This window comes from Phalacrocorax carbo, chromosome 6 (genome assembly GCF_963921805.1).
Source record: "Phalacrocorax carbo chromosome 6, bPhaCar2.1, whole genome shotgun sequence".
Lineage (NCBI taxonomy): Eukaryota > Metazoa > Chordata > Aves > Suliformes > Phalacrocoracidae > Phalacrocorax > Phalacrocorax carbo.
The window spans coordinates 37,184,028-37,427,820 of NC_087518.1; the positions used below are offsets into that span (position 1 = coordinate 37,184,028).

The 243,793-nt window shown below is 36.8% G+C and overlaps 1 protein-coding gene across 11 annotated transcripts; it reads right to left on the bottom strand.

Annotated features, from left to right (window-relative positions):
- Window positions 1–97,275: 97,275 nt before the first annotated feature.
- On the bottom strand, window positions 97,276–241,504 carry KCNT2 (potassium sodium-activated channel subfamily T member 2). 11 transcript variants are annotated; one of them, XM_064454741.1, is made up of 30 exons: window positions 241,143–241,497; window positions 208,425–208,504; window positions 200,763–200,862; window positions 196,583–196,639; window positions 195,679–195,727; window positions 193,691–193,750; window positions 189,344–189,418; window positions 188,759–188,842; window positions 188,073–188,167; window positions 164,307–164,487; window positions 161,923–162,087; window positions 160,278–160,414; window positions 155,734–155,797; window positions 150,064–150,172; window positions 142,538–142,646; window positions 139,698–139,754; window positions 138,406–138,555; window positions 137,038–137,267; window positions 135,982–136,198; window positions 134,542–134,647; window positions 134,089–134,261; window positions 128,819–128,953; window positions 123,923–124,034; window positions 117,638–117,739; window positions 114,738–114,821; window positions 113,275–113,403; window positions 110,314–110,334; window positions 105,937–106,237; window positions 102,544–102,628; window positions 97,276–98,855 (listed from the first exon to the last, which is right to left on the bottom strand). In XM_064454741.1, exons 1-30 carry the CDS (start codon window positions 241,235–241,237, stop codon window positions 98,744–98,746), a joined length of 3,474 nt encoding a protein of 1,157 aa, XP_064310811.1. In that variant the 5' UTR covers window positions 241,238–241,497; the 3' UTR covers window positions 97,276–98,743. The 11 variants fall into 11 exon arrangements, 10 of the variants coding, with proteins under 10 accessions (XP_064310811.1, XP_064310815.1, XP_064310816.1 ...); XM_064454745.1 differs by lacking the exon at window positions 241,143–241,497 and adding an exon at window positions 240,692–240,962; XM_064454746.1 differs by lacking the exon at window positions 241,143–241,497 and adding an exon at window positions 240,006–240,045.
- Window positions 241,505–243,793: the final 2,289 nt, after the last annotated feature.

Here is a 243,793-nt window from a genome sequence, read left to right on the forward strand (position 1 = left end):
GGTGTTCAGCCACCCACTGAGGTTAAACCACAGTAGTCAATTTGATTTGTTGTCAAATTATTTCTTATACCTCTGCAACATCATTTACTCACTACTTATGTGTCTTAAATTTATCATATCTAATAATATCATTGTTGCTCCTGCCACTTTGGAGTGGATCTGCACTGAAAATAAGAATGAAGCTCCTTTAAAACTCTTTAACGCAAAGCCTGGAAAACCTTTTATACTCCTCTGGGCACAGTGCATGTTCAGTTGCCTGAACAGAAGCATCTAGTTCCATTTTAGAAGTACCAGGCTGTATTACCTATCCTGCAGCTACTACTGCAAACGGGCATGGTCTTCTACAGGTCATGTCACATCCATCAGCTGTGTGGGGATGTCTTTGATACCTGAAGTCAACACTCAGTGCTTATATTTGGGCAGCTGAATTGACCCCTGCAGTACCAGATTTCATCTGACTGAAACAGTGTGCCTGCTTCTGACTCATGCCTAAGTGAATGAGGTTATTTCTGTGTTGCCCAGTTGAGTACCTGATTAGCCCAGAAACCTCATGACAGTGCAGAATGCATTGGGATGACATTAGCTTGGGCATGAAATTAATATATATACAGCTATATATATACTGTATACATACTGTATCCAAGCCAATATCCAATGACTCTCACCCATGCAATATGGTTTTAATTTCTTTGGGTAGCTCATTTACTATATAGTATAGTAACCTACTTTCAAAATTGCTGCATGAATTAACAGAATTGCCTATGTGCTCTTTTAAATTAGAGGGACTTTGGGCCCTACACCCTTGCTGATATTTCAAATTTTCATCCCTTGAACGAAATTTGTATTAGGGAGTCTTAAAATCTCAGTGTGCTTCGTTTTGCTCTGATACGGTCTGGCAGCAACTAGGTGTATACGTGTCAGCTTCAGCGGAATTTTCTTGAATTCATTAATGCCTTGTTTTCTGCAAGATAAAAGCAAAGTTGTTGATGGTTTTCCATTACTGTTTTTTGAGGGGGGAGCTTCTTTTTGAGATTAAAGTACTTTCTCATTTGATTCAGTTGCCTTTTTTTGTTTGTTTGTTTGTTTGTTTGTTTGTTTGTTTGTTTCACATTAGTATGAGGGCACTATTTTGGAAATATTTTAAGGATGTTATATCAAGTTTGTGTTCATTAATTTCAATGTTTAAGAGATGGGTTTTGGTAGAATAAAGTAATATTTTACTGTCTCTTTTGTGATAGGTTTTCGTTCATTTAGCCTAAATACATTTTCTTTAAACAGAAAAAATCAATTTTGTACACTACATCTAATGCCCGATCTAAGGTTATCTTGTCCTTGGTAAAGATAGTATAGATCTTAGAGTGCCTCATTTCTGTAGGGCATTCCAATGTCATGTAATTTAAGGTTCTTTTGATTAACCTATTGATTTGGGAAGATAAAGGGTAAACTATTTTTCTTTTTATTGTCTTTTTCCATGAGCTTGTTTTCTCCTCATGAGTAAAAGAAGAAATGGAATTTTCCAGTGTGATCTTTTCAGTACCTATTAACAGTTGAATAGTTTTTTGCTCATTAGCAACAGTAGTTCATTTAAAAAATCTTTAGGTAATAATGAATAATGTTTTTTAAAAAAAGCTAATCAATTAATTAGAAATGTTTTTCATAAATACTGAGGATATGGAAATATTTTGCGGTATCATATATATTTAAAGATCTGTTGTGAAAAAATATCGATTTTCCCTCCTCAGAAAGAAGTGTTACAGGCTCAGGATTATTTGAACATAATGGAAAGCATCTGACGAAAAGCAGCATTGTCTTATTTTTATTTAAGGAGATAGATATATATATTTTAGCTTTTACAAACAGAAATTTTTGTTACACCATTTCAGGATCCAAAATGGAAATGTAATCACTTTTCATTTTAATTTCTTACAAGTAAAAAGCACATTTTTTCAGAATTAAAATTTCAAAATGCTGGCTAAAATATTTTTCATTTGTTGTCTTTATCTTGCTTTCATTAAAAAAATAGCTTTATTTTTCATCAGGATTATTTTCATGTGAAATATTCCAGTCAGCACTGTGCCACACTTCTTTCTCTAAAAATGTCTGTAAAAAATATGTTGTTATGAGTCATGTTCTGCAACACTGCAAGGTGTGGATTTAGCTGGTTTGCAATTTTCCATAAGTTGCCCTATTTTGAAAAATGAGTTTACCAGCTGTTCTTAGCATCTGCAGTACTTCTAGGTCATGCTGTTTGTCCATAAACAGGAAGTAGTTTGTTATTTGTAAAGTAAAGAAGCTCCTAAATTCTTTTGCTTAAAGAATCATAAAAGGTTATATGTGTTGATCAGTTTTCCTCTTGGTTTACTGTATGGCTGCATTGACTAGGAAGGGACTAGTAAATAAATTCATGTTTAGAACCAAGGAGAAAGAGACAGCCATGCTTACTGTTGGAATGCTTGTACAGGAACTTCATTTAAGTAAAACACAAGATTGTCATAGAAGTAGTTGGAGTCACAGTGTGTTTGTTTATGGGCAACAAACTGGACGGTAACTACAGTGAAAATGGCTTTTTTTCAGTTTGGATGCTGGTTAGAGCTGATGCCTCACTGCAAATCCTTGGATCTGCTGAAGCAGAAGTCAGGGAAACTTACACAGGTAGACTTGACAGGTTTCTAGCTCAAGCCTCCATGATTTCCATGGAAGATACCTCAGTAGGCAGCATTACTGAAAACTGAGCAAGTACTTCAAAGGCTGGAGGAAACTCTTAATTCAAAATCTTGGCTCAGATCGCTACAAGGTCTGCTGTATTAAAATTCTGTTTGGAGGATCCAGACTCAATCTGTCGCTCTGTGATGAGAGCTCTATGTTTTGAGCACCATCTTCACAGTCTCTGGAAATTGTGACTCTGCTGTAGAGTAGATAATAGCATTAACTTAACAATTACGTGACTCTTTGAGCTAGGAAACATTTTATTGTTAGTTACTTCATCTAAAAATAATTTCCAGGTTATTTTCCCCATACAGAAATTCTAATTCAGAATACGTCCAGAATACAGCCAATCCAGAATATAATTACAATAAAGTATATATCCAGAATGATTAGGAAAAAACCAGAATTAATATTTCTTTAATTTTACATTTATAAAATTTTGCCTGATTATCAACATATATCAAAGTAATTCAACTAGCTGTAACCACTTACAACCATGGCATAAATGAATACGAAAACAACATAATTAAAGAGAAATAAAATTAAAAGGGTTGGTTGGTTTGGGGGGTTTTGGTTTTTGTTGTTGTTTTTTTTTTTAAAGTAGAACAGAAGCATAAAATAGTTTGTCTGAGGGATAGGGTAGCAGGTGTAGGAATGGGCAGCAGTCATTTGTCAACATAAGAAAACCACAATGGTAGCATCAAGAAGAAAATTATGCTAATAAAAAAGTCATGCCTCATGGTACCATTATTACTTGCCTGTGTTACAGGAATGATAATGAGAATTACAGCACTTCTTGAATTTCTAAATTGCTTTACAACCTGATTGTTTATACATTACATTCTGCTTCACAGTTGGCAGATTTTCAGCACTTTCCAAAGAGTTTAGATTGTAACATTGTAAATTCTTTGCCTTAATTATACATGCAGATGTTGTTTCATGTTTCCATAAAACTCATGAACCTTTTCTCTTAGGCTTGTCCCCATTTGTTCAGCTACAGAGGCTAGGAATTTCTGGTACCGAAAGGCCAGACCACCCTTCTACTTACACAGAAAACTGCCTTTCCCAATCATACTGTTTCAGTGCTTTGGTTCTCATCATATGTCAGCCTAGCAGTGGACCTAGGATCAGTTTTCTTATTTCTAAGTATTTTTCTTTCTAGATTTTGGATTATTTTTTTTCTCAAAAAGCATGCTCTGCTGCAGTTTAACTTTGAAACTGCCCATCTAACACTACTTTAATTTCCTTTACCAAATGTCCATTTTCTTTTATTTGGATCACAGCAGAGTAATGATAAGAGATATGTTTCAGAAACATCAATTTCACAGTCTTGTAGTTCCAAAGAAGCACACAAATTATTTTATTTAATTTAGACCCTAATATGTAAATCCCACACAGCAGTTTCTCTGAATTCTATCACACAAGATCCAAAATGCTTTTGAAGATGAGTTAAACAACAATAACATTTTGAAAACTGACAAATCCTAAAATGATAATCCATTTACTTTAATATTGGCAGTCATAAACCCTCAAATTTGTTCTGTGACCAAATAATTCCAATTAGCCTACTTTACTAAAAGTCTGTTAAATTTTCTTTAAAACTCTTTTCCTCATTTTAATCATTCAGTTCCTTAACACTTACAATATATACATGACTAGCATAATTTCAGTGGTGATTCACTGTAAATTTAGAGTAGCTTGTGTTAATTTCTGTCTTATCATATGACATTCTTGGTAATTCCAGAATGACAGTTTTGAGGTGGTTTGCTTTGTCTTCTCAGAAACTGATATTAGTAATTTATTTTTTCCCCCCTCTAAGCTCTTCTTCTGACATGGGAACTGTAGTGCTTGTTCTTCTTCTCTCATCCAATCTGATTCTGGGATGGTAACTGTCACTTTGAATTGTTCCATTTTCGTAGTTCCACATGACTATGAAATACCATTTTCCTTTGTGCTGATTGAAAAATAACATAATTTCTGATTGAATCAATGTCAGTTTTCTGGATTGCTGGGGTTCTGTCTTGGAGATCCTTGATTTTTCTCTTCTGTTGCTTCAGAATTTGTCCACCTGTCCCTTTCCTTTTTGGTCTTCTGGAATTATCTATCTGAAAGTCTTTCTTCATCTGTCAATCTGGTGACATGAAAAAAAAAAAAACCCTAGTCTCCTAATGAATGCGCATGTCAACCAGGAGTAGCCATTGTGCAGCTGGAACAAGAAGTCTTGGGGTCTTCAAAACTACACAGCTAAACCAGCATGTTATAAGTCAAATATATTTAGTCTGATTTACTGAGTCTCAATTTCAGTGTATGCTAGTGAAGCAAAACCACTTCAGCTGCTTAAAATTATAAATTATAATGGAGGATCTGTCAAGAACATTTACAGGTTCTCCTTCAACTTCGGGAGAAGCTCTCTTGGAAAGCGCAGAAGGTCCAGACTATTTGCCAAGAAAGAAAGGGGTGTTGTAAAGAAGAGAAGTCTTCCAATCTGCTAGGAAAAAAAAATTACTTGGATAAGTTATATTTCTTCTTCTAAAATTTATAAGATAAAAACAGCAAAAAAATTATTAATGAACTATCATCTCTTAGTAATTTTTTTCACCATACAAGGAAGATTAAAGATTAAAGTTAGGTTCTAGCACTTCCTTTCCCTTTGTGTAATTTTTAAATTAAATAATCTGTAATTTAAGAGGCACGGAAAGGTCTGTCTTGGCAAGCTCAATCTGTCCTACTCAGATCCTGACAAAACTTATATTTTAATAAAAAACCTTTCACACTGCATCTAATCAATTGGATAGTTCCAATTGAATAGTTCATCCTAAATGAGTTTAGTATACACAAAACCCATCTCAAAACACATAAAATGTTTACTAAACCAAAAGTAATGAAAAGGTCTTTATATAGCTGAGAAATTATATAAAAGAAGAAGTGACACAGTAGATTCTTACCCCTTGTGAATTGGCACAGGTCCATTTATAGTCAAACAGTTTGATTGTAGGTGCCTCATTATCTGAGCTTGTGGAAAGACACGAATTTGAAACACAGCGATTTGGTGATATAGGCGAGAAAATGCCTACCTACAATGGATGGATATACTCAGTTGCAATGAAAAAAGCATCTTAATTTTGAATCTATTTTTGCTTAAGTTTTGCAAAGCATGATATATTCTTGCTAGAACATGCTGCAGGTTGCATGGTAACATCTTTGTAAGGTGCCTGTCCTGATGCACAAACTCAGAGAGACATGTTTTGAGTAAACTTTGGAACTCTAGATAAAGTGAAGGCTTGTCTTTGCAGAAACTGTACAGAGCCAACTGTGAATTTAGTATTCACTGCATGCTCCTCTCTACTCCCTAGCAAGTATTTTTAGTTTTTACCAGGAGTGCATTCTTGTGCTGCAGCTGTCTACATGAGTGAAATTAGTCAGTGTATTACTAATTCATAGCCTTGCTTGTCATGTGCTATCTTGTATCTTGCTATGGACATGTCCTTACTTTTTTTCTTTCTTCTTTTTTTTTTTAAACACTTCAGTTTCTGGAGTTGAAGAAGAGAAGTCAAACTGCTGAATTTTATTGCTAAACATTTTGCAATGAACAGTGTTCTTTGCCAACCTGATTTATTAATTTTTATTGTTCACCTATGTACAGTTAAGCTGCTTCCATAAAATGCGAACATAAAAGATTTAGCCCTCAAGTTAACTTTAGCTCGAAACTGCGTTCAGAAAAATTTCCAAGTTTTGGCATACTCTTGAAACAACTTGCCTGTCATTACAGCTCATGTGAAGAAGAATTTTGGAAAAATACAACTGTTCCATTTCATTTAAATTATGAATAGCAAATTTATGTCATTACAGCTTTATAAATCCACAATATCCTGTTAATTATGCTATATGGGTCTCTTATGTATTTCATAATCCTTACTGTAGCACAATATATTTTTCTTTATTACAATATGTTGCTTAGTAATGCACAAATCTCACTTAAAATGCAGCTGCTGGCATTTTTTTAACGATTGTCTGTCTTTACTTAAAGGATGGCATCAGTAACGTGCCTTTCTCTCTGTGCCAGGAATGAGGATGGTAGTTTCATATCACGCTTGTCAAAGTTGCCATCATTAAAAGGGTGATAAATCTCTTTATATGTCTTTTCAGACTAGAATTCATTAATCAAAAAAGCCCATATATGTGTGGGGAAATGGAAGTAGTTTGCATAATATACGAAGATACCAAAAAAAAAAAAAGAAAAAAAAAAAAAAACCCTAACCCCAAATCCCTCCCCCAAATAGGAGGAGGGGAGATGTAGAAGCAGACAGCAATATACATTAGTTTTTAATGACCTGCACCTGGATTCAATTACCCCTTTGGGCGAAGCACAGGGCATTCTAGAATGAAGTTTCACAGCTAGAACAAAATGCTGTCTCTCAGCAAGCCAAAGCCATTAGGGGTATGAGGAAGGACTATTTGGTTTTAGGGTTGAAATGCTCAGTTCATACTAGGATTTCTATTCAGAAAACACTAATTTCATCAACAAGTTCTATTAAAAAATATAACTGTAAATGAAACCATGATGCGATTTTTTTTTTTTTAATGGGCCTCCATGACCAAGTGAAATCAGCAGCAGAATCATCCACCTACAAGCTACTTTTAGGATTGACAGGTGGGTTTGTTTTTCCCATACAAATTAATCCTTTTCCCTCCCCTTTGTGCAGACCGAGCTCTTCTCTGAATGTCCTATCTTACTGTAATTAGCACCTGAACTGATACCTTGCAAGGGAAATACAGTGCTCTTTTGAAGCATGTTCACAATTTCTCTCTTGTCTTGCTCTCAGAGATGGATAACTGACTGGTAAAATATGAGTACCAGTAACTCAACTTTTGAAGATGGGTTTGCAGAATAACTTATGTTTTAAGAATAATGTCCATCTTTCTTCACCTGCTGTTAAATCACATTTGATACATCAAGAACAGGTGTTGAAAACTGACTCTGCCCAGCTGTTTCTACAAATAATATGTTTAGATTCTGACTGAGATTACCATTTTCAGACTAATGCTAGAAACCTGTGTCGTAGTTGGTTGCATAAAATAAACCTCGATTCTGCTAATCGATTTCTGACACAAACATGCTTGTCTGACTGCTGTCACCTAAGGCATGGTTTACTTTACTGTGAAAACTGAACTGTTGCCACTATGGGTGTTTCAACAGTAGCGTTGGTGTTCATTTTGCCTCTGGTGTAAAGCTCATGGATTTTTCAGCAAAGTTTGTAGGAAAAGGGGAAAGAATTTAATAAATGATGGTAAGATGTGGGAGAAGAGTTGCTGAGCAGGATTTAGGATTAGAACAGGGAACATAAAAGGAAAGGTCTTTAGCTGCTTTGCTGTTTCCTGGAATAGGGGTGACAACTGAGCTAGGGAGCGTCTGTCATGTTGTTATAAGTAGGGTCTCCACTCCCATCATCCTGATCCATTCCTGTGGTGTACAAACTGTTCAGGTCTGAGTAGTTTATGAGGAAAAACATTTACAAACATAGTTGTAGATTTTAAGAGAGTTTGAGAGAGAATAGTTATAGGTGATGCCATGAGTGATTAGTAACACAAAATCATAAGCTGGCTGGCTAACGAGAAGCTGCTTTTGACCTTGACAGAAGAGGAAGTGTTTTCTCTGTGTATTTGATCAGCTGGCTCAGGTAAAGAGGGTCTTTTTGTTTCTCAATCACTAGTTATAGTAAAAGGAGGAACTTTAAATAAAAGAGATCAAATCTTCTGTGCAGGAATACTCATAGTTTGAAAAGAATCTGTAACTGTGACTCTGTTCAGACCTCGGGTATGTGATAAGATCAGTGAAGATTTGGAGAGTTAGCTTTACATTTGCATAATGCTTTGTTTAGTTACAGGCATATTTCAGTCACACTTTAGCCTGTTTCTTATTGACACCAAATTGTTGTGCACAGATTTGTTATTTTCATCTTGTTACATAAGCACAACTAATTTTTTTCCTTTTCTAGTCTGTACTGAGTTTCTTCCTTCCACCTGAAGGCTGTTTCCAGACTATTTGACACCACCATTAACAGCCTCAGATAAATGTTTTCTGACTCTTGCATAGCATCACAGAGCATCAGCAAATACCCCTTTGCAGTCTGTTTGCAGAAACACTTTTAGAACTCAGGCCCATGCTGCACAGGGAATGCAGAAAACCTTTCCACAGGTGGGGTGGTTTTTTCCTGCTTTCTACTCTTTGCAAACAGTAAAACCATATCAATTTTCTAGTCACAAATGAGAGAGGAAAATGGCTACAGAGGAAATATTCCATAATAACAATGACTGTAATTTTGAAATGCCCCCCAAATTTGCAGGGGGGGGAAATTTTGTCCTATATATGGTAAACAGTGGGATTAATATTTAAATATTCCTTCAATTAAAAGCTTTTTCCTTCACAATTTTTGTATTCAGTTGGTAAAAATTTAAGTAATTAAATTAAAATAATTAGATTAAAATTTGGGGTTGTTTTTCTTGCAAAATTGAGGGAAATGAGTTCATTTATCGCAAAGAAGATAATAGCAAGAGGAAATCTCCAATTTCACATATATTTCTGCAACAGTTATCTGTGTTTGACAGTAATCTGTGCTCTTTTGTTCATGGCAGGTAAGACAGGAAATAATAGATTAATTGGATAAGGCAAAAAAGATATAGGTTAAAATTGTCAAAAACTTTCTATTTATAATGACATTGAAACAGTGGAAAAGACAGCGCAGAAGATTAGCAGACATTTCATTTCTGCAGCTTTTAAAGACACAGCAGACTACTAGTTAGAATGAAATGTCTGAATTGTGTAGGTGGGAGAAATTTTCTCCCACTTTTCTGAAAGTGCAGCCGTTTTAAAATAAATTAAAATGACAAAATGCGATCTGTTTAAGGCTTTTAGACATGTAACAGCATATCTGAACCAAAAAATAATTTTAAAATTGTCTTCCTGATAAAATAGTATTGAGGCAGCTTTATCTTGAAATCAGGAAGTTCAGAAAAAGAAAAACCTGGAGGATTTGTGTTAAAGGGCAGTCAGTGAGTGTTTGTGAGTGTGTTTGTAACGTGTGATCTGCCATAAAATGACATTTTAAAATGTTTGTTAGAGGTGAGAGAGATTCATGTAAACATAGCTATTCTCAGAAAAAAAAAAAATGAAACAATGATTTGGAACTTACAAGATGTTGTTATCCGTACTATAGTTTTTATCAAAATGTGTGTGCTCTCATGTTGTATGACAAATTACTTTAAATTCGTCTTTGAGTTAAATTGTTATTTAAAACCAATTATATGCACTGATTGGAATGTGTGTCAGGTGCCATATTTAATTTCTACTGCATTAAAATTATATGTGATTGTGAATAATTAAAATAACCAGCAGAAAAGCATTGGCTTTGAAGGTTAAAAAAACATGTTGTCCACAAAAATCCAACTTTTTTCTCCCTTTAAAATTCAGAAAAGAAATTATGCAAAGTACATTTAGATCATATTTAGAAAAATTCACTTAGTAGTCCAGTGCAACCTACAGGCCAAATTGTAGAATTATATGAAGTTAATTGCTCTTAAATGAAAACTTGTACCTGTTCTCAAAGCCTTTACATTTACCCAATTTCAATTTGTGCAAATCACGTTAAATTTAAAAAGACATTATTGTACATTATTGTGAACAATATTTTAATTTTTAACTATTTTTTTCCTTAGGAAACAATTATATGCCTGGAGTTAAGTAACTCTCCAAAATCTTGCAATGAAAATTTTCTTAAGTGATTTTCCTCCTTGTCCATTGTCATAGTATATGGAAACTACTGTTAATAGTTTGAGGAACAAATTTTGTTCTTTTCTGCCCTATATGTATGTTTTCTTTATCTGTTTGGCATTTGTAAAACAGAAGTCATTATGGACCTATTTATGCAGGTGTTAATGGATGTGAATCAATCTTGATGCAATTAATGGATCTAGAGAAAACATGAGAAATATATCCACTAAATTTGCATTGTTTCTTCCTCAACTGAGGTGTTTTTTACTATCTACAAATATTTGCTAAAAATGTGTATGTGGGTTGTTTTGGTGTTTTGGTTTGGTTTTGGTTTTGGTTTGTTTTTTAATGCCTAGAAGTTCTTAGATGAGGAAAAAAATTAATTATTTAATAAAGCAGAAAAAGCCTAAGGCTTTGGAATGACAATTACTGTCTTGCTCTTCATCGCAGACTCTCCTGTATTACCTTCTGCACAGAGTGCTGAGCTAATAGCACAGTTCAGGAAGCAAACCTGATCAAAAAATACTGTGATACACTGATTTCACTGTTGGAAAGGCACCTTGAATAGATTCTTACTTAAATTCTTCTTGTAGTCTTCAGTACTTTCTTCATGTTGCTCTTTGTTTGTAAGGTAATGACCAAAAAGAATCTGTCAAGAAGTCATGCTGTAGGCAGGGAAGGCAGCTCAAATGAAGATTTTTTTTTTTTTCCATGTAATAAGGAAAAGTATCACATTTTTATACAGTGATAGAAGGGTTTGTATTTTGTAAATTTCTATTTTAAATTAGATTTTTATAAAGGCTTTGCCATATAAAATTGAAGCTTATCTTCCTGCATGTTTGATTAATAGACTATAACTGCAGATTTCAGGAAGGAGAATATGACAGTGATATGGCTCATTGAGCCAAGGAAATATAAAGTATTTTATGGTAAAAGGCCATAGCTAGTGACTTCTTTTTAAAAACAAAACAAACAAAAAAAAAACCCACAACATAAAAAAGCCTCCACCCCCCCACCAAAAATATATAGAAAGGAAAGGGATCCTTCTTTCTCTCTCTGCTCTAAGCAAATCACATTATATTTATTTTGACCATGTTCAAGCAGGGCCTTCTAACAGTTTGACTTTTAAATTTGAAAGAAATAATATCTCTGTGTACAAGTTGGCCAAGGTTCCTTGACTGTTCCTCTTACTGTGCCCATTATGCTTTTTGTCTCTTTTTTCTTTTTTTTTTTTCCCCACTTTTTTTTTTTACTCTATTCATACTAAAATGCAACTTTTTAAAGATTTCTTTCAAAGTTCTGGAAATGTCAGCCTGTTAAAGACATGTAAAGAAAGTATTCACAGTATTGCAAATGGTGTGTTCACCTTATGGTGAATTACAGTAAATTATCAATAGAGATTAACTGTGGGAACAAAGAATTCTTCTGATGCCTGAAAAAACCTAGCTCATTCTTTTTTGATTAATGGTTGGAAGGAGGAGTGTCTTACAAGAAAGGTGCTTCTTGTCGTCTATTTGGTTATTTCCTTAGCTTTTTGGGGATTTAAATACTTTCTTTTCTTCCAGGTTACCCTGCACAGTAACCAAACATACTTATTTGAGAGAGGATTATATGCCATTCAGATGGTTATACAATATACCTTATATTATGGTCAAATACTTGTTGCATATTTGGTACTAGTATATCATAGTTAATGTTGAGTAACCTGAAGGATAGAACGCTGACATTAATGGATAGCAATATTCTTAAACAAATCTTGATCTGTAATAAAATGAAAATCTTTTCTTCTAAATAGTACATACCTTGTCTGGGTTTTGGCTTTCTTGAGCCAAACTTATTTAGATTACAGAAACAGCTGATGTAAATCAAGAGCTTGACAATTAGTAGAACTAAATTAATTTATAGCAGCTGAGACTACGTACTACACCATATACAACTTTTTTTGTTTAATGTGTTCACAAGAGCTTAAAAATTCATTCCTATAAATACTGCAGTACTCACCAGCACTTAGGTGTTTTTAATTGTCAATTATGGAAGGAAGATTCCTGATTTTAAATTTCATTACCTTTATTTTCATCTGTCAAAGAAACTTAGGATACCTGTTGCTGAAACTACCTCAACAAAGTGAAATTTTATCTTAGTAGCTTTCTACCTGTGTAGTGTCTTTTATACTTGACTCTGATAGCTTCTTCAAAATAGTATAAGGTGTTCCTTTCTTCCTATCCTAAACAGTCACGTAACAGTGCTATCATAGTAATGAGTCTGCTGGTGCGCTAAAGTTCCTTTTATGTTTGTGAAGTCCATGAGAACTTTGCTGTTGGGTGAAGTGTTACCTAAAGAGTAGCTCATTCTGGTAGATGGGGTGAGGGGACATTCAGCTTCTGGAAGGAAAAAAGTCATTCCTGAACTACTGGAAGAGCTATGAAATAGGCTGCTACAGGTGAAGACCCTGTAGCCCTGCTGGTTGACTTTGATGTGGTTTTTTTTTTATTTCAAATGCAGGAGGTTCAAACACTGATATATTTTGCAGGTCTTCATAGCTCAGAAAGCCTGTGGGCTGAACAGTGTATGTTCTGCTTCAGCATCATGCAGGGGGATGATCCAGTCTGAAGTGCACAGTTCAAAATCCTCAGCATGCCTCCAGTCCTTCCCTTGCAGTACAGGGTGTCCTTACTCATACTTACCGAGTACCTACGGAAAGGAAAGGAAACATGGATTTCCCATGAAAACGATCAGTTTAGCTTTGGGATACATTAACAATCTTCCTTAGGACTTAACTTTTCTTACAGGAAGTCAGAACAACAGGAGATTGAACTGTTGAAAATTGCTTCTGATGAATTCTGGAGAAGGACAAAAAGTAAAAGGAAGAGCACATTCACTTTGTTGGTTCCCCTTCCATTATGTTCTCTCTTATCCAATATTTATCTATTTTCCCAAAAGCGTTCAAAGGAAAACTGAAATCTTTTATATTGCCCTTCAGGGAAAAGCTGTTTGTTTTTAACAAGATTCAATATTTCTTATAATTTATTATTAATTTCATTCAGTGATCATAACTTTTCAAGGTAGCCATAGAGAAATAATTTCAAAACAAGTTGAAGCTACTTAGATCCCATCAGAAGAGATGAGCAAATGACTGTTAGCTTTTCGTCTTATCCAGAGAGTAACCATGACTGTCATTCATTAGGTGAACCAAAATAAAATTGTTTCTTATAAAAAAGATTTTAATTTATTTTCTTTCCAGTGTTGTGATCTAGATTCATTTTTATAATAAAAAGATTATTTTAAATGCTGCTTAGTTCTATTTTTCTAGACCTCCAAATTATAAAACATTGTAATATATTTTATGTTACTATAGCTCTCAATATATAAAATGCTTTAAATACAGGGGAGAAGTATAAGCACATCATTCAGATCTAAATGGATTTCAAAAGGTTTCCCATCTTTCTTTAAAAATTTCTGAAGTGTTTGAGTAGAATGATTCAGGGTTTGCTCCAAAGTTGACTGAAAGCTGGAAGGCAGTTTCTCATTGCTAACATGCTTGAGAGGAAGGGAGGAAAAATACTTTATTCTGCTGCTTTTTTCTTTTGTTTGGTTGGTTTTTTTGAATCCAAGATGGGAACCAATTATATAGTTTCAGCAATGATAGATTTCATACCTATTGCCATCAAAGCTCACAGTGACTGATTTCAGGCTTTTGAAATTGTTTCCAATAGCAGCATCAGAATATTTCCACTGTTGGAAAAATTAAATTTTTACTATGTTTTCATTGTAAATTAGCTTGCCTTGGTAACTGAGATGATATCAGAAGCTCCTGATAAAAGAATTCATAGCGACCATCCAAAAAAGAGGAACTTCCCTTCCTCTTCTTTTTTATATTTGATTTCCAGCCTTGAAAATAAAAGCTGTTGCAATTTTTCAGTAGGAAAAGGACAAGGGTCTCGCTGGTTCTACAGCATAATGTGGCAATGAGGAAGCATTTTTATCCTCACTGCACTTACTTAGTATTTGGAGTTCTTCACAGGGTCTTCTAGCAAATCCTGTCTCAAATGGGCCTATTCTGTTTCCCGTGCCTCAGATTCAATTATTTAATTATTATTATAAAGCACAAAAAACCATAAAGTATTATGAAATTTTACTGCAGCTACAGTTTTTTTCCTAGTGTTTGGCAGAACAGTGCAGCATGAATCATACCTGATGCACAGGAGCAGGATCATGATCCATTTATATGGCTTTTCTTTGTGTCTCAATGAATTTCAAACCTTTTCACTTCCTTGCTCAGCCTTACTTCTACTACTCCACAATATTTACAACAGATGCTCTTTTATTTATCAATAGAAAGCAGAAAAATACAGAAAAATATAGGTTTTCTTTCCATCCTTCCATGACAATACACTCTTGCTTTCCCTAAAGTGACTGAACTTATGTTTAATATTTGATGGTATATTTTGTCTTGGATCTTCTCTCACTTATATTTTATGACAGAAGGTGAACAACTAACACACTTTGCATAATGTTTTGGCACGAAAGTATCCAGTAATAATAATACTAATACTTACTTTTCAGCTTCAAAAGAGATTTTGAAAATATTCCTAAAATATAAATATATTAACACAATTATAAACCACCATAAATACTTTGGACGCACGAGAAAAATATGACTCCTGATACTTCTTCATTGATTTTGAAGTGGAGTTTGCATTTACAAAAAAGTTCTACTACCTAAAATACTGATTTTTTTAAAAATGTGTTTTTAATGCTAATTTCTTAGTTTACCTTTTTTGTGTGTTAGAATTGTGCACTGTAAGAATTCTCCTTTTCCTAAATAACAGAAAGCTTCAGCTTGCTATCGCTATTCTAATTATGGCCTCTAGTTTGCAATAAATAACTTCAGAGGTTGTAAGAAGGGTTCCTTTTCTGTTGTGTTAAAATACTGCTAGTACTTTTTTTAGCAGGTGGAAGGATGGTCTTAACTCCAAGCTACTTGCCAGACCATATCTCACTACATTAGTTGAGGCAGAGGGATATTGATAAGATACACTAAAAAGCCTCAGTAATAAGGTTCTCATGTATTTTCTGACACAGTTTTGAAGTGACTTAGTAGTAATCATAAGAATTCAGTAGAGAATTTTAACAGTTCATACCAGCTGAAGATGTAGATCTGAGGTAACATGTTTGATTTGGGTAATAATTAGTATATGCAACATTTTTTGAAGTGCAAGAAGAATGTTCCTCTTGAAGACATTAAGAGCACTCTTTATTTTGAGACATGAGATATTGCGTTAACAATGAGATGACTGACATGAGACTTGAGTTGACATGACATATGAGTTAAGGCCTGATATTACAGGATTAAAGGTAAAGTTAAATCCAGTAAAACTATTCTTGTGTTTTAACATTAAAGAAAGACTTCTAAAAAAATCAAAGCACCATTAGTAGTTAGGAAATCTGGAATCTGCCTTCTTTGAGTCTTTAAGAAATTGCAAGGTTAAGGGAGCAGTGGGTGGAGGGGGAGACCTGTATGGGGATTTGCTCCCTCTACCCTTTTAAAGGAAATAAGGTATGAACATATGAGAAACTAAACGTCTTTCTATCCGAAATAGAAGAGGCTCGCCTTTGCTAAGGCTAAAATTCAGCCTTGTGCATCAAGCCCACATATGATGTCTGTATCTCAGTTAACTTCCACTTAAACAGTACTTTAATAATGTGGCTGAGGCATTATAATTGCAATGAGTTTGCATGTCACTGAAAGCCATCCTCCAAGGTGGAGCTCCAAGGTAATTATTCCTATAATTACATATAGGAACTCTCATAGAATTACCATAGCAGTTAGGTTGCTTCATAAGAGCATGAGTTAGATATTTCTTGACCTTATGGGCTATTCTTACAAATTCTATCACCTTTGCACATTTCCATTTGTTTCAATGAGATTTGGATCAAGTTTTGGGGAAAACCTGAGCAGCCTTATTACTTTTCCCCCCCCTCTATTCATGCTTGATTAAGTCAGAAATAGTAACATAGCTACCAACCAGAAGCTTTATTGTTCCACATGCAGTCTGTGTCCTTAAAAGACAATAGGAATCTGATCATTCCTAGGAAAAGATATTTCGTCTTATGAATTTCTTCTGAAATATGAATTTTTACAGTAACCGATTTCTACCATGAAAAGGCAGTCTAGTACAATAGAGTACAGTATATAGCATAAAAAGAGTCTTTTGTCCACATGTATTTCATACTATTATGATAAGTCAGTCCTGCAAGTTTCATAAAGTTTGAGTTGGAACTCTTTTTTTAATAAGAATTTAATTGCTCATCTGGTGATGAACCAGATCCAAGCATGCATACTAATCTGTGATTATTTGGTAGAAAACAATTGATTTCTTGTTTTATGATAAGACTAGAATGTCCATCTTCAATTCCTCGTCTTTATGACTGGAAAGAGGTACAGAAGAATTCCTGGAATCGTTGTTACAAAATGCAATAATGATATCAAAAATAATTTGAGGTCGCCAGGCCAATTACCTGGTTATGAATGAAACCTATGAAAATCAAAAGATTACAAATCTGTAAAGTAAAAGAAAATGAAGACGTGATTTTAGTATTTGGATAACACTGCACAAGTATAACTATTGGAATGCAAAAGGTAATCCTTCCATGTATCCTTATCTAACCTTCTACTAAGGACCTTTGTTATTGGCTGAACCTATTGTGTCTGGTTAAGGAAATAGTTATATATTGAATCCCAGTGCCTGAGTGAGCTTGAGGGGAAAAAAAAGCTTTGGCTTTTATCCAGGAGGAAAGGAAAAGGAGTATTTTTCTCTCTCTCTCTCATCTTAGAGCAAGAGTATGTCTGAGTTGTGTTTTGCTCACATTATGTGAAAAGTCTCTAGGCATTTACTTCCAAGATTTGCTGCAATTCTGGGCACAAGCTGTTACGGAAATACATGATGAGGTACAGTCAGTATATTTTTTTTTCTTTCTTTGATCTTGGCTAAAGAAGCTACTCTACATAAGAGTTGATATTAAAACTAGGAGGCAAACATCACAATCTGTATAGGTCTAATGCTGTGATGGAAGAATGATATTTGAGGTTGAAGCAGATGGTTCATTAACTAGAGATTGCAATTTTTCTCATTAGCTATATGGCTATATTTAGAGAAATATGTTTTCACCTCATATGAAGAAAGTATGTGTGTGTTCACATACAGGCATATCAAACCCTCACCCCACTGTAATATCTCAGTCTCTCCAAAACTAATTTTTGTTAGGCATTAAAAAGAAAAAGGAGGGGAGGGAAGCACACAACTACCTAAAGCTTGCTTTGCTGACATTTAATGAAAAGCTGAATTACCACACATTATGTCTTGAAGGTCTGTGAGATTACTATAGAGTCAGGTTTTAGTCCTCTTGTGGTTTTGGAAGAGTTAGAAAAAAAAAAAAAAACAAACCACAAAACAACCCTAAAACCCAACAAACTTCTGAAGGTTTATTCCAGTAAGGATTCCAAGAGTTCGTCTCTTAGATAGCTTTGTATGATATTTTGTTTAGGACCTCAAAAGCCTTTTTACTGATTTTTTGGGGAAAAAAAACAATGGTAACAGAACAACTAGTGAAAGTGATCCATTCAGAAAACACAGACCATTTAAAATTCTACTGTCTTTCCTGCAGCTCACAACCCAGGCAGCTGCGTATATTTTTATCAGACATTGACTGCTGCTGTTACCGCGTCTTTTAGGGGAAGAAGCTGCTTTACACTGGTTGAAAAAGCATGATGGTAAAATCAGCCAGGATGCTTTATAATGCCCCTTAAGACCATATAATTGGTTTTCATATCTTCCCATTCAATTTGATCCTTTGTTATTCTACTCTATTCTTTAAGGGTCTTAATTCGGCATGTGTTTTTTTTAGTCCAAGTAAAAGATCTATAAATCCAGGTAAAACAAGAATATTAAAAAAAAAAAAAGGTTTTAAATTTATTTTTATTTTACAGAATTACTTTTATATCACCTGACAAATTTTATGTAACCCACTATTTTTCTTTTCCTTATAAGAGAAATAAAAAAAAATAATCATTAAACCACTGTTTATTTCCTTTAATATGTTCTGGGTTTGCTACCATTGGATTTCTAATACAGAATTGTGTCAGATATTAGTTGTGGAACGTAGACATATTTTTTTAACTTTTTTTTCTTACTTAACAGAATATGGTGGACCAAGCTTTGTATGTTAGTGGTTGTATTTCTAAAGTGATGAGTATTTACTGTATGTAGCCATTGTGCGAGATCATTGGAATGTGCAGTGATGACTTGATTATTAGAAGTCTGCATGTTTTGAGGTATCCTTGATTTCCACTTGCCGAGCAGCAGGTCTCCTCATTTAGATATATTACACTACGACTGAATGCTAGACTATCTGAAGTTTGCAAAGCATATTATCAAATGAAAGATCAAATTATGTAAAATTCAGTAACTTCTAAAGAAAAAACACTCCTTAATTTCTGTGGTTAAAATGGGATAACATTTTTTTATCATTTCCTGTAGACTGATTATAGGGGGTTTTTTGTTGTTTTGGGGTTTTTTTGTTGGTTGGTGGTTTTTTTTGAGTTTTAAAATATTTATCTTACAGATGAGATTGCCAAGTTCAAATCTCTGTATTTCACTTCTGTTAATCTAGATACCTAAACATCTACCCTCCAAGGAAATGCATCTGAAATATACTCAGCAATGTAGCTCACTTCAAAAGTCTTTGAAATTTAAAATAAAGAGTCGTTATAGTGTAACCTGCTATTTGCTGGGAAATGCATAAGAAAGTAGCTTTTTGTAATTGTTCATGAAGCTTTTAGACAGATATCCCCTCAGGTACCTGGGAATTTCAGTGCAGTGTGTGATGATATTGTTTATTCAGGTTACATATTAGCATTCTTTACACTTCACTACTTTAGACATCTGGGGCTTTGTATAATTGGTTCTGTAAACTTATTTCACTTCTCTGTAAATTTCTTTCACTAGCATACAGTGTGGAAATGATTATCTGTATTATATTGTCATATCTCACTATGGAACAAAGTAGAATTTGTAAATGACAGTTTCCTGCAGTTTACAGAAGTTTTCCTCTTGCCATTGCAGGGTATGAAAAGTCATTGAAATTCCAAGTCCAATGCCAGAAGTTTTGTAAGTTGACATGCCAGTCGTGATGTCCAAAATTTTTTTGCTGATCATCATTCCTCTGTTTCACTGATTGAAAAGTCCAGTGAATTCCTCAGTGGTTTTGCCTTGCACTAAGGTTTGAATATACCTTTGTCCTTTTACATGTAATAAAAGATTATATCGGTCAAGAGGAATTCCTTATTTTCTGTGAAGGTTGATCTACCAAGTTCCTTCTCACATTTCCACTTGTCCTCTGATCCACTTGGAGTTACTAGTTCTGAAATGCTTTTTATTTTCAAGTGATAAGTTTGGGATTTTTCTTAAGAGTATTTTGAGCTACTCAAAAATTTTTGACTGCTGGAAAGGGACCCACAGCTGACAGGCTGTTTATTAAGGGCTCCACATCCCACATAGTAACCAACCAGGAAAAAAAAAGAAGAGAGTCTGCAAGTTTCCCTACAATCAGAAAGTATCTATTTTACGTTTGAGCATTGTATTTTGAATAAAACAAAATATGGCACCAACTGGCGTGATTATCATGAGGTAATTGGACCCAAGGGATTAGAAGCATTTGGCTACAGGTTGTACCTGTAACAACCCAGAATGTAAATTATAATAATTACCTCAAAATAAAACTCTGTATAGCTGCATGTTATTTCCCAAGTAGCCTGAGGTTAGCAAAATGGTTTTGGATACCTTCAGCAATTTCATCTCCATCGTACATTAAGGTTACTTCTATTAACATCAGTTTGATTAAGGAGTGAAATGAAAATGAAACAAAAAAACCTGAGTTCTGTTCTACAAATTCAGTGCTGTTTTGTAAAGAAAATGTTTATGCCTGTAATTGTGTCATTATTTCTAATTTTTTTTTCAAAATAAATTCTGCAGCTCTGTCTCAAAAAAGTGTTCAGTGGTTATTATCTGTAAAGTCATACTACACCAAGATTTTTAAGCAAGTGAAAGAATTTTGACACATTAGAGTCAGAATCCAAAGAGGGCAGGAGGAATCTATGAGGTAGCTTTAAAGACTTAAGCCTTTTACGCTGAGCATTACACATCTTGGATATTTTACTGTGGTTAATACTACTATGCTTGTCATACTTATGTAGCGTCCCCTGCTGACAATGCCACTTTCTGCACTAGAAACTCCTTACGTCACTTAGACTGGCATATGTATGTTAGCCTGGCAAGAGGAAGGGAGAAACCTCTAGGGTCATAAAAAATGAAAAGGGTGATTTATAGGTTGATGTGTTCTAGCTCTGCTTGTCTGGTAGAAGAAAAGGACATGTTAAAGTTTTGCGTATGTTTTGTTTCACTTACGTATATCAGAAAAACTTCTATAGTAGTGAGTTAAGGAGCAAATGTACTTAACCTGTTCCTGTTTGGGCACCTCTACTATACTCAAAATTGTTAAGACCTGTGTATGTCCTCTGCATCTTCAGGGAGTAGAATAGCCTCAAGACATCATTAAAAGAAATAATGGATTTGTCTTTTGCCTTTCTGGTACTTTTCTTACAGAACTGAAGTTATCCATTGGATAACACTAGTACTATAGCCCAGTCAAATCTCTGTATTTCTACAAATCTCACAATAAAATTACCCAAGGCTCTATTAACTCCAGTAGTAAGAAACACTGATATTATAGCTTCAGAGAATTTCAGTCCCATAATACTTTATCACCAGTGATTCCAAACCATGCAACACAAGTGGGAGAAGCACATATATTTTTAATATCTCTACTTGCCACACTGAACTATTCTGGAGTGTTTGTGTGCATACTAATATGTATGTTAGACAATGAATGTTTCACAGTATCACAGTAGTTCTATGAATGGACTTGTTTTCTTGCACATATGTAATGCTAGAGGGTTCATAAGTTCTTTAAAATTAGGTATCTGATTAATTCATCCCTTACTCCACCTGCATTTGCCTCCCTCTCTTTCTTTCATTTATTTTCCATTAACAAACAAACATTTAACTGAATGACTACCCTGAGTCAATTTTAACAGGCTGTCTTTTCATGGACTGTATTACTTGATAAACTACACCTTAGAACTGACTTGTCCTTTAGTCAGTGTATCCCAAGCTTAGTTTATCTGCAAGTGTATTTTGTGTGTGTGTGTGTGTGTGTGTGATTCTCCATTAAAATATTTCACTTGTAAAGTAATTTGAAAACTTAGATATCTGGATTAGTGGTAGGTGACTGCTTCTGGAGTATGTATAACTCCATTCTGAGCATAACAAAACTTTCATTAGGGAACATTTCTGTATAGTTTCCTTATGCAGAGGACATTGGAAAGAAAAGGATTCAGTGAGGATTCCTACTTTCATTACATTTAAGGCTTTAGTGAAACTAATTATACTACAACTGGGGGAGGGGGAAGAAACAAAAAACTCCCTTTCTTTTCTTTGATTGTTGTTTTCTCTTTCTTCTGGTACTTAAGAACTTCTTCATCCTGCTAATCTACTTCACAGGATGCTGTTCAACTCTGTAGGTGATGGAACTGTTCTGCAGTAGTAGCTGTGAGTGAATGCACTTCTCTACCTTAACCTTTTGTGAGAAATGAAATACTTGTCTGACTGCTCTTTTTTGTGAGTAAAGGAACAACTGAACCTAAAGTTTTTAAGCAGAACGGAAAAGTCAAACTTTTCTGCTCTGCATACGTGCAGGAATTTGAGATACATTTTCCTTTTCCTTTCTGAAAATGTAAGTTGAACTTGATTTATCTGTTAAAACTTATATATGTGTAAGTGCACAACTGAACAGTATTTGCTAGCACAGTAATGACCTAAGTTGCGCAGTCATTAATTATTTCCATCACAGAAATATATAATGCCATTAGAACTAAAGCAGACTGTCTTTATAACTCCAGGAAATCAAATATCAGCCACCCAAAACTAATAGCCTGTCATTACATTTCTGTTTACCAGAGAACAAAATTTTGTTCTTGCTGATTTAAAAAGGTTCCCTGGAGTAAATGCTTCTATAACGTACATAAATCATATCCTTCATCAAGTAACCTAATGATGCTTTGGGGGTGGCATCATTAGGCTTCCACATATTTTGCCTGACAAGGGATGAAAACTGTCTTCTAATTATCAAGGAACTGAATAACAGGGACAAATAAATAATATTAAATGAGACTCTATTATCTTTTCCTGGAAAACAAACAAAGAAAACAACACAAACCTTTCTGGGGTGTGATTTTACTAAAATCATAGTCCCAAAGAGTATGCTCTTGCTTTCAGCAGGAATAGAACTGGATTTTTTAATTATTTCATTTTTTGCTTGCTATTCTTATTGTCTTTTCTCATAAATAGGGTGAATAAAATTCTTGCGGTTTGCCACTGGGAGTAGATCACAGATTTTTCTTCATGCTTCTTGAAAATCTCTTCAAGACAATGACCAATATGTATTTGATTTTGTGTGTACTGTATATGCAATATTGTTTCCTTGAAAACACTTTTTCTTCTCTTCTGTCTAATGGGTATGCACTGTCTTTCCTTTCAAGAAATGTAGCAAGAGGCATTAATTGTTTCCATATTTTACTTTTATAAATCAAAGCACCAAATGTTAAATGCTTTTAAGACAACCATAACTGCTAATCATTTTATAAAATATATCAATTACTTTTATTACTTACAGAGCAACAAACTGTTATCTAAGTGCTACTATGCAAGAACATAAACTATAGTTTGGCTGTCAAAAGAAAATTATTTTTCAAGTTGTGTCACAGAAATATGGTTGCCAGTCTGGCCACTTGTGCTCTAGCAAGGGAGAATAATAAAATGTCCGTTGATCACTTCAGGCTACCTGATCATACTGGGGAGGGAATATTTCCTTGTAGGAAGGTTGACTGTAACTTCTGTTGCCTCCTTTAAGACTGATTTCCTTAGCATCTACCTGCAATTTGAATCCAGTGTACTCTGAAAATAGTGACTGAAGTGCCCATCTTAAGAAAGCAAAACTACAAACAAAGGCCAGACCACTGTTTCTATGACATCTCTTTGGATAGGCTGACTGACTCCTGTACTTGGAGAAGGTGGGGACCAGGAAAAACGGAAAGCTTGAGCTAATGATAGGGATCTCATATCAGAATATCTGTAATGGTAATGAATTAGTTCTTCATTTATAGTCTTCCAAGATCACCTAACATTTCCAGTGCTGAAGCATATTTCTGCTTAACCATAGTACCCTTGTTAATTTTTTCCTTGTCCCTTTAATGTATTGAAATCCACACTATACTCTCCTTTCATGGTTTGTACAAATTGAGCATTCTTATTTACTAAAGTAGATTTTGGATTAAAGCCCTGCTAAAAGCACATTATGCAACTTACATTATCATGACAAATCTTCCTGTCCTATCTATAAACCATGTAGTCCAGGAAGCAGAGTCAACAATCACAACACATGAATAATTTTCTACAGGGTACCTGACTGAGATGATTTGATGATGTTACTAACTTGTACATACCCACTTCTATGTTTCTGCGTGTACCTCGGCCCCAACAAGTTTTATGAAATCAGAATCATCCTAATACTCTATTAGCCTATAATGACAGCCTTTCATGGTTTGTTTTACCCTCTATCCTGCCAGTTCTAAATCTTCAGTTACAAAATTAATGAAGTTGCTGACATTTAAATGTCTTTCCATCCATAGTCCAGATGATTACCTGTGTATAATTTAGTGATTTCCTTACATAGTTCATGCAATTAAAGACATAAGCAATTTGTCTTTCTTTTAATACCTTTTGAGGAAACATACATTTTAGGACTATTTATGTCAAAATGCTATTTTGGCTGCATCATTGTCCTCTATAATTCAGAAAGTTTCCTAATAACATTTCCTTGGAATATCTGAGACTAATTGTGCTGGTTTTGGCTGAGAAGGGGTTAATTCTCTTCACTGCTGTGCCTGTGGTGGTCGGGGACCTTTCCAGCTTCCGGCGCTCTGCCGCATAAATGGGAGGCTGGGAGGGGTGAGGCCACAGCCAGGGCAGCTGACCCCACCTGGCTAATGGCATGTTCATTCCATACCACGTGACACCATGACCAGTATATTAAGGGGGGCAGCTGCAGCTCGGGGAGGCACGGCATCGGGTCGGCAGGCGGTGAGCGGCTGCGTCGTGTGAGGTTTGTGTCGCTGGTTCATCCTTCCCACCCTGGGTTTCGCACCTCTCGTTGTTTTTCCTTTCCATTGCATTTTTGTTGGTGTTTTTAAAATATATTTTCATTATTAAACTGTTCTTATCTCAACCCAGCTTTACCCTTCTGATTCTCTCCCCCATCCCACCAGTGGGGGAGTGAGTGAGCAAGCGACTGTGTGAGGCTGAGTTGCCAGCTAAACCACGACACTAATTTAGCTATTTTAAGGAAGAAATTGGTTAAATTTGCTTAAGTTTTCCTTTGAATGGTGATTTTCATTGAAAATGCTCATCTGTAGCAAAGCATCTCTGCAAGTCTAGAAGGAAAAGTTTAGATGCCTGCTGAGAGAAAGTAACTTGATAGATTTTAGATACTTCCATCTAGACTCTAGTATTAAACAGAAGCCATGTAGATATTTTGAGGACTGTAACTTCGGATGTGAGTGACTTTGTTCTGCCGGAAAGCATATATTTTTTGTGTCTGGTTCTATGAGCCTTCTTGACGGGCAAACGACCTTGTTATCATTTTATAATTTTCTTCACCAAGTATCATGGGGTTTTTTCATCGCATAGCTTATCTTATTGCTTTTTGTGTTGGTTGTTACTTGCCCACATCTTCTGTCATGAATGAGTGGCCATGCTGCAGAAATTTTTGGCATAGATAGCCACATGATTAAAATATGCACAAAGTTAGAATGAAGTTTAACTCCCTCTGATATTGTTTGTTCTTGATGCCAAAGAGAACAGGTGCTGTTCTAAACTGTAGGTCAATACTTGGTGATAGTGTTTCTATGTCACTATTAGTTTTTTATTTCTTTTAGAGAGATGGCAGGTATACTGTGCAAGAGTCATTAATTCAGGAATTCATTTATTTCACAGCATTTCTACTTATAACAGACCAGTGTGACTAGGCAGGAAGCCAGGTAGATCACATTCTTTTGGTTCCATTACAAGAGCATTCTTTTTCTACAGCTTAAGGCTAATGGTTGATAATCACAACTGTTACAGTTTCAAGATCATTCTTTTCTGGTGAACGTTGTGTGCTAAATTTTGTTCGACTACGAATCAAAGCTAGGATTTCTTATTTTACAATTTCCATTACACTTTCTTTCATATCACATCAATCAAATTATTGCATATGCTTGGGGTTTTTTTTTCTTTTAATTTCAAGTTCAGAGCTCATTAAACCTGTGTAAATTCTATTAAAACTTGTAACAGGACCAATAGTAACTAGGCTGTGATATTTAGTAGTGAGAACTGTTTTCCATCATAAATCAACGGCTGACACCCATTCATTTCACATGGTCCATCAAAGAGCTCTTGCACGAAGGTAATGTTTTGCCCTATGAATTTTAAACAGTAAGCTGAAGACTTTACATTAAAAATAATTCTGCCAGTCCCTTGAGCCATTAAGCTTCCTTATAGAAAACAAATTTTAGTGTCACCATATGTCTTGTTGCCAATGTTCAATAACTGTAATGAGACAAGCCTTCCTTAGACTGTTAGCTGACAAGTTTCTAAAGCTGATCATTCTCCTTTGATCCTTCAGATAGAAACAGGAAATGTTGAAGGGGCTTACTTACTTAGATATTGGCACATAATCACAGCAAAATACCTTCCCCACCCCCAATTCACGTTCATTTGGCTCATATAATGAATTATGCTAGCATCTCTGAAGTACTTTGAAGTTATAAAATGTTCTACAGGTGTGTTCAAACAGGTATCAAACAATAGCCATTTTATATCAAGGGGCTGTTTCATATCTTGTTATATTGAAGACAAGGTTTCTGTGATTTTTAGATCCCTTTGAAACACTTGCTTCTCACTTTGCAGTTTTCTCAGCTTCACCTGTGCCCAGAGGCTGTGAATTTGGGGGTTCTGAATTTTCAGAAGTTTCAAAAATTTTCAGTAAAGTGATACCATAAAAAGCTGAAATCAGGACTCAATAGTCTGAATGACTATTAAGCAGGTATTCTGTATTGCAGCACTGGGTGCACAGGGGATCACTCCTCCTAATGTGCGTGCCCGCACAGGGTTAGTTGCATAACTTAGACAAGCTTTACATACATATTCATTAGTTTTCTGATAATATATACATAGTCATTAATTTTTCCAAGAATTCATTATCATATGCAAATGTCCTTTGTGCATGCCTGTTGGTGTCTCCGGGTGGTCCTCAAGGGTCTCTGGATGAAGGATATATTCTTCCTCACTGTGTCCGCTAGTTAACTTCTGCTTTTGCGCAAACTCAGTTCTGAGGTTGCATATATACTGTCCTTGAGGGATAGTCTGTTCTAGTGTAGTGTTTGCTCTGCAGTTCCTTATCTTTATGGTTGTGCACATCTGCTTCTCCTAAGGTCAAATGTTGTCGTCATAAATTTTTGTTCAGGTGCTTCTTGTCTTGAAGCTTTTCTGTCCCCCAAAGCAACAAGTTTTAGTCACAACAGTTCTAACTCTGTCGAAAGGGTCATTTTGAGATTCATGAAAATGGCTAAGAAAATAATTTTTCTTTTGTCATATTTTAGACTGGTGGCTGAAATCCATGGTATTATAGGAAGATTACTTGTATTACCTCAGCAGTTCAAAGCTGTCTAAATTCCTCCTACAGGAGATGCAGTCCCACTTGCAACCCAGACCTCTCCTGGAAAGCCTGCCTTTACTGCTAGGGTCATAAATTGGATTTAGTACCTACTCCTCTTTGAAAATTTGTGTATGAAATGATGTGTATGAAACTGGCTGGATATCTGTGTCCAAAGAGTTGCGGTGAATGGAATTAAATCCAGCTGGTGCCAGTCACAAGTGATGTTCTCCAGGGCTCAGTATTCGGGCCAGTCTTGTTTAATATCTTTATCAGTGATCTGAATGAAGAGATCGAGTGCACCCTCAGTAAGTTTGCAGACAACAACAAGTTGGGTGGGGGTGTTGATCTGCTTGAGGGTAGGAAGGCTCTACAAAGGGATCTGGACAGGCTGGATCGATGGGCCAAGGCTTCAACAAGACTAAATTCCAGGTCCTGCACATGGGACACAACAACTCCATGAAATGATACAGGCTTGGGGAAGCGTGGCTGGAAAGCTGCCTGGCAGAGACCTGGGGGTGTTGGCTGACAGCCAGCTGAACATAAGCCAGCAGTGTGCCCAGGTGGCCAACAGCATCCTGGCTTGTGTCAGGAATAGTGTGGCCAGCAGGAGCAGGGGAGTGATTGTCCCCCTGTACTTGGCACTGGTGAGGTCACACCTCAAATACTGTGTTCAGTTTTGGGCCCCTCACTACAAGAAAGACATTGAAGCGCTGGAGTTTGTCCAAAGAGGGGCAACAAAGCTGGTGAAGGGCCTGGGGAACAAGACTTATGAGAAGCAGCTGAGGGAGCTGGGGTTTTTTAGTCTGGAGAAGAGAAGGCTGAGGGGAGACCTTATCGCTCTCTGCAACTGCCTGGAAAGAGGTTGTAGCGAGGCGGGGGGTCAGTCTCTTTTCCCAAGTAACAAGCAATAGGATGAGAGGAAATGGCCTCAAGTTGTGCCAGGGAGGTTTATGTTGGATATTAGGAAATATTTCTTCACCAAAAGGGTTGTCAAGCACTGGAAGAGGCTGGTCTGCCCAAGGAAGTGGTTGGGTCACCATCCCTGGAAGTATTTAGAGGTTCAGATGTGGCACTTATGGACGTAGACTTGGTAGTGTTAGGTTTATGGCTGGACTTGATTCTAAAGACCTCTTCCAACCTAAACTATCCTATGATTCTATGATAGCCTAAGTAAATATCACACTATAGCCAACAATGTGTCTTTCACACATTGAACAAGAAAGTGAACGTTGCAGGATTCCCCATACAAAATCTTTCCATTAATTTGGGAATATGCAGACCCATATCATGTCTCACAGCTGGAGCTATAGCATTTCCTACCCTAGAGATGTAATGGACCATTAGCATACTACACTGTCTGGACATCTTATTTATACTTCAAAAGGAAAATAGAGATGAAAAAGCACAGAGACGAAGCACAAATATTCCCCATTCCTTAGTTGTTGAAAATACAAAAGATCACAATCAAAAGCTAAACTGCATGGTTGATATCTGAGAAAGAAAGGCTGTTTCTTTTCTTTTGTCCTAAAGAAGTTTAGATATTTAGGCAGACAATCTGGTACCATCTGTGGCACAAAGTGGTTGAGTGGCAAGCTGTTAAGAAAAGATATGGAGTTCTGAGAGCCGAGAGCCATGCCACAAGTATTTTAATGTAAATATAATGGATTTTTTTGACATTAAGTCCTCACAAAGCAAATTTCCTAGACATTTGTATAATAAAGGTTATTTCCAAGTTTCAGTCCAAACCTTTAGAAAAAGAATAATTTAGCTTCCTGTTACCTTATAAGTTTTGGAATTGTTTCCATTCTTAAATGAGCTCTTTGTGTTGGAAATTTATGTAGACATATCACACTCAGCAAATATTTTATTCTGTAAAAAATAGATGTAAATTAGGTATGACCAAGAGATTATATCAAAATTCAAAGACAGAAATCCTCAATTCTCCAGGTTGAATAAAACTGGAATTTTAAGCTTTGTTCTGGTCTTGTTCTTAGCTTTGTAGTTTGTGGAGAATCCATGACAAGAAAATTTAAGTACATGTTCTAAAAACATATGGTTATTTTTTGAAACTTTAAATATTTGTTTGTCCTTATGTCGCTCAATAGTTGTATTTGGCTCTGACTTAGGTATTACATGTGTAAATAGATTAGGATTTCTGAAACAATACATAACAAGAAGCCTCCCTTGAAAGCTGAGGATACCTGCATGGAACTGGAATTTATGAATGGCCTCATTATCCTAAGGAATTTTTCCTAGGTAGACCGACAGAAATATGCACCATAGCTAATGTAATGGATCACATGTAAATCATGACACTTATTTTTTGTAACTGTATGACTACAAAATAAATGCTAACCCTTTTTATTGCCATAGAACCGAAAATCAGACTTACCTCTGCGGAAGCTGTCCCTTTTAATCTGTAACAGTCTGCAAAACAGGAGAGAGAGCAGCAATCTTGAACTGTAATCACTTGTGATAGGCTAGAAAATTAGTATCAAAAGCTTCATGACTGAAGGCAGTTTTGAGGTAAGGCTTGGATTGTTGTTCAAGGAATTGCATGAGGAAAATTTAATCTTTGAAGAAGATGAATTATTTTGGTTACCTTTTATGTTTTGACACAGATGGTAAAAGGTGCCATCGTTTACAGGAAACCAGTCCATTTCAGAGTTGTTTTGGAAGTGAGAAGCCCAAAACTTCATAACAGCATATATAAAGGGGAGCTATTCTAAAACGTCTAACTGAGCCTTTGGCTGCTGCTTATCTGAGGTTCTGATATCCACAGTGGGAGGGGTCCGTAGGCGTAACTGTACAATACTGTCTTTATGTCAGTCCATGGTTGCAATTAGAGGTAAAGAGATGTAATGCTTCATTTCAGGCTACCATAGTTCCTCATTTTACTCTAGAGAAATTGTTGTTCACTCCCCTTTACAGCAGCCAGTAATGCTTTAGGAAAGTCTGCTGTAGCATGTATATGCACAGTGATGATCAGAAATGTCTTTATGCTTTAGCATTTCATTCTGTGATGAGCACATGGAGCTTTTTAATACACATTCAAGCCTGACCCATCATCTCTGGCCTGTTACAAAATTTTTACAAAAGAAGCTAAAATATCAGTAGGGTGACATTTGGGAGCTGTGTAGTTAACTAAATCTTGCTTAGACTAGTAGAGCAACTTATGGGTTTGCATAATAATTCTTTCCTCCTTTCAGCATGTTGCTCTCAGAATTACTTCTAGTGTTGAGCTGTGTTATAAAATTGTCTCATTCAATAAACAGCTGGATGAGATGAGCTTAGGTGAAGCCTGCTGCAGAGATCCTAAAATCTTCAGCAGGCTTACAAGTGTAGAGGTTTGCAGGATCAAGCCTTTACCATACATAAACCACATAAGATTCAACAGGAAACCTGCTCCAGGTGACCATGCTTGAACAGGGGGTTGGGTAAGATGACCTTCAGAAATCTCTTCCAACCTCAACAATTCTCTGATTCTGTGTCCTGTTATTACATTGAGCTTTATTTCATTTTCTTGTAATTCTGTGTAGCTAGTGAGAATAGGATATACAAGACCTCATTAGCCTCTACATTTTTTTTTATTCAATTTTTTCTGACTTCTGTAAGCTTTGTACATTAAGTCATGGAATGTGTCTGGCTTCTGAGGACAATTTTTCAAAATAGTGTACAACCACAGAGTTAGCTAAAGTCAGTAGAGTTGATAAATGCCAAAAGAAAAATCACTGCTCTCATTCTAGTTCCTTTGTGCTACGGAGAAAAGCCTGTCCAAGTCCTACAGGGGAATTTCTCTTGTTGTACTGTTGAGGATGTCTGTTTGGAGAAGCCTCATAGGACCCCTTGGAAAATGATGGAATAATAATGTTCTACAAAGGTGTTGGAGAGCTCTGAAATGGCAAATCCTGTCATTTTAGGAACTCTGTCCTTAAACAAATCTAGGCCGTGGACTAGAGGGCAGAAAGCTTTCTTAAAACTGTCTAGACTCATTGTCACCTGAGGAAACCATGATCTCCCTCTTAGCAGTAGAGTAGAAAATCAGAGTATCCCAAATAAAGTGTTTACAGGCAAATTAATAGTCTGCAGAATTAGTGTAAGTACATGATGCTATAAATACTAATGGCAGTGCGTATCACTTAACTATTAGGCATAATTAACTTGATGTAGACTATTTGGTAATAATAATTTAATGTTATATTCCTTGGAATTAGAACATGAAAACATTGCACTCCTGTTGATAAAATGACAGAATTATGTTCAATTAGCTGTTGGGAGATACACTCATTATTAAATCCTGCTATCTATGAAATGCAAACTCAAATTTGTCCTTAGAAATAAATTACTTCATCAATAAAAGCTTCACTTCCTTACTATAACAAGGCTGCTGTGTGTACTGATGAGTTGGACCTTTGCCTTACTTTTTCTAATGTAACAGATGTGCTGCTTCATCTTATTATACATTGAGCAAATCCAGAATGCACTTGATATTTCTACTGATGTCTAATTTCCATGCCTCCACAATTTTAAGAGTAAACTGCTGAAAAATCTTCCCAAATCTCTTTTTCAAAGCTAGAAGAGATAAAGTTCATATCAGGTATTTTAAAAGAAACATTCTTATACAATATAATGTTCAGAACATGGATTCAAGTGTGTTAAATGCAATCACACAGGCAGGACTCTGTGTTGACGGCATTATTTATAAATGCCTCAACTGACAGCTGGTGATAACTGGAATTAAATGCCTGTGCATGACTACTTAACCCAGCAATTAGAAGAATTTGCATATAGTAGCTACCTCTCTGTCTTTTCTTCCTTAGGAGCCTGTGTTTTCCTTCCCAGCACAGCCTCACAGGTTAGGAAGGATGTTGTCTTTTATTTATGAAGTGAAATGTCTGACTAAAGTTAAGTTTTAAATTTGGCTTCTTGCTGCATATATCAGACATGTGGACGCCTTTAAGGCAGAGTAGAAATATAGGACATACACCAGCAACAGTGAACCACATGAAGAATTCATTTTGATTACTGATTCTTTCAAGAACTAATAGGAGCTTTAAAGTATTTTCCTGTTGAATCTTACATGCTTCTACAGATAGTCAAGGCTTGATCCTGCAAACCTCCACACTTGTACACATGCTGAAGATTACAGGATCTCTGTGGCAGACTTCACCTGAACTCATCTCATCCAACTGTTTCCTGAATGAGGTATCTTATAACTCAAGTCAACACTACAAATGAAAAATCACACCATTAATTATTGAAGGAGACAGAGCTATGTGAAACTTGCAGAGAAAACTGTTTCATATTTGTCTGTCAAGCATCTTGATATTCTGAGGCCATACCACCACAAGCTGATTACAAAGAAGTGCTAGTTATTTTTTAGAACTGTTTTGGGAACCTGCAGTGATGGTAGCTTATCAACAGAGTAAATATGTTGCCTGCTAGTAATAAATTTGCAAAAGAAGTTTTGAAAAATGCAAGTTTGTAGAGGCAAATATTTTAGTGTCTTACAATTTGTGAGTCTGCATATAGTTTACCTTCTCAGTGATAAAAGGCTTATTGTAAACAGTGGAAACTATTATGGAAATCACCTCTCACAACATTATTGCCAACTTGCAACTGAGGTCGAAAGATTAAAATCCATTCAGCTTTCCTGTTAGTCAACTGCCCCAATAAAATTTACAGTCATAAATTAAAATTACATATTAATGAAAGCACAATTGTCTATTGCTGTATAAAGATAGGGCTGTGTTCAATTTCTGTACCATCTCTAAGTAGGCTTGTTTTATATTATAATTGTAACTAAAATGCTCTTACCAGCATATTACTAAAGAAATCTATTCTATTTATGAAATATTTCTTACAGAAAAACAAAACAAGCAAGCAATAAAAGTAACGGCATAAGGTGGATTTTAGAAAGTTACACTTTAAAATCTAATCATATTACCCCCTTCTATTTTTTTCTGATAGTTAAGAGATGTCAGAAGGGCATCAGAACATCTGTTTGAATGCATAATCAAAGTAGAGTTCAAATTCTACATTAAAAAATAATGATAACAAGTGGTTTTAATAGCATTCTTTCTCTTTGAATTCTTCCTCTGTCAGATTTTTATTGGCTGGTTGGACCTAACCTTTCAAGCTTTCAACATAGGGCTAATATTTTTGGGGGGAGGATTCCATAATACTAGCACATATGGGATGTTTTCCCATATAAAGATAGGCTCCGTTCAGCTGATGCAAATTATACCCATCTATGCATGTAGAGTTCCAATGATGTTAATGGAACTGTTCAAGTCAAAGCTGCTCATGGGGCACCTGGGAGCACTAGTCTGTATTTTGTGGGGAGATTAAAAATATCACTTTGTCAGTATTGCTTAATATGTAAAATATGTTATGCAAATCCCAGTGCTCAGGGGAAGAGCATACCTTTTACTTTTATATTCCCATTATGCCAGAAGCTTTGCCAACTCATAAGCAAAAATACTACTTTCTGTGTTATTGGAATATAAAACAGGCAGTAGACTTGAAAAAAAAAATATCTCTGGAGTTGTGTGACCTATTGTTTTGAGTGTTTAATTTGTGAAAGAATTCCTGAAAGGAAAAAAAAATCCTTTGCTTCTGTTAAGACTTGGGGTCTTTATTAAGCTCTAGCATGTCTGAGATTCTCTTGCATTCTGAACTGATGATTCAGTTAGTTTTCCCTACCTACTCCAGATTTCTGAGACCATATTCAGAAATAAAATTTCACTGGAGAAAAATAAGGTGATATTTTCGTAGTCAAAAATGGATCACTGTGAATTGATTAGCAAGAGAGAGAGAAAAAGAATGGGAAAAAAATCTAGAAAGTAGCATTTTCTACCTCTTTCATCTTCTGAATAAATTAAAATATAAAGATACATATATATAGAAATACATACAGAGAAGTTTATCAACAGCTGTACTCAAGACCAATTTACAGTTCGTTGAAATAACTGAGAAATTTTTTTTACTATCTGTGGATCATTGCTAGGAGAATTATTATTCTGACTCCAGATTTATTTAGCTTTATTATTATCATAATTTTAAACCATTCTTTAGATAAAGATAGGAATATCAAGGTTATCATTTTCTAATCAGAATAAATTCCTTTTTATGTAGATCTCATTTTCTTTCAACCCTAAAATTGGGACTAAACCCATGGGACTAAACCTCCAATGTTCAGTGATGTACAAGCTAAAATTTATTTACTAATCAGGATGAAAATAGTGATTCCTACTTTGCGGCACTTGCAGACTAGACACATACAGCAATGTAGTTCTCAGATCCTCTAGTCCAGTGTGGACCAGCAACATGGACCTAGGGGGTTGGGGCATCACTCTCCCTTGTCAGTGCCCTTCTGTCTCATGGCCTGGCCCCTACATGTAGTGGTTCCACCTCCAACTTAGCTTTCTATATGATGTTCAATACCCATGTAAGTATTCCACCACCCCCTTTAATTTTGTGTCTGTATTCTCACTAAGTTAAAGTGCAATAGAAGCTCTTAAAAAACAAGCAGGCAAAATTAATAAAGATGCAGATACCTTTTTCTAACAGAACAAGAATCTTAATTTGCAGGTCCTAAGCTGCTTTAGAACACACATTACCTTATCACAGAATCTTTAGTATTAGAATCAATCTTCCTTTTCTTATCTGACCAGTTTCTTTCTTTTCTTTTCAGAGCTGTTTGTTGTTTAAAAAAAAATAAAAATCAAAAGACACACTTTTAACTGTGTGAAACTAATTGTTTTATGTCAGAATTGTGAGATGTGCTTAATCAGTATTTGGATACTGAGGGATGTGGCTGTTGTGAAATTTTCACACCATATTTTAATGTTAAGCTGACTAAATATGATGATTTGAAGGCACTTAGTGTTCATCCTATTGCAAAAAGTGATTGTCAATTCTAGGGCTGATACATCACTAACAGAGCAGGTTTTGGTGTAATCAAAACATAAAACTGTGTTTAGTCTTCACTTTGTAAATTCCTTCCCACACTTGGTCAGTTTGTTGATGTCTCTTTAGGTACTAGTGAAGGTTAAGAACTACTGTATGAAGCCATGTACAGAGTCCGCTGGCATTACAGTAGAATATCCAATGGTAATGTGTTTAAAAAAAATGGGCCTCATAGTTCTTTTTGTAGTCAAAGATTTTTTGCTTTAATTCTTGGGGACAGACAGGCTGTCACTCCTTTCTTGTAAGTATGCTATGTCTTAATAAAATGAACCACATCACAATCCCCAACAGTAAGTTAAAAATTATGTGGAATACCACTGTTCCCCTGTACAAAACAGAAACTAATGGCCATTCTGGAACTTAGTCTGAGGCAAGGACAGTTGTTGCATGGTAAGGCTGAGAACGCTGGCAGAAAATTGCAGCAATATCTTTGTAGCTCCCAATTCCAGCCAAGGAAACTCAGTCATGAAAACTGTTGACTGGTAAGGGGAAATTTGCTGGTAATCACCTGTCTGGTAATAAAACCAAGGACCTGGCTAAAAGCCTGCTTTATTTTTTTCTGATATTTGATGGCATATTTTACAAGTTGAATTGAATGCCTGGAGTGCTGCAGTAAGGTAAATTTACTTTCAAGAAGCTGATTCTCCTGTCACCTTAATAATTTTGCCTGAAATACTAGATCAAAGAACAACATGGTTGTGCATTTCCCCAAATATCTGTATAATTTTAATATACTAAAAGAGAATAAGTGCTGCTTTTTTAATTGTATAGTAATTACAGGGCTAGTTTAATAAAGGGTAAATGAAACCTTACCAAAGGAAGGGAGGTTTAAAAGAGACGATACAGTGCTTGTTAAGCATAATATTTGTGTCAACATGAGTCTAGTTTCTAGAGAGATACAATATTCTGTCATTCACTTCCTATGACCTTTCATTTGTTAGTACCTTGGTATTGAAGCTATCTTGCCTCTATCTCAGCAATCTCTGGAGGATCCTGAGAAAGGGTGGTGAGAGGCGAGGACTGTACAGGAGTCTGTTAAAATGTAAATGCAGGTACACTGGTGTTTTGTTTTCTTTTTTAATTGAGGTGGGTTTTTTTCATACAACAGATGTAGGTACGGAAGGAGAAACTTATTCCACAAGAGAACAGAATATATAAAAAATATTCTTGTTACTAGGTGATTTAAAAAAGGGAAGAAACATCAAAAGTTGCATGGCAAACATCTGAAACATGATAGAGTAAGCAGTTATGGAATTCAGTGATACAACATGTTATAGTTTTCTAAATAGTTGGAATATAAAAATTCAACTGTGTATAGATTTTGTCCTTTGTAAATCATAAGGAAGCATGAAATCTGAAAGCTTGATATTTGTGTATTATAGAGGGCTCTCTTGACTAAAGGTTATTTTGAAGTTTTCAACTCCTGGACTTCATTTGGAATTGAATTTGAGACTCTTGGCCAGGTCGCTAGCATTCTTTTTCCAGATGAGTAATGTAGTGTTTTTCACTTTAGGGTATAATGATTTCAGGATCAGATTGTAAACAAAAAGCATACACTTTAAAAATGTCACTTTTATTAATTCATTTTTTCTTATCCCAATGATTATTTCCATTGAAAACAAAATTCTTCAGATGGTTAATGTAAGATGGCTTTATACAGTAATTTAACGAGATGTATTATGTCACTTTGGATCTTTGGAACATTCTGAATCCAAATCTCTAGAGATTGTGAAGATAAAATGTAAGCATCAAATCTCACAGGTGTATCTGAGTCCAAATTTATGTTCATTCTCACGTGGCAATAATTTGTAGATTAAAATTGTCCTGTTTCTTATATTTTCTAAATTTAGTGCTATTCAAGCATAACAATAGTAAAAATACCAAGATATAAACAAACTTCTTCTTTGAACAGAATGACTACCTATCAATAAAAATCTGTCAGTTTTTTAAAACATCTGCTGATTAAACATTTTCATTAAATGTATCTATTGTAATGTATTTATTTAGAAAGAGATGCTTTTCAGTGTGCTATACTTAAGTTTCTCAACACAAAAAGTAATTATCTTATTATTTCATTTGAAAGATATCTCATCATCTACATTTTTCAAGTTGAGGTAAAACTGGAAAAGCCCTCTGTAGAATTCTTTACTGCAAATGTTTGTGATTATATAAAACCATATTTCCAAAAATAGAGTGCCATTATGCCATAAGTTTTACAACTAGTTGAATCAAACTAATACTGAGATCAGCAATGGGAAAACACATTCAGGTTGTTCCAGGTTCCCTCTTCCATCCCAATCTGTTTATGAAACAAAAATCATGGAACCCTTTTAGCCAGCTACAAAGCACCAGTTAAGCAGAAGCTTTTTTTTTTTTTTAGTTTTGTTTTGTTTTTCTTTGTAGAGCAGGGTGGAACCCAGCTTTGCAATTTTCAGCTGTGGTAATTTCCTAAGGACTCATTTCCATCCACAATCAGTAGAGGCTAGAAAGGAGTAGTTATCAAAAAGCTGTATTTCACCTGAGCTAAGATATTAGACATTGATCTAAGATTACCAAAGATTTACTGAATCTAGAGTCTGGAGGAATTAAGAGTTTGGTGTGTAAATTGAGAGGGATGATCCACCCTGTAGTCTTTTTTTTGGTGTGTGATATATTTGAAGACATAATGACTTTTGCAGACAATCCCTCTAAAAGAAATAATTAAATAGAAGCTGTTACATCAGCAGAGTAGTTGCCGCTGTGAGCAAGCTTCCAACAGGAATAACATGCTCTATAAATATGAGCTTCCTTTCCCTATAACTTGCACATATGTTTAGATAAGGAGAAACCAGAGATGACCACATCACAAAAGTTATATTCTTCATGATAGTTCAGACAGCCTGTAGCAGATTATGAATTTCACCTGAAGTGAGTAACTTTGCCAGGCCTGTTTTTCATAGGTAGTGTCTATGGTAAAGCAGTTGTATACAACATCATGTTTGTTATTGGTCATGATACAACTTTCCAAATGTTACCTTGACTTAAAGTTATTTCCATTTAGAGAGTAACTGTAGAGGTTTAAAAGCTCTGGAAATAGCTGGATATTAATTGTATTGTCTAAAAGTACTAAATATGGTGGACTAACGATAGTAGGCTTTAAGTTCCTAGGACTCTCTTGTTAAAACCAACCTTTGCAATCATGGAAGGTACGCTTAAATTAAGCCTTTGGTCTTTTTTCTTATAATTGTATCTTCTAGAAAAGTGCATTTGCAATTTGTATTTGTATTGTAAGACAACGGTTTATCCAATTATTGCTGTCATTTTGAGATTTCTGCAACTCAATATTTAAAGCATCTTTGTCATGGTTATGTCTTGAAAATTAAGGGATGATTTCCATTAATATGTAAGCTGGCTAATTGCCTTTCATACCAGTTCCATTAACCACTTCAGCAGAGGGACTGCTAAGAGATAATATGTAAAGGCTCACTGAGCCTTTAATTATGGAATCAAATCCACTTCGGTACATCAAAATATCATCTAAATACCTTTTGCCATCGTCCTCTTCATTTCTTTACCTGCAACCAGAGTAGCCTTGTGTGGCTGTCACATCCCTGTTGTCACTGTGGTTACAGATATTTATCTGGAAGTAGGCTACAGGAGTGATCCTGCGCACTGCAGCACATTTTATTTCCCTACGATCTAGCTAGTTATGTGCAGTCACAGGTTTTCCTGCGAACTGTAGAGTCTAAGCCTCTGACTGTATGATTTTCAAAGTATGACCACTTTACTACCAGAATGTCATATTCATATGAAGTAAATAAATAAATAAAGTGGGCTTTTCAACACAGTGATATAATTATCATTTCATTTAAGTTCAAGACACATTGGCTGACCTCCACTAGAGAAAACCAGAGCCAAAGCTGTTTAATTCAGGGATCCAGTCTGTCAGTCTGCATTTCTGAGTGAGTAAATGAGTTGTTTCTATTACAGAAGTTTCTCACGGGTTGAATTATGTGAAGGATGTCCTCGTTTTCCTTCAGGAAGTATGCATGTCATCAGTTAACAAGAGCTGTTCAAAACAATGATCTCCTTCACTGAGTTTATGTTTTCAATTATACTTGCAGCACGTGTTTTTAACTGATATTGTATTTGAGCTGACAGCTGTCCATTCAAGTGATTGAAAATCCCAGGATTTGCACTTCTTCAGTAATGTCCCCTTATGTCTTCATATGTGTTGTGATCCTGTGCCACCAGTAATGTAAGGTTCTATTTGTAAGCTTTAACCAAGAAATTATAGCAGTTTACTGCAAGTCTATACCCAAAAAAAAAAAAAATCCATACCAGTCACATTGAACTTTGTCTTTGATTCTTAAAAACCATTCGAAAAAATGTTATGCAACTTTATTTTCCAGTTTTAACCAGTTCACTGTTCTAAACTCTCTCCCATCCAGAATGCGGGTTGGTTTTTTTCTTTTTTTTCACACAGTCACTCACTGGAAGAGGTATCTCTTGCTGGGTTGAGTGGGGATGGACTGCTCTGCTGTAGTTTTGCTGCTTACATGCTTATTAGAGGATAAAGCGCTTATTATGACAGTACTGGTTTGTAAAGGAGATCTTGCTAAGTAAAGGTGGTGTCAATCCCCACCAGGGTCTGCTGATGACATGCTGTGTGACCCTTACCTTTCTGGGCTTTCAGTCTATCTCCTCATTTTATCTTGTCTGGAGTTGCTATGGTTTTTTATAATGGTGGTGTATCCTGTGCAAACCATCAGCTCTAAGTATTCTAGGGCAGTACTGAAACTATTGCTGGTTTGTACTTGAGAGCATTTATAATGTAAAGAACAGGATAACAAGTCCCTGACTGGAGAGAAGGGTGTTCTTCATCCTTGCAAGCTCAGATCATGAACTGTTGATAGAAGGATTCTTTTCATCTACTTTAGGCCCATTGTATCTGGTAACAGCATACGTATTAGTTGTAAATATACTTTCCAGTGCTTCTGGTAGTGAATGATGTCACATGGCAACTCACTCCCAATTCATATGAAAAAAAGTTTTTGGCACAACTTTGATACTACTGGTTACTGAATTACTTTACCTGAAATAATGAAGTTGTCATATTGGTGTCATTTATCCTCTTCCTGCTTACCTAAACTAGTAGGCACTTCTCTGGATTACATACTTCTGTGTTCATTTTGAGAAGCTATTGCTGTTCTAATCTACAAAAGTATTTCAGTGTCTCTTACTTGTTGCAATCTGAACAGAATGACAGGTTACTCTCTCTCCTTTTTAAATGCTGAAGTCTTAGTAATGCCTTTGTCTTGCAGATGTAGCACTTCACTAGACCAGACTAGTAAAGTTGCTATTTTGTGGTGACTTTTTTCAAGTCAACTGCTTTTTTTCTATGCGTGACATGTCTGGGTTTTTTCAGACTACCGTTTCCATTCAACCAACTTTTAAAATAATATCACACAGCTAAATTATCAGGGAATCCAATCAACCATGTGAGTGACATATTTTCCCTCTACTGCCTGGTGCAAGTTTCCAATTCTGCATAATATAATATGGTAAATTACAGAAGTTGTAACTAAATATCAGATGATCCTGTGAGTTAAAAAATAAAATCCTTCTAGACTATAGCACTTCTCAAGAAAGGAGTCACAAATATTATTTGCACCTCAGAAGGCTTAAGCTGGCTCAGCCAGGACAGACTTGATATACTTCAGCCAGGGAGAATAGTACTGCTTCACTTCTATAGTTTCTAAATCTATATGATATTTTAATTACATTGAAGTATAACTATTGATGTAACATTATTTTGTAGATTTTACATTAACTTAATCCAATGTACATTAGAAAAAAATTGCAACAAAATGGCTTTATTGAACACAGTTTTACATAATGCAATAGTCATTGTGAATTTTCTGTGGAAGTAGTAATCTGGAAAGTAAACAGCAAAATCATCTGCACTGCTGTAAGCAATTAACACTGCCTTTATGATGTGCTAAATCAAGATTTTTGCTGTTGAAAACCTTTTTGTATAAACAAATTGGTTTGAAGAAAGTTTTGGGTTTTTTTCAAAGTGAAAAGGAATAGACTTCACACAAAAAGGTTTGATTTCTAAAATGCTGCTTTTGCAACTATCTGGTATAATAGGAAGGGGGGGTGGGTGTTAGCTTTTAATGATGTGGGAAATTAGGCACTGGTTAGCATTCAAAAAGTATTCCTAACCTAAAAAGTAGCTGTTGCAACATTTCCATTTCTTTTCCGAGCCTAAAATTTTTCATTTCCTTGTTTGATAATAAAATTGAGGAACAGCTTTTCTGCTCTCTTGGTGCAGCAAAGAAAGTTCAGTTGGGAAAAAAAAGCAGTGAACTGGAGTCTCTTGTGGCCTGCGCCTCAAGGGCTTTCCAGTATGAGATCCAGTTCTGAAATTATGATCAAGGTAATAATTTTCAGTGTCTTGGTTTATCCTTAATATTCTTCAGTTTTGTGGGGACTTGTAAAATAATAAACAGATATGATTACACTGACGACTCAGGAGCACAACCTGCTTGAGACCAGATTGATCTGTGGAGCATGGATGAGGTCTTTGCTAAATGAGGAGTACTGCAAGTAAAAGGGGGACCTTTATTATTCAGCTTTGAATTTAAAACTTGTGAAATCCAGACTTTTTATGATGGCAGGTAGTTCTAGTTAATTTTTAAGAGTCACAAATTGGGTAAAAAAGTCATTTGACTCTTCAAGAAAGTGGTAGAAAATGCAGGGTTTTTTCTGTATGACTATGCATTTGTGGGGGACAAGCAGTGTAAAAGATAGAGGAAGTGTTTTTCTGCTGGAATCTGCCTCTACTAGTCAGCAATTAAAAAAATGGTGCATCATTCAGATATAACCTTTCCACATCCTGTCTGGACATGCCCTCTAATCTTAGAACATGTTAGTCATTATATGTAGTAGGTCAAAGGATAATGTTAAACTCTAAATCAGTTTCTTCTCTAATCTTTCTAAACCTTTAATGCTTTCTTTCAGATAGAAATGCAATTGCTAAAAGGATTTTGTCAGCCATTCAGTGTCAGAATTTGCAGCAACAGGATGGAGAGTATCTTTTCACGCTTATAATCATAAAAGAAGAAATGGCTGTTACCATTATTTTTCCAATCCAAATGGATTATTATACCCAATGAGAAAGTGAAAGAGGTATGTTGTGACCTCATTAGAACTACTTGCTATTGCTACCATGAATTGCACATTTCTTAGCACTGTCTTCTTAATGATAGTGTTTCATTAGCAGCTTTCATCTGTGGATCTTTAAGAGGTTTAATTATTTATTAATAGTAGTACATTAAATTAATTAGTTAAACCCTGTTATATACCTTTGTGAAAGAACCAAGACATTTTTAATCTTAGGGAGAAAAATTGTCACAGAGACTTCAAAAATTATCTCATAAAGCATGTGTGATAAACTCAGGTATGGGCATTTCAGATGACTGACCTGATTTTCATGGATGTTGCATATGTGAAATCTAAATTGGCTGTCTGATTTAGTGAGATTTAGGGAAGGCTGTTCTAAATTATTTGCCCACAGCTGCTCGATGACCCAGATCATTTAACTCTTAGTCCCTTGCTTTAATGATATAACATGCTTCACTCTCCTGTGAAAAATGTGGTTTTCATTACCATTAAAACCCTTCTGCCACATTGTATCTCATACTACCAGAAAAGTTCAGTAGTAATTCATATTCATAGAAGAGAATCCAGTAATGTTTGGATGGTAAATCCAGTTTACTGTGCTTCACTGGTGAAACTGAATGAAAACGGGATAAATATATTGAAAAATAAAAAAAAGAGGCAGTATGTTTTTTCAACACCAGAAAAGACATTGCTGAAAAAGGGTGGGCCAGATGGGAGGAAAAGACCAGATTTTTGCCAGTCTTTCTCAGCTGAAATATAGGCAAGTTTGGCTGAAGTTCTTCCAGTAAAATCTGCTTCAGAATAAAACTGCTGCCACTGAAGCTAGGGCAAGAAAAAATTTCATTCTTTCACCAAAGGAAAAAAAACCTCACTTAATTCCACATGCCCTCTATTTTATCTGTTGTTTTTGCACAGTGTAAGAAGTCTATGAAAATAAAGACATATAACACTATGGTCATCAAGAGGTCTGATAATGCCCATCAGAGGAAAACAGAATCTCTCTAATGGCAAAAAAGTACAGTGAAATGTTCTTTCAGTTATTTGGTGTATTTTTACTAACTGGACTTCCAAACTCTGTGAGCAGATGGAGTAACTTAAAAATAGGAGTCATGTCTTTTGCAATTAGCACTGAATTCTTGAAGAAGTCTGGGCTGGGCTATTTCAGGGAAGGAATGGTGTGAGGCCTTTAAAGTTGCTTTTTTTTTCCCCCTTCTTCTGTAAAAGAAAGGGATAACAAATGGTTGTACCAATAAGATCTTGAATATATAGTAGATGACACAAAGAATATGGCTTATATTGATGGTAGTATAAACCCAGGGAACCTCTACTCTGTTAATTATTCTGCCTGGCTTACAGGAGAAATTCTTTTACTGTATCTTGTGAGTGGCTTTTCAATAATACATAATGAATTGACTAGAAGAAGGTTAACAAAACAGTATGTATCTGCACATAAACCTTTTCCATTAAGTGCTAACTGCATGAATTGCTCCCCTTTTTTTTTTTTTTTAGAGATAAGCATAGATTCATTAAGGAATTCTAAATATTTTATCACTTTTAATGTACTCATATAGGGAAGACTTTCTAATACAGTCTCAGACATAATTCCTTAAACGAACTCTTTCCTTCATAAAATCTCTCATTAATCTGTCTAAAAAAAGATGTATGATTGTCTGCTCAATACAAGCATTGTCAAACCCGTGATATGTGGGTTTACGTGTAATAGAAGTAGCTAAAACTATGTAGATAAAAACATTAATGAAATAAAATTGCAATTCCTGAGGCTAACTGAAAACCTGACTTGTTTTCCATGGAGAAATAAGATTCTTGTTTTTCAAGGCGATGAGTACCTCTTGTTATTAAAATGAGTGGACATAAAGTGCACTCACCACCCTTCCGAAATAGAGGGAATTCTCTTCCCATGTAAAGACATGCTGGACCTCATCAAAACCATTCTGAATTTAATTCTAACTCCAATGATGTATCTGATGAGCTGATCTCTTTGGAGTGACTAATTACTATTTAGATTACAGGTGCTACCTTGAAAACTGAAAATTATCTTCTCTTTCATAGGCTTTGTCACATTGTGGTATCTTGTGGGAAAAATCACTCCTAACCTACAGAAAAAAAAAGAGCATTCCTATGCTCTTTGTGACTTGTAACTGAGATGGCTGGAAGGGCTAAAAATCTTCCTAAAGTAGCTAGCATTCAATTCAGCTAGGAAGACTAGCAGTGGAGATTGCCTCACATGAGTAGTACTTTATACCCCTTCCCAAATGTCTTTTGGGGTTTCATGAGATATGAATCTCACTTGGCTCTGAATGCTATTAATCTATTTTGTCAGGATTGTTCTGGGGGTAAAGTAGGGGTCAAAGCAGTTGTTAGGCCTAAATTTCAAAACAAAGTAGTTAAATTAAGTTCCACTATTCTTCATTTATAATTCCTCCTTAATAAGCAGGACTGCTTTCTTCCTAACCACTAGCACACTTGCTCATCTTCTGTTCTGCCTGCTCATGTTCACCTGATACTCACCTAACGAAATGCTGAATTTTCACACCTACAATACCTGCATCCTTCAGGGCACTGCAATGTTAAAGTTCACTCCGTGCTTCCCCTAGGCGAAGCTACCAGATCAGTAGGAATCTGATAAATAACTGAATAAGGTCACAGACTGACTTATTAGTCCACTATGAAACTGGACAAGGGAAAATGATGGAAAGCAAGGTAGACACCATAAGTTATACAAGTGAACTGAAGAATTAAGTATTCATTTTCCAAAAAGTGTGAAATCCAGCTTCACTCTGAGTCCCAGGTAGCTGAAATGGAAATGCAACTGCAGCCTTTCTTTCCTCATTTACAGAAAAATGCAGTCAGTGCTTGGCTGTGTTAAGTTATAAACTAGATAGCTGCACAGTCTAATGGCCCTCTTGTACTTGCTAGACATTAAAATATAAGAATATTACATATGCATTTGAATCGTGTGTTCTGTAAGCTGATGACACAAAATTGGGAGGAGCTGTTGACACTCTCAAGGGCAGAGAGGCCCTGCAGAGGAATCTGGATGGACTGGAGAGCTGGGCAATCACCAACTGTATGAAGTTTAACATGGGCAAGTGCTGGATTTTGCACCTGGGGCACGGCAAACCTGGATGTACATACAGACTGGGGAACAGCCCCGTGGAGAGGGACCTGGGGGTTCTGGTCCATGACAAGTCGAACATGAGCCAACAGTGTGCCCTGGCAACCAAAAGGGCCAACCACGTCCTGGGGTGCATCAAGCCCTGCATTGCAGCCAGTCGAGGGAGGTGATTGTCCCTCTCTACTCTGCACTGGTGCGGCCTCACCTCGAGTGCTGTGTGTAGTTTTGGGCATCACAGTATATCAAGGATATGAAGCTACTAGAGAGTGTCCAGAGGAGGGCCACAAAGTTGATGGAGGGTTTAAAGGAGAAACTGTACAAGGAGTGGCTAAAGTCACTTGGTTTGTTCAGCCTTGGACAAGAGGAGACTGAGGGGAGACCTCATCACGGTCTACGGCTTCCTCACAAAAAGAAGGAGGAGGGGCAAGCACTGATCTCCTCTCTGGTAGGACCCAAGGGAATGGCAGGAAGATGTGCCAGGGGAGGTTTAGGTTGGATATTAGGATATGGTTCTTCACCCAGAGGGTGGTGGAACACTGGGACAGGCTCCGCAAGGAGGTAGTCATGGTGCCAAGCCTGACAATATTGAAGAAGCATTTGGACAACACCCTCAGAGACATGGTGTGAATTTTGGTGTTGTCCTGTGCAAGGACAGGAGTTGGACTTGATGATCCTGTGGTTCCCTTCCAACTCACAACATTCTATGATTCTGTAAACTAAAAGTAAAACCAAGGTCAACAGCTGCTGAGAAGCTATATGAGCAATCCAGTATTAACTACCTGTTAGTAGTAAAGAACAAAGCAACCTCTATCTAAACCACTCTTTTTGGAAGCTTGTAGGACCATATCTATCTCATATGTATGTGTGCTCTTTCAGTCAGCTCTACTAATACAGTTGGTAACATCTTATACCCAGCAAATGGTGGTTAATTTGTGACAGATACGTGAGGATGCCATGGAGAGAGAAATTTTCAAAGCTCTTTCTTCAAAGGGTCCTGGTTATTCGCTTTGGGACAGTTATATGCTTTCAAGACTTTTGTTCATAGTATAATAGAAATTTTGCAAAAATCAAAGGCAGCTCAGGCAGAATGGAGAACGTTCCCAAAGTGCAAGACAGTAGCCAACTGAAGGAGAAACTCCTATTTCTGGAGAAGTGCTAGGCAGGCCTATGAAGAAAATGAGATGGACAGATGGAGGTGTACTATGGGAAATAGTGATTTGAATGAAGAAAAATACTTTGCCTTGGAAGAACTGTGAAAGTAGAGAATGTGACCCTAATGCTACAGTGTTCATCTTTCTGTCAGGCACCTGTACATGGACATGTAGCATTCTCTATCTCTAGGTTGCTGTGGATAAAGAGGTAAACATTAAAAAGCTACTGTGGGGAGCTTCAACTTTATAGACTGTCTATTCAGAATCTCTGTAGTGGCACTATATAAATCTTTACAGGAAGGATAGAGGAGGAAGGAAGAGTTTTCCTGATTTATGACAGAGTGTCCAAGTATTTAATGTTTCAGTGATGGATCTTAGCCTCTCTTGATGTACAGATTTTGCTCTGAGATGTAGCACACATACTTAAAAGTTTCTTTAAAAAAATATAAAGCTATGTTTCATGTGGAAACCCATGAATGTATTTCCATGCAACTAGGGATAGACCTGAAGGAGGACACTTGGATTACTGTTTCCTGATCTTGTAATATCTATGATTTGGTGTATGGCACTGAAAGAACAGTGACCTTTGGAGTATTCCTATAAATAGGTTGCAAAGTGTTAGTGAGGAATTCCTGTAAGAAGGATGCTTAATCATAATTTGGAAAAAAGTTCTGTTACTGTTTTACAGCAAATTTGTAACTTTTCATAACTTCTTTTTTTTCATATATAATCTTAGAGAAAACATATGTGTCTGTTAATTCAAAGAGCCTGCATTTAGTTTTCCTGTTTTGTTGGATAAGGGCTTGAGCTGGTGTATTTATTTGTACAGAATGAAGGTCTATTGCAAAGAATCCTTTATACTGGAATTACTGAGTTTTCAGAAGGTTTACAAGTAAGTAAAAAGACTGTGGTATACCCCAATGCAGTGGAGTGCAGTAAATATAAGTGTATGTCCATCACTCCCAGAATAATAGCCAAAGAATCCATGATGTGTTTTGAAGGGTTAACTGTAGATATTCTTATAATAGGTAGTTTATATGTAGATACCAGTAAATTCCACAAAAGAATTTTTAAAAACTCTTTAAATACATTGTTATCTTATTGAAAGGGTACTCTCACTATTAATATCCTTGTGCCAGTTATACTTTTGTATTAAGTCAGATGGGGAATGTTGTGCAGGGGGAAAAGCATGTCACTCGGGAGAGCATGTAGTGTGATATTTGAAATATGAATGAGTTAAAAGTGTTTTCAGGAACATCATAGGAAGTTAGGAAAAGTAAATGTAATAACAGAATTGCAACGTGTGAAACAGAAGAAAGTGTTTCTTGTAGCACTCTGCTTTAGAGTTTACATAATGATACTTCCAAAATATCTAAGAATAATGTGGAAAAAAAAACTAACAGTAACAGTTCACATTAAGCCTGTTAGGCTGGTTCTATAACTTGTTCAAAGTGAAAGCTTCTCCAGAGATCCCGTACCTGTGAATTCTTGCAGGACGTCTGAGTTCAGCCAGAGTTTATCCAAGAGATCATAGGACCTTTTTTCAGGGTACACCCAGGTTTCCCATAGGAAATCTGGAAATCATCCCAATCTGGCAAGTAACAACTGCACAGCTGGTGTGGCCGTGTCTGTATAGATTAGCCAATTCTTTTTACTGTGCAAAACCCCTTACAGCTAGGGTTTTTTATGGAGACAGGTAGGAAAAAAACCAGAGCTATTTCTGTGAGAATGCATTGCTCAAATTAAATAAAAATCTTTGATTAAAAATGGGGCTTTAATCTTAGAACTTTGTTTCAAGAAAAAACAAACACAAACAGAAAATATGAGAAAGTCCAGACAACTTCAGGTTATTCTATTTTAAAACTTGTTAAAACCAGTATATCTTTTTCAAGAACAAGTTTTATTACTGAATATTTTAATTTTGTTTTGTTATAATACCAAGTAAAAAGAAAGTTAAAAAATGAACTGGTTTTGGCAAAACAAATTGTCTTCAGATAACTGCATTTCCCTTATGGAGTTTATGATGTTTTGGTTTAGAATCAGAGCAAAACCATTTTTTGAAATTTCAAAATCTTAGTGAAGTGGAATTCTTGTTCTCCAAACAGCCTTACATTTTAAAGTTAGGCCTGACAAAAAAATCTGGAAATACAAAATATGAACAGACTTTGGAGAGAAAGTGGGGATACAACTCTTAAAACAATTGTGAGAGAGGTACTTCTCCAGAAAAAAAAAAAAAAGATAACATTTTCTGCTATCAGCAGAAAACCAAATGCTGAGGTTTTTTAAATCTTTATATTGATTTGGGACTTTTATATTTTTTGGTTTATCTCCAAATGTCATTCAAAGAAGTAATTGTTGCAAATGTTTGACAGAAATGACTGTTCCAGTCATGCATTTGAGACTGTGAGTAGCCTCACTGTCCCAAATAAAGTGACGTGTGCTGAAGTGAGTTGTTGCATTTGTGAGACAATCAAAGCTCTTTTCCTCATAAATTATGAGTAAACTGGGCATGAAGTTATGTACCAGGGGCATGTCTGCTCCTTAAATACCTTTTTTCATAGAATTGTATCGATAAGTTTATAAAACTGACCTGGCTAATATATTTGTACTGGTTGAAGGCAAACGGAAAGAAATGGAAAAAAACTTCATCCATGTTTTCAAACATTAAATCAAAAATTTTAAAAAATATTAAAAATAAAACTTTGAGTTTCAGAGTGTTAATTATGATATTTTTGTAATGGAAGACATGGTTTGAAAAACTTACTAATTTTTTTTTTCCCAAAAATTAAACTTCAGTTTGTGCAGATAGTTTTAGTCTTTGTTTTTTAGTTTTCTTCAATTTTTCATCTGAACTCATACCTGTTACCAAATGGAAGCCAACCTGAACTGTTTTAATTTGTTTATTTGTTTATCATAACAAAAACAAAAAATATAATTCATTCAATTAAAAACACTCCTTTGCACCTGGAAGTAGCACAGGCAAGCAGCACACATTTCCCTTCTAAGAACTACTCTTTCTTTCTAACTTTACATATTTTGTATAGAAATTAGTAACTCCCAAGAGAAATAACTTAACTACATGCACACCGTGACATTGGAAGAACTGATTTAAGTCTCTAATTGGTTCAAGGAGAGAGTAGATTTGGATGGGAAAAGGCAGCATCAGATCTGAGGTGCTGTAATGCGTAAGACTTGTGATTAGTAGCTATCAAGAACATGAAACAGTTTATGTAGTGATAGCTTTTCCACAGAGTCAGCAAGTGTGAACTAGGTGCTTATCCAGCAGTGGGTATCAGTAGACTGAAGTCTGTTTTATAGTCTTGTACCAGGCCATAGAAGACATTCCTATTTTAAAGGATTTATTGAAGGAGGAGTTCAAACTGCATCCTTTTTTCCTAGTTGTGTTTCCTACAGCCACAGCTAGAAGTTACTGCAGAAGAAGATACAGCTAGAAGTTATTACAGGTAGAAGTTATTACAGCCAGAAGTATTACTGAAGGTAATTCTAGGGAATATTCCCACCAATGGTTCTCATAGCAGCTGGCTTCTGCCTTGTTTGTAATAAAAAAGCTCTGATGCACTGGGGAATCAAACCCATTAACTCTGATCAACAACAGTAAGTTATTGAAGTTACCCTCAAAGATGATCACTGAAGCTGGGAAGGATTTAATGGATCAGTGAGGAGAGAGGCAGAGATCCCCACTTATGCCCACAGCTTCCTGAAACAGAATAAGAAGCCCTAATAAGAACTGTTTTATCAGACCTCCATCTCCCCACGTAGAGAACTCTCAATGGCCTCCTCACAAAACTCAAACCTCCCTGATCCTGCTTCAGAGTGTTGCTCTGCTGTTGCAGCAAAACTTTGCAAAGCAAGATTTCCTCAAGAATTTTCCAACAAGGTATTTTTCGCCCCTCATTCTTGATGAAGTAATAATGAAACACCTTGAACAGGCTCTCTTAATGGTGAATCTTGAAAAGAACATTGCACTTTCCTGATGCCAGCACCTTACAGTGGTAATTTCATTTAGGAATGAATGGTTTTGTATAGAGAATCATCATTTTCTCTCTTTAGAAATAAATCCACACACAGAGGCAAATTAAATCTCTAAGCATTTTTCAAGAACAAGATTCACATTGCACAAAATCTTCATCAGAGTATCTTATTAGATGGCTCAATCCAATGCAGAACAGTCTTTAACCACCTTCTGCACAGACTAAATGATCAGCTAGTTGCAGGATTTCAAACACTTTGCTTAATCATATCTCATAATGAGTAGTGCTTAATGATGGAAGAGGGAAGGAGAGAGACATTCATATTCTTTCCATTTCCTCTTTGAAATAGTTTTGACTGACCTTTCCTAAACGATCCTCAGATTAGGTTCCTAATAAATTCTAATTAATATTTTCCACGTGATGCTCTACATATGAAATCTGATGTATTACTTATTTCTAATACCCAGCAGTTACTGTATTCAGTCACAACTGGCTTGTGAACTTGACTTCAACAGTATATGTGAGGTCTTCTAAAATTTATTTTTGTAGGAGATGCAATATAAGGGCAAAATACAATTGTAGAAAAAATGAAGTTATAAATTGGTGTTAGATGTGCAACGTGTATTCAAAATACTCTCTACAATGACAGTAAGATTAATTTTTAACAGACTTGCTGAAGAGTATTAAAGGTTATTATGAACGAGTCACACTGCAAAATCTGCAGAGGTAAATCTCATGCTATCTTTCATTGTCGTTGCATGTTAAGTTTGAAAAAAATTCATGTTTATGTTGGCAAAGCATTTATAATTTATCAGTAGCAATGCTGTTTATTGCACAATCATAATTATAACTTTGTGTGGATTTCACATCTAAAAGTAGGTAACAGCAAATTTCTTTTTCAAGATTTAAGGGAGAGGCGAAGTTATATCTATATTAAATAGGCCTTTTCCTCTCAGGCTATTCTGGGTGAGTGCAAGAGTTCCTGTTATTAGAAGGAAAAGCTATTAATTCATCTACTCTGAGTTTTAGCTGTTTCCAATGAATCTTTTATTCTAAAATACATTATATATGTAGGTAGTTGAGGAATGAGATATAATGGTATGTCATTTTCTTGGGATACACTCAGCAGTGACATACAAAAGCCCTCTAAGCTCAAACCTGGGCTTTTTAAAAAAAAAAAAAAACCAAAAAGATTTAATAATTTTGAAAGTGGAAAAAAGTGTCATTCATAAAATTTGAATGGAGAAGGAGTTAGAAGAAAAACTTTTAGCACAGTTAGATTTTTTAAAGAAATGTCTTTCTACAGTTATGCATTAGGAGATTATTGTAAGTGACTCAAGAAGCTGGCAAGTTTGATGGTTTTGTGATATTTTGTAACAAATGATGTTACAAAATGGTACTACTGTAATTCACAGACAGTTATAGTGAAGCAACTGTTGTGGGGTTTTTTGGGTTGGAGTTGTGTTTGGTTTTTTTTTCTTCCAACATTTAGGAAATGCATTAATTCACCAACACAATAAAAATTCTATATGGAGCTACCAAGTAACCTACTACTGAGAAATTTCTCTCTGTGTTAGAAATTTTTTTTTTTAAACCTGACTTCCTAGTTCTTACCTAAATGCAGTGCTACTTTGAGAGTTTAGAGATCCACAGTGCTCACACCAAAAATAATATTTAAATCTTATTGGAGTAGGAGTGCCAAACTACTCAAATGCTTCTTTTCCTATTATAAAATTATTACTATTTTAACAGTACTCTTAAGTGTATGTGTCAGGAATATCACTAGTCGTACTGTTCTAGCAGGTGCTCGTATTTTTACATGATACATGCACAATAGTAATTTAATAGATGGCAGATTTTGCAACAAAATTCTTACTTCAGATTTTGATCAAATAATTTCTTTTCAACTTTTGTCAATAGTGGGGATTTTTGGAATTTCAGCGATTTTGACCAAGATGCTTCAGGAACTGAGTCCAGTCATTTAAACCTTAGACTAAGACAAAAGTAAATTACTTCTTTGTACTATATGCTGTATTGTCACTTTTTTTCCAAAAGCGTGGAACAAATCTACTAGAAGTCTTGATTGGAGTGTAAGGGTGGTGTGTAGGGCAAGAAAACATTTATTTATACATATATACATTCAGAATTTCAATAACATTTAAAGATATACAACTATCTTATGAGCTCACACTGAAGTGATTATCCAGGATAGCTTCTGATAATATTTCAAATTTCCTGTTTTGTAATATTATTCTGTCCCAAAGATAAAACTTAAGTTTTCTCTTCCCAGAAGTATTAAACCACAAGTTCTGGTTTTAGGACTATTTCAACAAGCAATTAAAACTCTTCTGTAACAGTAATCTGTCATCCACATTTTCCAATGTCACAACCATTTGTGAAATTTTATGTGTATCTCATGTACATTGGATATCTTCTGTTTTTTCCAGGATTGGTAATACTTAATTTTGGAAGAAGCAGTCCCATAGCAAAGTTTCTGTTCTTACAAAATCACAGGGGATGTCTAGTCCTTCCTGCTTTTAGGTCAAATGCCGGACACAGAAAAACAGTGACTATTTCTGCCTTTATAATATTATCACTGCACTTTTTATGAGTCTGCACTTAATTGACTTACTCGATAAATACACTTTACCAAGTACCTACATACTTCTACATACTAATTTTTACTTCTGGTTCCTTTTCTACGCATACTGATTTTTGCCTTGAGTATTAATTTAGGTGGGTTTTAGTTGTGCTCCTTCTGATTATTATAGCTTCACATTTCATGCAGCTTCAGATGCAATTCTTTGAGCAACAAGATATGGTTTAGTGTCTGTCTTAGAAAATCTAACTGGCCTGCCATTCTGTGTTCAGTTCAATTTTTTTGAGGCAGTATAGACTGCATTGGTACACTGTGCTCAATTCTTGAAGTCTGGGCACTAAATGTGTAATTCTTCTGGGATATGGGTCCATAGGCCCGTAGTAGGTGTGGTAGACACGAGCACTGTCAAGAAGACAGAATCTCCAAATGATAACAGTTGCCAAAATTAAATAAACCTCTGACCACGGAGGAACCTTCTGGTTTTTTCTCTCCCTGTTTTGGAGAGAGGGAGTGGATGGCCCCCTTCGGAGACCCATAACTTAACTGTTGGATGATTTCTCATGGAAAGAGCACAACAGATATTCCTTGTAGTGGGGAACTCTTCCTCAAATTTCAAGGCGCCTCTCCAAGCTGTGATAGCACTTAAATGTCTTCAAAATAGTTCTGATAATCTGTTTTAAATATGGACAAAACACATTTTTTCCTCTAACTATATTTTGGGAATGGCTCATTAAATGGAAGCATATACCTGTTGAGGATACCTGTCAGAAATACCATTGTGGAAATGTGTCCACAGCATCTACTTCCTAAGCAATAACATTAATAGTGGGAATGCCTTTAGGTTTGACTAGGCTGGTCACTGTAAGCAAATTCAGTTCCAAATAATAATGAAAATTCTAAATTTTCAATTAAAGGTGTTTATAATGTATAGATAAAGCAGGTTGTTTGCAAAAGCAAATCCCAAGCAACAGGTTTAAAAAACCCAAAGTATTACTAGTTCAGAATTTCTGCTAAATCTGTCACCTTTGAAGTCCTCAATTACTTACTGGAACCTGAATTTTCACCTCTGAATTTCTCTGCTGAGTTTACCAAACAACTTATAGCAATCCCTCAGCTAAAGGTCACAGTATTGTGTGGTGTTATCTGGGGTTTTATTATTTCCTCATAAACTATGACATTTATAAAATGTCAGCATCTGAGGAAATCAGGCCTATGTGAACATGGATGAAGAACAAAACCTGTTTACTTTGGCAATTCTGTCAGTGGTGGTTCAGAGTTATAAATGTAATCACAACAAATAATATGGTGTTCTCTATTGTTTACAGGTATTAGTAACTGTCATCCTGGGTAGACATATGTGTTAGTACACCTAGGAATACAAATTAAAGCATATCATGCTTTGTTTAGGTTAATTGTGCCATGCTCAATGACCACAGAAAGTTCTTTCTTGTCAAAACTAACAATAAATTAGGTTCCTTAATTTTCCTCTTCCTAATCCTAACCTGGGGTGATCCACGCTTTGGTACCAGAGTTCAGAGAAAAGTAGATACTTTTCTCAGATAACCTGCGGATTATCTGGGGGAAAAAGAAGGATAGTCGTCATGATAGTAAGATAGCAGAGGGTAGTATGTCAGATAACCAAAAAGGGACAGCAGAGGAGCAAGAGTAAGCAACATCCCTGGCTGAGGCAAGCTGCTTCCTCTTAATTCCTGCTGTCATCTCTTTCTCTTGCTACTGTCTCACCCTGCTCCCCTTTCAGGCTTGATTGCCTGTTGGCCCTCCATCTGAAATGACAATTTATGCTTCTGTGAAGTGAAACAAAATGCAAGTATTTTCTAATCTCTGTTCACAGGCAACAAGTGATAACACACTGTGATACCAATAAGGCATTGGCACTTGAGACCAAACCCACCTGTATAAAGCACTGGAAATCCACTGTCTTCAATTTTATTTATTTATTTGTTTGTTTGTTTTAATATATAGCAAGGATGGGATCAGCTCAGATGGTTAACCTATACCTGTTTTTCCAACTTTGGCTCAGTTAATTTACACTAATCCTTGATTCTGACTCCTCTGACCTCTGATAAATACCTACTGAAATCAGAGGGATGCACCAGAGGCAAAGAACCTCTCTACTGTTTTATTTAATTTTTAAAGTCAGAGTTTAGCCACTGCAGTGATTCACTTTGGGAAAGGAACAGCAATTGTAATATCCATACTCCTTATTTCTAGATTCTAGATACATGCACTGACTGCATACCTGAGGCAAGGCAAGAGGGTAAAAGGTTGTGGTTAGGAACCAGGCAGAGACCTGTGGTCACTGTTATGACAGTGGTCTAGTTCTCACAAAATGAGGGACAGTTAATCAAGGGGTTAATGTCGTAGTTATCTCTGAAAAAGCCTAGGCATTGTGATACATTTTCCAAAAAGACTTTTGTTTAATCCTCAATATTGTTTTTGTCACTTAGAGTCAAATTCAAGTAAACTCACAATAATAACTAGAAACAATTCAGACCCTAGGCTTATCCTCCTGTAAGGTTTTTGCTGACTGGTTTGTTACTCAAATTCCAAATAATTTTTATGATCATATACTTTTATTATTATATGTAAAATATATGTACAGGTTCCTACTCCCCCACCCTCCAATTCATTGTATTGGGATAATTTTCTGGCTGGAAAAAAAAACAAACCTACCTCACAACATACCTGTTTGCAGTCAAAATCAAACCCTTGCTTTATATACAGCAATATAACTTATACTTCAGTTATATTAATGCAGAATAACACCAACACCTCTGTGGATATTCTTGTCTGTTTAGTTGTGGATATCTCTATTTTATATGTAATTAAAGTTTTATTTGACATTAAATAAAAGGTGAAAAATATATTTTAGAATTTTAGTGCATTTATGAATTTATACCTAACTGCTGATCATTGAGACTTTCTGTTAAAGTACAATTAATAAGCATAAATAATAAGTGTTATTTACGTGATCGCAATGGAAAAGAATACTAACTATAACAAGAGAAAGAAAGGAGCATGAGTAAGTAATCTCTGAAGGCAGGGCTGGGAAGGGATGGGATCCATTTAAAAAATCAACAGAAATATGAGATATGTTTGTATATGTTTGGACTTGTTCTCTTGACTACCTTTATTGTCAGTGGGGAGAAACAGGGACAGTGGTTTACCCTTTCTCTAAAATTGATAGCTAAACTAGGATGATATTTTTCTTCTTAAAAATTTGTTCCTTTTTCTATTAACTAGCTGCAATTGTTAACTTGTATTGAGAAGTGGATCCAGGTCTGTGGGTACTATAAAGACACATAAAGGATAATAAAATAGACTTGGTATCTGTTGCCAGTAAAAGGCAGCTAAATATCCTCCAGGAAACATAGGTTTCATTCTCTTCACACCTTGCTAATTCAATAGATTTGTGGCTGCAGTTTGGTGCCACTTAAATTGCATTTTATGGTTTTCATCGCTTTGGATTTTCATTTTAGGAAATGACATTCTGATCTCATTGTCACCAGTGTAAAATCCATTGCAGTTCATGAGTTGCACAAGTAAGGAAATGGTATATGAGTGGTCAGTATTGGCTATTAAGAGTTGGGTTGAATATCTACTTACAATGTCTCTGCTACAGTGTCGTTTTAATGAGATATTGAGAAAAGTATGGATTTTGCTTTGATGTTGATAAGGATGGTGCATGTATGCACTTTTCCCTAAATATAGGTATTTTTGGTGTTTGAACATAGTGGACATACTGGTTACATTTGAACAGTTTTCCACAGTTACTGCTAAATGTAATATTCTTCTACTTGTTACAGCATTACCACACTGTATCCATGAACTGATAAGGCAACTTCACCTTCAGAGAAAACAGGTCCTGTAAACAGTAACTGGACTTTTGAACAATAATTTTCAGCCTTTTCCTTACATTAGTACATGTATATAGCAGAGGAAATAACTCATTCGTCATAATACAATAGCAAGGTTTAGAAACATTTTCTTTTTTTACAGAAAAAGTGATCATTAAGTGTGTTGGAAATATTTCAATATTTGTTCCTAGTATCTTTGGTCACTCTCAGACTTTTTTGATTAGTAATCAGGTCACATTATTCTTAAACTTTTAGTTTACAGATTCTCTTTACATAGGTTATACGTGACTTTGGACCCTATAGGATAAAACATTGATTTTGTGTTGTGTAATTGATAGCATTTGTCATTCAGTGCTGTTTCTGCTCTCTGCTTCAGAACTCTTAAAACTGGAAAATAATATAATATTCAGCAAGTCATGATACTTTGAAGAAAAAAATGAGAGGCATGGTTTCTGTCCTGGATATGTCAGGAGTTTGGACTTTTTCCTGAATACAAAGATATAATTTATATCACCAGGTTTAAAGATTCCCTGTTTGATTCCATAAATAAGATTGGCTCCACTGAAAAGACTGGCTCACTGAGTCAGCCCTTGTCAAATGTCCTTTCAAATGGCTCTGCTGATTTCACTGGCATAATGGCATTAGCAGGAGTTTTAAACAACCCACCGAAAATCAAAGAAAGCCTGCCTAGAAAGGCAGGTGCTTGGGATCTGTAGGGACCTGTATTCTCCCTAGACTGTGGAACACCTGGCTCAGGTTTTCAATTATTTGGCTAGCACTGTGGAAGGAATCTGGGCAAGTCCTATAATTGCATATTTTTCCTCCTTCCAAGGTACCACATTGTGCGGCTCTTCTCATGCTGTTATTCTCATGGTGTTGCACCTGAAAATTCCAAGAGTGTTATGGTAGTTCTCATGGAAAATGATTGCTGCTGGCATGAGGCTCACCCCTTCTCTCCCTTTTTCCTTACCTTTTGGTTGTAGCTTTTTGTTTGCACAAAGATAAACAACCAGTGTGCAGCAGCTGCCCTTTATAAAAGCTTCCTCCAATCAATTCTAGTAGTATTATAAGCAGGAACTACCCATATGTCATGGTTTTAGCTGGGATAGAGTTAATTTTCTTCGCTGCAGCTGGCATAGTGCTGTGCTTTGGACTTGGTATGAAAACAATGTTGATAACACACCCATGTTTTGGTTATTGCTGGGTAGCGCTTGTACTAGTCAAGGACTTTTCCAGCTTCCCAAGCTCTGCCGGGTGCACAAGAAGCCGGGAGGGGAGGGGGCACAGCTAAGAGAGCGGATTCAAACTGGCCAAAGGGATATTCCATATCATGTAGCATTATGCCCAGTATGTTAACTGGGAGGAGCTGGCCGAGGGAGGGAGGCAGCAATCGTGGCTGGGGGACGGGCAGCATCAGTTGGCAGGTGGTGAGCGGTTGTACCATTTGCAGTTTTGGGTTTTTTTCCCTTTTCCTTATTATATTATAATTATTGTATTATATTATCATTATTGTTATTATTATTTTCATTATTATTTTATTCTAATTATTAAACTGTTCTTATCTCAACCCACAAGGGGTTTTTTTTTGTGCTTTTGCTCTTCTGATTCTCTCTCCCATCCCAGAGGGGTGGGGGGAGTGAGCGAGCATCTGCATGGTGTTTAGTTGCCAACTGGGGGTGAACCACAACACCATAGGGAGTTTGAGTGGGTCCTGATGAAAACTATATAGTTGCTGTAGGAGAAATATTATGGGGGAACCACCTGCTGCAAGGGGAGGATGCCCAGAGAGGACACTCACCTGAGGATCCCATTGCTTTCAACTTCCTTTGCACAACCCAGCTGAACATAGATATCCCTAAATTGCTATTAATCTTGACCCTCCAAATTCCTGTATCTCATGAGGATCCAGGGGAAAGAATCAGAATCAAGTAATGTTGTCTCAGACTTTTCCATCATTATTCTATTTAAGTGAAGCTTGTATTTTGACTGCATCGATTTGAGTAGCTGCAAAAACTATGCAGACAGGTATTATCAATTCAAAACGTTTGATAAACATTTTCATCAAATAATGGATAAGTTTATTTACAAACAACTGATGAACTAAAAGAAGGAAAATAATTTTGTTTGCTATAAACTGTAACAAATCAGAAGAAATTTACATTGTAAGAGCATATGTAAATCTTTATATAAGGCTCCTCAGAATTGAGACTTTGAATTGTTGAAATGCTGAACCGGAATTTGAAAGTGTCATTAAATAGTTGAGAAGCTCTTGAGTTGCTTTTCATACAAACATACTTGTTAGCATGGTGTGTATATGATTTAAATTCATAGCATGCTAGTGGCAGTGCTCTTTCTACCTTCAGTAATCAAGGTTATATAAATAAATTGCATGTAATTATGAAGTCCACTAGAAATAAAGGGTTAGAAAAATAAAACCTTCATGGCCTCACAAAGAAAGAAATTAAATAATATCTGTTCAGTGCCTCCAGCTGCACAGCCCCTTCTTTATGTGTAAAAGAAGTTGGTATACCTGCCATCTGTCAGCACTTTTTTATTATTCTTGCTCATGCTGCTTCACCAGTGAGCCAAATACTCATAAACACAGTCTTCTAGTGTTACAGGACTATATCCTGCTGCAACAACAGAAGCTTTTTGAAATCTCTATCTAGCGTCTTAAAAAATGCAAATAATTTTTAGCACCTCCCATACTTTGTCAGGTTTCACTGAAATAATTCACTCTTTCTTTGATTCACCTCAAAGTTGCTGAAATCTGATAAAATAGAGAAAATCATCCCAGATAAACACAGTGTCATAGAAAGACCAGGAAATTACAACAAAATTAGATTGAAGTAGTAAGAATGAACCATTCTGGAGTATAGCTATTTTATGGGCAGAGCCATTTCTCAAGACAAGAAACATGCTCTATAAAGTATGAAGAATATGAAAGTCAATATAAAGAAAACTGAAGACTTAATGCAGAGTCCTTCGTGTGACTTAGATCAATTATTATCAGAATATGAGGCACAAAGTTATATACTTGTATAAAGATCTCAGAAATTAATTGGCACCCTGAATCTTTTTGCTGAACAGAATAAATAAACCTGAGGAAGAGAAAAAACCATCCTTTTAAAACAAGGTCTACTGTTTTGTGTACTTGTTGTAAGCTTTTTGAGGTTCTTTTACAAGATCCTAGATAACCTAAGCATTTGTAAATGGGTATTGTGCTGGTTTTGGTTGGGATAGAGTTAATTTTATTCACAGTACATAGTATGGGGCTATGTTTTGGATTTGTGCTGAAAACAGCATTGATAACATAGGGATATTTTCATTACTGCTGAGCACTTCTTACAGAGTTGAGGCCTTTTCTGCCTCTCACCCCACCCCACCAGTGAGCAGGCTGGGGGTGCACAAGAAGCTGGGAGGGGGCACAGCTGACCCCAACTGACCTAAGGGGTATTCCACACCGTATGATATCATGGTCAACATATACAGCTGCAGGAAAAAGAAGGAACGGGGGGAGGGGCATTTGGAGTGATGGCATTCATCTTCCCAAAAAAACCATATGTGGCTGAGCCTTGCTTTCCTAGAGGTGGCTGAACACCTGCCTGCTAACGGGCAGTAATGAGTGAATTCCTTGTTTTGCTTTGCTTGCATGCATGGCTCTTGCTTTCCCTATTGAACTGTCTTTAACTCATCCCATGAATTTCCACACTTTTACTTTTCTGATTCTCTCCCCCATCCCACTGTGCGGGGAGTAAGCGAGCAGCTGGGTGGGGCTTAGTTGTCAGCTGGGGTTAAACCACGACAGTTCTAGAATTGAGCTGGTGACGAATGCAGCAGCGGCAACGGTAAGTTCTGCGGCTGGGTGCTAGATTGGGGTGGACAAGGCAGCTCCCGGAGCCAGGGAAGCCCGAGGAAGCGCAGAGCGGCCCCGCAGCTCTCCTGAGGGAGGCTGATGCGGCCTGGGCATTGCCATGAGAAACCGCAGGAGATTTAAACAGCCCCTAGGGAGCGCGAGTGACCAGGCGTGGGGTGAACAGGATGGGCAAACAGGGCGTGGTGCATCCGCCAGGGCAAGCAGGGAGGGTGCTGCATCCCGCTTGTAGGCCCACAGCCCGGGAAGCTCTCTAGATCTAGGTCTCTGCCAGGATGGTGAGCACTCGCCGCACAGCTAATACCAGTGTTATCATGCTGAAAACCCCAGAGAGGTCTGACGCATTCACTCAGATGGAGCTGGAGGCTTCAGTACAGACGGTAGGTTGCAACGTGTGCCCCAACCCCTCGCCTGGTAAGAAGGTAAATACCTGCACAAGGTGTGCAGAGGTTGATGATCTGCTGCGCCAGGTGGCTGAGTTGCAGTTAGAAGGCTGAGTAATATTAATAGAACTGAGGCATAGATAGATAGGCAGCCCCAGAACCACGCTCCTGTAGCAGACACCACTGAGAAGGAGGAGGCACCTTGGACCCTGGTGACCCACAGAAGCAGGGTTCTGCCTCAGCCCCCACCTCCCAGTATCACCACCAATAACAGACTTGTAGCTTTAGTGACTGCAGATACCCACGAGCAAGGTCCACAAGGTGCAACTGTACCAGCAGCACAGAGTAGATACCACAGAAAGAAGAGACAAGTGCTCGTAGTGGGTGACTCTCTGTTAAAAGGCACTGGGGCACCCATCTGCCGACCTGGCAGGGAATCACGAGAAGTTTGCTGTCTTCCGGGAGCTAAGATCCGAGACATCACTGAGAGGGTGCCACAACTTGTCAAAAGTACTGATTACTATCCTCTGCTACTCTTCCATGTGGGCACCCATGATGCTGCAAGCCAGAGTCTGGGCAGAACTAAGCAAGACTATAAAGGTCTGGGAAAGCAAGTGAAAAAGATTGGTGCCCAAGTTATCTTCTCATTCATATTCCCTGTCAGAGAAAAATGGGAGACTAGAAATAGGCAAATAATACAAATCAACTCCTGGTTACGTGGCTGGTGCCAACGTGAGGGTTTTGGTTTTTATCACAATGGGACATTCTTCAACAACCATAGGCTGCTATGACGGGATGGACTCCACCTGTCTGGAAGGAGCAAAGGAATCTTTGGCAGCAGGGTGGCAAACTTGGTGAGGAGGGCTTTAAACTGAGGAACTCAGGGGGAGGGGGACAAATTGGCAATGCTAATGCCACCACAAACAATGGGGGAATAAGACAGGACAATGTGAGCAGTGATAGAGGTGCAGTGGTGGCCTCATGCGATAGGAACCAGCAGACCAACCACCTCAGGGGTTTGCATGGCTGTAGTGGGTCCTCATACAACCCTCCGGGGAAACCAGTGTGTTCAAGCACCTTTCTGAAATGCCTGTACACCAACGCACACACTGTGGGGAATAAACAGGAGCAACTAGAGGTCTGTGTGTGGTCGCAGGGCCTTGATCTCACTGCAGTCACAGGGACATGGTGGGATAGCTCGCATGACTGGCATGGCATCATGGATGGCTACAGGCTTTTCAGGAAAGACAGACCAGCAAGGCGAGGTGGAGGAGTTGCTCTTTATGTGAGGGAGCAACTGGAATATATCAATTCTGTGTAGGAGTGGAGGAAGAACAAGTTGAGAGCTTGTGGGTAAAACTTAAGGTGCAGCCAAATATGGGCGATACTGTTGTGGGCTTTTGCTACAGGCCACTTGATCAAGAAGAGGAAGTTGATGAAGCCTTCTACAGAGAGCTGGAAGTAGCCTCACAATCACAGGCCCTAGTTTTTGTGGGGGACTTGAACCGCCCTAATATTTGCTGGAAAAGCAACACAGCGAACCATGCATGATCTAGAATGTTTCTACAGAGCATTGAGGACAACTTTTTGATGCAAGTGGTGGAGGAGCCAATGAGGCGAGATGTGCTGCTGGACCCTATCCTAACAAACAAGGAAGGGCTGGTTGAGGATGTGAGAGTTGGAGGTAGCCTTGGCTGCAGTGACCATGAGATGGTCGAGTTTAGGATACTGCGAGGTAGAAGCACAGCTGTAAGTCAGGTTACAACCTTGGGCTTCAGGAGAGCTAACTTTGGCCTCTTCAAAGACCTGCTTGGAGGAATCCCATGGGCTAGGCTCTAGAAGGCAGGCGGGTCCAAGAGAGCTGGTCCATAATCAAGGACCACGTCATCTGAGCTCAAGATCAGTGCATCCCAAGGAGGAAGACGTCAGGCAGGGGAACTGGGAGACCCACATGGATGAGCAAAAAGCTTCTAGAGAAACACAAATGGAAGAAGGGGAGGTTCACAGTATGTGGAAAAGGGACTGTCCACTTGGGAGTAATACAGGAATGTTGTCAGGGTGTGCAGAGATGCAACGAGGAAGGCCAAGGTCCATTGGAACTCAATCTGGCAAGAGATGTCAAGGATAACAAGAAAGTCTTCTTTAAATAATCAGCAGTAAAAGGAAGTCTAGGGATACAGCGGGCCCACTGCTGAACAAGGAAGGGGCCCTGGTGACACAGGATGCAGAGAAGGCGGAGTTACTGAATGCCTTCTTTCCTTTGGTCTTTACTGCTAAGACGTGCCCTCAGGCATCTCAGCCCCCAGAGAGGAGAGGACAAATCTGGAGAAAGGACAACTTACCATCGGTTGAGAAGGATTGGGTCAGAGATCCCCTAGGCAAACTGGATCCTCACAGATCCATGGGCCCCAATGGGATGCACCCACGAGTGCTGAGGGATATGGCAGATGTTCTTGCTGAGCCACTCTCCATCATCTTTGAAAGGCCATGAGGACAGGAGAGGTGCCCGAGGACTGGAGGAAAGCAAATGTCACTCCAGTCATCAAAAAGGGCAAGAAGGAGGCCCTGGGAAACGATAGGCCAGTCAGCCTCACCTCCATCCACGGAAAGGTGATGGAGCAGTTCATCCTGGAGGTCGCCTCCAGGCATGTAGAGGACAAGAAGGTTATCAGAAGTAGTCAACGTGGATTCACCAAGGGGAGATCATGCTTGACCAACCTGATAGCTTTCTATGATGGCATGACTGGCTGGGTCAACGAAGGGAGAGCAGTGGATGTTGTCTATCTTGACTTCAGGAAGACATTCGACCCTGTCTCCCATAGCATCCTCACAGGCAAGCTGAGGAAGTGTGGGCTGGATGAGTGGACAGTGAGGTGCACAGAGAACTGGCTCAACAACAGAACTCAGAGTGTTGTGATCAATGGGGCAGAGTCTGGAGGGAGGCCTGTCACTACTGGTGTTCCCCAGGGGTCTGTGCTGGGTCCAGTCCTGTTCAACATATTCATCAGTGACCTGGACGAAGGGACAGAGTGCACCCTCAGCAAGTTTTCTGGTGACACCAAGCTGGGAGGAGTGGCTGATATGCCGGAAGGCTGTGCTGCCATCCAACGAGACCTGGAGAGGCTGGAGAGCTGGGCTGAGGGGAACCTGATGAAATTCAACAAAAGCAAGTGTAAGGTCCTGCACCTGGGGAGGAACAACCCCATGCACCAGTACAGGCTGGGGGCTGACCTACTGGAAAACAGCTCTGCTGAGAAGGACCTTGGAGTGCTGGTGGGGAGCAAGGTGACCTTGTGGACAAGATGGCCAACTGTATCCTGGGATGCATTAAAATGAATGTGGCCAGCTGGTCAAGGGAGGTTATCCTCCCCCTCTAGTCTGCCCTAGTGAGACCACATTTGGAGCACTGTGTCTAGTTTTGGGCCCCCCAGTTTAAGAAGGATGTGGAACTGCTTGAGCAAATCCAGCGGAGAGCTACGAAGATGATCAGGGGACTGGAGCCTCTCCCATATGAGGAAAGGCTGAGAGACTTGGGTTTGTTTAGCCCGGAGAAGACTGAGGGGGAATTTCATAAATACCTATAGATATCTAAAGGGTGGGTGTCAGGACAAGGGGACTAGGCTATTTTCATTAGTGTCCAATGACAGGCCAAGGGGCGATGGGCATAAGTTGTAACACAGGAAGTTCCACCTGTATATGAGGAAAAACTTCTTTCCTGTGAGGGTGACAGAGCAGTGGCACAGGCTGCCCAGGGAGGCTGTGGAGTCTCCTTCCCTGGAGACATTCAAAACCCACCTGGACACGTTCCTGTGCCCCCTGCTCTGGGTGTACCTGCTCGAGCAGGGGGATTGGACGAGGTGATCTCCAGAGGTCCCTTCCTACCCCTACCATTCTGTGATTCTATGAAATCACAGGAAAATAGGGCAGAAAGAGACCTTTTGAGAGCATATGGGGAATTCTCATGCTCTAAAATAGGCTAACACTCCTGGCTGAATATGTCTAATTTGTTCTTAAAACTCTTAGTGATGGAAGCTTCAAAAGCTTCCTGTGTAAATCTAGTTTAATGCTTCGTGTGTTCATCTCTCCCTTTATTGTACTCTCTGATAGAAATGCATGAGAAAAACCTAAGATACATTCTCATTCTTGCGGTTTTTGTTTTCTTATTAGTTTTTTGGCTGGTTCCCATAGTTCTAGTTAAGTGCCCACAGATTTTCTCATGACAAAAAAATCAAATACCACGTGACTGAATCCAAAAGAGGATGCAATTAAGAAGACGAAGCAGAGTTTGTGTAAGTTAAATGTCCATATAGTTAAAAGTTCTAGCTAAGATGCTGCTTTATAATAAAAATGGGACTTTGAAAAAGGAAGTAATAGTTGTCAGCCACCTGAACACTTTGTCAGACTCACTTTCTCCCATAATATCATAAGCATGATATTATTTAGGAGAATGAAAACTGAAGTTTGGCTTTAGGCATTGTGGAAAAAGGAAAACATGTATGGAATATTTTCTGATCTGATTCTCACTGTTCTGTTCTGAGCCTTTTGCACAGTCCTAGACTTCTCCCCTGCCCTCCTCAAGAGTACTTTAGGAATATCTTTAGTTGATTTTGATTAACAAGTACACAGCCATTCATATACCTGTTTGCCTCTTGTTTTCCAGGATGGGACTTGAATCATCCTGTCTGCCTTACCACTACCAAGTACTGTTACCACAAGCTCAGAAGAGATGCAGGGGCAGCCAGTCCAGGTCAGGGTAGTCATGGACTTGAATACTCTTTCTCTCTGCTCTCCTGCTTCATCGTCCTTTGTAGCTGACCCCAAACCTGTGCTTCTGTTCCTTGGGCATAGCCTCTATGACCACAGCCTTGGATTTATAAAACTGTTTTCAACCTCTTTCTTGCCTGTTATATAAATTATTTGTTATTATATTACTCATATTCTAATTGATATATTGTATCAATTATTGGTATTATTATTTAATTGCTTCAAATATGCATTATTTTGTTTGTGTTTTTTTTTTTTTCTTTTCTGAACTTCTCTAATAGAGACAAATAGAATGCTGCTTTGGGACAGAGAAAACCCTCTTGAAATCATTTCCTAGCTGTAACCCCATGCTGACCCCCTGCATACTTAAGCCTGTAAAGAACAAGTAACACCATAACACTGACCACTGTCTCCACAACAATGGAAAAACAAACAGCTGGGTCAAAACTTCAAACCCAGCGACCTATTGTGAATTCTGTTGAAATTGTTTTAGAACTTGCGATCCTTCTGTCCTTAGATGTTCAGAGAGGGAGGCCTTTGATATATAGTGCTGATAAGAGGCTTATTCCATTAAGCTGCAGTGATTCTAGCTTTCATGCATCATTTGACAGAGAAAATGAGAATTTGCAGAAGTAATAGCTAACGTAAAGTATATTAGGTCACAATGCAGTTAGACAGGTAGGAAATAAAGTTTATGTATTATGTTATAGAGGGGCTTGCTCATTTTATCATATGTGCACAAAAGAGATCTCTTTGGGTTGTTTTTTCCATATCAAACTTTACAAATGCTAGGACCACTGTTTCTGGAGCAGGCTGTATCCTCTTAACAGAGATTAGGATTTCAATTTCAAGTAAATATTTTTACACAAGTCATAAAGGTTAAATTGAAATTGGAAGAAGAACAGGAAAGCTGTAAGCAGAAGCATGAGGAAAGTAAAATGGTAGTTGACTCAAATAATAGTTTTACTAGTTCTATATCCTACCTAATATCTTTAGACATACACACACAGACACAACCTTAATGCTTAAATAATGCTTGTGTGACATTTTTTTAGGGCTATTTCAAGAGCTTGTTAAACTAGTTCTCACCCTGCTTGCTGAAGTTCACCCCGAAAAGGGATTTCTTCAGGGATTTCTGCTTATGAAAGGGTGGAAGGAAAGCATTGCAAACATCAAGAAAGCACATGCAATTGCACTTTAATTAATGCCTTTGGTATCCAAGAAAAGATTGGCAATAGTTAAATAATTTGTTGCACAGTGAGTTGTGAAAGTGACTTGCAGTGACAAAATATATTACAGCCTATTAAAATACCTGAGTTTTTTGGACACATCATGAGCACTGATGTGATAGATATTTCATTCCTGCTGCACTTTAATGCATCCATAAGTTGATGGCACTTGTAAGCAATAATCTGAATTGCCTATCAGAAGAACTGTTTACTATTATTTACAAAAAAGGGAATAAATAACTTAGGATGTCACTATTTCTCTAAGGAAATAAAATGTCTGTTGCAACTTCTACAATGAAGGAAAGCATAAGCACTAGTTTAAACTGTGGTCTTTGCATAGCTGTGCATAAGAAGTTGGTTTTCATGTTAGAAATATGATTACGCTCCACACTTCAGAAATGAGATGGAAATAAAAAGAGGGTAAAACCTGCATTCTTTCATACCATTCCTTTAGAGGAAATTTCATTTAACAGGATTTCATTAATGGGTCTTAATTATTTTTACTAGTGCTGACAGTTTTCTGAAAACCTTATCCACTTTCAAAATGTGTTTCAACTACACCAATAATCAAAACCTTCTACATTTATTTGAAAATTATTTTTTTCCCTTCTGCAGCCCTATAATAGAAGAAAACAAGGAGGAAAAACCATAAAAGTGTGTATGTGTGTATCATTTCTGTAACTGAGTTGCTCCCCGGGGATGTGTGAAACCCAGGTTCCTTTCACTGATCAATTTGTTTTCAAGGGAAGAATTCTTCTCTAAGACCATGGAGATAACACCAAACCAGACAAATTAATGGACTCTCCTACATGCACAGGCAAAGTGAATAGCCAGCATGTAAAAATTATATAATTTCCTAGTAGCCATGATAATCTTACCTTTAAAACATTACAATGTAATACAGTACTGTGATGAAGAATTTTGGGTATTTGACAAGGAAATACTGGTTTAACTTCCTGTTTGAAAGCCCAATACTTTTAGTTGCTGAAGTCATCTGATAGTTTGCTTTTCTATTTATTTTCTTCAAAACAAAAGATTTTGTTTGAGGAGACTAACTCGCTATTTTTTCTAGATTTCACAGGTCTTTCTATTTTCTATGGCACTAATGTACATCTGTTTTTCAGGATTGTTTCTCAGGTGGACAGGAGAGGTGCCCGAGGACTGGAGGAAAGCAAATGTCACTCCAGTCATCAAAAAGGGCAAGAAGGAGGCCCTGGGAAACGATAGGCCAGTCAGCCTCACCTCCATCCACGGAAAGGTGATGGAGCAGTTCATCCTGGAGGTCGCCTCCAGGCATGTAGAGGACAAGAAGGTTATCAGAAGTAGTCAACGTGGATTCACCAAGGGGAGATCATGCTTGACCAACCTGATAGCTTTCTATGATGGCATGACTGGCTGGGTCAACGAAGGGAGAGCAGTGGATGTTGTCTATCTTGACTTCAGGAAGACATTCGACCCTGTCTCCCATAGCATCCTCACAGGCAAGCTGAGGAAGTGTGGGCTGGATGAGTGGACAGTGAGGTGCACAGAGAACTGGCTCAACAACAGAACTCAGAGTGTTGTGATCAATGGGGCAGAGTCTGGAGGGAGGCCTGTCACTACTGGTGTTCCCCAGGGGTCTGTGCTGGGTCCAGTCCTGTTCAACATATTCATCAGTGACCTGGACGAAGGGACAGAGTGCACCCTCAGCAAGTTTTCTGGTGACACCAAGCTGGGAGGAGTGGCTGATATGCCGGAAGGCTGTGCTGCCATCCAACGAGACCTGGAGAGGCTGGAGAGCTGGGCTGAGGGGAACCTGATGAAATTCAACAAAAGCAAGTGTAAGGTCCTGCACCTGGGGAGGAACAACCCCATGCACCAGTACAGGCTGGGGGCTGACCTACTGGAAAACAGCTCTGCTGAGAAGGACCTTGGAGTGCTGGTGGGGAGCAAGGTGACCTTGTGGACAAGATGGCCAACTGTATCCTGGGATGCATTAAAATGAATGTGGCCAGCTGGTCAAGGGAGGTTATCCTCCCCCTCTAGTCTGCCCTAGTGAGACCACATTTGGAGCACTGTGTCTAGTTTTGGGCCCCCCAGTTTAAGAAGGATGTGGAACTGCTTGAGCAAATCCAGCGGAGAGCTACGAAGATGATCAGGGGACTGGAGCCTCTCCCATATGAGGAAAGGCTGAGAGACTTGGGTTTGTTTAGCCCGGAGAAGACTGAGGGGGAATTTCATAAATACCTATAGATATCTAAAGGGTGGGTGTCAGGACAAGGGGACTAGGCTATTTTCATTAGTGTCCAATGACAGGCCAAGGGGCGATGGGCATAAGTTGTAACACAGGAAGTTCCACCTGTATATGAGGAAAAACTTCTTTCCTGTGAGGGTGACAGAGCAGTGGCACAGGCTGCCCAGGGAGGCTGTGGAGTCTCCTTCCCTGGAGACATTCAAAACCCACCTGGACACGTTCCTGTGCCCCCTGCTCTGGGTGTACCTGCTCGAGCAGGGGGATTGGACGAGGTGATCTCCAGAGGTCCCTTCCTACCCCTACCATTCTGTGATTCTGTGATTGTGACTACTTGATATTTGGTTACCTTCAGAAGCATAGAACCCAGGACATTTACAGAGTATAGGAACAACATAAATAATTCAAAAGGCATTGAATCTGACTTCTAGATAGAACTAGACAGATTTTTGCAGTAATATGTCTTGCGTTTGAGAAAACTGGGGATTAAACCCTTTTTATTTGTTCACCAACTGTATGAACTAAATATATTTTATAAATAAGTTCGCACAATTCCTGTGATATGAATTCCAGCCTAGTCAGGAGCACCCCATGACGTAGACCAAGTGCTAGGAACAGATTTCCACTGCAAATATTGTGGCCTAAAAAAACCCATATCTTATCCTTCATTTCAAAATCCAGTCTCAGGTGATCAAAGAGAACAAAAATATCTATTTATTTTCGGTATACTGTACGGTGCACAATGTCTTGATAAAGATTCAGTTTATCCACTGAGGTGTCCTTAATGACTAGAAAACTACTCTTTAAGTTCTGTAGAAGTGATTTTGAAAATTTAGTTTCTCAACTCAACAACACTGTCTGTAGGGAGTAAAACATAGTATGAATCAAAAATAATCAGTACATCATTTCAATGTGATCAGCTCAGTCATCATAACCCATTGTTTAATATAAAAGACAAAAATACTTCTTGGCACAATTTATGCATGAATTTATTATGAACTTATTAACTTTATTGGTAAATACTCTAAACATGAAGAGCAGAACAAGAACGCAATTTTAAAGTAGTATAAAAATATGTACTGAAAAGACTACATGATGCATTCTAAATCCTCTCACAATTAATTTCCCACGGGTTTTTTTTTTTTAAAGATTGCTGACATAAAAGTGATGTTTGTTTAGGTGCCAGACTAAAATGACGATTTTAATTTTTTTCCTCTAAAGGAACACAAATATTTCTCATTTTTATTACAGTGGAGTGTTTTAACCCTGATCTATGCTAGGATATAATGATTTGGCTGTCACAGCCAATAAGAATGTAAATTCAGATGGTGGAAACCAGACAGTTTTCCAATAAAACCTAAACTGGAACTACCAGCTCATTTTATGGAGAGTGATAACACATGGATTTTATGCCTATTTTGCAACATGAGCTGGGTATTGGCCAGTGATAAAAGTGAAAATACTCATGTTCCATTATGCCTTCCTGCTGTTGTTAGTAGTATTATACTACCATCTAGAGGCCCAGCTAAGATAAAGCTACTATAAATGAATACCTATTAGACCTGTAGAAATGTTATTAGTTCTACTTTGAACTAGTTACATACAACTACCAGTACAACTTCTAGAGCATTTCAGCAAAGCTTTTCCATACAAGTGAAAAATATTTGATGTTCTGTGCAGCCTGAACATTGTCACAAATGCCAGAAAAGGGATTCCTGGTTATACTTACCATTCAGTCCATTATGATTACCTGGGTCTCAGTGCATGCTTGGACCTTGAAGATTTTAGCCTAATGGAGAATTTAAGAAATCTTAATGCACATTCTTGTTTCCCCTTGAAACATGAAGTTAAACGAAAATAAAATCTTCCTTCCCAGTATCTCTTAAACAAATCACCTCAGAGGGTATTTGGGTTTTAAGAATCATTGTAAGAAGTTGCTGTTTCGAAGTACCTTTCAAGTACTAAAATTTTGCCTTTTTAAGTCCATTTTGCCGAAAGTTGTCAAGGCCTGACAACACAACTGCCTGAGTACCCTATGACAACTTGCTGAATATCATCTAAAGGAATCCTTCTTGACTCTCCGGGCTGAGAGTGAATTTCTGGGGATCTAGCAGAAAGGTGAAGGGTTTGACAGGAAGGGCATAGTTAGATATTCTCACTCAGGAAAGTAAAGGTGCTTTTTTTTGCTTTATTTAACCCTGCATTTCATTATGTTCATCTTTTTGTATCGTCTCATTATTTTAGAACTGAAACGTGATGTAGTGTTTCTGAAGCAATTATGCCAGAGAACAAACACTGTCACATCAGGATTTGGAGATGTCATTGGCCAAGTTAGGTAATGAGCAGTAAGTAGATCTCACTTATGCTGGTATTTCTTTGGCATTATCTAAAAATGAGGATTTAATCTGGGTGGAATGTGTGGCATAATTTCCTAGGTAGGATATAATTCTTTATACAGGCCAATTTTTCTTAACAAGCCCTAAATGAAGGGGATCTTTGTCCTACATTTAAGGGGGCTTATCTGTAAAGGTTTAAAAATAGAACCACAAATCTAAAAATTTAGGTTGTAAAACCAGTGCCTGGATAGATAGTTCCTGCCTAGCAATCCTGAGAGCCCCAGTGGACCAATGATCATCATCACTTGGGTCTGCTTGAAATACAATGTGGCTTTAGAAAGTGAAAGTATTTTACCAAATGCGACAGAACCATGGACAGCGTAAAGGAAGATTAAGGTGAAATTAGACGTATACAGTTAAAAAGCAAGTCTCAACTAAGCTTCAATCTATTTTCACAGCACCTGAAAAATCCATTTGTTTTCCCCGGGGAGATTTCTCAAGAGCTCTGCGTAGTGTCTCTGGATATGCCCACAGCAGTCACTGTCAGGAAAGGCTGACAGCTTCTAGCCATCTCACCTCTAAACTCACCTGTAAGTCAGAATATTCAAATGAGGTAACATTTTGTTTTCATCTTTAGAAGGTCTGATGAGCATGCATTGCTCATGCCTGATGCATAAAGGTGACATTACAAAAAATGTGGTAGCAACCATGGGAGATGGAGGTAGCACTGTATCCAGAAGAGGAGAGAGTTGATTCAGTGTCTTTCCCAGCTGGAAGGGGTTCCAGGTTACCCTTCTTGTGTTTTGACTCCCTGTGGTGAATCCATGTAGGAAAGAGCATGAGACCCACACAGTTAGACTGGTTAAGAAACACTCCTGATACCTGCAGTGAACAAGTCCTTTGAATTACAGCCAGTGACTGCTGAAGAGGAACACTCAAGACTTACCATATGCATGTCCCCCTGCGGCTACAGAACAAGGAGCTCATGTTCTAGCAAATAACGAAGGTTTATAAAGGTCATTTTTAGCTGAATTAAATTATACAAATTCATGATTAACCAAGAGAAGTGTGAAGAAAGACTTGAATGTTCTGCAGCTTTTACAGAACTCCACATAAGGCAGTAGGAGGCACTAGTCCTGAAGACCAGTTGTTTATGACCTACCCACACATAAACACCCATAATTAAATTTATGTTAATATTTGTTGTAATTTATCTAAGTAACTATTGTTAGAACTTTTAATTATAAAATATAAATTAACCAAACATCTCAACATATTGACAGAGCTTTAAACTAGATTGGAAGGGAGAAAGGGACCATACCAGGCTAAGCAGTGATGAGCAACAGGATGGCACACCAAAGTTCAAGGAGCTGCGTGCTAGTGAGGTTCTTCAGGCTGCTCCACATGGCAATGTGCACAATGAACTGTACTTGAAGTGTTTTTACACAAATACGTGCAGCATGAGGAAAAAGCAAGAGGAGCTGGAAGCCTTGGCCCAGTCCCAGAGACATGACATCATTGGCATAAATGAAACCTGTTGGGACTGGTGTGCCATGATAGATAGTTACAGGCTCTTCAGAAAGGATAGGCAGGGCAGGCGAGGCGGGGGTGGCATTGTATGTAGAGGAGAGGCTGGAATGAATGGAGCTTGCAGTTGGCGATGGCATAGTTGAAAGACTCGGGCTAAGGATTAAGGGACAGACAAATAAAGCGGATGTTGTTGTGGGAGTCTACGATAGGCCACCCAGCCAGGAGGATGACATCGATGGGTTATTCTTTAAGGCACTAAGGGATGCCTCTAAGTCATCTGCCTTTGTCCTTACAGGGGACTTGTCAGATGTCAACTGGGAGTACCACACGGCTAGGACAAACAGGTCCAGAAGGTTCCTAAACAATCTGGATGGCAACTTCTTGCTACAGGTACTAAGGGAACCAACCAGGAAGTGTGCCTTTCTTGATTTGTTGCTTATTAACAGAGGGGGTCTCTTGGGTGACATGGCAATTATCAGCTGCTTTGGCTGCAGTGACCATGAAGCAGTCAAGTTTAAAATCTCTGGTGACAGCGGGAAAGCTGCCAGCAAGACCTCAACTCTGGACATGAGGAGAGCAGACTTCAGGATGCTCAGAGAACTACTTAGTAAGGTTCCCTGGCAAAAAACTTTTGAAGGTGCTGGGGTCCATCAGTGCTGGTTGCTTTTTAAGTACCAACTCCTAAAAGCACAGGAGCAGACAATTCCAAAATGTAGGAAGACAAGCAGGTGAGGCAGAAGGCCAGCTTGGCTGAGCAGGGATATTCTAGAAATAAGGTAAAAAAAAGTATATGGCCAGTGGAAGCAAGGTCAGGCAACATGGGTGGATGACAGGGGTGCTGTTCGCCACTATAGAGAGAAAATTCATGCACCCAAAGCTCAATTACAGTTGAAGCTGCTCAGTACTGTAAGGGACAATAAAAAGGGCTTTTTAAAATATGTTAAAGGCAAAAGGCAGGCTAGAAATAACATTGCCTGTTACTTGATGAGCATGGTCACTTCACAAACAGGGACACAGACAAAGCAGAGAAGTTTAACTCTTTCCTTGCCTCAGTCTTGAACACCAATGGTGGGCTCAGGGACCCCCAGAGCCCTGGGCTCGAGAACCATGACCATAGGAATGACAATTTCCCAATCAAGCCCGAACTTGTGCAGGACACGCTGTTCCAGCTGGACCCCTATAAGTCGATGGGCATGATGGGATTCATCCAAGGGTACGTAAAGAGCTGGCTGATGTCACAGCGAGACCTCCCTCAATGATTTTCCAATGCTTTGGGGACTCTGGAGATGTCCTAGTTGACTGGAAGCTGGCAAACGTTGTCCCAGTCTTCAAGAAGGGCAGCAGGGATGACCCCAGTAGCTACAGGCCCATCAGTCTCATGTCTGTGCCTGGCAAAATTATGGAGAAGATAATTCTGGGAGTTATTGAAAAACACCTGACAGACAATGCAGTCATTGGTCCCAGCCAGCATGGGTTCAGAGGGGAAAGTCCTGCTTAACAAACCAAATTTCTTTCTATGAGAAAGTCACCCACCTAGCTGACCAAGGGAAGCCAGTTGATGTGATCTTTTAGGGTTTCAGTAAAGCTTTTGACACTGTCTCTCACAGTATCCTTCTGGACAAAATGTGCAGCATGCAGCTGGACAAAAAATACATAATGCAATTGGCTGGTGGGTCGGGCTCAAAGAGTTATAGTACATGGGGTTACATCCGGCTGGTGGCCAGTCACTAGCGGGGCTCCGCAGGGATCCATCGTGGGGCCGGTGCTCTTTAATGTCTTCATAAATGACTTGGATGCAGGGCTGGAAGGAATGCTAATTAAATTTGCTAATTACACAAAACTGGGAGGAGCTGTTGACACTCTCAAGGGCAGAGAGGCCCTGCAGAGAGATCTTGAGAAGCCAGAGAGCTGGGCAATCACCAACTGTATGAAGTTTAACATGGGCAAGTGCTGGATTTTGCACCTGGGACACGGCAAACCTGGATGTACATACAGACTGGGGAACAGCCCCGTGGAGAGGGACCTGGGGGTTCTGGTCCATGACAAGTCGAACATGAGCCAACAGTGTGCCCTGGCAACCAAAAGGGCCAACCACGTCCTGGGGTGCATCAAGCCCTGCATTGCAGCCAGTCGAGGGAGGTGATTGTCCCTCTCTACTCTGCACTGGTGCGGCCTCACCTCGAGTGCTGTGTGTAGTTTTGGGCATCACAGTATATCAAGGATATGAAGCTACTAGAGAGTGTCCAGAGGAGGGCCACAAAGTTGATGGAGGGTTTAAAGGAGAAACTGTACAAGGAGTGGCTAAAGTCACTTGGTTTGTTCAGCCTTGGACAAGAGGAGACTGAGGGGAGACCTCATCACGGTCTACGGCTTCCTCACAAAAAGAAGGAGGAGGGGCAAGCACTGATCTCCTCTCTGGTAGGACCCAAGGGAATGGCAGGAAGATGTGCCAGGGGAGGTTTAGGTTGGATATTAGGATATGGTTCTTCACCCAGAGGGTGGTGGAACACTGGGACAGGCTCCGCAAGGAGGTAGTCATGGTGCCAAGCCTGACAATATTGAAGAAGCATTTGGACAACACCCTCAGAGACATGGTGTGAATTTTGGTGTTGTCCTGTGCAAGGACAGGAGTTGGACTTGATGATCCTGTGGTTCCCTTCCAACTCACAACATTCAGATATTAAATTGCTATTCTAATTTATCCTAATTCCTATAAAAAACCAGCCACGTACTATAGTTAATAAACTGTTGTAGTTTTGTTTTTTGTGCCCATGATGAATTTAGTGTAAGAATCTAGACACAACTGCAAAAAACAAGTGAAAGATAAATTTCATAAAATGAAATTTTAACCTAATGTGTTGTTTCTAACCGAAGCTACTTTTTTCTGCATATTTTTTTGATACAGTTAAGAAAACAGTTGTACAGCCGTGTGAGTATGTAGAGTATAAAATAGCTGTCTAGTTCATAATGGGGCCACCTCTGGGTGGAGGATCAGTGGAGCAAGAGTGTTCTGCAAATGGTTCCCATTAGGCTATTGCTAGCATCAACTGTTTTAAAATATAATTTTGATATATTATAATATAATTCTGAATTTTAAATTTAATTCTTCATACTCCCCTATCTTCATGTCTTGTTATATACACTAGTAAATTCAGATAATACTTGAGGTGGTTGCGTGTAGTGAGGTAATATCCTTGCAGAGACCTAGTTTCCCTGATGTTAAAATGGTATCTTTGAATTCATAAATAAATCTGGACAGAAGGCTCTATATGAGGTGTATTGTTTAAAGAAAATTCTGGTGACAGTTCCATATATGCAAATATGGAGATTTTTTTTTTTTTAATACTCAGAAACTATTGGGAGTTGTGTTTGGCACATTCTGTTTGGAATATCTGTTGAAGGCTGAGCCACCGGATGAAAACCTAACCATGGGGAAACAGTTTAAGGTCAAGCAAAGAAATGGGACAAAGACTAGTACCTGCTGCCTGTTTGATCTTTATGTTGTCTGTTCACTAGCTGCTTAAGCCTTAAATATATGGAAAAAATGAAATGTTGCTGTAGTTCTAGACAGGGTATTGTTTTCACCATGGTCACAAGATGGCGTAATTACAAAACACTTCACATCAAGCAAACTAGAAAAACAATTTTTTTGTAAATTATTACATGAATTTATGTACTTATATACAACTTTAAAGTGTCAAATATCTTCTGTGGTGTAGTGTATAAATAAGAAATAATCAGTTTGGCATAATAGGGTGGTTAGTGTTCTGTCTGTAGTCACAACAGCTGACACAATGATTATACAGGTTTCTTAAGCCAAACTCAGAAAAGGGCCTAAGTGACTATAATGGAAACTACACCATTTCTGTAATGTAAAAGCATTGCAAGCTTACTGAAGATATTTATTGTTTTGTCAGAAATAAGGGGAAACTATGCTCACATTTTTGGATAAGCAGCCAAGGATTTAATGACAGGGTGCTTGTCACTGTTGCTAGTGAGTGAGGCAGAACCACTGGATAAGAAGCTATGGTACAGACGAAACTACCACAAGGGGATTATATAAATGTCTAGAAAACCAGTCTCAGAGACTACCTTACAATAATTTCTTATATAAATGGAATTCTATATTGACCATGGCTTCACAAGGGGCTTGGAATAATGTACTAAAATAATGAGGTTGTGATTGGTAAAGTGGAAATTATCTGAGATAATGAGAAACGAAGATAACGTTGGTTAAGCTGACTGGCCACGTGGAAGAGGGTACCAGCATGGAGCATGTCACAAGCTATACCTGTTCTTGCAACAGCAGATCATGTGCATCAACATTCTAATCGTTCCAAAAAAGACAAATGTTTTTCCACAGTGTACTAACAGGCAGAAAGCCTGGAGGGCACATAAAGTAATCCTTTTATTCTACCCCCCCAGTGATAGGCTTCACCTGAAGTAATGAGTCCACTTTGTCCTTTCAGGGAGATGTCAATCCATTGGAAAGAACTGAAGAGGAGGAATAAGAATGGTTAGAAGTTCAAAAAACATGTCAGAACTTGGGTTATAAGTGAAGTTTGAGAAGGGACAGGGTAAAAGTTATCAAATGCGCATCACAGAGAAAAAGAATATTTGTTTTCAGTGCTTCAAAAGAAGCAATGAATTTGAAGTGTAGCATGGGAACATCAGTTTGCATTAGGGAAATAGGCAGAGTTATGACACATTAAATAGATTCTTTGGAAGGTTGTGTTGTCTAAATTATTGAAGTACAGATTAGAAAGGTACAAGCAGACATTTGTCAGAAATGACTTGGTTAAAACTGATGCTGTTTTGGGGCAACTTGCGCTCTAGAAGTCCTGTTAAGGTCTCTCTTTGTTCAATTTTCTATCGATATCTGTACACAAAGAGCCCAACACACTTTCGTATTCAAAATGGGCCTTAAAAATAATCTGAAGAAAATCTACGTCCTTCAGTTCCAGATCTAGGCCTTTGACTAGGTGGAGCAAGAGCTCGAAGTCACATTGTGCTGCGAGGTGGTAAACAGCCTTGAATTGGGCGGGGGGTTGTGGCCCCATCATAAAGTGTCCCTGTGACAGTCTGTCACAAAGTCAATGGAAACAAACTACTCCAGTAAACAACTACCTTGCCCAGCCTCATAATTACACTAGTAAATGATTTCTCATTGAAAGGCTTTTTTGCTTACCTGGTTTCCTTTGTTCTACCTAGATGAATAAATATATTCTGTTTGCACCTGCTAAGGAACCTAAAACTACAGAGGCTGTCTTCCTTCAGAACTACTGCTCCTCAGTGTTCAATGTCTTTGATGATAAGAAGCAGTGTCGTTTTCCTTTACACCAGAATGCCATTTTCTAAGGGAGACTAGGAAATGCGAGCTTTCATAAATTCCCGAGTGATCCCTGTAGGTACGAATCCATTTTCTCCTGTCTGCATATTGTTAATGATTTCTGAGAATACAACATATTTTAATTTAAAAAACCAACAGACATAATAAGGAGCAGAAGGATATACATCATATGCAAATTAACCATATATCTCTCAAGCCTAATTGCTGGATGTGACACAGGAAGAAAACAAAGTTTAATAGCTTTGGAATGTTTCATTATTATCCACAGAGGGTTTGTAGGCTGACCTTTGATGTTATTGCTTTTTCCCCTTTCCCTCAGTGATAATATGTAGCTGAACCGGCAGAGTGTTTGGCATGCTTATGTTACACCTTCAGCTGTCTCTTATCTCTTCACTATGAAAGTTCTTTCTGGTAGAGACTTTAAAAGTCAGGAACTGATTTTTATGTTTGTGTGTTTGTGATTCTGTTTGTTTTGTTTTTAACAAGGCACTGTTCTATTTCAGGCACAAATGCAATATCAAAACAAATAAAAACATTTTAAATATTTGACAGAACTACTGTTTCTCCTGCTCTCATAATCAGGGAAAAGAGCTAAGTAACTGGCTTATTTCATTAGCACGGTGCTTATGTTTATGTGAGCAAAAGTACTAAAAGGTGATTACAGTACATGCTCATGCGAATATCCCTTTGTAGAAAGAAAGGCAAGTAAAATAAAACATACTTTATTAGGTTGTGTTTTAGGTTTACACATCTGTATTAAAAATGATACTTTCTAGCAAGAACCAATTAAATTTTCTCTTAAAATGAAGCATTATACCTCAAAGCACACAATGTAGTTGGCATAGCTTTGACATACTATTCTGGCAGGAATTTTCAGAAGCCAGAGTCTCTTCTCCATATGTATTCCTGTCTTATGTAGGAGCAGAAACATCTATTCTTAGGTTAGCACTGCTTAGCGATATACCAGGAAGACTTTTTTATTTTTCCAGTGAATGCTAATATCTTGACAAAGCCATTTATCAGACTACTGGGGAAATAATATTTTATGATAGATATGAAATAGAAATATGAAAATCTAGCAGTATTTTTGTTTCCAACTGCCTTCAACTGAAATAATGGTGTCGGGCGCTTCTAAATCAATGACATATTTGCTGTCTTTATTTTTTAACAATTTCCATCACAATTCTGTTGAATTTTACTGCTGTGAACAAAACCACACCAGACAGCAAAATTACTGCAGCATTACCAAGATCATGTTCCCTACTATGCTCCCAAGCACACCATTGCTTGTGTTTCACATAAAGATATACACCGTTTCCTTTTTCAGGACAGTTAACACACGGTCCATTATGTTTGTACAAACTCTGCAAGCCTCAGAACAGGACAGATTTGTTTGACCTGGTCTTGTCTGCCTGGAGCTTTGTTCTAGCTTTTTTAAGCTGTAACAGCAAATTGTGTAGTGATTTGGTTACTATTACTGAATTAGTTTTAGCTTTAGTTTAGCTTTTCACAACTATGTGGCATAACACCTATTTCTACAGTAATTTTTGCTTTATTTCTGCAGCAAATAGCTATTCTGTGTTGAGTGTCTGTTTATGACCCTAAACTAAAAGTATAGTGTAATATGGAGGAGTGTAGGTCTGGGATGATAACTGAGGAAAACTGCCACCAGTAGTTAATTACTTAATACTTTGTAATTGTAATTGTAAATAAGAATGTACCGCTGGGAGCTGGGTAAAACTGGATTTAGCCATAACAAAGAAGAAATATCCAATGTAAACACAACATACATAATAAAATCAGTTTTCACATGGAACTTAGAACCAATGAAGAAAGAGGAAAGTATTGTATTAGAAAGCATATGAAGATTACCACTAGTGGATTCTTGGGTAGGGAAGACACTTCCATCAACATCAGGTGTTCTTTCCAGAAGAGAACTTGGGGCATTGACAATTTGCCATAAACCCCTCTCCTCCTCCACCTCCTTCTTGAGAAAATCTGGCACCACTGACTGACAGGGCCCCACCAGAAGGGCAATAAAAGAGGTGAGAATGACATAAGAGAAAAGAGGAATATACCGGGGACTGTGTGTAGAACACACCTCCTCCACCCTCTCCCCCTCTTTGTGTAATAAATATATTAAACTAGTAACCATTTTTGATTGGAGAGTTCCGTTAGACTAACAAAAAACTCTTGGCTTCACACATGCAGTATATTCCCTTTTCGTCCCGTGACAGATTTTCACATGTAACAATTGCACTTTGCTTGCATAAAAACATGGAATTGTACTGTTTATATATGATTAAGAGTTTAGCATCCACATTTCCATGTGTACCTTAAGAAGAAAATCCATATAGTAGCTAACTAGAGACAAGCCAACCCTAGGATAGCTGTTGCTGTTAAATTCTCCTTTAAGATTATTTTTAAATCTTTAGTGCACTTAAGTAAAGAAAAGGAGAACCTAAAATTCTTCTTCTGTTTTTCACATATACCCAGTTTAAAAAAGAAAAAGTTTTACTAATGTTCCAGTGGAAAAAAGTAAATATTGTTTCTATGCAAAAGTAGCATTTCAACGAGATTAACTCAGTCTGGGCATAATGTAAATCAGAAAAGTACATATGCAAAGATTTTACAGAACACTGCAAAATAAGTACTTTATACATCCGTTAAATTGATTCTATGTGCTCATTAAATACTTTAAAGTGTTATTAACACACTACTTCAGTGTTTCAGTGTTTTCTTTCAAGTGCTTAATTCCCTTCACAGTTTGTCAAGCTGTTTGTTCAAATTGCTGTAATCATTGTAAGAGAAGGTGGTTCTACAGATATACATACCAAGTCGTTATGCAAAATAAAACCTTACTTCGAATTTTGAAATAACTGAATGCAGATCTTTCCAACAATATGTACTAAGACAAAAATTTTTTCTCCTCAATTCCTTCTCTCCACCACCGATTCAACTTAAGCCTCAGTGGTATGCATTTGGATGACTTTATATGTGTAAACAATAGTAGAATTGTCTGGGTTCTCTGGGAGGCCAAATGGTGCTCGTAAGAGGGAGTAAACTGGATTTCCGATCCCTGTGTGCCTTTAAGAAAGCCTTTTTTTCACCTGTAACCCAAGAATAAATTAGTAGAGATTACTTCAAAGACAGAAACTGCAATATCCCCGCTTCCCTTTATAACCACTGGGAGTGAGTTTCACTGAGATGCCCACATTAATCCTCCAAATATTGTGGTACGTAGGTTGGAAATGAAATACAGGTTTCAAGAAAGAGGGGCAAAATGGCAATGGATTAATCTCACTAACTCCATGGTCATCCTTGGGACTTCTTACAGATCAAGGAGGAGGTGGGGACTGGGACTTTTTGAAAACCCGTCTTCACAAAAGATTGCTTTCTCTGCTGAGCCAGAACTGCAAGGCGATGGCAAAGCACTGAGCAGAGCCGCTCTCCAGGAGAGGCCACCTTTATTTTAGGTGGGTGCATCTCCTGCTCTTCTCTTTCTTCCCAGCTCATCCTTTCATGTATGCATAGTCAATTTGACTAAAAGTCAGCTTAACTAAATTGAAACAAAGTAGTCAAAAGATACTTTGATCTGTTTACTAACTGGCATTTTTAAATAATTCGTTATATCGTGCTTTCTGGCAGCCTTTAGTCTGCATCTTCGAACATATGCATCCTTTTCTCAAACGGTTACTTTAAAACTTGCTATTTGTGTGACCACCTTTAAAGGACTGGACTTTAAAACTCATTATTCAAGAAGCTGGGAAAATATCAAAATTGCTAGAATGTGAGGGTTCGTTTGTCTTATTTTGAAATTCTTCCAAAATGCTGGGATGAAATAGGGTAGAATTAGGACCTGATGAGGTAGATTTTCACTCATGAGCTGCCAGGTCTGTCTTTTTTAAATAAATAAGAAACAGATGACATCAACAGGAGTGGCAACAAAAAGTACCACATTCACCTCCTTTTTTTCTAATTCCTTTTCTGTTTTTCTCTACTTTCTATTCTTCTTTTTTATTATTATTTTAATAAGGCCTAATTCTGGCTTCTTTCAGCGTGTCTGATGTAATGTTAAATTATGAATGTAGTTCAATGCACATGTATGTGAATAATCAGTGTGTCACTGAGGCAACTTTAATGTACTTGGCAGCTATCATTCCAACTTCAACGGTTCATTTTAGAAAAAGAGTCTTCATGAATTCTAATTGTTTTGGTTTAATAATATGTGTAATTATTGTAGGTAAGAATTTATTTTCAAATTGTGTTTTTTTTTCTGGGAAGAATTTTAATAGAAAAGGTACATTGTGTTTTGAGAGCTTCTTGGCATTTTTAGAAGTTGTAAGCAAGATAAAGTATAATTAATTTTTCAGACATATGTTCTGTTTGTTTTTCTGCAACAGGAATTCTCTGCTGATCTTGTAATGACTCTATCAAACTTGAAACAATAAACATTCTAGCTGCCTGTTAGAAAAGTCTTCTTAGAATTTCCTGTTCTTTCCAAAAAGGAACCGGGATTTCATCTAATAGAATTGCACTGTTAAAAACAGTGACAGAAGACAAAAAAGAATTTGACAAAATTTTTTTAGCTTAATCAAGAAAATTGCCATGCAGAAGTACACTTATAACATTGAAATTTACCTTTTGCTCTCATATTTTCATGTGCTGAAGCTCTCACATTTCAAATAGCAGCAGAGCAATTAGTGGATACAGAAATGCCTCTCATCATCTGAAGTGGCACTGCCTACCTTCTTTCTTACACTGCTTTATATTTACTTTGGGTTTTGGATCCTGGATATTTAAAATGTAAATATGTCAAAATACAGAGTTTCCAAAGAACTAAAAACATGAGAAGGAAGATTGCTAGAGCTAAGCCTTTATTTACTGCGTTCTTAATATTTTATAGGTGTATGATACACGTGAGCTGCATTAGTTGAGCTACTGACCAGTTTATAATAGAATATGCTGCTTATGCCCTTTTTCTCTCAAACCTAGAGCAGTTGAATATTTCGTGAAGCATATGTGGCCCTTGGAGAGCTCACGCTGGAGCAGATTTTTCTGAACAGAAGGAGGAACAGGGAGGGACCTTAACCCCCCACTTCTTTCTGCTGCTGGGGGAGCAGATAAAGGAGTTGAGCCCAGGAAAAGATGGGGGGGGGGGGGGGGGGGGGGGCTGGTATAGTTGCAATTTTTGTCTTTGTTTCTCAGTATCCAAATATACTTTAATTAGCAATAAATTAAATTAATTTTCCCCAAGTCTGTTTTGCCCTTGACGTCATCTGGTAAGTGATCTCCCTGTCTTTATCTCCACCCACATGCATTTTCATCCTATTTTCTCCCCATGTCCTGATGAGAATGGGGGGAAGTGGGTGAGCAGCTGGGTGGGTTTTTGGATGCTGGCCAAGGGTAATCCACCACACATGTGCATTTAGATTAATAACTTCAATCTGGATAACCAGATTAAATTATAATTGAGAATAAATTAATTTCATAGTACACATTTCTATTGCATATTCTATAATGGTTAAATCAAATCTCATTTTATAGACTATTTTTTCATTGCTACAAGTGACAGAATGTTTCTTCCCTTTCAAATAGAATGGTGACTGTCCTGGTGCATTTTCCTTTGTGTTAATTCATAATTCCTCTGGAAAAGACACAGAATAGAACCACAGGGGTCTGTAAGCTTGCTCTCAGGTTCTCCATGGACACAGAGATAGGATCCCTGATTCGTTTTCAGTCCCTCTAAATCTTTCATTTCTTTGTGAAGCAGCAAGTAATTACCGAAGAAACTGTTCCAAAAGTACCATGGTCGTATGACTGGGATGAATCTGCCCTTTCAAAGATGATTTTAAGAAGTATTGAATTTTGCTGTTTGATTGTGAACTACATGTTGCATGTCTAGCGTTTTGGCACAAAAAAAAAATAGAAAAAACCTGACTACTATACTTTTGCAGTTTACTTTGGAACACATGTAGAGAACCCTTCAGAGATCAGTTTGTAAAATGCAGTTTAACACAGTTAACTTGCACTTTCTTCCAGATAGCATTCTTTGGTGTTACTAGTTTGTGGTGTGTTGGATACATGTGATTGTCTCCCTCTTCCTGCAAACTGTGGTGCATCTCCAAGGCTTAGATAAATTTCTGTACCATGTACTTGAAGGAAGCCAGGATTTGAAACTATTATGGAAATTACAAAAAAAAATACCCAAAGCTACAGTATTTTCATTGTTCTGGTATTTATATTTTACCTGTCCTTGCAGTCTGGTAGGGTGGAATTAATCTCATTCACCTGAAGCCATTTAAAATGTATGCATCTAGCCTAAGCCAGTTGTCTTAAGTATTCTTTACAGAGGTAGATGCTGGCAGGAGGCACTTCATCTTGTGTAAGACAAAAAGACATCTTCTGTTGGCTAAGTTCGCCTCTGGAAATGCTACCTCTCTGTCTGCATTAACATTTTATATGGCCTAGACAATCACTTTCAACCACGTATCTAACTTTAAACAGCCAAAGGTAACTGCCATGTGATTTATCACAAAGGTCTCCAAGACTGTGAATCCATAATCAGTCATAATCTTTCATTAGCTTTAGATTATTCAACTACACAATAATATTTTGTAAAGCTTACATGAAGTTAAGCTATCTTTTTTCTAGAAGGGAGTGTATTAGCAATTGGAATAGCAGTTACAGTCTTTATTTTAAAAGTGTATCTTTTTAGTCTGTTTTAATAAATGTATGTAATTGAAATAGAATATATATTCTACATTCTACCATACTTCTTATGTGTTCAATACCCTGATATTAGTATTGAAGACAACCATATTGAAAGATTGACAGGTATTTTGCATATATATAAAAAGATACTAAAAGATTTATTGTAGTATTGTATTACATTAACATTTATATTTAACATATATTCCAATAACTAATTATGTATCTGAATAAGGTCTGTTCTGAGAAAAATATTATTTATAATACTGTATTTATTTACTTTCTTACTGTATTTATCATACTGTATTTCTCTTAGGAAGAAAAGCCTGAAAATGAAATAATGAAATTTTTAAACTATTTTTTTTCTTCCACAAAAATTATGAAATTTTTTTCTAAGATAAAATAATGGGATACTTTTCATTAATAATAATAATTAAAAAAGGAATCCTAAAGAATTAGAAGCTTGCAGATTGCTTTTATCTTCTGTGTCACAGAGGAAAACAATTATAAATTAACTGTTCTTCTGACAAAATATCTGTCCAATTAAAAAATAGCTTTTTGTGTGTCCTCTCAAAGCTGCCAACATGACCTACTGTAGTGGATTCTTCCCCTCTCCTTGGGATTGCACCAAGAGAAATGTTTTCCTGCTTGCCTCTGTCTCTTTTACAGCAATATGTTTGATTTCCTATTTTCTGAATTCAGATCACCTTGCTGTTCTAACTGAAGTAATGTTCAAAACAATGGCGACAACGAAGACAACATACTTTTACCCAAAAGGTAGGATAATCTTCAGATGGGAAGTGAAAATATTTTACATAAAAACATTATTTCAAAATTCAAACAATTCTTATGGAAAGAAAATGGAGAACTACCAGCTGAAAATCAGAAGTTTGGGAATAAAACCAAATCCACTTCAAGAGGGTCATTTAAATTCATTATTAATGAAAAAGAGAAGTGTAAAGATAAAACAACTTTCTTGATATTGTTAATAGCAACTACAGCTGCTGACATTCAGCACAGAAGTTCCATCAGAAAAACTTGGGAAAATGAATCTGTGGTTCCAGGTGTTGAGGTTGTTCGGTTGTTTATGCTGGGCGTTGACAGCAAGGGTCCAAATGAGGTCCTACTGAGAGAAAGTGAGCAGTAGCACGATATTATTCAACAGGACTTCCTCGACACTTACCATAACTTAACCCTTAAAACTTTGATGGGTATGAAGTGGGTTGCCTCTTATTGCGGTGGTGCAAGCTTTGTTATGAAGGCAGACAGTGGTGTTAATTATTTCACAGGCTGCCTTATGAAAGGACATACCTATTTGGAATAAAGTAAATAGGACATATCAGAAGAAGAATACCCTGGTGACAAATACCCTTCTTTTTGTTCAGGAACTGGCTGCATCTTTTCTGGAGACCTGGCTTCAAAACTCATCAATGTTTCTGTAGTGATAAATATCTTCCAAATGTATAAATTTTATGTATGGCTCTGTCTTAATGTGAAAGGAATACAGATAGTACCTCCACCTAGTCACTCACTGTTTAACATCTCCTTGTCTGTACATACTCTGTTGGCAAACACTGCAAAAGAAGAACCACCTGTCAGGTGGAACAGAAAGACCCATAGCATTGAGTCCTTTCTTTCTTTGACAGTGGACAAAACCGCAGATGTTTTGTTAGAAATAGAGCACCCACATAGTGATAACTTTCAAGGTTCAGGGACATCCTTAATCAAGGGTATAGTTTTTGTGTTAGCTTGCATTCAAATAATTTTTCTTCCATAAAGCAGGCTTTCTCTGTTGACTGAATACTGCTTGGTACCTTACTTTGTTTTGGATGAGGCACTAATTAATTCTTATGCTGTTTTAAAATATGGCAAGAGATCATATCAACTATACTGAAGAAAAAGCAATGAAGATATAATGAAACTTAATTTTTCATTAACAAGTAATCAAAAATTAATGTGTTAATTTTATATTGCTTGGTTGTAGTTAGCCCACATACCAATACATTTTCCCAGATGGCATTTCAATGTGACTGAAGAAGAAAGCATACATGATATCCTATGCTGATGAATTAGTGATCGAAATATGGATGGAAAGTGCTTTTTTTTTTTTTTTTTTTTTTTAGAAAATCTAATATTAGGATTTGCCAGATCTCTATTAGTTCATGCAGCTGCTATTACTCTCTGTAGTTGTATATAAAAAGAACATCTCGCACACAAGATACCACTTAGTTGTTATTATGGAAATATAATAGACAAGAGGAAAATTAAATGCTGAGAGAGTGTTTTGACAGGAATGTATTAAATTCCATTTTAGGGTATTCAGCCATCTACAAAATATCCTCATAGCTAAGGAAAAAATAAGAAGGTGCTTAATAGCCTTGCAAGCTAAACGTTTCAGTCAAAATGTCTATGTAAATAAATTACTTTCCAGATTTCCCTCCAACCAAGAACATAAATTATCTGCTGCTCCCAATAAGAATTAAGAGACCTTTGCAGTAATTACTGAGTGGGCAAACTGGCTAGATTAATTGAATAGCTAGAAAAAAGTGCCAGTAGCGTTGCAGGAAGCTTATCAGATGCACGTGGGAATCCAAATGTCAGTCACATAAATACCAAATATTTCAGCCAGAGCTGAAGTGAGAAAGTGAGAATACAATACATGCTGTCATTTTATAAGCATACATTATGATGTTTAATAAACATAATTGAATCGTGTGTCTTCTGTGGAGAAGATAACCCTTTTCTGCAGTTGCTCAGAAAAAAATCCAGAATACTCTTCCTTTAGAAACTTTACCTATAGAAATCAAGGTTATGGACTGAGTTTCCGTTCTTCCCTCTTGGTAAGCAGGTTATTTCTATGCGTTGTCCAGTGAGTCCAAAGACTTGAACCATTTAGAGAGAGTCCAAAGGAGAAAAACATGAATTACCAGAGTCTTAATTAAAATAACCAACAATGAAAACTTGAAGAAGCTAGAACTCTTTTCTTTATACCATCTTCTAATTCAAGGTTATGTTACACTACTGTGCCAGCAACAGCTTAGCTGATCTGCCCTGGGATATAGGTAAGGACTATATTGTACTTTTCACCTCTACAACTAGAGGAAGCCCAGAGCATCCTGGTCTGAACTCATGGCTACCCCTGTTTTGAGTACAGGCATGGGGACTGGGAGACCTCATGAGATTCCTCTCAAATAGTAGTATCCTCTAATCCTATGATTGTATGACATGATATGATTACAGGAACTTATCTAAATCATGCTGAGATTCTGACACACTCCAGTAATAATAACTCTTACTGAGAAAGTTGTTGCTTCAGGGTGCTGCCTACTGGAGCTGACTATACTTGCTCATGCACATTTTCCAATTAAGGTGAAGAAAGACTGCTGACTTAGATAAGTTTACTGTGCCAAATTGATATGTTTATTATGACTATGCAGTTAGAATAATGTGGGTTCTAACAAACAGGGATGTGTATCTGGCACTAGAAAGAGAGAAAAAGTCGTTAAATACTGCTTTGTTTCTGCAATATGTCCTAAGCTCTTTCAAAACATTTTTATCTGTTCCCAGAACAATAAAGACTCTTAAAAAAGTGAGATTTGATTCTACATTAGTCATAGTACAAAAGCACTTGAAATTCATGTTTATATTGCTGTGTTTTGGGGAAATCTTTAAATTTTATTTTGCAAATGAAATCAATATGCCCTGTGTAAGACATGATGCTGGTTCTTTAAGGCTGGCTGCAGACACAGGTGAGTCTTCTGATTGGGGTCATTTACAAACAGTCACAGCAGGGGTTGTGGTTTCTGGGGGAGAGGGTTGAGCTGTGTAGTCCTCTGTCCTTCAGAACTATTCTTTTTTTAAAGAAAGTCTTAGTTATGTCAGAAGTGCTCTTACTGGTGGGGGTGGAAAGGTATTAGAAAAATAACTTATCTGCATCAGGTAAGAATAATTTCAGGAAATATAAACCCAAGAATATTACTGTCTTCCAGTTCTGCTGTTGGCTGGTAAAAGTGTAGCATGTTTTCTGTCCAGAAAAATGTAAAGCTGTTTCTGAAGAAGGTAACAAATGATTGGATTTTGTTATTGCCTTTATGGTTGCTGGAATGTTGTTTACTATTTTGCTTGTCAGTACACAGAGCTAAGAGAAGTTATATTTTAGATTTGGTGTTTTGATCTTTATATTGGGGATGTCTGTACTTTAGAAGCCATTGTAGAAGAGTATAAAATTTTAGGCTAAGTTTTATCTGATTTAAAACAACCATTTGTGTAGCTCAGTGTATAGAGATATTCCCTTTGGCCATCCTCTATTCAGTGCAGCTTTGTTTTTTTAATAGATGTATTCATTCCAAGTATAGAAGAAAAAAAAATACAAGTACAATCCAATTAAAAAGTAATCTCTTGCCTCAGATATTATATTGATTTGCACTCATAATTGGAGTTGTTTTCCAAATACTTGCATAATATTTTCAGATGACCAGGGAGCTGTTCTTATGTTGCACTATATTCCTTTCCCTTCTAGACATGTGAATAAATTATTTGAAGATGTCAGCCTGAAAACCAACGCTGCTTCAAGATACACAATATTTAATGCAGAGTAGTATTTTATATGCCAGAAACACTGCAAGAGCACAGAAAAAGTGTAGCAGTTGTCCAGTATGCTGAATGCCTTAAAGGCCCATGGATTATTTGAATTGATGGGTCACTGGTTCCATTTAATAACAAAAGCTTATAATTAGCTTATCATAGTTGATTGGTCTTCAGCTGTATTGAACTCATTTTATGCAAATTGACAAATTCCTTAAATGCCTTTAGAAAATGTTTATTGCCTCTACCATAATGTGATGGTTGCTGTGCAAAGAGCAGCCCTTCAGATGGCAACAGTGAAATGATACACTAGGGGTAGAAGTTGTGGATTATATATAAAATTGTTGCTGATAAACATTTTAAAGAAGCCAAATCTGTAACAAGAGGGAAGGTAAATAAAACATCTGTGTATTTTTCTAGTCATCATTTGTACCTTTAGTCTTTTTTTATTTTTTTAAAGCTGGTAATGAGGAAGTTCCATATAGTGATCTAAGGACTTCCCTGCAGAAATAACCCTGTTACAATCAAAGTAATTAACATCATCCCTGCTCTGCCAAGTTAAATTAAAAAAAAAAAAAAGGTGTAGTTTCCTCTGGCTATCTTCTGTTTGTCTACTGGCGTGTGAAGCTTCTCTGCATTTGCTGCAGCTGGGCTGTACTAGCCAGGTCATCTGCGCAGAAAAAATTAAGTAGCCTATTAATGGGAATACTTAGCACCTGATCTGAATTTGAGGGACAGGTCCAGAGGTTGATAAAGGACCAGGCTGTAAGCAGTCAAATATTCTGGATATTTTATGTCTTTTGTTTTTGAATAGTGCCCCTGTCCTTGGGAGTAGGGCATTGTGACTGGAGCAAGGCCTAAGTAATTTGTAAGCATTGCTCAAAGTGCTTCCGTGACAATGCTCTTGAGATAGAACTGGCATCTTACTCAGGTGTACAGCATAAGATTTTTCTTCAAAAGGACTGATGTCCTGCAATGCTTTCCTGATTCAGCTGCCACCTGTTTGTCGGTACGTACCGACAATCTGGTGGCTTGTAGTTTCTGAGGCCTCAAAACATTCTTCTATGGATAAGCTTTTGCACTTGCTTACATCTTCCAAAAAGGTTCTCCATTCCATTATTTTGCTGTAACTATGTTGAGCTTTTTTGCTTGCTTTTTTTGCCTTTTTGTAATTTATATATGTGTATACACATATCTATATATGTGTATATATTTAACAGATGTTTGTAGCTTACAGACAGATGCTGATGCCTTGTTTTTATTCTAACACTACCACTATCTCTAGACCTTCGAATACAAAGCCTTATCCTGCATGTGTGGATGGAGAACAGGCCATAAGACAAATAGCTGGGCAGGGATGGGGAATACTTCATATAAGACTCATGTCTAAATGCAGGTGGATTGTAGTTTTCCAGCAGCTTTGCATTGTTCAAATTGCAGTGATCGTGTGTGTGTAGCCAGTGTGAGAAACCTCAAGTTCCTTAGCAGTGCTGCTTTGACCTCTGCTTAACCGACTGTTGACACAAACAGAACTTATGTGCTTTAAAACAATCCTACTTAGTAAGTTTGGTTTTGCTGAAATTGGGCTTGCTTTGTGAGATAGTAGTTTGCTCCAATATGAATTTAGAAAGGTAACTTTACATTTCTGACTAGCATAGTGGGATGTGGGTGTACTTTAAATATAAGACAACTTCTAATGTTTATCCTATCCAGTCATTGTCAATGGTCTAAGTGTAAAAAGCACCTATGAATAACATATTTGGATGCTTCATACAGGCAGTCTAATATAGATACTGAGGCAAAAACAATATGTGTTCTCCATTAAAGCATCTATCTAGAGACCAACAGTGTGCCCCAAAACTGAGCAATTAAAACTGGCATTGGGGAAAGCTGTTGCAGTAGACCATTCCATAGTTCAATCATATTCCAGGAAAAATCCCTTCATTGGCATTGAATATTCCATCTGGGTGGAAAAAACCTGGAGCACTAAAAACACATTTCCTGTCTCACTATCCCCAAACAGGACAGGAAGCTTGTAAATGTGGCAGCAACTAGTCTTGAGAGGTGTATCAGACCAGCTGAATTGCAACCATGGAACACTCTCATAGATAAGAACAATTGCAAAAATGAATTTAAATACTTTGACCTGATTGGTCTGGATGAGTTATACCTGCCTGTAGATTCTTGTACTAGCTGTGTACAGAAATTATAGTTGTACTGATTTTTGATAGTGGAATAACTAGGACTAAAATCAATGGCATGTTCTACCTAATTTCCTCCATTAAGTTTCTTGCTTTGGAATTAATTCCGACTTTCTGTAATATTTATATGAAAACCTGCAAAAATCAAAGTTATTTCTTTGCACTTCAGCCATCATTCTGGCTTATGATTATGATTGTTTCTTAGATTGCCTAATCTTTAGTAAAGCTTTCTGAGGACTGGCCAACCTCCCTGTCCCCCACATTTTACTGATTGCTGAGAGTTTTGCTGCAACTTCAGTTCTGTGTTCATTCCTAGCTGATGTTCAAAATAGACTGAGTTCATACAGCTATTGAATATGCTATAGATAAGAAAATCTGAAACTTGAAGAAGCTGATGTAGATATCACATGCTTGACATTTCTTATGTAGTGTTGTTGAGAAAATGTGTTAAACCACGCCATGTTTTAAAACCAATAGCATTCATGTGGTGTGAAAGGTCTTGGGCTATGCTGCTCTGCCTTGTGTAGAATCCACCCAAGTGGTCATAAAAGTTCCTGATAGACAAGAACCTTCTTGAAGCACTTCCTTATTCCTTTCATCATATTTTCTTTGAGTTAGGCAAGGAAGAGTCACTCAGGAGAAAGTTCTTTTTTTGATAAATACAGAGAGGGTGACAATTTTCAAGTTTTCATTGGAGAAATTTAAAGCAAGCTTTGAGTCAGTTTGGGTGGGGAGGTGAGGAGGAAGCAAGTGAGAAGAAGTATCTTGGCCATTACCTCTTTATCTGAGGAGACACAAGTTGAGAGAAACTTTTTGTAACAATACCTTTTTAGCACTATAAAAAAACACCCTTCCCTAACCATTATATTAGTCTTTCTAGTATGAAATTGTATAAACTTTCTTGTATATTAGTTCACATTATATTCTGCAATGTAATGAGGTAGTGGAATTTTACTGGAGGCTTTGGTATTGTTCATACTTAAGTAAAACTAAAGGACAGCCTTGCCCTGGAAATAAAGACTTTGTGAAAGTTTTACAGGACGGTATGTTTAAAAAATGGATCTGTTCTTGACACAATATGTTGATGATTTGTCAGTAGCCATGGAATCTTGTATAGCTGACACCTGAACTTTATGTCAAGCAATGTAATAAGCTGAACCTTGCAGCTGTACTACCTTTACCTGGGGAAGGAACACCGCATAATGATTGTGTGGTAATAACCTGTGAAGCTAAAAAGATAAACAAAAAAACCCCAAACAAACCCTGCCCACTTCCCCCCCTTCTCCCCCCCCCCCCCCCCCCCCCAAAAAAAAAAACCAAAACCCAAAAACCCAAAACAAACACCACCTCAAGAATATTCCAAAGAAAAGACAAGCACACCAATTCTCTGTTTGCATTTGGAGTCTGCCACACCACTGGAGAGTTACAGAAGCAATGAGGGTTTATAACTTCTAGTGGGAGTAATACTGGACCATTAAAAGCTATACAATTGCTAAAGAAACTGGCTGTTGTTCATCAGCCAGGCCATACTGGCAAAAGGACAAAAGAAGTAGGAAATGATCTAGAGAAATTTTATTACGGTTAGTAATTGGTAGTGTGGGTGTTAGTGATTAGTCAAATCACGTTGTACCTGAATGCTTTATATAGCAGCCTTATGCTGAACCCCATTTGGGGTGCCCCAATTTGGCTGGGACACCTTATGCACATGAATAAGAGTTTACTCTTTTAATTCTGTACTTTGTGTTCCAGCCTCTCTCCTCAGTTGCCATGGGCTAGTTGCAAATATTCGTAACAGTATACAGTCCAGATTTTATAGAACAAATAGGAAACTTAAGTCCATAGAAACTTCAAATGCTTGTTTTCAACTTTATGAAGCAGAAGTATTTGCTTTTTTAAGAGGCCATCATAGTTTATGCTTGTGTTGAATTACCATTACTGACGGCATTCTTGCATTAGTACTGTGGGCAATAATGAAGTATATAACAATCATCTTTAGTATTTTGGATTAACTTCAGAAGATGACCATAAGCAAAGTCTTGGTCATCTCTTGTAACTTAATATGAATTAATAATTCTTCTCCTGTCTCCCTTCAATGTATATTCTGCATCAAGCACAGGGAACAGTGGCTGAAAATTTGAAGTGCAGCTCTTCAGATATTTATTCAATGTATGCCTGTTTCAAAGTGGGGTGGGCTGCTTCTAATACAAATCCAAGAATATGCAACAATATTTTATGCAGATTGCATTATTTTATAATGCCACATTTGTATCACAGCCTTGAAAAAGTATTTTTTATAACCTTGTACAACTTGATGCCACTACACTGTGCTGCTTGATTTTCATTAATGAATTTCCAGACTGTAGTGACTGATTTCCCTCAGATATCAAGTGGAATTCAATGCAGCAAAACCTCATGCATCAGTGGTCCAAAATTACAGAATGGTTGCTGTCAGCCCTAGCTGCCTAGAAGCTACAGAATTATGTGTTATTTCTGGTGCACTTGATGTAATTTCAGTTTTCCTCCATTGCTGAAGCCTGAAATCTATTTGTTCTTCAGCATTTTATTGGCACATTAGTAAACGAAGATGCGTAAGAGCTATTCAGGAATATATATATATATATAAATATTTATACTTTAAAGTTGTTGAAGAGTAATTGTAATAGGAAGCTGTTTGTAGGAGGGGAAGTATATATGCTGGGAAATAACTGTTCTTTTCCAAGTCAAAATGTCATGAAAACCTTATTGACTCATTCTACTGCAGGTGTTAAAAACTCAACCTATATGTTTTCTACTTTGTATGTGAATTAATGTATGTTCTGGAATTGGAGTGAAATAGTTAAGGAAACACACTGCATTCCACTGAAACAATTTTTGTTACTTTATTGCAGACTAGGTAACACGTTTTCATAGGTAGGACTCACTTTGCTGGAGAATTCCCCTGTGAGAATGAAGTATTTATTTTCTGCTACCACTTTCTTCACTGGGATTGTGACTTTGGGTACCAAATTGCTTGGTATGTGTTAAGGTAGTGTTGGGGAAGATGGGCATCTCTGAGTTATTGGTAGAAGTGAGTCAGGAGGGAAAAATACATACAGTTAAGCACAGATTGAAATCATCCAAGTAATTTTTTTTTGACTGAGGGAAACAAATATAGGTAGTATGGCCATCTGACCTTTGACAACAGGTCTAGGATTACATCTCCTGCTTATGTCAGTGATCATAGCTCTAACTTTCTCAGAGTGAACTATGACCAGACAAAACTTCTCTGTGCAACAGTCATTTGGATCTGCTGATTCTAGAACTCCATCATCCCTTCTCCAGCACCAAGCATAGAGGTTACTGTTCCTCAGTCTGGTCTGCAGTCCACCTAGACTTGTATTACGTTTCTGATAATAATGATGAGAAGAAAGCATGTGAACATAAGATTTCCCGTAGCGTGACCATTAAAGAATTGCCACCCTGGCCACCGAAGGATTGTGCATACTGTCTCATTCAGTGTTAATGTAGAGGTGCTTGGTACGGTTTTTGAAAGGTCTAAATCCCACTAGAATGGGGTCTGTCTGTGAAGATATGCTAGAGGAAACAAAGCTGTGCTGCTTTCAAAGTGAAAGGCATTATGTTTTGAATAGCGAAACTTTGTGGAATATTATTCATGGGTTATTAGAACTTCTGCTTCATAAGAAGGTGTCATTAGTTTTTATTACTTTGCTTGTCTTCCAGTAGATTTCGAAGAGAACAAAGTATTTGGTTCAGAAAGATTGCCTTTCATTCATTTTAGAGACTGCAAGTGTCTCTGTGTTTGCTTTAGCAAACCTTCTGGGGCTAATGAGCAATTAGAAATTCACTAAGCCTGAAGAAATATCAGACCACATTACGGGCTACTATTCAACACTAGCTGAGCAGCAGTTCTGCTGAATTGGGTGGGAAAAAGGAGGCACCTGACTACTTGTTTCCACTGCTTTATAGGCTGCTAAATGTGAGGCATCAAGTCCTAGCTATAGATCCTTGTGGCAGAGTCCTTAAATCTGTTGCGGGTACTACAGAGAATGCTTTCAGTGTTATTCACACACTGTTCACAGGCAGAGTATCTAACTTGCCAGCTGAAGGGTAGACATGTTCCTGGAATCCTGTCTGTCACTTGAGACTCCGTTAGAAAGGCCTTCAGTATGAAACAAAGGATCCTCCTAATATTTTGGAATGAATATTTTTACGAAACTTTTAAAAATATCTAACTGGAATACAGTCTTCTCACTGAAGGCATTAAAAATAGGAGGTTATTCCTACTGCACGTGCAGTGTCTTCTGGGTAACTTCGATGACAGGTCTTCAACAACATCCTGTACCATATACTGTTTTTTAAAAACCTGTAGACTTCAGTGACTTGCAGCTGTTTCAATTGTTTCTTTTTTCCATAGTACCCAGAGGGAACACTTGAAATACTTTGTCTTGTGAATAACTTGATAAATGACTAGGGCGTGTGGAAAAACACTGAACAATAATGCACTCGGTTCAGAAGGGTTTCAGTGATTCTGCATAATGATGCTACTTTAATATGTCAATATAAAAAAAAAAAACTGCTGAGAAACCCTACTTTCCAGTTATCCTCTTTCCTTTTAAAATTGGTATTCTTAATCTTCTGATGGCTTCAGTCCACTCCAAGACCTCTGTGAAATTTTTTTTTATAATTGTGGTTTTCAGATGCCTGACTTAATATGGAAGAGATTAGTTAAAGTTTAGGAAGAATTAAAAGGAAGAGAAGAGAATAATAGCAGATATGCTGTCATTCCTAATATGAAAGTGACTTGACTTTGACATCCTCACAATGCTGATAAGCATACTCGCATCCATGAGTTGTTCACGGGGCAACTTGTTGTTTTATTTTTCAGAAATAAATTGTAGCTTTTCTACAAATAATATAGAAGAGAATATAAACAATTTTGACTGAATTTTTGTACATGTAGGACATCAAGGGAATGTAAAGAATAATCAGTTTTTCCATCTGTCAGGCTGTCTCCAGACTACCTGCCAAATTCCTTGTACCAGTTCTATATAGACAATTGTAACAGTAGGGTTTTTACCTTAAGCATGCTCTTCCCCCTTTGTGACAGACAGCACAGCAAGATTGTGATTTTTTTGGAAGACCATGTGCAGCCATTCTTAATTCTGTAGAAAGCTTGACCAATTGTGGCATTCTTGTATGTGTAGACTAGAGATGCTGTAGCAGCTTCAGACGTTTCATATACTAGCAGATGCTTTCTTCTGTACTTAATGTGAAAACAGACTCTTCAAATCCATGGTGCCTTTTCACATAAAGTGGTATTACACTTGCTTTATGGAATGGATCATGAATTTCCTTAATTTTCAGTGTGATACATAATTTCATATGAAAATGTACTACATTTGGGTAATCTGAATGGCTGGGCATGTACATACTTTGGACAGTTGCAGTTCTGGCATATTCATGGAAATGGGAAAGACTTGTATAAATAATTTTCTAGAGGGATGCTCTCACTTTTGTATTGCAATCTATTCAGGCTACCGTTGACAAAATCTCTAAGGTTAAAAGGATTATATTTCACCTGAGCTACTATTGTTTGCAGTTTCACACAGGTAGTACCTTCCCAGTTTTTGCAAATGTGGGGGGCTGCCTGTGTGAGATGATAGGGACTTTCCTCCAAGTGGGCTCCTCTGAGCTAATCTTTCAGTAGATATGCCTCAGCTCTTAACCTCTATGGTGTGACAAGGCTGTGTCATCGCAACCTTATCTGTGTAAACCCAGAGAACTAACACTCAAGTCCTGCAGGCTAAAATGGAATTGGAACTAGCCTGTTCTAATATAAATGGGTGATAGGCTGAGACTGAAAATTCTTTCAAAGGCTGGATTCTTGACGTGCAAAGCCTCATTGATGCCTTCAGGTATTAACGTATTTTTCTACCACAGATTATGCATGGTCTCTCTATGGGCATCAGATAATCTTTACTGATGTAGGTCAGAAGCTTAGTCATTGACATGCTGTCACCTTGATAAATATGCTTAGAAGCATCTAAGCAAAACGCATGATGGAATCTATCACTTCTAAAATAACTTGTTCATGTTGGTTAAATAGTAATAGGTATCATAATTCTGTTAAACTGGCAAAGTTCAACTACCCTATTGAACAGGCCACAAGCTTGATACCACGCTTCTGAATTTGGTCACTTACCCACTGTCATTTTGTTTCCAAAATCTGAATAAAATGTACCACTTGGTTTTCAAAATGGTTAGTGGAAACAACGTATATAAAATTGTCTCTTATTTTTGTGATGAGTTACATATCAAAGTTGTGTTTCCTCCCTTGTGTCTTGTCCCACTGTATTGCAGAAGCTGTCTTTTCGGCTGGGTGCAGTATTTGGAACATAAGCCAATGGATCAGGTCGGATCAAGTATCTATAAAAAGAAATCATAACTTATTAAAAAGTCTTGGTAGGGGCAAGGATAAATTAAGCATACACAGTGGTAGCCTTGAAAAGATCTGAGGAAGACTTAGACACTTATTTTGAAGGTGCTTAGTCTAGTTCCTCTTGGGTAACTTGGACACTTGGGTAACACCGCTCACTTTAGGGACTAATAAAAAAGCTTTTCATGTTTTGTCTGCCTTGACATCACCTGTATGTATGAGGCACAGCTAAACCTTAATTTTGACTGACCCTTCCTTTGTCAGTAACCCTGTATTTCTTTAGGTAACTCCTTTATTTGTGCTTTAAAGAAGGTACAAACAGTCCACAGAGTAATTTCTGAAAGAATTTTCTGAGAAAACAATGGATAATCCTTGTCACTGTGCTCAATAAATAAAAAGCCTGATGTTCATAATCTTGGTGTAGGCTGGCAGTCTAGGGATGGACCCTTACTTTCCTCAAGAACTTTAGAAGTTTTAGAATGCCTTATGAGTTTGAATCTAAGTTTGAGATGCTTAAAATAATGCTTTTCTTATCATAAGGATGGAAGAGCTTCCCATTAATTTGTACATGTAGATTCTGCACTGTTTTTTCAGCTGTCTTGAGTGACAAACCATCTAAACTATCTGATCTGAGATAGCTTTTAGGACTGATGCAGTAGCAGCTTTGTGCTGCTGCAGAACTAGTATTTCAGTATTCTGAACTATCAATCAGTGCTTTCCAGCACCACTAAGCTCCTAAAAAGAGAGACAACTAGATTCAATCCCAGTATCTCGAACTTGTCCAAAGATGAGCAGTACTGTTCAAGCCACTGGAAATTTTAATTCAAATCATCAATTTGACTGGTGGGGTGTTTTTGTGTGGGTGTTTTTGGCTTTTTTTTTCAAAGTAAATAAAATCAAATGCAGGAAAATGAAATGTAGAAGAATCTCATTCTCAGGAATCTTAGTGCCATATGTCTACCCACATAAATGCTTAAATATCCAAATACAAAAGTGTGGTGCTTATAAAGATTTGCTGTATCATTTTACAGTGGCCCTGAAGAAAGTTTCTGGTTTTACAGGCTATGAAATTCTACCATTCGGTTTAAAGAGTATGTTTTGCCCCAGATTTAAAATACCCTGAAAATTCCTTTAACAAAATAAAATGGAAAATATTGATTAAAAGAACTAACATGATCTGCAAGTGTATGAGCAGTCACTGTCATGTTTTCACACAGTATCTGAAAACTGTATCTGTTTCCACCTCACCTAGTAACAGAATGTTCCTGACTCTTCAAACCTCAGTCTGTGGGACATTGGTTTTATGGTGGATACCCAAGAGAATCACCTCATCTCCATGATTTGGAAACACCACCTGCCTCTGTTACTTTGTTAAAGTTTCTCCTTCTCTCAGAGCTAAAATAGAATAGTAGCATTTTCTCTCTCACACAGTTTGTTGCTACAAATAGCCTGAATATATTTGTGTAAAAAAAGAGTTGACCTAAATACGGGATTAAAAAAAAAAATCTACTTGTACTGTTCCTATCTAGATCATGTTCTTGTGGTATGTATTTGTTTACAAAGTCAGACTTATTGCCCTCTATTTATAACATCTGGAGTTAACATTTATGTCTACATAATAAACATACATAAAACAACCTATTTATTTTGCTGGTCCAGTCAATGAAACTGAGGAGTAGTGGAAGAGGCCGGTCTATTCTGTTCATCAAATCCAAATGAAGCATGTTTAAACACATGAAAAACAATCTTTCTTTTCTTGCTTGGTGGTTTGGGGTTTTTTTGGGGGATGTTTTTTTTAGTTTTGTTTTAATAAGTTTCTTTGGATTGGGGGGAGGGAATCAGGTGTTTCTGTATATCTCAGTTTATTCTAAAAAAAAAAAACCGCCACAAAACAAACCACCACACACCCCAAAAAAAACCAAACCGAAAAGGCTTGTACCTGAAATACGTAATTCACAAGTTCTACATCGCAAATAATTCTGTTGTAAGTAAATTACAGCATCACTTAAGTAAAAAATGAACTAGGCTGGTATAGTGATAAACCTTGATAAATTTCTAAGAAGCCTGAATATATGTCAAGAGCCTTGAGGGTTTATAACTGTCCTGATGTCACAGCTGCCAAATCTCGGTGGTCTTAAGCATGTCTGGAGCAGTACTGCTAAGCAATCCCTCTGTGTGATCTCTGGATGTTGCTGCAGATTGCTGAAATTTTGAACTCCCAATTGCAACTCTTGGAACTGAAACTGCAGCTCTGCATTTGATGTTTTTATAGGGAATACCACTTGAAATGTAAGTGCTTTTGTTTTAATTGTTCAATAAAGACAGTGAGATCATTGTCCTTTATACTCCATCAGGTCAAGATACTAAACATTAGCTTGCAAAGCTAACAAATGCGAAGACTAAAAGTAAGCTTTTTGAGAAAGCAACAGCTGTGAATGCTGCTCTGGGTGCAACCCATCTCTAAAAGCCGAGAAAATTTCCTCATGTGCTGGTTCAGGGTTGTATGTTACCTAATGTACCCAATAAATATGTGTAGGTAGGACACTACAAATTCAGTACCACTGCAAAATTATGCAATATTGGATTGCTGAGTACCTTTGTTTCTGCAAAGAATGAACAATGGAATGCAAGATACCTAGTCCAACTAGATAGACTAGGTAACAGTATGTGAATTTACAGGTTAAATATTAGTACAGATCATTCTGTGGAGTTCCATAACAAAATAGTAGTCCAAATAATTTCAACAAATTTTACGATAATTGTCTTTGCTGTTTGATACAGTTAATATTAAGCTATGCTTTTCATACTACGCTGCTACAAAGCACTATGGTGGTTTTGTTTTAGTATCGGGAGGGCTAATAGTTCAGTTTTCTTCCTTGTGTGCAAGCAGTGAGGTGGGTCAGTGCTGATGTGGAGGACCTTGCACAACTGGGCTACACGGTTTCTTTCCTGTGGAGTAGATGGGGTGTGTTAGTATAGTGAGGCAGGAGAGGCTAGAGGCAGAAATGTCTCAGGACCTTAACACAAGAATTGCATTGGACTTCAGTATGAGACAGTGCCAGATAAGTATCTGAAATTCCTGACTTGCAAAACTTTGACAGTTCAAATTTGTGTTCACTTTTTCTCTATTTTTTTCCATGTAATTCCTGGTAAGCAAGTGAAAAAAATTCCTGTGTTAAGGTCCTGCATTTGTATTTGGACATGAATTTATTTAAGCATGAATACCACATGATATTCAGGGGTTGACTGCTGTTTAATGACCTTTGAACCCATGTAACAAAATCTGATTCAAAAACACTGATTTTGTAGGGTTGATCTTTCTATTAAGACTGGGTAGCTAAACTATAAGCAAGAATTTAATAACAATATTAATTCCATGAAGCTATCCAGCAGACTTGCTTAGAATATTTTTTTAAAATACAGTAAGAGGAGGGTGAGAGAATATGGAGGTAAGAGCATTAGTAACATAGATATTATATATTTATATGTATATTTTAAACGTATACATATATATGTAACTAGGTGTCTATTTAAACAGAAGTCTCCATATTTCTATTTTTTGCAGGTGCATGAGGAAGTTTGGGGTTCTTTTCCAGCAGGAAAATAATACGACAAAGTGCAAACAGAAATTTTGCATGTCTTGTGATTACTTTTTTTGTGTATATGTGCTTTACTTACACTATATCATTCAGCTCTAATCTTGTATCTGGAGAAGGATTGATGAGGATGTAAGAAAGGGTGTTCTGATGATCATTCATTTCATCTAGAAGACAAAAAACCCCCATACCAAATTAATTATATTTATAAACAAATTGTGAAAAGTATGATTTCTGAGGAACTAAGTTGACAAAAGATCACCTTTGGTTTAGAGAACTGTCAAAAAGTCAGGTGTCAGTGATTTCAAGTATGTTCAACTACTTCTTTTCACCTGTACTTGAATTGGAACTATCTGACATAGCGTCTTTTGAGTTATCAGCTCTCAAATTATCCTGTTTTCTTTCTGAATGTTCTAAAAATGTTCTTTTGTATTTTTCTGGTCATAGCAATTCTGAATTCAACCCAGTTTTAGACTAGTTTACCAATCTGTCGTGCAGCTTATGTTAGTGTGTGGGAAGTAGATACTTCTATCCCCAGTTGACACTGAGTTCAAGTGATAAACGAGGTTAAATGCAGGTGTACGGCCTTCTCATCCATTTCCAAATTAGGTCAATATAAACATTTTTTCCCTTTCCCTATTTATCTAGTAAGCATTTTTCTTTTATCACCTGTGCCGGTGGGTTGAAATGTGAATGCTGTATCAATGGAAATTGGTATTTGCTTCTTGCATTTTTAACTAGTCTTCTGACGGTATGTGTAAATGAAGGTTGGCAGAAAATCTTTAAGATTTTTGCCTAGTCAAGTCTTGCTACGTTTTTGTCATTGCTACCTGTCATTGCAGGACCTTTCGTATAGCTTTCTCTTGGTACACTTCTTGGGTCATTGAAGTGAGACTACTTTTAATTTGATAGGACTAAAAAGGAGAGGCATTTCTTCTGTGTTAATTTCTCCCCAGCATTTTAGGTAAGATGATTTGGAACAGAAAAAGCCCACTCTAGTTCTAATGCAATTCCTAAATCTTTTGTTAACAAAGTATTCTTTATATATAGTCTGTAGGTTGAAAATTACTGTATTGGGTACTTTCTAGTATGGTTAATTTTTCTACATGCTTCTATCACTTATATGTACTACTATAAGTACTCTGTCTAGAAAACAATCAGATACGCTCACGTAGACTCTTAGTATTGATGCAAGTATACAGCTAAAATGGTGTTTTACAGTACAGCTTATTTCTGTAAGGTGAAACTGATGCAGTGTTGTAACTAGTTAGACAAGCACCTGTACCACCATACTAACATCATAACACCTCTGCATAGTCAAAACTGTGTGTCTCAATTGGCTTACATGAATTCAGTTAATAAAATTTAAATTTGGAGGTCTTAGAGTTTATTAGGTTATCCATGTAAAAAAGACACTGAAGATGTGAAATTGACTTTAGACATAATCCCCATACATGGAAATATATAAGCAGTTGTGATTTACTTTCTTTCCTGTTTGCTTTTTTGTTTTAGTGGTTTTTGGTTTGGTGTTTGTTGTTGTTTCTTTTCCCCCCTACTTTTCTTTTCCCCCGCACATGCAGAGAGATGGTACTAAGGGGTATGTTTAACTTCTACAGGGAGCTAACTGGCAAGACTGATTCTATTCCATATTAATAAGTAGAGGGATGAGTGGGGAGTGAGCTAGCTCTGAAAAGGAGTGAAAGGCTTATGAAATCTCTCTCTGAATGTGAGGGAAGTTGAAGAGATGGCAGTGGGAAGGTGACAACCCAGGTTTGCATCTGACCGCGTGTAAAACTGCTTTGTGGCTTTTTGAGTTTTTCGGTTTTGTTTTGGGGTTTGTCTCCTTTTTTTCTCCCCAGAATGTGGGTGCCTCTGGGGCTATAAAAGTAGCTTTCTTTATAATGAGGCGCATCTGTAAGAAAATAGGGAAGTGATAATGAAAATTTATAAATCAGAATCAGGGCAGATATATGTAATCAGGTGAAGCACTGACTTATCTGCAGAACACCAAAATCTTGATAGTATATAATCTTCCCAAAATTTAAATGAACATTTACTGTTGGATTTTAACCAGGATTTTAAAAGAAAAGCAGGAATACAATGAGTTTTTTTTATTACTAGTACAAATATGAATCAAACTAACAAAACTTCTTTGATGTTGATCAAATGTTATTGTGGCCTGTGTCACTCGTGGAAAATATTTAGTCCTGAATCTTCCTGCTGAGTCATATAGTATCCACAGAAAAGTAGGAATAGTATTTATCCAGTTGGAGTGTGGGATAAAGAGCTTGTATTCACATATCTAATTTGTAAAGATTGAGCAAAATAGCCATGTATTCTGCAACAGCCTTCTCTCAGAATTAGGTTGATTTTGTATCAATAGCAACAATAAGAACTGCTGTTGGGTAATACATTCCTGCTGGCATCCTAAGATGTTTTGACCTAGCTTTAAGAATGCATGTAGTTAAAATGGACAATGAAAAATATTCATTCTGCAGGAAATACCACATTTACTTTCAATTCATGGATATTTTATGGAAAAGTAAAATTTAAAAATAATTGTGTTGAAAAAATTAAAACTAACACACAAAACGGTACGTTTTAGATTCTTCAAATGAAAACTGAGTATGGGAACCTGATTGTTGGTGCTCCTGGAGTAGAAACCACTAAACTCAATATTGGACCTACTATGCAGACAAATATGTTGGGATGTAGAAATTCTTGGTTTGTCTAGGAAAACTAGAACTCGTAGTTCTGGGGGTTTCCAAACAACATATTACAGAGCCAAGACCATAGGAAGGCAACGCAGGCAGCTGTGATGCACATATTAAAAAAGGTGCTACAGAGATCTTGTCAATAGCTTTTTTTCTTTGTTTTGTTTTTTTTTTTTTTTTTAAAAACAAAACAAACAAAACCCAGCATCTTCCTTGCTGGAGGAGGAATTGATGGATAAAAATGACACCTAAACCTTGTGAAACATGCTTCATAAAAATTACTTTGACATGATCCTTTACATTTTCCCCACAATTTTTAAAATTAATGCCAATATCCTTCACATTAACAAGTCTCCACCTTGACATATGAGTGAACTTCACAACAGTTCTCTCTTCATATACATTTCAACAAGCTAGTGGAAATATGATGCAGTTGTTCAGGCAGGAATGTTTATACGTTCTGCACACACCATCGTGTGCTAAATATAAATGTGACTGACATGTTGCCTTCTGAACTTTCCATCTGAAAATAGCAATGGGTGATAATAGAACCGATTGAAGATGCTCCAGCATTTTTCCCTCAGTTAAAAAGAAAAACAACCACAAAACACCACCCACCCCCCAAAAAAACCCAAAATACCAAAACCAGACCATTATCATAAATGTAATATTTTGTTTATGGCACCCTCAGTTCTTAAAAATAGCTTAATAAGAACATTACTATTATGCAAGATGAACTTGAAGCATTACAGCGATCATACCATATCCTGCTGGAGAAAGGCCCAGATGCTTCATTCTGTTTTTCACAAGTTCAGCAAGCTCCTGCCTTTCTGACCTCCTGTAAAGGTTCATTCGCTGCTGGTTTATCTTCTCAGCTGTTTTACCAGAGTGTCTTGGTACTCTTCGGCTCAGCCGTCGGGCCCACTGCATGCTTTTTCGTCGTAACAAGGGATGATCAGACTGATCACTAGATGTTGAGTTACGATGATTACTACGATAACTAATCTGTTCTTTGGTGTCTTTAGTGTCTTCCCATTCTTCCACACTGATAGAGATTTGAGACTTGAAAGGAAAATGACAAGAGATTGAGGGCTTTAAGAAACAGAAGCAGATTAAGATGTTCTCTCCTTTTTTCAACAGTGCAGTTTGAACATGTTTTGGTTGCATTGGAGCTGAGGGGGTTCAGCTGTTTGTACTTAGCAAGTGTTCCTGAATTTGGTGCCCTTTACTAGACTTTGAGCTTTTTATGTAAAAAGCTCATATATGATATAAATAAATTTCTCAATTGCAAAAGTAGTTAAATGTTATTTAGTGACTGATTCCATTTTGATTCTGAGAACACCTCTAGCCTTCTCATACTGCCTTTTCTGAATCTAGGAACTGTTCTGAATGACTTGACTTTCTTCCAAGTCTGCATATTTTCAGGAATTCAAGTTCTGTAACTGTTCTTTAGACATATGTTGTGGATTCATTAAGTAATAGTTCAACTTTAGCTGCACTGTTTTGAGTACTGTCTTAGGAGCACAGATGGAACGTGCCTATTACCTGTGTGTCACATTTCCAGGCATATTTGACCTTCCAGCACATAATATCCGGAATGTCTCCGTGTCTGAAAATAGGGATGTATGCAGTAGCCTTCAGTGTGATTCAGGGCACCTCTCGCAAACGAGGCAATTAATTCCTACCTTAAAGCATAGAGTTGTTGCTCTTTCACTTGCCTAGTAAAAAAAAGGGCCAAAAAAGACTTAAGGGCCAAAATCTGGCCCTCTGCTGCTGTGTTTTCTTCATGCTGCCCACATATGACCAATAGTATATGCATACAGCAGTACTGAAATAATTCAAGTGGATGGGCAACATATACAGTTCAACATAAAGAAATCATAGGTAATATAAGAGGAAACATTTCAAAAGATAACTTCAAAATTGTTTTAATGCCTGTTTTATGTTTAACTGATACTTTCAGCTTCTAGTTTCAAGACTACTTCTTTATAATCCTGAGTTATTGTTGTGATCTTTGAAACATGTATTTTATTGACAGTGAAATAGTGAAGACCTTGCTGGTATCAGTGCAGTCCTATTACCAAGTTACTGGTGACCGATTTCAGTTTGAGTGCTTAAAATAAATAAAATAAGTATGAAACAAAGATGGCTTAGTGGAGCTGGCTCAGTTTGTATGACTCCGCAAGAACAGAAAGAGTTCACAATATGCTGGAAGTGATCAGTGAAAAAAAAAAAAAAAAACAACCAAATTTAACTGAAGAGCTACTGAGCTTCTAAAGGCCTTTTCCCATTAATATAAAATCTGAAAGCAAGATTCTGTTGACCTTGTCGATGTTCAATATAAGCTTTCTTTAAGATGCTCAGCACCCATTCCCACACAGAATCTGTAAGGTTCCTGGAGTCCATAAAATAATATTTGATGAGAGTAAGACTGACAGTGTGAGAAACATAGTATTTATTTCCTTTTTGCACAGACTAGCTTTTATCTGTGTAAAACAAAATCCAAACAACAAAACAATCAAAACCAATAATTAAAAGGAACATTAAATATGCTTGTGTTGTAGCACTTCAAGTAAAATCACATTTTTAATATTCTTGACTAGGATCTTGCAATAAGCCTTGTGCAAAGACACACTAATTTATTGAGGATCTCCAGCTTAGTCTGCAATAGAAAGGTTGGGTTTTTTCTGGTTTTGGTTTTTTTTAATTTTATAATTTTTGAAATTTCATTATTGACTCATCAGCTGATGTTATTTTGCATAATAACATGAGAACCCTGAATCCCTGTGTAAAAGAATGCCATTTAATGATGTTTGTTGTTTTAAATTCACATTTTGGTTTTGCATGTATTTTACTGTGTGGATTAAGGTAAGCAAAGTACCTTCCATATGATAAGGTGCTACTTACGGATAGGAAGGGTCTATTTGGTGTGAACAAATCTGACACAAACCAAATTAGTAGCTTTTCTTGTCCAACTCTTGATGGCAATAGTATTAGAAAGGCAGAGACTAATCATCCTAATTACTACAGGAGGGTAAGGCACGTTTTTTGAGCCAGAGATTAATCAGGACAGGCCAAGTAAAAGAACAAGTCCTTTGATTCTGTGAATCTTGAAATCCTTAGCTTGAACTTTTGAAACACTGGGATAGGTGAGTTGAAACTATTCATCACCTTCATTTATTGTCACTTAAGTAAATATTTAGTTTTTATGGTGCCTGTTGAGAAAGGTGTGCAGAATGGCCCTTCCCTGTATGCAGGAGGAAAAAATTAAACTGTACAAAGACAAAGCAAAATCAAAGAAACCCGAACCCTCTTTCAAAGGCAGCACAAAAGCGACCCTGTCAGTAGCAGCTGTTTAATACATAGAAGATAAAAGTCCAACGCAGAGTACTTCTGTGTACTTCCCTCTACTTTAGTTGGTCTCAAACTCTCTTTAAGTACTTTCATAACTATCTAATTTATTTGAGGTTTGGTTGCATTAACTTCTTTTCATTTGATTGCTTTTTTGCATAGCTTGTAAAACTGCTGTATGAGAAGCATAACTGATGATATTGTGTCACTGCTACTACATAGTAGTAATTGATCACCTTAAGTTTTATGAAGTGTAGTGGTTTTTATTTCAGATTCCTTAAGATAGAAACATGGTGAAATCTGTGGAAAATACCAACATGCATATTAAGTCAGCACTGCTACTTTTACTGGGGGGAAAAAAATTCTGTATGTCACACAAAGTGAAGAAACATTTGTCTTTAAACCTTTCTTTTCTTTTTTTTTCTCTTCTAAAAAGCAGGTTCCCATCGTGAGTATTAGGCTGTGTGCCCAGATAAGTGTGATTGCTCACTTGTGCTGCTGGACATCTGTGATCCACAGGGGTTCTTCCATTCAGATAAGGTGCTCTAATAGGATGTTTTCACACCCTTATTTCAACATTAGCTCAGGGTGGCCAACACGTGGCAGGAATGGGAACGTAGTAACAAACGCACCAGGGCTCATATTTGAGATGGTCAGGGTGGCTGTGAGTGTGGTGGTAACAGCACTGCAACATCAAGCATCAGTTAGTTTCTTGGATCTTTGTTTCCTTGCCTTGATGCTCCCTGGGAGATAAGTGTGTAAAATGCAAAACAGTTTTAATGCACAGATTCATCTAGTCTATTCTGAAGCAATGCCTTATTTTTACCTTACTGCAAGTTTTATGGTAAAATAACTTTCCTCTTCTGTATACTAATAGCCCTTAATTGCTCTAGGAATGCTTTTCTGCTCCAACAGCTGTCTGAACCTGTCTTAAGTACTGCCACATATTCCTTTTATGATAAACTTGGGGATTTTTGTCCATTAGCATTTAAGGAGTTTAGGATCAAGGCTTCCACCAGACTGTAAAGATGATCTGTTACCTTCAGAATTGAATAGCGACAGGCCCACTAGGGACCATGTTCCATCGGGCTTCTTTGAAAGTCACGGCTTTCAGATTTTTAACAAGCTGGGTTTTTTTACCATTGTTGCTTTAAGCTTTATTTACTCAAGGATGATCCATTGCATAGTTCCATGTCCTGTTACTTCCAGGGTTTAACCCAGTGTACTGTTTTTGAGTGGGATATAGTTAATTTTCTTCACAGTAGCTTGTATGAGGCTATGTTTCGGATTTGTGCTGAAAACAGTATCGATAACACAATACAGGGATGGTTACATTACTGCTGAGCAGTGCTTACATACAGTCAAGGCCTTTTCTGCCTCTCACCCCAACCCACCAGCAAGGAGGCTGGGAGGGGGACACTGCTGGGACAGCTGACCCCAACTGACCTAAGGTATATTCCATACCATATGACGTCATGCTCATTTTGTCTTCCCAAGTAACCGTTACACATGATGGAGCCCTGCTTTCCTGGAGATGGCTGAACACCTGCCTGCCCATGGGAAGCAGTGAGTGAATTACTTGTTCTGCTTTGCTTGCACGCGCAGCTTTTGCTTTGCCTATTAAACTGTCTTCTTTGTCTCAACCCAGGAGTTTTCTCACTTTTACCCTTCTCATTCTCTCCCCAATCCCACTGTGGGGGGAGTGAGCAAGCAGCTGAGTGGTGCTTACTGCCTACTGGGCTTAAACCACACACGCAGAAACAGGCAGACAATAAGCAAATACTTACTTGTGAAGCCATTTCTCGTGACTGACAAAGGGGAAAAAGAAAACAAAAGACAGTTTAAACAGAAGTGAATCTAAAGAAACAAACATGTCTTGTTTAACAGGAACAACAGAAAATCAGTTATACCAATAGTAAGGAAGACTTCATATCTCCTTTTTTTAATGAACTGGAAATGGTTTGAGAGGTAGGTGCAGGTCGTTGAGAGAGAGGCTAGATTTGCTTGTTATTTAGTAACTAGATCACTGAACGCTTGCTTTCTTTTTAAGGCAATTATATTTATCTGTCAGAGTGAAGTGAGGGCTTCTCATCTGCATAGTACAAAAAGGGGGTGTCAAAGGAGAAATCATACATACAGAAATATTAATATTGGAGTATGAGCTCTTGTGACTCAAGTTAACCATTAACTGACAGTTTCCAGGTGTAGTAGTACAAATTAGGTTTTATGTCTGTTTAAACTCAAATTGATATACATATTGGAGTTTCTCTGAGTTAGAAACCTTCAAATTATGATTAAGAGTTCATAATTCCTGAGAAAAGCAGCAATTTACATTTCTATAACCTCCATTTTAAAGATCTCATCCAACAATATTTTAAAGTTGTTTCTGGCTTAATGTATTGAAAAGCTGAAATGATAGCTCATGCTAATATTATTAGTGATATTAGTCATAAACTCCTTACACTTCAAAAGAAACACTTTGCAGAAAGATTGCAGCTTTCAGCATCCCTGCGTTTGTAGGTATCTAACCATAAAGACCACAGAAGCAGAGCTAGATGGTGCTTTTTTGTATTCTGGGGAAGAGCTAGGTTAGGGAAGACTCCCCTCCCCCTCTCTAGAGGGGGAAGGGTTTCACAAATACTCTCCCACTAAACAAGAAAATGCTGAAGTATTTAAGGGTGACAATATCACTGGGGTCCGCATTCAGAGCCTTCAGCTTTTTAAAAACAGTAACAAATGCTTTTACTTCACTTAATAAATAAAGACAGTGCCAATCTTCCACATTAGTCCAGTACCTGACAATTTGAAAACTTAACTAGGAGATTCCCTGAGTCCCCCTGCCCTCCCCTGCCTCTTCCTCTACCTGATTTAACTCAAACTCTTAATGAGATTATATGTGAAAGCTGGTAAGAAGTAATAGTAGAACTCCTCTTATCTATTGGACAGTGGCTTCCAGGCTGGTTTCAGTGTCTGAATGTTTTAAAACATTCATTCTTTGTAAAAGATAATAACTATCTTAAACTAAATCTGGGCCTGGTCTGTTTGAGCACCAGAGGTTCCCAATGTTATGGTAAAATCATGAGCTTAGTTAAGTGACTGATGGTCCCAAACATTGTAAACATTTGAAAGATCTTTAATTTCTCAGTTAAGCTTGCCTCAGAAGACTTATTTGAGTGTGCATGCTTACTTGCCCACTGCCTGCCAAAAAAAACCCCAAACATGTAGAAAAGATAAGTGTTACCCTTACAGTTACTCCTCCTCTGTACAGATGCTGTTTGCCAGTCAGCTTGTGTGTTTGAAAGCATGTGAAAATGCTGAAAGGAAAAAAATAGGCCACCAAAATGCACTCTTGACCATATCTTGTACGCTCACAGTTCAACTGTTCATGATTCTCTGTTTTTGGACCTGAAGTTAAATAGGCAGCTGTGAATGAGAGAATAAAGCCTCTTTTTTTGCCATGAATTTTATCTTGCTTATCCTTATTTAATGAATTTTTAAAAACTGGCATGTGCTCTGTTTGGCTGAAAGCTATGACAGACTTATTTTCATATTAGCAGTGATGCTGCCTATATTCTTCTCCAAGGAGTGATTTTGATGGGTTATGTTAATGCTGCTATATTAAAAAAAAAAAATCAGCTGACATTATTGCAGTGGCACAGTCCATTGGCTAAGCTGTAAAAGCCACCTGTAGAGGTATTGGTGGTCCACAGAGACACTAGTGAACTTGGTGGGATCTTGCATAGCTGTTTGTAACCCTTATTTTTAAAATAAATTTAATTAAATGTGTGTACTTCCTTCAAGATAAATCTTGCAGTTAAGCATTACGTGGTTTAATGTTTTATAAAGTTTTTCTGAAATATGGAAGATAAAATACAAATTGTTTGTTTTAGAAATCAGTAAGTTACATCTGGGTATTTCAGAAGAAAGGAGAAACTTGTTCACTGTTGCATTTTAGAGCTGTATTTGAGACGTGGTTTAATGAGATGGCAGTATTAATGGTCACACAAACAAATGGCTTATGGCATGACAAATAAAACTGCAAAAACTAAAATGTTATAGTCAGGGAAAAGTGTTTTTGTCATTATATATAGGGAGAAATGTATACATTTATACAGTAGACACATAGATAGGTATATCAGAATCACAGAATCATTAAGGTTGGAAAAGATCTCTAGGATCAAGTCCAACCGTCAGCCCAAAACTTCTACTGTTCAGCAGCTATATTTAGAGAAATCCCACAATACTTTTAGTAATGTTAATTTATTCTTTTGTTGCTCAGTTCTAGCTAAAGTCACATGAATACTGAAATGCCACTAGGTTTAAGATATAGTGTTGACTTTCTTGTCACACCTGATACAGAACCTGGTCATATTGCTTCTAACGGATACTGCCATTAGTCACCATAAACAAGTTCAGACTAAAGCTAACCGTCCTTGCCTGTCCTATCTATGCCTGAGCTGCCCTTTGTTTTCAGTCAGTTCTCTGTAGGTGAGCATAGGAATGGAAGTCAGTGTGTAGACTGGCTCTGGGTATTCATGAAATCTGGGGCTAAATCTGAGCCCTCAGTAAATGTGACCATATACATGTCAGCAGAGGTAGATCTTTAGTGGGTTATTGGAATTCTGTGCATTTGCAGATTTGGCATTCATAAGAGTCTTCCAAAAAGTAGTTCCCATTCTTACGAGCACCTAAGAATGATGTATACTCTGTAACCAAATCCAGAGAAAAAGTATAGTAAATTGACATACCTCAGATGTTGTAAGCTTTTGGGATTCTGTCCTATAGACTCCAATTGGAATGTCTCCTGTAGAAGAACAAAGTTTCTGATATAGTCTGGCATATGTTCTAATCCATAGATCCTCTTCTGTGATTTTCATCTGAACAAATAATAATAGGAGGACTTTTAACTCTTGAGGGCTTATCACTTGTTCACTATACCACTCTTGAAAAATTCTTAAAGCTAAACACTATGATCATTACCAGCTATTGTACCTTTGCTCCACAACAAAACTGGAATTTCTATTAAGTGTGTAGACATAATTCTCTCCCTGTTTGGGAGACGTTGCAGTGCAAATGGTTCATTCTTATGAAATTACTTCTGTTCCTATTTTAAAATTATTTTAAAACTTTTATGGCATCCTTCATCCAGTGTTCATATCTGCCTAAAATATAGAAGAATGAACTAAATATTGGCAGCACTAAGAAACAGGTGATGGGCAGACCGAAGAACACACAAGTATTTTGAATGCAGCCAGACAAACGATCACTAAGCTGCAGGCTGCATATCTGGGGCGAAGTGAATGGGGGGAAAGTAATGCACTAGGCGTAAATGGCATAAAGTCTTGACATAATCTCAAGTATTTCATTACTATTACACTAGCATTCATTGTTTTTTTAAAAAAATCTTAATTATTGACTAACAAATCCATAACTAGCTTTTATTCAAACAGCTGTCTTAAACCATCATTATTAACTTCCTTTTTGAGAAAAACATCTTGCAATTCTTTATAGTTCCCCAGAATGCAACTTGTAAATAACTGAACTTCTAGTTATCTGTTTGCCACCTGGGGTGTGATGGGTGTGGGAGAAAACAGAAAGGGGGGTTTTTATTTTTAACAAAAAAGACATTTATTTTGTGTGTACATGTATATGCACATAAAACCAGATATAAGCAATAAACTCTGCATTGGAGAATATTGACATATATAATAACAAGATGACTTCTGAACTCTGACACCTAAAGTCATTTAATACATATTATCTTTATGTAAAATCCAGTTTTGCTGTGTATTGGCTATCGTAGAAATGGGTGTTGTGAAATAGCATTGTGTGTAAGTGCTTAGCCAGGCTGTACAACATAGGTAGTGCTTCCTGATTTTCATATACTTAATTTTTAACATTGGTTGCTGAACTGCCATTGATATGTTTTGCTGTGTTTTCCTGTCTTTCCTGTTTTCCTTTGTGCTTTATAGAATGCATTGTGTTTTCTGGGGACGTGTGTGGTTTTTTTGCTATGGAAGTAACTAAAACCAGGTATGTTTTCTATCTAATTTTCTTGTCTTCTCTTCTGGTGAAAAAGGAAACAGATGGCCTTTTCTGGACTTTCACAAAAGGAGTGCCATACAAAGAAAGTAGAGGTATTTTGCAGACAGTACAGAATCTTCTCTGGCACTTTATAATTTTTTAAATAATTTTTTTATTAATAACTTACAGAACAAAGAAACCCAGATCCTGGTGTGGTATCAAGTCCCAGCAGAAGTCTTGTGATAGAAATCATATAATCTTTCACAAATGACTGCAAGATTTTTAACAGGAGAGAGAGAAAAGAAAGAAAAAAGCTTTAATAAACAGATAAGCAGGTAACTATTAGCAACATGTGTAAATTTCAAAGAAAGCGTACATCTCTGTTTACAGTCAATCTCTTTAAGTATCTTAACTGTAGAAATAGCTATCCCTTTCTTTGTGCTGAATCTAATTCCATAAAATGAGTTTTCTTATTTGGTTCTGCATATGCATGCAATGTATGTACAGCATTCAAAGAGACTAAGGCACCATGAAAGCAAAGATGAATGTAGATTCAAGATCAATGGAAGTAAGTTGTTAGCCTTATTAGGTGTGAAATTACAATAACGAACTCTTCTGTGCAAAAGAAATGCTGTCTTATGTTAGATGGGTCTGCGGCATGGAACAGTGGGTAATGCTAAAGTGAGACTGCTATTGTTTGAATTCACACATATCATTTGCCTTTGCCAATCCGTCTACTTTTTAAGGGTTGATCTCCCTTATCTCAGATCAGGTTTGTTGCTCCGCTAATGGAAGTGTGTTGTGGATTAGTTAAAAGGTAGAAAAACCTAATGTAGAAGTGTAGGCTAAGACCAGGAACAGATATTAGATCATCTAAAATCACAAATATTTCCCCTCCTTATGAGTTGGGCTACTTGAATCAGGGCCATGCGAGTGCTCTGATAACTGTGGTAGGACTGTCCATTGCCACATGTTAGGTGTAGTAGGGCAGCATCAACGCAGGCTATCAGTCCTTGTTGGAACACCATTTGCAATTTGCTCCTTTGGCTTAAAAGCAGGTATGGAGCTAGCAAATAAGTTTTAATGAAGAAATACTTTACAAAGGTGTTATAAACCCCTTTAGAGTTATAGCATCTGAATTCACTTAAATTCAGAAGCTAGAGAGATTTAATTTGATACATAACGATTCAACAATTTTAACTTTTTATACTGATAAACTTCCAGTTGTGATGGGCTAAATGCCAATCAGCGTCTTCTTGAACAAATTTTTTTGTAACCTTCACTTTTTTCTTATCTTGGATGCATCATTTATGCTATGGAATTATCATTATATTACCAAGGGTTTGCTAGATCAGGTTTTCATTTTTCAGTCAGTGTCCTAAGGATAATTTGAAGGCTTTTCTTTTGGCCTATAATAGGAAGCACCAGATGAACTGTGCTGATTCCCATGTCACTCACTCTGTATGCAGAAGAAAAAGATGTCATACAGAAAAGGATGGGACCATGAAAAAGAACAGAGAGGACTTGCTGCCATGGCATTTGTAATGTGGAATAAGAAAGATAATTCTAGAAAAATGACGGTTGACCTGAGCAGTAGTTCAAAGAAAGAATGGGTGGAATTTGAGTGAGAATGAGTGTGTGGGGTTTTTTAGTTTAATTTTAAATACCTTCTGGTGAATGGTTTTACTCTGTCAAGTCATAGCATGACTGATCATGTCTAGAAGCAAATATAAAATATTGAAGTTACTTATGTGCTGGCAGGAGTTGTTGACGGTGACAGATCTGTTTCGGTATAGGTGCCTTAATCTACTTCTTAAAACAAATTGTGCCATATGTGATGTTGATATTCTGAGACATGATTAAAAACATGTTTTATAGGCAAACATATTTTTTCTAAAACATCTAGAATTTGATAAATGGCTTTACATCTGTTGGCTTATCCGTTTTTGGTACATGACTGTTTTATATATTAATGACTTCTCTCAAAAAGCTTAGCTCCAAGAATTTTTCTATTTATGTTGACTTTGCCTTCAGGGAATTTATTCTGAAGTAGATTTGAGATGAAAGAACACCTTTCATGCACTAAATTACCAAGTAAACTAATTCTCTTGAAAGAATGTTTAGCGCCTGAATACAAAAGCAATCACAGGCTACCTCTAGGTATAGGCAAAGTAGGTGGCTGCTTAGGTGTGCAGACTGTGTAGGCCATGGTGGTGTTGCTGCTTATTCTGAGTAGCTAGACCCTTATAGGCTAGTGCTGGGGCTACTGCTTGGGCATCCTGATGTATCAGGGTATGCAGAAAGGTGGTCATTGTGAGAAGAAAGGGCAATGTTCTCCTCTTTTTCCACCCTGAAACCAGCAACTACTACTTTAATTTGCCTTGACCCGATATGTTCTGTTATGTTGTTTCTTCAACTGTCTGAGGCTGTTGCCTTTCTCTTACCCCACTGACCACCATAATTTCTTTTTGACTGAGGAGTTCTGTCCTAGATTCCTGGGCAACAAGGTCCAGCGCTGCCTTTTCTTCCCCCACTGTCTCTTTGTAGCAACTACGTATATTTCTTGTTAGGGCTGGAACAGGTTACTTTAAGACATGATGACCGCCATCTGGCGGTCTAGATGACATGAGTAAAAGGACAGGGCACAACTAAGTAATTGCAGCCTCTATGAGCAAATGCAAATGACTGATAAATTACTCATAAGACTAATTCTGCTTATTTTCGTTGTTAGAGATACACCTTTGTGGGAATGGGCACTGCCTTCTTGTTGCAGAGTACGTCTGTATTTTGTTTAGGCCCTATCAAAACTATCCTGCTTATTTGACTGAAGAGGTTCACAAACAGTATTATACTGTTTGTTAAACAGAATTCTTGCAAGAACAGGGTGATCTGGGGGTTGATAACTGAGCTAGTACTGTCATGTGGAACATGCTCCATTATCTTTTACCTTTGATTGTTCCTGATACAGACATGCACATTAATGGCTTACATGTAGGAAAACAGGGTCATGTAACAACTAAGTAAAATAAAATAGGTGGTAAAAATACATGTCTGTGTTAAGATAAGTCACATTATTGTTCGTAGTACCTGATAAAGCAGTGTATCCAACATACTGATGCTGAAAACCCTGCCAGCAGCGAAGGGCAGTCGAAACATAAACGCCAGATTAGATCCCTTCTCCCGCTCTTTCTGTTAAAGAATTAAAAAATAAAAAATAATTTTTGTGCTGGTTTTGGAAGGCTCTAAAAAACACTAAACCGATATTACCTTGAAAGAGGTCAAAAGTGTAAAATCCCTTTACTCTGAATAAAGTTTCTTTCTACAAATACATATCACTTTTGTTCAGTACTTACATTTTGCAGGTTGAAAGATTTTGTTTAATGCATATGTTATTTCAATCATCACATCTCAGATCGCATGGGCATATTTTACCAGATCATTTAAAAAATGATTGAAGGATTTCAACTGTGCTTAGAGAAAAGGTCTAGTTATTCCTATGCCAATTCCTTGGTGCTGACAGAATCTGATGCAAAAGGGATGAAATGGTATTTCAGTGAATGTGAGGATGTCAGAGGAGGTCAGATATGGGCTGGGGTAGAAACTTCTTGCTCTGATGCTTCTGGGGAAGGGATGCAGAAAAATGTAACTATAGTTATGCCTTTTTCTTATCACATCTCACTTGCAGAGGAATTACACCACAGTGCACTTCCTATTCCTTCAGTTATCAGAGAGTAAAACTACAGGTAGGAAGTGATTTTTGCTATTTTAAGAGGAGAGGAAATATAAGCTTTCCCTTCAGAGATGTCATAAAGAAAAAGATCTGTTCCTAAGGTACATAAATGTTAAATGTCTTGGAATTGAGGCACCATATATGCGCAGTAGTATATGATTGCCAGTACAGACTGACTGGCAAGCAGCTTGGCACAAAAGACACTGGGTCCTGGCGGACATCAAGCTGAACATAAGCCAGCAAATGTGCCTTTGTGGCAAAGGCGGCTAATGGTGTTCTGGGCTGCATTAGGAGGAGTGCTGCCAGCAGGTCAAGGGGGGTGATCCTTCCCTGCTACTCAGCACTGGTGGGACCACACCTGGAGTACAGTGCTCCGTTCTAGGCTCTCCAGTACAAGGAGAGATGGAGCTACTGGAGGTAGTCCGGAAAAGCACCACTAGGATGATCAAAGGACTAGAGCATCTCTCCTATGAGGAAAGGCTGAGAGAGAGCTGGGACTGTTTAGCCCAGAGAACAGTAGGCTCAGGGAGGATCTCACCAATGTGCTTAAATACCTCAAGAGAGGGAGCAGAGAAGACAGTCCATCTCTTTTCAGTGGTGCCTAGCAGACAAGAAAAGAGGCAAAGGCCACCAGCTGAAACAGTCGGTTCCTTGTTTAGGGAGGTTGTGGAGTCTCCTCCTTTGGAGATAAATTAAAAGCTATCTGGATGTTGTCCTGGGCAACTGGCCTTAGGTGGCCCTGCTTGAGCAGGGGCCTTAGGCAAGATGACCTCCAGAGGTCCCTTTAAACCCTAAGTATGCTCTGATTCCGTGATATGCAAATAAGCAGTCTACTTTACCTAACAGTTTTGTTGAACACCAGCATCCTAACCCCTGTTTGTCATTGTTGAATAGTCTGGTTGTACCTGTTGATTTCTGTAGCTTCATGAGTGGAGTTGAAAAATATGTCATGCAAAAAGAATTACCTCTCCAGATAAAAATACACAGCAAAAAACTCTAAAAAGATGACATTAATCTGACCTTTATAAAATATCACCTCTGACAATCTCTTCACATTAAAAGGGTTTCAAAATTTTTAAGGAAACATAATTATTTCAGTTGTTTTTTTGTTTCAAACGTTCTCCATGTTCTGACCAAATACTACTGGCTTGTATTAGAGTATCTTCTCCATGAGAAATGCTTTTATATATATACTCATGCTGTCACACATGCACACACACATGTGCTTTGATAGCTGGGTAGCAAAAGGGTGTTTCTAGCAAGTTGTGTACTTCTTACAATTGAAGAAAGCAGTCAAATAGTATAAAGAGCGCTTAAATTAAGAATACCCTTGTGCTTAATGCTGTAAGCCACAGAAACAAGAATTTATGCATTTCTTTTCTAGCTCAGTCTCATATATTTGAGTGTTTTTAGTGGTCAGACAAAGTAGAAGATATTTTTCTTCAGTTGCTATTGAGAATAAAAATTTGTGTGAGAATTATGGAAAAGATTGTAAGATTTGTTCTAAAACAAATACTTCAAAATTAAAGCTACATGCAACTTATAATACAGATAACATTAAATCCTTTTAGATTCACGCCATAAGATATTTTATAGGGAACTGGCTGAGAATTGACTATCCTCCTATCATGTCACTGAGGTATTACGTTTATGCTTCCATCTGCTTAGAGAAATTTGCAGCAGATTTGTGCCGAGAAAAGGGGGATAAGGCAAGAGATATTTGGGGAATAATTTGACTCTTATCCAAAATTCTGGAGATAAACGTAGGAACATCCTTATTTGTCTTATTTTAAAATGGAAGCTTAGAAGTTTATTTTCCCCTTTTATTTTAAATTTCTTACATTGTTTCCTTCTATCTTTTATTATGGACTTGGGACTTCTTTTATAACCTGCTTAAGAGATTTATGAGAAATACAATTTTTACTTGGGCACCTTGAGTTCAGCTTTATTACTTGCAGTCTTATTTGATTCCCAGAGAATACTGTGGATGCAGAAGCCAGAAATGTGCCAGAATGCCCCAGCAGTTTTATTTCATAAGTGTGATGCCCATCAGCTCCTTCCCTGACAATTTTTGGAATTAATAAGGAAGGGGATATAACTACTTAAAGAAAATCATAGATCATTTCTATAAATATAAAAGATCATGGCATGAGTGTGTCCTGTAGAACTTCACATATGTAGATGACATTTTGAGACACAGCTAATAGGCAGAGATCTTTATTTCATCCTCAGTCTTTCTATGTTTATGGCTTTCCTCAAGTCATGACGTTCAGAATTTTTACTGCTTTCTTTCTGAGTAATAACAGGTGTGCATTTGTGGTTTTGAGAAGTTCTTAGCATGTGCTTCCTTCATTTAGGCCATTTAATTTGAAGTTAATAATTTTCTTTTGGGTTTGCATATTGTCAGAATACTGGAGAATATCTGTCTAGAAGGTCAAGTTCATAAGCTTTTAAGTTTTTCTCTCTTTTCTACCTCATATTTATATAAAATCCTTTATAGGGTTCTTTATCATGGTTTTATCTTTTTACTATTTCTAAATAAATACCCATTCCTTCAGAACAATTAATTCTATGATCCGAATAACAAAACACCAACCACAAACTAACCTGAAGCCCTGTTTTGGGCACTCTGTCAGTGGTTGAAAGAGATCTAGGGCCCATCTTGATTTGATGTATTCTCCTCTGATATGGACAGTAACATGGAAACCGCCGTGATGGCTGTAACTTGTATGCAAACAATGCAAAGTTGCTTTAATGAACATACAAGGACATGGGGGTGGGGGTCGTGCAAGAACACAGAAAGGTGCCACAGAATTGCAGGTTGGAAGGGACCTCAGGGATCATCTAGCCCAACCTTTCTAGTAAGAGCACAGTCTAGACAAGATGGCCCAGCACCCTGTCCAGACGACAGTGGCTTATTACAGGGAACAGCCAGTACACTGATAGTTTTGGTAAATGTCAGTTGTTGCCCGTGTCAGATATAAGACCAATCAGAAATCTGGGCATTGAAACCTCTTTACAGTACCTTTCTTGTCTTAAGGGATTTTGGATTGATAACACTTCACCTCTAGAACTGCTTACAGTATTTTGGACTGTGTGTTCTTAATTGATTCTCTTCTACCTTTTGGCAAGAACAGATTCACTTTCTGTTGTTGATCTGGAACAGCTTTCTAAAAACCTGCCAGTTCAACAGTCAAATCTGTATGCTAACTATTTATACAGTTTTAGAATTGTAGCTGATGTAAATCATTAGCGATACATCTAAAATAAGACTTATACCAATTAAGATATACCAATATTTTTTTAATAAACCATATATCATTATTGCCTGTTATTACTTAATGTTAGTTCAAATCTGGTTAAAACCTGAACAATATTAAAAACAAATGGGGACAGCATGCCCTATCCTTAACTGAAGGTGAAAAAAAGCTGACTGGCTTTATGTATATCACTGCAAATATTTTGGGCTATCACAGACAGGCTTCCAGTCACCTAACATTTATGTGCTTGTCCCTGTGGAAGATACAAAATCACAGTATTGGTTTGATTAAAAGATATGGGAGTTTGCATGTGTTTTAAAATGATCACTTAAAGATTTAGAATTTTTATTCTTCAGTTAACACCTGTGATATCTACTTGGAAAATTAAAAAAAAAAAACAAACTAGAAAACTCAAGTGTGAATCTTACCTAAGACATTGTAAACCCTCTCTTTCAAGGAAGAGGGAAAGATTACCTAATTTTTTTTTCTTATCTAAGACAAATGGAGAACTTAAGAACTGAAGTTTAGACTTACAGGTGCCTAAACTTTGTTTTTCCTTTTCTTTCTTGTATAAGCGACATTCCTCCCGTGTCAGTGCTGAGTTTGTGTTCAGATTTATTTATCTCTAAAATGAGGAAATTTGCAGCTACAACAACAGATGGACTTCTCCGATTTTTGTATCTTTCTTCTGCAGCCCATTAGGTTAAAAACTCAGTTCTGCACGTGTGTTTCAGTGCTACCTGAAGGCTACTCACCTGACGTGCAGTCTTTCTGAAAATGAGGTGCTTAAGGTAGAAGTAACAATCAACTGCACGTTTGACTGCAGTAGATAATTTTTAGTTGAGCTTTTAATTGCCTTTCATTTTGCATGAGTTCTGAAACATAAATGAATTGCAGCACCACCTGTGGAGTGCTCCCTGCAAATGTTAAGATGAAATGAGTGGGAAATACCTATAGCAGGCAACTTCAAGAGCAATGAAGAAAATGTTTGTTCTGTAAGATAACTTATCTAGCTCTATTTCAGTATGGCATAGTTTGAATAGGAAGTTAATTAATTGTTCAGCTTCCAGCCTATATTCACAACTTAACATTTGCACAATAAATTAACAAAGATGGGGAAGAAAATCTATTTCTAATGATTTCCAGGACCTTTGCCAGAAAAACGAAGGAGCCTATGTAAAGCAAGAAAGAACTGAGATAAAAATCTTTGCTTCACTGCATTAAAGTAGAATGGCTACAGCCTATGGAGTATTCCAGAAGCAACCGTCGACATGACATGTTGAGAAAGCTATTACTATTCTTACCTCCCCCAATCGCTAAACTGTATGGATTAAGGGAATATGTTTTTTTAAAAAAAAGAAATTGCTGTTGGTTATAGTACACCAAGGAAGTTAGTTATATTGGAACATCATCCTGAAGGTGCCATCCAGGTGTTGGCACTTGTTGCCCTAAATAAACTGGCAATCCACAATTCCATCCAGTTCCAGCTCAGCCTTCCTGAAGGTACTATTAAGGCAGATAATGCTAAAATGGAGGAGCCACAGGTGCAGACCTTAATGGATAATGGGAGTGGCATAATCCAAATGAAGATGTGCCTCCCACTGCAAAATGCTTCTCTCTTTGTGTAACAATTTGTCTACCTTCCTCACGGTTCTCCTTTTTTTTTTTTTTTGTGCTTATCAGAATGCCACCTAAATAAGATTAAGCCTTCATCCTGTACTACTAATAGTAGTATTTTGGACAAGCAAATGAAATTAAACTTGTCTCCATATAGCCCCCCTGTTCCACATCTTGAAAATGCCAAGTTATGCAGTAAAATGTATAAAATATGAAGGTTTTATCTAGAATTTTAGTGTTACTATCCTTATTGTCACTAGGACTGCCCTTCAACAGAACAATCGCTGTTCTCAAATTGTCACAATAATGCAAAGACCTGATACAGATAAATGGAAATGTATACAGAATATGTAATTTTAGTGCCTCTGAACTGAATTGGAATAAAAAATGCCTTATAATAAAAGATGTATATGTTTTAAGCATTTCATCAGTTAAAATATTTTCCACATTAATTGTCCCTGGCAGCCTGTTGGAAAACCATATTAGCTCTAAACATTCAGTTATCCAAAAATATTCAATTTTCCGTGAGCACGTTCTGTGTCCACCTTTGTCCAAACCGTTGCTAGATTAATATTATATTGTAAAGCGATGGAGCTCAAATCAAGCCTTATTCTTAAATGAGGGTTGAATTTGGGGGGGGAAAAAAAAAATTTAGCTCTGCAACCATAAAATATTTCACTGTTTCCGCTTGTTTTGAAAGCATTGTTACAAAAATCATAAAAAGTATTAAAATGGTAACATTTAAATTGGGGAGGCAAATCTTACCTTTTCTAATTTGGATAAAGCGATAGAATAGCAGTCTTTGGCTCTGAACTGCATGAATCTCATATTGGCTGGGTGAGTTAGTTCTGTGATAATGCTTAGGCTTGAGAACAACCTGTAAAAGAATGTAACAGTTATACCTCTAATTATAAGAACTCACAAATATAAGGCTCTGCTATAATATATACTATAGCTTGTGCTCATATCTATGCTTTTAATGAAGTGCCTAAAACCTGTGGTGTGTTTTGGCACAATGAAATGCTGATATAATAGCAGAGGAAACTACAAAATATACTCTGTAGAATTCACAAAGAAGCAAACGTACATTCAAAGGTTAAGCTTATAAAATATTTTAATGCTAGAAAGGAACCACTTAATTTCACTACCAGACATTTTATTTAATAATGTCAAAAATGACACAAATATGTAGGAAACAACAAAAAATGAAAAAGTATGTAGCCTGCACTTAGTAGTTTACATGCAGCCAGATACTGTTTTATTAGAACTGGCTTATGTACTCTGTCCATTTGATTTTTGAGTTTTGGTTATATGCTCTGTGTCTGCAGACTGAGCAAAATAGTTGAAAATTGACACATCTTTGGAGTTCAGCAATTTAAATGTATACTTATGTATACTTATATTCTCACTTTAAAATATTTACATATACAAAATATGTGTAAATTAACACTGAGGCTTCCAATAACAAAAACAGTGACGAAAGTTTCACTCTGGCTGAATTACACAGATTTTCATGAGGCAGACTAAAGGGCCCCTCCCCAGCCCTCAGGGCTCTAAGATTATAAAGAAATTGGTATCTTACGCTGTGCAAATACTATAAACAAGTTGGAATAGAGCTCAGATTGTTATTTGAGTATTTCCTCTACAGATTATTATCAGAACATGACATGCATTTGTACTCTGGTCTGCTGATCCTGAAAGTACTTATCTACATGTGACAATATATGATTGTTGTATTAATGACATCATTAATGTGGCTTCTGTTTAATTCAGATAAAAATTAAAGTGGTTTTCTTGAAAGCTGAATTTAGTAAGTTAGTGTCAAATGGAATCCAATGTACCTTTTTGGAAGTCTTTAGTCTTTTCCCTCATTTTTGTAGGGAGGAACTTCACTGAAATGGCAATTCAAAGCAGAGCCTAAATGTGGGGAAACGTATGTCAAAACTGTCTGTCAGTATGTGTTTATGCCATCTTAATGCAATACATTTTCCTAGGTTTGTTGATGCCAAAACGTAAGACTGGTAATGATCACATGATCCCAAACATGTTCTGAACATATGATCATATGATGGTAGAAATGCTAGCCATAATTATGTTTGCAGTTACGTCTCTGTGAATAACTAAATATTGAATGTGATCATATAAGTAAAATATACTTGGCAAACTGGGTGAGAATGTGAATCACTTGATGACCCCACTGTAGCCTGAAAGGCATTGTGCATGCTCAGGCATTTCTGTACCTTTTTAGCTCTTACAGTCAGACTCTGATACAAACTCTGAGTGGTGCAGAATCATTATACAAGGTGTACTTATCTCCTACTAAAGATTAAGCCCTTAAGGAATGGAGTCTACATACATAAATTATATAGATGATAACCACACCCTTGAGATGCAACTGTGTACATCGTCAATTGTATGCTCTGTGTTATAAAAACCTGTGAAGTGCTCATGAAAATTGGGGGAAGAAAAAAAAAAAGGTTCTGGCAATAGCACACTTTTACGTATGAACTTGTACTTATTAAGCAGCTCAACAAATGTGTTAAATGTTCTGAGGAAGGAGAATAAAATTCTTCTGCATTAATTCTGTATTATAGAATTACTTATGCTTCTGGTTGGAAATTTTCTTGTATTGCTGTAGTAAAGGACAGGAATTCATATCTGAAAAATAACAATATAACATTCAGAAGTAAGAGTAACAGGAAACTAAAAGCTGATCCAATGATAAAATAGAAAAACTTACAGTAGAAAATGCAGGTTACTAGGCTTCTGTTAAAGATGGATTTAGTTTATCACCAAGATAGAAAACTGATTTATATTAGGAAATCAGTTTCAAACCTAGTATTGGTAAAACTCCTATTTTACTTATGAGTGCCTTTTAGCAGAATTAGGGGAAAAGACTTTCCAGGTAGTCAGGGCCAGATTGCCTCTTGTCCTGGGTGTAAGGCACAATGCCTGCAAGCTTTCGGCACTGGAGCGGGCTAATTCACTGCAAAGATCCCTCTTCTCTATCCCATTCTGGTAAAAAATTACTGGATGGGGCAGAGAAAGCCCTAATTAGCCTGATGGAAGACGTAGCTTGCTCTTGAACTGATATTTGTGAATCAGACAAGCAAGATATATCCTTAGGTCTTTCCTGGACTAAAAAGATAAACCAAGAAAACAATGTAATACCATCAGAACACCTAATTTGTTTTATCTATAAATTGCTGCTGACTGTTAGATACCAGCCAAACTATTGACTACTTATGTGCTGTCAATAGGCTTCTTGCAGTATTTGAAGCACAGCCTTCAAGATGTTAGATGATAAAAACAGGGCCTCCCAAACACCAACATTTAAACTCATTGATTAATAGAAAGCAAGAGTAAATATAAATACTCCTCCTAGTACAGACCTACTGCCTGGGGAAACCCACTATTTTTCTGAGGTTGACTCATAAATGTCAGTAAGGACTCAATGTTTGGCTTCATATTTCATATTAAAAAGTGAAAAGAATCCCTAGGGCACAGTCCAAAACTACTAATTTCTCCTTGTACTTTTAAACTATGCTAATTTGTTCCTTCCCATTCAAAGGTTTAAAGATTTCCTTTCTTAGCCAGTGTAACCATTTGAGTCACACTTCTTTAACTGTAATTAAGTCAGATAAGCTAGCGTTGTACCACAGTTTTAATTGGTATGGAACAGCTTCTCGCCTTAAAGGTGCTAATAACTCTGTCATTGTAAACAATGCTTCTATCTTTAAGGGGTGTATTTGGGGACTCTTCTGGCAAAGCCAGGTTATTTCCTGATTGACATAAATTAATAATGTCAGAACAGGTATATGAGAAGTGGCAACCTAGGCCAAACACTACTGCCGCACACTTATGTCACCTTTTCAGGCCTATCCATAGCCCTTAATAAGGTGAGCTGGCCTGAGTCAATCAAATCAATAAAGTTTAGATTAGCATGTATCTTCTCAATGATTTCCCTTGGTGTCACTTAAGTACAGTTGTTCTTTACTATGTCCAGCCTCTTCTTCATTAGTTTCTGGCATTATCAGCTATTATTCAGTAACAAAAAAACCTTTGAACATATTTTTAAAGTGAATTTGCAAAACTGTTTACCTTGGTGCAATGAATATAGTTTATTCTGTAGAACAGGTAAATGCCCCTACCGTATGCCTCTTCCCAAAGCTTAATTATTTCTACAACTTTTACATAATATAAAAATGCAGTGAAATTATTGTATATGTACTAGGAAAAAAATTAGAAAAAATATAATTCATTCCTTGTGAAAGTTTACAAAGTTATCTGAAAAGGATCTTTAGATCTTAAACAAGGTATTTATTCTGATTTCTTTTGATATTTGTAAAAAGTACCATGCAGCCTTAAAATCATACTGAACCAGATATATAGCTCGTATATGAGTTAAAGCTGCCATCTAGTTGTAAGCATTGTGCAAGACAACTGAATGATTATATAGTGAGTTCTAGTTGTACACCTATGGTATGTAGTGTGCTATGACATTTTTTTTTAGTATTTTTTACAAGGTAGAACACAACTACAGAAAAATCAACTTGTAGTTTTAAAGTTTTGTTTTATTCAACTCATTTTATTGTTTTATATTTCAGGGTAAAATGTATTTCTAAAAAACTTAAGTGATACGTGTCAAAACCTCAGTGAGATAGCCTAGCACAATATGGTTAAGTGTAGGCACTGACAGATTCAAAAAACTTTTACTGTGCACCTTTCTCTGGTTTTATGTGGAAGGCTTGACATAGAAAGGGCAGCAATATTGGACGATACTGAATCCTCTAGGGAAGGACACAATTTTGTCCAGGTCTTCTAGAATGAACAGGACGTGCTAGGCTTAAGCCCCAGATCAGGGCGGCGTTTCATACTTGACTGTAGAGTGCATTTTGTTTTCTGCGGGGTTTTTTTGGGGGTGGTTTGGTTTTGTTTTTTAAGCAAGTAAGACTTTTTTCAGTGTAAAAGGACATGTGTCTTTGGGTAGCTGTTGAAACAAGACATTTAACACAAAGTGAGGCTTTAATCAGGAGAGGTCCTCAAAAGAACAAGAAATCTCAGTTTGTTTAGCTCTTCATGGCACTGCCTCCTCAGCTTCTTTACTAGCCTGTTCTTTTTATCACTCTATACAATTATTCTTTCATGACCCTTAGTATGTTGTCATATGTAAGGTTGCATACATGTGCCTAAAAACCTAACTTTTATTCAAAACTAAATACTCAAAATATGAACACCTACTACTAACATCATAGTGATGCATTGCTTACCTTTTAGAAGAATCTGTTTTTCATACTGGCTTTAGCATTACTGTGAAAGACTACCGCACTGAGGAGAAATTTATTTTCTCAACTATCTTTGGTCCTAAGTCTTCAAGATTAGCTTTTTCTTCCTTCCTGCAAACCTCATAGTTAACTTTTAAAATGATCATCCAATTTTGGGATGTACAGAATTTTGTCTGAGATTTCAGAATAACCAATACTCTGAGTGTATTGCTAAGTAGGGTGGGAAATGGTTTGCCCATGTAAGACACAAATTCATGTAAGGGAGAATGTAAGCAGAAGAAATAAAAAAAATTTATCACTTCCTATCTGGGCACAAAAGGCATTAATTATTTTATGATTAATGGGGATGTATAGATAGATTGCAAAAATATCTTACCTAAAGAGTGTTTGAACATTTACAATAGTCTTAGCATCTGCCATGTAGTCTTCCTCGGCACTCATTGTACTTTCTTTGTCCACCACCACCATATTAGCTGCAAAGGTGACCCCGCATCTTAGTAAGTCATCTAGGCTTTTGTGAAGAGAAAGAGGGAGAAAGAAACGAGCAACTTAAATATGGAACACTTAAACGATTAGGGATGGTTGGAATTTGCAGATCACAGGCCGAGTTGCTGGTTCCCTTCATCTCCATGTATGTATCATAACTTCCAACATAATCTATATCAATTATATAATGGCAACTAATTGATGGAATGTTAATAATTACTTTCCTTGAAGTCATATAGAATGCACTTCAGTAGGTTGTTACAGTACCTCACCTTTTGCTAAAATAATAAATTTATTTCAACTTTTTTAAATAGACCTTTAACAGTTACTTGGGAAGTCCTTACATGCTGCAACAACTTGCTTCATTGCAGTTACTTCTGGCAATAAATGGAACAAAATAAATGCTCTGGGTTCCTCTTTCCCACAATTATATTTCTGTTTCAAAATGCTAAAAAAAGTTCTTCTGGGACATTAAATACATTTCTCTTTTAGGTTAATCTGTGAGTTGGAGTGTTCTCATAATGCTTTTAGGAGCAGCTTTGCATCAGTAAAAGTTTGCACTCCGCTGGACAATGTTTCCTGTGAAGCCTGACCATAGAAAACACTCACAGGCAACTGAGTTACCATTCCCATCATACCTTTAGCTTTGTTTCCAAAATGAAGCATGTTTGGATTTTTTAACAATATTTTCCTCAGAAGCTAAGCACCTTTTGAAAAGTTTAAAAAGGTCTTTTCTGTAATAATAGAGAGTGCTAGGAACCTTTAGCAATCTTTATGAATTTCATGGTTTCCAAGGGAAACCAGGAAACTAAATTTTTGCATTATTCTGTCTACTTCCAAGGTGAAAAGCTGTTTTGGCATTATAATTGCTTCCCATTTGGCATTGTATAATAATAGTTAAGCCTTATTGTCCTGATAGAGTTTTTCTTTTCAGCAATGATCTTCTGAGGTTCCTAGGTTTACATTACCTATTATAAATTCTTTTCAAAATGTTGGATAAGGAAAACTCTACAAATTTGTGTTATTTATTTTGCATGATATACATGTCCTTCCAAAACAAATACATAATATTTTTTAAACTGTGCAGTATCACCAGTGGTTGACTACAAGAAGAAGCAGCCTGTATTTTACATGATCTATATTAACAACTTCAGTGCACAAATAGAACTCTGACCTTTCTCTGAGTAATTTGTATTTCTGCTTTTTCAGTCTTTCAGTTGATGCCTGAAAATAGCAGCATACTCTGAAATATATGTATTTTCTGCTGCTCTTTTTTTTTAACGGCTACATTCAAGTAATTTGTGGAGTATTTTTTTAAAATACTAATTTAGAAGTATTAAAATTCGAGTTCTCAGGTACCTCTAGCTATAGGTTTCTTTACACTGAATAGATTTCTACATAGTGGTGAAATCTGTTCAGTAACAGCTCTCACATCACTTTTACCTGAAGACTGTAGAACAGGTTTCTAATACTTGATGACATATTTTGGTTCATCCCAGCTATGAATTATGGTAAAGCTATTATTCTGCAGGTCACCCACCTCTAACAAAAAGGAGTAGTAAATGAGAGTAATTCCTTTGCTGCTGTTCTTTCTAAGATGATATTTCATGCCAGGTGTCCAAGTGACAAATATATTAGACACTTAAAAGGTTTTAAGTGGCACTTTGAGAATGTATTCTACACCTATTAAATAAGAAAGCAAGCTTCACATTTTTACATTGTAGTTCTTAGACATTATCAACTTCTATTAATTGTGTATGATTTAAAAACATGTTTAGGGAAACACAGGGAATAAACATGAACTATATTTTTAAAAGTCTTGCTATTGATAAAAACAGATGTCAAAAAACCCCCTACAAAATACGATTGGTTATCACATCAGGAATTAAAGCAATTGCATTGTCAGGAAAGATGCAGAAGTTCATGCTAGAACTCTAAACTGTAGAATTCTATATAAACACTTATTTCAAAGACTATATGCTTCATTTCTGTCTTATATTCATTTACGTACAGCAAAACACTTTTAGGGAGGGATTTAGTGTTTACCTTTTTGAAATAAACTCAGAAAATTTAATGAAAGTTTAAATTTCCATGTTATTAAAAACAGGTTAACATTTTTGGGTTATCAGTTACTTTGGATACTTCGAGTCAATTATTCTGCTGGTATGAATTCTTTCTATAATTGTTTTTGAATACAGAGTTAAAGTAGATGATGTGAACCACCCGAGACACTTTATTTTTGTTGTTTAGAGAAAGATATGTAGAAAGTGAAAACAATTTCTGTAGGTTCTTTGCAAATCTCACAATGACTATATCACCAAGGTAAATCTGTAACTATGTCACTGCTATAAGTAGTTTTAAAGCCCTTGTTGCAACAGATTGAGATAGAGAAACTTTGAATCTGGATTCTGTTAATTCAGGGCAGGAAATAAGTTGTTTTGGTTTTTTTGGGGGGTGGGTTTGGTTTTTTGTTTTGTTTTTATTTCTACCTGGGGAATGAGTATTATTGGCTTGTAGCCCAGCTCAAAATTAGCTATGTAGTGAAACAAACCATTTTATTCTTTAAATTGACACTCTACACACAGGAGTTTACTAAGACGCTGATTAGCCCTTGCTCTTCTCTTGTTTCTGCCTGATTTTTACATTGAATCTATGCTGCTAAACCCAGATATGCAAAAATGTATTAGCAGAGATGAAGACAGAAATGTAGGAATAGGTGATATTTTAAGTAGTGGAAGGTGAAGACTGTTGGACACATTCAAGACTATCAGTATTAGTACTGTCTACATTCCATACCTATCTTTACAAAACCCTAGTCAGTAAAACCAAACCAATTATAACTAAGTATAGAATGACACTAGAATCAGGGCTAAACCTGGCAATTTATAGAAAAATATTAATCCACCTAAATAAGTGTTTATCTTATGATTTTGAAGATATTAACCCGTATTTCCTGTCATACTTTTCACTAATGATATCCTTTGTAAGTCAGAAATTTAAAATCCCAAATTATAGCACACAGACACAAACCATGCATGCAAAATGATAACCTTCAAATACAACACACACTTAAACATGCAATGACAATACACACAACAAACCACTGAGCACTACAATGTTAAGGTTTCTAACAGTTATTTCACCTACTTGTCGATAGAGCCCACCATGTAGTAAACCATTGGAAACCAACAGATTGCATCCAGAAAATGCATATCTGGCCTAAGCAGCAGATGGGATTACAAAAGGAAACACAATATCACAACAGCAGCATCTCTTCTAAAATATTTCAATAAACTGGTAGCTTTTAAAAAAAATGAAGAAACAAACAAAAAAGAAAACAAAAACGAAAACCCCAAAACCTTTTTTAAACTTTGGCAGTATATTATCACTTTAAAGAGGCAATAGGTTTGCAGAAAGCTGTGAATCAACAGTTTGCTGTGATCATAAAAGAATGATCAGAATGAACATGCTTATTAATATATGCACCTCTTAAATCAGAAATTTTATGGCACAGTAAAATTCCAAATATAAGAATAGGAGTACTTAAAATAAGCAGTAAGAATTCTCAATTAAAATGTGAAGTAGAAACCCAATCATTATTTGATTTTTGTGCCAACAGCTGCATTCAAGTCAATGACCAATCTTAGGTAAAACCTTATTTTAAAAAAGGAATGTGAAAACGAAGATACTGTATTTTATTGCATTGTTTCTTTTAATCATAAATTTTACTGTGTTTCTTCTTACATACCAAGAAGCAGCAGAAATCTTAAAACACATGATGTGTAGATATCAGAATAAGCATACTGTAATAAATTGCCTTGATAAATAAAGAAAATAGGAATATAACAATAAGGTATAGATATGTTAATCGAAGGTGGCTGAATTCCTAAGTCAAATGAAGTAAATCCCAAAATTCCAATTGACTTGAATGGTAGCCTGAATTCTATCTCACACATGTATGAAAACCGTGCTGGCTTTTCAGCTAGCTTCTGCAGTCCCATGCTGGCCTTTCAGATGAGTCACTGCAAAGGCTGTATAGAGAGAGACAACACTATGGGTATTAGTTTAATTAGCAACCATAGCTTTTACTTTATGCTAATAAAAAGTGGGTTTAGCTGTAAATGTCACAATAATACTAAAGTACGTAAGCTCAGCCACTGTGCTGGAAAAGAGAACAAGCACTAGAGGGCACAGTATGCTCACATCTTTAACCCTAAGAAAGTAAAATCAGAAGTCCTTTAGCCTAATTTAGGCTTTTGCCAATTTGTGTAATTCACTTTATGCCATAATATGTACATTAAAAAAGCTTCTGTTTTGCAAACACAGGTGTATACAGCTTCAACAAGAGCTGTCTGAGGCAAAAGTGGGACACTTCACAGCACGTCTTTGTATAATAAATCACTTAAACTAGAACATATGTATTCAAAGGGAAGCGTCAGCCCAGAATCAGAACCTATAAGGAATTTCTCCTGCTATCATTTCTTTGAGTCAAGTTTGAGCTAATTTTCTGTATGTGGCTGACCTCCATTATTGTGTCTTCCAAATTGTGATTTTAAGTATGTGAACAGTATCAATTTTGAATATCTGGTGCAAGAAAGGCCATGAATTCCGTCAATCTCCAGACAGATACGGTAGTAACAACTATATTGCAGGGTTTAATTTTATTCCATGACTTCATATAATAGTAGACAAAGTATGTAGGTGTGGGTGTCCTACGGAGTTAAAGAACTTGTTTATCTTGGATGCTAATATTATTAAAAATATTCCTAACTGGTCCAGGCCACTAAGTGCCTTGTGTTAAGTAGGTTAGCATCATCTGAAGTGCTGTGAAACTGTTACACAGTTTGCTTTTTACAGTGGTTATGAAGTTACTGCAGTAATATTCACATTATTTGTGGTATTTTTAAGAAATGCTTAGCTGCAACATCGGCTGTGAGGAATAAGTACATTTAAATTCATTATGGTCATTTACAGACAGTAAAAAGTCAATTTTATATATGAAAGTGAACACGGGGTATTATTTTTGTCGCCAACTTTTCTCAAAGATAAATGCGCCATAATGTTTTTGATTTTAAGTTGGCCGTGTGTGAAGAGTGATCATCTATTGAAGTAATGGTAAAATTAGTTTAAACTGTATAAAAAAAAAAAAAATCTACTTACGGGTTATCCAGAAGTAATACAATGGGATTTAGTTCTTTCCTTGGCCGGTAATAAGCTCTGAGTGGAACAATGAAGTTATATAAGCCATTTCCAGCAGTTTCTGCTGCAACTATAATCAATTTATTTTTGAATCCATAGGCTTTGGCGTCTTCATAGTAGTTATGTTGGCATCCCTATAATCAAAACAGGAAACAAGCTCAGTGGATATGAATAAAGTGATTTAGCCCATTAAAGGGTTTTACCATTAGACACAGAAAATTGTATCAGATGACCTGATATAGACCTGTTCAGACATAAACAAATGCTTGGTGATGAAAAGGATGAGAAAACATACTACGGCTTAGTGAGTGCTGAGCAAACCTCATTTCTGAGCAGCAAGCAGAATTTAATTCTGTTCAGATGCAAGTGACAAATGAGAATGCAGTTGTATCCAGTCACAGAAACTCCCTTTACCTTATCTAGTCTTAGACAACAGAATGGTACTTTTTCATGCAGAAGATGACAGAATGTGGGAGAGCTACCAATATATGGAGAGTAAGGAGGATAGCCTTTGGCATACCTAGAATAAAACAAACATTTTTTTAGTATAGCAAATTAAAGAAACACAGTTATCTGTACAACTATTTTATGGGATGTTTATACCTATGTCTAAGTTTTGCTGTTATCTGTAGCCTAGCAGACTCAAGTACACAAAATGAACTATGTTTAATAAGGATCAAAGGAAAATATTCTGTAGCTTCAACCAATGTGATACAATTTAGTGATAGCTAGCATGCTTTTGTGTATTGAAGGAATTTTTCTTGGGGTTTGTCTTTTTTTTGTATAGGCATCTTTGGAAATGGGCTGACGTATCATAGTGTGCTGTCCTAGTGTTTTGAACACATGTACTGGAAACATCTAAGGAAGGATCTAAGGAAGAAAAGGTAATAGAAATAATTGTGGTACTTCTGCTCTTCCTTCTCCACTTTTCTTTCAAACACTTATCAAGAATGAGTGAGGTCATTACTACCTTCTTGCTTTAATAATGTACTTTCCACATGATTGGAATAGATTTTAAATGGCAAATCCTCTTGCAGATGAGATGAATTTTCTAACTGGCCTTAGATTTTAATAAGAGGCCTTTTAAATACTTGTATTTCCGTCTGCAAATTTAAGATGACGTGTTCTATTATTTTTTTCATTGATGCTTTATGATCTTCCCTGGGGCTTCTCATGCTTGCCTCTGTTGGAGATGGGAAACTGTGCTAGGTGAGCCACTGCCTTAATTGTGTATTTCAGTTTCAATACCTCTGTCAGTAATCCCAATAAACATAATTGCTTATCTGCATGGCAGTTACAGGATTGAATCTTCTGTTTTTATCTGAGTAATGCAACATTACTTTCAGTAACATGCTAACAAGCATTTTAAATTAGATGTAATAATTTTGACTCATACTGCTTTTTTGTTATTCCTACATTTTGAAGTCAGACACCTAGGCCCAGCGTTCAACAACCCTGTTGAATGATCTGATTATCATCGCATTCTCAGGACAGAAATACTTATCTGTTTACAAATTAGTTGAGTCCTGTCTTTATTACTAGAGAATGTAAGAGAAATGGTCATAAAAATGCTATAAGAAAATTGCAATGCACAACTAGATCTCTAACGGAGTATAGAAAATCTCCAGCAAATGGAGGAGTTAATCTGCTTTGGTTTTCTTATTTCAAAATAGCTATAATGGCATTCTGCTAACAGAACATAGCATTTCATAAAAGGGAATAATTTCATAATTGGCCTTTATAGTCTCGCATGTTACAACTGCTTGGATTGATCTGTATGTCAAAAATCATTCATGTCATTTACATAATATCAGCTTTTCAAATTGTTGTTTATTTTATATTTAGTATACGTACTCTAAGCCTGCAGAGACTTCATCATCTGATGGGGTAGTTTCATCTTCTGACTGGTCACTTAGCAGGTCACATGTCTGAAGTGAGGATGAGTCTGCAACCTCCAAAACAGGTGCTATACTGGGTCTTCTGCCCTCTTTACCTCCCTCTGAAGGAAGAGCTAGCGTAGGTCCGCTGGATGTTCGGCATCCTGTATCTTGTAAATCCATAGCCACTGTCCCTGAAGTAGCGTTGAAAGCATTTTCTCAGTGTGGTTGTCAAAACATTTGAATGAGATTCCCATACTTAGTGGGGATTACCCGAGTATATAGCCAAAGACTGAAAGGAATACTATATTGATTGTGTTTATTACATTAAAATATAACAAATATTTAAACTATACCTGAGGAAGTCTTTTCCTGCAAAGTAGCACATTTTCTGACCATTACTATCGATTTTTCTTGTTAACTACCTTTTAAAAATTGTACCTTATATAATTAACCTCTCTCTTTATATATGTATCAAGAACCTGTAAGTTTTTATTGAGCAAAGGCATTTTTTTAATTAAAGAAGCTTATGAAAACTTATTGCAAACTACCAGTTATAAATGACAAAGGAATTACCCATGTGATTTTCTTAATTATTTTGTTTTGCATGCATTTTATTATTACTTTTTTATACAGCAGTCTTAAGAGGTTTAATTCCATATTGTCAAGTAAAAGAAAAACATAACTAAACTATGTTGGGGTTTTTTGTTGTGGGTTTTTGTTTGTTGTGTTTGGGTTTTTTTGGGGGGTGTGTGTGTGTGTGATTATTTTTTTTGTGTGTTAAATACAAGGGCAAGTGTTTAATTTTTTTTTTCTTTCCACACAGTATTATAATTTGTTATATATTTAAATTATAATTTTTAAGGATACACTATTAAAAGCTTTAAAATGTACTATTCATTGAATAAGAATATGGTATGAGGCTTTTTTGTGTTGGGGTATTTTTGGTTTTGTTTTTTTGTTTTGTGTGGATTTTTTGTTTGTGTTTTATTTGGGTTTTGGTGGTGTTTTGGTTTTTTTTGTTTTTACTTACCCATGCTGGCTATTATACTGTGTACAGGTAACCTAGAAGTTCCATGATAAGATAATTTTGCTTCATGGTTTTTTCTGTGCTTTTCTTGCTTCTTAAAAGCAGAATTCTCTTCTTTGGTGATATTTATATAAAAGCATATGTCTGTAGAACTCATGATATATCGAGGACCTGGATTCAGCAAAATGTTTTTGTTATCTTCCTTTCTAACACCAATCAGACAGACTCCAAACCTTAATTAGAAAAGGAAAGGCATAGTTCATTTTGCATAGTCCTTTATATACCAGAATTTCCACTATCAAAAATGAACCTCCAGTATTTTTTTTATATTGTGCAGATTATGAACACTTCCAGATTTTTTGTTGACAAATATGTTTGACAAATGTTATCTCCTAAATAGGCTACTTCTGATCAAGCAGTTTTTATGAGCTCATGAACCCCTAGGTGTTTGAATCCAGCCTTCTTAATCCCCATTATATTCTTCTAATGCTGTTCCAGTTGATTTTTTTTCTATCAGATGAATTGTCCCTTCTGGGAAAATATTAGTAGAAGAATGGATCTATAATGGATATATAATATGAAAAAGTATTCTCCTTGTATGAATAATGAAACAATTGAACGTAATGGAAACCATTTTGAGAATTAGAAATGTATTTGATTAGTGCCAAAAAATAAGGAATTAAAGCAAAAAAAATCTTTCACTTATTAAGTATGAGAATAAACTGTGTTCAGGGTTTGATGTATGTTCATTTTGTTAAATATATACAAATAGAAGTGATTTGTGTTCAGTTTGTATGTTCACCTCACGTAGCAGCACTGAAGAAGTGATGCATGATCTGGAACCTAAAGAAGATATATATAGCATCTAACAGAAAAAAAAAATTTGGTTTTATTTTGAACAATCACCAGAATGTAGCATGTACCACCTTTAAACTGAACATTTTGGATAAAATGAACACGCCACAAAGGAAGCCAGATTTCCAGCTGACACCTAAATAAATTTAAAAAGAAATACACCAACACCCTTCCACCCACCCATTTCTAGAGTGTTTTGGACAGGGAAAGGGACTCGCATTCTCATATAACCTCTCTGAGGTACTTTTTTTTTTTCTCTGGTTGTCAGGCTTATCCTATATAATCTTTATATTCTGTTCTCTCAGACCAGGCTGGCCTATATAGAACCAACATGAGTTTTTACCTGACCAGCTGTAACTTGCAGAAGAATATCCCTGAATATAGTAGTAGCCAGATATGTAAACCCAGAAACAAAGTGATGTGTAATACTGCACCTTTGAATGCAGAGCTACATTGCACACAAAACAAATAATTATTTGTTTGAACTTTTAATTGTTGATGGGAAAATAAACATACCTTTTATGTGCATGGAAAGAAGCATATGTGAAGCTTTTCCCCTCATACTCAGCAAAAAATGTGCTTTCTTCCAGGTTAATATGATACACTTCATTACCAGAGCATCTGCCGTACATTTTCTGCCATTGTTCCGGCGATTGCTGACTCTCCCTGAAACATGTACAGATAAAGAGATAATTTAAAACTTAATGTAAAATTCTTATTGATCAGAACAATGTTTCATGGCAATGGAAACTACAAATATTTATTAAATGGTCCCATAGGCTAATCTGAAAGATATATTTGAGATTAAAACTTGGTAATACTGTAAATACAGAGATTATTTTAATGAATTAAAGTGCATTTTCTGCTAAGTAATAAGCATATAAGATTATGTACTTTAATATCAGGAGAGATATGGCTGAATTACTTTGAATTCACACCTAAGTAAATTCACCGCAATTTAAAGATGACAGGTGAAACCAACAGCAAGCTCATCCTATCCATAAAGACAGTTTCTTCAGATGCTCCATAGCAGATTGTCTGGTTCCTGTTTGAAGTACGTAAGTAATCATTAAAAATAATTTTGTAGGAGACACCCATTTAGCTTTGGTCACTTTGTCTCTAAGGAAGAGTGTTTTTCTGCATTTGCTTATTGGTTATCTTCAGCATTTACACTACGGGCATTTTTAGTTACTGTGCCTTGTATACTCTGACAAGTATACACCTTTTCTCTGGTGCAAGAAAACAACTTATTACTTTAACCATATTAGGCATATCATCCTTTACTATATGCAGCTAACATTCTTTATCCAAATGCACCGTTAGTGGAAATATTCCAAACCTCAGCTAACACCAAAACTTGCAGAATTGGGGCTTCTGTCAACTTCCTACTTCAATAAGTTTCACGTGGAACCAGGTTCTGTCTGCATGAGTTTTACTGCATATGATGGATGCGTGCACATATATGTAAACACACACAAATATATATATGCAGATAGGACATAATAAAACTGACGGATGCGCTCTGTGTTTTGTCACTTGGAGCTAAGATCTCAGGATACTGGGATATGCTCCTTTGTGCTCATTTATACATTTTCAATATCTTAACACAATTCCTGTTTTTCTTCAATTTACTATTCTCCTCCCCCTCAGCATAGAAACATTTTGTTCAAGATGGAAATAAGTAGACTGTTTTTATTGCAACAGTATTAACAAACAGTGCACTAGGTGTAGAATAGCAGAACTAGAAATGTAATTACAGACGAAAATTTTTCCATATTTCACATTTCCCCCTAAAATAAAACGTTCACCTGTTTAAAGTCTGCTTGGTTCCAGTTAGCTGTCTAAAAGCTTCCCATGGGGCTGTTCTGTAAAGATCACATTAAGTTCAAGTCAGAAAGGCTATTTTCTTCCAACATGTTGTATCATAATACAAGCCCTAATAAACTTCTATTACTAGGTTAGATAATTAGATAACATTTAAAGAAAAATATTAAGATTAATAATTAAGATCAGTAATAAAATTATAAATATGATTCAAGGTAGAACTTTGGTGTCTTACAGCCCGAGACTGATTTCCATAAACAGCTGAAAAGACAATGGGGTTATTTACATCTAGTTTGTTTCATCTGAAAAGTAGCATTAAAGACCAAAGCCAATTGACACAAACAGCAGCAAACTTCCCCTTAATTTTAATAGTAAGTTGATCTGGCCAATGCTGCTTAGAAAATGTACATTTTCTCCAGCCTCCTTATATATTAACACCAGAAGATAAGGTGGTTTTAATTTACGTACATGTGTTTCTTTTTGTTCACTGTTTATTGTATTATCATTCTAATTAGAATAATAGAGAATAATAATTTTTCTTGTGTTCTGCTGCTATGTATTGCCTTAAATTTCCAGTAATTTCCTGGTGTACTTATCTTAATGATTATCAGAAATGAACTTGAATTATTAACAGTGTCACACTATTTCTGAATAAATATAGTAAGTCGATTCCCTGTGGAGTAAGTTCATTCCTATTTATTACTCTTCCTTGTTATTACTGTTCATTTTTAAGAGTACAAGGAACAGCTGGGACAATGTTTTATCTATGAACTGTCAATGAACTGTTTAATTCCCTTAAAATATAAGTCACTTAGGTTAAGATCATAACTTCACTAAATTAACAAATATTAAGAAGCTGGAATTTGAGAGTCGTCATATTTTCCCTTAATGAATGACTTTTCACTAGGGAAATGACAAAGTAAGAAATGTTCTGGTCAGTTCCTTGAAAATCTCCTCTGGTTACATGCACCTGAATACTGTGTAAAAAGACCCATTTCTTGTGGAATAGAAAGACATAGGTAGTCACCTGAATTTGGTTATCCCTGATAGCAACTTGAACAAACATTCCCAGTCACTGTACTGAAGTTACTAAACTTGTGAGTCAACAGACATAGGGCTTCTGTGAAGGGAAACATGAACTAATTATCAAGAAAATCTTCCCAACAACTTTGAATAGATTTTAAAGATTACCCTCGGTTGGAAGAAGTTTATTCATTGTAGTCTCCCCATAATCCAAGTCTGTTCTTTTTATATAAGGAAGTCAATACTGACAGGGATTTAAAACTTAAGTCCTAAATAAAGTTTAAATCAGGTGCTCATAATAACCAGGATAACAAAAGGATAATGAAACAGGAAATGAGGTAAAGGAAAGCAGTTCTTTGTTAACATTGGAAGTCTATTTAATAGATACCTTTAATTAGATCTAATTTAGTATTCAGTTTGGGTATAAATGTGTGTATAGTTAAAATTTTTATTTATAGTTTAATCTATTTTCACTTAATCTTTTTACTTATGCTTAGCCACACTCAAACGTTCATCTGACTTCCTCTTTCGTATGCATAAAGGTAATTTAGCCTATTTCAACAGTTAGCAGTTGATTTACCTATTGTTCAACATTAGAAGATAACTAGAAAAGCAAAACCAATTATTCTGATTTATAAATTTGTCAAATCAGTTTTATGTCTGCAATACAATAATAACCTGTAGATGAAGCTCAAAACTGACACCTATTTTGAAAACAGATTTCCCCCTGAAGACAATGAAGTGCAGAATCATTTGCTTTACCAACACTGTTCAAACACTCCAGAGTCAGTGCAGATCTCAGATGTTTATGAAGAATGTAAGTTTAAAAGAAATTTTTCCTCTTAAACATTAATGTATATTCAATAAGAAAGTTTGAAAATAAATTTATTGACTTAAGTATAATACTTCTAAAGAGCAGATTTATACCTGTATCTAGCTACGAGTTTATTTTAGTTAGCAAGTGTCTAAATCAATTATGGTACTGCTCAAAAAAAATTGTGAATAAAAAAGTATAGTAAGTACAAGGTTGATAAAATTGGGACATTGAAGTGGAAATTCAGGAAAGACATTATTTTCACATATTCAAATATTTCATATTATTTTTTCAATTATGTGTGATAACTGTCCTTTGAATTTATAATATTACATTCAAGAAACACATACTTGATAAAAGTCAATGGTTAAATCTCTAGTTGTTAAAGATCATCTTAAATAAATGTTCAACATAACAAAACTTCCAGATTAAACATGGCCAACCTAACACTGTTATGAGCAAAAAGTAAGCTCAAGTAAATCATTACTTAATGTTTTCAACAGCACGGTAGGGTTTTTTAATAGAATTGGAGCAGTCTAGCAAGAGGATAGCTTTGTCTTAATTTCCTAATTTTGAATGCTTGACTTGGTTACTTACTACCAAAATAGACCTTCAAATGAACATATTAAAAAGTAGGTATTCTTGGGTCTTGTTGGTGCTCTTAAGTAGAACTACGTGATAGATCCACGTTTTAATCTGATAAATTGGAAATAGAAATTTTTCATATCCTCTGTTGTGGAAGAGGCATAACAGCATGCAACAAATTGTTAAGTATTGGTGGGGGGGTGTTTCTGTTTGAAATTATAATATCTTGAGTAAAACTTCTTGATGCTTTTAATGTGCAGAAAGTTCCAATTTCTTTTTAAAAATCATAGTCGTCTGGGAGTTCAGGGTGAGCTATTTTCCAAAGAATATCAGTTATAACTTTTACAAAGGCTTGTTGGGTTTTTTGGCTTTTTTTTTTTTTAAATGGGAGTACATACTTACTGTCCCCTAGATGTATGAACCAGCAGTGTGATTAATGTAGAGGTAGCTGGGCATATACAATTTAAAGCTAGCATTGCATATTTGAATTCCTCTTCACACACAACATGATCTGTAGAAAAAAAATATATAAACTGTTTTACAAAAATACTTCCCATTGAAAGGAATTACCACTTCCTTTCTCTGACTAGGAAAACGGTGAAGATAAGGACAATCAAAATTTGCCTCCAGATTTTCATCTTCCACTTGAGCCTGTAGAGCAGCCATGTATGATTTGCCCAATAAATGCTCTTTGTCAGATTGCACAGGCAGAGTTAATTTTGCATCCAGTTCATACTTTCTGTCTTGCAGCTACACAAGGAGAGGGTGCAGTGGCTCTGTGAATCCCATTTCCATTATCTTGCTGTGCTAGCTGTATGAGTAAGTCACATAGCATAGTCTAGTTTGTATCTTTTGCACCTTCTGCAGTTTTGCATAAACTGGTATAGAGACATCAAGTGTTGTCCAGAGATATAATTTTGTGTTCAAGAAATAGCATACCTAGGATACTGCAGTGGAGGAGTGCTGATCAATTAGGCTGTACTGGCTTCCAGACTGGTTATTTGGCAGTGGCTCTGGGATTTTGTACTGCACTTCAGTATGTGATGTAGATTGACTGATATATCTCCCAGGAACTGCTAACAGCTGCTGCCTCCTTTCAGTCTAGGCAAGGGGGTGCTTGTTTTTTCTTTTCCAGTTTTTTACAACTTTGCATTCTTTTTACCCCGGTCCTTGCCTGGCTTTTGTAATCACAAAATTGTATCTTGTTCGTCCTGGTTTCAACTGGGATACAGTTAATTTTCTTCACTGTAGCTGGTATAGTGCTGCGTTTTGCATTTAATATAAGAATAACATTGATTACACACTGATGCTTTTAACTGTTGCTGGGTAGTGCTTATACTAGTCAAGGACTTTTCCAGCTTCCCATGCTCTGCCGGGTGCACAAGAAGCCGGGAGGGGAGGGGGCGCAGCCAAGAGAGCTGATCTAAACTGGCCAAAGGGATATTCCATACCATATGACGTCATGCCCAGTACACAAATTGTGGGGAGTTGGCCAGGGGCAGCCATCGCTGCTTGGGGACTGGCTGGGCATTGTTTGGCAGGTGGTGAGCGGTTGCATCACTTGTTTTTCCTTAGTTTTGTTTCTCTCTCTTTCATTGTTTTCCTTTTCATTACACCATTATAATTATTATTAGTAGTAGTAGTATTAAATTATTAAACTGTTCTTATCTCAACCCACAAGTTTTCTTACTTATGCCCTTCCGATTCTCTCCCCCATCCCACGGTGGAGGGGGGCAGGGTGGTGAGTGAGCCACTGCATGGTGTTTAGCTGCGGGACAGGTTAAACCGCAACATCGTCCTTAAAAGAAAGCATGTCTGCACATTAGTACTTGTTGTGATGGTCAGTACTATAGACATACCTATTTTTTGCTATCTTTTAATGGAATTTAGGGAAGGGGAGGGGAGAAGAGAAAGCAACAGAGAGGCATTATAGCTAGTATCTGGCTTATACTTAAAACTGCTAAATCTTCTGCACATGCTTTCAGTATTGTATGAATTATTATTCAACTTGGATGGCTAGTCCTTAAAACTCAGTTCACAGTTAAATGCTCTCTCTAGAGCTGGTGGCGGCATGAAAAGGAAATAGAAATTGCTCTTTAATGTCATTCACATATACCAGTGACAGTATTGAAACAGACATAAGAAGGGATAAGCACAAAACTTTCAACTTAAACTTCTTGTCAGTGTAGAGACTTAAAGTCATAAAGGTTTTCTAAGGTCATGAAGGCATTTATTGCATGCTAAGTAAATGTCTTCTGAATTTAGTGTTTGATTCAGTCTACAATACTTACAATGGGAGCAGAATTTGCTTCTGATGAGAAAGAATAATACAAATAGTACAGCTGATGATCAAAACATGAGCCATATGAAAAATACTGAGTAAAAGTAAGCAAATAATCTTCCCACCTAGATCTGAGCTGTCTACGTACCTCTACTTCTAGCTGCACTAATGTATCATTGAAATCTTCAGAACCACCTTACCTCTCTAAGCTACTTTCCAGACAGAATTTATAGTATAGCTGTAAGAGTGCCACTTACTGAAAACAAAAGTGAGGGCATACTTTGTATGCCCTCTATATTCCATTTTTTAAAATTTCTAGAGGATTTTCAGTAACAGAATCACTGACTACTGAAAGGAGAAATTAATTCTCTCATTGTCTGAAGATCAAGGCTTATTTAAATGTCATAGGGAAGGAAAGAATGAATTTAGTTATATAAAGACACTGTCAAATATAGAACAAAATGGGACTTTTCCTCCCCTAAATATATTTCAGTTATAGCAATTAAATATTTCCTGCAGAAAATGTGTCAGACAGAAATGTGTTCTTTTAGTTGACCATGTGCCATTAATAAATCTATTTTAATTTTAAACTAGAGATTTTGAGAGAGTAAGGCATAGTCGATTGCTTGGATGGAATATCTGCATTCCATTACCATTAGGGCAGATAGCAAAGATTTATGAAGGTGAATATTGACTTCCTGATATTGAAGGAAAGAGAATTCTCCATATTTTTGAATTTGTATAGGATTTTGCCAAACAACCTCCACTTATTTTTTTGTTTAGAATGTTGTTGTATTATAGCCAATACTTTTAAAAATAGGAGCAAGAAAAAATATACAGGAAAATTATTCCATCATCTTTTATTTCAGATCTTGTACTTGAACTAAATTGTACATGGTGACCTAAATATATATAAATGAAAATTAATAAATAATGGATGGCATAATGCAAATGTGTATTTCAGACTTAAATTCTCCATATGTTCTATACTCTCCAATGTATATGGTGGACTTTTTGGATGGATTTTATGTAAACTATTGTGTTAATAGAGACTATCACAGCAAAAAGAGATTGTTGTCCTACAATAGCCATCTTAATCTCATATGTGTAAGAGATTCACATTGTGTGGTCAAGTGTTTTTGCATCAGGAGCCATGGAACTGGGACTCGTGGGACTATTTTCATTTCTATTGCAGACTTTGACCTTGTGTGAGCTATTTATGCCCTTCATGACTTCTTATGCATCTGTAAAATGGGTAGATGAAAATAATACCCTACCTAATTGAGAAGCATTTTGAAACTTTTGAATTCTCAGATGTACTTTGAGAACACCAGGTGAAAGATTTTTCAGTGATCTAATTACCACGATTAGAAATATTGTAGCCGTTTGAATCATGAAGAGAGGTACGATGGGTTTCTTCCCTTGGCTGGAGTTAAGTTCTTGTATTAGACATAGATCAGGTCAAAAATAACTTCCTCGTTTCTCCAATTACTTGACAGATTACAGCTTGCCTATAATGTTACTGTGTTTTATATTTATGCTCAGGACTCTTTATTGTGGAGATGCGGTGAGGGCTATACAGAACTTTATCTGATGCTTTGTCTTCTAAAGTGAGTAGGGAGGACGCTGGGTGATAGCTCTCCCACTCCTCAGGTCTAGGACATCTGTCAGGTCTTGTGACAGCAGGCACTAGAATCAGCAAATTACTCATTCAGTGTGGCAGTGGAACAGCAGAGGAAACTGCAGTTTATCCTGAATATTAAATATGTCAAATCAGTTTAACAAACAGAAGAATTTTGATTGTATTTATAGTAAAGAACTATTCCATTTAGAATTTCCTGCAGTTTCTGTTGAAAATATATTTTGACAGAAAATTTGTTGCTAAGTCTGTCTCAAATAGATGTAGTAACGCAGTGCAGCAAGTTATGACTTCTGTAATGCTCTTGAAGATAAAACATACTCAAAATACTGATTTATGCCTGCAGCATCAGCCCTGTGCGAAGAATGTCCTAGACCTGACACGGTTATTCTGGGAAACCTTACTTTTGTCAATTTGATAAGTTAACATGATCACTACCAGACCAGATAGAGAAAAATGTCCATCCATTATCTCTAGACTATTTTTATCTGTAATTGGATAGATGAATCATCTGATGCATTCAATAGCTATTTCAGTGAATCTGGACTATGTTCCTATTGAATAATAAAATAATAAATTAAAATAAATAATAAAAATAAATCAAGGTTTAATGTCAGACTTCACCAGTCTGTGCTACTTCATTGGTGCATTTTGAATAAACAAAGAATGTCAAAGTGTATCCCCAGTCCCTGGAATTGTGTTATACATAATTTCTGAATAGTCAAGGTAAATGCATTTAATTTATTTTCTAGCAAATATATAGAAGTTGTATATAGAAGTTGTAAGTTCAACTTGGAAAATACACAAGTTACTCCAGTCTCTGAATTGCATAAATATATTGCTCTGTTGTAGACAATCTTCACTTTTTTCATGTTTGTGCTGAAATGCAAGGCCAGATGCATGCATTACAGGTACATGGCCTTTTGTAGCCCTGTGTGTTTGAAGGAAAAGCAGGAAGATTAAGAAAACCATATGTAACTACCAGTGAAGAAAAATGTAGTATTACTGAAAGAAAAACTGGGCATGTTAAGGTATTTGAATATTGAAAATTACTAAGGAGTAATCAAAGCATTTCAGCTTAAGACATAAGACTGTTAACAACAGTGATAGTGTTTTGTTATCCATCTGGTAACTGTCATGTTAGAGACACTGTATATTTATAGAGTGTTCACACCTTGACCTTGCAAAGGAGTTTGCTGGGACACACACTTATGCCCTGTGCTTTTCAGATTCCACTGAAGAATCATATTCAAGCACAGAGAAATATTTCCACCATGTTAATATATGCATAAGTTACCATTTTAAACAAAATAGTTAAACTCCACTGTAAAAAATAACAGAGAAAAAGCAGGATGCAAGAGTGTGTGTGTCTGGCATCAGGTGGAAAGACAGGAAACCTGCCTTTCTGACAGGCCCCTTTACCCCATGCAAAGTGTCTCCGTTATCTTGCTGTGATGACAAGAGTAAGTTCTCGTACTCTCATTAAAGAGAGGAAGACTGTAAAAGTCTTGTCTACCAGGTGGGAATAAATTATAACAATTACTTGTCTTATATACTGTTTCTGAAGCCTAAGGCAGAAAGCCTCCAGGATGCTATTCTACAGGAAAACACAGTCAGGTTCTAAATTTCAAGACTGTCTCCTGCAATCTAGGAAAACTGGTCAACCTAATATAAGCTGCTGAGAAACTGGGCTTTAGCGTTTTATAAATTTTCAGTGTAGTTAAAAGTTAAACTTTTGTTAGGAGGACTTTCCAGAACTCTTTGGTTGTATTTTTTCTAAATTTAGTTATAGTCTCTAAACCTGTGTATAAAGAAGGAAAAAAATATAAAGAAATCCTATTACTGAATATTTCAGGTTCATAAACATGAACAATATTGTTTTGGGAAATCCCCAGAAGAAAGGAGTAATTTTTTTAAAGGAATATAAAATTTATAAAAGAAGCTTTTGCATTAAGGCAATAATAAAGCAGTCCTGAATCATAACAGGAAAAGCAGTTAGAAAAATATTCCATGTTGTTATGACAAACTTTATTCATAAGCACTCTGGACAGGGCTGTAGTCTGCAGCCCCTGCTCGGTACATCTTTCAGAAAGATGTTGAGTTGGATGATATTAATAACCAAAGTAGAGTCCTCTTAGGAGAATGTATGCAAACAAATGTTGTTCTCATGACTCTATCAGTGGCCCAGCCATTTGCAGTAGGTGAGCATCCAGTGGTCATGTTTATACCATGTTTGTAACCATGCCAAATTTAAAACTGCATTAAAAATGTCCAGTGCTTTGAGTAAGATTAAATTCATCTTGAAGGAAGACATGTAATTCTCTGCTTTTACTGTTGTGCAGAGAGAGTGTGTGGAAATGAATGCAGTGATCCCTATGATCCATGTGAAATTCTTTTGGGATGTAAGGTGCTATATAAATATTTAGACTTACAATACAGTATTACTGTAATTAATATTACAGCAGGCTAATGAGGCACAAAATATGTAAGGTCTCCTCAAGCTCTGGAAGAACTACAGAACATAAATGAAGCCAGTAAGATACCGGACTGGTTAAATTCAGTTGAAGGAAATATTACAAAAAGAGGTGTTGGTTTTCTGTTGTTGTTTGCTTTTTAAAAAAAAAAAATATATGGTCTGAATTCTCAATCTGAGACTTAGAACAGATATGAAAGATTACCTCTGTTTTGCAAGTCTAGTTATATATAAACTCCTACAGAGACAAGCCATTAAAAATAATGAAACTCTTTTTAAAAATACAATTAGGAACAAAAAATTAACACAGTTACCGATAAAGAAAAGTTGTCATGGCTGGGGAGAAGAGATTATGTTTGTGCTGTGGGGTTTTAAGGGGAAGATGAAAAAGCACCATCGTTCTTGACACAACATGCGCCTTCTTCCCTGCTGTGCCATCTCTTACTTCGAGATTACACTTCTATAACTTCAGAACTGCTATTGATGCTTTTTTCCTCTTTTCTGACCTAGTGGTAAATTCAGTAGGTTTTAAAATTACAGCTTTAAATGTTTCTCTGGAATTGTTTTGCACTGGAATTGACTTTTTCATCACATTCTGGGATGATGGAGAAGACTAATATTTTTCCATCGAGTCTTTTTGAATTTTGCATGAATCAGCAATCTTTTCTTCCTTAGAATATCCCTCAAGAAAAATGAATTATCAAAATTACAGTTGAAAAGGAAAGCTTTGCTTCTACTTCATAGAGATATTCCCTAAGGTAGGGAAAAATGAGTTCATTATAAAAGTATTCGCGTATTTTTGCACATACACATAGAAATGTCTGTGTGTACCTAGACATGTATGTGTGTGTTTACAGACAAAGAGAGATCTACCTACATAGTGCAGAGAAACAGTCTGTCACATTACAGCTGCTCATTTCTTCTTATAAGAGAGGATTTTTTCGAATTTCTTAATATCATTTTGCATTTTATGTCATAGTTTCTAAGACATGTATTTTGCTGGATATAGAATTAAATTACATGTCTCTGCAAAATATTTGAAAGTAATTAGGATAATGTTTTTAGTACCAATTAGAGAAAAAAAACCACAAACATTCCAATGGGCAGATTTTTTTTTTAATTCTTTGCTGGATAAAACTTGGCCTTTTCTGAGCAGACCTTCTCATATACCCTTTTGTAACAGTATGCTTTAGTAGACAGAAATGATTTAAAGACATGGATACAGCAAGCTGGAAACCTATCCAGATCTGTAATTAAGGAGTAACAATGTGTTATATATAAAATAATTGTACTCTGTATATTATGTAACATGAAAGTAACAATCCTTAAAAGTGCTTATAAACAAGACTTTAACATAAAGCATGACATTTTACTATTGATAGGATATATACAGACCATGTTATTTTACAACACTGCACTCCTAATGCGCTTCTAACCAGTAAAAACACCTAGGGAATCTCACTTTGCTTGTGTGTTTGTGAAACAAACTGCCAAATACTAACAAGTGTTTCAAATGGCTGAAATCTTACGCTTACCTGCAAACTTGATGTGGAATTTATTCTCAGGTTTCAGTATCTGGACATACAAAGGACAATTTGGAGCGAAGTCTTTAACTGCCCAAGCTCTTAAAATGGTTTGATGATCCTAGAATAGAGTATGAGGTGATGACAGTGAAATACAAATAACCATGTTACACTAGAAAAAACACTTGAACTTGAAGAAAACTCATTTTTAAGACTATATAACACCAGCTGGTGTGGATGTTAATGTACATGTTATATAAGTAATATTACATGTTATGTATATCATATATATATAAATACATAAATACATATACACATACACAGACAATGCAGTAATTCTGCAGAGACAAGGCTGAGGTACTCTGTGTTCACCAACAAGGTCTCTGAGGCAGGCTTCAAGCAGGAGGAGAATCAACTGCAGTGGATGATTTTAGGCAGGGATTGCTCCAGAGAACTCAACACATACGAGCCCATGGGATCAGATGGGTGCGGAAAGAGCAGGCCAATGTGCTTGTATGGTTCTTGTATGGTTGCTTTCTTATCTTTGAAAGGTTGCGAAGACTGGGGGAGGTCTCCAACAACGGCAGAAAAATTAATAGTTTCACCCATCTTCAGACAAAAACATGATCTGGGGAGCTGCACCTCTGGGCACGTGAATGCGGTGTCTCAGACAGCATTCTCATTTCCCTGTTCAGTCATTACAGTCTGGATGAGTGGAAAACTATATGGGTAAAGTGCTGGATAGGTGATTGGAGTCTTAGGGCAGTGGTAAATGGCATGCACTCTGCCCAGAGACCGGGGCCAAGAGGAGTGTCGCAGGGATCTGCACTGAACCTGTCCCGTTAAACATCTTTATCCATGACTTGGAGGAGGTAAAATAGTGCACAGTCAGCATGTACCAAACTGCAGGGAACAGTCAAAACACTTGAGGGCAGGACTGCCATTGAGATGGACTAAGATAAGATGGAGGAAGGGGCTGACAAGAACCTCGTGAAATTCAGCAGGGGCACAAGCAGACTCCTGTCTCTGGCGCTGAGTAACCACCTGCATTGGCACGGGCTGGGGGCTGACTGGCCAGACAGCAGCTCTGCTGGAAAAGACCTGGGGGTCCTGTCTGAGCGCAAACTGAGCATGGGCTGGTGGCATGCCCTGGCAGCAGAGGCAGCTGACAGCATCCTGGGCTGTTTTAGCACAGCGAGTAGACAGAGGGCAGTGATTATCCTCCCCTGCTCAGCACAAGTTAAACTGAATCTAGACACTGCATCCAGTTTGCAGACCCTCAATACATCAAAGGCATGTATAAGCTGGACTGAGTTCAGCAGAGGGACACCAAGATGATACAGGGCAGAAGCAGAGGCCCTGTGAGGACAGGCTGAGGGAATGGAGCTTGTTCAGCTTGCAGAAGAAACAGCTTCAAGGGAAACTAACAGCAACTCCCAGCATCTATGGAATGGTTATTGAGCAGATGGAGCCAAGCTCTGCATTGGATGTGGAAGATTGGTGGCATTTGGATGTGAAAGAATTGTGTGAAAACTTAGATGGTAGTGATGAGTCATGGCTAATCAAGAATGATGTATTAGATACGTCCTTCCAAAAAGACTCAGAATTTAAATAACATAAAATTTAAATCACATCAGGAATTAAGAGTTTAAAATTGTGGATAATTCCAAAATATATCAGCTCCATTAAAAACAGATCTACGTTTTTGTGCAAGTAAAACATTTGCAGAACTGACATCAGAATTTAGTCAGCTACTGGCCAAAGTATTCCAAGAGATTTCCCAGCCTGTTAGTTTTTGTACTTGTTACCACATGTCAAGAGTAAGTTAACCGCAGAATGAAGACTGCTATCCCATAAAAGTAAAGTATGTGGTAATACATTCATATATTGAATTGCATGGAATATGGCTAATTTCAGTGTATCAGCCATCAGCTTTCATTTATCTCAGAACTAAACCGGAATACTTGAGAGCTGCATGTAGGAAGCAATACTTGGGTTGAAATGCCGTGCCTAGTCATGAAATTGGTGGTATTAAAAGATAAAAATTAGTGTGGTTCATTATGTTTGCAGCATCAGCAATAAGAAAACATTTCAGACCCATGAACACCAGGGAAAATCTCTGCCTGGAACAGACCGTAATTGACATTTTCAAACTATAATATTTTAATGTCAACTGAGATGTTAGCAAGTATTTTTTCTACTAGAACGGAGTCATGAGAGGAAGACCTTTTGACGATGGTAAAATATATTATTTCACATTTTTTCTTATTTACAGTTTCATAGATGTAGGATTCCTGTGCCCATTCATGAGATTTCAAAACTCGGATGTACCCTGCTATAAGCTTTCCCCGTATGAAATCACTTTGTCTTCATGTTTTCTATAGCATATGGTGAACTATTCCTCTTTAGGTTTTGTTTTTTTTTGTATTTAGGGTTTTTTGCTGTTTCGTCCTAAGGGAATGAAATGCCAACACACCTTAGAAAGTAGCAAATGGATGGGTAATGGGGTAGATGGTGGTCATACAGATCTATTATAGGAGAAGTAGGAGGTTTGGGAGTGGATTTGGGACAGATTTGAAAAAACTGTGTTGAAGATTTTACCTAATCTTTTTATAGAAAAGGTGTCAGGGAAACACATTCAGAGTCATTTGAAGTGATGGTGAGGCTTCATTGCACAGGGTTTGACATTACCAGTTTCCTCCCTTCCTTTCCGTACCAATCATTCACAGATCACATTGGCTTTCAAAAGTGGTGAGAAAAGGATGTTTCCTGTATGCCACATGCATAGAATAATAGCTTATATTCAAAGAAATTTAGGTGAATTCATTTTTTTCGTTCTTGAGTATTGCATATATGAGCTAAGATTAAATTTACCGTGTAAACCAAAACTGTACCAGTAAATACAATTTTAGTTGTACATTTCAGACTAAGTTTACTCTTCCTCTTTTCTTCTCAATGTTAGATGTTTTCTTTGAATTTTTTTTAATTAGTATTTTGTCTAAAAAGCCTGTTTTTGTCAGAAGATGCAAGAATTGTTAAAAATAAGACTGAAGACTGATTATTAAAATGATTCAAGTGACACTATTTTATTTAAAAAACCCAAACAAAACCTAGACCCATAGAAGTGAGTGTTGTAAAATCAAAACTATGAATCACAATGTAAAATATTTTTAGATAATCGTATAGGAAAAGGAAAGACTCCTTAAAATCTCTTGATGATTATTTGGCACATTTGCTGCTTTAACACTGCAAAATATGCACTGCTTTCCATTTGCTAACTTTTTTCTTGAAGCAGTCTACAAATATGTAATATATATAAAATGGGCACTTAAATGCCCTATAAAGCTTCATAATATCAACTCAGTGTGTATGTACTGTTAATATAATAACCTTGCACTATTGCTTCATTTTCTCTCTTTTCACTTGGCGTATACATGTGTTTGTATATATACAACTTGTAGGAGACATGCTTGTCTGCCCTGTAGAAGACTTCAGCAGAGCTGATAATTGCATTTTCTTTGTCAAAATTCTGGAGGGGTTATGAGCAGAGATGAACAGCTTGCTTCTAAGTGAATACTGTGTTGGTGCAGCTGTCCTTAAAGCTGCATAAACCGACCAAGTGCAATGTAAATCACATGCTCTGCTTGTATGGGATTTCTCATTTCTAACCATTTCACAACTGTCAAGTACATTTTGTGAAATGAGATGTTGTAGCTGATTTATTCCGAACTTCATGGCTAATTTAGGCAAGGCAGTTTGGCTTTTTGATATTTTTTTCGGTCTCTCAGAAGTTATGAGTATTTTCCCAGGTATTTGCAAGAACCGTTGCTTGTTCTTATCCGTAAATACCCTACAACCTCTGTCACTTCCAAACAGTACGTGCTGAGTGCTTGCATTACTTGACTACACCAGGATTACTCGCTGCCAATTCTGTGGCTTTTGCTAGTGTGTTTTCGGGAGTCTGTTGCTGATTAATCAAATTCAAAGCCCTTAGTTCAGTAAGTTTCAATAGTATAGTAGGAGCACAGATTTATTTCTCAGGGAGTTCAGTGGCTTTCTGCAAGTCCAGTACAGGTTCCTTAGTTGTGAATAAAATTTTTTAAAGCAAGCTGATAGTTTACAAAAAATTATTTTTGATACAATTTGCTTCTGGGGGCTCAATTGTCTAGCAAGGAAATAATCTTTTCTTCTTGCTAGCTGCAGCTTATGTTGCTTTTTTTTGTTCTTCCTTCTCTGATAAACCATAAGAATAGGTACGGAAACAACTAAGTTTTGATGGCAGATGAAGTAATTGTAACAAGTACTAATAGCAATATATTAAGAAATACTACATACATAATGCAAAGCCCTCATTTCCCATGTTTTACTGTATCTATTTTTAATATTAAAAAAAATTGCTATTTCTTATAATGTAGGAGCAAAACAGTATTTTTAAATTGAGATAGCTTAAAACATACTTACTGAATAATAAACACCAGTTTGATCTTGTTAGGGAATTTGTGTCTTAATTTAAATTTGTGAGTATTCAGACTTATTCTGATCTTCCTTTGGAGTTCATGATTGAACCAAATAGAGGCAAGTGTGCGATAATTTAGCATGGAGCTCCTGGCTAAGAATTTAGTGTGGCCATAAATCCCTCCTCAGTGGACTTGTTTTGGATATTTGTGGTTCAGTAGGTAACTTCATTAGTTTGAAGACTTCTAGTTCATACTGAAATAGTTTTATTCTTTTATCACTGATACACTGAGTAGAGGTTTGTATTAGCAGTCTTTCTTTGTGGACAGCAACTTACCTGACTGCAAATAACCAGTAAGATGGGCAAAACCATAGTAACTTATTTAAAGAATCTGGCTATTTTTCACACTTAGAATCAGCCAATATGAAAAATGGTCAAACACTCTCAGATATATTGGTTATTTGGTATTACTCACAAATTAATTTATAAAGTTGAATTCCATCTTTACTTTGTTAGTAGTAAACTTTCAATACTTCAGTAGTTCTGAATGGAAATACCAGTCAGTTGATATATAATCTCTTTTCTTATTTAATAAATATAACTCTCTGAATTGGGAATCTAGAGTAAACACTGATATTACTCCAGGTAATTTGAATAAAATTTTTTGACAGAGTAATACCATTTGAAGTGATTAATGACCAAGTATCACTATATCTATAAGGTACTATGATAGTGCTTATATGGTATTCTGTCATTGTTCCATAGAAAAAGGAGAGAACTCATTAAAATTTGCCTTATCATGAAAATTGTTTTTTTAAAGTACAGTATTCTTATACAGTACTTCATTTTTGTCCTGTATGAATGTATAAATCTTACTCTTTTTTTAAAGTTCAATTTATAACTACTTTGTGCTGTAAAATCCTAACTTCTTTGTTACATAGGTCATGTAATTTATTTTCTAAAAAGGCAGAAGTAGATATGTTATGTGAAATGAGCTATTAGATCATGTTTCATAAATTTGTGAAATTCTGGCCTTATAGAATCCAATGGAAACTTTTTCATTATCTTATCTGAGACAAGAAGTTCATCCCACATGCAAAATCTCTGTGTAAAAGAGCTAATTTTAATCTGTGTGCAGAAGAAGTCTCAGTCCTTGAGAGGAAATAAGGGCAGCAACAGTATAAACAGCGTGCATGTTCATTCTTAGTTATTTCTTCAAAACTTACAGCTGCTGTCCGGTCCACCTCACAGCGGCTACTTAGAATGAAACAAGCTTCAGCATCATCCATTCTAGAAGAGGGAAGACAAGTCTGTTACATACCAGCAAAATAGTTATGTGGACTTGTGTTTCATAATGTATAGTCTTGTATGCCTATAGAAACAGAATACAGAGAATGTTTAGTCTGTCGGTTTTCATGCATTATCTGAATGTCAGCAGCAGTCACCCTGTGCACTAACTCATGCTGTACCAGTACTTGACTAGGTCCTGGGAAAATTTATTTCCCTGGTGCCAGCAGAAGCTGTGCCAAAGCAATAAAAGCAGGGTGGCCTCAAACACACTTAATTTGCAAAATAAGTATATATCTGCCATGAGTATAAAAGGTAAGTAAGTAGCACTAGTCTGCATAGTGTATAAGGGTATGATATGTACAAGTTATTATTGATAAGAATGAATGAGAGGGGGCAGATGACTTAGCATAGACTTGTCTTGCCTAGTGATACCAGAAAGATGGGTAGATGTAGTAGAATGATGCCTTAGGGATAAACAAACATTTCTGTGTATGTATGCATTAAATGAATTAACTATTTTCAGTTCATGGTCTCTTTGAGAACTTTTAATGCCTCATTGTTCACTAGTGGGTTCAACTGGTCGTGTAATAGAGTGGTGGTGGAAGTGCAGAGGAAAACTAACTGAAGGTTTTATCAAAGTTTGCCTTTCCTCTGTTGCCTCAGATCTTGATATCCTTCTCCAGTGAATCCTACTTCACTTACTGGTACATGGAAATAAAGAAATAGGAACTTGGTTGACCTCCTTGGGAAGACAGGACTTTCTGAGCAAAGAGAAACAGGATGAGCAGAATGGGTTTCCTGGGAAGGGGAAAAGTGAGACAGAAGCTGGGGAAAATGAACAGGCAATTCACTGCTCATTACATTAACTCCATTCTGAAGTCTAGAATGGGACCTGAGATTCCTAAATCTTTGGTTTCTCTGCTGCTAGAAAATAGAATTGGTGGTTATTAGTAAACAGTTTAAGCCATGAGAGGTACTACTGTACAAATGCAAAACAAAAAGACAGTCCTTGCCATATAAGCTCTAAGTGACATGACAAAGGACAACAAAAGAATATGCAAACATGGGAAACATGAAGAAACGGTGTGACAATACCTTGAATATAGAAATTGTCATGGTAGAAAGTGTATCACTACATATCGGAGCAGAGAACAGACTGAAGAGGAGATGCAATGGAGAATACTGGGATTACTTTACAGATGTTTCTGAGAAATTCATCCTAGATTGAAGGGACAGCATGGGCGAAATCACAATGGGACTTGTATGTTAATCTGCTGCATGTGTGAAAGAGAATAGCATTAATGACTTATCACTAGGTTGCCTCTCAGTAAGAATGGGTTGTTGCATGCTAAGTGAAAATAAGGGGTTGCTCCTAGATGCAATGAAGAAGGGTAAGCCAGGGAAAGACTGACATGAGGCAAAGTAATATTCTATATAAATAATATTTTAGAGTGTTGTGAAACAAGGGTTCAGACAATTGAGATGATATATGTCAAGGACAGAAGTATCATTTTAAGTGGGGCAAAAATGAGAGCTTGCGTGAGAAAACACTTGCCAGATGCAGGCTAACTCTACACAGGATGCTCTACAATATGTTTCCGAGCTTATGATCCACAGTAGGATACTGGTTTTATTTTGGTAGCAAAAACTGAGATCTATTTATATCTGTCTACAACTAAACTAAAGCTGATGAACATACACCTGTAATAAGATGTCAGGTAGCTTGGCCAAATTTTTAGTTTTTGACTATAGAAACAGTGATTAAATTGTGTGTTTTGTATGAGGTCATTCAGAGAAAGTATAAATGAAAAAGAAGGATAAAGACAGGTCATTGTAGATTCCCCATAGGCACCCAGCAGTAGGAAAACAGGGGAAGCCTCAAAAGATTAAAGCACTTGAAATGGAAAAATCTTTGTAACAAAGGCAAATCAGTATATCCACAATAGTAATGTCAAATGCAGCTGATGTGCAGGTGGAGAAGTGAGGACAGGAGGCCACTTCTAAGCACTGGTTAGGAAGAAATCATGGGAGCTGTATAAGTAGTTTCAGCTAAGCATGGGAGCAGAATTAGAAAGATATGGTCTTTAACAAAGTTGTAGGAAAGAAAAATCAGTGAAATTAGATGAGAATTTGATGAGAGCTGATGAGGTAACTGGGATTTGACAGTACATATAGATGATTTTGTAAGGAAATGAAACCTCATGTGAACACATTCACCTTTTCCCCCAATGTTTTTTGTAACTACTTGAATCACTTCAGCCACAGTTGACAAGGACAATAACCTGAGGTTAACATCTATGAATGCCATGAATTTAGACAACAGAAACACTAATAGCATGCATGTTAAAAATGTTTATTAGAACCCACAGTAACCTTATGAGAGAAGTGTTATTAGCAGCCTAACAACTGAAAAAGCTTTTTCAATTACACCATTTTTATGTGCCAGAAAACTGAATCTGAGACAAAAACTCCCAATAGTTCCACTGCTTGAGGATGGCAGAAATTAAAGGGACTTTATATATTGAAGAGAAATTTGTGAAAGGAAGAAGTATAAGGTAAAGACTGGACATGAAGAGGGTTAAGGTCTGTGCTGGTTCACTAAAGTAAGCGGAAGGAGAGGGGAAGACTATTTGAGGTCATGCCAAAACATGATAGAAAGCTGTAGGGGAAAAAAAATCAAGCATGGTAGTGTTATTCTCTTTCAAGTGCTAGTCTGCATGGAGAATGAGAGCTGTTTTAATCAATTACTTTGTTGTTTCAAATTCTGAAGTAGCTACAAAGTTTCCAGTCATGCTAATGGACTATGTAAGTATCAGTGTGACACTTCATGGCAGAATTTGTCCTGGTTTTTCATTAAAGCTGGGAGCTCTGAACACTGTTCAGGGAACACCAAAATTCTGCAAAGTGAACCTCCAAAGTTAGGAAGCAAGAAAAAATACCATTTTGGTAAAGTCAAATTGTGTACTAGGGCATATAAAGAAAACCAGCCTTTAGTTAACTGACTGCTTACTACTTACAGTCAGCCAGCTTCTGGTATTCCTTTACTTTTTGGTGCAACCTTTATCCTGTTACTTTGACATTGCATCTCATGTATATGAATAAATTTTGATAATGAGACACTTGATTATTTTTTGTTGGAAGTTTACCATGTGCCTTGTTATCTTCTCAGTACATTAGGTTCTCATTAAAAAGAAATACAGTAAACGTCTTAGTTACTGGGTTATATTTCGTATTAAACATTCTATTAAATGCCCACTATGCTTCTTCCTTCAGGAGGGGTTGAAAATTATTCTATGACAGGTACATTCAATTACATGTTCTGCAGGAAAAAGCACAGTTCCACAGTTAACGACCTCCAGGTTATTATAAGTGAAATTCAAGATTATCTTTAGGGAACAGCCTAATTTTTCTTCTCCTAATGTGTAGAACAAATGCCAGCTAAATCCCCATATGAATTCCCTCTTGAAATCAGCAAGGAAAAAAAGGAACCTCTCTCTAAAAGAGAATTCCTAATCCTGGAAAAAAGCTTTACTGTATTTTCAAACTTTAAACAGATACAGTAGTAGTTGTTTTTTTCAGCAGAAATCTGAGAGGATAACACTGTTCACTAGACTTCTCACAGATTAGATTCTTGGAAATAACTCCCCTGTGGTAAAGGCTGAATGATGCAAATACTTAGACAGGTATTGGCTTAATTTTAGATATCTCTATTTGTTGCAGAATAAGCTCTTATAAAAAGCAGTGCAGATACATTAAATCTGTTATTTGCTAAGAATCACCTTTCTCTCTCTTTGGAGAGTTTAAAGAGAGAAACCTAATCCATGAATTCCACTGTGAATTCCTTCAAACCTTCAAGTGATTAAGCAATGATAGGGGGAGGGGTTGAGGAACTGTGTTTGACTGATGTGTTTTGATTAATGTCATTCACTATTAACTGGCGGAAAGGATTTTTTAGAAGTGGTGGAAGCACGTGGTACGAGGAAGGGCCTGAAAGAAGAGTATACGGAGATATAGTAGAGTAGATGCTTACAGTACCAGGCTGAACTTAGGAAGAAAACAACTGTGCAATGGGTTCAAAGGGTGATAATTATTTGTGTTTACTTCCCCCCTCCTTCAGTTGGTCAGAAGACCTATCATCACATTTACCATCTTCGCTCAAGGAACAGAAACAAAGCCTAGCATTACTGGCAGTTTTGGAATTTTCTGTGCTGCTTTTTCAGAAGAAATCACAGGCACTCTGTTTCATTACCGTCAAAAGCTGAGACAGAAAAGACAGGGAAGAAAAATTTGGTCAAATGAAAGAGTTTACAAATATTTTTTCCTGGAAAAATTTCAGTTACTAAGAAAAACAAATTATATCAGAGTCTTGCTTTCTAAATATACATGCTTTCCTTCTAGCACAGCTTTTGTTGTCAAACTTATTTATCAAACAGTATGAGTAAAACAAAAGTAAAAACAATATTGGTCAATATTTGCCTACTTAGCTCTCAACAAGTCTTGATCTTTCAGTGCTGAGCCTTGCAGATAGATAACTCTTTGGGACCACATTGGGATTTGTAACACCCTTCGGACCTGAGCATCCATCTCAGTAGGACACAAAATAACGACATAATAGTCCTGTCAAAAACATAAGGGGGAATAGTCATGTTATTTTTTTTATTTTACCGTTTATTGTGGCTATAGAATGAGTCAACAGAGACTCAGCATGTCAAAAATGTCTCTCCTCATTCTCAGATTTCATTGACAAAAGTTAGTTGAATACATGTGTTTAAAATATTGAATTCTTTATGAAAATGGGTGGACAGTAGTCAACTGCTCAGAAAAGACTTCAGGGTGGCAGCTAAAGTCCATTTAGGAACATTTTTGTTTCCATTTGAGCATAATTCTTTTTAGAGACAATTTACATTTCTGTCATTCTAGCTGGAAAATGTAGGAAGTTTTTAACAATCAAAATGGAATTGTCTTCCCCCTAGTTTTTTTCTCTGCATTAATGGGCAGATCCAAACTCTGCTTCCTGTGCTACAGACAGTCCCTGCTAGGAAAAGTAATATTGCTCTGAAGTGTACGTGTGTGTACACCCGAGAAGATGGGAAGAATGGAATGCGAGAGAAGAGACTGAGAGCTTGTCATAGCGGCCTTCCTTAGCACACACAGAAAGCTTAGTGCATTGGATCCAGTGCATCACCTGTACTCTCCAGCTTCCCATTTCAACTGTGAAGGGAATGCATATAAGCTCTTTTAGGTTACATAAGTAGTATTAGGACTTTTCTTCTTTGTTTGCAGTCTATCACAGAGCCTGACTCATTCTTCAGGCTACTTAACCAAGTTTTGGATTTCAGTTTGTGTTTGCATCTATAAAGAACTGGATTTCTTTGTGCATTGGCTTATGCCTATTACTAGCTAATTATTCCAGGGAATATTTTGGATCTGGGGTTTGTCAAACTGCTGCTCAGCAATTTGAGGATTTTATTTTTGTGATTTTTTTTTTCCGCTAGTTAATCAAGCATGATACCACAGGTAAAAGACAGAGAAGATTTAGTAAAAGAAATGGTCTGTAGCAAAGCTAATGATAATGAATGCAAATTGCTGCCTCATATAAATAAGCTTTCATGTGATCAAAACAAGTCATATGGCATCTGTTTGCCTTAGCTAGGGAATATGTGTACACTAAGAAAATCTCTTGTGTGTAATCTTTTTAGCCTTCTTAATTTCAACAATTCCAAAAGGACCTAATCTTCCTAACACTGGCAAAAACCAAAGCAAAATGAGAAAACCGAAGATGCTTTGGCTTATAAGGAGTTCTGAATCCAGTCCCAAAACAACAGGAACAAATAATTTGAGTAGTTTTCATTTATTTTCTATTTGGGGGTAGAATATAAGGAATTTGCACGGAAATACCTGTTTCTAAAAGGACTGGCATAATTCAACAAGACAGTAGTTCTATCTATTTACATCAATTTAAAATGAATGTCTCCATACTATGTCTCAGCTTCTTATTGCAATTATAGATTCCCAATTCAGTCAGCTATTCCCAAATTCAGTTTTACAAATTAAAGACCATTTCAGAAGGCTGCAAAAATTCAGTGTTTTGAGTTTATTTTCTTTCTTTTTCTCACTGTATGTACCTGCAATCTGGGGTGAGCATAGAATTCATTTAAGAAATCCATAAGTAAGTCAATCTTCAGAGAGCTAACACACAGCACAACATGTTTTTCCGTCTGAGCTCTGTGTCGACTGTAGTTACCACCAGACTTTTGTCTCTCCATCCACAAATATGCCAGCTGTTCAAACTGCAAGAGATGCCAATTGTCAGTGAAATATGGACAAGAAGATGTGTAATACAGCTGCATCGTGACCTAACAATGTTGCATCATTCATCTCATGCCTTTATGAAAAGATGCCCTTCACCCACAATGCTTTTTTCTTCGTAAAAACTTCTCTAGTAAGTGGGTGAGATTAATAATAGGGTGATTGAAAAACATGGCGGTAGAACCAGTCTTTACCACACACAAATAGCAGGGTAAATCCATTAAAATATCGTGAGATTACAGTAAATCTTAAGATTTTAGAAAAGCATGAAGGCTGTACCTTATTTCCTTTTCCAGTGCCATGTGACATAAATGCTTCCCTCAAATGAAAGGTTAAATTTTCACACACTTTAGTGTGTACTGTGAGTACAGATACTCAGATAGAAGCACCATTTTACTTAAGGCAATAACTCCTCTCTGAGATTTTATGTTCTGAACGTGACCTTCTGTATATCCTCTTATCTGTCTTATAAATTTAGATACGACTTAACTACACAGCAGCTGTTAATACAGCAAATTTGCCTTTGCCAGCTGAACAATATATGCAGGCTAACAGTAAATATTGCTCTACAAGTCTGAATCCTTTAGACTAAAGAGAATAATGTAATAATCAGTGCCATTGTAACAATCTGTAATAAAACAAACACCATTTCAAAGCTTCTTGTAAGTAATATGCATTTAATACTAAGCTCAATTTAACTATATATCTGTGTGAAGCTGCTTTTTCTCATCCACATTCAACTGATTGAGAGACTGAATCATGAATAATAACTGATTTCATATCATAGCAGGACAAAAGCTCAGGAGAGAATGCCTCCTGCATTCTGTGTATGGAAAACTATATGAAGCCCCATCATCACTACAAAGCTATACAATAAAGTAGCTAATAATAGGCAAGTTTATGTGAAAGGGCAGTAGATTCCAGGTTATTTACTGTTAATGCAGAGTTCTTATACCTGAAGCGTATATCAGAACTACCTGAAAGATGAAAATTCTGTTTCCTAAGAAATTCCAAATTTCTTAAACAAAGCACATTTTAGTAGACTATACATTTTTCAAGAGAATACACATTTTACAGAATTTCCATTGAGTGGGAATATAATTGTGTTAGTGCATATGTCTGTGCATGCAGATATTAAATATTTAGGTATAATTAAAATGTTCAAATAGTTTCAAGAAAATTAATGCTGAAAGCTTGAGCTTCCAACCTCCCATGGTTTCTCTGTTGTCTGCTCGCAGTAAGCTTTAGTTTAGTGTCAGAGAATCAGGGTCTGGAAACTATGGCTGCGAGAAAAACTTTGGAATTCACAGTCTAGCAGGTCTACCAGAAGCTTTGATAAGCATGGTCGACGTCTCCCCACATCCGTTTTTTGTCACATGAGGTCTGGGTGATCACCAAAGGTGGAACAGTTAGATCTTGGCAGGACTTCCCATGTAATCTGAGGGTTTCCCTCATCAAGCCTCACCTAATGAGCTGGGCAATGTTTGCTACAAATTTAATGACAGTGATTGACTTGAATTTTCATAAACCAGCCTTTTCCTGTTGAAACTGTTGGAAGTCCTAAACTTAAGTAGGCATCAAAAATTCCTAACTGTGCTGTTGGCTCTGTGTGCGTGTGTACCAACATACACAGCTGTGAACCCAATTTGCTGGGGTTGCACATTTAATGAGATTTTTTTTCAAGTTAGCACTGCACTGTAAGAATAAGAGAGGAAGAGGAAAGAATCAAGATTAGAAAGAGGAAGAAGCTGCAGAGGAAATGCTATACTCATAAAGAAAGTGCTGGCAACTGGGTTTTTGGGGGTTTTGGGGTTGTTTTGGTTTGAGGGGTTTTTTTAGGGTTGGTTTTTTTTGGTCTTTTTTTTTTAATTGCTCCATTAATAACAAACCCATATCTCAGGATGAAGGAAGGGCTCTGTGGTACCTGACAGGAACAGAAAGTTTTCACCAGCACTTGAGAACTGTTATTAGTGCCCTGGTTCTTAGTATAAATCCAGACTATAGGAGGACACACATTGGGAAGGGGTTGGGGAGGGACCAAAAAAAACCCCAAACAAATCAAACAACAGAATAGGAGGTATAGAGGGCGGGTTATTTTCCTGACATTTTATACGCAATAATAATAATAACAATAAATTATTTCAGTTATTATTCTTTCATTTTAAAAACAATTCTAAAGAGAAGAAAAATCCACATTTACCTGTATGGGCAACACCACAAGAGCAACACAGATCATAATGACAACAAGCAGCTTTGAAGGCCATATCTTGGGTGTAACATCCCCAAAGCCCACAGTGGAAAATGTCACTATGCAGAAATAAAGGGAGTCAAAGAGAGTCAACCTGTTTCCTGCTCGTTCCAGATGCTGAATTCCACAAATACTATGTAGAAGAGAATGAATAAAGACATGAAAAATAAAAACTGTACTTAGGGTCAGTTCAAGTTTGATGATTAAATGTGCAGAAAACTGTTTATTTTCAGAATTCATAAATTCCTTAGCAAAGACATTTTTTCAGAGAAAAGTAAAAATTACTATCAAACCAGAAATGTGTTGTTAATATAATTTTCAAACGTTTTTTGTAATAAAAGAAAATGATTTTTTAATTATTTGAATGATAGTCACAACTTTGTTGTTAGGTTTTGCTTAGTGGCTGTTGTGAGGGAGAAGCGGTATATAGAACATCATGGATTGATGCAATTCCTTTCTAAACCAGAACAAAACAGATGGTATAGAGTTGCCACTATTTAGAATTTTTTATAAACATCTTTTAACTTTTTCAGGGGAAGTTTGTTGGTATGGACAAGAAAATGTACATACTGCTTTCTTAAAATCTATTTCTCTTTATGCTGGTCTCTATCCCTTTCTGTGGCAAGAGTAACTAGCAGGAACTAGTTATGAGAGTGCATCTTGCATGCTAGAAGGATATTGTTGGTACAAATAGATACTGACTGTCTAGAATAAACTGAATGTGAGAATTGCAGGATATCAAATTGTCACAGGAATAAGTGTCCAGGGTCAGCCTTCAGGTAGAAGGTGGAAGATACCAACTGGTATGAAGACTCCACTTGCTAAAAGTACAGAAGGGAAATATAAGGCTTGGTTGTCTTCGACAGCAGAATGAATGAAGTTCATACCTTCCATTCACATATTCCTGTGGCCAAGTAAATGGGAGCCCAAGTTTAATTGGTCATTATTTCTCTTGTAATCAGCATGATGTGCTCTTGGTTTTGAGAAGCAGTAGCAGAACCAGTCCACAGGTCTTACTGCTATTTCGTATGTTGCAGATTTTTAAAATAAAGAGTTTCCCAAGCTTAAAATATGATCTTCCCTAATACAGGAGAATTACTGAGACCAGTTCCAGCTTTTGAATTATATTCACCTCATGAAGAAAATCAGTGTGAACCACTCTGAATACTGTTTTTTCCCCTTGGACTTAGTGGAATGATTTCTCCTCAGAAAATTAGAAAGATAACTGATAAATAATATCATATTCCTTAGTAATTAATCTAGAACATGCAAAGATGATTTTTTCATATATGGTATCCAGATGGTAATAGTCACTCATGAATATCTGCCATGGTAGGATCTTTGCATCACCAGGGAGACCCTGTGTTTATAACAGCTTTAGCAGTTGTTCTCATGTTCTCTGTTCTGTTCTCCAAAAATAGTTTAGCTGTGGGCAGTGGCATTTCCAGAACATATGGATCAAATTCCCAGTTTCCTTTTCACAGCTCTAGCATTTGTAGTTTTCACACATCTCAAAATGTTCTAAAAAGGGTGGGTTTTTTCCCTGTTGTTTGCATAAGTTTCATACTTCAGTCAGAACTGATACTTTCATATTCATATCCAATTTGTCCCACATTTTTCACTGGAGTTGTAATCTAGTTCTTCCATAATTTCACTAGGTTCCCAATTCTTTTTTTTCCTAAGAATTCTTAAGGGTAATTATATTTTTGTCTCTGAAAATATTAACTGAAGGACTGTAAGGAATTACTCTAATGAAGCTTTCTTTTGGTCTCAGATAAGGAAGTTTTTCAGCTAAATCCTTTTCCAGTGTTAATTTGAAATAATGGAGTATACTGCAGAGGCATCCAAGTATGGAAAAAGAAGCTATTTTAATATCATTATTCACATAATTTATATGTAATTTTAAAAGCACAATGGTGATGGATTTGTTATTCTTTACTGTTATTATTCCTGATAACCTTGGTTCATTTTCTTCCCTTTAGTTGTCTTTTGTGGGTACATCTCTAAAACATATAACCTTGACTTCAGGAATTAAGGACACAAGGGCCAGCAATTACACGGAGCTAGTGATATGGCTCCCACATAACAGGACTACTTCACCATTCTACTAAGTATGCTAAATATTTGCAGATGGGTTTGTACTGAAGCATAATGCATGGTCCTATTATTGGTAGAAATGCTTTTTTCCCTGATGCTGGTGCCTGTGAAATTGCTTGGTGTTTGTACATTCAAAAGGGTCAGTTTTACCCTTTGTATCTGACAGGACAGGCAGAATGAGGAATTGCTTCTTCACTTTTCATTCATTTTGTAAAAACTGAAGAAAAATTTTCATAGCTTGCTGGTAAGAAAAATTAAGCCTTGATAAAGGAGACCTTTTATTTATTATTATTATTCATGAGCTTTCCATAGCCGGCTCACCCAATCATACTTTAGCTTAACTGAAGTAAGTTAATATATCATGAACCATTTCAGCCTTTTCTAAGTGAACAGTAAAATTCCCATTGAATTTAGTGAGACCAAGATTTCATTTTATCAGCTGTACTCCCTTATAGTCCTCTATGTTCTCCCTTATAGTCCTCTATATTCTTATTCCTTGAAGCCATCAAAATAATTTTGTGCCTGATCCAAAATGTTGTGGATTCAAGCTGTTTCTTGTTGACCTCAGTGGGCATGAGCCAGAGCTTCTCACATTTAGTTAACAATATTAACAAAGCCAATAAGACATGGGAGTTACTTCTTTGCTGAAGCAGAAATTCAGCTCTTCTAACAACTTGTTGAACAAATTAATTTCTTTCCTCAAATTTACTTGTACTTCATTTGCGGCTCTACCAAATTGTACTTTAAAGCCCTAACTCTGAAAACAAAGGAATGATCAATCCAAAAGTAGGTTACCATGTCTTAATTTTACTGGGTGTTTTGCTGCTCTGCCTTTTGTTTTTACTAGAGCCAGAGATCACAAAACTGAAGAAAAACCTGACTTCCATGAGACAACTTTATGGAAGTTTAATTACCAAATGAAATATTACTTCTTTTACTCCTCCCCCAAGAATATTATACTTTATTCTTACTACCAGTGCCTCTAAAGAAATGTTACTTAGCATCTATAGCATGTTCCTACTTATTTGGGCTACCTAATTACACTCCATAGAGAGTGTAGTGGAAAGTTATTGGCTGTCCATGAAGCCAAGCCCACATGGATTAGTTACTCCATTACCCACAACTTACTGACACCTTTTAATATAACCTAATCCTTTCTATGAATAGTAGTAGCAATGTTATGCATTAATTTTAAAAGATGCATAAATACATGTACCAATACAGAAAACATGTTCTTGTCTGCTTTCTCTTACTTCCTGACAATGAAATATGCAGTAACTTGGACTTCATCTTTTGGCTGTTTTGATATTTTATGGTGGTATTTTTATCTCCTTGTTCTTGATTGCTTCCTCCTCTTTCATTCCATGAAGAAACAATAATTTACTTGGTCATCCCTGGGCAAACATAATGATTTCACACAGGAAAGGCATGTTCAGCAAAGGCAACGCTCACACCGAGTTGTTCTTGTGGAGCAAATAAACCACTGTAATACTAAATACACAGAAAATGCCTAATTAATAGGGCTTAAGTCAGCACTTTCTATACCAATCTTAGCTTTCCTGTAAATTCAGCAAGGCTGTCATTTCACAGTGGATCTAAATGAGCGGTTACAACAAAACAAAATTGGTTTAATGGCGTGGAGATTTAATATTAATTAAAAAAAAACAAACACAGAAACCCAAACCATGGGTCTGCTAAAGTAAAAGTAGTATCAGAAAATTGATTACAAACTTCTGGAGAACAGAGTGTGATTTTTAAACACTGCACTTGGAAAACAAAAAGTAAAGATAGTAACGTGCAATTTCTGAAGATTAGTCTTGTTAGGTTTAGGTATCATTTGAACTTTTGAGAGTTCAGCCTTTGTTTTACTGGAAGTTTTCTTTCTAATTCCAGGAATCTTTGTTTGCTTGAGTATTTATGTGCCAAAACTAACTAGTCTATAAATAACCTACCTCTACACATAGTACAGAAATAAATACTGTACAGTAAAATAACCCCTAAGATTAAGTCAGATCTTCGTCATGCTGCATGTCATAGAAATGGACGTAACAAGAACCATTGGCATAGCAATTTGCAAGTACTATACATTAACTATCCATCTTTATAATTACTTATAATTTGTTTTGTATTTTCATTTGTCAGTGTTGACAAACATGTCTGATTTCTACATTTCTATTTTCACTTTTAGAGAAAATTATTGTTTACAGCTACAACCTCTTGAGGTCTAAAATAATGCACCAGACATTGAAGCCAAAAGTTAGAGATGCTTAGGTGTCTTCAGGATTAAGAAACAACTAACAGCATTGTTTTCTTTGGACTTTAACTTTGAGCTACAAGTTCTATATTTACTTTGTTGTGTTTTAAGTAGATAGCTACCGGGACTAGATAATGAATATGTTGAAATCAATGAGGATTAGTTTTATCAGGTTCAGTGAGATTTTGTGGGGCAGACTTAGTGCTTATATACTACAGAAGTTACATCTGAAATAACTCAGAAATACAGTAATTCTGCATATTAAGTAAGCATTCCCAATAGTTTCTCACACCCAAAACTCTTTGAAGTTTCTGCATATCCAACACGGATTGGTGATGTCAGAACAAATTACAAATTAAATTACTATTATTTGATTGTTCTGTACTGCCAATTGCTGTTTGTATTATTTAAAAATTTTCTGATGACACTGTCACAGGTTTTTTTCTTTATGAGAAAAATTGGAATGAACCATCAGTCAGCAAAATTGTTGATAGACCATCAACTGTAGCAAATATCTATGGGTAAAATTCAAATACAGCGAAATACTGAAGATGAAAACCATGTTAACTTCCCAGGAAATACACGGGCAGGCATTTAAGACATATTTTACCACTATAGTGGCTGTAAGTATCTGCTTAAGGAAATTAAGATTTGGAAGAGTTCACCCAAGATGTTTATAGAAACTTTGATAATCTTTACACCAAAATAAAATATGGCTATAGAACAGTTCATACTTCATCTCACTCTGGGAGGCGTGTAATACCTCTTAGAAGCTGGACAAATGCAGAGATGTTTTGCCTGAAATTGGCAAAAGGTGCTCACTATTTGCCAAGGATGTTAATATTAAGCTGGTGCCAGTCTTAAGTCCTCGAGATGAAAGTGATCACAGAATCACAGAATGGTAGGGGTTGGAAGGGACCTCTGGAGATCACCTCGTCCAACCCACCTGCTTGAGCAGGCACACCGAGAGCAGGGGGCACAGGAACGCATCCAGGCAGGGTTTGATTGTCTCCAGGGAAGGAGACTCCACAACCTCCCTGGGCAGCCTGTGCCACTGCTCTGTCACCCTCACAGGAAAGAAGTTTTTCCTCATATTCAGGTGGAGCTTCCTGTGTTCCAGCTTGTGCCCATTGCCCCTTGGCCTGTCATTGGGCACCACTGAAAAGAGTGTGGCCCCATCCTCTTGACGCTCACCCTTTATATATTTATAAGCATATTATGTTATGTGTGCATGTGATGTTAGGACTAATGCTGTATCTGGAGAATGCCCTGCTTTCAAAGAAAAGAGAGTAAAGGCAAAGAAAAAGAACAAGGGATGAGCAGAAACAACAAGTAGATACATGAAGACACAATCAGAAAATACTCTGACCAATAATAAAATGTCTATCCTCTCCAAAAACCCTGAAGATGAGGTTTGAAGTTGCTGCAAACCAAATGCTTCATTTTTTTTCCAAGCCCTGTAATGCTTTCTCAGGTCTTTCACAAAACCCTTTTTTTCCTAAACAGTTATTTTCTGAAAAGCAATTTTCTATAAACAGCATTAAAATAGGAAAAAAATTGACTATTTAAGTAGATGTGCAATTTCCAAAACGTTAAAATGATAGAATCTGGTACAATATATCATGTGTAATGTATCAGATTTAAGAATTATAATGAGAAGTTCCATTTGCACCTTTCATTCCATATAGAAGGCTTTAAAGCTGTGGGAATAACTAAATTCCAGAATATAGAAATAAGCAACTGCATACAAGACAGTGAAAGGAGCGAGGGAGAAATGCTAATTGGAAAGAAGATTAAGGTTGTTATGCTGTCTTTAAAGTCAGGAAAGAAATATACTTGCTATTCTTAGTTGGTAACAAATGATCCTACGAATGCAGTAGATCATGCTGAAATGTATTCACTGACTGGACAAAAAAAAAAAAAGATACTGCTGCCATTGTGACTTCTTAATATTCAAGGACAAAATCAATATTATAATAAGTATCTCAGACATTTTTGCAACTCTAACGCCACTTCATCAGATCGTCCAATGTAAATCTTCCTATTTTTCCAGAGTATTTTCTTTTCAGAGATGGCATGTGTTTTCATACAACACTCCCTTTTTTTCAGAATCACAGTAGTGAAGGGGAAGTCTCAGATTACTTCAACAGACCTTCAACCAAGCTCTTCAGTTCTGTGGGACTTCAAATACAAGCTGAGGTAGGGGTGCAGAACTCTTTACAAAGCAATCCCACTGTGCAGAAATGAATTCTAACTTCTCTTCAGCTGGAAAGGTCACCTTTTAGGTATTCCAACTGTATCTTTATCCTAAATTATTGTTTGATAACATCATTATTGCATACCTATAGTGTCTAATATAAGCATTTGCCTTCCCCAGAGATCAGTATATGCAGCTAATGGTTGCAAAAGCTCAACTTATAAAAATAAACTTCCACAAGTAAGCCACGTGACTTCCAGAAACTGCAGAACATCTTGTTAAGCAGAATAGGATATTATGAAATGACCAATAGTATATAAATATTTGTTGAAACTGAGTGAGGACCTTTCTACTCCTGCTGCTGTGTTTTGTGAAATGTGAAGTGGAGTTGCAAGTAAAACAACTCTGGTCATTGAGACTGCACAAGTGGAGTCCCACTGGGCAGCATTCAGCTCAGTTTATTTCCATAAAAAGGTCTGTGCACACTTCTGCCTGTAAGTCCAAAGAACTATCTGTATTTTTGTATGCTTTCAGTCCGCCCCAGAGCTTTGATGGTAGGCAAAGTAAACCTTGGCATTCCAACTTCAGTATGTCAATACTGTTGCAGCTAAGAGCCTGCTGGAGTCTGAGGTTTTGCACTGCTCACACAAGGGGTCAGGAACCGTTCAGGACATAGAATCATGCCATCAGTACTTCAACCACCAGATATGCTTCACTTGCAGGGCATTACAGAATTAGGTAATATTACATACCTATCCTTTCTCAGGAAGAATAATTAATCTATTTATAATACTCAGAAATTATGTGTTGTGTCGGAGAATTAAAATGAAAACTTGTAATTTAATACACCCAATACCTTATGCTTTGGAACATCATGCTTAATGTTTCTTGCAGTAGTTTTGAAACACTCTTAAGGGTGTAACAGTTGTAGCAGTTATGCAAACCACCCACACTCCCTCAATCAAACTGAATTAACAATTGAAAGATTCATTATCTGAATATTTTTTAAATGTGCATAAGAAGCAACTAACCCAGTGTGTAGAATCAGGATAGGAATTGGAGACAGAGGGATTATGACCAGTATATGTTTCATTTCCTAGTGACAGAACGCAGCCTATAGTTATCCTCTTAGCAGAAATACTAAAAAGTAATAGAAATACTTATAAATATGAAGAAAACAAAAAATGAGGACTAGCTCTAGGACTGTATTTGGATATCTGTCAGAACCTAAGTTTGTTTTGAGGTAACACATGAAAAACTGTATTCAATTTCCAAAGCCTGGTATTGTACCACTACTGCTATAGAAGTTGTTTAATTATGCACTTGACAGATTTTAAACATGCTAAACTTGGATTTTAATCATCAGATTTCTTAAAAAAAGAAAACTTGAATCATAGAAGGTTGGCTAAGAGAAGCCAACAGTAATAAATAAATGGAAACTCAGTCTTTCAGAACTCTGAGATCAGGTTACATCTACTATGGAAGCACCACTTTTTATCTTTTTTTATCATTTGCTCCTTTTTGAAGGAAGCCATTCTTACTCATCAGACTGCTACTGGAGATATGGAAGATTCAGCTTCATATAATCCTCTATGACTGTGAATCCAGACCCACATCCAGTTTTCTTTCCCCTTTATGACAGTGACAGAGAGAGATGATAAGAAGAGGCAAAATGATTCTCAAGTTGGATGGATAGATAAAGTTTCTGAAAGGACTGACACAGAAAAAATGGCCAATATCCATACTGGATTAGGCAAAAGGCTCCTCTAATTCAGTGTCCTGCATTTTCATTTGATTCTTAAGGATATTCATCATTGATCTTCCCTACACTCCCACCCATTTTTACGTGTCTCTGACAGCGTCTCATTTGTTTGCATTTTGAGTGCAAGTCTTTTTTGCTGCTCTCACTGCTGCTAAAACAACTGCTTCAGGACAAGCCAAATTACCTTCCTCGAGTTGCAAAATTTTCTTGTTAGTAACTCCATAAAGAAAAATTAATTTCTTAGAAATTTACAGATAAGTAATATTCAGGAAGAACAGTCTGCCTTGTACTGCTTATCCCGCTGTGAAACTCGGACCAATAATAAATACAGGCTGGAGTGATCTAAAGCTTGCAAGTCATTCACAGCAGATACCATTTGTCTTATCCACCTTAACCATAGGCATGAGGGGTGCAGCCCTTTGGAAAGCTCATAGGTGAGATTTTTCTTTCCAGCTTAAATTTCTGTGAAACATATATTCTGTTCCAGAGTTATACCCAAGCTCTGTCAGAAGTGAATTTTACTTGTAGATATGGCAGAAACTGATTTCTGCTTGCCTTATTTATATCTCAGTCATAATCTCTTAATATGCTCTTGCAGCCAGTCCTCACTGTCTGCATTAAGCTCATATTTTCCCAGAAATTTTCATTCACATTTGTTTTCATCACCAATTATCTAAAAGGACTGTACTGCATAACGATAATGATGAGAATCTTCATCATTAGAAGACATGGAGAACTAAGACTGACAACAGAACGCTGACTTTTCCTGAGCGAGAACATTGGCTACGTGGCCTCCCTGAAGCATGGTCTACCTCACAAATTCTACCCTTCTCATTCCAGGTCCTGCAAGCTTTGCTTGTAGAGCGGTATTTTTGTATGTGATGTGTAACCCAAGCAAGAAAAACTAGTCATGCAATATAATTTACTAGAAACAGCTTATCATATGTTTACTGAGTTTATGGATTCTTTTATTAGGCACCCAAAAGGGAGAAAATCTCTTCCTGAGAAAATCTCTTCCTGAGAAAAACAACAGAATATGCATTTGGAAGACTAAAGGGTGAATAAATAGAAGACCCAGACATGTAGACTAGAAACTCATGAGAAATATCTGTTTCTCGTGGCAGCTGCTTGCTGTGGTTTATATAATCTTTCTGAAAACAAAGGGGAGAGGTTTGCAGATACGGAGAGGCGACAGTTGGAACATGATGGACTTACTTGAACATTTTGAAAAGCCCAAATGAAGACCACTGTGAAACGCTACAATTATGTAGCAACACAGAGATAGAGATCTGTTGTGCTCCTATTGCACAGTGTTTACACTTACAATGAGGAGTTCATTCTGCAGATGAATATGTGCAGATCAGTGAATGCAAAAGCTTTATGATAACTTAAATGAGGATGTAATCTGCTCCATTTTGGATTTTATTATTGCACTATTATTCACTTTTTAAGTAGATGTATGTATTTTTATGAACTAAAGATGGTATTTTAAATAATTGTTCAAGAGGGTGAACAATGAACATAAGCACATTTTCTAATATTTTTAATAATAATTGAAATTTTCAGTGAAAATAAGAGCACTGTATATTATTTAAATTATAAAGTTGTGGTGTTTTAAAATGCAGTAACCCCCTTAAGTTTATAAAATGAAGCAAGCAGACAGGGCTGTTCTCCAAGTCACGAGTTAGACGGGCATATCTGTTTTCTGCATCTCTGGATGTTGGATAAAACACAGCTTTATGGGTGAGGAGTTTATGTAATCGGAAACTTTCTATTATTCCCCCTTCTAGAAAAAAATTAGAAAGAGTGTTTAAGGTAAATGGCTGTAGTCAGATCACATCAGCCAGTGGTGTACGCTTCTCGCATTTCAAGCTGTGCTGTGAAATCACTGACTCATCGATAGTCTTTTCATTGTTATGATTCTGAGTGTTTCCCTTCAATATTTTTGTTCTCATGTTCACAAATATGGCATCATTTAAACTTCTTTCATAGGCATAGGTGTTGTCAGTGTTGCTATGTTTGCCAGTGAGGTCACTTGTGCAGAAAAGAATAAAGGCCACTAGTTACAGTCAAAGCTGTAGCCTCCTTGCCAACATCATAAACAGTTTTGCTTAATTTCTTTGATTCCTCTCAGCTCTTACCAGCTTGTTCCAGTTTTGCGGTACTATCATCATCTTCCTTATTTTTGTAGAGAACTCTTTGAGATTATGAAGGACAGTGGCAAGGGATAGATTGATTATTAAATGGGAGGATGACTGCAGTCTAAGCAACAGTGGAGAAAAATTTGACCAATAATCACCCAGATACCTCTGCAGGTTGCTGCAGAGTGGGGTTTGCTAGATTTGGACAACAGAAGTAAATCCTGCAGGTGTGCATTTCTATTAGTTTGTCCTCAATTTAGCTGCTACGTTCCGTGATATTCTTAAGAAAGAGAAAGATTGTTCAAACAGGCAGTGAGTAAAATGGAAGCATACACTGTGTTGCTGCTGTACAAGGGTACTGCCCATCAAGCTGGTTAAATGGGTGGCTGTATGGGCAGTCTCAAGACTGATGTCCAGTCTCTGTCTATTTAGAACACTATCTGTAGGCTCATGAGGAACAGAAAGTTCACTGAAAAGAGCAGTACAAGATCCAAACGGGTGTATGAAAACCGCAGTGTGACTTAAAGCATATCCTTCCTTTTTTTTTTTTTTTTTAAATACTCATGTTATGTTTTGGCTTCTTTATTTCATAATAATTTGTTTTTAAAAAACCAAGAGCGTAAGTGAAAATGTGTGCCACATAAATTTTTTCTTGTTTGTGTTCCCACTGGAAAGGTTTTTTTACTTCAGAGTTGCTTCCTTGCTGACTTTCCTGTCTTAGCTAGAGAGAACTTGTTTGGTCAATGATCAGGGAAAAAACTGGCCTGTGAACAAGATACAATTAGGTCTGCTGAAATACCAGAAAAGGTATTTCAAACATCAAACATTCAAACATTAAATAGAGGTTGTCTAGTGGGGTGAAAATTATAGGAGGTAACTGCTAGGAGATAAAAGCAATATATTACATCATATATTCCAGAAGTAGGCTCCTTTATGGTTTGAGTTTCTGCTCAGAAACATAGCAATTCTTCTAACTATAAGCCAGAGGCCTTGGATACCTTGGACTTTCTTTGTCTTGCTTTGTTTCACCAGCAAGCTCCATGATTTCATCATCATTCTCCTCCTGCTCCTCACTATTGTTAACACAGATGGAATCCTGATGGTGTTTTCAATGAAATGTTTTGGTTGCGTGAAAAAGCCTGAACTTTACAACAGCTAAAGAGCTTCCTGGAAGTCATAGAAGTTTTTATTAATTTCATCTGAATTTTCTTCTTTAGGCCACCCGTTTTGACCATGTGTTTGATTGAAGAAAAACTTCCAAGTCTGCTAATTTCTTTGGCTAGAATTCAAATGAATCTATGCATATAACTCTTTCTGAAAATCAATGAAATCCAAAACCTCACAGGACTATTCTGAAGTGTGAGGTATGACTGTGTAACAATCACAAATATGTTTACGATGAAATCCTAAGAAGTTACATTGTCAAAATAGTGTGCTTGATTATACTCATGATTTAAAAGTAGAGCACAGGTTGTACCAGGACAACCAAAAACCAGCAGGCATATGAGCGAAGAGGGGAACTGATTCAAGTAGCCAGCGAAATAATATGGGATTAATGATCATAATACTGGAAAGATGAAGGCAGGGGAAGAAGAAGAAAGATGATCACCATGACTACCAGGACTGACAGCACACTATATAGTCTCTGCTATGTTTTGTTTGGCGTATTTTCTACTTGATTGCTTAGCCCATGGAGAACATTCAGTAGGATTTTATTCTTACTACATGAACACTACAACCCTTGGAATTACACTTCCACTCTGAATACTGAAGATTAAGTATTTCATGTTTGCCTTCAAGTTGGCTGAATCTTTATTTTCTGCATTTTTTTTCTTTTTTTTTTTTTAGTTTTAGAATATAAGTGAACAAAAAGAGATCAAGTGAAGAAGTACAGCTGAAGCACGACCCACAATCATTCTTTTTGCCATATTTATCCAATTCTAGTAAAAGTACAGCCCCTCACATCAGTAATTTTATTTTTAACTTCTTTTGCATAAAATATTTCCATTTACTTTGTTTTCACTGCTTATCACCAGTGATAACAAACTTGCAAAATATGGGACTGTATTTATTTTGTTGATATTAACACCCTGTAAATTGAAAAGCAAATTAAGTACAAGTGTTCATTCTCAGCAGTAGACTAAGGTTCATCATAAATGTAAGTCAGTAATAATAGATGTCCTGAAAATATGAAAAGGTAACTCAAAAGTTTATTGGAATGCCATGAAGGGTTTTGTTCTTCAAAATTGTACAGCTAAACAAAGCAGTAGAATGCATGTGATTATAGGAGACCATAATGTATTGGACACCTTTAAATAGCCTCATCCCTTATATGATCTCCTACTCCTTCTGTAATATATTAGTAAACATACTGCTTTGCTGTGGAATGTAATTACAATCGGTATTCTGTGCCCAAAGGAACTGACAATTTGATTTCATGCCTGTTGCTAAGTTTTCAGTCTGCAAAGTCAACCCACAGTTTCTACTTATGTGTTTACTAAATGAATACCAATTATTTTTTAATTTAATGCTGTGACTCAGGCACTACTGCTCTAATATACACTATATATAGTTTTTCACATATATTGCAGAAATGTACAACTTCCACAAACATAAAAAATCTAGCTGCATTTTTGCAAAGAATGGGAGCATATATTCAACCTTAAGTGTCGGTTTGAGTTCCCTTATAAGTATACAGTTAGATATTTTACTGAGGTTGAGAGATAACAAAACTCAATATAATTTACTACTTTTAACTTTTTTAGGAAAAGGTTTCATTTGCCAATGGAAGTACAGAACTCATTAATCAGAGTGGGTTTTTTTGGACTGTACTCTAAAGGGTCTTTATTTACAGACTTCTGCTTTGTGGGGGAGAGGGAGAATTGAAAGTGGTATCTGCTAACAGTGCTAAGAATACAAATTTATTGGAGCTGAGGTACCATTTAGAGATTAATCTTTAACACTCTCTAACATCAAGTCGACGTTTAATCATTGTGACTAGGTCAAACAATTGACAGACCTCTATGTTTTGGTAAAGACTTATGTTGAAGTCCACAAGCAATTCTCAGAGATTGAGTTTACAAGTAATATTTTTGTAATTAATCATACTTTTAATTCTTTACTTCCTTTACTGAAGCTCGGTAAGTTATTTTGGCATGTCACACCTCTGGCATGGGGGATGGGGCCCCCTATTGCTAATGGAAAGAATATCACACACAGGTGAGTTAGAGGAATTAATGGACATTTAACTTTGTTTATCACCCAAATGTGATACTACATTTGGATGAGTGTCTACCCGTGTAGTCTTCACCTGCTTGAAAAACACCTGTCTAAACATTTTAATAATTTCTAATGGAATACCAAGTATGCAGAAGAGAAAAAAATAAGCCTTTTTTTTCTTTTAAAATTCATCGTAAATGCACTAAAATCCATATGCTTTTTAGATCTTCTCATATCACATCCCTAGCTCTGCCAAAGCCTCTGAGATGTCCTTTCAATATTTCATAAAGTTATGCTTAGTACAAACAGTGTGAGTGAATAATTCTTGGTGGCTGGTGCCAGCTTCTGTTAGTATGGCCAAAGTTGTATCAACATCTCTTTTAACTCTTCACTTTCTGATTTGAGAAATATGAACTTTGCTAAACTTCACACCTTTAAAATACAATTGGAATATGAAACAGACAATAAAAATGAACAAAACACTGAAGAGTTATGCTGATCACAAATCAGCATAATGAGTTACTGCTCATCAGAGAACCAGAATAACTGATGGCATCTAATAATACAGTTAAATGTGTTAGCATAAACGACCATAAACACCAAATTTTAGTAAAGTAAAATAGATTGTCAGCCTAATGAATCAGTCAATGAAAGATATATTTTTTTAAGTCTGCATGCTAATGACAACTTCATTTTTGAGCCAGGAATTGTGAGTGATGATGGTTTGCTGCCAGGCATTGAATTTTAAATGGTGAAGTAACATCCTCAAAATAATGAGTCATTTGTTGTTACACATGGCATTCTATTTGCTACTGTCTAAAACGATATAACATTCTCAAAGACAGCATGTGAGTATTGGGTTTTTCTTTTTACTGCAGAGATAAAACAGTTGTATTCCAGATCGACTTTTATTCTAGCATTTTATTTTACCAAAGTTATTCCTGTCACCCCATTCCGAATGTAACATGCATATTTTGGATATGTAACATTTACATTTTCACACAAGATACCTATTTACAAGCCTGTGATTTAACAGCAGGTGTATGTGTGCATGTTATAAAGCAATGGAAAGCTTACTAGACAACCCACGTCTTAATAATTTGCATGCCTTTGCACACCTGTTGAGTTTACCTCCATTGATCCCCATGTCTCACTCCCCAAAACCTTTTCTCTGACTGCATTTCTTCTGTGGATCTGTTTCAAGTGCTGATGCTTTTGAAGACATACATATCTCAAATGCATATGCCACATATTAAAATATGGTAATTGATTTTTGGTAACAGAATATGGCATTCTATTTGTCTTTGACATTCCTTATTTGTCCTTGCTCTTTGGTGAATCACTTCTCAATTTTAACCAAATCCTCCTTTATTACATCATGGGGTTCACATGACAATTATGGAATTAAATGTCGTGATCCTAGTTCTGTCCTTATGTACATCAATGTGACATACAAAATTAAAGCAGTCTTTGCTAATTTAATTTTTAATTTTACTAAGGCTTTACGTATTCTTTATAGTTATTCTATGTTGTGCTATATTCCTGCAAAAGAACAAGGATAGGATTGCATGTATATTAACTTTGAGGAATATTATGTTTTGCTTTACATGTGCTGGCAAACTAGAATTAGTTAATATTAGCAGTAGTTTGATTTTATTTATCTTACTCAAAATTCAAAATATGATTGCTAAATAAAGGATGCTACCGAGGTGCAGTCTTTTATAATTCTATTTCTAACAGTCAAAATGTTATATGATTCAAAATCATTTACTTTTTTTCCTCCTTTCATAATGTTAATTGGTCTTTGCTGCCAGAACAACCTTTGCCTTGTCATGGTACCTGGTAATATTATTACTGTATTACAAGATGTCATGATAATAAAAGCCGAAAAATTGTTCTCCCAGTGGCATATTCAGAGTGCATAACGTTTTGCAGAATATTGTGTATCCCTCCCAAATATTCTCAATGTATCTTTAATGAAAAGTTGTCCAGATTATTGCAAATATTAGCAGCATTTCATATCTGAGACACATTTTTACATCACCTGAAACTTACCAGGGAAAATATTGGGAAAGAACCTGAGAGACATTTTATCTCCTCCTTTGGCAGGAGTTTGGTTTTGAACCTATGTTTACACTTTACTTAAATATGCATATTATGATTATCTTCATATAGCAGAAAAAGAATGTTTAGAAGAGAATGATCACAAATGACTTACAGGATAGAGGCTGGAACTTTCAGAACGGAAAGTAATTTAATATCTAACCCCCAGCAAGAGAAAAAGTCTTGAAAGCCATGCTGAAAGTTCTTCCTACTGTCAATTAAAAATATTAATTTAAACAACACACTAATAGATTGTGAAATTGCCATTGCATTAATTGTCAAAGGATTATTTACTTGACCTGTAATGCAGAGTTATATATCATATAAAATATTGAAATATTGTGTGGTACAACATTAGAGAACAAAAAATGTCGACAAGTTTATTTTGTCTTTCAAATTTATCCAAATTTAACTTTGCCCACCTTTATCTAAATTCAATTTGGAACTACTGATTTTCAGGTTAATAAATGATCTGCAACCTGTGCTAGAAAATCAGTAAGCTTTCATTTTAACTTAAAAGGATCCCAAGTACCTGAAGCCCCAACTCACCTTCCAGGGTGCAATAAAACAATAGGAATCTCTCAATCATATTGGTTATTTCCTTAATTTAATACTTCTCTACACATTAAAAAAATAGGAGGATTTGGTTATAAATTATGTTATTGACACTCCATTTGACAGAGGCTCTGTGAAGGGCAGCTTTCTGAGCTACCATTTAGTCTTTTTGATTATTTTTTATTTTCAGAAGATGACAAGATGACTACAAATGTGTCTCTCACACTCAGAAGATAATTTAGATTGAACTCCCTAACTTTTATAACTTTGTTCCACAGACCACAGTAAATAGGCTATTCAAATTATTATTAATTTCACTGGTTTCTGTGTCTAGTTTTAAATGTTCCATTACATCAGTTGCACAAATAATTCCCTTCAAGTAGCATGGGAAAGACACTGACATAATAATTTTAGAAATAACTGTAGAAACATCTAAAAAGATTAACAAAGGAAATATTATGCCACTACCAAATTAATAACTAAAACAGCATGAAAATCACTGTATAATTATCTAGGTTTCTATAGAAACCATGTTTGATGGGTAGCCAAAAAGGCTTCCAACTGGGCTTCCATACTTCTGTTCTGCCTTTCACAAATGACGAACCAGTTTTTCAGTAGTGTAAGTCCTTATCCTATACTTTTCAAGCAGCACCCTTTAGCAGCACTAATCACCTATAAGCTTTTTTAAGATCTGAACTCTGGAACTTGAACATGTAAAAATACTTTTTAAAAATGTATTATGACAAATACCATGCTATCAACTAAAGGGGGGCAGGGAAAGGAAAACAGAACAAATTTATATATGGTAATACTTCTGTGTTGTCACAATACAATAGTTGCATAAAAATAAGTGAAGGCATTAATCCAAGAAACAAGTTGGGGTTTTATTACGTTTTGTCACTGTAGTTTTTCATTAAATTTTCTCATCAGGCCCTCTCAAAGCCTTTGGCCCTGAAGTAGTAATAATATGGATATAAGCAAATGATCCCCAGCACTAGCAAAGGTGAAGAAGGTGTGGCACATCCCATAAGTCCATATTCCATTAGAAACAGTAGAAGTTTCACCTGAATTTGTGTTTCGTTTAAATAACCTAGATTGACAATTACTTGTGGCAATATTGTTTTCACATGCTGCTTACACAGCAGATTTTAGCAAAGCCACCTTAGAAATTTCTATAACTAAGAAAACATAAGCTCTGTATTCAATATATTTTTTTCCTACCAAAGTTGATGAAAATGCTGCCCTTGTGTTCATGCACCCAGTTTTTCCTGAAGGCACTAGGTCAGATAAATTTTAATTTAATTTATAGATTGTTTGCAAATAACAAACGGGTATTTTAAGAAATATTTTGTTAGTAACCCCCTAGAAGCTGCACAACCTTTTTATTGTTCCATCACTTAGAGAAGCGTTAAGATAATGTCTGAAGTAGACCTCAATTCTAATTGTATACACTCACAGGAAAACTACCTATACACGCTGCCCTGATTCCAGAAATCGAGAACATGACAAGGGTAGGGTGGAAGCTGGTACAATGGATTTGGAAGGTACTATATGTGCTGCCTGGCCTACTTCTTGATCTATTTGTTTATGTTTAGAAAGCACTGCATAGGAAAATTTCAAAACAGAAAATAGAGATCCTGTGTTTAAAACAAGCAAGTTCCTGACAGATCTGCTTTATTTCAGAGAAAGAAAAGCATACCTGCTGTTATTTTAATACTTTGTGGGATTCTTGTAATAGTTGAATAATTTATTTTGTATTATTTACAGTTACTTAGAACATTCAATTAATGTTCTATAATATTCTGGGATTTAAATTCTGCAACTCCAGTTTAGTCCATTAGATCCTGAGACTTCGTGTGCTTTAGCACTTTACAATCGCTGGATTTGATCAAACTAAATGACAGAATTACAGTTTAATTTTGTGCTATTTTTGGATGCAGAAAATCTCTCTAAATCATAAACTGAGATTGGGCCTGAGCACTGAGAGTGCTGTACAAGAAAATGTAATATCACAGAAAGAAGTGTAGACCCAAAACACCATATTTTATTCTATATTACATAATCCACCAACACTCTTCAGTTTCATCCTACTTAATGCTAGGCATCTTTCTGGGAGAACTGCCATCGTAGGCTCCTGATACAATCAACACAGAAGGGCAGAGAAGCACAGACCTCCATGTGGTGATTCAGTTCCCTTCAGATCTGCATTGCCCTCAGAGTTGCCTGTCTCTACTTATTGATAATAAAGGGAACTGGAGCACTGAGATGCCTTATTTTCTCTAACATGACATGGGATTAATCCTTTTATGTTTGGTTGTTTTTCTACTGTAACATAGTGTTCCAAATCTGAAGGCCTTGATTTGTCTTGTTTGGTCTAGATCATTGTCTGGATTTGTTTTCATCCTTACAAGCAACTTATTCATACTGTTTCCTCCAGATGAGAATTTTTACTGTGTAGTTGGTGTTGAGACTGGAGTATTTGCATACTACATTTTTTCTGTAAGTCTGTGTGTGGAAACATCCCAATTTTTTTATGTTGAAGGCACTGAAGGGTAAAAAATGTTAAGACTTGACCTCAGTGTGCTTTGAATGAAGGCATAAACAAATTTTGTGCAGATTTCTTAGTCTTCAGTATGAAAATAACAGACGTCCGTCTCAAACAGTTTGTAGTTGCCTTTTTAATAACCTAATCATTCTACACTGGTGATGTATGACTGACACTGATTTAAAAAGCAAAATAAGTCTCAATACATGATTCACTCTTTCACAGAAAGATGCCCGAAATAGTCATTCACCGGTATTTGTCTTCTCGTACAGTTTACAGAAATAATCAGTATTCCATTTCACAAACAAGTGCAAACGTCCATTAGCTAAATGACACAACATATACTTGACTAGGTCTGTAACTTTCACTAGAACTCTGTCAGTAGTTACTGCTGAACAGTGTCACATAAGAGTACATATATTGTATAATTGCTCTGGTCAGGACACCACTGAGGTATTTAAGCAAAGAAAAATTACTGGATCGACTAATCTGTCTTTGAAATCAGAGGAAAAGAGAAAAAAAAATCCTTGTATATAATCTGTAATCTACAGATACATGGAGTTGGTCTTATGAATTTATTGAGCCGCAAATGAGTTCTACCCCCAGATCCAGAAATAATTATCATCAAAAATCAGAGTGGAATTGAGCAAAAAATTTGTTATGTGTTTACTGTTTGATCTGTAATAACATTGAAAATTGTCAAGTGTATACAAAAATACAAAAGCACCCTTTTCCCACTGTATTCTGAGTGCAAAGGACAGCTTGAATAATGACATCTTAAAACTCTGAGATTAGCCAACTAGCTGTAAACATTAGATTATTTATTTTTTAACTTTTCATCTGAAAGCTTACACCTGAGCTATAAGACATAAGTCAGAATGCATCTACATGTGTAACCACCACTTATAAGATTCTGTTGTGGAGATGTAACTGATGGGTTTGTTGATGATGTATGAGGCAGAATTTAATTAATTTTCTGTGGGTTTTCTGCTAGCTCTGGTAGAAGTTATTTTGCAACTACTCATTATATGCAGACAGGAGCAAAGTTGATGAGGAAAAGTTCCTCTTCTGCATTTATAATTTTTAAAAAATGTTTTCTATAAATATGGTGTTTTCTTGCAGCTACTGTACATAATATAGAGCCCTCAAACTGATCTTTAAAGGAAATTTCTGTTGAGAAAGATGACCAGTCAAATGGTAACACATGCAATGCTGTTGTCTACACACTTGAAGAAGGAGTGAAAATGTTCTGGGCTTAGAAATACTAAATTTTCTCTCTCCATTGTAAACTATTGGGAGACCAGGAGGTCCAGCCAGCTTCTTCCCCAGGGTCCTGGGTATGCTGAAGCACTTCTAAGCGCCTGGGACTGAACAGTTCCTCTGCATTTGAGAGAGCATAATTTCAGTTCTGGATAGACAGATGGATGGCAGAGGCACGTTCCTGCTCACTGAACTTGCACCCATACAAAAATCAGACATAAGTATGTTCTGATATAAATATCCACTTGCTCTCTAAACACATGAGCTTCCAGAAAAGATCCTATAATATACATTCTGCAGCAAAATTGTACTTTCAGAATTATCAGTGGAGACAGCTCCAATATGCTCGTACATATCCAGCTATTTTGTACTCTGTACAGAACTATAGGTTTCTGTTATTGCACAAGGAAGTAAGGAAAGCACCTCTCATATCTCAGCAAAAAACTACTTTTAAATATGTTAAAAATATACCCAAAATCCTGAAAATTTGATTAAGAAGCCTATCTTTTAGATATGAACTAACTGCTGGAATGTAGTTATGCACCAGCATTTATTTCGTTTAAACTTTCTCACAGAAATGACCATCAAAAGACTTGCAAAAGGTTTCACTTGACGCAGTAAGAAAGCACTCTTGCTGCACTTTCTCAGTGCACCAGTCTAACTGAATTGGTAAAAAGTGGAAGGAGAAAGAGGAGTCTTTCTCAGCTTCATTCCACCTTGGACTTCTTATAAAATGGTATGATCCCCATACGAAGCTATGTGCCACCTCTTTCTATGTGTCTGATAAAAACACATGGTTTTGAACAGAACCCTCAGTAAAGTTATACTGAATTCAGAAGTGCTGAGAAGTCAATGTTCCCATTGAAGCAGATGGCAAAAGCAAACCTGTCAACCAGGAACTGAGAAGGCCTGTGGTGTTACAATTTAATCCATACAGTGTCTGAAAGTTGTTATCTCATTAACCTTAAAGGTCAGCAGAGAGGCACAGTGAGGGCAGTTACCAGTGGCACGAAAAGCACACTATGAGCATGTCCCCATGGTACTGAATATACTCTAAGGGGAAAGTGCTCTGAAACTGTAAGCACTGTATTCAAGCTACTTCTCTAGGCTTATTAATTTTGCATTACTGAAGCAAGTATCATGGACCAAGGCAGTATCTCTAAATGTAATCAAAACATGGTTATGAAAGCACTCTGGTGCAAACTCAACATTTTTTGTGTTGTGCTCCATTACACATATGGATGAGTCTAGTGCTGGTTCCTGTATGTGTCTGGCGGGGATACACTGGGTTACTGCTTGTTGTTGCAGAAAATGTGAAAGATCAGCCAGGTGAAAGCCATCCTGCAGTGGACAGATTCCAGAAATGGACTTTGCTTCGCTTTCAGCATGAAGAAAATCATGTAACTTCTAAATGATGTCTCAAAATGAAACACTGTCTCAAATTCACCATACATGTAGCATTATCAAAGACATTGAACTAATTTAATTTGACTGCTTATAGAGAATTTTTTAGATATTTAAAAAATATACTCTGTAATATAAAAACATATGTAGATGGGTAAAAAAGTGTAAAAACGCCATTATATGTGTTCAGGTAAGCAATAGTAACAATTGTGTAAACAGAACTCCAGTCTTAGGCAAGCTGCAGATGCTTGAACAACTATTCTTAGTCATTCCAAAAGTGCTTCATTTCCTTAGTTATTGCATTACTGGGTGTTTTCATCCTATTTAGTTTATTTTGCAGTCTAGCAGGGTCAATACTAGGTCAGTATATAACGATCTATAATGAGCTAGTATCTGTGGCTGTTGAGACCAGACATAACTATTGTAGGTGAGCTTGCCATTTTCTGCATATTTTACTGTCACTTATCAAAATGCCTGCTGGTGAGCATGATGTTCTGTTTAGCTGCAGCTTCTATACCTTATTCAAATAGGGATCATCACAGTGAGTTTTTAGGAAACATTCTTGTTACTAGCTTACTTTACTGAGAACTGGATACATATTTTGCTCAGCACTTCAGTAAAATATTGAAGTAGGTTAGTTAAAAAGGTGAAGGCATATTTACTTGAGTGCTTTTTATAGTAAAAACTTAAAAGGCAAAATTAGAGCCAATTAAAATTGTCCAAGTGCTACAGTGATAGGATTTTCTGGTTCAAGTATCGTAGTCCTTATTCATATAAAATTTTTCCCTAAAGGGCGATAATATTTAATAGGAAATTTAATCTCACAAAAATTCATTACTGTTTAGAACTGGCAGCATTTGTCATTATGCAGTTGTGTGGCTATGAGACATAGGGTAAAACTGGACCATTTGTTTAGCCGCTGACTGGAACAAACCTTGAATAAAGGACTGAGAGGGACAAGACTAGAAAAGACTATGTGTTATTTTACACTGGTCTTACCAAAAGGGTTAGGCAGCACATAACAGTGGCTATCAGAAAAACAAGCTAGAGAAATAAAGTAAGAGAAAATCAAATCACTGTCTCCAAAATGATAGAACAAACTTTATCAGTGTGCTGACCCAAAGGCACCCTGTCTGGCAAAATAAATACAGGTGATTTAGCCTTTCCAAACAGAATCACTTTCTCTGTTCACCACCCCCCTTGTACACTGTTTTGTAACTCACACATTCCTCCTCTACTTTTCCCCTCCCTGTATATGATACTCGCTATCAGTGTCAATGCCTGACACTACTGCCGAGAAAATTCTATATGTTAAGTAAGCTACCAAGCTACATTATAACCACTATCCATTTATACAAATGTAAGCATGACCATACCCAGTGAGACCAAAGATTCATGTAGTCTACTTTATCTGTCTCCAGCCCTGGTCAACAGCAGATCCTCAGGGTATAAAAATGGGAAAAATCAAGTGCTGTTTCCTGTGGATCTTTTCCTAGCCTCCAATAATCTGCAGCTCATTAATTTCATTAACCAAGTATGTTTCTATTTAATGGCCTCAACAGATTTTTCTCCATGCTTCCCAGAGTCCTGTAAATTTAAGTTTTTAAGATCTTGCAGCAGGAAGTTCTTTGGAGTAACACATTTTTGTTGTCTGAACCTACCATCCACTACTTTCTGTAAACTAGATTAATAAAATCTACATTTTCTGTAATCTACATTATTAACAGATGTCCTCTGTTCTCCTTATGGAACCCTGACTTGGTCATCAGAGGGATTAGCCTGAGATGTTGCATATTTTTCTCCATCTCTCCCACCAGTCTGAGGAAGGTGACCTTAGTATGGGTACTTATGTCAGTACTCTTCAAATTTGAGTGACTTTTTTGCTGAGATTGCACTTTTAGTACATAAGTAAATTTCCCCCACTCTTTTCTCCTGTGTTTTTGCATCTGTATTTCCTTCCTTAAAGTGAGAATGATTCCCTTTCCCATGCATGCACATTCTGTTTCCAAACCCAATGTATCAGGACCCCAGTAGTACCAGGTGTTAGTTAACACTTTCACTGCAAGTATATTACTCTTTTTATTTCAATGCATGAATTCCACGATGCCTGTTTTATCACCGTGTAGTAAAGGAAGAAAAGCCAATAAATATAATAAAAACAAAGGGATTTTGGCCACTTACCAAGTGAAGATAAGACATAGTAATGTAGATATTAAAATGAGGACTTGGTTAAACATTGCAGACTGTGTGCGTTGTATGGCTCTGTGAAGATCATTCTATATTAATGGAAAAATAGGTGTTATTTTTGGTTTTGAATTAATACGGCATGAGCTGTTTCTACAAAAGAATTATATAGTGCCCTGATAAATGCAGTCATTGAAACGCACTTAGAATTTGCTGATCATATAGAAGGCTGCAAAAGAGCCAGCTGTGATTCTGTGATTATTTAACTAGTTCTTTGTTCATCCTGGCACAATTCTGATACTATTGCAAACTGCCTTAAGGTCTGTCTGCTCATGTCTAGCTTACAAATTACAGGCTGCAAGGACCAATTAAGGCATAGCAGTTGAGTTCCCTGCAATTGTTTATGAAAGGAAGAGTAGCAAAACGAAGCAGCCATTCCAACTTTCCCTTATTGGCACAGTAACAATTTATACTAATTGAGATTTCACTTGATGTCTTAATTTTTTCTAATTTTGATGCAGAAAGCAGTTTAGCAATGCTTGACCATTTGTATAATCTAAATACAGATCTGGTTAGCTTCCTATTAAAGTTGGACAGTGGACTGTACTGCCAAAATCCCACTAAAGACAATATACTAAAAAAAATAGAAACTCTAAAATGGTTATTTTTTTTGTCATACTTACAATCATATTCTCTAAAGCATGCTTTGCCAGCCAACAATTTAAAAATACAGGAATAAACAGGTTTCTTAGGACTGGCCAGAAAATCTGAAAGAAAAATTAACAAATTCATTAAAAACTTTTCTATTCAATAATAGAGCTTTTCTATTCAAGCAGCAATGAAACACTTGGAGAAAATAATTATTAATATGTTTCTAGTGTGAGATACAGCTTTAAATATCATTTTTTCTTCCTTTGTGATGAACTGTATGTAAGATAAATTGATAAAATAAGAACAGTCAGTTTTCAGTGCAGACACCAAAGATTCTTAGATTTTTATATCTAGCTGGTTTATTTTATTGACTGTGTTGTGGTTTGAGTTAGCAGGTTTTGGTTTTGTTTGTTCCCTATGAGGGAGGAAGGGGAAAGTGATCTGTATCATTACTTCATTCAAGTAGCAAGCTGTGTTCTTGTTGTTGATAAATTTCTGTTCCCACAGGCACAAATTTGTCATCCACATAAGATTCAAATCTACTTCAATAAAAAGTAAGAGTATTTGTGCAATTATGAAAGGGCAATGTGCAAATGTATTAATTCAAATATGTTTACCGTGATGATGAAAGGGACAGCATTAATTATTTCCAGGAGAAAGGGTATTCTCAGAATTTGTTCCCAGATATTCCCCTTCAAAGAAAAGGAAAAAAAAACCACCATGTCATAGTAGGCTTACATATAGTTCTGATGAGAAATATACGTGATATTCCAATGCCACATATGGAGTCCCTCCCACTAGCTGCATTTCAGAAGGATCATTCTTCTCAGATTTAAACACATATGTCAAATGTAAACATAGAATATAGGCCATTCTTGCTTATTTTTCTTACTGTTTATCATAATGTACCTCACAAGTAAAAATATATACTTTTAAATCTGTATTTTTACTAGAGCAATTCTGTTTCCATATGACCATATATTTCCTTGCTATGACCTGGTTAGTAATACAGCTCAAATGAAGACTTCTAATTGCAGTAACTAGTCAACTCATTCTGTCAGCTAATGAAGAGCTTCATTAAATTAGGTTTTCATTTTTTTCAGAGACTAATATGCTCCTCTCTTCTTCTATTGGATTTTTAGGTACCTTGGAATCATAGGCAGACGTCTTGTCTCTGCTTTTTCATTCCTCAAAGCTAACCTTACTTTTATTTTTACTTGCACGCAGATAAGGAGGTGAGGTTCCTGTCCTAAGGAAATTATCTTTTTAATAATTCTCATTTTTCAGTGACTCTTCATAAAAGTAACAGACTAACCTACTGGCAAATCCTTTTATCTTATATTTTTACTTATTTTGTTAGAAACCTCTAAATCTTTAAAATCCTGCATTACAATGCTTTTGACTGTGCCAAAGTGTTTCTTACCTTAATGCTTATCATCTTAAGTATCTAAAAACTAGAGACAGAGCCCTAGTACAGTGTGGGTTGCACAGACGTATATGCAAAGGACGTGCACTGCTCAGAAGATTTTAACATCAGATCAACTGTACTGATTACCCTTATGCACAGCACACTCCTATAGTCCATACTAACATTTGTTATGAATGATGAGCTGCTCTCTACATTCTTCTGATAGAAATTTAAGGCAAGATATAAAGCAAAAGAGGAATGCAGATATGTTGTATTTTCCAAAGAAAAAATACCAGCTCATTTTCTCTTAATATTTCATTAGCCTTTACATGTTACTCTCACAGGTCTGTATATTTACCTTTATTAATTCTAATCCTGCTATTAAGATATAACTTATTAAAAAAAAATATTAAAAAGAAGAATGAAATTAAGTTAGGGAAAGATAGCAGTATTCCATAGCGACTCTTTCCTTCCTTTGCATTTATCTTCTTTTATTTTCACTTTCTATTTTCTCTTTCCCAGCTATTTTGGAGACAGACATAAGGGAAGACAATCTAGCATTTAATATATAAATTAGGACTACAAGATCAAAGTTCTGTATTTCTGCTACAAACATTTTGGTACATTTCTGGGCTTTTTGGAACTTGAGCTTGCTTACATGAAATTAGAGGTGTTCCCACATATTTCAATGAAAGTGGTACTGATCTTTTAATCTGCTTACTGCTAGCTACAGGTTGGGGATAATACTACTTCTCTTCCCCACCTGAGCTGTGACTGTGAACAATTAAATGTTGGGATGAAAATCCACACATTTAAAAAAGAAGGTATTTAAAATTCAGTGACTTACAGCTTTGCTAACTCTGTGGATCAAGACTCTGTCATAGGTAATGCAATAACATTGTAGCATATATCACAGCAATATTACAAGAATTTGCAGTGCAGCATTATATTTTCAGTTGCAATGATACATTAACCTTTCCTGTTAAAATAACTATCTGATATAACCACCGAAAATTAAATATAAGCTCATAGCATGGAAAATTCTTTTTTCTATTTTCAGATACAGAAGCCACTGTACCTATAGGGCAGGGATTATTGTCTTCCATGTAATTGTAATTGGTGGCAGTTAGACATACTTGAATAATCTTAAATATTTTGTGTGATAACCAGCCCTGTAAACAGAAGTAAAAATATGGGACTTTGAGCTGAGGTTTTCTTTGTAGGCACAATAAAATCAAAAGAATATTTGATTTTCCCAAATGACCCGTTCTGTGTTTTCACGAATTTCCTAATTTTTAATGTTAAGAGTTTTCTTTTCTGCGTTATAGAAATGTCATATAATTTATTTGTGCACATAAAATTCCTGTGCAGATGTGCTCCAGGTACTTAGTGATGCACGTGGCTGCAAGATTCTCGCTTCCACATACAAATGCATCATATCTTCTGCCAAACTGCCTTTTGCAGTGAGAATGTATGGTACTGATAAAAGCCCCTGAGACTGCTTGTGCGCCAGTGATATAGTAGGATTGCCAGTTGTCTGTGACAAGTTTTGGCAGTGAAAATTTCTAATGTAGACATCTTTCAGAAATGTTGGCCAAGGGCAAACCCTCATGTAATAGGTTAAGTTGTGAGAACGCAGATTGTAAACTATTCATTCTTGGATCCAAGTGATCAGCCGTGTAATACAGTGCTACATTCTTTGCATTCCTCCCCATATAAAAGAAATTAAAAAATGCAAATTCACTGTATCCTAGCAGCATGGTATACTATTATGTCCTCACTATTCTGCACGTTGAATCCTTTCTCATATGTCATCAACGAGGTATCAGAAAGGTAAATTCCTTGGAGTAGTCTCCCAAGTGACTGCTTTATTTATTTACAGGTTATTTGTGAAATCCTAGCAACATGCACACAAATGCAAACACAGTCATCTTTTTCTTGTTGTTTTCTTCCTGGCTTGTCCTCTGACTTGTGCCTAAATTGTAAAAACTTTGGAAATGTTGGAATGAAATAAGCAATCTGTCACAGATTTACATGAACCAAGACTGCTTCGGTCATCCTGGCTGTGCAGAAAGGCCTTACAGTAGGTGAAATAACAGCTACCTTGGCTTCCTGAGACGTGTAAAACCAGTCATCACACCTCCAGATTGTAACTAAGAGGACAGGAGCAGAGGGAAGGAGGTGTTTGCATCAGGTGGCTTGCCAAAGTGCATTTTGGTACTATTATTCTCCCTTACATTATTCTTATTCCCTTATGGGGACTGGAAATATAGCCATCATAGAATTGCCTCAACTTCTGTGACAGGTATATACAGCAAATCAGGATAGTAGAGCTTTACTCCCATTGCACTCTAATAAGTAACTTCTCATGGAAGCTGACTTGCCAATATTTCTCTCATCTTCTGTACTCACTGAAATTGATACAGACCACAAGCAGAATGGATAGGGATAAACTGCTGCCCAATAAACTCAGGAACAGTATAAATTATGATTGTTCTTTATATTTTGGCACGAGGTGTGGTAATTGTGGACTGTTTCTGCCTATAACTGATTTGCATTTGTAACCCCCAACACCTAAATAGTATATGCTACTTACAAGGATTAAGAAGAATAATTTTTAGACTGTAAACAGTTTTAAGCCTCTTAGCATTATTGGGTACTGAGAAAAACATGCCATAATCACTTGATAAGCATACTACAGTGCAACTCTCTATCTTCAGTGGTGGCTCTGATAGCCACTGAATGTCAGTAATCAAAAATTTAAACAACAACAAAAAAATACTATGTTCCAAGATATTTCAGCGTTAGAAACCAAGTCTTTTAATATTTACTTTACTTACATAAATTATTTTAGTATTTTTCTCCTGAAGGTACTAAAAATGCAGAGTTCCTAAAACTCATTAGGATAGCACATAACAAAATGTAGAAGAGAAAACTGAATAAAAATATTAGGAAAATATAACATTTTAAGGAGAATATAAATATAAAAATATATTGTGTTCACATCAGATGATTTCAAGGCATTTTGCAAAGATGTTCCAGTAGCATCAGAGATGGATAACGCAAGAACGTAAGTATCTAAAATTAAAAAAAAAAAAAGGTACTGTCTTGGCCTAGTTTTCTGGTGTGCAGTTCTAGAGGCCTGAAACTTGAGTTATAGATACTGAGTAGCTACAGCTTTGACATCAATGAGAACTGTGTCCATTGCATTATGGACAGACATATAAAACAGTGCACTTGAAAATCAGTATCAAAAAATCAAGGTCACTTTTGAGAATGTGTTTTCAAATTACAATGTGCCAGCGGACAATGGGAAAAAAATGGAAATTTCTCTTCTGACTTCCACTCTCTAGATATTACTGCCTGGTCATAAATTTGGGAATCATGAACAGGGTTGGCTGTGACAATATGCTGTCCTCGACATGTGTGTTTTTCTCAACCTCCTGCTTGTACATCAGTGTGGGCACAAATGCAGGCACATGAATTTTATACGGAAACATCTAACTCAGTTACTTTTTGTGACGAATTATGCCTAGAAGTAACTAAAAGTACTTACCTTGTAGCTTAGATAACTCAGCAACAGAGTTTCAAAGAGACTTATTAAAGCCACAGAAACCTTAAGTAATAAAATATGTGTATTAATACTGGCTTCTAAAGAATATACAACATTAAGCATTACAATGAAAAGTAAAAGATAATTAAAACCAGCTTTTCCACACGTACTCTGAAACCATGTCAGCTAACAGCATTTAGCACGAAGCTTAAGTAGTTATTTTTCTGACTAAAGCACAGGCTGTGACTTGAGTCTTATTGCTCTTTTCCAAGTATAACACTCCAGAGAGCCTGCAGGGTGGCCCTTCCACAGTTTTTAGAGACCCCTACATGTAGTCTGTCAAATTCTTTCTCAAGTTTCACTTGTCTGTTCCTAAAAGGTACCAAGATCTTTTCACAAGACAGAGAAAGAGAGAGGAGGAGGAAGCTGTAAATAATGGAAGCTAGACAGCTCTTTTCTTTAAAGATGTTATGAATGTGTGGAAAAACACTTTTTTTACTGTGTAAAATTCAGAAAGCTGAAAAGAACAAAAAATTATACAGATTAATCGTTACTGATTTTGATATTTAAATGCAACTGAGCTCAACTTATGAGGCTTCACTTAGATTATATGTAGTTAGTGTTCATATTATGAAATTTAAAAATATTTAAATAGTCAAATACCAAAATAATAAAATAAATTACTTAATACTTTATACTTATTAAATAACCACAAAACTTACTTAAATCCTTTGCACAGCAAATATTTGTATTTTAATGTATATTGTGGAAATATTCCATCAAGAAGATGTACAAATTCAGCTGGAGCCCAAAGTCAAACAAGCCTCAGGATTTCTAATTTTAAACTAATGCTCACTACTACTGAAAACTCATAATGCATTATTTGCACTCACAATATTGTTATCTGGAATTTTAAAAGATGCTATGAATTAGGAAATTATTAAAATATGCAATCAAAATATGATATCAGTTTCTCCAAATAAGTATTACTGTACTTAGTATTACTATCTTATCCTCAGGTTGTACCTCAAATAAAAATAAATCTCTGTAACGATTGTATATATCCTACTGAGAATACATGTGTATATACACATGCATACATATACACACATGTTTAAATTCCTATGTTTATCAAATAAACTTATTAGAATAAGACTGTAACCATAAGCAAATAAATCTCTCAGTGTTTTTTAATTTAATTGAATATGGTAATCTGCCCGATTCAAAATTTATTCAAACTCTGCATACTTTAAGCATGAAATTGAAAGGTATTTTCATGAAGCAACTCTTCCCTTAGTAAAATCATACATTACATCGAGATACAAACCATCATAATAGCATTGCACTAAGCGTGGTGCAAGAATATAATGGTATAACCGTGCTGGAAGCTTAAGGAATTCTTAGTAGAGAAACACATTTCAGAGGGATAATTCCCATAGCACTGGCCATGAGTAAAAAAAGTGTTCCTGAAATGAGCAGGCTCCAGGATACTGACGATTGAACCACAGACTTCAAAAGATCTCTAAGACCCACAAAGCACTGATGTAGGTCATCTTTTGTGACATACTTCTCTAAACATGTAGACTTCTATATTATGAAGTAACTTGAGCTTTCTAGTGTATTTAACAAGAAAGTCCATGAAGCATGTCAAAAGCTAGTCATAAGCAATTATGAAATTTAAACTCATTATTAGAGCAAACTGACTACTTGACTCAACAAAGCTTGATAGTTCTAAGAGAAAAGGCTTTATAATTCTACAATATTTTGTTCTAAGCTTTAATACTTCACAAATATATTGTAAAGCCATATAAATCCAAATCAGTTAGATGAGCTTATCTTTACTTTATGCTTTTGTTGTACTTGGTCATCAGGTAGATTTCTTTGTTAATATCAGCTTTTCCAAGTACTCTTTAACATCACTAAAATACTGTAAATCAATATTGTCTACCATGATTAAATGGAAATAGTTAAATTGGCCATTTACTTATTACCTGTAATCCCCACAAAGGCAAGCTTCGATTCACCCAAATAATAGGAGACCTGTTCATTATAATAAGACAATAAATATGAAATTCATCAAAATCTGGTTAGCATTTTGAACAAAATCAAGAGAGAAAAAATGTCAATGGAAATCAAAGCAGCCTTTTTTTTTTTTTTTTTAATTAAATCCATAGCCATCTATTGAGTAATGATATTTCTTGTATTTCTAATCCAGAGCTAATCTAACCTAATCCTTGAGTTCTCATGGGAGTAATCCAATACCCAGGGACACCAAAATCTTTTATTGGCTTCAGTGGCTGCTAGTTCATCCCCTATGATTCCAGAAAGAATAAACCAAATTGAAGTTTCAATTCTAGAGATGCAGAGGGATAACTACTTGTGGTAGGAGAAAGAAACTTGACAACTCTTTTTTGTGAACATTTTGTTATCTGTGTAATGATATAAATGGTATCTAACTCATAGGGGCTGACATATCTTGGAAAAATCTCATGTTGTCTTAGTATTTACTAAACTCAATAATAGGCACTTGATACAGTACTACTGCAATCTGGCACACTCGATGGCACCATAGTTTACTGTTATGTACTGCGAGTCATAATTGTTTTTCAGATAAAGGCATCCATTTTTTCTCAGCAAGGTGTAAGCATTGATGGCATTCAGATCCTAGAAGAGCATCCAAACCAGCAGTTCACTTATGCAATCAGAGAAACAAAATTTTAAGGGCAGTTTTGAATATTCAGGAGCACAGAAATAATTGCTTGAGAGTTATGGAAGCATCACTATTATGTGTTAAAATGTCACCATTCTAGATGGAAATGCATTTGTCTTCCTGTTTCCCTCCCCTTTGCACCAGTATGTGGACTTTTGGGTGGCATTTTTAAATTAGGAACTCACCAATCAATTGTTCCAGATGTGTAGTTTTGATTGGAACAACTCCGGTTTAAGTCCTTGCTGATAGTTGTCATCCCATCCATACAAGGTCCATTTCATTAGCAAATATATACGGAAACATGATCATAAAACAGACGGGAGGAAAGGGATATTAATTACATTATTAAGTGTACTATAAAATGAATGTAATAGTTTGAGACCCAAAGCAACGGATATAGGCATTTTAAAAAGTAAAGTAACTTTCAGAAGGTAGTTCCGTATGTGTTCTGTATTTATAGATAATGAAGCATTTCAGGTTACATTTCTTAAAGATCTAGTTTCAAATATGTTCTAATTTGAAAACAGTACAACTGAAATTATACTTTCAAAAACTGAACTAAGTACACTATAAATAATGAAGATCAAGAGAAATCCTACCACATGGATAGGCTGGCATAGAAAGAGCACATACACCTGCCATACTCTCAACAGGAAAGACCAAATCAAACTACACTTTGTACCTTTTTGTGAGGATGTGAGGAGGGCTGGAGCTTTATGCAGCAGTAATTCAAGGAGGAAACTGGAGACATACATGTAAAAGATTAGCTGCTATGTATATGTGGTCATCTTGCCTTGAACTGCTGACAAAAATCCTCCTTTCAAATAGTCATGTAAGGATGTGGGAATATATATTTGTGTAAATGATGAAAAATATCCTTGTTTATCCTTGGCAAGCAAGGTTAGTGGAAAAGGTTTTGCAGACCACAGATTAGTAATAGATATATTTTTACCAACTATGAGTGAGAGAGGTGCTAAATGGTATATGTTAATAAGGATATTTTCTGTCTTAAGCTTTTTTTTCATCTGTGCTTTGTTTCTTTCAGTATCTAAGGTCAGATAGAATTAAATCGAGTGAATGCAAGTAAATTAATAAAATGTGGTGCTTATTAGCATTTAGAATTGAGAAGATTCACTATATCCAGGATACAAATAGAACTGAAGTATAGGATTGAATAAATAAATAAATAATAAATAAATCCCCCACAAATCAATGGGCCTCCCCCACAAATCAATGGCCCTGACAACATCCACCTGAGGATGTTGAGAGAGCTGGCTGACATCATTGCGAGGACACTCTACATAATCTTCAAGAAGTCCTGGAGAACGGGGGATGTCCCAGAGGACTGGAGGAAGGCAAATGTTACCGCTATCTACAAGAAGGGCTTGAGGGAGGATCCAGGTAACTACAGGCCCATCAGCCTTACTTCAATCCCTGGGAAAGTTATGGAACGAATCATCCTGGGGGCCATCACAAGTCAGATGAAACCCGTGACAGGGAAAAGCCAACATGGCTTCACTAAAGGCAGATCGTGCTTGACTAACCTGGTGGCCTTCTATGACAAAGTGACTCGCCTGGTTGACATGGGGCAGGCGGTGGACATTGTTTACCTGGACTTCTCCAAGGCCTTTGATACAGTCCCCCACAGTCTCCTCCTGGAGAAATTAATGTGTTATGGCCTAGACAAGTGGTCTGTGCAGTGGGTGGGGAACTGGCTGACAGGCCGCACCCAAAGGGTGGTGGTAAATAGCTCTTTCTCAAACTGGCAACCTGTCACTAGTGGAGTCCCCCAGGGATCAATATTGGGCCCAATGTTATTCAACATCTTTATCAGTGATCTGGACAACGACATCAAGTGTAGCCTGATGAAGTTTGCTGATGACACCAAGTTGAGAGGGGAAGTAGACACTCCAGAAGGGAGAGCTGCTCTGCAGGGAGATCTGGATAGGCTGGAAGAGTGGTCCAGCAAAAACCTTATGAAGTTCAACAAGAAGTGTAAGGTCAGGCACCTGGGAAAACATAATCCAGGAGTGCAGCACAGACTAGGATCCACCTGGCTGGAGAGCAGCTCTGTGGAAAAGGACCTGGGGGTTCTGGTGGACAGAAAGCTCAACATGAGCGAACAGTGTGCTGCTGCGGCCAAGAAGGCCAACAGGATGCTGGGTTGCATCAAAAAGGGCATCTCCAGCAGAGAGAAAGAAGTCATTACCCCACCCTACTCAGCGCTTGGCAGGCCACACCTGGAGTACTGTGTACAGTTCTGGTCTACTCTATAAAAAAGGGATGTGGACGGTCTGGATGGGGTCCAGAGAAGGGCCACCAAGATGATCAAAGGATTGGGAAGCCTGCCATATGAGGATAGGAGAACTATGAGATATATGAGATATATGAGGCTGGGAGAACTGGGTTTGTTCAGCCTTGAGGAAAGGAGGCTCAGAGGGGATCTCATCACCGTGTACCAGTACTTAAGGGGTAGTTACAAGGAAGATGGAGACTCCCTTTTTACACGGAGTCCCATGGAGAGGACAAGGGGGAATGGACACAAGTTGCTGTTGGAGAGATTCCGATGGGACACGAGAGGGAAATTTTTCACAGTGAGGACAGTCACCCATTGGAATAATCTCCCAGGGAAGTGGCTGACTCGGCCACGTTGGACACCTTCAAGAGTCGTCTGGACAGGGTGCTGGGCCATCTTGTCTAGACTGTACTCTTCCTAGAAAGGTTGGACTAGATGATCCCTGAGGTCCCTTCCAACCCGGGATTCTGTGATTCTGTGAAATTATAAATATAAATTCTTCTACAATTGGTGGTTCATTGTATAACACATGAAAAAAAAATAAGCAGAGTACCCGATGACCCATATAGAATAACATACTGAGTGTACCCTCAGCAAGTTTGCAGATGACACCAAGCTGAGCAGTGCAGTTGACACACCTGAAGGACGAGATGTCATCCAGAGAGACCTGGACAAGCTGGAGAGGTGGGCCTGTGAGAACCTCATGAGGTTCAACAAGACCAAGCGCAAGATCCTACACTGGGGTCAGGGTAACCCCTGGTATCAATACAGGCTGGGGGATGAAGAGATTGAGAGCAGCCCTGCACAGAAGGACTTGAGGGTACTGGTGAATGAAAAGCTGGACATGAGCCAACGATGTGCGCTTGCAGCCCAGAAGGCCAACTGTATCCTGGACTGCATCAAAATCAGCGTGGCCAGCACGTCGAGTGAGGTGATTCTGCCCCTCTGTTCTGCTCTGGTGAGACCCCACCCAGAGTGCTGCATCCAGCTTTGCAGCCCTCAGCACAGGAAGGACATGGAACTGTTGGAGCAGGTCCAGAGGAGGACCACAAAAATGATCCAAGGGCTGGAGCACCTCTCCTGTGAAGAAAGCCTGAGAGAGCTGGGGTTGTTCAGCCTGGAGAAGAGAAGGCTGCAGGGAGACCTTATTGTGGCCTTTCAGTACTTAAAGGGGGACTGTAGGAAAGATGGGGGCAACCTCTTTAGCAAGCCCTGTTGTGACAGGAGAAGGGGTAAAGGATTTAAACTAAAGACGAGGTAGATTTAGACTGGATATAAAGAAAAAATTTTTTACTATGAGGGTGGTGAAACACTGGCACAGGTTGCCCAGAGAGGTGGTGCATGCCCCATCCCTAGAAACATTCAAGGCCAGGTTGGACAGGGCTCTGAGCAGCCTGATCTAGTTGAGATGTCCCTCCTCACTGCAGGGGTGTTGGACTAAGTGACCTCTAAAGGTCCCTTCCAATCTAAAGTATTCTATGGTTCTATGACAGTTGTAGGTGTGCAAAATCATGCATTATCACCATAGATCATCATGAGTATAGAATGTACTTTTGGTCTCCCTCTCTTCAAAGTGTTTAGAGAAAGCAGAGGGCTAGAAAATTGTTATCAATGTCATGTGTATGAAAACTCAGTTTCATATATTTTTACGTTTCTGGGATCTGGGGTTTTAGGTAAAATTATTTAAGTAAAATCCTAAAATTATTGTTGTATAAACTGGCAACCAGGTATTTGCAATTTTATTTTTATAAATGTAAACATTAATATCATACATGGAAATGTTATATAATAATACAACCAAAATATATAAGTAAGTTTGCACAACAATATCTGATGCATATCTGAGTAAATAGCCATGATTATTTTAGCACTGAAGTGAAAAAATCATATTGTTATTTTGGTTCTTATTTCCATTCACAATTTAAGACTAGCTTCATCATTCTTTCAAAACATCTGTAACACATAAAACCAAATCCCTCTTGATAGAATATCAAACATTTATTCATTAAATTATTTTTATAAGCTAAATAATGCTTTGATAGCAGAGAAAAAAAATCCCAAAACATTACCATCCAAGTCCTTGTGTAGGATCATCCAGGAGTACGCGAATTATATATAAGAAACAGCTCAGTAGCTTGAGAGAAAAATTGAATAATCGTATTCTCAGACCTATTTTAAAAAGAAGAGAAAATGCAGAAATAAATTCAGGTTCTTTACAGCTTCATCCACTTTGAAGGTAAAACTAGAAGGAGCTAGAATAGCCATGTTGCAACAGGGCAAAGGTTGATCTAGCCAGTAGCCTGTCCCTGATATGGGCGATTCGTGTATGATACAGAACAATGTAAGAATAATCCTGTCAGATACACATATAATAAACCTTCCCAGCTTCCAGAAATCTCTGGGTTAAGACTCAGTCTGTTCTAAAGAACTACTCAGTCATTTGTTTGAAAGCTATTCTATGTCATTTGTCTTTTCTGATGCCACTCTTTGGGTCTGTTGTAGTTTTACAAATCCCCTTTCGTGAAAGGGGAACCAGAACTACATATGGTACTTGAGATTCAAGATACAGCGACATGAAAATGACATACTTTCGACTGTAGGCAGAGGATATACAGTGGCAAGAATTTAAATATTAATACCTGAAAGTCTTCATGCAGTAGATTTTCATACAGAATATATTAATACTATCCCAACTTATAAAATATTAAACTGTAATTATTTAATCCTGAAGTTGAGTAATCATGCATCCGAGAATCAGGACATCTGAAAGTCACGGTGAATGCACAACTGAACTGAATCAACAACTTGTTCTACAGACCATGTGACTATTGAAATGTTCTAGCTGAAAGGATATATCACAAATACTATCACAAAATATTACAATATCTCCCACAAACACAGGTCTACTGCACAGAGACAGGATTCCTTCAAAGGGATCCATATGGCACTTGGCATATGTATTTCAGTGCTAATTGGAGCCATTACCGAATACAGTGGAACTTAACTGTATTTTAATCAGATTTTGCAGTCATTAGAGGATTAGAGTCTACATTCTCAGTCTTATTTTTAAATTCAATAGTCTTAAAATTTTGCCTGTGTAAGTATTTGTATTTAACTCTTGGTTTTGACTTTTTGGTCACTAATGAAGAGAAAACTGTCAGTTGACTCAGGTTAAGTGGGGGGAGGTCACTTTAAGCATTACTTTTTTCAGTCTTGTGAACTGAGAGTCCAGTTCTGCATGGCTGAACCCTTCTGTCCAAAGCAGAATACCACTGACCGAGTCTTACACAGATGTGACTTCATTTGCACCTAGTCATAGTCCAGATAGTGTTTTATTGTTGTGCTGCAAATATGTTAGCAGGTCTCCTGAACTCAATATAATTACTTCTGTGGTTTAAGAACTACAGCTTCATTATGCATATCCAAAGCTATGTGCATATGTTCCCTTTTAAGGAAAGAATCATAATTACCTTATGGTAATATTACATACTTTTTGACTTTACTCAGTCCTGAGTTCAAAATGAACCTTACAGATAAAACTTGATAAAGCACCTTTTATCTACTAGTTCCCCTTCCATTAAAACACAATCTACAGCAAACACAGAAAAATAGAAAACAGATTCTTAAATATTCTACCATGCAATTGCTGAAAGAAATCTTAATGTTTATTACACAATACTGCTTACTAGTTTTAACTGTGAAGTTGCAGTTATCACATGAGAACTGGATGGATTTTAGAACATCTTGTCATCTGTAAACTAGGGGTTAAAATCCTCTGGGCTGACCATGAGAAGTCCCACAGCTGTTATTAGCAATTAGGTTTGTGAACATTAACCTAGTGATTCCTGGTGTCCTATCAAGAGTAATTAGCCACAGACTATTTGTTTCCTAACATGAGTGTAGGAGTTGAAGTAGTAAATGGATTGAGAGGCTGCAAAAAGTAAGTAACTGTGTTGTCATGCCATTATTTGACTAGAAAGCACCCCAGTGCTTTTCTTGGACAATGCTAAGATTTTTTAATATTTTTTTTTGCAGTGTTTTTTGAACTGTTGCTGAAGAAAACATGAATTGTTTGTCTGTACTAATTCTTTCCTGGAAGTCTGGTGGAGTATGAATGGTTGCCATAACAACTAGGCATTACAACAAGAAAAGCAGAGAATGTTTAAAAAAAAAAAAAAAAAAAACACCAAAAAAAAACACGAAGCCACCTAACCCCAAACAAATAAAAAAAGCCCAGCAGGATTTATTCTCCTTACCTTGTGTTGTCTAACTTTATCAGAGAAGTACAAAATTCTGTTATTTGTTTCTCCTGTTTTTTAGCTCTGTAAATGTTAATCTTCGTGTGAAACATTGATAATGGTCTAGCTTCTAATCATCATTTGAAATTATATGTTGGTTTAAATGCCAAAAGGAAATGGTGCTTTTCTGATTAAAGACTACATCAGTACAAGGGACCCATGCTCCTGGGTGCTGCCTAAACTCTTAACTCTCAAATCTTAGTCCTGAAAGATCTAGAACTGCTTAAGTATTCATATACTTAAGTTCTATAGATCTATTCTAGGTTGTGCCTAAAAGTGCTTTAGGCTCTGGGTATCTCCACAGGAATGGCTGTTTTGCAGGATTATAAGGCAGGGTTTCACACAAGACATCTTTCATCTATGGATTCTAGTTAGCATAGATATAGAGTGCATATCATGGACTGGGTTATATATAAAGGCAATAGGACTGGTCTTGTACCATATGTGATTGGATCAGTTATTACAATATAAATATGGAAGAACAGACTTCAAGACTACCCTGTTTCAGGTTACCTCTCCTAGTTCTGTATGCCTCAGCCTTCACAAATAGGATGTGCTGCAAGAAGAGGCATATTTAATGACTCCTGCTAAAGCTTTAATAATTAATATAGGACTACCAAATAAGTATTCTCTCTGGTCAAAACCTTCTATAGCCTTATAGTTGGGGATGTCATCTGTGAGTTGGAGGAAATGCATTTATTCCACTACCACGGAGATCTGGCATTTCAAATGTGGGAAGGAGGGGACAGTCACTAGATATGGCATTTAAACTAGGTTTTCATTAATTAATCTCTTACAAAGAAAGCATTTCATATTTCTGTTTACTGGCTATTTTTGTCTTCTATTTTCATGCTGTCAGTGGATCAACATGGTCTGCTTGACTTAATTTCTTTTTTCCCATTCACAGCCAGATTGTTCAAGTAGCAGGGTCATTTGCACAGGATATCTCGATGTTTTGACACTGCTGCCTGAAACTCGTATTTCATGCACTGTTATCCAGTTACATATTGTTTAATGAGATTGTAATTTAATTGTGTCCATGTAACCATGTTGTTACATTCTTTGTCTTCTTTAAATGAAGACATTTATAACAACAGTCCAAAATCTGTTTATGAAATAAACATATCTACATCAAACATTAATGTTTCCTTCTCAGTTTGAACAAGTATTTGCTATTTTCCACAGGCATTTTTAAGTAGAGAGTGATACATTGTACTTCACCAGTACTCACTGTGACTTTAATTTTTATTATAAATTCTTGATGCTTCCCTTAGAAGCGTTTTTTGAGATTAATCCTCTGATTTAGAGAGCAGATCTAAATCAAAGTGAGAGTGAAAGAGATAGCAGCTGAAGATTTTATGGTCACCTTCCATTATTCCGTTCTTATAATTCTATAACATTATTTTTGTTTTTTAGCAAAATCATCTCAATAGCAACTGGCTTTGGGAGTTGGATCAAAATATACTGTTAATAATTTATATCCTGGTGATGGTTATCTTTCATTCCCTCTCCACTGAATTGGAAGTTCACTTATTTTTTTCCCTTTGAGACTTATTTTAGGCTGTGATAATGCAGTGTGTGATCTTGCCAAGTACAAGCAAGTCATACAAAGATGTCATCTTCCCTCTCTCTCTCTCTTTTTTTTTTTTTTTTTTTTTTTTTTTGTTAGGCTGGCTGACACCTCTGTAAAATGCTTTTCATGCATTGATTAAACTTGATTAGACATTTGCTTAAAGATTGAGTTGAAGCTAGTTTGGCATTAAACATAGATGAACACTTGTTTTATCAATTTATAGAAATGCTTCCAAAACCAGAATAATGTGAAACAATAGATATTTCATCTTATCACTCTGGATGTGATTTAGATCAGAATAGTATTCTGTAGAAAATTCATATAAATTCTAGAGTTGACTGTTCTGGTTGACAAAATCATATGGTATATACTCTGATGTGTTAAATTCACTTGTGAAGTCTTAAGGATTAGCAAAAACTGTTTGGTGAACATGTGTAGTTTGATTTAGTTATACCATCTGAAAATTTGCTGATACTACTGACAATTGTTTTCTCAAAAACAATTACATCTTTAGTATGTGAAGGAGGGTTTTCAGTGCTGTCATTGAACACCAACTAAGATCTAAAGGGCAATAATTTATCAACTCCCTGATACCTCTGGACAACAGAATCCTCCAATTTCAACGGAGGATTGAATGGGTGCATTTGAATGAGTGGCAGGCACTAACTCAGCAGCAGGTTTTTGGAGGTTGTATTTTAGAGGATTCTGGTGCTGAGTATTTGGACAAGAACCAAGATCTGTATAAGCAGAAGGCGTCTTTGACTGAACTTACTAATTCTGAACACTTTGGTTTGGGGATTTTTTTAATTTAATTCAGTACAGTACTAATTTTTCTGTATTTCCTGTATGTTTCTCCTGAAAATTGCATTGTTTAATGTCTAATTGTTGGTTAAGCTTTTTGTATCATGACAACCAGTAGCACTGCTTGGGGAACCTGTGGGGTTCTAGCAGGAAATGGCATGCCTGTGCCATATCCTGCTGTAAGTACAGTATGCACCCTCATTCTCCAACTTTCTGTGAACTGGAAGCATAATTCAGCAATAGAAAAAACCTGCCTCATCTCTTAAGAGTTTTCTTTGGGGTCCTCTACTGAGGACCTGTCAGGAAAAGAAGGTGCCTGTAATGACAGTGTCTCTACTAGCTGTCTATAGGAAGAATTCATTACTGTGTTTTCATTTTTTAATCAAAGACACAGTATGATTTTACAAAATGTACCTCAGATCTGTATGGCATCACTGTGTAGGAGAATCTAGATTTTTCCAGCAATCATCATGCAAGCCAAGTAAGAGAATTCTTGTGCTACTTGTCTATAGCATGAACCCATCTCCAATAGCATGAATTTACAGTTGCTTCCCACTCTCTTGCTCATTTCAAATAAAATTCCGCATGATTCCTCTTTTTTGGAACCATACATCACACTTACCTGATCATAACCTAACAGAGAGGTCCCACTATGGTAACTTATGACAATTTTCTTAACATGCTTAGCCAGAAAGGTATGCACTTGGCAATGGAATAGTCATTAATTCATACTAAGCAACTAAACTCTGATTTAATTATTGTGCCTATGATCATAAATGTATCTATTCTTAGATGTACAGGGTCTGCGGTTCTGCCATCAAAATGTGTATCTGTATTTATGTATTTTTTTAATGTTAAGATCTAAGTAGGGAAAAAACCTCTTATCTCAAGCAAGAAGGTACTATTCAGAATCCTCCTATCTTATCAGTGAAGAGAGATTTACAGTGAGTCAGGTCATAACTTTAGAGATATTCTTAGTAAGCGCGTGCATCAAATACCTGTTTTGTAGACTAGATCAGGAACAAAAAGGCTACTTATTGCTTACAGCTTCCCAGACTCCCTTTCTAGCCAGGAATAATACTCTTTTCTAGTTTAGGATGCTTTTTCTGTTTTGTCTCTCACTCCATTATATGCTATAGCAACAATGTCAGAAGTCAAAGGCTATAAAGATGTAAAATACTTAAAAGACATGTAAAGTCGCAGGGAGAAAAGTAGAAGAGAACTAAGAACAACTGGGAAGTTGTAGTGTAATTAATTAAATTTAAAATGTAAATCTAGGTAAACAGATTGATCTCTAACAAGAATCACAGAATGGGTGAGGTTGGAAGGGACCTCTGGAGGTCATTTTGTCCAACCCCACTGCTCAAGTAGGGCCACCTAGAGCTGGTTACCCAGGACTGTGTCTAGACAGTTTTTTAATATCTCTATGGAGGAAGAATCCACAACCTACATACAGAAATGCATAAGCAAAAATTCATTCTTTGCAATACACTTAGATTTGTAAACATAGAGTATGAAATTGTTCTTCACACACTTCCTTTCTTTGTTCTATGCATGCTGAGTTTTTGTATACATTCTTTTCATATTGGCCAAAATGTAATAAAAAAGCTCTCAAGTGTGCTAATTCAGAATAAGAAACTTATTTGAAATAAAAATCTTCATTAGAAAATAAATTTACCAGCCAATTCCAGTTACATGTGTAACAATGTGAAAAAACCTATGTCCCATCTGAAGTTTAGAAGAGAAGATACTCTGAAGGCTATCCACATCATTTACTAGCAGAGGTAGTCCTCTGCTTTCTATGCTATTTAGGCACCTGAATTTAGATTACTTTTCCCGTGTGTCTATGGAAGTGTAATAAAGCTTTCCCCATGGATTAACCTCCAGCAGCTTTGTTAAACCTGATTTCCCAGCTGGAAAACAGTAAATAATTCCAAAGCTCCAATTGAAAATATCAGTTATTCACAGTACAGTGGCTCTTTTTTTTTTATGTAGGAGAATATTTTGCTTATCACGTGTGGAAAGTTAGAGCAGCTTAGCTAATAAAAAGATCATGTTCTGTGTTGCAAAACTAGCATTTATTTAATACTAGCTCTAACAGATAGAAGATCTTATAGTTTGTCTTATTTTTAAAACTTGATCTGGTCTCGCAAGTTTGTTTTCTGGGGTTTTTTAGATCGGGACACTGAAAAAGTAAAACTCTTTTTTTCTCCTTTCTGTCCTTTCCCAGACACAAAGCCATGGAACCCTCTTAACTGGATTACAAAGGCTAAAATGTATTCTCTATTCTAAAAGCTTTATGTATAAAGCTACTGTAATTTTAGTTCTTTTCAGGTGTAGGGCAAATGGAGGTAAACTTGATCCTGCTACACAGGGGAAAATTGAGGTCAGTTACTGCTGTTCTCAGCTATGAATTCCACTGGTCTAATCAAGATTCAATAATATACAATGCTTACATCCCCTTGGACCAACTGCATGGATGAATAGATGATGATGAATATCTTAGTTCCTCCACATTATTCTCTTCCATGATGGCCTATGAATTTAAGTGCATATGTCAACGAAGATATTGTAGTCCTTGATTTTAGTCTGATTTAACATTTCTGAGGTACCATATTCAGGAGAAGGAGGTATGTCCTCCCCATTAGTTTCCCTTCCAAATTGTTTTTTTACTGCTGATCAAGTTTGACATTTATTTAGGAATACTTAATAAAATTGAACACTTCAAAAAGCTAGGTACTTCCGCAGCTTTTTTCTTCCAGCAACTTAGAGATTCTTAGCTTTCCTAGACATAAGGTCATGGTAAATTATTCAACTTGACCACAATACAGAAATAAAATCACGTCACTAAGTATTTGATCCTAAAAATAAGAATGTTGTTTTTAAGTTTAAATAATACTTTCTGAATTTGTTTTGACTATTATGTAAAACTGACTCCTCTAAAGGGTAAAATTTTAGCTCGGAAAAAAATTAATTGTAACTGCTGTTGCCTTCAATGGAATTGGATTCTACTCAAAGTATCACAATTATGATTAACACAAATTAATCCAACTGCTTACTTGATCTTTGGTTTTTGATGAAGAAGAGCTTTAGTCTCTCTTTAAATGTATTTTCATTCATATAGAATTCAACTTGCACCCTGAAATATAAAAGGAAGTATTAGAATGGAATATGAAAGATAATAATTTTTTCAAAGTAATGTTTCCCTGATCATTTGTTCTTTATATATAAACTAAAGGAACATATAGAGAGTGTTCAGCCAAAAGCTTGCTCGGATTTGAATGACTAATGTTAAAAGATTAAAAAACAAAACCAAAAAAAACCCCAACAAACCAAAAAACTTATTAGTTTATCCCCTTTACATGCAGAATCTTTTTCATACTACTTGAACACTCTACACAGCAAAATCAGAAGCATCTACGTTTTTGGTATTTTCATTGGAAGACTATTCTCATATCTGTATCTTTGTAAGGAACAGTTCCTTGATGTTCAGATTAAACCTTCCATCTCAGTTTAACTCCCTTCCTGTAAAATTGCCATTTTAATGATTCTTCTTTTTTCTACCTTGTTCATGTCTCTGTTAAGTATTCATGTCTCAGTTAAGTGTTCACTTGTTTGTGTTCACCTTTAATCAATTGCTCATGCATCAAACAAACCACCTTCTCTGAACTTCACTTTTGTCACAATGAAATACTGAGACCTGAAAGCAAAATTATATTGCCATCATACAACACTGTACTGGAAAAATTCCCCTTCCTGATCATACTAAAGCAACATTCCACTTCCCCCAAAATTTGCCAGGATGTACTTCTTGTTTCTGTCCCTCAATTCAGTCTGAGTACAACTCATGTAATAATTTTACAGACTAGAAGACAGAAGAAAACTGTTGCAGCGGGTGGTAAGGGGAAAAGAAGGTGTGCATTAGTTGTACAGAAAAACTTAGGCTATTCCAGAGTTGTGGAGCTGCACCGCTTGCTGTAGGATGACTGCAACACTAGTTCCGTTTCCACTGCAGTCCCTGCTCTACTCAACTGACTGGACCTCCCTCACCAGTCCCAGTTCTCCTCCACCAGTGAATCACTTTACCCAGCACTATTTTTGTGCCTTTTTGAGAAGGCAGTCCTTAGTTTGAGAACTGTTCTACTATTGCTAAAGAACAAAGCGATATCGAAAAAGTGAGATAATTCCTTACTTTATCTGTATACCATCATGTGCTGCAAAACTGCATATACCTTTTCTGCTCATAGGCATACTTGATCTTTATTTGAGTGTTTCTTTTCAGCAGTCTTTATTTCATCAAATGACTGCACTTCAATTATTTGTTCTTATATGTAATGTCATGTTTTTCAAGCAGGATCCTGACTTTAGTTTTTCCCTTCTTGTGTGTGAAGCCTTTGTTGAAACAATTTTTGTATAATCTAATATTATCTATAGTCTCTCTCTTCCCCCCGAAGTACTTATCCAATGTCATGTATTTCTGTACATTTATAGAATTGGAAGATTATTTAGTTATGGGCCCAGAATGGATGGCATCTCAGGTAATATGACTTTTTCATCCTTGCTTACTTATTACCAGAAGTTCAGGCATATCACTTTGTAGGATAGGGTCAGCACATCATAAAAAGAAGGCTCTCTATGACTCACTTAGTGAGGTCAGTTAATTTTAGTTAGTCAGTTTGGTGTGGTTGATTGTAGTGTTCCTTGTAGAATGGAGAATTACCCTGCTCCCTATACAGAGGAAGAAAAAACATAACCTTATTTTTAAGAACCTGTATTGGAACTAAGCCCTATAACTTATGGAATTTTGAATTTATTTCTGTGCAATGACATATTTGACACAGCAGTAAGAGCAACCCCTACCCTAGACCAGCTTTTCTGCCATATCTGGCTCTGCCCCTTCTGTATAAGATTTTTAAGCAGTTGGAATTAAAGAGGAAGAGCCCACCTACCCTCTGCTTTTTAAACTAAGAGTAGCTGCAACTGCATATTTCAAAGAGCTTGGGCCCAGAGGAATTTCCTAGAAAGTAGAGGAAAAGCCCATCAGATGAAGACCAATTTGTTTCTGGGCATTTATTTAGCTTCAATATAGACTAAGTGTTGTGCTGTTCAAGACTGAAGGAGTCATTGCCATTAACACAAGTACAATTTAGATAGTTGGCAAGCTAAGGAAGCATGTTCCATGGTTAATTAGTAGGCGAGCAGGTTTGTGGGGACCTGAGCTCTGCTTCAGTTCTTTTCTGCACATTTCCCAGCGTACATACTGTTAGTAATGCAGTCACCATTTTAGTGGGAAACATTTCCCATAATTTGGCAGCTGCCACATACTAAGTGTATACACTTAATCTTCAAGGACATGTTTCAGTAGGTAAACAAAGTAGAACAAGCTATTGAAGTAAAGGAAGTTATTTAAAAGGAGCACAATATCAGTGATCTTTCTTACACATTTTAAACTGATCACTCAGGTTTTTCAGTATGAAAATTACAGTAGTCACTTAACATGAAAGAACAACATGTTAACAGTAAGCCATGATTTAATGATAATGAGGAAAGAGGCTGTGGGAGCTAATCACCCTCCTATCACTACCATTATGAATTGCTCTGATAGCCTTCTAACGGCTGTCTACTTCTCTTTCCTTAGCAACCTGTGCTCAAAGCAGACTGGGATTACACAGTGCAGCAGTTTCCATGGCAAAATGGATTATGAATGCTGCTAACACCACTTCTGTGGCTCAACTCCTCCTTCTCCTTCCCTTGACTTTTTAAAATTTGAGTAAAAAACTATATCAGCCTTCTACATTTGCAGGAAATACATTACCATGCATCTATAATCAATCTACACTTTCATGATACTCTGGCTACCAGAGAGAGAATATTTTACTTCATTTATTATAGGTTAGTATTTACTAAGTAAAGCTAAGAATTAATGGCTGAAGGAGCCACTGGCAGGGATAAGGACAGAAACCTCCAGATACTGTTCCTTTCCAATATTCTCTTTCTTATTTTCAGGGAGAACAGTCATTCTACTTGAACCTTTGTTGTAATCTCTTAATGACTGAAATTTTACCTCAGGTATTTGCTCTTTTTTGTCTTTTTCCTGCTATGAAGTGTTACCTAGAAAAGGAGTATTTCGGGAACGTAACACAAATTTTGATCCTCACTTGCAATATTAAGATCATTTAGTAGTAGTACCAGTAGTGAAGAGCTTGAACAAGCTTTTCTGGACTTAATTAAGTACAAGTTAGTAAGGATGTTTCAAGTGGATGAGTGGAAGTCATTGCCACATACTTATACAAAACTTTATTATCCTGTTGCAGGATAAATACTCGTTGGAATTTGATTCCAAGGAAATGGTTTTGATGAAATGGAACACATGCAGTACAGGGCAACAGCACACGTGTATGCAGATCATCTGGCCTAAGGAATAGGTTTGGTTTTGTTCTATAGTTCTAGCGCAATTTTAGTTCAAACAATTTGTGCTTCACGGTTGTTTTTTTTTTTGTCTTTCTGTAGTTCAGTCCACCCTGACCAAAAGGAAATCAAGCTGAAAGATTAAAACGCTATTCCTTGAGTATGGTTACTGGGACAGAGATGTTTGATAAACATATGGCTTTTGTGTATGCAGTCAGTTAATAGCTTCTGACTTTTTCTGTGTATGGGATAGGCATGAAAAAAAAACTGCTTTTGGAAGTTAAAGAACAGGTCTAACACTTTACTGGCTCTTGCTTCAGCTTTATTGAAAATGCACAAATACATGGCAGATATACCTGTGGCAAAAACAACTGAAGTTATGTGATTCTCCTGAAAACACAGTGTGGTTTTTGCAGCCTTCTTTTTAAAATTAAATACCGTTAATAGTGGTCTTCCGTAGCTTGAACCCAAAGAACAGTGATGTCAGTGAAATCTTTCAAACTGTAAGAACCATCTTGAAGTACCCGAAGCACAAGTATACACTGCACTCCTCTAATTCAGCCCAGATGTAATTTGAGTAGTACATCGTAATGTAATACAAAGTATAGCAGGAAAATACTAATTCATGCTAAGAACACTAATGCAAAGCATTCTTCTCATGACTGTAAATCACTGGGACCAATCTGTCTGCACTCTGGTTACTTAACTGATTTTGTCTGCATTCCTCCCTTGCTATTTACAATGTCATTTTAACTCCACAGCCACACTTTACTACAGTAACAATATTACCTTGCACCAAATCTACAAATTGTCTTTCATGTTAGAAAATAGCAGATTTGGCAGAAACAATCCCTTCAAAAATGAAAGTATGAGTTGGATTTCTCACTACATGTGTGCTAAGAGCTGTAGAAGTTTATGCTTACTACTTCTTGTCATTGGAATCAAGAAAAGGTGTTAACTGTGCAAATGGAGTCAATCAGAAGAAAGCTACATAAATGTATTTAAATCCATCTCTATAGGAAGGGATATTCCATGTTTTTCCTACAAAAAAGCCTTGTAATATAGATACAGTATGGTTTTTATCAGGATTTGCCAAACAAATATATGTGAAATCCTTTTAGATTTCAAACCTGAAAGTTTATTATGTGGGGTGTAGACAGGTGCTTAAAAAATGAAACTTTTAAAGTACTAAAGTGAACTGCTATTGGCAGACCTTACTTTGCTGCAAAAAAAGGAAATGGGCATTTTTTCCTTATAGCTTTAAATAAAAGACTAGTGTATTTTAATGATGACTGCCTTGAGTAGCAGCTCTCCTCTTTTTGAAGCTTTGCAAGTTCTAAAATACTCAGAACTCTGATTCGTTTAGCGCTTCATAGAGAAATGGTCATTTGACATCCCAGGCCTGCTTGTTCCATCAGAATCGATATGACAGATCAAGACTGCTTGTTCAATGGTAACTCATTATCTTGTGGTGAAGGAAATGGTAGTAAGACCAGTACTTTTCCATTACTGGTTCTTAACTTAAGGAAGCCTTCTATTTGTTTCTGGTAGGAAACCAGTCATCAGTTGCATAAGTCATGATGAACACTGAACAGATAAAGTACTGAGTCTTCCATTTCCTCTCCATGCACAATGACAGCACCCCAAAACAAATGGTAGTAATTGCGGGACACAGGGTGCTTGGTTCCTCCCGCTTATCGGAACGACAGAAAAGATGCTATTTCTTTTGCAGCCTCCTAATTTGGTAGTCCATTCTTGCAACATGAGCATATGAGAGCCTTGTGGGAGATCAGGGCCTCGGCATTTTTCTGGGCGCTTTAGGGCATGGTCTTTAAAAGCTACATCCTTACTGAAGCCGTTTGCTATGCACTATGCTGACGAAGCCAAACATTTGCAATATTGCCCTGCATTTTCTTAAAGATGACTGCTAACAAGTGTAGAATATTCAATTAAAATTGACAGGTATAAGGCCTTTTCCTGATAGGGGATCTTATCTGTTTATTATGAATAAACCAATGAATATTTTCTGCACCTCTGCAGAACTGTGTTCATGTAATAGTGTCTTGTAGATTCTTTATAAAAGCTAACATTGTGAATGCACCTGAAGGAACACAGGTTCCATACCTTCTAATAATTGCCCTATAGTATGCAGTACTACCTATTATCTCTTTACTTTTCAAAACTAAATTCTCACAGTACTCCTCTAGGACAACATATACAGTATAATTGTCTGGTTCAGAGTTGAACTGTCATGTAATAAACATATGTTTGGTCATCTTAATACTTAGAGTGCATGCTATGACATCTGTACCTGGGCATTTCTTTTGTTCTTTTCTTTATGTGGGTATATTTGTTTAGAAGTTACCTGCTGAATCAGGGAATCTGAGTTAATCTATCTAGTGAAGTTTTTCCAGACATACCTACATTTGCTTGATCATGTAATTGGCTGGTATCATAATAATGGATTTATAGAGATCAGGTGTTATCAGTGTCACCGTAAAAATCCTCTGTATTAATGAAGATAGAAATAGCATGAACTGAGTTCAGCTTAATCACAAGTTACAGAATAAAGGATCAATGATGCATAAATAACCACATAGCTCAGAACTGTGTGTGTGCTCAAACCCTTCTTACTGTATCTTTCCAGTAAGTGCTGCTTGTTTTGATTGAAACAAATCTAACACAGCATCAGAAAATAGGCCAAACCACATTTTTCAGGTTGCACAAAGTAAAAATTGCACCTGCAACTACAAGAAAGCATTTTTTGATGTAAAAGCAAACTTTTTCTTTAACTGTTCAAAAGCCAAAATGCTAAAAATTTCAGCCCTTGATTAAAATTTTCTTCCTTACAGTTTAAATAGTATGTGTGCATCTATTTTTATGTATATAAATACAAATATATTTTAAAATCTGAATGTGAGCCAGCTTCATGTTCCTTTTTACAATCAGCTGGCATGAGTTACATAAAAGTATCTTTGTGAAACGTATACAGGTCTACGGCAGCAATTTAATACTTCAGCAGTAGGGATATGAAACAACATTATTTTTCAAAGTTTTCTGTGCAAAATATATTCATTTTTTCCATTCCTTTGAGGGAAAGATTTTTAAGGGAAGACTGATAGCAAATGACTGAGACTCATAGTATGCATGCTTTTCAATCATATAATAACACTTTTTTTAAAAAAAATCCCCCATTCACAATCAGTCTTGCAAATTCAGAAAGGAAATTATCATCTCAGTCCTGCACTCACAAAAACCAGTAACAAATTAGCCACGCTTGTAATACTGCAGTAATAAAAAATTAATTTGCAATCTGTATTCTTTGTCATTAGAAACTTAAAGAAAAACACACACACAAAAAAAAAAGGAAGAAAATACTATAATGTTTTACTATAGGGAAAAGAAATCTCAGATCAATCTCCCTCTCCATTTTAGTGGCCCTGCAAATACCACACACTTGGCTTTTTACTGTAAATATACTTTCCTGTTGCAAATCTACTGCCTAAGGTTAGAAAGTTAATAAATCAAATGTGAATGATTATTTAAGAAATAGTGCACTTGTAAGCTAAATTTTGCAAGAAAAATCACACAAGGAAGATACTTGACAGGTTTGGTAAAGCTTTTCTTCTCTCTCTCCTCCCCCCCCACCAACACCACCCCCCCACCCCCCACCCCAAAGCATACAAGGAGGGGAAAGCATACATATTTTAAAGATAATTTATTGCATGTGAAAATAGCTCTTTTTAACCTCTGGGCTAAAGTACTTCACGTGTCAGATATATATACAGCACAGAGCTACTGCAATGAAAATCCATTATATAAGGTTTTTTAACAGTGTAAGTCTCAATATCAGAGAACTCTGTGTAATGGGGTATGATTCATGAGTCTGATTCCAGATACTGTTCAGTTGTATGTAGTTGTGCCAATTAACCACACCTGAATAGCCAGAATGTTTGCTGGTTTGGTTTTATTTTTTTATAATGGTGGCAACTACTTGTCAAAAAGAGACTTGAAACAAACTTGTTGGAAATCAGGCATACTCTGATAACACCTCTCTGTCGCTGTCAGCCTGGATTTAACTCTATATTAGAGTGTTAGAAGCAAAAGGCAGAGTAACCCATTACAAACTACCATATCTTTATTTCTTTTCTGCTCACCAGGACAACTTCTCTACTGATTTCCTGAAATTATTTTTCTGTACCAACTTCTTTCCTTGCCATTCAACAGATGTAATTTTTGTTTCAAGGGATAAGGTTGCTTTGCTATGAAAGGCAACAGGACAGCTGGTGATTCCTGAGTAACGAAACTGCCTTAGGAGGAGGACAATTCATGTGCCTAACTTGCTCTATTCCTCTGTATCACAACTACATGTCCCTATCACCTGTTGATGTTCTAAAACAAAAGTTAGATGACAGATCCTTCTCCTACAACTACAGTGGTCTATTCATTTAATCCATCCTCTCCGTGATAGGCGAGGCATACACAGGGTCAAGCAGCTTGCCTGGGTACCCCGCATACACTGTATGAATGAATTAGAAATTAGCGTTCTTAAAATAACACACATCAAGATATTGATATAAAATTTACAGTATTTTCTACTACAGTATTTTAATGCTAATTATTGCAAACCTTCTGTTTGAAGCTATTTATTAATGCTTACCAAAATTCTGTCTGTTGTAACATTGCCAATTAATTGTTACCTTAATAAGACTCTTGTTCTCTCTCAAAAAAAACGCTTAGTCATTTCCCCAAGTAGACATGCTTTTGTCTACACTAAAGACAGTCTGCAGGATCAGGGGTAGTTTTAGGAGATGTTTGTAGCCCTCCATCTATTTATCTTATTGCCCCAACCTCCTTCTTTGGTCCTCTGAGACCCCTCTCCTACTACTTTATGCTCAGCTCACAATTTGCTCTCCATCCCCTCATTCCAACTCCTCCTTCCTCCTACTCTTCCATCCAAATTTTAAGAATATTTCCAATCCCTTCTTCAACAGTTCCTCTTCTCTAGTTCCTTGCAGAATTTACCCTCTCTTGTCTTCCTCTATGTACTACAGAATTTCACTTATTCACTTGAAAATATTGAGGAAATGGCACACTATCCCTCCTGGGGTTTCTTTTCTTTGCTCTAATTCCCTACATGGACCTTTGCTTTCAACACACCTTTCTTCTTTACACTCTCACCATCTGGAATTGTAACTCAGGACTCTGTTTTTAATTCCTTTCCTTTCCTTAGTAACTAGCCCTTTTCTGTTCTTCGGAAACTTCCCTTTCTTCTGGTCAAAGTCTCATTCTCTCATTTTTCCTTCTGCTTTTTCTTTTGCAGGAAGAACTCATTCTCTCCCATAGCACCACCACCTCTAACCACAGCCAAAACAGAATGCATAGCCTTTTCTTTAGGCCTCCTTCCATGTAACTGTTAACAATTTCACAGTTCTTTATCAACAAGTGTCATTAATTTAGTGTTACCTCCGGCAACTTCTTTTTCATTATCCATCTCCTCCTGTCACTTTATCTTTTAGCTTAATAGTAAACCTAAAGGTCATTCCTTTCCTTCTGAATTCCTAGTATTCAAAATGTTGGCCCATGCCACAGGTACCTCTGGACTTTACTACTCTTAAAGTTATCATTTCATGACCTTGAGAAATCTGTATTTTGAGATGTTTGGGTTTCCTCTCCTCTTGAATTATTTCACCAGTTTTCAGCCTACTTCCAGTATTGCACATTAGAATAGCCCACAAATATCAAGGCTTTAATAAATAAACTATGTAGCACTGCATAAATACCATATGGACCTTCTTACTGTTGGTACTATATGGCCCTTAAAGGATACTTCTTCCTCAGGCCCGTCAGAAACTTCATGGCAACCATGTATGAAAATATCCACTCTATGTTCAAAATAGGTGGATGGCAATGATGGAGTTGTATCACTCCTACCCCAACACTTAAAATGTAATGTTATTTCTCTGTAGATTTTATTTTAATAAGTTTGGATTCAGTTTGCATGCTCCCCATTTAACACTTTTCTCTTAAAAGCAAGCAGCTAAACACTATGAGGGACATTGTCATGGAGATTATCCAGATAAAGATAGAAACAGGTGTTCAGATAAATAGGAGCCTTAAACTGTCCTGGAAGATTTTGTCATCTCTAGAACATTAAATAAATAAAAATCTTAAAGACTCATTGCTCAGTTTAGATATGGCAGTTTACAGGTACACACACCTTTCTTACACACAAAAAAACAAATACACGTGAATGAAACATCATCTTTGTTTACACACAGGAGCCACTTATCACTTTTTATTTTCTTTCTTTTTTTTTTTTTTTGGTGTGGGTGTGTGTGTAGTAGTCCAGGACTCAAAAGAGCAAAAAACACTGTGTGTGCATAGGTCTCATGTTTAAACACAGAAATAACGAGCCCAGCATGTCTAGACTTTAAGTAAATGCTGAGCAAGCACTCTTCTCAAATTCCGTCCCTTGCAAGTGAGTTGAGCTAGCCTCTGATTACCAGAGAAATACAAATCACTATTCACTTAAATTCTATTTCTCATCTGTAAGACAAATGTATCTGACTGTTCTGTTACTGCTCTTCTGTAAATAATTTTTTTTATTCCTTCTTATTTTTCAAGATTGCACCTTTTCAAAAACAGCAAGGAGAACAAAGCTGAGAGCTGTTCATACATGGAATACTCACAGATTAGATCTCTTATCTCAGTTTTATTTTTACTTAAAAAATAAGAAATTAAGACTTAGATTTCTGAAAATGCAGCAGAAGGGAGAAGAAAAAAAGAGCAGATGGATAGAAAAAAAAATCCAAAAAAGGAACAAAAAAACTTTGTGGGTGAATCCCAATCTGTCATTTTTTAAGAATCACATGACCAAGTGTAAAATATAATTTTAAATATGACTCATTAATATGTTACCTGAAACACAGAACCAGCTTCCTAGTAGGTCTGATACAATGCACTTAGATCAATGGAAGGATTCTATTTGCTTAGACTTGAGTAAAATAATCAAATAGTAAAAATACTCAAACTAGATATTTCCCTATTGCTTCAAGTATTTAATACTCTCTATCTCCCAAAATGAAAGCAATTTTCTCGCTATTTCAATTATACAATGTATTTTACACAAAACTGGCAGTTCAATGAGCATATACATTAATTCTTCTCTAACAAAATTCCACAGCTTTTTACTGTTACCATCTTGCTTTACTGTTACTTCTGTTTGACGGCTTTTCTGCTTTTGTTATTTTACTGTATGATGATAGTTATATTTGGTAATCTTCAGTTATAAACAACAATTTATTCAGTGTTTCCTGGAAAAATGCACAGCATAATTATACCAAGTCAGAAAAAAAAATTTTGAAGGGGTTTTTCGGTGGGTTTTTTTTTCTTCTTTTCAAAATGAAATTTTGGGAATTCAGTAAGTTAACCTACATTCTTACCACAGACATAGTAAATTATAGGGATGTATTAGCTGAACCTACCCAAAAGGAAATTGAATCTTAGGAAAAGTTGTCTTCGGCTACAGCATTCAATGTAAACAGATGAATTTACATGATCTGTGTATAGAGTCTTACTCACTGATTAACATTTCATAAGGAGAGAAGTTTCAGAAATTGAATGTTGTATGTTCTAAGATAGAAAGGTCTACATGTCATGTCAAAATCACTTCCCTCTGAAAATTGTTTTGTTCAAGAAGGTAATTATATTTTATGCTACCTTTATTGTTCTTTACGTAGAAAATCTGTTGAATTTTTCCAAGGAAAATGCATTCATCAACCCAAGAAAAGATTTGTTTTCACTTGGATTTTTGTATTGCTTGCATTTTCTGACTCGATTAAAACAGAACATCTGAAATTTTGCAAGTCTTTGTAGCCTTAAATTTATTTCCTGTACAACTACACTTACTATGCAAGACATTGACCTGGTAGGATGTGATCCATATTCAGTGTCCTCCCTTTTGGGAGCTTTAGTCTTTCTCATATTTCTGTCCTAACTTAGTTGTCATGATTGCTTTCTGTATAACTATATGGGTATGATAATATGATTCCTAGTTGTTTAACAGCTTCCCACAGAGTTCAGCCGTGAAAATGGCAAAAATAAGGCCATCTTCACTGAAAAAAATTAAGAAAAGCTTTATAAGAAGCATCAGGTGAATTGGAATAGACTGCAGTTTCAGAAAATAATGCATTTATCCTTCAAATATGGAAGACTTTCTTCCCAAGTGTTAAGCTAAAAATGAGTATGCTTTACACTGAAGATCCTACGTTTTTCTTTTTTTTTTTTTTTTTTTTTTTTAAATTGGCCACCAAAGAGATATCTCTAAGTAATCTGAATTCTCTGAGCCCATTCAGACTGACCTGGTTTTTGGTTTGGTTATTTATTTTTGCATATTTCTCTAAAACAATTATAAACCTGAAGTGTATGTAACTATTAACCTTGAGAAAATAACTTCTGAACATATTGCAGTTGCTGGATCTAAAAATCCAGCTTCAAAATGAAGCCAGTGAAATGCCTTCTATATTTCCTGTGATGTGATACTATAATGATGCCTCAGAACTTGAATCACAGTTTCCTTAAAAAAATGTTCTGTCTGCTATAGAAAAAACCTTGCAGGTAAAATTCATCTCAGCCAATGAAAGTTTGGCACTTCTACAATTCACGTGTGCCTATTGTGCAAAGGCAATCCAGGTATGAACCACATTTTCAGAAACTAGTGGACTTTACTGCCAAGTACTTCACCAGAATGAAGCTGTTGCTAATTTAAGTCTCCAGTAAGAACAGCTGTAGTCTGTATGTACACGTCTATATACCTGTGACACATACATCTTTGATTCCTTGATTATTTGACCTCTTGCCTGTTTCCTTCAGCAAAACTGTAGAATGTTTCTTCAGTTTAGGAGATGTGAAGGAAGAAAAGTGCTCAGTTTCACTTTCTGTTATAACCCTTGCAACTTACTCCTTTTGCTCTATCCCTAATCCTCACAACTTCCTCTTGCCACCCCCAGCTGTCATCACAGTTTGCTTTGTCACCTCCTAATCCCCTCCAGAGAAGGATATGATGAGCATGGAGTAAGCGCCAAAGCTGCTCTCCAGGGCCCTGTGCAGCAGACTCACTCACAGCAGTTTATACAGCAAGGAAAAAGCTGGCTGAGTTTTATGCTATGTGGAAGGTAAATCCATGTACACATCTACCTAGCAATGTAAACATAAATATCTGGGTAGGACTCACAATTTAAGATATTATATGTTCAGAGAAATGACCTGAAACATTTATTTGACGGTTGCCATACAGTGCAATAGAGTTTAAATAAAAGTCTGACAGTCCAAAACACTATTGCAGTACTAAGTCCACGAAGGACAAACGATAAAACTGATTTCTCCACTTGTGTGTTTAAAAAACAAACAAGCACACAAAAAACAACCCAAACACACACACACACCCCCACAGAAAAACATGAGTAACAATTGTTACAAAGGAGGCATAGATGGCAGCTACCACACTGAAGCTTAAGCACAGGCTGGAGGAAGCAGCAGCAAAGCCTCACAAAGCATACCATGTGGCAAATAAAAGTAGCTGCCAAGGATTATAATGTGGGCAGCAGCTACTTTGCACAAAGTTGTTGGGCTCAGACTGACAAAACAAAGGGGCCCTTACTTTCCTTACTTTTGCAACCTGCAGTGGAGGGAATAGGCGCCCTGAAAGGAGGAGAGGCCCAAGCCTTGGGCTTTGAAGTGAGCTTGCTATTACTCGCACTACAGAGGAAGAGCTGCTGCCAGAGGCCTGGCAAAACAGAGGTGTTCAGGACATGAGGCTATGCTTAGACTTCACTTCCAGGTTTACCAGTTTCAGTTTGAACTAGCTGAACTCTTTAATGTTGTGGTGTATGAGTGATAAACTTTGCAGTCAAGTGTATACACAATATGGAAAACACGTACATGTGTTCCACATGGAGCCTTTTACTAGTGTAGATTTGGGATTGCTCTGCAGAAGCAGCAAAATCATTAAGGAATATTCAGATGCATGTCCTCACTGACTCATCTTTTTTTTTTTATCAGCTTACTGCTGGCTTTCAGGAAAGTCATATTGGCGATTTTTACAGGTGTAGTAGCTGTTTGATTTTTGTTTAGCACCAGAGAGTTATCAACATGTAGTTCACTGCTCTCTCTACTGCTCTCAGCAATGCAATTTCTTGCCAACTATCATTAAATCTACCAGTACTGACCAACACTTGATTTGCTTGTTACCAGATAAACTAGTGGTACAGATTTGTGTATGAATTAGATGTAAACACAAAAGCCCTCATCTGTCAACCACATAAAATACACTTGTGCTGACTCTTGGCAGACAGCAGTAGGTACACTGACAAGTTAGGATGTTGTTTTATGACCAGTGTAAGAACCTGCCATCTCCACAAAGGGGGTCTCTGCTCATGTTACCCTTACAAAGGGGTCATTTCCAGATAGGTCGGGCTAGGAATTTGCTCTAACTGAAGACTATTTATATTTTTTCCTTTGGGAAGAGAGTTTTCAACTGGATCAGTCTGTTGATCAGACTCATCTTAATCATTGTGATTATTATAGCTAATGCAAAGGTATAGCAAGAGTTAATGCTCTGGGATACTGGAAAAGGCAAGACCTTAGTGCAACTGCAGTGTTTGACTGGCTGACAGTGATTATGAACTGTTTGGACTGGTGTAAAAGACCACATAAACTTGCTGCCACAAAGTTAATGGACAATTTCTTCAGTTGCCCACATAATGAAAATCATGGGAGGAAAGGGTGGGTGGGGAGATGGCAACCAAAAACATAACCTAGGATTATACAGTGTGAGGTTCATGAAATTGCATTTATAATTGTGATTACAGGTATCTGGGTTTATGTTGCTACTGAGTCTTTAAAAAAAAAAACAACTGGTGTTCTCCATAACTATGTTTAAAACTAAACCTTGATTTAGCATAATAAACTGTTGTGCATTCATTACCAGTGAGACTTTTTCTGGGTATACATACTTCCATTACTGATCCTTAGCTCGTGCGCCTTTTAGGAAAGGCCTTCCACTGATTCTGTAAAACATCTATGCTATTTGTAATACAGTAATAATAGCTGTCATAGTTCTGTTACACGTTCATTCAGAATTTTTGCAACTGGCAAATTTATATTAACAGCATTTCAAAAATAAATTAGGTGGTTCATTTTTGTCTCCTGAAGGAGACAAAACTCACTATCTTATTTTCAAAATTAATTCCCTAAACTGAGACAATATTTTTTTTAGGCTAAATCCCTAACCAGTGTTCTTAAAGTGCTAAAATATTTGCAAGTGGATTATGAAAAAATCATGTATATGTCACTATTTGGATGTTAGGGGTAGTTTAAGCAGAACACATCACTTGTTCACTTGATCATGCTAATAATCATCCAGTCAAAGCCCCTTTCACAAACACAAGTTACTTCTAAGATAGTAGATATTTCTCTGTAACCTTTCCTTAATCACACTGCCTGTGTTAGGCTGTCTAATAACATTTTGTAAATGTTAATTAATAAAAAAAGTTCCAGAGCATATTTTAGCACTTCAGAACACAGCATCAGGAGCACTTTGGTATCATTAGAAAAATGTTGATGACTTGTTTCAACAACTATATTGATGATAAGAACAAAATGGAGAGAATATGGGAATATACATGGGAATGGGATGAGTGTTGATGGAGGGGAAAGTCAGAAAAGAGGGTATACCAGAATGAGGCCATATTAGAATAAGCAACAGTGTCTTTCTTGCTCTGTTCTTATATTATTTCCTCTTACCACTTACTACCATCTGCTAAATAACTGACCAAACAGACCAGTTCAACCTGCTAAATAACTGACTAAATAGTCTGCCTTGGTGCAGACACTCTTAAATTCTAAAGGAAACCTAAACGAGCAAAGACAAATATGACTGGAAAAAAAATAATATTTTAAGAGCTTTCACCCTTTTAACAATTGGAGTTAGAAAACTTACAATCTTAACTTTCAGCTGTATAAATTTACAGAGTCAACTGAAACAGCATTATATACTGCTAGCTTACTAGAATAAAGTACTATATAGTTCCCTATTTCATTTTGTAGTGTTCATAAAATCAAAATTGATCCTTTTACAGGCATAGTCACAACTGTGTTGGAAATAAGTACAAGTAAGAAGATGCACAAACACAGTATTCCCCAAAGGAGGCTTTTATGGGTCATCTTTTTTGCACTAAACTGATTATGGAGAAGTAGTAGTTAACCGCAGTCAAGAGCTGAATCCTCTGTCCTACTCTACTGCACAAATACGTATCAAGCCACTGTTCTGTCTAGAGGAAGGCTGTGCTCCATTTACTGCAGTTACCTTGCCTATTTTTCCTTCAGTCATTCTTCCATTTTCATGTTCGCTGTCTTCAAATGTTCTTCTCTCTAAAAGTGCCTCTCAAGTGTCAGTCTTTTGTATGTCTTCAGGATTAGGGGTATTACAGTACCCTGTTCGTCCCATTTTTCTCTTTATGAACTCATAAGAATGCTTTGTCTTAAAAAAATAAAATATAGGTGTCTCAAGGATCCAATTCTATACCCACTTAAGTTGGAAAGCACCTTAATATTGTAAATGGACAGGAGATAATGCTCAATGTGGAGTGATTTCAATTTCTGTGGAGTTGCATAAGCACAATTGCTAATTGGATGTCAACAGCATGCATGGGTATAGTAGTCTCAGATATATGGTTAATGTTATTCAATGGATATCATAATTCTGCTTAGTTTTATATATTCTGGTTGTCATACTCCTAACATTGCTAAAATCTTAGGAGTTTCCAAGCACGGAGACTAGGCTACAATGCCAGATACTGAATTGACATATTTTGTAACCACAGTATTAGAGATAAGAATTAAAAATAGCAGCTAAATAAAATAATGGCAAAAGGCAAACAAAAAATATTCTTATCATGTACATTAGGAACGATACAAATATAAGTACTGGTTAGAATGTCAACAAGAGATGAAAAAGAATAAATGGTACCCATGCCAAGACCTACAAGTTGGATTTAGCCTGGGAACAAACTAAGAAAGAAGCAAATGACAGATATAAATAGAGTATGAGCTGTAGCACTCTGCTCCATTATGAGATAATTGGAAGAGATAGATAAGGGGGAAGTCTGAAGTGAACATCATGTACTTAAATTTTTATAAGGCATTGAAAAGGTTCTCTGGAGATTGATACCAAAGGTAAAAAATCAAATGCTTATAATAAGAAAAAGAAGTAAACAGCTCAAAAAGTAAACAAACAGAGTTGATATAACACAAAGTGAGTGCCTATCCTCCCAGAAGACATTTTCTTTTGGAAAGAATGTACAGTAAAAATGCAATTATGGCTACAGAAACATACTATCTTTTTTTTTTTACATTTTTAATATGATAAAATTGCTTGAAAGTCAAAGAGGAAAAGAACCTACTGAACAGGAAGGTAACTTAACTTGAAAAATAAAACAGTACAAAATACTTTTTCATAAAGGAACATAGAGTCTTCCTTTAAGATAGAACAGAGACAATCCTAATAGAATAAGCCAAATAACTTCTTATAGACCTAGCAAACCAGAGGCTGGTTGCACCTATAAAGCAGAAGCAGACTAAGCAAGAAAAACTTAATCTTTATTTGCCTTGAGCCCAGACAATAAGAACCTAAAATAACGAATAGCAATTAATAGATATTTTGCAACATGTATACATATATTCAGTTGCAGCAAAAAGGAACTATAAATCCATATACTTCAATTCTCTTCCTATGGTGTGAAATGATCAATAGATCATTTAGGTAAAAATGTGATATTCAGTATTTATTAACTAGCCTCTGACTTCTGGACATCTGGTCACAGAGGAGCTAAAAATACTTTGTGGTCAAATGGGACAGATATATACTTCAGGTATAGAATTAGCTACTTGGGCAAAGGGGAGGGAATACAGTTGGAATAGGCTGTCAGGACACTGCATTCCTAGGTACAATCATTAGGTGTTCAGATAATGTAGCTGCAGAATAAAATTGCTAATGATTACCTCTTATTTTTCTGCTGTCTATATTGCTTTGGTAAAATAATACACAGCTGATGTGCAAGTGATAATATAAACATACTCATGTCTGCTTTATGAATTATATATCAGTACTGTCTAAGGCAAGCAGACTACTTGGTATGCCCATAGTTGAGGTAAAAGCAATCAATAGATTGCCAAATAAATGGTCAGTTAAAAAAAAAAAAACACAGGGTGAACATCAGTTGTTCAGTTTATCTGAATAAAGTTTTCTTAAGACCCTGATTCTGTAAATATTTCCAGACTGGCATATTAACTTCATCTTTCCTTCCACCTTTTTTTTTTTTTTTTTTTTACCTGATACTCCATATTAACCAGTTTACATTCTCTTAAACAAGGGGCAAGAGTACTTGAAATAGGACCTGGCGCTAAGGTTTACAAGAAAACCAAGTGCTACAATATCCAGTTATCATTTTCATATCTGCTCATTGTCAAGCATCAGAGTCGTAGAGCAGTTATATTTTCAAAAGTGTCCAAAGCATCTCCATTCTTAAAATACTGAAAACAATACATTATTTTCAACATTTTGACAGATGACTTATCTGTGAACTTTTCCATCTTCTAGAATATTTGTAGATTGTCAAACGCTGGCCACTAAGTTGTCACCTGAAATATCCTCTTTAAGACCTAAGAGTATGCACTGATAACACAACTTAAAATGTATTATGTAACATAAAAGAGAGAGGTTCACTGGCATAATGCTCCATGAACCTCCATATAGAGTAGCACAGAATGGGACCAGTAATTATTAGTTGTACATACATCCCAACTTTGTAGAGGGTGAAAATGTACATGTCATTTATCAAATTGAGACTTAGAATGATAAACTATTATTTCATATTTGATAATGAAAAAAATCAGCATATGAATTCACAGGACTTTTTTTTTAGATTAGTTGTGTTTATTTTTTACATATTATGCCTATATTTATTCTAGTGATAAGGGGAATTGAAGCTAGCTTTGAGTTTTCCATGTATTCAAAACTCTGTGCAGTTACATCCGGTGCCTTAGTAAGTTAATCAGGTCAAGGTCTAATGAGTAAACTTGTTCATAAATCTCAGTACCGTATTGCCTGGTATGCTTTCTCTTGAACAGAAACCCATAAATATTCCCACTGAAATAAACAGGACTACTTGTAATAGAAGGTGATATTTAATGTAAAAAGATGAATAGCTCTCTGCAAGTTACGTAAAAAGAAGTTGCAGACCGTGTGTGTGTGTGTGATCCCTCTATCCATGTCCCATTTCTCTCTAGCTGTCAGAACATTTTTTGGCTAACTTTCTTCATGTAGATTTAGTGTTTTTACAGTATTTTGATGGATACTCAATGATACACAGGGAATGAAACTCTGGCCAAAACAATATTGTACAATACTGATGTAGTATTCTACAGTCTTGCTGCACAGATTGGAATTTGTACAAATGCACTTAAGGTAGCATGGCAATCTGCTAGATAAAACATTGATGTTTTGCTTCCACAATATATAGCCTCTGCAATAAGTCTGTTGGAGGTGAAGGAGTGACTATGAGAAGAGGGGAGCAGGTCAAATAGGAATAGAGTTGGTGTTTGGGTATTTTTCCATTTGTGCATAATTTCTAAGGAGCAGTGCCTTTTACAGGTTATCTACATTAGGTTTTGCAATAGGCAATAAATGCTGAAATCTTTTTTGTCCCATGACCTAAACTGAAGTTGATATAGAACTTTTTAGAGTGTGAATCTTCACTTGATCGGAGAAGCAGAAAAGTACTTACAAAAAGATTTTTCAGCTTTGAAGAGATTAGACATCCAATTAAAGTCAAGCTTTGTGCTAATTCTCAAGAAACCGCTATTCAGTATAATAATTTAGCCTTTCTTTAGTTTCTTTTGATGGAAGGATTAAAATAGCCTCTTCAGAGTTACTGAAAGTCATTATGGAAATTTACTGGCCAAGTTGAGTGGTAAATGCACATAGTCCTTTTCATCTAAAATAAATATCTAGCTAATTCTAATCATCCTCACTTTTATATGAACTCTATTTATGAGGGAAAAAAACCCACAGCAATACTCAATGAGGTCTAGTTTTTATAGCTCTTTCTTGACTCTAGTCACAGCCAGCAGCATTCCCAAAGGAGAAATATCCCTAGTTAATAATAGTATTCTTAAAGATAACAGTACTAGATCTATTATTTTGAGAATTTTTAGTAACTAAAAATATTATACCATTATCTTCTGGATTGTATTCCAAGAATGTGTACTGGTCATTGTCACAAAACACACTGAAGCATGGAAAAACATTTACATCAGATTGTTTAAATTTTTCTGGTACAAACATTTATTTCTTCTGCAAGCTATATTTTTCCTTCTACTGATAGAAGTAATATTAAATTAGGCAGGATGCAAGAATATGACTCTAAAGTAATAAATAAAGTTAGTTTAAATGTTCAGTTCATTTTCTCTGTACTCTGCTCAATTCCCCACTTTTCTACAGTTTCACTTGGATTACCAATACTTGTGTATTACAGGGTAAGAAATTATAGGAACCATGCCTGATCTGAAAGAATAAAAAATAGTAAAAAGTCAAATTAAATTTGTCAGGAACTTCCCACAGATACTTTAACAAGCCTAGAAAGAACTTATCTGGGACTCCATATATAGCTGAAGTGTTAAAAAGTGAAAAAGAAAAAAAAAAGTGATATTGCACATGCTTTTTACACATGCCCAAGACCAGGGTAGCTTTACAAAAAGAAGCATCTTTTTTTAAAGTTACATATTCAAATGGTCCAGACTTGCAATCTGGAAACACACAATACAGCAAAAGCTGCCATTGGAATGCCAACAACTCTGAGAAGTAAATATAGAGCTGAAATTGAGATTATCACAATTTCCCTGAAATTATGGGAGCTGAATACTCTTCCAGTCTCCCACAATCATGTGTTTAACAGTTACACAAAGGACAAAGGTGAATATTTAACAGATAAATACAAAGAGGAGTGTTCAAAGACTCAGGAAAAGGCATGAAACAAAAGCCAAGTACTGATGGTAGGTGTCTCCCCTGACTTTTCCCACAGAGGAAAGGTTGTCAGAGATTCCATTTACTCTACCGAATCAACAGAAAAAGAGTAGTGATGACATTTCCTGCTGCTGATGCTTCCTAAAAGAATTCTGCATTGATGCATAGCTAGCTTCGTTCTCTAGTATTCAAAGGTGCTTTGGTTCCAACGTTGTCATCCAGGTGGAGGATAAAATACATAGGATTTCAGAAGTAATACTTGCAGCTTAACATATGTATACACTGTAACATCTCCAACAGTGGTGTGGAATTGCTTTCTTCCTTTCAAATGCAGTTTGCTGCACAGTACAACCATAGTATATGATTATTGTTCTACATCTTAAAAATTTACAACATTTTAATACAAACGGTAAATGCCTCATTAAGGAGTTGCAATGATTCAAGAACTTTGAACACACAATAGAACGAGTACTTTAAAAGTCATTATTATCTCTAAAATGTCACCTGTCTGATACTGTTCTCTCCACAGCTAACAGGGTACATATAATTATGGACTTCATATAAATCTCAGTCTCCTTACTCAGAGTGAGCTATTACACTTCCTGATTAATCATAAGGCATGGTTTTAATTGTCTTGTCATTAGATTCAGAAAAATTCAAAATATCCATTTTTACAATATTTTAAAAGTTTAATTATGTAATCTTTATTCATGTTAAATAGCACTTAACATCTCTGTACTCTGTGAAGTAAAATGATGACCATCAGCTGGTAGAACAGTATGCCCAGTATTTAATTTTTCAAAGTAGTAACTTCAAACTTTCATAATGTCCCTTGTTTGTGTTTAGAAAAATCATTTAGCAGGTGCCTTCAGGAAATTGGCCAGTTTAATATAAACACTATATTTTTTCCTTAAATGTGACCTCCTAAATGAACGCAAAAATTTAAGAGTTTGCTGGCTTTGGTGAGAGTCAAATTATTTAAGACCTCTTTAGCTAACTGTATTGGTGAGGTGGGTTAGGACAGGTATTGTTCTGTCATCTTGTTTTGAAGCCTTATATAGATCTTAACACTGATCATACTTAAGTGGAATACATGGATAAAATGAGGGCAGACCTGTGTTTATCAACGTGACTGGACTGGCTGTATTGATATAGGAGGTCTGATAACCAATTGTCAAATGTCCATGGCGATACAAGAAGGCACAGTAGTACTTCCAGCTCTTCCTTCTCTCCATGTGGCCATCTCTATCTCTGTGAAGTCGGACTGCCATCTTAGAAAGGAAAGGAATTTCTAAATGCTCCGTTCACTTCAGCCTGAAGTCAGGTAGAAGCAGTTTGCTGGACAGCTCTACATCCCAAGTCATCTCTACCTTGAAAGAAGACATTCACCTCATAATTTTGATAATGGTGATCTTCTAACAGCTCATCTTTGTCTGAAATTAAGAGCAAAACCTGAGGTCTTCCACAGCAGTCTCAGACTAGCCCATGCTGTACATCAGAATACTGCCTAGTAGAGGCTCACCAAAGTTCCCTCTCTCCTATACCCTTAGAGATACTTCCTCCATACTCTGAAACATGTCTGGTAGCCAGCCTTGTTCTTCCCACCATATGCAATACTCTGCCAACATCACACTAAAATCTCAACATTCTGAATGACCAGTTGAGCTAGTCATAAAGACATAAAAATAACGTCACTTGAGTCCTAACCATCACAATTAATTGTACTGAATTAATTCATAATTCTGCACAAATTTAACTTATTTTGTTGTTTTTTCTTGGACTCAGACTGTGATCTGTGAACTGCCAGATAAGAGGAAAAATGGGAAGCAAAAACTAATCAAGCCTTTAAAATTAATTCAGTGCATTTTGTACGCTGTTTGTATCATTTTAGCTAAATTGTAATTTTCATGCAATCTGTGGTCAATCTCAGTATAAAAATAAATGATCATGTGGGTCATGGTTTGAATACAGTTTGTAAATTAATTCCTCGGTGTCAATGAGACACATGGTATCTGGAACTACTCTTATGAGATAAGCGTCACTTTCATGATACTCTTTGGTGGGGGAAAAATCTACTTAGATTTTGATAGTCTTTATAAAACCTGGTTGACTAATCAACATCTGCATATTACAGAATATTTTGATCCACTTATTGTGTTTGTATTATCTTTTTTGAATGACTACTGAGAGAACAAAACAGTAATTAAAAACTGGACAAGATCTACAAAAATGCCTTTTAAGAAGTTATTTGTTTAACCGATTAAACCCCTTTGAACAAGTGATCAAATGCTAGGTTGTTGTACAGAGTAAAAACATAGCTCGCTCACTTTTCAAAAGGGTACATTCAGCTAAATATAGAGCTTAGCCTTTAGACCACCTCTGTTATAGCTCACTGTGCTTTGTGGTGAGAATTACAGGGCAATAGTGGTAAGTGACCAGTGCCCTTAGCTTCTTTCGAATTTGGTGTGAAGATGAGAAGCAAAATCCCATTCCAGTGTCAGGGAAAGTTGTGTATTAACAGGTGCTGTCACATAGGAACAAATATAACCACAGTTTTGCATTTGCAACTCAGCTTGTTGTTTTTCCCATCTGTATTTGTTTCAGATTTAGTTTGCTAAGACTGCTTTTATCTGTGCTGCAGTTTTCTCTAGTCACAAGGGGAAGAGAAAACAAAGTGAGAAAAACATAAAACCTCTAGAACATTTTTGGCTATTTAGAACAATAAAAGAGTGAGGCTATTTTATAGTGTTTACTCCTTATTAAATATTTTAACAATCACTATACTTTGAAGGAGCTCTGTAACTTAAAGCTACTTGAAGTATGGTAAATGCTATTAACTTTAACATCATAAAAAGCTAAAGGGCAAACTCTTTTCTTTGCAAAAAGCCAAAGTGGTTTGACTCAGGGTACAGAATCTAGGAAGCAAGGCTGGACTTTCCTGGCAGAGCTAATCCATAGTGAGGAGAGTTTCTCAAATCTTGTAGTTGCCCCTACCAGGCATATGATCCTTGTGCTAGCTGTTAGATATGCAGTTATTAAAGGCCAAAGCTAGCAGGAGACATGCAAGACCCAGGCAGAGGGGTAGGCAAAGTTTTCTTCTTTTTGCTAAGTCGATAACTTGCACTGATGTTAACCTAATGCCCTCCTTCCCCATACTCCAAGCACAACGATGGCAGACTTAGCATCCTGCTTTCCACCACAAAACTACAGCACTTCCTAACAGATATCTCTGTAAGTGGAAGCAGGATTTGTCCCTCAAGAGATACTTCTGGGTAAATAGTAATATCACTGTTTTTATCTGTGAGTATAAACACTGGTTTTTGTCTCTTAATGACTGTTTCTGTTTTACTGCTACTTCCCACCAGGAAGTTGACTGCTAACATAATTAGCAGATGATTGCATGGGGGAGGCTGAAATCTCTAACAGCTGGTTTAAGGCATTCTGTACCAAATCTTCTGTGCTGCAGAACGTTTACAGTTTTTGAATGGCATTCTCTCCAATGACAGAGATTATGGGGCCATGGTGTGCAGGCCTCCCTGAAGGACTTGCTCATTTCCTTGAAAAACTATGAAGAATCCACTTTTAAAGCATTTAGTGGATTAGTCAAGTGCTTGGGTATACTGTATGTATCAGAATTCACAGAATCGCAGAATGGTAGGGGTGGGAAGGGACCTCTGGAGATCATCTCATCCAACCCACCTGCTTGAGCAGGCACACCGAGAGCAGGGGGCACAGGGCCACGTCCAAGCGGGTTTTGAATGTCTCCAGGGAAGGAGACTCCACAACCTCCCTGGGCAGCCTGTGCCACTGCTCTGTCACCCTCACAGGAAAGAAGTTCCTTCCTCATACTGAGGTGGAACTCCCTGTGTTCCAACTTGTGCCCATTGCCCCTTGTCCTGTCATTGGGCACTACTGAAAAGAGTCTAGACCCATCATCCTGACACCCACCCTTCAGATATTTATAGGTATTTATGAAATCCCCCTCAGTCTTCTCTTCTCCAGGCTAATTCAGTACAAAAGATCACGTTTAATTGTGAAGTCTAGAAACTGAATGTGTAGCACTGAAATGGTTGGCAGATTTATTTTACAATAAAAGTATTTTAAAGCTTCAGACACTTCTGATGCTCCAAGTGCTATTTCTTTGTTACAGGATAAAAGGGAGACAATATGAATCAATGTTACCTGTTGTTATGGAAGAGTCATTCTGAGAGTAATGCATCATAGTGCAGGACAGAAGTTTACTGTTATAAAATAATCATAATCATTGGCTGTGATAGAATAATAATCATAAAATTAAGATAAAAACCATTTGGGAAAGAACTGCTTTGGTTCCCCATGGAGCATTATAATGTCTGCTAGATGTAAAGTAGCATGTATCAAGTTCTAGATGGAAAAATAAGAGCTGTAGAGTAATAAGTGTATAATTAAGTAATGACTGAAGTACCAAGCACGTTTACAAACTGCTCATCATATTGTCCCAGAGGAGAAAACTCTGTGGCAGTTTTTAAGCTGAACACTTAAACCTTTTCTGCACTAGACAACTTTTGCTGGGGCATACCACCAAAGTCTTCCTCAGGCAGATACAGTTGTAACAGCACTGAAGTGTTCCTCTTCTCTGATCATGTCCTTCCCTCAATTCCAATGTGTGCTAGTTTAAGTGGAATGTAGAAAAAAAAATAATGCATTTTTGCTTCCATTGTTGTTGCAAGAATGATGCTAAAACAGAAACTTTCATGAGGCCAACAGCACTGCTACTTCCTCTTCCTTCCGCGCAAGTATTGATTCCCTCTTTTATCTATAATAGTGACCCAATCCTAAGATAAATTTAGAAGGAAGGTAACTACAGAGATATATTAACAGTTCACTTACACAGAAATGTACTCCTAAACCTGCACAAAAGTGTAAACTCGGACCTCCTGGTGTGGCCGATGCAGTGGTTTTACAAATGTTAGTATTTTTTATAATGCTTTTTTAATTTAGGTTGTTTTGCACAGTGAGAAAGGGCTTGGCTTGTACATGCCACAAGTTTCTTCAGGGTTTAGGGCAACTCAAACTTTCCAACTAGTACTGTGCAGAGTCTCACTGCAGATATGAAAACACTTGCTCTCTTAGTGAATTAGCCCTTTAAGTTCTTGAGCAGTTGCTATCAAAATCAAACTTTTACAATAGAACTCAGGCTTCTAAATCACTTTATTTTGAAAATTTACTTACAAGGGCAAGTCAAGATAAATTTGATGAAATTTGCCTAAGTCCTTTTATTTTGTAGCCTCTGTTAAATGGAAGAACTTATAAAAGTTAACATATTTTCTAAAATGAGAAGGCCAAATTGACTGAAGTATTTCTTCAAGGAAGGAGGAGGATCATTTTGAAGAAACCATAACAGAATTTTCTTTTGAGGAAATTATAATAGAATTTTTGTGCAAGTTGAATGTAGACTCAGATATTTTAAATCACTTGATGCAGAAATGTGGGGGGTTTTTATCCCTTTTTAGTTTAACATTCTCAGGTGATTTCCAAAACGAAAGACAAAGGAAAGGCTTTACTCACTAATTCACACTGTGACAAATGACTGTTAAAGTGCCATGTGAGATGTACTGTAGGGAGTTGTTCCTTGAAAGTCACCAGTCAACATGACAGCCAGCAGTATACAATTGTCCAAGTGGTGTGTAGGGGTGTTCTGTGTTATCCAAATCTCTTTCCTTTCCAGATAGGTGGTGATGTTCATTATGCAGTAAGCACATCAGAAGAGAAAGCTGATTTTAATTTAATCCTTTAAGCATCCAATGTAAGAACAGTTCTTGCGCAAAAGTAAAATTTAGCTCTGTAGTTTCACCATGAAAGTATATACTATAGCAAAACGACTCAAATTTTCATCTCAGTACAGAAGCAGGATTGGAAATGTATTTCCAGTACCAGTTAATGTGTCTACATTGGCATTGGAACTGGTATGCTCCAATATCAGTTATGTCTATGCACACATACAGAAAAGAAAAAAACTACAGAATTTTAAAATGTAAATTTTTGTTCCATTACTGTGAAATTGTAAACACTTATTGCAACAGCATGTAGAAGTTATGAAATCTGATGCTTCGAGGGTGGCAGTTGGAAAATATATTGGGTTTCTATCCTCATTTTTTGTTCTTTCCGTTTCATTTGCTGTATGTGATTTCAAAGTGGCACAGTTAATAGTGATTTTTTTTCTTAGAACAAATCAGCTCTGCATACAATGCTAAACTTCCACAGGCAGTAGAATGAAACAGTAGTATAAAATAGATATTTAGTGTTGTCAAATGACCTGTTCATACGACAGACTGTATTAATTCAGCAATTCAATGCTGGAATGTGGTCTCTTAATTCATATTCATGGTCTCTTAATTAATATTGCTAGTAATATTCAGCATTGATAAAATTTACCTTGGTGTGCAAAGTCCAAAGGAGGCCCAAAATACTCCTTAATCTTACCCAATCCCAATGGGACTTAAAGTGTAAAAAGTATATAAATAAAAAATACTATATACATTTTTATTAAGTCAATAAAATGAATCTCACTCTGCATACTTTTAAAAGAATCTGTATGTTTCTCTTTTTCTTTCTCTAAAATGTCATGGGAAAAGTATTATTCCAATAAATCAACGTTCTTTAACAGCAAGTTGGGGGTTTTTTTTCTCCTTTTATAAGGACTCTGGGACAAAACACACCTATTGCTGATGTATAAGGGCTATACTGCATATTTCAAGAAGGAAAGCACCAAGCATGAGCAGGTCTGTGCTTTACAAATGGACTGCAACACAGTCCACCATGTATGCATAATCTGAATGGGTGACTGTGCAGGAAATATAGGAGACCGGAAAGAGAGGAACTAGCAGCACAAATGGGAACAGCAGCCCGTAATGTTAAAGTGTTATGGGTTACCTTCACAATAAAATTACTTTGACCCTCTCTGGGTACATCTTTAAGCAAGTTAAACTTGCCCAGGCACATTCCCAGGCACTGTTAAATGGCACAAAACAGCATACATTAGCATCAGAAATCTGTTTCAGCTTCCCAAATTGGGTGAACCCCTGCAACTTGTCTGCTCGGAGTGTTTCCTTGGACACTCAAAGTGCCAAATCATTCCTGGGTGCCACAGTGTTCGCAACAGTTTTGGCTAGCTGGTTATGGCCAAAGCAAGCAAAGGGAAATTTGAACAGTTCACTAGTATAAGCACTCATTCTTCAATGGTGGGAAACATTTCTGGCTTGCTTAAATTTACTAAAATAATGAAGCTTTTATATCTTTATAAGCTTCTAAAAAATGGACTAGACAGCTGTACATAAATGGTTTAAGAAATGTGAGGTAGATCATGCTCTGCAAGGCACTCAAGCACTGAATTTATATGACTGACCTTACTAAAAAAGCAGTGATATCGACAGAATGTAAATTTTTTTCTATTTCTAACTTAGAATTCTTTCTTTACACCTCTAGTATCCTGTGGTTTGGCCATTCTGAAGTACATGGTAGCTATATATGTACCAAAAAACCCATTTTTTTTGTGAGTAACTTCATTGTGTCTTTTCAAAACTTACATGGGAACCTAAAATAAATACCCTCTTTTCTCCCCTTCTCTGAGGCAAATTATTTACCAGCTTTAAACATGTCAGGTCTTCAGTAGATAGGATGTTTTCTACTTTTATTTGTGTTGCTCTTCAATACAGCTGGTGAGACGAAGGATCGATAATCAGTCTGTTTATGAAATGTTTTATTATGTAATTTACTGTTACAATCACGATTCAGTAAAACCTTACTGAATTAACAGGTGAATAACTTGTGTTAATCACTGAGTTCCCCCTTTATTTCTGCTCCCTTCCCCAGCAGCCAAACTGAAAGACAAATTGCATTATGATGGTCAAGAAACATCTCAAAATATGCAGCAAATAAAAACAGTTCATTTCAGTTTCAGGTACTTTCAATAATGAAAGCAAAATGTGAGATTCACAGATATGAATTATATTTACAAAATTAGTGAAAAAGTCAATAACTGAATCTTCTCTTTACCCTCAGCCCAGTGACTAGGATATTTACATGGCCAGAAGAAACCTGGTCCAGTACCCTGCCTGCCACAGAACTCACCCTCTTGACACACATACACTCTACCTACTGGGCTGATCTTTTACATGCTGTCCTGTGGAAGCTTTTCAGATTGATCCAGAAAATATTTAAATATTTTACATAGTGACAGGAAAACAGGTGAGTTTTTACCCAGAGTTATCTCTCTGAGTAAATGAATATTTAACTACGCCACATAAAATGTGTGTAGTGTAAGCATCAAGCTTCGTCCCCAGTTTCCAAAAGGATGCAGGGCCTTTGAAAATCTAGCCCTTCAAAAACCAAAACTGGTTTTAACAGCCAACTTTTTTCGGGGGGTTGGGGGGAATAAATCACTCAGCAAATTCAAGAATGTTAATAAATTATCAAAATAGTTTATTTCCTGAACAAACGCATTTGCCAAAGATTCATCATGTTCTTCTGCACACAGCAACTTCTTTTATAAAAAATAATATACAATCCAATTTGGTGGTTTGTGGAGTATGACAGCCCAGAACCCATCTGTTACTGAAACAACTGCAAGGTTGGTTAGGAATATAAGCTATGCAAGTAGAATTATTTTTCTGGGAGAGAAATGCAAAAGCAGTGAGATGGCTGTTACTGTATTGGAGAAGTATAGCTAAGAAATGGATCATGAGCTAGACACCAAAAAAAGAAAAGAAGCCTGAGGGAAGCTCCACCACAGGAGAAGTCCTCAAGAAAAAAATGAAGATTAGAAATCTGTCTTCAAACAGGTACAGATCTAAGAACAAGAGTCCTGAATCAGAGTCCTATTACATTCAGCTAAGCATTTTAGCATATGGGCATTTTATAAATGAACAGGATCATTTAAAAGAAATAGCTGTTCAAACTCTCCTCCTAAAGAAACATAACCAGTAAGGTTTCAAAACTGAGTACTATGCTTATGTCAGAAATATATCTATCTGTATCTATATATAAATATATTATTTCAATCATATTTACTATCAAATACCACCATATGACTTACTGGCAAACAATGCTATCAAAACCATGATTTGGAGACACAGAATCCTGGGTAGTTTGTGGAGATGAGAGGAATAATTCCATCTCCTCTCCTCTCTGAAGGATCAACAAGCATCTGAAAACAGAGAGATGGAACATATGCCTCCCAGCCAGCAAAAAGTGAGCATCTTTCCAGAAAGGGCAGAATGGAAGGAGAAAAGAGAGAACTCAAGGATGAACAGACTGGAAAGATCAAAAAGGGAATGGGACTAAGATAGAAGACAGAGTTCAGCTGGTAACAGACCTAAAGTTCACAGACCACACAGATGGAAAACCTTGGATATAAATCAGACTGCCAGAGTTGAAAGCAAGTGGAAGTAAGACATTGCAGTGAACTGGAAATACGCAGAAAATTATTTCCAGCATCTCAGTCAAGGGCCAATAATCTCCTGAAATTAATTATCTTGATCACTTGCCTTTGTGTAGCCATACTATAAAGCTACTTCAACTGTATTTTAGTGTTCAGATATTCCATTCATAGTTAATGTCCATTCAGCTGAAGAGGATATGAGCAACACATTCAACAATATCTATACTGCACACTAATTAGAATAGAACAAAGAAGATATGCTTTACCAAAACCAAACTTGAACCACTTACATAAGGGTGCAAAGAAAAGACAAAAAAGCAATCAACTAAAAATAAGATATACTTGCGTAATACTAATCATTACTAACTAATGAGCAATTGATCTCAGGGTCCCACAGGTCTGCAGTCTTTCTCATTAAATATTTCCTGAAAATATATCTAATATTCTAAATATTCCATTTGACAATATTTCTATGCAGACCATATAAGCTTTTTCTATAATGGATAGTAACAAAATACCAGCAACATGGGATTGGATTAATAGTTAAGTTTTAAAAGTTACATTATCCAGTAAAGAAAAACAAGAATCTGGACAGGACCCTGTTGTAAGGTGGACAAACAAAAGACAATACTCAAGATTTTTTTAGGAATGAACTTTGTTCGGTTAATGGAAAGCTAGTATCAGAAGAGACTGCTATGGTAACTTGGAGAGCTGGAGGAGAGTGCGCTGCTACCACAGCCTCCTGTAACGCAGTCAGGATTGTGCTTTGTGGGGAAACAACTGCACAGCCTTCCTGCCAACAGTGTATCTGTGTCTGGCCTCAGCACAGGACAATACCTGAAGTTCTAGAAAGCCATTTCCACTAGCCATTTTCAGTCCTGGATTCATATTTTATACTTCAGATGTGCCAGAAATCTTTCCTGTAATGCTTGCTTGCATATTAATTAAATAATTAAAAGTAACTTTTAATTATTAGTAACATTTTCCACTAGTCCTTTGCTACAATTTCCCAACAATAATCATGCTCTACAATACTCCTATGCTATAATTCTGCTATCAATATTTTTTTAAGGATTATTTATTTTCATTTCATTAAGTGCACATAGAATTGAAATAGACATTTCTCTAGCTAAATGGATGCTACGGTTTGTGCAGTTGCTTATACTCTATTTCCCATCTGAGACCAGATCATGCTTCTTCCATAGAAGGTAACTTTACAAAGTTCAGGTCAAAGAACTGGTATCAGGGAAGTGCTTGACAGAAGCTTAAATTAGAGCAGGCAAAACTGTTAAGCCGCAAAGTAGTCCAAAAAGGTCTATAGAGAATATTTTGTGTATATTAGCCATCAAAACCCTAGTTAAATAAATAAAGTTGATAAAATAAGAAAGGTTGGGCGTTTTTTTCCTATTCCAGTAGAAAATACAATGCAGGCCTAAGATGCTAAGATCTACATTTTCTAAAATCTCAAAGAATATGGTGATCATTAGTTATGAATACAGAATATACTTATGTTGTAATTATTTTTTTAAACTTTAAAGCCATGCTTTCATACACATATTCTGTAACTCCATTATGTAGTTACAGTGCTGTCATTTCCAACCAACAGCATTAATTTTCTGTGACTGTCTTAAGATGTCATTCACCATTTCATAACTGTCTGAACAAACATTTGTTTAATTGCTTCAATGTATAGCATATTCTCCGAAACAAAGGCAATAATTAGTTACATACCTGCATGCTCTTGTGATTACCAATCAGTGAGATTCCATCTTTCTTTGGAAAGTGGTTAAAATCTAAACAACGTAGAGCAGCATTAAAATCAAAGTTTCTGACTGCTGACTTAAAGACTCATTCTGACAATGTAAATATATTGAATTAAAAACGATCCAATATGCCATTACATATTTTGCTTTTCTGTCATTTGACCACAATAAATTGTTACTACAAAGTGGATCTCACACATAATTTTGTGAGGCGGGATTGTTTAATAGCCTACTGACACACCAGGTTGTATGGTCAAATAGAGTGGCATGATGCTGTTTGGTGTTCATGAATACTGTTCGTTTACCATTTTGAAATGAAACACACATTCCTGTTTTTTTGCCTGCTTGTTTTAACATAAGGGTTGGGGTTTTTTTTCTTTTAATTACATTGTTTTACTTGATACAAACAAATACCTTTTTCTATCGTTTTGTAATTAAAGATGCTGACGGTCCTTGAAATAATTCATGAAGGAATAAATTAACGGTAGTTACATCCAAGCCTAGGATCCTAGCACGAAAAGAAACTGCATGTAAAGAAGCATGCATATTGAACAACAAAAACACCCAGAGACCCCGGCAGTTAGCCATTCGGCAAGCGGCAGAAGCGTATTTTGTTTGGGGTTTCCCATCAGTGCGCGCTATCCAGGCACGTACCTGTCCCACACTTCCTCCTACCGTAGCCGTAGGGAAGAGAAAGGCAGTGCCCTTCTGCGGCGGCGGCCGTGCCCCGAAGGCTGCGGGGTGCCCAGCGCCTCGGTGAAGGGCGCCGACCCGGACTCGCCGCCGGCCCGGCCGCGCGGCGGGGCACCGCAGCCCCTCAGCGCCCGTCGCATCCCTGCCGCGGGAAAGTTTCCCGCGGCGGCTGGCCTGCTGCGGGCGGTGCCTGCCCTCACGGCGCCCCGGCCCGCCGGCAGCGGGGCCGCGCCGCGCCCGGGCAGCGCCGCCACGCCGACCCGCCGCGGGGGCCGCGCCGCCCCTCTCGGGCGGGCTGGCGGCGGGGCGGGGGGCGCCGCCGCGGAGCGCACACACACACACGCACAGACAGACGGACACCCCCGCTGCCTCCCGAGCTGTCACCCCCTGCGCCCGCCGACCGCGCGCTCACCTGTCGTCGCTCTGCCAGCCCTGGTCGCCCAGCAGCAGGTCCCGAAAGCGGTACCGCGGGGGGAGCGGGGGCACCTCGCTGTCCAGGTCCACCATCCTGCCCGGAGGAGGGGAACACCCGCTGCCGCTGCCGCTCCCCTGCGGAGGGCAGTCACCCCCCCCCAGCCCCCCACCCACCGAGACGACTGAGGGGAGGCAGAGCCCAGCGAGGCAGGAGGGGCCGGGGGCGGGGAGCGGCGCGGAGCACGTTGCCTCCCCGGCGAGCGCGGGGGCTGCGCGCACAAAGGCGGCGGGCGGGCGGCCCGGCTCCCGGCGCCGAGGGGAGTGGCGTTAGCAGACCCCTGCCTGCGAAGTTCGGCCTCGCGCCGCGGGGGGGCCGCCACGCCCCGCCACGCCCCGCCCCGCGCGCACCCCGCCCGCCGGCTACCGCCGTTGACAACAAAGAACTGTCCGCCGCCACGCAAACGTGTTTGGAGCCGCCGCTGGCAAGCGAACCAATGGGATGGGCGCTCACACTCCAGCGGCCGCGCGGGAACCTCTGCCCGCCGACCAGTGAAGCCCCCTCATTAGCGTACAGGGCAGGGGGCTCCTCGCCCTTCGGGGCGCGTGCGGACCCTTCAGCCGTGAAGCGCCGCCTTCCTGCCGCGGCCCGCCGGCGTGGCGGGCTCAGTGAGGCGGGCGGGAGGGGTGCGCCTGTCCCCTCGCGGTGGCGGTTCGGAGGGCCTTGCCGGGTCTCGGGTGCCCCCGCACGCCGCGGCTGGGCGGGGGGCTCCGTGGAGGTGATACCGTGCGGTACCCATTTTGGGCATTCAGAACGGTACTTGGCTGGACGAGTCGCCTCATAGCCTGAGCACCAGCTTGGTCCCAGCCCCTCCTTTGGGGGCGTTCTTGGGGGTCCCTCACAAGCCTGCCTCCTACAGCCAGCAGCCTCTTCTTGTACCGCCTGGCGCTTCACAGAATTGTAAAATCGTTAAGGTTAGAAAGGACCTCTAGGATCATCAAGTCCAACGGTCAACCAAACACCTCCATGTCTCCTAACCTCCAGGGATGGTGACTCCACCCCCTCTCTGGACAGCCTGTTCCAATGCCTGACCACTCTTTCAGTAAAGACATTTTTCCTAGTACCCGATGTAAACCTCCTCTGACACAACTCGAGGCCATTTCCTCTCATCACTAATAACTTGGGAGAAGAGACCAACCCCCCACCTCACTACAGTCTCCTTCCAGACAGTTGCAGAGAGCCGTAAGGCCTCCCTTCAGCCTCCTCCAGGCTAAACAACCCCAGTTCCCTCAGCCACTCCTCATAAGACCTGCTCTCCAGACCCTTCAGCAGCTTTGTTGCCCTTCTCTGGACACACTCCAGCAACTCAGTGTTCCTCAGAAGTATCTTTCTGTAAACCCTGAAATTTAAAAAATTAGGGGTTTTGTCCTGGCAAGCTGTAGGGACCCTCTGTGCAGACCCCATGTTACTGATGGTAGGTCATCTGAGCATATTTGGGTCGTTCATAACTTTGTCTCTTGCTCATCTTTAGTCCGTCAGGCATATCCAGTTACTAGTGTATGTCTGATCCTGCTTTGAGCCAACTGCTTCTGAAATCTCACATGCAAACGTGGTAAGCTATTGGTCAATTTCTACTTTTAATTAATTGGGGTTTTATTGTACCTATCAGCAGTGGTGGCACAGGCCCTGTAAAATTATAAGCAAGATGAATTGTTCCAATGGTTGAATTTTGTAGGTAATGCCTGAAAATGGAAGACACTCTAGAAAGTACTTTAATTTCTTATGTGACTGTTGAAGCATGTATTACTGATACAATGGTTTGTTTGAATTCACTGTCACCAAACTGAAATAGTGAGTAATGTTTTTTTAGATTTGCTCTTAAAGGTCCACTGTAATCTAGACTGTCATACTTAGCATCTAATACCCCAGTTCTGGTAAACATAAATATTAGTACATTCTCCCAGTCTGTCATAATTTGACTTCCCAGATTAGGTCTTCACCTAAACTATTCAGGTGTAGCATTCCTTCCCCAGAATGAAATCATGCAGACTCTTAATGCTGGTGCAGTTTTTATATTTAGATTTACACTTTGCTGGATCAAATGCTAAGTGATGAACGAGAAGTTATTTCCTAAATGTGGTTTGAATACCACATATTTAATTAGGTCCATGCATTCGTACTGTGTATTGAAGAATGAGCCTTCTATTTTCCATTTAGTTGGATTTCTGTGTAGAAGGTAAGCTAGTTAAAAGTTGATATGGCACATAGAGTATTAGCTTAAGTATGGCAGCCTGGAGTGTACCACATAACAATGTGCCCTGCTGAGAACCCAGCTCTGAGCTTCAAGCTGTGATAGGAAGATTTCTACAGGTAACCAACAGGTAGTGTAATTCAGGACTCAGATTCTCTCGCTGTTGTTACAGACAATGCATCTTTCCTTCCTTCTTTAGGACAGAGTTCTTAAGCATAGATTCTCAGATTGCTGTTTCTTTAGAGAAATGCAATGTTGCATCCCAGGTTCTGTAAAATGCCATGATCATTGGGGTATGATGCTTACCCTTTTTCACAGCTTGCTGCATTCAACATTTACAATGTTCTTCTCAGAAAGGCTTGTTAGATAAAGCAAAACAGATGCACATATGTGGCAAGAG

Coding starts and splice junctions, on each gene's coding strand:
- KCNT2 (XM_064454741.1), bottom strand. CDS start 241,237: ATGGTGGACCTGGACAGCGAGGTGCCCCCGCTCCCCCCGCGGTACCGC. Junction 188,843..189,343: donor CTGTCCCTTTCATCATCACG/GTAAACATATTT, acceptor TTTTTCTTTCAG/ATTTTCTGGCCAGTCCTAAG. Junction 134,262..134,541: donor GTTGTCTAAGACTAGATAAG/GTAAAGGGAGTT, acceptor TTTTGATTATAG/GGATGCCAACATAACTACTA.